General features: G+C 44.5%; 4 protein-coding genes and 1 long non-coding RNA gene across 10 annotated transcripts in view; 2 read left to right on the top strand and 3 right to left on the bottom strand.

Annotated features, from left to right (window-relative positions):
• Window positions 1-6,842: 6,842 nt before the first annotated feature.
• Window positions 6,843-10,845, top strand: C10H6orf52 (chromosome 10 C6orf52 homolog). The gene is made up of 4 exons (XM_060111285.1): window positions 6,843-6,913; window positions 7,142-7,322; window positions 9,783-9,828; window positions 10,688-10,845. Exons 1-4 carry the CDS (start codon window positions 6,843-6,845, stop codon window positions 10,843-10,845), a joined length of 456 nt encoding a protein of 151 aa, XP_059967268.1.
• An 11,934-nt stretch (window positions 10,846-22,779) lies between these two features.
• On the bottom strand, window positions 22,780-149,417 carry GCNT2 (glucosaminyl (N-acetyl) transferase 2 (I blood group)). 4 transcript variants are annotated; one of them, XM_060110020.1, is made up of 4 exons: window positions 149,352-149,417; window positions 121,807-123,262; window positions 30,543-30,635; window positions 22,780-25,074 (listed from the first exon to the last, which is right to left on the bottom strand). In XM_060110020.1, exons 2-4 carry the CDS (start codon window positions 122,735-122,737, stop codon window positions 24,884-24,886), a joined length of 1,215 nt encoding a protein of 404 aa, XP_059966003.1. In that variant the 5' UTR covers window positions 122,738-123,262; window positions 149,352-149,417; the 3' UTR covers window positions 22,780-24,883. The 4 variants fall into 4 exon arrangements, with proteins under 4 accessions (XP_059966003.1, XP_059966004.1, XP_059966005.1 ...); XM_060110021.1 differs by having other exon boundaries at window positions 149,312-149,363; XM_060110022.1 differs by lacking the exons at window positions 121,807-123,262; window positions 149,352-149,417 and adding an exon at window positions 110,930-111,854.
• LOC132497226 (N-acetyllactosaminide beta-1,6-N-acetylglucosaminyl-transferase-like) lies at window positions 58,205-82,422 on the bottom strand. The gene is made up of 2 exons (XM_060110299.1): window positions 81,318-82,422; window positions 58,205-58,260 (listed from the first exon to the last, which is right to left on the bottom strand). The coding sequence occupies exons 1-2, from the start codon at window positions 82,234-82,236 to the stop codon at window positions 58,205-58,207; spliced, it is 975 nt and encodes a 324-aa protein (XP_059966282.1). The 5' UTR covers window positions 82,237-82,422.
• A 57,598-nt stretch (window positions 149,418-207,015) lies between the features above and the next one.
• On the bottom strand, window positions 207,016-208,022 carry LOC132497164 (uncharacterized). Its single transcript, XR_009533568.1, has 3 exons — window positions 207,727-208,022; window positions 207,473-207,552; window positions 207,016-207,149 (listed from the first exon to the last, which is right to left on the bottom strand). It is a non-coding gene; the product is annotated as an uncharacterized LOC132497164 (long non-coding RNA).
• The window catches only part of TFAP2A (transcription factor AP-2 alpha), an 18,604-nt gene continuing 11,423 nt past the window's right edge, over window positions 207,690-214,870 (top strand). The window contains exons 1-2 of one of the 3 annotated variants that reach the window (XM_060110154.1): window positions 207,690-207,838; window positions 212,449-212,883. In XM_060110154.1, coding sequence (XP_059966137.1) covers window positions 207,788-207,838; window positions 212,449-212,883 — 486 coding nt within the window. In that variant the 5' untranslated portion in view covers window positions 207,690-207,787. Of the gene's footprint in view, window positions 207,839-209,920; window positions 210,189-211,098; window positions 211,221-212,448; window positions 212,884-214,870 lie in introns of those variants that run through there. The other 2 variants (XM_060110151.1, XM_060110155.1) reach the window with 2 other exon arrangements.

Genomic DNA, 214,870 nt, shown 5'->3' with positions numbered 1-214,870 from the left:
AGGCGCTTCTGAGGCGAGTGGGCGGGACATCCTCTGCGGAAGCCCCTCGTTTCCGGGACGTCTACGGAAGGGGCGGGGCAGCCTCCGGCCTGGGCGGAAGGCGTAGAGGAGGCTCGGTGTTGCGGCGCAGTTGGTCAATGTGGACCCCTGTCTGTAGCGGGCTGTGATAGCGGGACAGGAGTTAGGTCTCCTTGTTGTGCAGGAAGCCGAGGAATGAACTTTTCTCGCTCACATTCTCTGTAACTGGGCAAGGAGGGGTGGCATTTAGGGTTCGCCGTTATCAGAGGAGTCCCGATTCCCTCGTTCCCGCGCGGGCCCGATTATCTCGTCCTGCACACCTTTCCTTGCAGCTCGGTTATGGCTTGTTGAACTCTGGGGGCAAATTGGCCAACGTTGTGGCACATCCTGGGGAGGGAGGAGGACCCTTTACTCGAGGGGAGTAAAGACATTACTTGAGGACGAACGGTATATAGTCATCCTTGGTCAGGTTCCAGAAAGAAATCTCATTTATTTCTGTTTCACCACCTCCCCCAGGTAAGGTGCAGAGTCAAACGTGAATAAAAGCAAAGCCCTAATTGGGTTTGAGATTTTCACGAGATACGGAGATTCAGAGATGTGTTAGGACAGCTTCGCACAGACTTAACAATAGAGTAAATCTTGGAGCGTAAAAATAGTCTCGTGAACGCCCTAGCGGGTGGATATGACGGATAGGAGGTTGACACACAGGTTGGTGTCGACCTTTCAACCCCCATATGGATTGTAACACATCCTATAGCTCTTAGACCCTCTTGTCTCTGAGGACATTTGTTTACCGGTGTTCTGAATCGTCAGTCCGTGTTTTACTCAGGTTTAGTTTTAATTGATGCTGGTTTGGATACCGTAGAAATGATTTCATTTTGGTTGCTTTGGTTGTCACTGCAGCACAAGGGAAGCCTTGTCTTCTGTGTGCTTTGGCGGCTCCATGTGTAAGGACTCCTCAGGCACTGAAATGCTGAAGTCCAGCTCATTCTCAGCCTCTTGAAAACCAGTTTCACTGTTTGACAATAGAGGCACCCATGAGAGAGAGTGCGGGCTGGGTCCCAGACCACCGCAATGACATGTCACACGAGTTCTTTGTTTTCCCAGTGTATATAAGACTTAAGTTTGTATTATACTGGAGTCTGTTAAGTGTGCAATACCATTATGTCTAAAAAAATGCACATTCCTTAATTTAAAAACACTATTGCTGAAAAGTGCCAACCATCATTTGAGGCTTCGGCAAGTCCTAGTAGTAATAGCAAAGATCACTCATTACCGCACAAAATAGAATAATAATGAACAAGTTTGAAATATTGCGAGAATTACCAAAATGTGACACAGAGAGACGAAGGAATCAAACGCTGTTGGAAAAATGGTGCTGATAGACTTGCTCCATGCAGGCTTGCCACAAACCTCGATTTGTTTTAAAAAAAAAAGAAAAAAAGCAATTATCTGTAAAGAACAATAAAGCAAAGTGCAAAAAACGAAGTATGCCTGTAATTCCTTCCCTTTGGGCCAGTTATCTCATTACATTACCAAAAGGCACAAGTTGTTTTACTATTTAAGTTATTTTCCTATTTACTGCTTGTTAGTTCTGGTGGTTCTTCCACCAGAGAACCACTAAAGTCAGAGGAATGTGAATTGCTGGAGTGGTTGTCCCCTGGGCATGGGACAAAGAATGAGTAAGCAGGGGCTTCCCTGGTGGCGCAGTGGTTAAGAATCCGCCTGCCAATGCCGGCGACGGGTTTGAGCCATGGTCCGGGAAGATCCCACGTGCTGCAGAGCAACTAAGCCCATGCACCACAACTACTGAGCTAGTGCTCTAGAGCCTGAGAGTCACAACTACTGAGCCTGCTCTCTAGAGCCCGTGAGCCACAACTACTGAAGCCCGTGCACCTAGAGCCCGTGCTCCACAAGAAGAGAAGCCACCGCAATGAGAAGCCCTTGCACCTCAATTAAGAGTAGCCCCTGCTCGCCGCAACTAGAGAAAGCCCGCACGCAGCAATGAAGACCCAACACAGCCAAAAAATAAATAAATAAATAAAAATTAAAAAAAAAAAAAAGAATGACTAAGCAGGACATTTCTTGAAGTCTCGTATTTTGTCTTTAAATGTATGACTTTTTACATATCTGTATTTTAATGGGAAGTTATAGTCTCTCATCCAAAAAAGGAAAAAAAAACACTTTTTTTCTAAAACTGTTTCAAAATCATGTGCTTTATGTATTTTGTTGCTTCTGAAATCCCCCTGGTGCCCTGCCTCATTACCCCAGCAAAGTCTCAACTGCTGTTTGAGAAGAATTAGTTCTCATTTGAAATTAATTTTAATGTATCATGATAACAGGATAATTACTACGGTCAGCATCTTTTGCCAGATTGTCACATTTTATTTTTTTAATTAATTTTTATTGGAGTATAGTTGAGTATCTGTCACATTTTAGAGAAGAACCTTGTGGGTTTTGCTCCAACCAGGATTCTTTTAGAATCTAGTTGGTTCCAGAATGAAAACCATAATGCAAGCGACATAAACATAACTCAAAATGGTTTACTCCTTTTCTTTCTTTGCTGTTAAAAATTAGTGAAACCAATCATAGAGCTTAGAAGACCTTAGAGCATCTAGTCAAGGGGTTCCTAATCTGGGGGAATTCATGGATAAGTTTTTGGGCCTCTGAATGCCCTGAAATTATATGCAAAATTATGTATGTACATTTATGGAGGAGAGCATTGATAAAAATTTTATTACATTTTCAAAAAGATGAGTGCCTCTAAAGCTAAAATACTCTAATCCAATCTGAGGTTATAAATGCTGAAGTAGGTCCAGAACTCTTTCCACACACCTAAGTAACAGTAGACCCTGGTGTTGCTGCTGCCTTTTACGTTTCCTTGGGCTCGAACGTTCTCTTTAACGGAGAAGAAAAGTGGTTTTGCATTGTCTAAAGAAAAACACACAATACAATATCATGTATCTGCTCAACTGGATTCAAACTGAGCATACTTCCTGCCAAACCTCCTGTTCTCTTTCCAAACTCAGGATGTAAAAAGCCATTCAATCTCATTCTTGTGAAAACAGCAGTTGCCAAGAAACAACGAACACTCCAGGGATCATTAACTCTAAAGCGCAACAGGATTTCTAGTTTTGCATTTAAATTATTGATAGAAAAGCTTCTTACACTTGAGCCATGCATTGATTTATTCATTCACTCAAGAAATATTTATTGAGTACCTGCCTTTGGTTCGCTGAAGAAAAAAGAGCCAGTTTTCCTTTTGGGGGGCGGTGGTGAGGGTGGTGATAAGGTGGATATACTGAGCTAAAAGCAAGATACAGTGGAGAGAAATCGTCCCTGTTAGAAATATCATGTGCGTCTAACATTCCCTCTTAGTTACCTTCTCTTCACAGTGTGACAGGTAGCAAGTCTGTTAAATTTGGGGACTCTACCGAGCTTGCATGTGCTTGTATTCTCAGAGGACTTTGGTCTCCTCTGCACGTGGAGCAGAGAGGGCTGCTTCCCCTGGACACCAGCCTGATAGAAATTTGCTTCACCTGCTTCATGGGAATAATCCCGGTGAGCTGTGAGAGGTTTGCACTTGTGGCTGAGATCAAGGAAAGATTTGTGAACTCTTCCTTGTCACCATCATCTAAAAATCGCCTGAATGTCCATCTTCATCTCAGGAGCCTTGCTCATGGCCTTCGGTGCTCCGGCTCCTGCCACCTTCCTGGGTGGGTTCAACATGCCCTATTGGCCTCCCCTACGACCCCAGCCTCCTTACCACCTTGTCTGAAGGTTCAACTCCCACATTCCTTTCCAACTACAGCCCCACCCCTCTCACTCATTCATAGCCCAAATTCCGATTTTCTTTCCAAAAAAAATAAAGTCAGTCCTAAAATAAGAGGACCAAAAAAAGATATTAATGTTTTTATGAAAGAATCTTAAGTGATATGTTGAATTTGATTTCTAAGCTGCTCCACTATTTAAGAATTTGTCTTTTTCTAAAAAATACAACAAACTGATGAATATAACCAAAAAAAGAAGCAGAAACAGAGAACAAACCAGTGGTTACTAGTTGGGGGGGGGGGAGGGTACAAACTATTGGGTGTAAGACAGGCTCAAGAATGTATTGTACAACACAGGGAATATAGCCAATATTTTGTAATAACTGTAAATGGAAAATAACCTTTAAAAGTTGTATAAAAATTTTTTAAAGAAAACAGAAACAAAATATTTTTTAAACAAAAGGAATTGTTTTTAATCTTATATAACTTAACAATAATAGTGGCTTAAACAAGACATTTATTTATTTATTTATTTTTTGGCCACGCTGTGCGGCATGCAAGACCTTAGGTCCTGTAACCAGGGATGGAACCTGCGCCCCCTGCATTGGGAGTGCAGAGTCTTAACCACTGGGCCACCAAGGAAGTCCCAAGATACTTGTTTCTTAAGTGAAAGGCATCTGGAGGTAGGATGGTCTAGTGCTGGTACAGGGACCCCAGTCATCAGGGACGTGGATCTGTTCTCTCTTTAAGATCCTGTGTTTGGGGAATTTCCTGCGGTCCACTTGTTAGGACTCAGCGCTTTCACTGCCAAGCACCCTGTTTCAATCCTTGGCTGGGGAACTAAGATACTGAAAGCCATGCAGCCAATTGAAAAAAAAAAAAAAAGATCCTGTGTTTGGTTGTGTGACTTCTTCCTTCATAACACCTCATAGGCCAAGAGAGGTGCAGTTATTTTGTCTTCAGCCATCACATCCGTAATCTCAACACTAGGCCTGGGGGAAGGGTGGAGGACCGAAAGGCCTCCTTCCAGCTAAGCAAACTCCCTCTGCCTAAGCTGTCCTCAATCCCCTTGTAATAGTTCGACTTACATTTATTAGCCAGACTTTGGCTACCTGGACACGAGGCCTGTTGATACCTCCAAATAAAATCAGGGTTCTGTTATTTTTTTTTAATTAATTAATTTATTTATTTTTGGCCGCATTGGGTCTTCGTTGCTGTGCATGGGCTTTCTCTAGTTGCGGTGAGCGGGGGCTACTGTTCATTGCAGTGCGTGGGCTTCTCATTGCGGTGGCTTCTCTTGTTGCGGAGCATGGGCTCTCAGCACGTGGGCTTCAGTAGTTGCGGCTCGCGGGCTCTAGAGCGCAGGCTCAGTAGTTGTGGCGCACGGCCTTAGTTGCTCCGTGGCATGTGGGATCTTCCCAGACCAGGGCTCGAACTCATGTCCCCTGCACTGGCAGGTGGGTTCTTAACCACTGTGCCACCAGGGAAGTCCCAGGGTTCTGTTATTAAGGAAGAAAAGGAAACCAGATATTGGGTGGCCCCTAGCGATGTGTGCACAGCTGCTAATCAATAACATCTCCCTTGAACACGGGGAAATTCACGAGAGTATAAGCTCCACTGTATCACTAATGCCAGGCACCCACCTTGTATATAGGAGGAGCTCAGTAAATGATGGGTGAATGATTGAATGATTTGAATTCAACATGATGATTATTTTTCACATTACAGGTAAATATAGACTACGTTAAGCATTTGAATAGTGGAATAGTTATCAACAAGCTACAAGGAAATGGCCAGACCCTAAGTGTCCTTGTTTAGTCTCAAAAGTTATCTTCTTACATGTTGACATTTTGTGTAGCCTTGCTACTTAAAGTGCCTGGGAGCTGGCTGGAAAGGCAGACTCTGAGGCTCCACTCCAAATCTATGGACTCCGAACCCACATTTTAAACACGCTCAGGTAATTTGAACCCGCACTAAAGTTTAGGAAGCACTGTTTTGTCATGTTTTAAAACAAAACAAAACAAAACAAAAAAACACACAGAATCACAGAAATATTTCTTTAAAATTTTTTCCTGCACTTGCATTAAGGTAGGGGTGTGTGTGTGTGATGTGTGATATACACCGCTTCTTCCTACCAGCTGGTTGGGGTAAAGATTTCAACCTGTAGAGGATGTTTAAAAAAAAAAGTCCAGGGACTTCCCTGGAGGTCCAGCGGTTAAGACTCCATGCTTCCAGTGCAGGGGGCATGGGTTCAATTCCTGGTGGAGGAACTAAGATCCCACATGCCCGCAGGGCGCAGTCAAAATAAAAAAAAGGTCCACTAGATGCTGGTTCTGATAGTTATTCTTTGCAGATATGGAACTGAGGAGGGAAGCATCAAATTGTAGTCTTTGTCTTAAGGCTTTAGTGATTAAAAGTGACTCCCTGGGCTTCCCTGGTGGCGCAGTGGTTGGGGGTCCGCCTGCCGATACAGGGGACACGGGTTCGTGCCCCGGTCCGGGAGGGTCCCGCGTGCCGCGGAGCGGCTGGGCCCGTGGGCCGTGGCCGCTGGGCCTGTGCGTCCGGAGCCTGTGCTCCGCAGCAGGAGAGGCCACAACAGAGAGAGGCCCGCGTACCGCAAAAAAAAAAAAAAAAAAAAGTGACTCCCTTACATATTATTGTAGGGGGTAGTGTGGAGGCTTCTGCGCGCTTCACAGTTGCCCAACTCACGCTCCCTCTCTGGTCCCTCCTCCCGAGCCTCCCCCTTCTGGCTGGCTTTCCCGGACCTGACAGTTGCGGGAGCGGGCAGGCAGCTCAAAGCCCGCGGAAGTTTGCAGGAGTTCCCCCAGGTGACCCCAATACACTCCTTCCCAGCCCCACCCACTCCTTAACCCACATGAAAGTCAAGGAATTAAGTACCTGGCCGAAATGGATACTGCAGGCAATTCCTATCCCAGAGGCAGCTGTGAGAGTTATTTGTGGGGCTGAGCGGGTTTAGACCAGGAGCTGCCTGGAGTTTTTGATGCAGGAGTCAAAAGTGTGGGTTTCCGATCGTTTTATCAAGTGTCTGGATAAATGGCTGAACAAGAGAGTTTTGCAGGTTTCGGCATAGCGCAACAAAATAATTATTACTGGTACTGGCAAAGGTGAGCTGATTTTTCCTACTCTGAACGAACAGGAAGACCGGTCGTGTTCTGTTTCTTATACGATTTGGCAGTTTACAAACTGTTGCTTTGAAAATAGGTGTGCTTAAAACAGTGAAAGCGGAAATCATCCTTACTTGTAACGTCTGGGAAAGTAGAGGGAGTCCTGGGTTTTGAGTGATTCTGCCTTGATTGGTGATGTCATTCCTGTCCTTTCCCTTCTGCTCTTAGAGTGAAGCCAGACTTCCATTCCTGCCAGGGTTACCCCTTTGGCAACTGGTACGAGCAACAGCACAGCTGTTATCCTCCTTCTGGCTACAGCTGTGGCTATGGAACGGGTGGAAATGGACCCAACCTTTATTCTGTGTGTGAGACCTCCGGATACCCAGTTGAAACTTCGCTTACACCCAAGGTATCTCTCCCTGGCATTAATACTGGGTGGTTGGGGTGCCCCGTATGGAAACATCTTTTTCCTTTCCTCACGCTTCCAGATCCTCTCATTCAAATTCCCACAGCCCTGGCTTCTGCTCCCTAATTTAGTACCAGAAAGTAAAAGCTGATGACCTGAGACATTTTGACTTGCAAACAATTTCAGTCCTCACTGTTTTCCAAAAATAATAGGTTGGTGAAGTCTGTGCGGGAATTCTTGCTACTAAATTGTAGCTTAGCATCATTCAATAGATTTTACCCGTAAACACTTAAAATTGGACAAGAGGTACTTTTTTTTTTTTGCTGTAGCAGCAAACATTAACACATTTTAATTTTTGGATGACTAAAGTAACATATTTCTTTAAAAGAGGTATTGGAGTAAGAGAAAGCCTCCACCACCGCACTCTCTTCCCCGTTCCGTCCCCACTTAGAAGAAAGCATTGTTCAAGTGGATCTATGGCCTCTAGATTTTCCCTTCTACTCTCACTAAATCACTGTGAATGGGCTTAATTTCTGTTTGGGGAGTTCGGGGTGCCTTGGCTAGAATGGACCGTGTCGGATAGGTTTACTAGTTTATTCCTTGCTGCTGTTATGTTTTACCAGGAGAGCTTTCTTTAAAAGTCCTATTTCTTTAAAATAGGATTTGGATGTGCTGTGATTTTAGCTCATCACTTATCGACTGACATTTTAAATGTTTTTGGTGCTTTAACAAACTTCCTTTTACCTCTTTTCAAGAATTTGAGTGTTTTTTGGCTAAGGGAAAAATTCTAGAAGGGGAAGTCCTCGATTAAAGGATATGACATTTAAAATCTTAAACAGCAAAAGCTTCTCTCCAAAAAGCCTGCCTGAGCTAACACTTTCCATTGATGGTATGGCTTGCTTCTCCATGATTTTCTGTGTGTGATTAGCCAGTCTGACAGGTGAGGAAGGCATTTGTCTTTCATTGAGGGCAAATAACTTTCAAATGTTTATTGGTATCTGTGCTCTGTGATTTCATTGATGTCCTTTGTCTACCTTTTTCCTTTTGCCTTGTGTCCCCCCCCTTTTCTTGACTGTGTGAGGTATTTACATAATAGGGAAATTAGCACTTTGCAGTCAAAGTGTTACAATTTTTTTCCCCCAATTTGTGTGCACAGTAACACTTTGTGTGATAGCCTTGGCTTTAACACCTAAGCCTTCAGTTTTTAAAACGTGCATTTGCTTGGTATTTTTTTGCCAAGACTTTCATTTCCAATTTTTCAAGCCTGTTTTTTGGGGTTTTCTGGCTGTGCCTCAGTGCTTGCAGGATCTTAGTTCCCAGACCAAGGATTGAACCCAGGCCCTCGGCAGTGAAAGTGCCAAGTCCTCGCCACTAGACCACCAGGGAACATCCACCTGAGGTTTTATCATATTTTTCTTCTTTCACTTCTCTCTTTTTTGTGCTCTTTTGGGAGATGGTCTGACTTCCTGTGGTTAACTTTGTATCTTCAAATAGAGAAGTATAGGTTTGAGTATATTATCAACTTCAGAAATTAAGGACATACAGGACATACAGGAATCAGCTGTATGTCCTTGACAAAGGCAGGTTCCCAGCCGGTGCCTGCAGAGAGGAGTTGTAAAAACTTGCATTGCCCCAGGAGAGCCCACAGAGTCTGGAGTAACTAACCAAGATTTATTTTGGGAGTGCTTCTGGAATTTACTTCTTTCCTTAAGTAAGAGGATAATTGATCGGTTTGCTTTTCTGTAGCCTCTGCACTTCCTTAAGCATCTACCGTCCTGGTCCTTAGCTGAGACGTGGGGTGGGAGGGGTATGGTTAGAAGGCCACGAGGGGTATGTACTCATGGAGACTTTGCAGATTGTCACCTGGAAGGAAGCGCAGAGCTCCAGGTGGAGAGCTGGGTACCTATTACAGTACCTGTGGAGTCTGATGCCAGGGTCCCTGCTGTCTGGTTCCTCGCCCAGGGGCCCCAGGATGCCAGTTAGTTCCCTTCAGAGAAGCCAGACGCCTTTGTCTGACGCTCCTCCTTTGTGACTTTTCTTCTATGGACGCGGTTCACCCATTGCACTTATATCATTTAAAGGTTCTTTTTTTTTTTTTTTTTTTTTCGGTACGCGGGCCTCTCACTGTTGTAGCCTCTCCCTGTTGTAGCCTCTCCTGTTGCGGAGCACAGGCTCCGGACGCGCAGGCTCAGCGGCCATGGCTCACAGGCCCAGCCGCTCCGCGGCATGTGGGATCTTCCCGGACCGGGGCACGAACCCGTGTCCCCTGCATCGGCAGGCGGACTCCAAACCACTGCGCCACCAGGGAAGCCCTAAAGGTTCTTTTAATCAAAATTCAAAGTAAAGTTGATCAAAAGGGAGTTTAGTGTATATTATTTTTGAGAGCTAAATTCTTCCAAGAGAATGAGTAACCCTTTAAGTAAAATTAGCTTTTTCTTAAAATAATACTGATTTTCATTGTAGGAAACCACAGCTCTGGCTGAAAACCAAGATGAAGATTCACTAGAAGGTAACAGAAAACTTCTGTTGCCCTCGTTGAAAACAAAACTAACCCCTTTTCCAGGTTCCTCATTCACTCAACTGGCTAGAAACAGAGAGATCCTACTGGAGAATTCCAGTGTAGGTCTCCCTCTGTTTCTGAATTAATTGCTATAAACAATGTATTCACTTATATCAATCTGTTAACTAAACAGATAAAGCAGCATGCTTATTTTTTAAAGCCCTGTCGTAGGGATTTAGTTCTGGTTCACTCTTTGGCATTGTATCTGCCCAAGTCCTCATGATAGAAACTCAAGACTCATCCTCGACCCTTCCTTTCTCTCCTGCTCCAAGTTTAATGCATTTCCAAGTCCTGTCCATTCATCTCCACGGGCGTTATCTCTCAATTCCACCCATTTTCTCCATCTTTTCCACCATCTAGACGTTCATTGAGTCTGGTAGCACTACTTTTTTAGCTTCAATTTCTATTTTTAAGTCTTATTGAAAGTAAACACACAATTAAAAAATTTAACATTAAATGTCTGCAATATTTCCTGCTAATGTTTTTTTTTTTTTTTTTTTTTTTTTGCGGTATGCGGGCCTCTCACTGCTGTGGCCTCCCCCGTTGCGGAGCACAGGCTCCGGACGCGCAGGCTCCGGACGCGCAGGCTCAGCGGCCATGGCTCACGGGCCCAGCCGCTCCGCGGCATATGGGATCCTCCCAGACCGGGGCACGAACCCGTATCCCCTGCATCGGCAGGCGGACTCTCAACCACTTGCGCCACCAGGGAGGCCCTAATGTTTTTTTTAAAAGCTCTAATTTTAAGCCATTTCTAATATGTGTTCTGTAAAACTGTATTTTTTTTTTCATATGTTATTGGCTTCTTCAGATCCAAATCTTCATTTGAATATTGAGGAGTTAAACAAAGAATTTATGGTGGAAAGTGAAGAACTCTATGACTCTCTCATGAATTGCCACTGGCAGCCTCTGGATACAGTTCACTCTGAAATCCCAGATGAGACCCCCCAAAAGCAAGATGTTCATTAAGCTACCCAATGATCACATTAATTGTATCTTGTTTTGTTTTTGTTAAAAAAAAATTCTCCCAGGAATGTATTGGATTCTGTATACAAATACAGATTTCCAGGACTTAAATGTGATTGAGATGAGAGAACATAATGTAAATAAATGTTACCAGCACATTCATTTCCAGAAGTGTGGTTACATTATGGTTTTGTTTGTTTGTTTTTTTGGCTGTGCCACGAAGCATGTGGGATCTTAGTTCCCCAAACAGGGATCGAACCCACGCCCCCTGCATTGGAAGCACGGAGTCTTAACCACTGGACTGCCAGGGAGGTCCCAAGTATGTTATATTATGTAAGTGCCAGAAGAGGTCGCAGAACTATCATGGTAGAACAGGCCGCACTGTTAAGACATTTGAAAATAGGTTTCCTAACACAACATTGTAAATCAATTTTTAAAAAAAGATAATAGGTTTAATACGAGATGGGCCTAACCTGAACTGATGGTGGCATTAGCTACTCTGATATAATTTGCTGCTTTCCTCTATTCACAGACAATACAAGGTTTCTCGCCTGCATCTAGTATAGAAAAATGTAGATTAGAACTAGATGTTTGATTTCCTTTTCCTGACCCTCAGGCTCTCTTATGAGAGAACTAGACAGCAGAAGACAGTGGAAACTCACTTGTCACAGCTGAATCCTCAGCATGGAAAAAATGTGCTCGATCAATACAGATTATCAGCCTCTAAGATAGAGGAATTGGACTCCCATAAACACCAGTTCTGAAACTTCAATGCATATGTTGACTGTGTCTCGTATAAAATATGGGTTCTTTTTTTTTTTTTTTTTCTGCTTCTGAAGGTAAACGCCTTGTCCTGTTGATTGCTTTGCCATGGATGGGTACTTCAGGAGACCCCCGGGACTGATCTGAGTGACCTGAAGGCCTGAAGACTTGTTACTTAGGAGAGTTAACCAGACTCTGTCCATAGACTTCTGTTCTGAGAGTGTTTAATACATGCTAATCCTTGTCCCAACAAGCTGAATCCAGCAAAGAGAGCTGGATGGGCTGCAGCCTCTGTAAAGGAGCTTGTCCAGCCCTGTAGCATAGGACAGGGTTTCTCAAGCTTGGCATTACTGAAATTTTGGGCTGGACACTTCTTTGCTGTGGAGGCTGTCTGTGCAATGTCCTGACCTCTACCACTACATGCCAGTAGCATGCCATACCCCAGTTATAACAATCAAAATGTCTCCAGACGTTGCCAAGTGTCCCCTTGGAGGTAGAATGCCCCCAGTGGAGAACCACTGGAATAGAGCAATGAATCTCAAACCTTAGAGCACATCAGAACTGCCTGGAAGGCTTGTTAAAACAGATTCAGTAGGTCTGCATGGGACCTGAAGGTTTCAGTTCTAAAAAGTTTCTAGGTAATGCTGCTGATGACAGTACAGATGCCACACTTTGAGAACCGCTGGCACTGGGAAATTCCTAACTGGTTCAATCTAGTTCTACCTGGGACAGTGGTAAGGTTCTCCATTCATGTTCCCCATCCCAAAAGAAGGTGTGCAAGGCCCCACTTTCCTACAGAGCCCTGACCTGTTCGCATATCCATCCTCCTGATACAGCCATGTGTTTTGGGGGCCAGCATCATGTCTGGTTCCAGGGAATGGCTCTTGTGTGATCTGAGACACATGCAGTGGTCCCAATCCTCTTGCTAGAGATTGATTTAGGTAGAGACGTATGATAAAATTCTGGCTAATGAGATGTGAGGAGAATGTTTCCTCATTTGTTAAAAGGAGAAACAGAAGACAGATACATTCTCTTTCTCTGGACATTAGGTTTAGATATAAACCAATTGTACTGTTGCAGCTACCTTGTGACTGTTAGGGGAACAAACTGAAGGCAGTGCCGATGGAAATGGCAATGAAGGAAGACGGAAGGAAACTGGATCCATGATAACGGCATTGAGCTGTTGAATTAGCTAACCCTGGAGTCTCTGTACGTCTAGGCTTGTTATGTACGATAATGTATTTTTTTAAACATCTTTATTGGAGTATAATTGCTTTACAATGTTGTGTTAGTTTCTGCTTTATAACGAAGTGAATCAGCTATACATATACATATGTCCCCATATCCCCTCCCTCTTGCGTCTCCCTCCCACCCTCCCTATCCCACCCTTCTAGGTGGTCACAAAGCACCGAGCTGATCTCCCTGTGCTATGCGGCTGCTTCCCACTAGCTATCTGTTTTACAGTTGGTAGTGTATATATGTCCTTACCACTCTCTCACTTTGTCCCAGCTTACCCTTCCCCCTCCCTGTGTCCTCAAGTCCATACTCTACGTCTGCATCTTTATTCCTGTCCTGCCCCTAGGTTCGTCAGAACCATTTTTTTTCAGATTCCATATATATGTGTTAGCAAACAGTATTTGTTTTTCTGACTTACTTCACAATGTATTTTCTTACTCTTTAATCCACTCTGAATTTTTTTAATTTGTAGCAGAAGTAACCTAACAGATCCAGCTGGCATGTGCAAGACCTTGGTGTCCTTGAATCAAAAGGAGACCAGTCAGTGTGTCTAGAGCTGTACTAATATGGGTAGAAATTTACAAGCTGAGGGACTTCCCTGGTGGCTCAGTGGTTAAGAATCTGCCTGCCAATGCAGGCGACATAAGTTTGAGCCCTGGTCTGGGAAGATCCCACATGCCACGGAGCAACTAAGCCCGTGCGCCACAAATACTGAGCCTGCGTGCCACAACTACTGAAGCCCATGTGCCTAGAGCCCATGCTCCGCAACAAGAGAAGCCACTGCAATGAGAAGCCCATGCACTGTGACGAAAAGTAGCCCCCGCTCACTGCAACTAGAGAAAGCCCATGCACAGCAATGGAGACCCAATGCAGCCAAAAAAATTTTTAATTAATTAATTAATTAAAAATAAAGTTACCATGATTAAGACTTTATAAAAAAAGAGGCATACATTAAAAAAAGAAAGAAATTTACAAGCTAATCCTAGAAAGATCATGGTTTTGACTAGATTGATAATTGTTGATTATGAAGGATAAATAAGGTTTCTGCTGTACTCAAAGGGCAGAGAGGATTATGCTTGGAACTTGGCTTGTGGTACCACCATGTCCAGGGGTACAAGTTAATAGGAGCTCAGTTCCACCTTATACACAGCTGTGCCATGAAGGTCAGAGTTCCTTCAGAAATGATGACTTCAGTCATATCACCAAGATGAAGCTTAAGCAAGTGAGGTTTTGGGTGTTTTTGTTTTGCTAGTTGGTTGGCTTTTTGGTAACTTTTCATGTTAATATATTTTCATACTTACAGAAAAGCTGAAGTAACAGTACAAGATCCACCAATTGTTTGTATATGTTCCATTTGCTTTACTATTTTGTGTGTATGTGTCGTGTACATATTTTGAACCATTTGAGAGTATGTTGGAGACATCATGCTACCTTACACTCTAAACACCTTGGTACTTCCTAAGTAAAAAGAATTGTTTTGTATAATCAGGAAATTTAAAATTGACACAATAGTATTATCTAATCCATAATCTGTATACTATTTTTTCCTATTTCCCAGTAATGTCCTTTATAACTTTCCTTTATACCTCCAGTTTAGGATCTAATCCAGGATCATGTATTGCATTGATTTTCATTTCTCATTAATCTCCTTTAATCTAGGACCATGCTAGTTATTTTCTACAATGTTGATCAATTTGCGTTTGTTTGATGTTTTCTCATGACTACAGATTCAGTTTATTCAGTTTAGGGACACCACTAAAGTGATGTTATGTTCTCAGTGCTTTCTATCAGATTGACTGTGAGTCAGTCTGTCCCAGTGTTATGTAACTTTTTATGTAACTTATATCCCAATGTAACATTTCCCCCCCCCCCCAGCTATGCAGCACCACTTGCATGATCTTAGTTCCCTGACCAGGGATCGAACCCGTGTCCCCTGCACTGGAAGGGCAGAGTCCTAACCACTGGACCACCAGGGAATTCTCAGTGGTATAACTTTGATCACTTGATTAGGTGATGTGTTTAGGCTTTTTTTTTCACTGTAAAGTTACAATTGAATGCTTAAAATTAATAAGTAATCTATGGGGAGATATTTTGAACCTATGTAAGTATTCTGTTCCTTGTCAAACTTTCACCCATGAGTTACAGCAGCCATTCATGATTTCCTAACTCCATTATTCTTTCTGTATTTATTCGTTGGTCTTTTACTATAAGAGCTTTCCCTTCTCCTCCATTTAGGTGTGTATATATGTATGTGTATATGCATGTATGGATTTATGGACTCTTAGTTATTGAATTACAACCTATTACTATCATATTTATTTGGATGCTCAAAGTGTCCCAGATTAGCCAGCAGGAGCCTCTTCAAGGTGACTTCTGTGCCTTTTGATATGTTCTCATTATTCTCTGAGCACTACCCTAATTTCTGGTGCTACACTATGTTGCAGACTTATACTTTCCCCGCCCAAGCACGGGAACCAACTTTTTCTTCAAGCATCTCTTGACTCGCTGGATTTTCAACAAAGCCAAGAAATACATTGGTAAAGGCAAGTCTCAACATCCAACTTCAGTCTTTGTGATCAATTGCAGAGAGCAAAACTGTAGTCTCAAAATCTTCCCTCGGGCTTCCCTGGTGGCGCAGTGGTTGAGAGTCCGCCTGCCGATGCAGGGGACACGGGTTCTTGCCCTGGTCTGGGAAGATCCCACATGCCGCGGAGCGGATGGGCCCGTGAGCCATGGCCGCTGAGCCTGTGCTCCGCAACGGGAGAGGCCACAGCAGTGAGAGGCCCACGTACCGCCAAAAAAAAAAAAAAAAAAAAATCTTCCCTCTATGGAGAGGTCTTGCCTGGCAGCCTAATCTAGGGGAAACCCACTGTCTCCACATCTGTTGACCTCTGTCACTTCACCCTGTTTTATTTGCTTCACAGTAACACTTAATCACTACCTAAAATTATCTTGTTTGTTGATATATTTTTGTAATTTTTCTATCCCTTCAACTACGATATAAAGGATCTGCCAGTCTTAATACACAGCTGTATACCCAGAACCTGAAACTGGCACAGTGCATTTGTTAAATATAGAGAGGAATGAGTGGAAGCTTCCTGCTCAAAAAAATCCTATGAAAACACAACAATATTTCTTTACCCCCATTTTATACTGTGGGAGTTTTTCAAATGGCATTTGCCCAGATTCCCACCATCCCTTAGCAAAATGTCTTGATCACGTATCCAGGTAGGAAAATTTCCATGTATGGTAATGACTACAACATCAGTGTTTTAGTAAATTTCCTAGATTTTCAAATATTTGTCTGCCAGCCTGTCATGTATTTCAGTCACTCTGTTGCTTTTGGTAGTTGTTATTCCCAAAGAATCTCATGTTATTACTGTGGTTATTTTTTAAACCATCCTTCTTCCACTGGGTCATCTCTGATACACAGCCATGCAGTTGGAAAGTCTAATTCGGGTACTTCCTGCTGAGTCCTCTGTGAAAGCCACCATGGAATGCTAATCATGGAGTTATCATGCCTCACCTGCTCAGAGGTATGTGGCAGGGGATCACAAAAGGTGTTAAGCGCCAGAGTTTCAATGTGCGGACCTGGCAGTCATCAGTGCTTTTCCTCCTTGCTCTTCACGACCCATTACCCCTATTTAGTAAAATCCTAAGAAAATGAAGCTAGAGTTTCCCAACCAGTGATCTGTAAGACGCAGGACACATTTTAACTGCCCTACCCATGCTTCCTTCCCCACCATTTTCTTAGTGATGTGACTATGGATTTTCTCTCCTCCCCCATCCTTTTCTTTTATCTCATTTCCATAGTCTAGAATAGAGAAGGTACAGAATTTTCCTTTTCATACTGCAATTTTCATCTGTAAATATCATTTGAGACCAGTCCCTTGCTGTCATTTGGTTTAATGTGATGGCACTACACGTTACTGGGACTCAACTTACCCATCTGGTCTGTCCTGTGCAAAGGTGAAAGTCACCTGGCTCCAACTCTCAACACACAGCCAGCGTAGAATTAAAAACCAAACAAAACTGGTTTTGATCATTGAACTTTGGTTTTGTAAGATGTTAACATTAGAAGTTGGGTGAAAGGTCTACAAGAATTCTCTGTACCACTTTTGTAACTTTTCTCTGCAGTCTAAAGTTATTTTAAAATAAAACCTTTTAGAAAGCCATCGAAAACCTTCTATTGTTGCCTTGTGTACAGCTGATGCCCTGAAGCTCACTAATAATTAATTCACTTTAATAGAAATAAATGGCTTGAAGTTCATAAGTAATTCACTTTCACGTTACACTAACTTTTTCAACTATTTCTCCTAACAGCCTCAGCTCCTGATCACATGCCTGAGATTCACTTTTACAGTTTGACACATGATGCTGGTCATTGGTTTCTGAATTTTGCCTTCTTTTCATAAGAACCCTTTTGTTTGGGACAATTCAGTCCCCAATATCCTTCCCAAGAGGGAGGTCAGGCTTCCTGGGCTGGCTCCCAAGGACTCACCAAAGTTAATCTTCCCGACAGCCACCACGGAAGCCCACCACTTTCAAAGCTTGTAGGCGTTCCTCGTGGAAAAGTGAGCATGGTCAGCGTCATCTCTTACCCTCCTCCTTTCAGAGATATCACTGTTAGTCTTCTTTCCGAGGTCAGGACTTGGCCCTGGGAGGTTGACCTCCAGTGTCTTTCCATTGGCTTGACCTCTTAAGCCCTTAGCCATCCTGACCAGAAGAGGGAGTAGTCACAACAGGAAACTTCTAGTTCTGGCATTAGTCTTCCCAAACTCCAGTTATTTGCTTAGTCTGTTCAAGTGAGTCTCTGCTCCCGTTTCCCACTTGGCATAGACTGCTATGCATAGACTGCTATCCTAAATTCTTTTTTTAAATTATTATTTATTTATTTATTTGGCTGCGCTGGTTCTTAGTTGTGGCACGAGGGATCTTCGTTGCTGCATGTGGAATCTTTAGTTGCAGCATGTGGGATCTAGTTCCCTGACCAGGGATCAAACCCAGGCCCCCTGCATTGAGAGCATGGAGTTTTAACCACTGGGCCACCAGGGAAGTTCCTGCTATCCTAAATTCTTACTGTGTAAAAAGATTAACAGTGGTGACATTTCTCTCTTATCTTTTGAAGTAATATGTGCAAAGAAAAAAATTTTTTAAACCAAAGTCACTCATAATTCCATTAAGCAACAAAAAAGAGATAGCAACTGGGGTTTTAAAAAACATTAGAATCATAATATTTTTTTGTTTGGTTTGGTTTGGTTTTTTTTGCGGTACGCGGGCCTCTCACTGTTGTGGCCTCTCCCATTGCGGAGCACAGGCTCCGGACGCGCAGGCTCAGCGGCCATGGCTCACGGGCCCAGCCGTTCCGCGGCATGTGGGATCCTCCCGGACCAGGACACGAACCCGTGTCCCCAGCATCGGCAGGCGGACTCCCAACCACTGCACCACCAGGGAAGTCCCCATAATATACTTTTATTTATACTTATTTTCTGGTATTCTGATTCTTAACTCAATAAAGGATATCTACCGGAAATCTACTTCAAACCTCCAACATCATGTACCAAAGTTAAACATGTCCTTTAATATTGGGAACAACTCAAAGACAGCTGCTAGCACTGCTACCATTTAAAACTGTGTTGCAAATTTCTGCATGTCAGAAGACAAGAAAAAGAAGGAAAAGGTAAAACTGTTATTTATTTTAAAGAATTTTTAATTTTTTCAGATTCTTTTACTTTATTGTTTATTACAAGGTATAAGATCTAGTTCCCTGTGCTGTACAGAAAATCTCATTGTTTATCTATTTTATATACATTGTTATGTATTTGTTAATTCCTCCTAATTTATCCCTCTCCCCCTCTTTCCCCTCTGTTAACCATAAATTTGTTTTCTATGTCTGTGAGTCTGTTTCTGTTTTGTAAATAAACTCAGCTGTATTAATTTTTAGATTCCACAGATAAGTGATATCATATAATATTTGTCTTTCTCTGTTGGACTTACTCAGTATGATAATCTCAAGATTCATTCATGTTGCTGCAAATGGGAATATTTTGTTCTTTTTTATTGTTGAGTAATATTCCATTGTATACATATACCACATCTTTTTTATTCTTTCATCTGTTGATGGGCATTTAGGTTGCTTCCATGCCTTGGCTATTGTAAATAGTGCTACTATGAACATTGGGGTGCATGTATCTTTTCACATTACAGTTTTCATCTTTTCTGGATATATGCCCAGGAGTTGGGTTGCTGGATCATATGGTAACTCTATTTTTATTTTATTTATTTATTTTTACATTTTATTTATTTATTTATTGGCTGCATTGGGTCTTTGTTGCTGTGCGAAGGCTTTCTCTAGTTGCAGCGAGTGGGAGCTACTCTTCGTTGTGGTGCACAGGCTTCTCATTGTGGTGGCTTCTCTTGTTGTGGAGCATGGGCTCTAGGTGCATGGGCTTCAGTAGTTGTGGCATGCGGGCTCAGTAGTTGTGGCTCACGGGCTTCAGTAGTTGTGGCTCACGGGCTGTAGAGCACAGGCTCAGTAGCTGTGATGTACAGGCTTCATTGCTCTGTGGCATGTGGGATCTTCCCGGACCAGGGCCGAACCCGTGTCCCCTGCATCGGCAGGCGGATTCTTAACCACTGTGCCACCAGGGAAGTCCCTACAGTAATTTTTAATATATGGTTTTGGCACATGAATAGACCAAAAGATCAGTAGAACAGGAGTCCAGAAAAAGAACCATAAACATATGAAGCTTAATCCATGATCATGTTGGCATTTTAAATCAATGGGGAAAGATAGTATTGGGATAATTGACTTTCTTTAACTGAGTAAAAATGTAAAACCTTATCTGAAATCATGTGACAAAATAAGTTATAGATGGTATGAGTACTAAAGAGTTAAATGTGGGGAAAAACTATGAAAGTTAAAGAAAATACGGGTGAATTTTTGTACCAACTTTGGAGGGGGAACACATTACAGGTCAGGTTCTCCAGATACCAGGCCCTAAACTGGAGATTGGCGTGCAAGGGAGCACTTCAGATTTCATACTTATGTGGGGGAAGAGAAGGGATCAGGATTGCATAGAAACTGTGGACTGCAGTGAGCTCACAGGAAGACCTCGGTCCACCCTAGAGAGAGCACACCAAGTCAAGGTGAGGGCATTGGGCCTGTACAGCCCCACGTCATCCAGGCACTGGGTGCAGGCTGACCCCAGATGGGATGTGTCCTTGGGTGAGGCCACGCTCATTGGCTGAGAGTAATTCCCAGAGGAGGCTAACCTCAGTCCTGGGGAGGTCCCATTTGTGCAGTGCAGCCTCCACGCTTGAGCAGCTTGGATCAATTTCTTCCTATAAGTTTAGGGAGCAGCTCCTCCAAGATCGGGTGAATGTCTTCTCTTGGGGAAACTTATGGAGGGAAGCTTAGTGGAATGACCAACAGCTTCTACCATTGCAGCTGGTCCCAAAGCTGTAACTGATACCCAGGGTCTCCTTTTTCTCTTCCCCATTTCAGATTCCCCATATCCTTCACTAGCACCTCTGCTAGTCTGGATGGCTTACTTGGTGAAGTGACCCAGACCCTAATCGGAGGATCTGAGCCTCTGATCACTGTGTACTTCTCAGGCCATGGCCACTGTACTTATTTATCCTAAAACCTGAACAAGGGAACAAGAGATGCTCGAATGGGGCATCTGGTAATGCCAGGAAGTAAGAAAGTGTTCAAGAAACCCGCCCCCAGTGAGGGGGGGTATGTCAAAGGGCCTCAGGAGCCAACTTAAAGGGCTACCCATGGCCAAAGCTGGAACGATTTGAGGGAAAAAAAGGTAGTATTGGATTATAACCTAAAGTATAAAATAAATATCCACGAGTCCATATTAATATTAATAAATGAATAAATAAATACATTGGGGAAAAGAGACAAATCTCCTGTTCAGAGGAGTTCCAAATAATTTATGTACAAACTCTACTCTAAAAGAGGTGGAGTATGGGACTTCCTTGGCAGTCCAGTGGTTAAGAATCTGTGCTTCCACTGCAAGGGGCACGGGTTCAATCCCTGGTCGGGGAACTAAGATCCCACATTCCGACGGTGTGGCCATAAAAAATAATAAATACATTTTAAAAATTTAAAAATAAATAAACAAATGAATAAATAAATAAATGAATAAATAAAAGAGATGGACTATAACTCCCCATTCTTTATGTATGGGCTCGGAATAATGACTTCCTTCCAAAGAGTGTTGTATGGAAAAAGGGAAAAAGAGTCACTTTACGGTGGAGAATCCTGACAAACACTACTTAAGCCGGGTGACCAAGGCCAGCATCAGCTGTGATAAGCTAAGTTGATAGTGTGTACCCTTCATATCATGTGATGAAAATGGTACTTTATCTCTGTGGTCTTCCTCCTCCAAACCCCCAAATTCAATCTAACCATGAGAAAAACATCAGCCAAAACCAATGGGTGGGGGGCATTTTGCAAAATCTCCAACCAGTACCCTTCAAGATTGTCAAGGTCATCAAAACAAGAAAAGCCTGAGAAACAGTCACAGCCCAGAGGAGACTGTAGAAACATACCTAAACCTAATGTGAAACTTGGATAAGATCCTGGAACAAAAAAAAGGATATTAGGTAAAAATTAAGGCAATCTACATAAAGTATGAATATTAGGTAATAGTGATAATGTATCAATATTGGCTCATTAATTGTGACAAATGTATTATACGAATGTTATATATTGATTATGTTATATGGGAACTCGGTATTATCTGTAATTTTTCTGTAAAATTAAGACTATTCTAAAAGTAAAAGTTTATTTTTGAAGGGCCCAGAAAAGCAAGTTGCAAAAAGATATAATTTCTATTATACATCTCTATAATCAACTCATTAAAAAAAAGCCAGTACATGTGTCTTTGTGTATATTTCCATCATATACACAAACACATGTATATAACTGATGTAGAATAACCACTAGTCACATGTGGCTAAAAATAAGTAACATTTCCTCAGTCACACTGGCCACATTTCAAGTGCCCAGTGGCTAAATTGAGTGGTTACTATCTTGGACAGTGTAGATATAGAACATTTTCATCATTGCAGAAATTCTTTTGGACAGCGCTGCCACAGGATATCACTGCACTGAAAAGACACTTAAGAATATACACCAATCAAGTGATTACTTCTGGAGAAAGGAATTCACTTTTTATTCTGTATTCTTCTGTATTCTTTCTATTTTTTTTACCTATGAACTTGATTTTATCATATTTAAAAAACTTTTTATTGAAGTATAGTTGATTTATGTATTCTTTCTATTTTTATGAACATATATTTTTATTGTTTTTGTAGTTTGAAATGTTTTTCACCTTAGTTTTTAAACATTTTGCATTAAAAAAATGGTGCATCAGATGTTGTTTAAATGAGTTATTTTCCTCAGTATTTCTGTCATTTTCCATGTGTCTGTTAGAGGCAAAATTTGTTTAGCCAAACTTAGCACTGAAAGGCTGCTCAGAAACTTTGGCATTTGACAATCGAATAGTTATGATAATATTAACATGTCTTTTTCCTAAATTGTACCTTGATTTTTAAAAAATAAATAAAGGGGGCAAGAGTAGAAGGCTAACTTCTTCCTTCCTCAGATTTTAAAATGGTTGTACCCAATCTAAATGAAACTGATCTTCCATTATATTCTCTTCTCTATCATTCCCAGTTATTCTCCCCAACACTCCACAGAGGAAAAGCTTAATTATTTTTCAGTGGATGGGCATTTTAAGACAAATATGTGTGTATGTATGAATGTATTTATTTTTATTTTTTAGAAAATGTTAGGAGAATTATCTTCAAATGCCAATCAAATAAAAATACACAATAGCCCCAAAGGTGGAAAACAATATATTAATTTATTTCCAAGAAAACAACATGGAACATCATCGAAAACAAAGTTTTCAGGGCATCTCCAAGGGCTAGCAGAAACCCACTAGTCCAAACACTACACTCTTCCAATATTAAAGTACTTAAGACACAGAAGAAATGACCAACAATGGACATGTAAACATCTTCTATTCCAAAAGATTTCTTGTTCTACAAGAGAAAGATCCAGTGTAAAGCAACCCTTCTTCTCAAGTGGTGTCATGTAAATTAGTTGAAAAAAAAAGGTGATCTTCAGATTCTGCCTTTAGCTCTGGGTGTGTTCGCTACCCCTTGACTCTTCATCAACCAATACAGTTCCATCTTTTTTTTCAGTAGCAGGAAAAAAAAAAGGCTTTACTTCAAAGTCACTAGAAGTGATTAAATATGATTAACATTCAACAGGCACAATTACAGAAAAAAATAATGTTGCGTGGATTAAATGTATCATTAATTGTAGTTACTGTTTTTCATTAGAATAAATAAATATCAAGGAACTGGATGGAATATAAGAGTAGACTTCATATTCTTCTGAGGTGACAGGACGTTTTCTCAATATTAACACGGAGACCATTCTGGGATGCTAAATATGGCTTTACTTCACCTTCTCTAAATGTTCCACCTCAGGAAATGAACAAAGGAGACCAATAAGAGAATCCCGATTCTCAGACAGAGAACTTGTTTCCTAATGCTGACTAAAAACCTCTCTAAGCCTCACTCACTTCATCTGCAAAATGGGGGTAATCATGCGAGCTTCCCAAGAGTGTTGTGAGATTTGAAGGCCATGAGACGTAAGGAGCAAGCAGAACACCTAGAACACAATCGGCTGTGGCTTCCGTCTCCTCCTTCCCTTCTCTCTTGGGAATAATCTGATTTAGACCTCACTTTGTAATTTCTGATATCCTGGGCCTGATATCACAGTCTACAACCCTGCACAGGAAGGTGTTAAAATACAACCACCCTGTGAGATTCTCTAGAGCAGCCTTTCCCACGTTTGATGTTATTGCCAGGACTTTTAGAGTGAAAAAGCTTCTGACTTAACTTCTCCTCCTTGTCTCTGCATGTGTCTGGTGTATAATAAACACTCAAGAAATACTTACTGACCAGATGCTGAATGAATGAATTGGATACATGAATGGGAAGAAGGATAAGTGACCAAAAGGCTCACACACATTTGAAAGCTTTTAAAAATCCAGGCACTCCTATGACCCCCCAGGCATTGCAAAGCTACCCAGAGAACACTATGGACTCCTTAAAGGCTCACGGGGCAGAATTTGGTCTCCAACTTTGCAGATAAGATCACTTTGGTCGGGGTGGAGAGCAGTGGCAATAAAGGAAAGTGATTTACTCTGAGATATTCAAGGCTTGAGGCTAAACCCATGCAATAGCACCTCTCTTCTAGAAATTCTTCATGCTTCAAGAACTTTTCCAGTTCTCAATGGAAAACAAGAAAATGGGATCAGAGCACATTCTGACAAACATTCAAGAAACTGATTCCCCCCGGGGGCCTTTTACTGAAGCGGCAGGCAGGGATTGCTGTCTTAAATTCTGTCTCCTGTGAATGGCTTTAAATTCTATACAGAACTTTAGACACAGGAAACTTGAAAATGCTACTGTTGAAACTCAGGAACAAGATCTCGTTCTCAGTTCTAGGAGCTCAAGCTGTAAAGGAGATTGGTCAGTTACCCAAAAAAGCGATTTCTATGCCTACGTGCAGGTAAGAAAAGAGCAGGGGATATCCATCAATGTGTGGCTAGAGATCTGTTATAAAAGATTCCTTCTTCAAAGAAACCCAATTCCTTTTCTCCTAAATAGTATTATCCACAACTCTGCTTTTCATTAGAACATTTATATACGATGAGGATCAGATGCAAATCTGAGGACAGTTTATCACGGATCAGAACATTAGCCTGATACAGAGTGAGCCTCAAGGAACTACCAGAGTGGCCAAAGCGCCAGCATCACTGTGCAACCATCCTGACGGCATATTTCACGGTGTCCAGAGAATATTTTAACATGTTGTAATGTAGTCAGGTCCTGAAGCCATAACCTTGGCCCTGACACTGTTCATATAACCCAGGCCAAGTTTTTCTCACAAAGAAAAGCTCTCCTTTCCAGCTGTGATTTTCCTGCAGTCGTGAGTGGCAGTAGATCAAAAATACCAGCTGGGCTGTATTGCAATTTCACTCTGATTTAGGGTTCTTTCTCTAAGCCTCAGCTCTAGGCATTCCACAGTCAGGGGGTACGTAGTGAGCTCAAACTTGTTAGCAAAGAGGCTTGACGAATTAATCAACCACTTTAAGTCTCCGTTTCCATAGATACAAATGCCATGGACGTAGTGGCCTGTAAAGGAAGAGAACAAGAAACAGTGAAAACAGGCTTGTTTTTTGAGTCAGGGGTAGTGAGCTTGCAAAATGGTAGGGTTACTGCCTGACTGCTGCGTGGCTAGCGCTGTGTCAAGGGCTACGGGATTGTGATGAAACAGCGTTGTGCTGGCCCAGCCCACGAGGCAGTTAAACTTTCTACGGGGAGAAAGAGGTACAAACATGCATTTGAAGAAAATGAGAGTTAAATAATACAAAGAAGTAACACAACAGGCATCACAAGGCCGTTCATGGACTGTATCATGAACTTTGGATTTCATGGATGAGAAGTTCTAGAAGTGTACAGATGGGAGAAGTCTTTATGGGCTGTATTGGTCAGGTCTCTTCTCTGAGCTCCAGCCTGGTCTAGCCAAGTCCCTACTTTATCTCTCCTCTTAGGTGAGTAATAAACCTCACCCATTGGTCAGGTCTGAAGTCCTTAATCCTCTCCAAGTGTTCCCCATCACAATCCACAGCAAGTGGGCACTTCTCCCCCTTTTTTTCACACCCCACATCCAATCTGGTAGCAATCCTGTCAGCTCAACCTTCAAAATACTAATAGAATTTGACCACTTTTCACCACCTCCACTACCTGCATCCTAGTCTAAGCCGCCTCCATCTTCCTGTCTGAATTGTTACAATAACTGGTTTCCAGCGCCTCCATTTTTGCCTGTTAGTACATTCCCAGCACAACAGCCAGAGTGATTGTTTTCAATGTAAGCAGAAGATGTCTCTGCTGCTCAAAACCCTCTAATGGCTTTTCATCTCATTTGCAGTAAAAGCCAAATTCCTACCAATGGCATTCAAGACTCCTCAGACTCTGGCCCGCTCATCACCTGGACTCACCTCCCACCACTTACTCATTCAGTTATAACCTTTAATAACCCTTCCCAGCTAGGTGGTTTGTGACCACCTAGAGGGGTGGGATAGGGAGGGTGGGAGGGAGGGAGATGCAAGAGGGAAGAGATATGGGAACATATGTATATGTATAACTGATTCACTTTGTTATACAGCAGAAACTAACACACCATTGTGAAGCAATTATACTCCAATAAAGCTGTAAAAAAAAAAAAAAAAAAAACCCTTCCACATTCACATCAGCCACACTGGCCTCCTTGCTGGTCCCAAGCACCCCCAGGCATCCATCCGTGTTTGCTCTTTCTCCCCTGTACCACGACCTTCTACCAGACAGCCTCAAGGCTCCCTCTGGCACCACCCAGGTCTCTGCTTCAAGGTCATCTTCTCATGAGGCTGACTCTGACCTCCTTCCCTTCTTTCCTGATTCACTTTCCTTTGGTCACTTATTACCAACAAACGTGTTTGTTTGTTTATCGTCTTTCTCCTCAGACTAGAATATAAGCTCCTGAAGAGCTACAGTTTGAGACCATTGTGTTCACTTCTGTGTCCCCAGCCTCTGGAACAGTGCCTGATAAATATTAGGTGTTAAATTAATAGGTGTTGAATAAAAGGGTAGAGAAGGATGCGTGGAGAGTTCACGGGTGGGTAGGATTGGGAAGCATCAGGGGGATGGATGGGAAAGCATCAGGTGGGAAAATGCCTCTGGAAAATGTAGAGATGAGAATTTTCTGCTAGAATAGAGTTTGTTGGGGAACAGGTTCAAAACAAGGAAGTTGGTACTCTTTGCAGCATTTGTTTGCATATGGTAGAACGACTATGGTCGACTGACTTAAAATAGATGAAAGTTGGGCCTCTTTTATCCCATAAAGGGTTGGGCCTTTTTATCCCTTTCTTATGAAAGGGCTGGAGAAGTGGTGTTTTTTTTTAATTTATTTTTGGCTGCGTTGGGCCTTCATTGCTGCACAGGGGCTTTCTCTAGTTGTGGCGAGCAGGGGCTACTCTCCGTTGCGGTGCGCGGGCTTCTCATTGCGGTGGCTTCTCTTGTTGCGGAGCACGGGTTCTAGGAGCGCAGGCTTCAGTAGTTGTTGCACGCGGGCTTCAGTAGTTGTGGCTCGCGGGTTCTAGAGTTCAGGTTCAGTAGTTGCGGTGCACGGGCCTAGTTGCTCTGCAGCATGTGGGATCTTCCTGGACCAGGGCTCGAACCTGTGTCCCCTTCACTGGCAGGTGGATTCTTAACCACTGTGCCACCAGGGAAGCCCCTGAAGAACTTTTTTGAATAGAAGAATCAAATGATGAAATGGATTTTAGCACGATTAATTTTGCAGAGCTTTGCAGGGTACATTAGGAACCAATCAAGAGACTACAGTAATTGTGTAAACCAGAGAGTTTGTTCAAAGTTAATGGCTGCCATGAGTGGGGAAAGAAGGCTATTAGAGGTAGAGCACAGAAGGACTGACGGGACTTGGTGATTAACTCAATGTGGCTGGAAGGAAGTTCAGCAGACAGAGAGAATCACTGGAGAAAAAAGCCGGAGTTCAAGGAAGTTAAAGAATAACCGGGTAGTGGGTGGGAAGACCTCGGTACGTGGGCAGCACGCCCATGCTTAAGAAATGGCTGGGCTTCCCTGGTGGTGCAATGGTTGAGAGTCCGCCTGCCGATGCAGGGGACGCGGGTTCGTGCCCCTGTCCGGGAAGATCCCACATGCCGCGGAGCGGCTGGGCCCGTGAGCCATGGCTGCTGGGCCTGCGCGTCCAGAGCCTGTGCTCCGCAACGGGAGAGGACACAGCGGTGAGAGGCCCGCGTACCACAAAAAAAAAAAAAAAAAAAAAAAAGGTGGGCAGAAAAACTCAAAAGGTGTACACCGGGAAGAGTACCAGGACAATAATGACGTAAATAAAAGAATAAGTAAGTAGGCAGCCAGAGGGTCTAGCTGAAGGTAGACAGTGGGTGAATTTAGGGCACTTCTGTGACATTCTTCAGCAATGTCCTGCTTCAGGAGCCACAAATGGCAAAAAGCAGATGACAGTAATGATTACGTGTAGGAATCAGCCTTGTAGGATCAGACGGCAAGGGAACCTAAGATGTTAGCAAGAACAGCACACAACAGCTGATACAGTACACAGGCTGGACAAGGGGTCCTCAGAAAGAAACTAGTAGGAGGAGGAAAGTCAAACCTCTGGAAATTCCAATTTTAAAAAAGCAAACACATTTAAAACAACAACAACATATTTCAGATGTGGGGATACAGCAATGAACAAATTGGTCAAAAATCCCAGCCCTGTTGGAGCTTCTATTCTGTTCTGGGGAGAAAGGCAGTAAAATATATAATATGTAAGTTGGTGAAGGAAACTAGTAGGGTGACAAAGAGACTGTAATCAGAGATGGGAGCTCCAAGTTCAAGACCATAGGTCTAGAATGGTACTCTGTGATTTGAAATGCTAAGAGAGTTTGTAAAGTGGGTACACTCACAGGTTTGGAACAAATCCTATTACTCAGAGCCAAGGGGAAAAGGTCCAGATTGTGTTACTGACTTGCTGGTTTAGCAAAATGTTTTATTTCCTCTGGAGTATGTCTTTTTCTTTTCCCTGTAGAGTGGTCTGGGGACAAACATTTTTTTATCCTATGAACCCTGTATGGCTTTCAGATGGCATAACAGATACCAAGAGAAGAAAAAATGAGACATTTGTTTGAGAGGGGTGTGGGCTACCCAAACATCGTACCCTGTGTAGGTTCCTGGCTAGGGGCTATCTTCATGGCCCCTATCTGTCATGTAGGGTAAAGGTCCCTATAAAATGCAAATCTGACTTGACTATACCTTCTCTACTGAGGTAGGTCCTGGATACAGGTGATGACAAGGAGACTGAAGGTAAAGCTCTACTTGAGTGGGTTGTGTGTGTGTGGCTGAAACACAGTGGACAGGAGCTTTGGCGGGGGTGGGGAGGGCTAGAGCTGTAAAGCAATCACATCATGTGGGTCCTTGGTGTGGATGTTGGAGTCAAGTGTCACAGCTGGAGAAGAGGTGGAGAAGCAGATCAGAGGATGACCACAGTGGTTCTAAAGGGAAGGTGATCGGGGTTATAGAAGGAAGTGGAGAAGGCAACCTATCCCCAATATTGGGACCCTAACTGATGGAAATGGTCCATGTTCTAAGGAAGACCCAGGAGATCAAAGAGCAAAGTACCCTCCTCTCCATCCTCCTCCCCCCACTAGGAGGGCAGGCCACGATGAGAATGCAAGCAGGTGGCAATGAGCTGTCCTCTGGGGAACATGTGGGCTGATTGAGGTAAAGGTGTGACTATGCTTAAGAACAGATTGTGCAGTGACACGAGGATGCTGCCATCCATAATGGAAGGGGACCCCCGAGAGACAGACACCGGAAGGAGGGTGAGCGTAATGGAAAGACGTAGAGAAGCAGCAGTTTGGAGGTTTTCATCTGAAATATTAGGTGTAGATAAGAGGGGCTGAGGACAGAGCCGTAGACTGAGTGGAAGAGGGGAGGAGGCCAAACCTCGTTACCACAGGGAGAACAGGGCAAACCTTCCTATTCACTCACTCATCCGTTCGCACGATCACTTATTCACTGTATGTCTATTTACTGCCTGTTGTTATGGGCTGAATTGTATTTCCCCCAGATTCATATGTTGAAGTCCTAACCTTCCAGCACCTCAGACTGTAACTGTGTTAGATGTAGGGCCTTTAAAGAAGTAATTAAGTTAAAATGAGGTCATGTGAATGAACCCTAATCCAATATGACTGGTGTCCTTATAAGAAGAGATTAGGGCACAGACACGCACAGAGGGTAGGTCATGTGAGGACACGGAGAAGACGGCCATCTACAAGCCAAGGAGAGAGGCCTCAGAAGAAACCAAACCTGCTGACACGTTGATCTCGGACTTCCAGCCTCCAGGACCGTGAGGAAACACATTTCTGTGGTTTAAAACACTCAAGTCTATGGTACTTTGTTATGTTGGTCCTGGTCAACAAATACACATGCCCACCATGTACCAGGCAAGCGTTTGAATTTACACCAGGGCTGATGAAAAGCCTTCTTTACAAGGTTCTGTAGAAATGAAAACTACTTCTTTTCTAGTTCTTATCCATTTGGAGGGGAAACCTCTCTTGTTGCTGTCACCTGCCATCGTGCCCGAGCTGCAGCAAACACCTCCAAGCCACCTGGAAACCTGTCTGTAGGGGGAGCAGAGGCTGACATGAGGGATGGGAGTCAGTGGTAAGAACATGACGTCACTTCTCATCCTGACCACTTTCTCCTCGTAACCGCTGCACGCCCAAAGGAGCAGCAAGAGGAATGAATAATAAGGAAAAGGCAGAAACTAGCAAGAAGAAAGCACCATTATAATTTGAACCTACCTCTACATCGCCCTAGGTAATTATAAGCTGGAGAATGTCTTTAAGATACTTAGATTTACTTTTCAAGGACCGTGTCTTGAAGCCTCTTGCTACTCTGTTTAATAATTCACAGATTGGTCTAAATGAACCAGCAGGGCTCTCTGTGAGAACCCCTGTATTCCACAACCTTCATGCCAATACCAACAAGCAGCGTGGCCTCACAGTTTCAAATGAATGCCTCACCGTGGCAGCCTCCGTGTTTATCTTCCATGTCAAACCACTTTACAGCTCTGAGGTTCCCGGCCCACGATGCGTTTGGCATGGAGCCAGGAACACCTGCAATGTTGACAAAGAAGAAAAGCAGAAATAAGAACCAAGAAAGAAAGGTGTCAATTTCATCAGTTAAGCTTCCAAGTCATGCTTATTTTCCCCCAGTATATTATCTTTCATTTCAGATTTTTCATCATTGGTACAAAACCCCACAGCAAGCTTAGAGTGCGAATGCGAATAGTTGGTAGTTATGGATATAGACTTGCCACCAGCAAAAACAATCTATTGGTTTTATTCATAATTTGTGCCCAAGCCTGCAAGAAATGCCATTGCATGAAAACATAATGCAGGTGAAGAAGCTGGAGATTTTTGGTCTCAATGGCTTTTAATTAAATTTACTTTTTAAGGGACTTCCCTGGTGGTTCAGTGGTTAAGAATCCACCTGCCAATGCAGGAGACACGGGTTTGAGACCTGGCCCGGGAAGATCCCACATTCCACAGAGCAACTAAGCCCATGCGCCATAACTACTGAGCCCCCGTGCCACAACTACTGAAGCCTGTGCACCTAGAAGCTGTGCTCCGCAACAAGAGAAGCCACTGCAATGAGAAGCCCGTGCACGGCAACGAAGAGTAGCCCCTGCTCGCCACAACTAGAGAAAGCCCACGTGCAGCAAAGAAGACCCAATGCAGCCAAAAAATAAATAAGTAATAATAATAATAAATATTATTTTAAAAAAATAAACAAATTTACTTAAAAAAATTTTATTGGAGTATAGTTGATTTACAATGTGTTAGTTTCAAGTGTACAGCAAAGTGAATCAGATATATATTTCCATTCTTTTTCAGATTCTTTCCCCATATAGGTTATTACAGAATATTGAGTAGAATTCCCTGTGACATACAGTAGGTCCTTATTAGTTATCTATTTAATGTATAGTAGTGTGAGTATGTTAATCCCAGTCTCCTAATTTATCACTTCCCCCCATGTTTCCCCTTTGGTAACCATAAGTTTAATTTTGAGATCTGCGAGTCTGTTTCTGTTTTGTAAATAAGTTCATTTGTATCATTTTTAAAATTAGATTCCACATATAAGTGATATCATATGATATTTGTCTTCCTTTGTCTGACTTACTTCACTTAGTATGATAATCTCTAACTCCATGCATGTTGCTGCAAATGGCATTATTTCATTCTTTTTTATGGCTAAGTAATATTCCATTGTATATATGTACCAAGCAAGTCTTCTTTATCCATTCCTCTGTCGATGAACATTTAGGTTGCTTCCATGTCTTGGCTATTGTAAATAGTGCTATTATCAAAAAATTTTAGGACTTCCCAGATAACATCTATCTTAAAGCGAAAGCTCAGGAAACAGGCCACTCTATTTCCTTAGTGTTAATAAGTGAGAGAGATTCCAGGGTCACTCCTATATGAAGTTTGCAATATTAGACATATGGAACTCAAGCAATCTCTTAACACAATATCCTTTTTATATGCTAAAGTTCTTGTTGAGCATTTGGTGTTGCCAACCGCTGTGCTGGGCAGTAAGAGATAGTGTAAGTAACTAGACAAAATTCCTGATCATCCAGTAAAGATGATGAGCCCCCAAGCAATGGTTTGTTTTTTGTTTTTTTTGTTTTTTTGGCTGTGTTGGGCCTTCGTTGCTGCACATGGGCTTTCTCTAGTTGCAGCGAGCAGGGGCTACTCTTCACTGCAGTGTGCAGGCTTCTCATTGCAGTGGTTTCTCTTGTCGCGGAGCACTGGCTCTAGGCACGCGGGCTTCAGTAGTTGCAGCACGTGGGCTCAGTAGCTGTGGCTCGCGGGCTCTAGAGCACACGCTCAGTAGTTGTGGCGCACGGGCTTAGTTGCTCTGCAGCATGTGGGATCTTCGCAGACCAGGGCTCGAACCCGTGTCCCCTGCATTGGCAGGTGGATTCTCAACCACTGCGCCACCAGGGAAGCCCAAGCAATGGGTTTTGAGCTTTGAGTTTTTCCTAGACTGGTGTGCACTGATCTACCCATCTTCTCTAGTTCTTTCAGTCATTCTTTTGACCAAAAGTTTACTTGCTGATGCATTATCAATTAATATTTAACTCACCTTTGAACCGTAAAAAGCCTTTAAAAGGGAGAGGAGGGCATTAGGCTGCCATTTTGCTAAACCAGGGCTTTTCCATGTTGGCACTATTGACAATGTAAGCTGGACAACTCCTTGTTGTAGAATCTTCCTTTGCATTGTGTGAAGTTTAGCAGCATCTCTGGACTCCACCCACCTGATGCCAGTAATACATATCACCCCAATTGTGACAATCAAAAATATCTTCAGATATTGCCGAATGTCCCCTGGTGGTACAAAATTTCCCTATTTGAGAAACACTGTGCTATCTCCAATAACCCTCTCCATCTCAATAAATTTTGGATGGGTCACAGAGATTGAAGGGTCCATTTAATCACATAGAGTAGGACTTCCTTGGTGGCGCAGTGGTTAAGAATCCGCCTGCCAGCGCAGGGGACACAGGTTCGAGCCCTGGTCCAGGAAGATCCCACATGCTGCAGAGCAACTAAGCCCGTGTGCCACAACTACTGAGCCTGCGCTCTGGAGCCCACGAGCCACAGCTACTGAAGCTCGTGTGCCTAGAGCTCATGCTCTGCAACAAGAGAAGTCACCGCAGTGAGAAGCCCGTGCACCGCAACGAAGAGAGAGAAGCCCCAGCTCGCTGCAACTAGAGAAAAGCCCATGCACAGCAGTGAAGACCCAACTGCAGCCAAAAAAAAAAAAATTTTGGTAAGAACAAAGGTATGGATACCAAGGGGGAAAGGGGTGGCGTGGGAGGAATTGGGAGACTGGGATTGACACACATACATTGTTGTTACTATGTATAAAATAGACAACTGATGGGAACAGGCTGTATAGCACAGGGAACTCACCTAGTGCACTGTGGGAACTCTACCTAACCCACTGTGGTGACCTAAATGGAAGGAAATCCAAAAGGGAGGGGATACCTGTATGCGTATGGCTGATACATTCTGTTGTGCAGTGGATGCTAACACAACGTGGTAAAGCAACCGTACTCTAATAAAACTTAGTTATAAATTTTTTTCCTCTTTAAAAACATTAATGAAAACGTGCATTTTCAGACAGAAAAAAGCTCTGTTCTTTTGCCCTCATGTCACATAATAATATATGAGGATTTAAATCAAGTATCGTACTAAGGTCTCCGAGCTAAAATTAAATTTTGCACAGCCTTTTCTGAAAATAGTATGAGTCATCACCCCTGAGGGCTCTCTATCAGGCAAGATTCTTCTTTTCTTGCTGCCAAACTTGAAAATTGTGTTTATAAATGTGGAGTACTCAAGAAAAACACTCTTTATTAAGCAATATTTCTTCCTATTGTTTTAGTTTGCATTTACTACTTTAAAAGTTACTTTACTGCTTGCCTATCCAAAAAGAAGCTTCTTTATTTTGTTCTTGGCACACATTTTAAAAGAATTTAGAATAAAACTCGCCTTGGTTAAGTTAGGGGGTGGGGAGAGGGTGGTTTGGAAAGCAAAGAGATAATCTGGTATATTGACTCATGTCAGCAAGATCAGCTGATGTGATTTTTGTGTCTATTTTGATTAAATAACTATAGCAGAAAAGTATGAATAAAACATTGCCATGACAAAAGGTCCCTTAACCTCTTCTAAAGGATTGCATTTTTAAAAGGACAAAATATTTTTCTTCCCTTTCATTCTCATTAATATTGATCATCACAAACTGACTCTTATTCTGAAACACATTCCATTATTCTAGAGATAAGACCATGACATTTATAATTAATGACTGTTGTCTTTAAAATAAACACAGGGCTTCCCTGGTGGCGCAGTGGTTGAGAGTCCGCCTGCCGATGCAGGGGACGCGGGTTCGTGCGCTGGTCCGGGAAGATCCCACATGCCGCGCAGAGCGGCTAGACCCTTGAGCCATGGCCGCTGAGCCTGCACGTCCGGAGCCTGTGCTCCGCAACGGGAGAGGCCACAACAGTGAGAGGCCCGCGTACCGCAAAAAAATAAAATAAAATAAAATAAACACATAGGGAGTTCCCCAGTGGTCCAGTGGTTAGGACTCTTGTGCTTCTACTGCTGAGGGCCCAGGTTCAATCCCTGGTCCGGGAACTAAGATCCCACAAGCTGCAATGGTGTGGCCAAGAAAAAACACAAAAAACAAACAAAAAAAACCCCCACGCATAACACCTATTAACCTCCTGCTAATAAAATTACAAACCTCAACTTCTATACTTTCTATTGGATGACAAATCTCAAACATGTTTGTTTAAATACTATTCATGTTGCGCTTTAAAAATTACACTTGTAAGAGCAGAAGTAGGGAGAGGGACAAACACAGACAACGTTGAATTCTACTTTGGTTTTTTTTGTTGTTGCTTTTTGGGTTTTTTGCAAAGAACCCGTGAGGCACAGCCATATCCAGTAGGAATGGGAATAGACCCTTGCTTCTGAAATGTGGTTCTTGGACTGAGAGCTTCAATATCACCTGGAAGTTTGTTAGAAATGTAGCATCTCGGGCCCCGCCCAGACCTCCTGTACCAGAATCAGCATCTTCACAAGGTCCCCAGAAGATTCCTGTGCACAATCAAGCCTGGGCTACAGTTGACACTGCCAAGGACTCAGCTTCATTTCCTCCTCTCCTGGAAGTCCTCCCCTCAGCCTTCATCAAGTTTCCAGGTAGCTTCTCATCCTCCTATTCTCACTCAAGTTCTGCTCTTATGAAGGAATCTGGTACTTATATCCTAGTGCCCTCTGCTGAGAATACAGTTGACCCCTGAACAACACGGGTTTGAACTGTGAGGGTCCATTCATATGTGGATTTTTCTCAGTAGTAAATACTACAGCCTTTTGCAATAGGAGGTTGGTTGAATCCATGGACGTAGAACCTTGGATTCAGAGTAACCTTGGATACAGGGGAACCTCAGATACAGAGGACACTCAGACACACAGGAAACTTGGATACAGAGGGCCAACTATAAGTTATACTTGGATTTTCGGGAGTCTGCCCCCCTGGCCCCTGTGTTGTTCAAGGGTCAATTGTTTATGCATTTGAACCTCGAGATCACCTCCTTGAAGACAATCAGCCCACCTGTCGTTGGGAAAAGCTGAGTTGAGTGGAGGGCCAGTTGTCACGGTGCCTTTGACTTCACAGCATTTGGCCCAGCATTTGGAGATACTGATCAACCTTAAAGGAATGGATGAGTGTGGCACGCAAGGGATGTGCCATCGCCTTAGGCTTTAGTGCTGATGGTGAGGACCGCTTAGCTGTGTGTGGACCAGACAGCCCTGGTTGCTACCTTGGTTTCCCAGTAGGCTACCATACTTGAAGGTATAATAATGTCCTACTTCTCAGTATTGAAAAATATTTCTTTTACCCTCTTAGACAGGGCCAACCCATTTCAGTTTGCCCTACAGCAACTGCCTAGGTGGTCACCAATCATCGATTCTCCACATCTGTCCTGTCTTGCACAACTAGTTTAGGGAGAGAGTAAACACTCAGCAAGACTCTAGTGACAGTTCTATTCGAATACTTTGTAGGTATCCCTTGCTTATTATTATTATTATTTTTGTGTGTGGTACACGGGCCTCTCACTGTTGTGGCTTCTCCCGTTGCGGAGCACAGGCTCCGGACGCGCAGGCTCAGTGGCCATGGCTCAAGGGCCCAGCCGCTCCGCGGCATGTGGGATCTTCCCGGACCGAGGCACGAACCTGTGTCCCCTGCATCGGCAGGCGGACTCTCAACCACTGCACCACCAGGGAAGCCCCCTTGCTTATTATTTTGAGGAGATAATGGCAAGCAAAAGATGGAATAGCCTGAATATACAGTGTGACCACTATTCAGTAAGCAGTTCAATCTGTCTTAGGTTAAAACATACATGGAAACCCCAAAGCTACTGATCCCATTACTTGTGCCAACGTCCAGTTGCTCCTTTCACTCCCGTAAAAACATCTACTATGGGGCTTCCGTGGTGGCACAGTGGTTAAGAATCCGCCTGTCAGTGCAGGGGACACGGGTTCGAGCCCTGGTCCAGGAAGATCCCACATGCCGCGGAGCAACTAAGCACGTGCATCACAACTACTGAGCCTGCTCTCTAGAGCCCGTGCTCCACAACAAGAGAAGCCACCGCAGTGAGAAGCCCGAGCACCACAACGAAGAGTAGCCCCCGCTCACCACAACTAGAGAAAGATGGCACACAGCAGCGAAGACCCAACTCAGCCAAAGGAAAAAAAAAAAACCTACTGAAATGATCCACTAATGGGATATACTACTATATCCCACAATACATATTATATATATACTATATATTTTTAAAATACTGGACTAGGTGATTGTGTTATTATTGTTGCTGTTATAATTATGATTATGATTAGTTTGTCAGGAGGGTAGTTATGGGGTATGTGGGTAGACGTCTACCTCAAACCACAAGTATCCTAGGAAGCATCTATTTTGCCTTATGTTTAGGACGGGGCAAAAAAGACACTAATCGTATCAGAGAAAACACTTTAAACTATAAAATCCAATTCTCTCATTTGCTCTTCATAGACTTATTTAAACAAAGATTTGAGATAGTGTTTACAGAGTAAGCAGGAATGTTTTCTTGGGGCTTAGCCTTTATTAGACAAATAATTGCATTTGTTGAATAAACGAATATGTTTCTTTGAAACGCAAGTTTTATTTGTATTGACTTGACTTTCTCCTTATTGTTCTTACACAGCGTGGTCCTCATTGTATATGTGGTAACAAATCCCAGCACCTGCTTATTATTTAAGCTCAGATGCATACTTCTTAGCTTGTTAAATAAGCAAGAATTTTGGTTTTAAATGTCAAAAGTCAATGCTGGTGTCAGTGTATGAAGGAAGAGGTTTCCTCACAACTTCATGGTGGTGCAGGAAATGGGCGCAACTCTGGAAAATCAATTTAGAAAAGTAGGAGAAGCCACTATAATCACCAATTCCCTCTGGCCTTTTAAGCCAACAGTTTCAAAATAAGCTAAGGAAATAACTTTTTATATGTGAAAATCTGTACATGAAGGTGTTCATTATGATATTATTTATGCATAAAGACTAACAGTAGAGGCTCTGAAGTCAGATAATTGACATGTATGGAAAAGTATTTCTTCTCCCCTCTTAGCAAGGGCCAACCCTTTTCAGTTTGCCCTACAGCAATTGCCTGGGTAGCCAACAGTTATCTGTTCTCCGCATCTGTCCTGTCTGGTACAGCTGGCACTCAACAAGACAGGAACACTCAGCAAATCCCAGTGTGTGACCTAACAGTTACGGTAATCTCTTTAAGACATCATGTATCAATACTAATCTTCAAAACCTCACAGGGTGGGAAGGGTAGGCTGGGCCAAAGTGAGAGAGTGGCATGGACATATATACACTACCAACTGTAAAATAGATAGCTAGTGGGAAGCAGCTGCATAGCACAGGGAGATCAGCTCGGTGCTTTGTGACCGCCTAGAGGGGTAGGATAGGGAGGGTGGGAGGGAGGGAGACGCAAGAGGGAGGGGATGTGGGGATATATGTATATGTATAGCTGATTCACTTTGTTATACAGCAGAAACTAACACACGATTGTAAAGCAATTATACTCCAATAAAGATGTTAAAAGAAACCTCACAGTGTTTTTGTTAGTGTTAAATAAGATAAGGTATGGGGCTTTCCTGGTGGCGCAGTGGCTGAGAGTCCACCTGCCGATGCAGGGGACATGGGTTTGTGACCCGGTCCGGGAGGATCCCACATGCCGCGGAGCGGCTGGGCCCGGGAGCCATGGCCGCTGAGCCTGCACGTCCGGAGCCTGTGCTTCGCAACGGGAGAGGCCACAACAGTGAGAGTCCCGCGTACCGCAAAAAAAAAAAAAAAGATAATGTATGTGCTGTGTTTAGCACAGTGCCTGACAGGCTTAACTAAATAAATGGTTGAAAGTATAATCGTTCTATTAAAATCACGGGGACGGAGTAGCTGTGGAAGAGACTACTTTTTTACTATAACCTAAAGCAAGTTTCTCAGCCTCGGCACTACTGGCATTTAGACTGGATAATTCTTTGCCGTGGAGACTGTCCTGTGCACTGTATTGGGCTGTCCAAAAAGTTCGTTCGGGTTTTTCCGTAACATCTTCCGCCAACCCAACAGGATGTTTAAGCAGCATCCCTGGCCTCTACCCACGAGATGCCAGTGGCATCTACACCTGCCCCCCACCCTGAACCCCGAGGTGTGACAACGAAAAATGTGTCCACATATTGTCAAATGTCCTCTGGGGAGCCAAACTGCCCCTGGTTTGAGGTTATTTTTAGAAATAAAAAGGTACATTTGTTTTCGCTTACCAATGGTTCATTAATCACTTAGGATTTTTAACAAATGAAACTTAAAAAAAGAGATCCTCTTTTGTTTCCTGTGGATATTTTTTAGAATTCTGTAGTCCCTGAGGTAATGACCTCTCAGTGTTCAACTCTGATAATTGCCAACAACTTAACTCTTCTTTGGTTGTAAAAGGAAAAGATGAAATGAGGAAAAGAAGAGAAACCTAGCATTTTACACTGGAAGGGATTTTAGAAATTTTCATGTTTTAATATTTTAATATGTTCCCTTCACTGCCAAGTTGTGCAAACCAGAGCCTAGAACATTTAAATGAATTGCCCAGGAGTGTGAACATGCTAAATTACTTGTCGATTTTGTTTCAAGATAATTTATTCACTCATTCAAACAGTTTCCTTGCGGGCCTCCTATGTTCCACAGGAGATGCTGGGGGTAAAGCCACAAATTAGATGTTCTGGGAGCTTTTGGCCCAGAGTATCCAGAAGGGTTTATATTTATTGATATTGATTTACTGATACTGATATTTTGGCCTAGCATATCCAGAAAGGTTTATATATATTGATATTTTAACTTTTTTTTTTTTTTGCGGTATGTGGCCTCCCCCGTTGCGGAGCACAGGCTCCGGGCGTGCAGGCTCAGTGGCCATGGCCCACGGGCCCAGCCGCTCCGCGGCATGTGGGATCCTCCCGGACCGGGACACGAACCCGTGCTCCCCGCATCGGCAGGCGGACTCCCAACCACTGCGCCACCAGGGAAGCCCTATTTTAACTTTTTTACTTTTATTTTTTTGATGTATAGTTGATTTACAGTGCTGTATTAGTTTCAGGTGCATAGCACAGTGATTCAGTTATATCCTCCATCTTTGTGATGAATCCCAAGACTCATGTTCTTCCCTTCCAGCTAGAACTGTTGAAATTTTGTGCAGTACGGGAGCCCCCAGCCGATTCCAATCTATATCGGCGGCTCTGCAAGTCTTACCTGGCTTTAAAAAACAAAAAAACAATTATAAAGCTATTTAAAAGGATTTTTTTTTTAACTTCGATCAGTAGTGGTGAAGCACAGAAATCCAATTCTTGCGCCCCCTCCCAGAATGAATCAGAAACTCCGGGGATAGGACACAGCAGATTTTATTTCTAGAAGACCTTCATTTTAACAAGGCTTTAGAAAAGCCTCCATCAAAAGGTAGATGGGTAGGGACTTCCCTGGTGGCACAGCGGTTAAGAATCTGCCTGCCAATGCAGGGGACACCAGGGTTCGAGCCCTGGTCCGGGAAGATCCCACATGCCGGGGAGCAACTAAGCCTGTGCATCACAACTACTGAGCCTGCGCTCTAGAGCCCGTGAGCCACAACTACTGAGCTCACGTGCCACAACTACTGAAGCCCGCGGGCCTAGAGCCCTTGCTCCACAACGAGAAGCCACCGCAATGAGAAGCCTGCGCACCACAACGAAGAGTAGCCCCCGCTCTCTGCAACTAGAGAAAGTCGGTGCACAGCAACGAAGATCCAACGCAGCCAAAAATAAATAAGTAAAATAAAATAAAAAAAGAAAACTAAAAAAGTAGATGGGTAGGGACTTCTCCAGTGGTCCAGTGGTTAAGACTCTGTGCTCCCAATGCAGGGGGCCTGGGTTTGATCCCTGGTCAGGGAACTAGATCCTGCATGCTGCAACTAAGACCCGGTGCAGCCAAATAAATAAATATTAAAAAAAAAAAAAGTAGACGGGTAGAATTTGAGACGGATCTTGAATGATGGGGAGAGTGTGATGAGCTCAAAGTATTGCCTAGGAAGCAACCCCACAGTCATTGTTTGGAGGTAAAAATGGCTTGAGGATCTGAGAAGAGCCCAGAAATTCACCCCTCCCGTGGCTGCCCTACAATTATATTAACAGAGAATGAAAAGAATTTTAAAAAATCAAACTTTAAGAACAATTTCTGTTCTACAAAGTATTGCTTCCAGGGGCACAGAGCAAGTTCCTGAGTTCTAGCTCTCTGAGAATAAACTTGGATAAATGATTTGTCTTTCAGCATCTTCTCTCTGTACTTTGTTTTGAAGAGTTTGGTCTGTGTGGGTACACGTTGTACTTTTTAATATGCCAAAGCGAAATAAGTTTCCTTTCATCTGATTTGCTTGTCTTTAGTGCAAAATTATGCTAATTCAATGTAGAAAAGAAAGAAATACTGAAATGAAGAGCAATTGGGTTCATTTATATGCACTATGCTGTGTCATTATTTCTCTAGTACTGTTCAAGGAACCCTGATCATTCTTTTTTCTTTGTAACTTTCCTCCAGTTATTCTGTTTTCTTGAGACTGTGAAGTTTTGTGAGTCAAGTATGAGACAATAGCAAATTTATGATGATGATGTCTCATGAAACTTTGAGACTGAGTGGCCACATTTAAAGGACTGGGCCTTTTATTTCAAGGTTCATGAAAGCACCTGGAAGAAAAAACTCACATTGTAGCGTCTGCCCACTGTTGGCTGGCAAACCATTCACTCCAAGGTGGTAAGAGTATCCGATGGGGGAGCTGTGTCAGGCAGGGCTGACTTCTGGCATGAACAGGAGGGAAGTACTCTCATGTTAGACTCTTATCAGGCATTCCAGAAATACCATAATGTCTTTGATAGATAGATCTATCCTCAGACAAGCGGCCAGATAACTCGCAAATACTCTGGACATTGTTGAGCAAAAGGGGAAGGAAAGAAGGAAGAAGAGGAAGAAAGGAAGAAAGACAGAATTTGAAGTCAGGTTTTCAAACTTCAGAATATATCAAAGCTTTCTGGAGGGCTTAAAATAAAGACTGCTGGGCTCTAGTCTCAGAGTTTCTTTTTTCTTTGTTTATAAATTGAGGTATAATTGCCATATAACATTATATTAGTTTCAGGCTGTGTACAATATAATTTTTTTTTTTTTTTTTTTTGCGGTACGTGGGCCTCTCACTGTTGTGGCCTCTCTCGTTGAGGAGCACAGGCTCCGGACGCGCAGGCTCAGAGGCCACGGCTCATGGGCCCAGCCGCTCCGCGGCATGTGGGATCTTCCCGAACTGGGGCCCGAACCCGTGTCCCATGCATCGGCAGGCGGACTCTCAACCACTGCGCCACCAGGGAAGCCCCAATATAATGATCTGATACTTGTATAGATTGCAAAATGATCACCACAATAAGTCCAGTTAACAACGAACTGGTTTTCAGTTGAGTCCCAACTGATTTCCAATCTACTGGCCGTTCTTCAAGCCTCACCTGGCTCTTCATAGCACCATTTTCCTTTGCGGGCGCTGCGCTAGTTCAGGTGCTTGACATCATCGCTCACCAAGACTATTTCAATTGCCTACAAACCAGTCTCTCTGCCTCCAGTCTGCCCAATTTGTTGGCAATACCAGCAAATGGCTTTTTCTATCATTAGCGTTGAACCTATTGCCTTCCTATCTAGGGGATGCCGGATCACTTTGAACTGTTTGCCCCGTGTCTGCTTCTTCAAGCCACTTTGAGATGCCTATCCACCAATCACTCACCCTCCGACAAATGAAAGCAAATTCAGACTTACCGTCTCAAACCCCTTCTGCTGGTGTCCATTCCACCTCTTACTAGAATTCCGACCCCTCACCCCATTTCTCATTTTACATGGCTGCTTCTGCTTCCCGGGACCCAGTTTAAAGTTATCTCTTCCCTCAAAAACTTGAGTATAAACTGGCACTTTTTTCTTTTGCTTCAGACTGTCACTAATCAATTCCCCAGCTAGCCCCTCAGAACCATGAACCTGGCTGGGTCCAGGAGTTCACTGCTCTAGGTCACATTCACGCCAGGGAGATACCAAAATGCTGACCGTGGCACAAAAGGATTTTTGCAATTATGTCCGCAGATGGGCAGAAGCCACATCTGATTGGTCGGCCTGTTTGGTTTGACCCCCCTAGAAGGGGGTTAGAACAGTGGGAAAAAAAAAAAGATTTCCCATGAAAATCTGGACTGTCAGAGTCCCTTGCCCACAATTCACTAGAACTTTATCCAGCCTGGAGCTCTCCTGCTGCCCTGATGCCCACCTTGCTGCACTGGCTCACACTGTCTGCCTGGCCCTGTCAACGTGTAGTCTGAAACACTGGGTTTCCACGCCTCACCACCTCTCAATACTGCCCATGGCATCTTTCATCACTATCCACGCACCCAGCTGTCCTGCCATCCTTTTGGGAATTCCCAAATGGGTCTTCCATTTTCACGTAGTTCCTTATACCCTGGCTTATGCAAATATCTAAGAAAACAAGCTCAGAGTAAGTCATGGGGCTGTAATGTACTGCATGGTGACTGTAGTTACTAATACTGTACTGCATATTTGGAAGTTGCTAGGAGAGAATCTTAAAAGTTCTCATTATAAGGTAAGAAAAATGTGTAACTCTGGTGGTGGTGATAGATATTAACTAGACTTATTGTGATCATCATTTCACAGTATGTACAAATATCTTATCATTATGTTGTCCACCTGAAACTAACATTGTATGTCAATTATGTCTCTGTTTTTTAAAAAAAGAAAAAAGAAAACAAGCTCATACTTATAAACTAAAGTTAGTAAAGTTTGAATCCTAAAAGAGCCTCTTCTCCTAAAAAAATAATTTTTTAATAGACGTTTCTTTTTTTTAGAGCAGCTTTAGTTTCACAGCAAAACTGAGTGGAAGGTACACAGATTTCCTATATATTCCCTGCCCCTCTCCTCATTGTATATGTAGCACACTGGCAAAGATTTAGAAAATGTTAATACCCAGTGGTGGAGAGGGTGTAGGGAAATAGGGGTTTCAGAGCTGCCAGGGGGAGTACAAACTGGACCAATTTTTGGAAAAGCAGTAGGACACTTTGTATCAAAATCCTTAAAAAACGTGCATACCCTTTGACAACTTAATGTACTGAAATTTGGCTTAAGGAAGTTCTTTGTAAATTCTTATTTGAGAGGCAATGTAATATAGTAATTAAAAGGAGAGACTCTGAAACTATATTGCCTGCGTTCAAGTGCCTGCTTGGCCAATTAGTAACTGTGGGACCACTGACAGGTTACCTAACTTCTCTGTTCCTGGGTTTCCCTAACTGTAAACAAGAATCAAAACAGTCCCTACACCTCATGTAGTTGTCGTGCAGTGTGTAATATACCACAGTTGAGAATCCCTGCTTTTCAGAGACTATTTCATTGAGCATCCCTTTATAGGGATAATACTTTTCAGCTTCTAAAACACCAAACATTATGCCTTGGTAAGGAGAGATTTCATTTTTCACCAAATAAAGCAACTTTATTTGTAAGTTTTGAAGATTTCAAAAAATACAGAAAAGTTCAGAGAAGAGACCAATTTTTTTGTCCCACTCCCCCACATTAGATAGTGTTAACCATCCTGGGGCATTTACCTTATGAATCTTTACCTTTCTTTTCTTAAAAATATTATTCTAGGGCTTCCCAGGTGGCGCAGTGGTTGAGAGTCCACCTGCCGATGCAGGGGACACGGGTTCGTGCCCCGGTCCGGGAAGATCCCACATGCCGCGGAGCGGCTGGGCCCGTGAGCCATGGCCGCTGAGCCTGCGAGTCCGGAGTCTGTGCTCCGCAACGGGAGAGGCCACAACAGTGAGAGGCCCCCATACCGCAAAAAAAACACACACACAAAATTATTCTATAATTTGTGAAAAATCAAACACTTTATTCGAATGGATTCAAATGACTCATAAAAGTACAAAGAACAAAAATGAAAGTTAAAAAAAAACCCAAAACACTACAAAATCTTACATTTACAGGTAACCATCATTAAGAAAACATCATTTCATAAAGCATTTTTTGTAGATAAATACTTCCATGTCATCTTAAGACTATGACATAGCTGTTAACTAGTTGACTAAACTATACCAAATATAGATTGCAAATAACCTTTTACAAGTGGCCTTTACCATTAAGATGTATGGGTTGAGTTTCCTTAAATGAGTTTGGGCACATCTTATGTACCTTTACCACTTTTATAGGTTTATCAGTCCAAAAACCTGTTTTCTTAGGACCTAAGCTTTTGTTATTTGCATCATGTGAACATCAAGTAATACATTTTCTCTGTGATCTATTTGTTTAGATGTGTTTGTTCATAGCTTGAATTAGGTATATGCATTTCAAGCGGCATTTCCTAGATTTTATGTGACTGTTTCAAATAAAAGTATCTACAATATCGATTGCCCTTCTCACTACATTATGCAAAGCAATTTCATGGCCGGTTCGTTCCTTATAGGAATCAATAGAACACAGCATGCCCTGTACTGCTGTGTTTCCCGCCTGGGCAAAAGGTCCTTAATGAATCCATTAGACAAATTTTCATCTTGCCCCACACACAGTGCCTTCCTCACCTTCAAAACAAGGTGCCAGGTTACACTCAGTTGGATGTAAATCAAGAATTCACTCCCAAGTTATAAAACATTCCCTCCAATTCCATGTTAAAGCAGCCAAATAAAAATCACCATTGCTTAGGACACTTGTCTAATTTTAACCCCTGTTGACAACCGAAGACAGGTCCAAAGGATTTGAAGGTCAGTGGTAAATTCGACTTGTTGCTGCATGCACTGGGGTATATATATATATAGGTTGCTAATTCTGGGAACTAAGTGCCTATCTATAACAAGCCTAATCTTTTTTTTTTTTTTTTTTTTTTTTCTTTTTTTTCTTTTTGCTGTATGCGGGCCTCTCACTGTTGTGGCCTCTCCCGTTGCGGAGCACAGGCTCCGGACGCGCAGGCCCAGCGGCCATGGCTCACGGGCCCAGCCGCTCCGCGGCATATGGGATCCTCCCAGACCGGGGCACGAACCCGTATCCCCTGCATCGGCAGGCGGACTCTTAACCACTGCGCCACCAGGGAGGCCCCAAGCCTAATCTTTTATACAGAGCAGCAGAAGCACTTCTGTTTATACTCTTCTGCAGATGTGAGAAACATCTTTAAAAAAAAAAGGAAAAAAACTTTAAAAAGAGAAGAAACATGGGAGCAAGTGTCCTAGGATGTGCCTGATGTATGTGGGTCTCCTACCCCACCCTTACCCCTCACCCCCGACCCCATGGAGTTTCCAGCAGTTTTTAGAAACACAGGAAGTCACACTACAGCCCAAGCATTTCTTCTTGAAACATCTATTTAACCTGAACATTTGGATGAAAAGCACCAGGCTACGGTTAGAAGCCCTAGGACGACACAAAAGCAGCAGACCTGATTGAGAGGGTCGAGATGACTGTCACTTCTGGAAGGGAGCAGAGGGGGGTTCCTGGAGTACTTGTAGTAATGCGGGTTTTTGTTCTGGTTACTCAGGTGAGGATGTTTGAAAATTCAGTGATTTCGATTCTGATATGTGCGGTTTTCTGTATGTATAATATTATATTTCAATGAAACGTTTAAGAAAGTTATAGACTAGGTGGGAATGTGATATTTACATAAATTTGTAAAACAAAACATGAGACTTCAAAGAAATGTTGGCCCCTTCAGTTCCTTGCCCCCTTCTCCAATTAACTTCACGATGTTCCCATTATTTATTCTAAATTACAGATACTGTCAAATCAAAGGTAACAAAAGCATACCAAATTCAAGCTTAACAATGATATAACTACATGCTGTAGTTACTTTTTTTTTTTTTTTTTTTTTTTTTGGCTGCGCTGTACAGCTTGTGGGATCTTAGTTCCCCAGCCAGGGATTGAACCCAGGCCCTCAGCAGTGAGATCACAGGGTCCTAACCACTGGACCACCAGGGAATTCTCTGTATTTACTTTATCACCCCAAATGAATAATATTACTAAAAATGACCCTACTTTTTTTTTTAAATAATAAGAGGTCAAACTATTATTTATTTATTATTTATTTCTATCATTTACAGAAAATAATAAATAAATATATAACATGGGAAAAGAAGAGTTTGCCAAATGGAACCAACACTCAACAGATAACTGCCAGACGATCTATAAGAAACCATTATATTCACCTTGGAACATGCAAAATGAAGTCATTACAGCAAAAGAAAGGAAGAATAAGAAGCTGCTTTTCCAGACCCCAAAGGCATCATATTCTATGATCCCATTTTTACCACATTCTGGAAAAGGCAAAACCATAGGGATGGAGAACAGGTCAGGATTTGCCAAGGGTTTGGATTGGGGGCAGGGGTTGATTATGAGGAGCACCATGAGGGAATTTTTGGAGGTGATGGAATTGTTCTTGATCCTGGTAGTGAACGCACGACTCTATGCAAACGCCAGAACGCAAGGGAATGGACACCAAAAAGAATGAATTTTACTGCCTATAAATTTAAAAATAAAAAGGGGGGCTGTTTCAGATTTAGCAACAATGTATAATAGAATGGATCTCCTTCATGGTAAATGGATAAATTTAAAAATTCTATTTTGTAGTATACCCAGAGAATTTTTATTTGAGAAATAGTAATATTCACTATCTTTTAAAAAGTGAATTCTGAACACTTTTTATGGAGTCCTGTCATTAAAACCCATCTTTCAGTATTAGACAACATACATACCAAAATGTAATTACTGCCCTTTTCCTCGAGTACCTAGGGTATTTCAGAGAGAAATTGTGAGAAGCACTAAATATATAAAGTCTATTGTATTATGACTTACAAGTCCCACCTTAGTGACCCAGATCAGCTGCTAAATCATGTGACCCAAAGAAATCACTTCACCTTCCTGGGCTTGGTTTCTCTAATCTTAAATGATGAGATTATTCTTTCCAACTCTAGCATGAAATTACTCATCCACTTCACAAAATCATTTTGTTATTTTTGAAGTAGGCATTCCAGAGTTTCTACTCCTTCCAGAATCATCCACTTAAAAAAAAAGAAGAAAAAAAAAAACCTATCACCAAACGACATTCAGTGGGCACCTTCTCACTACCTAGCTCAAATTCCTCATTTTACAGAGGGGGAAGCTGAGGCCCAGAGAGGTTAAGTGACATGCCCAAGGTCAAACAGCTAATTAAGGACAGAGCCTAGAACTTAGAAAATAATTTTGTCGTGTGCACAACTAATATCTAGGTCACTGGCCCCTCTTACAGGGTCCAGTGGCTGGAGCTAGAAATTCCTTCTAAACTTTAAGTCCTAAAACCCAAATTAATTGAGGCCAAGGTTGGTTAACAGTTTGTCCAGTGTCAGACAAGCTGTTAGCTGACAAGCCCAGAAGGCCAGAGTCCATTTTCTTCCCTCCACGCTGCCCTGTAAGACCAGAGAAACCTTCAATCTCAGATTACATTATATACATAAAAAATTAACAAGACGATTGAACCCAACAGAGGCCCATGAGAACATCTGGTAACAGTAAATACATTAAGATTTGGCTGAAATTTGGCAAAATATCTTCAGTTCCAAAGTCAAACATACAGGGGACTCATAAAATAATAAGACTATCAATTTGTCTTTTTTTTTCCTATATAGAGGAAGCAGAATATTCAGACACTAGAAGAGATGGAAAAAAGTACCTCTAAACGCTGCACACTAATCAAGTCTTACTCTTAGTAACACACTCCTCCCACGTTCCCTGCAGGAAGAGGAAGGCCAAGAAAATGAACATCTTAACAAGCATTATTGCCTCTAATGCTTGAAGAACTTGTGCTTATAGATTCAGTTTTGTCCATTTAAAAAAAGGAAGAAGAGGGAATTCCCTGGCAGCCCAGTGGTTAGGACCCGGAGCTTTCACGGCCGTGGCCTGGGTTCAATCCCTGGTCAGGGAACTAAGATCCTGCAAGCTGTGCAGTGTGGCCAAAATAAATAAATAAAAATTAAAAAGGAAGAAGAGGGCTTCCCTGGTGGCGCAGTGGTTGAGCGTCCGCCTGCCAATGCAGGGGACACGGGTTCGTGCCCCGGTCCACGAAGATCCCACATCCCACATGCCGCAGAGCGGCTGGGCCCGTGAGCCGTGGCCGCGGAGCCTGCGCGTCCGGAGCCTGTGCTCCGCAATGGGAGAGGCCGCAGCAGTGAGAGGCCCGCGTACCACCAAAAAAAAAAGAAAGAAGAAAACTCAGTATGGTTGATATAATATGTCCTAAAAGTTGGGTTAAAAAGGTTTTCACTTTTCGGCAAATCATTATTATGGGATATATAGAAATCCTTAGCATGGAATATTGGAATTTTGCATTTCTTTTGAAAAAAAGGAAGTTACTCATTTCTGAAAATGAGTCAACTCAGTGATGTCATAAATTTTAAGTTTTCTTGCTTTTAGTGTGTGTAATATGTTGATGGTTGTTGAAACTGGCTGATGGGCACATGAGGATTACTGTATCATTCTCCATTCTGTTGTGTGTTTGTAAATTTCATAATAGAGGTTTAAAATTATCCCTGTGTAAGTAGCTAGGAGGGGCAACATTTGTTTTAACATCAAGGAAGCTGAACATTGAAATGGGAAGGATGTGGTTGAGTCAGCAGAAACCTGTACAGAATGATTGTGAAAAAACTCTCTAATTTCTTTCAAGTCTTGGCTATGTTGATTTCCTTTTCCAAGAAATTACATTTATTCTAAACAGACATCTGTACATGGTAAGGTTTAAGAAAATAAAACAATCCTATTAATCGCAACTCCTGCTCCTTTCATGTGATGTAATCTCAAAAATAGGGTCCTGAAGACACTCGTCCTTTGCATTTTTAAGGAAACACTCTTCTCATGGATATGAGAACATACTTCACAGTATTATTGTAAAACCTAAGTGAGGTTTTTCAGTATTCAGAATTTACACCAATAACATTAAGGGAAATCAAAATTATAAAAAATAAGTACTCATCCCAATATGTTAAACTGCTTAAATTTTCTTATACTTCCTCCTATTCCCCTTTGGGTGTATTTACATCTAGCTTTACATGGTTGTGGAGCCATGGTGCAGACGTCCTTTTGTATGAAAAGACATTTAAATGGATTTTATTTAACACCTTCCTTGAGAATCTCATTAGTTTAGGAATTCTAGACCATATTAATAAATAGGAAAACACTTCACTTCTCACTTTACTCCCAATATTTTCATTCAATTCTCAAAACAATTTTACTAAGTAGCCATCTTATTGTGACTGTGCAGATGGGGAGCTTAAGGTTCGGGTGCACAAGGTCACAAAGCTAATAAGGGCGGAGCTGAAATTCATCATCAGGTTTGTCTCACTCCAAAGCCGGGGATATTTCTTCAACACGAGTCCTTCCCAAGCATCGGTCATTTGCACAGCACTCCTCCATAAGCAACCAACACTGTAAAGCTTTGCCTTATACAAATTCACTTTCGTTTTTACTGGTGGCTGCCTTTTTTCTCAGTTAAGGAGATGGAAATAAACAGAACCAGCATTTGCTGCAAATCTGTGAACATGCCAATCTGTAAAAGATGGTCTGTGCCAGCGGTTCTCAAGGTGGGCTTCTAGCAAGGTTATCCCCTGGTAACTTGTTAGAACTACAAATTCTGGGGCCTGCTCCTGTCCTGCCGAATCAGATACCCTGGGGCTGGGGCCCAGCAATCTGTGTTTTAACAGGCCCTACCGTGGATTCTAAAGCATGCTGTCTGGTAACCACTGCACTACATACATTATCTTATTTAATATTCATAACTTATCCTGAAACTAAATACTATTTATTATTTCCATCATCACAGATGGGTAAACTGAGACTCAGCATAGACTAAGACCAGTATCACGTACTTAGCAGGTAATGGGACCCAAGACTTACGCTACACTTATCAGGTTCCAAAGCCTTATCATGTGGACTCCAGGGGGGATATCAGGAGATTCTGTTGCCGTGGTTCAGAGAAAGCAGAGATATAGATGATAACGAAATCATGGAGACACTGATTATGTATCTATTATGACTTTGATATGCAACTAATATTTTACTGTTTTAAAGAATCACTGAGGGAATTCCCTGGCGGTCCAGTGGTTAGGACTCCATGCTTCCACTGCAGCGGGCACAGGTTCAAGCCTTGGTTGGGGAACTAAGATCGTGCATGCTGCATGGTGTGGCCAAAAAAAAAAAGTAATTGAAATGCAATACTATGCTTTGTTAAAAAAAAACTAAAATCTTGATGCTTCTAGAAAAGATTAGTTTCAGACAGTTGGTAGAAAATAACTGGAGGAGGAATGAAAGCTGGAAAAATGGCCTTGCCAGTCCTAAAGCAGTACCTATCAATACATTAATCCTTTTTGCAAGAATTAAAGTCATGCTAAGTTCAGCTTACTGGATATTTACCAATTGTAATGGTATTTGTACTTAATTAAATGTGCACATATACTATAATCCAAATTTTCTTGTCTTGCATAATGTTGTTCTAGGGATTAGGGGTTAAAAGCTAATTAAGAGCAGTATTTCCAGATTATTTCCTTCACAGGGTAGCAGGGGCAAAAAATATTGGGGCACAGATTCCCCAATGAAGAAGATGATCCAATTATTATACAGCACAACCAATGTCCAGAGGCATTATAAATGAGTTTTCGAATAGCTCTAGCTTCAGTATAGTTTAATTAAGTAAATACTCTGTAACCTGCCTATGGTTTCTCTACAAGGAGCACGGCATCTAGGTTCTCAAGAGCCAGGATACCTTGTAGATTATAAGCCTTGCCCTATGACCTCACCCAAATTACTGCCCCAAGAATTGCCTAGAGCACTTACCAAGGAGGCAAAAGAAGCCAAACAAGCCCACATCGCTAATACAATATTTTGAAAATCATGTCCACATTTATTATGTGTATTTAATATTATCTGGCCATACAAAAATGAGGTCATTCGAAAACTCTGTTCAATGGACAGGAACCCAAAGAAGTGTCTGTTTTGTGTAATTTCTCCTTCAATCTGAATTTATCTCCATATCAACACAATAAGTGCCAATGTGGATTATCATCCGGCCCCCCCCAAAATAACTTTATTATAAACCTGTATGAATGTTCTCATGATGTTCAATAAAACATGATTCTACCAGTCCATCAGTGGTTATAATTCTTTTTTTTTTTTTTAAAGAAGATGTTGGGGGTAGGAGTTTATTAATTAATTAATTTATTTGTGCTGTGTTGGGTCTTTGTTTTTGTGCGACGGCTTTCTCTAGTTGTGGCAAGCGGGGGCCACTCTTCATCGCGGTGTGCGGGCCTCTCACTATCGCGGCCTCTCTTGCTGCGGAGCACAGGCTCCAGACGCGCAGGCTCAGTAGTTGTGGCTCACAGGCCTAGTTGCTCTGCGGCATGTGGGATCCTCCCAGACCAGGGCTTGAACCCGTGTCCCCTTGCATTAGCAGGCAGATTCTCAACCACTGCGCCACCAGGGAAGCCCGGATGGTCATAATTCTTGGTCACTGGTAAAATCAGCATAACTGAATGCATCCTTTGTGGTGCTGGAAACTGAACTGTAAATTTAGGCTGATGTACAGAGAGCACAACACATACTTTGAAAAAGCCTGGGGCTGATCCAGCCCCACCCAGATTTAAGCCCCAGGTAACCTTTCCGTCAGCACATACCTTCCAAATAACTCAGTGTTTACATCTGCTGAGAGCTACACCTGGAGAAATGTTTCTCAAGTTTCTTTCTATTGTTGTCTTTCCTTAACCTTTCATTTCCCTACCTCACGTTTTTTTGCCCCAAGCCAGTAGCTAAGGGGCACTCTAGGTCAAATTCAAACAGAAGAAGCCCACCACAGGAACCGAGAGTAGGCCAGGAATGGGACAAACAGCAGGGTTGGGTAAGTGCCAAGTTGTCGGAGAATCTCAAACCAGGTGCAGGTAAGACAGAAACGAACTGGAGGCGTTCACATAGGGTACCAGTGCTTTCTCTGGCTGTCAGAATTGAGGGCATGTTGGGCCAACCTGTTCCCAGGTGGGCTACCTGGGAACCAGATGTTCTAAGGAAGGGTTCTGCCCTCTTAACATTTCAACTGGAACTCTTGCTAATTCTACAAGGTATTGGATATCTTTATATTTACTGGTATCATTTGCTGGCCTAGCTATTATGGAACTGGACCTTCAAGCAGTGACTTACTCACTGTTTCTCTAATCCTGTCAAAAATGACCTCCACCCTACCCACCCCAGGTAGGGGGCACCACCCTCTGATCTTCTCATAACCATCCAGCCCCTCCCCAGACCCAACCCACGAGCACCCAGCACTGTACCCGTATCTTCAAGTCAGGCACAGTGATAGGTCGCAGTGTCGGGGTAGTGATGGGGAAGATAAAAATGGATGTCACATTTCTTACCCTTGAGGAACCCAAACACCGAGGAGGAAGGACAGAAGAAATTTTCACTTAGCAGGTAATTATAATCCCATGCTGGCAGCAGTGTCAGGGAGTATAGGAGAACCCAGAGCTGGCATACCAACCATCTGGGAGGTGGGTTATCAGGGATGGCTTCTGAAGGAGGTGACATCCAAGGAGGGTTACAAAGGATGAATGGGATTAGTCAGAGAGAGATGATAGGAAGGGTGACCCAGAGAAGACATCATAAAAAGCCACCAGAAAAAATGTATGTGAAAATAGCAGAAGTGTGCAGGACCAAGTAGTTGCTGGAACATGAAGTCAGAGGTGTCAGGGAAGAAGAAACGATGGTAGAGAGATGGGGCGGGGGAGGCGGGGGAGGAGGGGAAGTCGGGTCACAGAGGTTATGCTGCCTTTGGGAGTTACCTGGCCGTCTAGTGGTTGGTGAGGATTCTGCGCTTTCACTGCCGAAAGTGGGGATGGGGGTTCGATTCCTGGTCAGGGAACTAAGATCCCACAGGCTGCGGGGTGCGCCCCCCCAAAAAAAAGACCTTCAACTTGAGCCTCAAGATAAGGAAAAGTCACTGAAAAGCTTTAAGCAAGGGAACGACAGGTCTTCTACCAGCCTATCTGAGAGTTCTGTACAGCCACCACCGTTTGACTCTGGAAGCAAAGCTCCTTGGCGCCTTTGACCCATAAAATTCCTTGCACCTAGATTTAAAAATGCTTCAAAGTTAAAAAAAAAAAAGTTGGGCTTTTAAATGAAAATTAGCTTCCTGAATGTCTGCCTATGATCTATTTAAACAAAGAATATATCTTGTAGTCTTTTGTTTCTCACTTACAGACAATAGGGTGCCTAAGGACCATTTTTCTTTTTATGTATTTTTGTGGTGAACTTAAAAAAAAAGTACATATGCTGTTTTCCACACATGATGCTTAATTAGTTTTATTGTCTATAAACTTAATAAAATATCTCTGGAAGAATATAAGGAAGCATTAAAACCAGCAGCTGATGGAGTATAAAATTTTTAAATGTTAAAACTCATGAATAGATTTCCTGTTTTTTTTTAAAGCTTTTAAAAAACATTTTTAAAATAGGGACAGATATTCAGAAAAAAAATAAAACCACAACATTTTGAGGGGTTCGAGCGGGGGGAACATTAGCTCAACATACGAAAATTAGCCCCATATACTAAACAGTCACACTACACTTAATACTCAACCACTCAAATCTCCAAACTTAAATTCCATCAGGTCATAGTCATCTGCTTCCAGAGCCACCCTCAGTGTACAGAATAGTGACGGGTACCACGCGAAATTTATTTAGCAGGGCTAAATAAATATTTGTTGAGTGCTGAAAATAGACATGTCAGAATGTTCTATTATTTTTCTTGAAGACTTCTTTTCTATTCTGTAGGAAGATAACGTCCTCAAGAGACTTCATTTTCTTTTGTTATCATAGCAGTGATTAGGTTCAAATTCAGCCTGGCTGTGCCTCGCGCGCCAGCCTCTGTGAGCGCACTACCTGAGGAATGCTTTCCACATCCACTGGCTCAGAGAAGGGAGAACCAGACCAAAGCCTGTTTTGGATGGGGCCTGTGGGAGCAGGCACAGAAGCCTGGGTGGGGTGTGGCAGTTGGTTCCAGCAGGACAACTTCCTATGATTCCAAAACACACACACACACACACACACACACACACACACACACACACGCAGCCCATATCCCTGCTAACCTTATTTCCAGCTTAGAGTGGTCAGGTGGGGCTTACTTCCATTGCCCTCTGCACTTTTCCCCCAACCTCACCTTTTTTACCTTTCTGGGGTTCTGCAAGGAATTTGCTTTAGCTATACAGGAAAGAAAAAACGACTATTCCTTTTCCTGGTGCAAGAGAACACTTCAGACTTTAGGTCACACCCAGAATCAGATACCAGCTTTGTCTTGGACAAGCTGTGTGATATGAGCACACACTTCACTCTCTCTAAGCCTCATTTTCCTCATCTGTACGCGAGGATAACAATGAGAATTTCTCATAATTCAAAGAGATGATGTAGGGGCTTCTGTGGTGGCGCAGTGGTTGAGAGTCCGCCTGCCGATGCAGGGGACACGGGTTCGTGCCCCGGTCCGGGAAGATCCCACATGCCGCGGAGCAGCTGCGCCCGTGAGCCATGGCCGCTGAGCCTGCACATCCGGAGCCTGTGCTCTGCAATGGGGGAGGTCACAACAGTGAGAGGCCCGCGTACCGCAAAGGAAAAAAAAAAAAGAGATGATGTAGAGCGTAACACATCTGGCACAAACTGTATTAACAAGAACAGTGTCAGATGCCACGTGTAGTACGTTTACATGTGTGTGAAATGGTTTTGTGTGAATAATTAGGATGCTCACTTCACTGTGATAAATGTTAATTCACTCCCCCTCCTGAAAGTTTTTGTGAACTGTTAACCTAGTATCGTCTGAAATTAACTGCATGCCTCTGTCCCCAGCCACCTTGCAGGCCATTCTAGATTAGCACTTAGGGATGTTGAGTCATTGAGCACCTGATAATTGCTATGAGTCTACTTCCAGGTATGAAGATAGCACCCATACGTGTCAGCAATAACGATGATACAGGCAAGAGCAGAGAGGTATTTCAAGCATGGCAGGCATGGGGTCACCTCCCCACAGAGCTGACGCCCACACCCACACTGGTACAATAGTAGAAACCAGTGCATTGAGACATCACCAGGAAGAGTCCCTACGGGTCACACTTCCTAGACAACATATGGAAAACAGAATTTTGAAAAGAAACCCAGTCCTAAATCAAAGAGGGAATTTGGTGCTGTTTTCTGCCTGCATGCCTCTCATACCTTGGCCCCAAATTATCATGAACAACGGGAAAGACTTCACAGTATATAGAAACAAGAGGCTGCAAATGCAAATTTCTAATAAGAAAATGGGACTTAAAAATTGAGAACTGACTTTGGGTCCACTCCAGCTAGAATCTCTCTCGTATGTTTCAACTCACTGTTACCCATTCTTCCAGGCAATAAAATATCAGACGAGATTTACTGAACCCAGTCGGTTGAGACCTGGACACCTGTTCAGGCCTAAGACTAGAAACGTTTAAGCCACAGTGATAATTTGGAAACATCCAAAGAGGAGTCAAAGATTCTGAAAACAGCCCCCGGGAGCTTTGAGCATCAGTGTAATACTGTGTAACAGCCTCTGAAAGAAACACTACCTATTTCAACTCCTAAATTCTACAATGCTTATTCAAAATCAGTCTCATTATGTTATAGCTGTGCTTATCGAGGACTACGAAAGACATTCATTCCAAAGACTGAGCTACTGTATGTCAATTATACCTCAATTTAAAGAAAAAAGACTGAGCCAAAGGTCGGGAACCATGTGATACACCTTCAAAGGTAGTTTTGCCGGAACTCCGGGAACCCGGCATATTTATTCTATCTCTATATAGCACAGTTATAAGACAGTAGAGCTGTCACCAAACTGTCACTATAAAGCAAGCAGACTAATAGCTTTCTAAACATTTTTTTCCCAAATAATTTCAAAGAGGAGCTGAATGTTAGCAAACTCAATTGAGTATGGATAAGAAAAAAGGGGAATGGAAATTCGTACCTACCTGGGATCCTATTAAGTGTCACCCAGAAATGTTCATCCGGAGAAAAGGTATCTTTGGACCAGTGTAGCAGATCAATGGCCCTTTGGTCTTGGAAGACAAACTTGACAAACTCTCTGGTAAGGGCCACATAGGCAGTGCCAAAGTAGATGGTCAGCTGGTGTGGAGGGGAGGTTTTCAAAATATTAGTACTTTTCACAAAAGAGCCACCTCTGCCTAAGTGCTCTCGGTGGACATATTTAGTCCGCTTTATTGCATGACTGGGAGGCAGGACCCCCGGGGTAATGTTTTTCCCTTTAAATCTTTTCAGATACTGAATGATCTCCCTGTTGGTTTTCAGGGGGAAATCTTGCCCACAGGTGTTGATGGTGTACTTCCACGGAACTTCAGAAGCTAAAAGGTCTTCCAGGCAGTTCAGGTCAGCCTGGAGCCTGGAAATTCCTGCATAGACCACAGGCTCTACCTTTGAAGCAAGAAAAGCATTCTGGAAGCAACTCAGTAGCTGCCACACAGATTTCTTAAACTGAGTTGTGGCTTTCTCATCCACGTGAATGCAGTAGACGTTTTGGGGCATATAGACAGCCCTGAAGAGTCTTTCGAAAGTATCGAAGTCCTTATGGATGACCATGACATATGCCAAAGGGAACACAGCTTCTTCTTTCGACAGGGGGCTCGTGATGTAGTGATTCTGGATCAGGTAGTCCTTGCAAGGGACACTTCCCACAGGTGATGTCAGTGTCTTTTCCCACCAAAAGGATGACTTATCTTCTAAGGCGTAATTACAGGCATGTATCTTAAAATCCCTTTCATTGGAACTATTCAGCTTCCCGTAACTTTTTGGCTGGCTTAATTGGCTATTGTAAAGTATCACAAAAATAACCACACTGACCACCGTGAAAGCAAAAAAGCAATACCTCCAAAAGCTCATTATTTTCACTTCCCTGGGGAAGGAGTCTCTCTCCAGGGATTGAGAAACCATCGGGTCCTGAAACCACAGGTGTGAAGAGGTTGAATTGAACCTCCTTTGCCAATCTTGAATTTCAACAGTTTCTCAAGAGGGCTTCCTTTTCCCAGGTCCTTTAATCCTCATTTATTCTCTGCTTCTGGGTGGCATCCATCCTCTCTTGGTGATGGCCAGGGATGCTTCTTAACGCGCACTGGTCTTCATGCCTCGGTGCTGAATCCCGGCTGCTAGCAGAATGCGTCTGGCTCAGCCCAGCCTCCGGGAAGCCCTTCTCATTTGCATACAAGACGCCCGTGGATCTTAGCAAGTTGCGTTCTGGTCTGGAATGACGGCTCGTTTCACCCAGGCTGTTTCTCTGGCTTTACCCCACCCCCTCCATCCAATCTATTCCGATCTGATCTCCCTTCTCGTCTCAGGCTTTCCCCTTCCTTTTCGAATTAAGTGGTTCTCATTTTTCTGGTTAGCCCCGCAACCTGCTAGCCGTCCTTGGAAATCACAGCCTTTTCGACTTCTGCTCCTTGGGTTTATTTCTCTTCCTGTTTCTCTGCCACTTCTTTTCCTTTCAGTGTTACCTCTACCTCTGGGCATAAGCAGACACAGATAAGGAAAAAATGCCCTTGCAACATGCCTAAGTAGAAGATTATCAGAGGCGAGGAAAAAAAAAAAAAGTCTGATAGAGAGGTAGGTGTTCCCTGAATTAAATCAGACAATTTCTGATGATGTTACATAGTACCTGTATGTCTGTGCAGGCTGTGAGTAGAGGGGAATAAGAATTACACTCTTGGGGGCATGAGATGAGGGTAGAAGGAATCTAGTGACTTTTGACATTAAAGGGTGGGTGTGGAGGCATAAATGAAATAAACACACCTTAGTTCGTCTCCCTGGGAGAAAGGTGATACTCTTTGTTCCTAGAGAACAAGAGGTGGTTCCCATTTCACACAGAGCTTCAGATAACCTGAGCTGCTCACACAGTATGATCCACCATATGTGGAGTGACTAGCCACTGGGTCTCTTTAAAAGCCAGACATCTTCAGACTAGAGGTCGTTTCATAGAACTCAAAAGATTCTCCTTTCTACCCAACCCCCTCTCCCACTTCCTCACTCTGAAGAAAGATCAAAGGCTTCCAGGGCTGCTGCAGAATTCCTGGAAGTATCCGTCAGTGTAATTCAGGGGAGCCAGGAAGAGAAGCCCAGCAGGTCTGGTCACACTGCAGATGCTTTCTCCTAGGTCACCTGTGCCCGTGCTCAGCAAACATGCAGTGCGTTGCAGACTAATGCCCGTGGTAAGGAGGCTTCTGGAGGAAAGTTACTGGCCCAGCTAATAGATCAACTCTGGCAGCCACAGGAGCTAAAAGTGGCCCTGCTCCCATCCCACTCGCGCAGTCAACCCAACTCTCCTACCTGTCTGGGCATGACGTGGCAACTGAAGCAGCTGCTTCTGTTAGGAAGGCACTGGTGTGTAACGCAGCAATCTCCCTGCGTCCCTTCCCATCCCACACCACCCCTTCATGTCCTACAGCTCTGGACTAATGAATGACAACCGTAGCATGGATGTGACTGAGAATGAAAAAGGTTGCCTGCCCAGCAGTAAACAAAGGATGGTGCAGCCATCAAGCCATCACAGGACAGCCGCCCCTGATGGTGAGCCCTGAGGGAACTCAAGATGGAAACAGGATGCCTGCCATGAAGCCATCATGACGCCTGCCACTGCAGCCACACCCAATGGTGCACCCTGAGGAGACTCAGGATGAGAAAGCACAGGATGCTGGCCCCAGAGACCTGAGGTACATATCAAAGGAATGATCTCGATGAGCCCAAACTTTTGCATCTTCTCATACATAGGAGAGTGCTAAATTCATTTACTTGAGATGCCTGGTTTTCTTTAATTAACAGTAATGCTTTTTTTTTTTTTTTTTTTAGTACACGGGCCTCTCACTGTTGCGGCCTCTCCCTTTGCGGAGCACAGGCTCCGGACGCGCAGGCTCAGCGGCCATGGCTCCCGGGCCCAGCCGCTCCGCGGCATGTGGGATCTTCCCGGACTGGGGCACGAACCCGTGTCCCCTGCATCAGCAGGCGGACTCTCAACCACTGCGCCGCCAGGGAAGCCCAACAGTAATGTTTTGATGGTCCAACTACCTGATCTTTGTTGCAAAAACTCCTATGTATCCTGGTCCCTCCCTCACCTCTTCGGAGCTGTCCCAGGCTTGAAGTCCTCAGAATGTCCACCGAATAAAACGTAATTCTCAATTTTTAGGTTGTGCGATTTTTTTTCGGTCAACACGACAGATACTGATTTGGAGACAGGCCCAAAGAGTTGGCAGGGATCTTAAAGATCACCTAACACAACCCTGTATTTCACAGATGAGCAAACTAAGACCAATACAAATAATTTTTTCAAAGTCATTCAGCCAGATAGAAGCCAGAGCCTTAATTCTGCAGCTCCCTGGTCCAGATACTGGAGCCAGTCTAATTAGCTTCAAATCCCAGCTGGTCACTGACCAGCTATACGAGCAGGGTAGAGTTACTTAACCTCTCTAAGCATCAGGTTCTTTGTCTGCAAGATGGGAAACAACAGTGGTTCCTATATCACATGGTTGTTAGAACATTAAGTGAGATAACTCTTGTTCAGGGTTTATGCATCTGTTCGTATATGTTCAATAAGCATTAGCAATTATTGCTGCTGTTGTTTCCCTTTCGAAAAACATCCAACGTTTCTGACCCTGTTAAGGAACTGATATTTTTGATTTCTGTTCTTAGTAATGGAAAAGAAAAACATTTACGTTCTTAAGGCTTTCAGATGGGTTGGTTTATTGCCACTCTAAAAGAATGAAGGTTCAATTTCACTCTTTTCCTTCCCCATCATTATCTTCTTTCACCCCCGTGCGGGGGGGCGGATGTAGAAATGTGGGTTCATGAAAGGAAGTACTGAATAGTCTGCTTTGATACTTTCAGTTCCCTTTGTTCTTACTAGACCCACATCCTTTTCTGCGAAGTAAATGGCAGGGATCAGCAGGACTTGGGAGGAGAGGCAGAGGGAAGTGGGCGCAAAGGGCTCTCAGTGCAGGTTCTGTTGGTTTTCCCCCTCCCCTTGTCTCGACCCTTGATCCTACAAGGGGGAGCTCTGATCCAATGCCAATGCAAAGCAAACTCAACAAATCTTTCATCATGATTTAGTCAAAGCAGGTTGCAAATGAGAAGTGGCTACAATGTGATTAGCAGCTCAAAAGAGCAGGATCCCAAACCCCTTCTCTAGTCTGTTCTGCCTTATTTACAATGATGTAGATGAACAGCCCGAGATTAGAATGCGATGCCTTTTTTAGCGGTTGGCCCAGCTGTGGGTTTGTTTGGCCTGGTATCTGTGGCAACTGAACAGGAATTTTCTTCCCGCACATAATTGGGTAGGCTAAGCTATTAACTTCCAACCAGGACAGGATTTCTGTTCCCTTCACTCTAGTTGGCTTAACATATTGAAAACGGTGGTCAAGTGGACATTTTGTATCACTCCCTGCCTCTCTCCGCCCCCAGGGTAACCTTTACTGTCACAATCCAGGAGACAGCACAAGGACAGCCACTAACAACACATAGTTAGCTTGGCTCAAACCTTAAAACAAAAGGCTAGGTGATGGGGTGGGGGTGGGGGCTTCTGGAGAACACGGTGGGATATTTTTTCCTTTACAGTCACTTTAGTTCTCATTAGCCTCGTTTGAGCTGTGCATCTACCCCCGCTGGTCTCTCAGAGGCAAACGTGAATGACTTCTTGTAGGGGCAGCGCTACAGTCTGGGCCTGACCTGTTCCCAAGTCCTTATACAGTTCTCCTTTACCTCTGATTGCTTCTTTCGGCACAATTGCTGGCTATGGAATCAAGGCAATGTTTTTTTGTTGGGCCGTCTCATCTCTCCCAAGGTTACACCATCCTGCTTCTCATCGAAGGCTTTGGTGATGTCATTCTGACAACCTCAAACACTGGCCACAAGCGTGACCCAGACAGGAAACAAGAAAAGGTCTCCCAGCAACCAAAATAATGATCAGACATGGTAGGCTGGATTCACACACTCAAATGTGTACAGGCAGGTAAGCGAGAAAAGTAAGTGAAAAAAGTTGGTGAAGCTGGCGGAGGGCAAGAAAAACAGGGCTAGTGAGTTCACGAGCGGCAGCAAACACTTGGCCACGGTGTTGTGGACAGGGAGGGAGGGTGCAGGTGGTGGTAAAGAGCCTTCAGGCGCTTGCCCCACCTACAGCAAGCACGTCCCTCTCAAAGGCAGCCCTGAACAACGTGGGGTCATGGGGCCAGGGCTGCTAGCTCCTCAGATATTTGAAGAGGAAGGAGAAATCTGAATTGTATTTGAAACAATTTCCAAACTCTTTAAACGTTATCAAGTAATTAACAAATTTTTAAGACACGAGTGCATGCACACATATGCACCCTGAAGACTGCACTGGCCCCCAGGAAGCAGTTTATCGTCGTCTTTGGTTTAAGCATCAAAGCTCCTGTATTTGAAGCTCTCTTGAGGCTTAGCTTGTTCACTTTTAGTGTAGACACAATCATAACAAACTTTCTCAGATCTAAGCAGATAAGAAATCACAAATGAGAAGAGGAATGTAGAACTGGTAGATTGGGCACCCTTTTGTCAGCAATAAGTGATACACTCAGAGTGAAGTAGGTTTGAGAAAAACTCCAAAAGTTTCCATTAAAAACTAAAAATAGAGCTACCAAATGACCCAGCAATCCCACTCCCAGGCATATATCCAGAAAAGATGAAAACTTGAATTTGAAAAGATATATGCACCCCAATGTTCACAGCAGCACTATTTACAATACCCAACACATGGAAACAACCCAAGTACCAATCAACAGACGATTGGCTTAAGAAGATGTGGTCTATATATACATATAAGTCAGACAAAGACAAATATGATATCACTTATATGTGGAATCTAAAAATTACTACAAATGGATCTATATACAAAACAGAAACAGACTCACAGACATAGAAAACAAACTTATGGTTACCAAAGGGGAAAGGGGGTAGATAAATTAGGAGTATGGGATTAACAGATACAGACTACTATATATAAAATAAACAACAAGGATTTACTGTATAGCACAGGGAACTATATTCAATACCTTGTAATAACCTATAATGAAAAATAATCTAAAAATAAAATTATACACACACACACACACACACACACACACATTTAACTGAGTCACTTTGCTGTATACCTAAAACTAACATAATACTGGAAATCAACTATACTTCAATTAAAAAAAAAAAAGAAAAACTCCAAAAACAGTGCAAGATCATTCAATTAAAGAATGACTGGCATTTGTACAGCCCCATGACCACTTTATTACTATAGATCAATACCTCTAGTATTTAAAATTATCAAATAAGTTAATGAAAGGGCTTGAAAACTGTGAAGGCCAACCCAGTGCTCTGGGGTTGAAAACAAGCAGAGTACAAACACTCTGAAATATAAATTTATTAATATATTCTTGTACATATATTTTGCACAGTCTATTTAAAAAGGAATTTCTGAAATATGTTTATTCAAATAGTTTTTTTTTATTATTAACCATTTTGTGCACAAAAGGGAAGCCTTTAAATTACCTAGGAAGCTCACAATTCTGACAAAACTTTTTCTGAAAAAAATGTTAGGCAAATATGTCTACCACATGCTTCTATATCAGACGTCAGTGCTTTTTCTGTAAAGGGCCAGGTAGTAAATATTTTAGGCTTGAGAGCCCTTTGGTATCTGAGGCAACCACTCAACTCTATGACTGTGTTCTGAAAATTCTGAAAGTAGCCATAACCGTATGAGGTTGTGTCCTGCTAAAACTTTATTCATGGACACTGATATCTCAATTTCTTATTATTTTCATGTCATAAAATAATTTTTTTTCTTTTACACCCATTTAAAAATGTAAAATCATTCTTAGCTTGTGGCCAGTACAAAAATAGGCCAGATTTAGCCCCCAGGCTGTGTTTCACTGGCTGATTTCTTTTCTAGATAATAATCAAGTTTCTCCAGGCCTAAATTTTGTAATATCAGAGTCTTTGCAATCACTTTCCAGAGGAAGAAATGTGAAATGAGGGGAAATGGTAACGTTGGTCATCCTTGTACCTGCATGAATCCCTTTGCACACCCCGTTGGGGTTACAGTGCAGAGCGCTGGGCTATATGCCTTGGTTTCCCTTCTTCTGTAAAACAAATATATTAGGAACACTCATCTCATAGCGTTCCAAAGAGATTTAAACAGATGAGTACCTAAAAAGAGCTTAGAGCAATGCCTTGCACAGAAGGCGTACTCAACAAAACTTACAGAATCTCTCTCTCTGTTGCCAAACTTGGTTCATATAGAAACTGAAGCACCCACCCACCTTCCTAGCTACCTTTAGTGAAGCAGAACAGTAGTGCTTGACAGGTCATTCTTCACCTAAAAGACCCCAAAGTACAGGTGGGAGCCATCAAGGCAGCGCCAGCCCCTTCAGCCCTCTCCCTACACCCCAGAGTAAGGGAATTGTCCTTCATTCCCAGTTGCAGTCTCTTGAACCTGTTCTCCAGAGACCCAGTGAGCTGGTGCACCCTGCAAAAAGGTTGTGATAGAGCATGCTGGCAAAGACCAAGGCTTTGGAACAGGGTTTAAATTGGGCTCTGCTGTTTACTATGTGACCTTAAGAAAGTTTCTTGGGATCACTGTGCCTTAGTGTCCCAATTTTTTAAAAAGCGTCATAGAAAGTCTATGAAAGTAAATCTGGCTAAGAAGCCTTCTGTATTTTACTATACTATTCCGCATACCGTCACCCGAGCTTAACCTCATTCTTCCAAGATCACACTGCTTTTTCCTGCGTCCCTAGCAGCCTCCTTTGGGTAGCAAATTTCTTTCCCTCTTGTGGTGAATGGCCCAGATTTAATTCCAGTTTTCCAAGCAAAAGCAAAAACAAAAGCAAAAAACCAACACACACAAATTTTACCTTTGGCTATATTCTGTTAAATCTCAAGGGATAGAACTGGGGACCCTTTGTCTTTCTATACAACTTTTCTGTTTCCAAATGTGTGCTCTGAGAAAAAAGATGGTAAATTCTTAAGGAGAAGACCTTGCATGTCCCACATCTTTCCAAATCTGGGATATTCTTCTGGTACCCTTCTCATACAAAGTACTGCCAAACTCCTCCACCCCCATAATTTTGAAAGTTGAAGTTGCAAGGAGATGTTTCTGCTAAGAGACAATATTTTATCATTCAGCTGCTACCAGAGATCTGTATTTTGAAGATACTCAAAGAAAACAGAAGTCTTAAGATAGAGATAGGCAGTGGCTTCCTCCAACAAATAATGTTAATAGCCCTATTAAATTCTTGACTCGTTTTCAGTTTATTCAATCCACTATCATACTAGCTTCTTTCCCATAGAACCTGTCATTTACTTGAGTTTAGACAGTTTGTTAGGGGAGAGTGCTTGGATAAATCCCCCAAAGCAGATGTTTCTTTTGCTTTCCTAGAAATTAAACCTGGAAAAAATTTGCCTCCAAGATATGTTCTGTGTTTGTACTGAATTGAAGAAAATCTTTGCATTTGATTCTCCTACTAGTTAAAGTGGTTTTAGATTCAAATTTTATATTTACCAATCCGTCCCTTTAAATGACATCCTTAAACTTGATCCTTTCCCTTCAAAAACAATGGGAAAATTGTTATAAATAGGGTCTGCTTTGGTCCTGGTCTGCCTTGGTTAGGGCTCTCAGGTCTGATAGTGTAGTTTTGATTACTACCCTTCAGTGTGTCTTAAATGTGTTGTAACCTACATAACGGAGTAGTTTCAGTTATCTTTTTTTTTCTTCTTCTTCCAGTAAATGATCAGTGCTGTTCTGTGGAACATAAATATCTAGGGCACTACATTCTCGGTCCCGAGATGCCTTGGTCGTTGGAAAGACGAGCAGGAATGTGTAAGGGCAGTACTTAGGGTGACCAACTGTCCAGTTTGCCTGGGACTGAGGGATTTCCCAGGACATGGGATTTTTTTAGTGCTAAAACTGAAAAAGTCCTGGGCAAACCAGGATGGATTGGTTATCCTAGATACCATCGGTCCTAAGCCCTCACTGCTGAAAGATATACCAGCTACAGGATGTTCAATAACTGATCAGTATGGAAGGAGAGGAAATGCTGAAACCATTGATCTGGGTGAAAGGTGCAGGCAGGTCATAAAAAGTCTGCAAACTGTAGTGCAGACAAACTCTACATGACCCTTCCAAACATATCCCTGAACCACTGAGGCATGAGGACGAAATGATGTACATTTGTGGGGTAACTTTATAGTGAACCTAAAAGAATACACTTAAACCCTTCTAACTACACAGATGTTCCCCAGTGGCTATAAGAATGTGTTAGTAGCAACCTATACAATGAAGGGAGAACCTAAAAGGACAATAACTGTTATTACAGTGTTAACTATATCTAAAATCCCCTCCCTCCACCCCACGTATGACTTGGCACATCTTCTTTCTGTAAAGAAGGAATTAATAGAAAAATATTTGGTCTTATGAATGGAAATGCTTTTATTAACATTTATAATAAATGGGCAATGAAGCCAGCAAACGTTAACTCATTTTACGGAACAGTGTAGTCAACTAGCCATTTGATCTCTCTGACTCTTAATTTCCATATTTGTACAACTTTAGGAACTAAAGATGTTCCCTAAAGCTCCTTTCAGCTCTAAATGTTGTGATATTTCTAGATTCTGCACAGAATAAAGAGGAGGCTATTTTTACAGGAAAACTGCTTTAGGGAGTTTTGCTTAGATTAAGTGCAGGAGAAAGTTGAAAATGTGATAGCACAACTGACCAGAGAGAAACCAAGAAGGCTTTCTTGGAAGTGGAGGTGGGGAGCAGTTAGTCTAGACAGACCAAAGTCCCGAGGGAGGAGAAACCCGACGGGGAAGTGTTCAGCCTCTCCAGGAGACCACCCGACACCTAGCCGGGACTTCAGGGTCTGGGGTGGGCAGTTTTCATAAGGGACATGGGAGGGCATTTGGAGTCCTAGGCAGGAGGGCCTTTTTTCTGTAGAACCCCAAGGAGCTCAAAGAAGTAGCTCCAACTTGAACTGAGGGCAGAATTACAGATTTTCGATGAAGGAGGAATTATGTGAGGATTGGGGCTAGGGAAGGGGGTACATAATGAGGAAATATCTAGAAGAGGGGGCTGAGCATGGCAGGAAGCTAACTCCTTTAGGATGATCTTAGTATCTTCAGCTTGCTTAGGAAAGATTGCAGTTTTATCCTCTGATATTTTCACAGTTAAGTTCTGATCTTTTAAATCTGGTTGAAGAGAAAGATTATGGGGGAATGAATATCATGGAAGTAAGTACAGAGCTCAAGGGTAAAGGCTTTGAAAGTACAATCTCCAGTCATCCGTTCTCTGAAAACATGGCATTAAAGTGGATACAAAGTAAATATATTTGGAAAGAAAGGACAGTCTCTTCAATAAATGGTGCTGGGAAAACTGGACAGCCATATGCAAAAGAATGAAACGGGACCCCTATCTTACACCATATACAAAAAATAACTCAAAAAGGATTAAAGACTTGAAGGTGAGACTTTTTTTTTTTCCTGGCTGTGCCATGTGGTTTGTGGGATCTTAGCTCCCTGACCAGGGACTGAACCCAGGCCCTCAGCAGTGAAAGCGTGGAGTCCTAACCACTGGAGGGCCAGGGAATTCCCGAACGTGAGACTTGAAACCATAGAACTCTCAGAAAGAAACGTAGCGGGGTAAGCTCCTTGACATTGGTCTTGGTGATGACTTTTTGGATCTGACACCAAAAGCACAAGCAACAAAAACAAAAATAGGGTTTCCCTGGTGGTGCAGTGGTTGAGAATCTGCCTGCCAATGCAGGGGACATGGGTTCAAGCCCTGGTCCAGGAAGATCCCACATGCCACAGAGCAACTAAGCCTATGTGCCACAACTACCAAGCCTGCGCTCTAGTGCCCACGAGCCACAACTACTGAAGCCCACATGCCTAGACCCTGTGCTCCGCAACAAGAGAAGCCACTGCAATGAGAAGCCCGCGCACAGCAACCAAGAGTAGCCCCCGCTCACCGCAACTAGAGAAAGCCTGTGCGCAGCAATGAAGACCCAACGCAGCCAATAAATAAATAAATTTAAAAAATTAAAAAAACAAAAAAGCAAAAACAAGTGGGACTACATTGAACTAAAAACCTTCTGCACAGCAAAGGAAACCATCAACAAAATGAAAAGATAGCCTAAGAATGGGAGAAAATATTTGAAAATCATATATCTGATAAGAGGTTAGTATCAAAAATATATTAAAAAACTCATACAACTTAATAGCAAAAAAACAAACAATCCAATTAAAAAATGGGCAGAAAGGGCCTCCCTGGTGGCGCAGTGGTTGAGAGTCCGCCTGCCGATGCAGGGGACACGGGTTCGTGCCCCGATCCCGGAGGATCCCACATGCCGCGGAGCGGCTGGGCCCGCGAGCCATGGCCGCGGGGCCTGTGTGTCCGGAGCCTGTGCTCCGCAACGGGAGAGGCCACAGCAGTGAGAGGCCCGCGTACAGCAAAAAAAAAAAAAAAAAAAAAAAAAAAAAAAAAAAAAAAATGGGCAGAGGAACTGAAGAGACATTTTTCCAAAGAAGATATACAGACAGCCTACAGGTACATGAAAAGGTGCTCAACATCACTAATGATCAGGGAAATGCAAATTAAAACCATAATGAGATATCACCTCATACCTGTTAGAATGGCTCTTATCAAAAAGACAAGAAATAACAAGTGTCAGTGAGGGTGTGGAGAAAAGGGAACCCTTGTGCACTGTTACTGGGAATGTAAATTGGTATAGCCACTGTGGAACACAGTGTGGAGGTTCCTCAAAAAATTAAAAATAGAGCTACAATGTGATCCAACAAGTCCACTTCTGGATATTTATTCAAAGCAAATTAAAACACTAACTGGAAAAGATATATGCACCACAATGTTTATTGCAGTACTATCTACAATAGCCAAGATATGGAAACAACCTAAGTGCCCATTAGTGGATGAATGGATAAAGAACTTGTGGTATATGTATACATATAGTTGTGGTATGTATATATAATAAAATATTATTCAGCCATAAAAATATAATAATAAAATGTTGTTCTCGAGAAAAAAAACCATAATGAGATATCACCTCATACCTGTTAGAATGGCTCTTATCAAAAAGACAATAAATAACAAGTGTCAGTGAGGGTGTGGAGAAAAGGGAATCCTTGTGCACTGTTATTGGGAATGTAAATTGGTGAAGCCACTGTGGAAAACAGTATGGAGGTTCCTCAAAAAATTAAAAGCAGAACTACCATATGATCCATCAATTCCACTTCTGGGAATTTATCCAAAGGAATTGAAAACACACACACACACACACACACACAAACACACACACACACACATATATATTCAGCCATTAAAAAAAGAGGGAAATCTTGCCATTTATGACAACATGGATGGACCTCAAGGGCATTAAGTGAAATAAGTCAGACAGAGAAAGATAAATATGGTATGATCTCACTCACATGTGAATCTAAAACAACAAAAAAACCCCACAGATACAGAGAACAGATTGGTGGTTGCCAGAGGCGGAGGTGGGTTAGGCAAAATGGAGGAAGGGGGTCAAAAGGCACAGACCTCCAGTTATGAAATAACTAAGTCATAGGGATGCAACGTACAGCATGGTGACTGCAGTTAATAATACATTATTGTATCTTTGAAAGTTGCTAAGAGAGTAGATCTTAACAGGTTTCATCACAAGGAAAAGAAAATTGCAACCGTGTGTGGCAATGGATGCCAGCTAGACCTACTGTGGTAACCATTTCACAGGATATACAAACATTAACTCATTGTGTTGTACACCTGAAACTGATATACTATTTTGTCTTAATTATATCTCAATTTTCAAAAAAGGTAAACATATTTGGGAAAAAACTTCTTCTACTCATGGCTTTGTCCAAAAGCGTGTCAAGAAAGAATGTCACGTACTATTCAGATCAGAGAATGAAAGACAGGCGTTGAGAAGCCACATTAAGAACTGGTTAGTTAGGTCAAGAAAATTTTCAGGACTTCCTTGGTGGCGCAGTGGTTAAGAATCCTCCTGCTAATGCAGGGGACGTGGGTTCGAGCCCTGGCTGGGAAGATCCCACATGCCACGGAGCAACTAAGCCCATGCACCGCAACTACTGCACCTGCTCTCTAGAGCCTGTGAGCCACGGCTACTGAGCCCGCGAGCCAAATCTACTGATCCTGCAAGCCACAACTACTGAGCCCGTGTGCCACAACTACTGAAGCCCATGTGGCTAGAGCCCGTGCTCCGCAACAAGAGAAGCCATCGCAATGAGAAGCCCTCATACCGCAACGAAGAGCAGCCCCTGCTCGTGGCAACTAGAGAAAGCCCACACGCAGCAATGATGACCCAACGCAGCCAAAAAATTAAAAAAAGAAAATTTAATTTTCTTTTCCTCTATTAGGAACTGTCAGTGTTAATATGGGCTGCAGCATGTAATTTTTGAATTGGGCTCATCGTGCTGTATTGTATTTTTATGATCTACATGAAAAGAATCTGAATGGAAGTAAAACCTACCTGCAAAAACTGCATGGCCTTGGGTCTGCATTAAATGGTATAATCCATGTTCATGTAAAAAAATGGCTCTCAGAATGTTTGCTTTCTTTACCTTAAGTTCATTCAGCATTGCTTTCATATCATTCTTGATCTAAATAAAGTCAAGCAATCAGTAATGATGTAATGATGAAAATACAAGTAATGAATATGAAAAAAAGAGAAAAGTAATTGATACAACTGCTGCTTAGTGGGTTCCTTTTTTTTTTTTTGCCGCACAGCGCAGGAAATTCCCTATAACGGTTGCTTTGGATGTAGCTTCCTAAGACTGCAAATTGCCCACTCCAAGACCCAGAAAAAAATCACTAAAAATCTTAGCAGGGTCATTTGCTTCATCAGATGATGGGTTACTGCCATCAGAGCAGCAGCCCTGTAAAAACCCAGATCTGGTCTTTAAAATAGGGTCCTCTGATGTTAGGTTGTTATTTTTACTTCTTTGGTGCAGAGTTAGGTGCTCATTGGTTAAGCTCACAGATGGTGGACCTTGGCTTGAGCTGGCGCTGCCCCCAGGATGAACTTGGCATTGAGAAGCATTCCCAAGATGAGCAAGATGCTTTGGAAAAACAGAGAGAGAGAGAACAGTGCCATTGCTGTTGACTAGAGGCAGAAAGGACTTCAGGAAAATTCCCAGAAAAACTGAACACGCTGGAAGATGCTGTCTGAAGCTACCCTATTAAGATTTGGCAAAGGAATCTAGGCTCTGTGTGTGTGTGTGTGTGTGTGTGTGTGTGTGTGTGTGTGGTGGTGGTGAAGGGGGCAGTGGAGGGGGTGATTTGCAGCTGAGTTGGCAGCAGTGCTGAGGGGCATATTAAATGTCATTTCAGTTATTTCCAGTTCAATAAATATTTATTCTTATCCCACTGGATGTGCCCTATGTTGAGCTGCCAAAAATGTAAAAGACGCTGAAGAGATAATAGTTGTCAGGGTAATATGATATCCATATTCACAATTATAGTTCAAAGAAGATTATAGAATGGCATAAAAGAGTTACAACTGGGACTTTCCTGGTGGTCCAGCCAAAAAAAAAAAAAAAAAAGAGTTACAACAAAGGTTTACAAAATGTACAATAGAGAAAAAAAAAAAATCAGGGAACACTCCCTAAATGACAAGGCATTGAATGCAGACCTATTCAGGCCATTATTTAAACAGGAGAAATAGAGGAGAATGACCCAAGGAAGGAGACTGAGAAGAAAAAAAGTACCAAAGGCAGGAATACAAGGCGTGGTTTTTCTGCAGTGTTCCTTTCAGGGAAGGTAGCGTGGGAATTGATTAATCAGTGATATTGATGTGATCTTCAACAGGGATATGCAACCATCCAACATCCAACGTGCCACGCTGAGATGTTTGTATTGAATAATTCAATAAGCTGTTGAAAAATGTCACTGAAGCTTTTGGAATTGAGAAGTTATTCTTAGAAGAAAAATATGTTGAGGGTTAGAATGTTTTGAAGAGGGCGACTTGGGCCAGAGAGACCACATGGATGGGTCTAACAATCTACTTGAGAGATTGGCAGGATGGGCTGGAGTTAGAGCAGTAATGATGGGAACCGATCGGTGATACTCCCTAGAAACCTATCACACACACAATGTACAGAATGTGCTGATTAGGTGTGGGGGGCTGGAAGAGGAGACGTCGGCTGACATGGAGGACAGCAGTGCCTGTCCCAGAGGTTCTGGAGAAGGAAGGGGGTTTCTGGGGAGTAGGGCAATGGAAGTGGGGGCACCTGAGCAGGTGCCAGTGGGACCCTCAGGAAGAGATGCCCAAAGGCCTGGGAGGAACGCAGAGAGGGCCTGGGAGCACGATGCAGGGTCATGATTCATCAGGACAGGAATGGTGATGAGCCTGGAGACCAGTGAGATCACCAAGGGAGAGAGAATAGCAAAAGCCAAAAAGCAAACTGGGGAAAAGACTCACAGGGGTTGTTTACTGAAAACTTCACTCTCCCTAGTGCTGCATTTCACTGAGAAGAGTGGCTCTAAAATCAGCTATTACCCAAGTCTCAATTCAGTAGTTGGTAACCAAGAAACGAGAAGAACAGAATCCATTTAAACATAAGTTTCCAAAGAGGGATTATAAAAGCATCGCCCTTTAACACTTTTGGCAACACATGATAGCTTTTTCTTAATGTTGAAGTTATTGCTCAAAGTTCTGTGACAAAGTATTGTCCAAAGACTGCTGGCTTCAGATCATCGTCTCTTCGTGGCACTTTTACCCTATCTGCATTTTCTGAGTACAAACAACTTTTAGAAAAGAGTCATTCTAGGGACTTCCCTGGTGGCACAGTGGTTAAGAATCCGCCTGCCAATGCAGGGTACACGGGTTTGAGCCCTGGTTCAGGAAGATCCCACATGCTGCGGAGCAACTAAGCCCGTGTGCCACAACTACTGAGCCTGCGCTCTAGAGCCCGTGCTCCACAACAAGAGAAGCCACCGCAATGAGAAGCCTGTGCACTGCAACGAAGAATAGCCCCCATTCACCGCAACTAGAGAAAGCCCATGTTAAGCAACGAAGACCCAACACAGCCAAAAATAAATAAGTACATTTATTTAAAAAAAAAAAAGAGCGATGCTATACATTGCATTGAGGATGGGGGCAGCACACTAGATTAGAAATAGGATGATCTGAATTTGTGCCCATACTTTGCCAATTACTAGCCAATCAATAAATCCAGCAAACATTTAGAGAAGGTATACATCCTACCGGGAGATTAGGTTACAAAGCCAATATGCACAGGGAAGACAGCATACAGTCAAAATTCCTCTGGAGAAATCCTTTGGGAATATGCCACGTTAAGATGGCACAGAGTCTCTCCATAATTCCAATGCTGACAATTTTCCTTTTAACCTTGGTCCATATGGTGGTTTCTTCTTACGAGCACCAGATGAAGAAGTTAATTTGAGCTGAGGAGCCATGTCATGAGATGCACACCGTATCTTTAAGATTCGTGAGCATGGGAACCAAGACCCATCATGGGAATGCAGAATCCACCTTGCTCACTGTGGACCCCAGACTCACTGGGTGGAATGGAGTGCGGTGGAGGGATGGCCATTTAGACTTACATACACTGTGAGTGTGCACATGTGTACGTGTGTGTGTGTGAGAGAGAGAGAGAGAGAGAATACAGTTGAGTTTGTGCAAGTGGAATGACACCAAGGAACCAGGGTTCCATTGCTCGTGTGCCAGGCGTTGTGCTAGGAATGAGGAAGAAGAAATTAGCTACCCCTGCAGGTCAGTCTAGAAGGCCACTAGGAGCACAAACACAGCATTGCAAGACTAACTGTAGTACAATGTGGTACAGGGGGATGGAGTCCACAGGAGGGAGAATTAGGAAAGGCTCTTTAGAGACTATGACTCCAAGCCGAATCTTCAAAGAAATGCACATGCCAGTCAGAGGAGGGAGAGGGAGGAAGAGCGTTCTAGAGCATTCTGGAGGGGAGCTGGCATGAGTCGAGGCAGGGAGGCTGAAAAGCGGCACATTTGGGACCCACGCGCTGTCCGGTACAGCTGGTGTGCAGTGTGGGATGGGGGGCGGAGCACAGGGCGAGCAGGCGCTGCAGAGGTCAAGGGGCCACACTGCAATGAGCTCCCTTCCAGCAAAGGGGCGAGGACGTGAGGCTGTATGTGACGGGGATGCACAGGAAGTTTCTAAGAAGGTGAGAGACGTGATCATGAGACCGACGTGCATTTTTATCAAGGTCATTCTGTCACTATGGAGGATGCATTAAAGCAGGCTGAGGATGGAGTCAGGGAAAGTAGAAAGAAATCAGGCTACCGTAGGAGAGAGAGGAAGAGAGAGGGATGGTGGCACCAGCCATGGAAAGGAGGCCAACAGCCAGATCCCATTCACTAACCATTTACCCTGTACCTGGCAGGAGCCGAGCCCTTGCACACACACCCTTGCGTCTTCAGCCCACAACCCTATGAACTGGGTGCTGCGAGGTCAAGGCATCCCCGTGTCCGTCACACGAGGGCCTCACCCACGTCACGCCAGGTCCAGCCCTCACCCCCGCCCCCTTGGCTGCTTTTCTGGCTCCTGAACACATGGCGCCCTTGCTCACCTCAGGGCCTTTGCAATCTCTCATCCCTCTGCCTGGAACCTCCTTCTTGTTCCGATGGCTTGTTCTCATTTTGGAGGTGTAGTTCATGTGCTACTTTCACTAAGAAGTAGGTCCCTTCCTGCGTCAGCCTGCTTGTTTCCTTCATAGCACTTAGAATCTCTAATTATCTGTCTACTTTTTATTGCCTGTCTCCTCCTTCTAGAATACTCCGTGAGAGTAGGGGGACTTATATGTCTTATTCACTATTATATACTTATTCACTATTATTTCTCAGTACCCAGCACAGTGTCTAAGTGCTCAATAAATATTTATTGGGGTAGGGGTAGGGATAAATTAGGAGTTTGAGATTAACATAGACACACTACTATATATAAAATAGATAACCAACAAGGACCTACTGTATAGCCCAGGAAGCTATACTCAATATTTTGTAATAACATATAAGGGAAAATAATCTGAAAAAGAATATATAGAGATATATATTCATATATATACGTATATACATATATATATATGAATCATTGTAAATCAACTATATTTCAATAAAAAATAAAAATAAATTTATTGAATGAATATCCATTTTACAGATGAAGAAAATAATAATAACAGTAAGAACAATAGAAACTAACACTCAAAATATGTGCTGGGCACTGGTCAAACTCATCTAAGCCTCACAGATTTGATGTAAATATCATTATTTCTCCCATTTTATAGATGAAGAAACGGAGGCTCCCACATTTAGGTAACTTGTCCAAAGTCACAAAGCTGTAAATGGCAGAGCAGAGATTCAAATTCAGGCAGTCTGGCTCCAGGGTCCAGCTTTCAACATCTACGCTACACGGATAATCTAAGACTGGGCCTTCCAGTCGTCGGGTCACAAGGCTGGCGATGGAGGAGCCAGGATTCCAACCTGGTTCTCTCGACTCTGGAAACCAAGCTCCAGGGCTGGAGGGATGGGGGTGGTGAGAACTGAGGAGAGAGAAGCCGGCCGGCAGGTCTAAGCTAACAGAGGGCGGTGTTGATTGAGGGGCACACAAAGGCGAGCATGGGTTGAGTTCTGAGCGTGTAGAATTCCAGGTGCCCCCTGCACGCACTCTCTCCTTTACTGTGCTTCCGGCTTTGGGAGCAGGACACGTCACTCAGCCCCTCTGATCCCATCCTCACACTTGTAAAATGTGAATTTAGATACCGACCCAACAGGATTCTTGCGACGATTAAACTGAGATAATGCAGACCCATGGGCAGATGTTCATAAACATTACTCTCCTGATCTTTTCTGTACCTTCGGCTCGCACGGAAAAGCCAACATTTTCAGGAAAATGGGCTAAGTATCCAGATGACATAAGGAACAAGAGAGAAAATTCCTGGGTGGGTCCAATTATATAATCATTCCCCAAGCTTAATGAGACTTAGAATTAGCTAAGTTTCATCTTCTGAACACTTGCTGTTATTGCAGTAATCAAATGAAGAATTCATAAAACTAGGTTCAATTTAACCTAAGCTTACTACATAAATCTTACCTCTGCTTCCCCCTACTTCCCCCTAGATGTTTCTTTTCATTCTTTTTTTTTTCTTTTTTTTTTTGGCTGCGCTGCACTGCTTGCGGGATCTCAGTTCTCTGAACAGGGATTGAACCTGGGCCCTGGCAGTGAAAGTGCTGAGTCCTAACCACTGGATGGCCAGGGAATTCCCACTTTTCATTCTTATTTCTTGCTAGGTATATGCAATATTTGTCTTTGGACAAGCCACTTATTTTAATCTTAAATTTCTCATCTGCAAATTGGGAACAACAGTCCTCCCCTTAATAGAATTCTTATAAGAATTAAAGGAGATAATGTGTTAGAAATTCCTCTGCAAACTAAGTACTATCCAAATATAATAATTATTATTAAAAAGAAATATAAAGGTATATTTGTATAAAATTATCAAATTTATATTAAATAATTAAGTTATTTATTGATATACTTATTATTTATATCTATAAATATAAATAAAATATAATTTTATTTAAAATATTTTTATGACGGACTTCTCTGGTGGTGCAGTGGTTAAGAGTCCACCTGCCAATGCAGGGGACACAGGTTTGATCCCTGGTCCAGGAAGATCCCACATGCCGTGGAGCAACTAAGCCCGCGTGCCACAACTACTGAAGCCCGCGCACCTAGAGCCTGTGCTCCACAACAAGAGAAGCCACCACAATGAGAAGCCCGTGCCCCACAACGAAGAGTAGCCCCTGCTTGCCGCAACTAGAGAAAGCCCACGCACAGCAATGAAGACGCAACGCAGCCAAAAATAAATAAAAATTTAAAATAAATAAATAAATAAAATGTTTTTATGAGGGAAGAGAAGTATGCTTATTGAGATCATGCCTTTTCCACAATGGTAATTTAATTAGTCTTCTCCAAGTTATAATTGCCCAAGTGCTGAAAACTGTATACCTCATTAAATCTTGTCCTTCAAATCCAGGTGGAGATGCTCACTGAAACCTCCCTGCCTGCAGGACCCTGAACCACCTTGCAGTGGGCGTGTGCTTTTGTCTGGCAGGCATCACAGTGAAGAACCATCCTTCACCATAGCCTGCCCTGAACTTTTAGCTCTAGGGTGAAAAAGTGACGCAAGAGAGGCTGGTCAGCATTCTTCCTGCCCCTGGTTTGTTTAGGGATAGGATTTGGACCAAGCAGGACCAAGCTGACGACTTCCCTGAGCTGTTGCTGGAACTATGAGGAAAAAAATCTTTCTTTTCTCTCGGGAGTGCCGGCTGCGAGAAGAAAGCAGATGGAGCTACTTCTGAGCCTCTCTGACACCACGTGGGGAGGACCAAACTGAATAAAGTCAACCCAGTGACAGGCAGACAGACAGACAGATAGAGTGACCAGTTCAGACCAAACTGGGACTTCCCAGGCTTTAGCATGGAAGGTCCCATGCCCAAGACCCCCCTCAGACCTGGGCACACAGGGACGGTTGGTCACTTCACAGAGACAAAGAGTCCTGCATATACCATACCAAGCCTTGATCCAGCTTTACTCGGAGGCCCTCCTTGGGCACCTCAATTCTATGACCCAGTAAGTTCTAGGGTCTGTTTAAGCAACTCTGAGTTGTGTTTCTGTCACATGCAACTCAAAGAGTCATAACACATGCCCAAAGAATGTCCACATATAAGGCACAAAGTTAAAAAAGCAAAAGAAATCAAAGTAGGAAACAAGCTATTTTTAGCATTGAAACATGAGGAAATGTGATCATGTGGTCCTTTCTGAAGTTGAGGTAATTTATTTGACGAAGGGGCTCCGGAAAAAAAAAAAAAAAGATGTATACAAAATGGAAAAAAGAAGCGGCAAATGAAAACATTCTTATGGAACAAAAACCTCATGGCATGAGAAAGGTCAGAGAAACGCATGAGCAAAAATCCAAAACAACAAGCTCAAGGCAGTGAGGGGAAAAAAGTAGCTGAAGTCAAAACATGGAGCAGTTTTGCCTTTTCATTAGAGACAGACCCACCGTAAAGTGGGACAAGAAGACAAGTGAGCCACAGAAATGGACTGTGAAAAAACTGGACAAGCAGAGGCTTCTGTAGATCCTCAACAATTCCAGAAGACTTAAAGCAAAACATCTCAGTGGTCTCTGGCACTCCACCCTGGGACAGGTTGGCCAAAGAAAATGCTATGGGAATAACCAGAAAACCTAGAGGAAGTGAGCTTTTCTTAAGGTGACATACAGCAGTGATTACAAAGATTGGAGAAGTTAGAAAACCTCAGCGTGCACCAGAATTCGTACAGCGTGCATATGTCAGAGCCGCATGCTAACCCTAGCCCTCAAGCGCTATAGGATGAGTGAGAGAAATTTGTGCTCCAGAAGGGTTTCCTTTGAGAATATGGCCAGAAGGGAGAAATCTAGACAATCCATCTGTACACAGCCACACAGGGTGGAATGACAACCACTCTTTCTGGCCTTCCCTGAAGAAGGATGTGAGACTGGGGCCCCCAAGGGACATGGCCCGGCACCATTTCTATATCTAATGCAGTTTGGAAAAAACTTAAGTGTTGAAAACCAAGAGAGAAGTCATTTTCTCAACAGAAAGACAACATGAAAAAACAACAACAACAACAACACTGTGAAGATATGTGATTTACTCTTACCTCTATGAGTATACTTTCTATTGAGTCTCTATTTATTTATTTATTTGCCGTGCAGCGCGGCATGTGGGATCTCACTTCCCCAATCAGGGATCAAACCTGCACCTCCTGCAGTGGAAGCACAGAGTCCTATCCACTGAACCACCAAGGAATTCCCGAGTCTCACTAATTTTAAACTAGTCTCGTTTTGTTGTCTGATATCATCTAGTAAGTAACAGGGTACTAATCATGTTCTTGGTCTTAGTCCTCTTGTGGGTGTTTCAGGGAGCCTGATATGACTGTGCCGGGTCTTTCTAACACAAACACTTTAATTTAGGATGCTTAGGATAAAAACAGAACGGAACTTTGAGGGAGGCAAGGAACAGCACCATCTGAACTTGCACATTTGCGAAAATGTTTACGCTGTATTTACCGAAGGAGTTTTCCCCTTAAAACATGACACTGAAAACAGAAGACGTGATATGGTAAAAGGCTGTCTGGTAATAAAGAACCAGATTCACGCACCAAATCCTAAATCAAAAAGAACACTCAAGTGGAAAACCACTGAAGGGGCTGGAGCATGTGACTGAATTTTGCATCGCCTTTGATGATGGGGAGGTCCATCACTGGGGCTAGAGCATGTGATGGCTTGTTTTCTTTAAATCACTTGTAATTCAGGAAGGGCCCACCTACAAGCAGGATATCTTCCTGCTTGCTCCCTGAACCAGGATGCCATCTGGAATGTAAGAGAGGAAGGAGGCAAGACCCTAGGAAATGTCACGTTATCCTGAAAAACATCCCCTGCAGAATCAGACCGCTGAGGTTCTCTTAGCGGGGCTCTCATCTCCGATTTCCTACACGGGTAATGAAAGGCATTTGCCAAGGCTAAGGGGCAACAAGATTGTTGGGAGTCCAGACTCATCTCTATGAGTATACTTTCTACTGAGTCTCACTTTATTTATTTATTTATTTATAAATAAAGGCATTTTGGCCTTTCTACAAATTCTCGACAGCTGCCTGCTAGGTGTTTATGTGGTTCTGGGTATTGTGTCCTCTGCAAAGAAAGGCATATGTAGGAACGAAAAGGATCTTGCCTCCTGGGGCCCTTAGTTTGTAGCTGGGGAGATTGGAGATTCCAAGAGGCTATTTATATGGGGTCATACTGTCGCTGAGAGAGGGTAGAAGCCAGCGAGTCACCCCACAAACCTACAGCAAAAATGGTCTTGTCTCCTGCCTTGTCTATTTCACCAGGGCTGGAAAGGAGGAGGGGGTAAGGAAAAAAAATGGGGGGTAAGAGATTATTCTTCCTCCATTTTGTTAAATTGATTTGACATTGATAAGACTGACCACCCTTCTGCAAACCAAACAGACATTTAACACTAAGGCAAACCCACGTTTTTCTTTTTTTTTTTTCTTTTTTTCAGGCTTCTGTGAAGTTACGAACTGCCTTCATTTTCGTATGATATCTATGGCATCACGAGGCTAGTATCAAATCTTTATAAATCCTAAGGGAATAGTGAAAATAGAAAGGGAATAAATATTTAAATATGCCAATCAGCCTCTAATTACCTAATGCTCACCGATTAGATGCCAATGATGGAAACAACCGATAAAAGGTGAAAAGATGGCCATAGGAAGAGGGAGGTCAAGAAAGAGAGCTTGCACAGCTCAAGAGCAAGCCCTGTTCACCAGGCCAGTCACCCTGGGATTCAGAGACCAAACACGGTATTTTCCAGAGAACGCTGGCATGTTTATCGCCCAGCAGGCCCCACCCTGCAGCCTGAGAGCACCTACCAGTGTTTCCAACTTGGCAACCCCCCAAACACCAGAACAATGATTGCTTTTCTCTTGCTATAATAATGCTGTCGAGTTCATCAGAGATCCATTTTGTACTTTTCATTGAGTCCAAAGCATGCTGTTTCCTTCGGAAGAAACCCTACCATGTTTTATATAGTTTTAAAAATAATTGATCTGGTCTGTTAGTACAGATAGAACTGCTTTGATGAGAAAGGAAGGAGCTTCTCCTGGAATCTCATTATTTATCTGAAGGTAAAATAGATATATATTTAAAACTTTATACCTGTGGTACAGTACATGCATGAGTCTAAATATTTCTCTGCTCACGGGGTCTTAGGGAGACCGCTGTGGTGCCATAGTAAAGTCTCATGCTTTGCCACTCATTCATTCCTTCATTCCTTCATTTTTATTGAGCATGTGCTATGTGTTCTACGCAGGGAGGATACAGCAGTTAACAAGATAGAAAATGACCCAACTTCACGGAGCTAATACAGAGGAGGCCAAGAACAAATCCATGCAAGTAAGTAGATAGGCTATTCCAGAGGATAATAAACTCTGTGAAGGAAAAAAGGTGGGGTGGTCAGCTCAGCTTCTCTGAGCTGATGACCTCTGGCTGATAAGAGGGAGCCTGTGAAGGTCTGGGGATAGGCAGGGGAGTGGCCAAGACAATGGCCCTGGGGTTACAGTAAGTCTGACAAATTTGGGGGAAAGAAAGAACACCAGTGGCGATGGAGAACCATAATACCGATTGTGGTTAAAGATTAATAAGATGATGAATGCAAAAGAACAGGATGAACTGCAAAGCAACACCACGAAAAGGTATGATTTGGCTTGGTTAGAAGACTGTATTCTAAAGAACATCCTTCTTTAGATGTTTGGAGTTTATAAAGGATGCAGGTGAAAACTATATATTTCTGTTTTCATCTTCTACTTCTAATAAAAAGGAGCTGGCTCTCGAAAAGCCCTTTCAAGGATGGCACGTGGCCTTCACGTGAAATAGGAAATCCCACATACCTGGAATCCTATTGAGCGTCACCCAGAAATGCTCATCTGGACTGAAGGTGTCTTTGGACCACTGGAGCAAGTCAAGAGCCCGAGGGTCATGGAGAACGAAGTTGGTAAACTCTCTTGACAGGGCAACGTAGGCAGAACCAAAGTAAATGGTGAGATTGTGGGGAGGAGGCGGTTTCAGTGCTGTGGTTCTTATCACATAGGAAAGCTCTTTGCCCAGGTGCTCTCGGTGGACATATTTAGTCCGTCCAATTGCGTGAGCCGGAGGCAGCACGCCTGGGGTGATGTTTTTCCCTTTAAATCCTTTCAGATACCGAACGATCTCCCTGTTGGTTTTCAGGGGGAAATCTTGCCCACAGGTGTTGATGGCGTATTTCCACAGAACCTCAGAGCCTGCAAGATCTTTGATGCAGTGCAGGTCAGCCTGGAGCCTGGAAATGCCACCATAGACCACGGGTTCCATCTTGGAAGCCAGAAAAGCATTTGGGAAGCAGCTCAGTAATTGCTCCACTGCATCTTTAAATTCAACAGTCGCTTTCTCATCCACGTGAACACAGTAGATATTCTGAGGCATGTAAATAGCTCTGAAGAGCCTTGCAAAGGTGTCGAAATTGTGATGGATGACCATGATATATGCCAAAGGAAATTCAGCTTCTTCTTTAGATAACGGCGCTGTGATGTAGTGGCTTTGAGTCAGGTATTCCTTGCAAGAAGACGTCTCATAGATCATGAGTTTGTTTCTCCAGAGGAAAGGTGTTTTGCCACTGATAAAGGATATGCAAACTTGACTCAGCATCAAAGTGTCCGAGTTATTTAGCCTCTGGAAGCCTTGCTCGCCCCCAAAATTGAACACGTAGAACACGATAAAAATGATTACACAAGAGACAGAAACTATAAAGAGGTAACGCATCAATGAAGGCATTGCCTCCAAGAGGAGATTTCAAAGACCGTCAAAATCTAAGTCCTCTCCCAAACTTACTTTTTTCTCTGAGTTCTTATTTTGGTGCATACTCCAGCAATTCGTGCCCTGAAGGAGACACTGTGAATTCATCCGGTTTCATCCCGGGAATCCGGCGGCTGGCGCACACCCCATGCTGATATCCCGCCTCGTTCTCTGCCTTTCAAACCGCCTTTGTCTACATCCCGGTAGCAGGTTGCTTAAGCCCAGCCTTTTTCCCTCCCTCTGGCTCCCAGCTCCCAACGGCTGGCTGTTTCACTAGAACTCTGGTTTTAGTCTCCTTTTCCCCTGCAGATTTAGTTTCTCAGATCTCTTTTCCTTCATTTCCGAAGGGTTTTTTTCCCCCTCTTGTTACTGTCATTCAGAGAATCAATACAGTAAGAACGAAAGTTGAAATGATGCATCCTGGCAGGCGTGCCGTTTCCTGCTACTCATCCGACAGGCTGCGGTACTCCCCCCGCCCCCACACCCTTGTTGCTCGTGGCGACGATCCACAGCCTGGTCCCTCGACTCTTCGAGCCCACTCCACGGGGTATATAATGTTGCCTCCGTTCTCAAATATGCCGCTTTAGTGAAAAAATGACTGAAGTGACGAGATCGAAAATTAAAAAAAACCCTCATCAACCGGGCTCTTTTGTAATGCTTTCTAGCCCCGCCCTACTCTTTTTCTTTTTCTTTTTTTTGGCCCTACCGCGAGGCATGCGGGATCCTAGTTCCCGGACCGAGGATTGAACCCGAAGCCCCTGCAGTGGAAGCGCGGAGTCTTAAGCACTGGACCGCCAGGGAAGTTCCCCCGGCACTCTCTTTTCTAAAACAAGAGCTCACCGGGGTTCCAGTCCTAGGGGATCTGAAAGTGCCAGGCTCTGTGTCCTGTGACTTTGAGATTACGTCGTGACAGCCCCTCTCCTCCCACCGTGGTGTTTATCAGAAGGATTGAAACGGAGCAGGACCCTGTGGGGTCCTCCCTGGTACAAATTCTTTCCGTGCCCCCCGTTTCTTGTTTGTAGGAAATAGGCTTCCTTCAGGCTCCTGGACGTCCCCTGAGCTCCCAAGAGCAGATTCAAACAGTTGCTAATCAGGGAAGGGCGTGGATGCAGAAACAAGGGAGGAACAGCCTAGAAACAATACTGCAGCCTTGGGGCAGGGTCCTGGTTCCTCCTCAAGGGATACACACAACAGTATCTTTGAGTTCTTCTGTGGGAACTAAGGCCTCCACCCAGGTGGAGGATGGTAACTTCAGGCTGAGGGCAAGATCCCTGGAGCACCGCCCTGCTAGCTCGCCACCAGCCAATCGGAACAAAGTCACAAGCCCTGTGGCCCTCACCCCAAATTTTGCCCATTAAATACTCCCCCCCAAACCGTCGGGGTTTTAGAACACGAGCCACCCATCCTCTCAGTATTGGCATCTTTGCAATAAATGCTGCACTTTCCTTCACCACAACCCGGTGTCATTAGATTGGCCTTACTGCCCGCCGGAGAGCGGCCCTGAGTTTGATTTGGTAACAGGATGTTGGGGTCCAATGAACAAATGCCAAGCTACATCCCCTGATTTAGATGAGACCTTAAAACTTCACCGGAAAGCACTCGAATCCTGGCACAAATGATGTTCGGATAAGGGCACCTAGAGCGCATTCAGGTCTTCACTACCCAGAGAACATCATCTAATACTCAAGAGAAGTGCTTTATACCTGCCCGATTAAGCCTGTCAAATCACCTAGGGAACGAATATTGTTTGCCCCTATTTGTAAATAGCAGAGTTTTGGCTGAAGAGCATGAAGCTCTTTAACTTACAAGGTTCTCATCTTCAACCTTTTATTTTTCCAACCAGCTTTTTCTTTAATACAGATCAACATATTTTATTTATGATGGCTTCTAACATACCCATACAACTACTTCATGCCTTCCCGTTTCACCTCCCCTTTGAGGTGAATGTAACCCCTCTGAGCCTCCACCCTGTAGCAGTAACTCACTATCAGAGACTGAGCCCCCACCCCCCACCCCCGCATGAAGAAAAAATGTCCTTGAATGTCCTTTCTCTCCTCCTTTTTGAAAAGTCTCTACCCTGCTATTAATGACATTAATAGAACAATATGCTTATTCCTTGTTTTCAGCAGAGGTAGGAAAACCAACGCTAAGCCCCCTTGATTCAAGGCACCCTGCTTTTCAACTGAATGACACATCACCTCCTGAACCACAGTAGGTTTTCATTCTAGCTTTTATTGCTCCCATTTTTCATTATTCCACCTTGTACATTATTTTTCTCTCTCGCTTACTAAATTCTCCTCATTCTCTAAGACCCATCACAAATAAACTCTACCTAGAACCCACCTTTGGCTTTTTATGCAAAGTGGAAAAAAGTAAATGGAGCCCTTATCTGGACAGAGCAGATCAATCTAATTCTTAGTGTTCCCATGGAGCAGATCAAAGAGAATGAATCTGAAAATATGATAATGAATGAGAATGGAAAATTCAATCCCAAGCTTCTTTTTTTCCCAAATAATACCTTTAAATATCAGGTTATAGTATATCCTATTTCAAGACAACAGAGAGTAATTTCAGTACCTAGTTTGGCAAAGACTTTTTGGCTTAGAGTGAATATTAAAATATTTTAAATATTTGCAGTTTGACAAAGTGTTCAGATACATGACAATGAGGCCAACAGAGTCTGTTTACATTATTATTTCCAACTGGCCAACAAGAAAGGGGTTCAGATGTATACAGGCTTAGGCACTGACGTGAATAATGTTACTATATTGAGAAATACAGACATTAGCCAAATGGGGACCTTTCATCCTATTTGTTTGGTATTCAGTACGTTATTTAAAACGGCACTGTGTGAGTGTTGAAAATGTGGCTCTTTTTCCTGTCTGCCCTTTTGGCTGTCCTTGGGTATTGAAAAATGCCTACAGGAGAACTTTTTTAAAAACCACTTGTTGTAAGAAGGGAAGGCCGTTACCTGTTCCCTTTCCTTCCTAACAGGCCATGTGACCTGCTTTTCCAGCACAGACACCAGGCATGTTTTTGCTGCTGAGACTGAACAGCTCAGTCTTCCCTACCTGCCCGTGACTGCAGGCCAGGACAAGACTGACGCACCTTTGGCTCACTTTGGAAGCAGTTATTCCCGAACTAGACAATTAATCAGGCTAGACATGTTTACCCTTTCCGGGGCCGCCTTAAAAGCTTGCTCTTTCTTCCATTCAGAAGGCTTTATTGTTTTTTACATTATTTAATAATTTTTCCGGGAAACCTCCTACACTGATGGTGGGAATGTAAATTGGTGCAGCCACTGTGGAGAACAGTAGGCAAGTTTCTTAAAAAACTAAAAATAGAGTTACCATATGATCTGTAACCCCACTCTTGGGCAGATATCTGGAAAGGACAAAACCTCTAATTTGAAAAGGTACATGTACCCCCAATGTTCATAGCAGCACTATTTACAATAGCCAAGACATACATGGAAGCAACCTAAATGTCCATTGACAGATGAATGGATAAAGAAGATATGGTATACACACACACACACACACACACACACACACACTGGAATATTACTGTGCCACAAAAAAAGATGAAATAATACCACTTACAGCAATGTGGATGGACCTAGAGATTATCGTACTAAGTGAAGTAAGTCAGACAAAGACATATATCATATGATATCACTTATATGTGAAATCTAAAGAAAAAAGGATACAAATGAACTTATTTACAAAACAGAAATAGACAAAGAAAACAAACTTGTGGTTATCAAAGGCGAAAGGAGGGGGGAGGGATAAATTAGGAGTTTGGGAATTAACATATACACACTAATATATAGATAATCAACAAAGATCTACTGTACAGCACATGGAACTATATTCAATATCTTGTAATAACCTATAATGGAAAAGAGTCTGAAAAAGAATCGATAAATATATGTTTATGTATAACTGAATCACTTTGCTGTACACATGAAACATTGTAAATCAACTATACTGCAACTTAAAAAAAAAAGCATTTTTCCAATTATGACACTATCTAGAGCACAGCTCCAAAATGAAGAGGGTATTCTTTTTGTGAAATACTGGAAGACTCGGAATCTCAGTGAAATAAAGAAATAGTCAAAGGGGGAAAGGCAAGCCTCAGCACCCCTAGGCTTTCTGTGGCAAGGGGCAAGGTAGCACTCGCCTGACTCTGGAAGGCCTACAGAAGGGTGAGCTGAGGGAGAGGCACGTGAAGTCCGCTGCCTGCCAGGCTAAGTCACACCCTTGAGGAAGGCAGCAGCTGGTCGTAAGGAAAATGTCATAAAAGACCTTGCATGTTGTGCTGAAAAACTTGGACTTCAACTTGTTGCCAAAGGAGCACCACCTAAGATGTTAGGTCGAGGAGCTCCCGGGCAACAAGTGCCAACCGGAGGAGGAACAAGAGCAAAATAAATCATGGTGGAAATTACACATCAGCCGGTAAACGCATAAGGCACACGTCAATGATAATAATAGTAGTAGTATTTCTACTGACTAGATAGATTAAATGACATTAAAAAAAACACAACTTTTGGGCTTCCCTGGTGGCGCAGTGGTTGCGAGTCCGCCTGCCGATGCAGGGGACGCGGGTTCGTGCCCCGGTCCAGGAAGATCCCACATGCCGCGGAGCGGCTGGGACCGTGAGCTGTGGCCGCTGAGCCTGTGCGTCCGGAGCCTGTGCACCGCAACGAGAGAGGCCACGACAGTGAGACGCCCACGTACCGCAAAAAACAAAAAACCACAACTTCTAATCAAGTTTCTGGAGGAGACCATGCAAGACGTGCTTTGTCTTGTGTGTCATTAACGCCCACGATTACTAACAGGGCATGGCGCAAAAACGAGGAAGTAAAGCCTCTTAAACTAGGAGATAAATGTGCTCGTTATGCCTCAGTTAACTACATGTCCTAGAAACAGTTCGAAGGCTCTTACAGTCGAGGCTTTAGTCCTGTAGATATTCACAGGACATCAGATACTGCATTGTTTGAGTTTTTTCTTAAATAAAGAAATAAAGATAGGGGAAAGATTTAAAGTCCCAAGGTCACTAAGGAATTAATGGACTGGGAATTAGTAGAAAGTCTACTTTGTATTATTATTCTTCCACTCCTTCAAACTAGTAATGAGAAATACGTTTGTTGCCTTATTTATGTCATTTATTTATTTTTAAATGTGTTGAATGAATGGAGTCCACATCCCCCATGGTTCCAGGTGCTCATGGATAAATGTTCTTTTAACTGGAATTGGGAACAGAGCAACGGGTATCTTTTTTCTTTTTTCTTTTTTTTTTTTTTTTTTTTGCGGTACGCGGGCCTCTCACTGTTGTGGCCTCTCCCGTTGCAGAGCACAGGCTCCGGACGCGCAGGCCCAGCGGCCATGGCTCACGGGCCCAGCCGCTCCACGGCATGTGGGATCTTCCCGGACCAGAGCACGAACCCGTGTCCCCAGCATCGGCAGGCGGACTCTCAACCACTGCACCACCAGGGAAGCCCGGGTATCTTTTTTTCTGACAAACAAAAACTCTGACCAGATTGATTGACCAGATAGATTAAATGACATTTTAAAAAACACAACTTTTAATCAAATTTCTGGAGGAAACCATGCAAGACGTGCTTTGTCTTGTGTGTCATTAACGCCCACGATTACTAACAGGGCATGGTGCAAAAATGAGGAAGCCTGGGTTCTGGTCACTTTTCTACCTTTAGCCGATTATGTGCTCTTAGGCCCCTACTCACTTCCTCTTTATAAAGGATGTTCTCCCTGGTCCCTTCCAGCTTTTTAAAATGAGCTACAATTCAGTCTGTTGTAAGGCGAATCACTAAGCAGCAGTGATGGAATCCAGGCAGTATGAGGTATGGCCCCTATCCTGTAGGAGCATATACCTTCCCTATGATTCAAAATATATACAGCTGAAAAGATAACCAACAAAACAAGAAAGCCTATGGCTCAGTTCCAAACGAGGATGTCCACCAAATGTGACAGGAACTCAGAGAGGAGTAACAGTTCCGTTGGAGGCAGGGTGGTTAGAAAGGGCTTCCGGTGGTGAAACACAGACACCGAGAAGACATTTCAGTTGGAGAAATTACAAGAGTGAGCAAGAACACAAAAACAAGAAAGCCCAATGTGGAGAAATTTCCCAGGGAGGGTTGTAAATCTAGAACTTCTTTGACGTGGCAGCAGATAAAAACCTTCCAGTCAGTGAACCACCTCAAAGTACCAGGCATGTTTCGAGGGTGAGAGTAAGGACTTTTGCCCCCTGTCCTTCCCACAGCTCACCAGCTGAGCCAGGGCCTGGCACACGGTGTGTTCAACGCTGGGGAATGGGTCCAGAATCATCTGGGCATTTGAAAGTGCAATTTTCAGCTATGGAAGAAGGAATGTTGAAACCCATGTTTGCCCACTTTTAATTTATATGTTAGAACAGCATAGGCTAGGAGAGCCATCCATGATTTTTTTCTTTTTTCTTTTTGGCCACACCATGCAGCATGTGGGGATCTTAGTTCCCTGACCAGGGACTGAACCCGTGCCCCTGCAGTGGAAGCGCAGAGTCCTAACCACTGGACCGCCAGGGAAGTCCCCAGGATTTTTTTCTTTTAAGCTGATTTCTAGTTATCTGGAGGTGTGATTTTACGGTACAAATAGTGCTTTTTTTCTCTCTTCCCCCTAGCACACGCCTGTACAAAGACCTAACTATAAATGTACCACATCAACACTGAATTCTATTCATAATTCCTCACGCATCTTTCCTTGGTTTAATTGCATGTACTAATGCAAACTTCATTATACCTTCATAATTGTTCTGGGACTTGTTTTTCCATTCTCAATTAACTGCTATCCTGGAGTTGAGGAAGAAACTGAGGAAACACAGGCTTGAGCAAAAGCTAGATTTATCATGTTAAAATAGTGAAAAGGGCACTAAAAGGACTGGGTCTGATGAAGTTTTTGTTGACGTGGCATGGAGAGGTGAAGTTATATCGGCAGAAAGCGTTAGGTAAATGAGGTGAGATGGTATCATTTCTTGGTCTCACTGATGGCTGTTCTTTGGAAGGTCATTTTTGTGTGGTTTGCATTGTTACTGAAGCAGGTCAAATGACTCAGGGATTCACTCCTTAATTATAAAATATAGGGATTTATTTTTTTATTCTTATTTTTTATATTTATTTATTTATTTGGTTGCACTGGGTCTTAGTTGCGATACGCATGTGGGGTCGAACCTGGGCGCCCTGCATTGGGAGCGCGGAGTCTTATCCACTTCGCCACCAAAGAAGTCCCTATAGAGATTTATTTTTTTCCCCTGGAACTAAGAGTATTTTGAAAGAAAGTAAAGAATGGTGATAATCGAATCCACTTTGGACAACCGGTTAAGTTATTCTGTTCTGGGTGGCTAGATGGTTTGTAAATGAAGCCTTTTATTTATTTGTCTATATCTATCTATCTGTCTATCTATCTATCTATCTACCTATCAGTAATGATTATGATGCTAAGGAGAAGAAGAAGATATTTCTGAAGCACATCTTTCACTAAAATAACAATTCTCCCATAATTGAGGTGGCCTCCAAGGGGGTTCACTGGGGAAAATCCACCTTCTCCTGGGACCCATTTTATTTTCTATCCCGTTAATCTAATTAGCAACAGGAGAAGTTGCTATCTAGATTACAGACCCAAAGCATGATTTCAAATTCTCATCTCACAGGGGGTAAGAAGTTTAACACACAGAATTTTCAAGGCCTAGGTGGCAGGTCCAGGAGGCGTGGGACCAGATCATATCATGGTAGTGTGAGCTGAAGTGATCTGCATCTGATTTTGATGGAACAAAGGTGTCATGGAAACAGTTCCTTTATGCTAAAGGATGCTAAGCAAATATTTGCAAAAGACAGTCTACACAAATCCCCAGAGGCAAATGTCAAAGCCTGTGCAGGTAGGAGGCAACCTTTTAGTGGCAGAAATGTAGCCATTAGTACTATGAACAGCCTGAAATTGGGGGGGCTTAGAAAATGAACAATCAATCATCCCACAAAAGTCACAGCCAATTAACATTTCAGGATGAAACTTACCACTGAATTCACCTGTGGAAATTAATTACTTAACCTTGGAAGAACTGACTCATTGTTTCAGCAAAACACTTGTTTCCAAAAGCCAAACTGGTGTGCCTGTGACTTGAGGTTAAGGATAGTCTAGGTCAAAAGTTTGCAATCTTCTGTTTGACATCTCATTACATGGAGGGTTGTTAAAATACAGGTTGCAGGGCCCCTGCCGCAAGACATCCGTTAGTTTTAGGTGGATTTCAATCATTTCCATTTCTAACAAAGTCTTGAGAGGAAAAGTTTGAGAACCAACAGATCAGATGCCAAAATTCTATGATTTTTTTTTCCTCAATGACCCCACCTGATCTGTTTCCCTAGGACTAAACAATACACTGTAAACAAAACAAAACAACCAATATTTCAGGATAAACAATACTGTATAATTTGGAAATACTTAATAAACATGAATTCAAATGGTGGATAATCGGATCTCTTGAATAAGATTTCCTTTGGAAAGTTAATTGGTACTTTTAGGAAGAATGGCAGAAAATGGATATACAGAAAGGTGCTAGTTGCTGTTATTTAAATAAGAGAAACCCTAGTTGCAGGTCATCCTGCCCCAAATGCATTTTCTAATTTACTGTATACAGTGTGCACACCTGTGCATAATCCCAGTCTTTCACAAAATATAGATTAGGACTATTTACCGACAAACAGTGATGTTTTGAGTATCTAGTGTGCCATAAGCTGAAATGGAGGAGGGTGCAGGAGAAGGATACAAACTTTTTTAAAAAATGAGAAAAAGTCAGAAAATACCGTATATCGGCGCAGACGCAGAGCAACCAGAACATGCATGCACTCCTGGTGGAAGCGGGAATTGGGACCACTCTGGAAAACTGGCAGTATCTACTCAGGCTGAGCACAGACATATCCTCTCCCCAAGCAATTCCATCCCCAGCTATTTGCGTACATGCTTATCAAAGGACGCATAGCTCAACATTCACTGCAGCCGTGTTCATGATAGACCCAAATGCCCACCAACGGTTGTTATACGGCAGGGTTTCTCTACCTTGGCACTACTGGCATTTTAGGCTGAATATGCCTTGTTTGGGGGGGCCGTCCTGTGCACCGTAGGCTGTTTAGAAGCATCCCTGGCCTCTACTCACTAGATGCAGTAGCACCCCTTGCCCCCTCTCCCCAAGGTGTGGCAACCAGTAATGTCTCCAGATATTGCCAAATGTTCCCTGGGGGGCAAAGTCATCCTCCCTCCCCAACTGCACACACCTCCTTCTCTCTGCACAGCAATGAGAATGAATCAGTAGAACTGCCTGCAACAACCAAAAAAGGAATCTCACAAACATAACACTGAGCAAAAAAAGGCAGACAGAAAAAGTACATGCTGTATATTTTCCATTTCTATAAAGGACAAAAACAGGTAAAAATATCTATGCTGTCAGACATCAGGGTAGTGACTGGGATGCTGGTTATTTCTGTGTCTTGATGCTGGTTGCATGGGTGTGCCTAGTTTGTGAAACTGCATCATTCTGAACCCTAATGATATGTGCACTTTCTGTGTTATATAATCTCACCAGAAATGAATGAATGAATGAATAAATAATGAGTCAAAGTCCTTCTCCCAGAAATATTCTTCCAGCGGAGTCTCCCAGGTGAATGGGGATCAGGTGTCTTTCTGGAATAACTAGTATTTATGGTTATCACTTCTAATCAAATACTCTGCAGGACCACATACCAGAGCCCACATCACTTCTTCCCTAAGCAGACCAAGGCTGTTTCCACTCCGGCTCCTGACACCAGCCACCCTTAGCCATGACCCGACGACCTCTCCTTCCTACCAGTGGGCAATGCCCAGCAGAAAGGGAGTCAAGAGGAAACAGAACAGGAGGTCAAAAGTGAATTTAAAAACCCCTTGTGCTCATCAACACAAAACTGAGTGCCAGCATTAAGGCACTTATAAGCTACATTCGATAAGGATGAGAATTCCCTGGCGGTCTAGTTGTTAGGACTCCACGCTTTCACTGCTGAGGGTGCAGGTTCAATCCCTGGTCGGGGAACTAAGATCCCATGAGCTGCACGGAGCGGCCAAAAAAAAAAAAATTATAGATTAGACAACGATGGAGGGGGCACCTGCATGGACAAGCAGAATGTATGTTAAAACAGGGTACCAAGGGGCTTCCCTGGTGGCGCAGTGGTTGAGAATCCGCCTGCCCATGCAGGGGACACAGGTTCGAGCCCTGGTCTGGGAAGATCCCACATGCCGTGGAGCAACTAGGCCCGTGCGCCACAACGACTGAACCTGCGCGTCTGGAGCCTGTGCTCCGCAACAAGAGAGGCCGCGATAGTGAGAGGCCCGCGCACCGCGGTAAAGAGTGGACCCCGCTTGCCGCAACTAGAGAAAGCCCTGAAAGCCCTCGCACAGAAACGAAGACCCAACACAGCCAAAAAAATAAAATAAATAAACAAATGTGGGGTTTTAAAAATAAAAAAAAACAGGGTACACAGAAGTGTGAATGACAAAGCTGGTAGCTGGCATCAGGGCTCTCACCCCTTCTTGCTCAATGATGAAATTCTGAGTCTCAACTCAGAAGGCCACTGGTCTCCCAGTGACCTCCCAGCCCAGGGTCACTGCGCTAGCAGAGGCTAACCCAGCACTCGAGCGTGAGCAGCTCTGCTCCAGCGTGCGTGCTGTTAGTCACTGTGCCATCCCGTGCCCTTCAGGCAGGTTCAGGGACGTCTAGGTGTCAGCACCCAGATCTGCTTCATAGTCGAACCATGAGAAATAAGGAGAGCGGTTTTCACTTTCACTAAGACACGTGACTTTCTTTCTCCAGCCTTCTTTTTCTTTCTCTCACATTCAGTCCATCAGCATGTGCTGAGAATGCACCTGGGCCTGAAGCACTATGAAATTTCTTTTCCTTTCCTTCCAGCTTCTTTATCGCTCAGAAAACCATCTGGACAAATCTTTTCCTTCGGTTCATGTTGTAATTCCAAATTCCACCTCCCTCTTCAGGTGATCACATTTCTGCAGGTTTTGACCTGATCCAGGGGAATAACTGGCCCTGGGCCAAACTGGGTTTCTCAAGCCAGATCCTTGAACTGATAATAATTAACCAGGCACCTGGAAATAATCTCAAGGGACAGAGCCCTTGTGAACCATCCTTATCTCTTCTCTTTTTGCAGAGAACAATTCACCAATTGCCATGTAGATGATCCTTCAAGGTTCACAACACCTCTGTGAAGTAGGCAAAATTATTATCACCATTTTACAGAAGAGCAAGTGAGGCTTAGAAAGGCCCAGCTATTACCCAACCTCAGGAAGTCAGGCAGCATTAGAGCCGAGCTCTGAATTTATATATTTACATATTGAACTGCTTCCCAATAAAAACAGATTTATAAGGGTATATAAAAATTCATTCCGGGCTTCCCTGGTGGCGTAGTGGTTGAGAGTCCGCCTGCCGATTCAGGGGACACGGGTTTGGGCCCCGGTCTGGGAGGATCCCACATGCTGCAGAGCGGCTGGGCCCATGAGCCATGGCCGCTGAGCCTGCGCGTCCAGAGCCTGTGCTCCGCAACGGGAGAGGCCACAGCAGTGACAGGCCCGCGTACCGCAAAAAAAAATAATAATAAAATAAAAAAAATAAAAATTCATTCCGAGCTCCTTCTCTTCCCAGGGGCCAAGGCTACAGTTGGTGGAGGTGGGACCACCATGTCCCAGAGCCAGGACTTCAGCTAAGCACTGTGGGAAAGCCTAGTTACACAGAGTGGGATGGAGAAAATAAGTGAATATACTGAGGTTAATGGAAGCGAGGTTCCTCATTTCTGCGGAAGGAAACGGAGAATAAAGGAATAAAGCCTTTGTTGTTGGATTGGAATTGGAGATCGTGTGAATTTGTGGATTACTTTTTTTCTTTTTGGCCTCACCACGTGGTTTGCAGGATAGTTCCCTGACCCCGGATTGAACCTGGACCATGGCAGTGAAAGGGCCGACTCCTAACCACTGGACCACTAGGGAATTCCCTATGGTTTTTAACATATAAATAGAGAGATGTATAGATAGGCATGTGTGTGTGAAGGTATGAGATAATGTGTGAATGAGTTGGAGTATGTGTTTTATTTTTTTAATTTTTTTAATAAGGTATGACTGTTTGTTTATTTATTTATTTTTGGCTGTGCCACGGGGCTTGCAGGATCTTAGCTCCCCAACCAGGGATCGAACCCATGGCCCCTGCAGTGGAAGCATGGAGTCTTAACCTCTGGACCGCCAGGGAAGTTCCTGGAGTAGGTGCTATAGAATGCACGTGTGTGAGTGTGTATGTGTGTGTCACATGTGTATATAGATATTGTGTATACATGTACATACATAATTTTATTCTAACTCTGAACCCTGAAAGGGCACAGAAGTCATAATACCCTTGCGTGACCAGATCTTGGTTTCTAAATACCAATCTCTACTAAATAGAGCCAGGGTTCTTTGGAGAAAATGGCTGACTCCAAAGCTGGGGCAGGTTAAGTACAAGATTAGCTTGGAAGGTCTCCTTGTCCCAGAAAGTCAGGAAGTGCTCGAAGAATGACAGGGGTGTGTTGAAGAAGCCAACTTGAAGGGGCCGCACTGGTCAAGTCTGGAACACTCTGAATAGCAAAATAAGTAAAACTAGTAATGGATTATAACCCATTGAATAAAATGGGAATCCATGTCCATGAGAATATAAATAAACAAACAAACACATGGAGAGAAGAGAAAGCTCGACATTATAGATGAAAGCCAACTAATCAATATAGAAGCAGGGATTTGGCAACTGACAGAGTAATAGAGTCTGGCAAGAACCATCAGAGGATGATATAACTGGGGTGTGAATGTTTGAAGAACAGGATATCTACATAGTTTCAAAGTTTCTCCTGCAAAATATGTATCAGTTATTAGTATCAATTCAAAATACTTAGGAATTTACTTTAGAGATGAGACATTGGCAAGCACTATTTTAACCAAGGGTCAAAGTTAACGTCACCACTATAGGGACTTCCCTGGTGGTCCAGTGGGTAAGACTCTGTGCTTCCAATGCAGGGGACCCAGGTTTAATCCTTGTTTGGGGAACTAGATCCCACATGCATGCCACAACGAAGAAGTCCACATGGGGACTTCCCAGGTGGCTCAGTGGTTAAGAATCTGCCTGCCAATGCAGGGGACACGGGTTCAAGCCCTGGTCCGGGAAGATCCCACGTGCTGCTGAGCAACTAAGCCTGTGCGCCACAACTACTTAGCCTGTGCTCTCGCGCCTGAGAGCCACAACTACTGAGCCCGCGTGCCACAACTACTGAAGCCCTTGCGCCTAAAGCCGGTGCTCCACACAAGAGAAGCCACTGCAATGAGAAGCCCATGCACCGCAACAAAGAGTAGCCCCTGCTCACTGCAACTAGAGAAAGCCCGCGCAGCAACGAAGATCCAACACAGCCATAAATAAATAAATAAATAAATATTTTTTAAAAGTCTGCATACCTCAACTAAGATCCGGCACAGCCTAAATTAATTAATTAATTAATTAATTATTTTTAAAAAATCACCACCATCAGAACAAATCAACATTTCATGCTTCCACAGCGTTACTTCTCTGACATATTTGCCCAAAGACAGAACTTGAATCTAATCATGAGGACACATCAGACCTGCACTCTTCGAAATTTATAAGATCTTGAAAGACAAACAGACTGAGAAATAGTTCTAAACTGGAGGAGCCTAAAGAGATATGACAGCTACGTGTAGCTCGAGATCCTTACTCAGGTCTTAGATTTATGAAGGACATTATTAATACAACTGGTGATACTGGAATAGGGCCTGTGGATTAAAGAGTAATGCTGTAGCACTTGATGGTTGTTGTAAGGCCAACTGGCCCGAGGCAGGGGAACGCAATCAGATTCACAGGTTGCATCAGACCGAAACTCTCCGGACCACCCCGTTCCAGAAACTGACCTGGAGGCTTTCCGGACCACCCAGTTCCAGGAACTGACCTGGGGACCTTCCACCCTGGCCCAGCCTTCCCGCCTTTCGAGGGGCGGGACTAGCGGTCCCAAAACTGATGTAACCGGCACCAGATAGTGCCACAATACCCAAAGAGACCACCAAATAAGGAATACCCTGCGCCCTCCCAGATTCACCACACCCCTTTCCCTTCCTCCCCTATAAAATCTTGCCCAACCCTCGCCCGGGTGCGACTTCTCTGGCCCCTTTCTCTCCGACCAGTGAACCTCGCCCGGGAGCGCCCCCTAATAAAGCTCACTTGAAGCTTTCCTCTGTTTCGCGGTGCCGTTTGTTAAGATCCGAACTTCCAGTTGTATTATGGTATGATACTATACAGGAGAGCCTCTTTGTTGTTAGGAAATACACTTTGAAATAGTAAGAGGTAATTTGCAAACGGTTCAGGAAAAGCATAAATGTGAGAGAGAGAGGAAGAAAGGAATAAGGCAAATATGGTGGAATGTTATGGGTTGGGGAGCGTAAGTGAAGGGTATAGGAGAGCTCTTTATACTATTCTAATAAGTATATAAGTATTATAAGTATAGTAATTTTTAAATTAGTTTAAAATAAAAGGTTGAAAACTCATGAAGCTCTTCAAACATTTCCTAGATATTCAAGGAGTAGTATTTTCATTAAGTACATTACTTAAGCCACAGAACTCCTAAAAGGCAGCCTGATGTACATTAAGTACATTAAGTACATTACTTAAGCCACAGAACTCCTAAAAGGCAGCCTGATGGATTAGACTGGTCATGAATTAGGGGTCAAACAAACCTAGATTAAGTCATTTTACCTTGGATAGCCTTGGTTTTCTCATCCACAAACTGGAGATAATAATATCTACCTCCCTCAGGATTTCTGAGAGGTATTAAATGACAGCCAAATGAAGCATCAGTATTGTCCTTCTGCTGTCCCCTTGAGAAAACCTTTGTTCTGGAGAATTTCTTCTTTAGACAAAATTTATATTACCTGCATCAACAAAACAGGGCCAGTGTTGGAGCTGTCTAGGATGCGGAAATAGCCCCAGTCTACAGAATTAACATAGGACAACAATTCTACTTCAAGATCATGACCAGAGTCATCTCTTCCCCACTTTTTCTGACCAAATAGAAACTTTGCCCCTCTGAGTTTTTGAAATCTGGTTTTTAATGTAGGGTGGTATATTAAGGAAGTAATTTTTTCAACAGTTTTCACACCAGGGCACATAGAAGACAGTCATTGTCTGACACCCATTAAAAAAAAAAAAAAAAAAAAAAGAACAAAGTTCTCTCATCTACAGGTGTCTGGCCAAGGGTCCCCAGCTGCCGTGGGCCTTGTATGCCATACATGCTGCCCGGATCACCATGTAGCCAATTTGTAGCCTCGCCCAGGAGATCAGCATGCACAGACACAGCTGGGAAGCTCAGCAATGCACAGAAAGTATAACAAGGAAAGAGGCTGCCATTACAGGAAGCAGTTTGGGAACAAACCTAAAGCACTCCGTACACTTCCGGAAAAGATGGAGCCGTTTGTAGCTGCACTCAGAATGAGGCTGTGCAGGGCCCTGGGACCTTCAGAACAACTCCACGTTTCTATTCTCAGGATCCACGTCTTGTCAGTAGTGACCTATTGTTGCATTTAATTTGTGTGTGTTTAATGTTTATTTATTTATTTATTTATTTTTGGCTGCGTTGGGTCTTCGTTGCCGCGCACGGGCTTTCTCTAGTTGCGGCGAGCGGAGGTTGCCCTTCCTTGCGGTGCACGTGCTTCTCATGGCAGTGGCTTCTCTTGTTGTGGAGCACGGGCTCTAGGCGTGTGGGCTCAGTAGTTGTGCCTCGCGGGTTCTAGAGCACAGGCTCAGTAGTTGTGGCGCACGGGCTTAGTTGCTCTGCAGCATGGGGGATCTTCCCGGACCAGGGCTCGAACCCATGTCCCCTGCATAGGCAGGCGGATTCTTAACCACTGCGCCACCAGGGAAGCCCTGTTGCAATTAATTTTATTCCCAATCCTGCCTTGTCCTTAATTTCACTTCCCCTCCTATCTTAACCTTCCCTTTTATGGCTTTGAAGTTAGAAAGCCACTCCACACCTAGCTTTTGCCTGATTGACAAGACCGAAGCCTTGTGACTTTCTTTTGCCTGATTGATAAGACCGAAGCCTTGTGACTTTACAGGGCTCAGGACTGAGCCCTGTAAAGTCACAAAGAGCAGCTAAAAACAGCTGTGCACAGCTTAGTATTCGAATGGAAAATTCTACCAGGGTGGCTGATTTACCTTCTATAAAAATTGTTATGATTTTTCACCATGGTTAGAAGGAGGTCAGTTAGGATTGCAAAGATTATAGGAATTTGAAATTCACTTCATTCCTAATAAGGACAAAACTAGAGACACACATTTATCGATCCTCAGAGATAAAAACAAATGCTTGTGAAACTCTGTCAGACCCTGCCCTAAATTTGCCAAGCTTGGTAACACAAGAAATAGTCTTTGAAGCAGCAAAGTGGTGTGCATTTAAACGACCCCCTCCTAAGTTTCTAGGTGGTCAAGTATAGTTAGCACAGACCAATGCACACACATACAAATGGAGACTGTGGCCAAGGGGCAAATCTTGTGAAATGGAAGAAACAAAAGGTAAAAGCCACAAAAACACTACCTGGGACTCCAGCACAAACCCTTCATCTCACTGTTAAAGAGCTGGGAGAAAAAGGTCATAGGCTGGAGAGAGCAAATAAGGTTTTTTAGACAGGAGTGAATCGTAGCCATTTGATTCTTCAAAGGAGGAGGAATTATGGTTTGCATAAAACCACAGAAAAGCGTCAAATTTCAGTAACTACCTATTAGGACATTATCTTGATTAAATGGGTTGCTTTATGTTTTAAGTGTCTTAGCTAATTGCTTAGTCAAAGGATTCAGGAGGAAGAAACCTGAATTAACTTTTTAGCCATGCAGTGTGTCCTTAATTCAATGTTGGACAATTTCATCTTTTAATACATCCAGTCTTCAAAACAAACTCAAGTGTCTTCAGCACTTATGAGTTGGGCATCTATGGGAAAGTAACACAAACTCTTGGTACCTCGGCTTCCTCATCTATAAAACAGAGATTGAAACAATATCAAGGCTCAAAGAAACAATGTCCAAAAGGCCCTTAGTCCTCTTCCAAGAAGATAGACCAAAGGCCAACAAGCACATGAAAAGATGTTCCACATCATTGCTTATTAGGGAAATGCAAACCAAACCACAGGAGATACCACTGCACACCCACTAGAATGGGTAAAATAAAAAGACAGGCAATAATGAGTGTTGGCAAGGATGTGAAGAAATTGGAACCCTCGTACACTGCTGGTGGGAATGCAAAATGGTGCACCTGCTTTGGAAACCAGCTTGGCAGTTCCTCAAAATGTTAAACATAGAGTTACCATATGGACCAACCATTTTTTTTTAATTTTTTCAATTTTTTTATTTTTTGGCAAGCACGTGGGATCTTAGTTCCTCGACCAGGGATCGAACCCGTGCCCCCTCCAGTGGAAGCGCAGAGTCTTGACCACTGGACCAACAGGGAAGTCCCTGGACCAGCAATTTTACTTTTAGAATCTACCCAGGAGAAATGAAAACATGTGTCTATACAAGGACTTGCCCAGGAATGTTGACAGCAGCGTTATTCGTAATGGCCGAGGAGTAGAAACCACCCAAAAGCTTGACAACAGATGAACGGATAAACAAAATGTGATCTACCCACATAACAGAATAGTAGTCATCTGTATAAAGGAGTGAAGTACTGATTCATGCTACAACCTGGATAAACTTCAAAATCATTACATTAAGTGGAAGAAGCTAGACATGAAAAAACATATATATGGCTTGATTTATATGAAATGTCCAGAAAAGGCAAATCTACGAAAACAGAAAACAAAGGGTTGTAAACGGGTGTGAGGTTTCTTCTGCAGGTGATAAAAGTATTCTAAATTAAATTGGGGTAATGGCAGTGCACCTGTAACTATACTAAAAATCATTGAATTTTGTACTTGAAATGGGTGTTTAACGGTATGTGATTTATATACCTGAATTACATACCTCAATTCTGCGGTGTATAAATTATACTTCAATAAAGTTGTAAACTTAGAGGAAAAAAGGAAGTTTGTCCAGTGCCTGAGACTGAAAAGAACTGATGTGATGGTGATGTACCTGCCTTCTTTTGTAGTGACTAGACCTGGATTGATTGTTAGCTGACAGTGATTTGGGCAGTAGAAGACTTTTGGGTTTGCATGAAAGCAACACTGTTGCAGGAAGAAAAAAAATGGGGCGAGAGAGGACGGTCACATCCCGGGGTCACAGGCGAGTCCCTGGGACGGGGCTGCCAAGTGAGGGACCTTGGCTTCGTGCAGGAAGGAATTCAAGAGCGAGCGGAAGTACAGTGAAAGCAGATTTTTTCAAAGAGATACACACTCCATAGGCGAGAGGCCCCAGGGTAAGGTAAGGGGTTGTTAGTTTTTATGGGATGGGTAATTTCATAGGCTAATGAGTGGGAGGATTATTCCAACTATTTTGGGGAAGGGGCGGAGATTTCCAGGCATTGGGTCACCACCCATTTTTTGGCCTTTTATGGTTGTTCTGGGAACTGTCATGGCGCCTGTGGGTGTGTCATTTAGCTGATGCATTACAATGAGGTTCAAGGTCCACTGGAAGTCGAATCTTGTACCATCTTGGGCTTAGTTGGTTCTAACCAGTTTATGTCGTGTCCTCAAGGGCTCTGTCATTCTTTTTTTTTTTTTTTTTTTTTTGTACGTGGGCCTCTCACTGTTGTGGCCTCTCCCATTGCGGAGCACAGGCTCCGGACGCGCAGGCTCAGTGGCCATGGCTCACGGGTCCAGCCGCTCCACGGCATGTGGGATCTTCCCGGACCGGGGCACGAACCCGCGTGCCCTGCATCAGCAGGCGGACTCTCAACTACTGCGCCACCAGGGAAGCCCTCTGTCATTCTTTTAACCTGTCTCAACACCACGCTTATTTTATAGTAGCAACATAGGGGAATCAAATTCAGTCTGACGCCCAGCACTGTGTGTGAGTTGAGGCTCACAAAGATAGAAATCTCACTCTGTCTCTCCAGGACTCTGCACTCTGTCGGGTTTCCAGAGATACTGAAACATCAATAAACCCTCAGAAGAAGATAAGGGCTACCAGGGAGGAAAAAAGAACACAGAGGACTAACTCTGCCTGAGGTCAGAGATTTCACAGAGCTCAGTACAGTTCAGCTGGGCCCTCAAAGATAATCAGGATTTCTCTAGGCAAAGAGAGGCCTAGGGGAAAAACTGGCTGAAAGGCCAAGCAGTCTTCTTAGCAATTATACACGGAATTCAAGTGGTAGCAAAATAAAGCACTTTACATTTTCTGAATATTTAAAATCAGAGCTTCTCAGGGTCAAAGTGACTGGCAAATTCCCTTAATTGTTGATTTTACTTTTCTAGCCCTGAACTAAGACAGCTTCAATCCCCCAAATGCATGAAGACAGTGATGTATGCTGACCTCAGCAATCAGATGACCCCTAACTCCTGCAGACCCACCCACACTCCCAAAGTTTTCTGATGGATTTAGCATAGGTGGTAAGGATGCCTGCCCTTTGGAAAAGGAAGTAGGGGGCAGGATTCCTGCCCCCAGGCCTGCTTAGAGGCTGAAATAGAACTGAAAATAACAAAATAAACTTTCTGCAAAACTGCAGGAGAATTTCCTTCATTTGGAGAAAATATCCTGTTTAAGAGAAGCAGAGGGCTTCCCTGGTGGTGCAGTGGTTAAGAATCCGCCTGCCAATGCAGGGGACACGGGTTCGAGCCCTGGTCCGGGAAGATCCCACATGCCGTGGAGCAACTAAGCCCGTGTGCCACAACTACTGAGCCCACGAGCCACAACTACTGAGCCCACGTGCCACAACTACTGAAGCCTGCATGCCTGTGCTCCGCAACAAGAGAAGCCACTGCAGTGAGAAGTCTGCACACCACAACGAAGAGTAGCACCCGCTCACCGCAACTAGAGAAAGCCCGTGTGCAGCAACCAAGACCCAACGCAGCCAAAAATAAATAAATTAATTAATTTAAAAATTTTTCTTAAAAAGGAGGGAAGCAGAATCATACTCTTTTCTCTCCCATTCATTGGCTCCTCATTCAACATTCTGCTTTGGCCACTCAACTTCTGGCCAAGCCAAAAGTCTAGGTCCTGGTGCCAATCATCCAGTTCACATTCTCACTTTTGGGGTACAGGAGATGGGGATGAGGCACGGAAGCGGGGCTGAGGGCGACCAGGACCCACGCACCCAGTTAAGATGCGATGGAAGTGGCTCTGTGACCGAAGTAGGAGTAAAGTGGGTGGGCAGGGCGGCTGCTTCTGGCAGGGGAAGAGCAGAGAAGCGTCTCTAAGGAAGCACGTGACATCTCAGCTAGATCTGGAGAACAAGCCACGGTGAGCAGCAGAGGCAAAGAGCATTTCAGAACAAGGGAACAGCATGAGCAAGGGCCTGCTGACCATTTGTCTTCTAGATTGTTAGGATGACAGAAGCCTGGCAGAGTTCAGAGGCTCTCAACTCATCACAGGGTGCTGCTTCCTAATAAGAGGAAAGAGAAACCAGCCACTTAAGGCTCTAGGCATGTGATGTTGCTAAGAAAAGCAGCAGCTGAGGGGTAACCTCTGTGGGCCACATATCCAGTTTTTAGCAAAAAAATTATCCCTGTACCTTCAAAACCAAAGGTTCTTCTTCTCTTTTCTTTTTTTTTTTCTTTTTGCGGTATGTGGGCCTCTCACTGTTGTGGCCTCTCCCGTTGCGGAGCACAGGCTCCGGATGCGCAGGCCCAGCGGCCACGGCTCACGGGCCCAGCTGCTCCGCGGCATATGGGATCCTCCCAGACCGGGGCACGAACCCGTATCCCCTGCATCGGCAGGCGGACTCTCAACCACTGCGCCACCAGGGAGGCCCTCTTTTTTTTTTTTTTTTGATCGCACACAGAAGTTTTAAAATTGTAACACGATAACTTCAACAATCCACATCAAAGAAGTTCATCTGTTCCCCCTCTCTTTGAACATTTAATGAGTTCCTACAATGGGATGGGGTACAATTTGTACCCCCCAAAATATTTATTTATTTATTTGCTTGCGCCAGGTCTTAGTTGCAGCAGGTGGGCTCCTTAGTTGTGGCATGCGGACTCTTAGTTGCGGCATGCATATGGGATCTAGTTCCCTGACCAGGGATCGAACCTGGGCCCCCTGTGATGGGAGCACAGAGTCTTATCCACTGTGCCACCAGGGAAGTCCCCTGACAAGGAGATATTTTGACGATGAATCAGGCTCAGAGAAATTAAACATCTTGCCCAAAGTTATACAGACTGCAGGTGGCAGAGCCAGGACTGCTTTTAAATCCCCCCAGCAAATTGGGAGCCGCCGTCTGACGCTGCAGAGTAAACAGATCTTTATTTAGGTCATTTGTCAAAAACACTCTACAGTTGCTTAAACCTGAAATGCATTCAACTGGTGACCACTGATTTTAGTTCAGTTGGGCCTAATTCCTATTATTATTTTTTTTGTCTTCCATCTCCTTTTAGCTTCCTTAGTATGAAATTAAGATAGGTCACCATAGGAAGAAATGTTATTTCTGAATATGAAGTATTAATAATATTTTCATTAAACTAATGAAATTTTAATATTAATTTGATATTTTAAAAGTCTTTATTGAGATAGAATTGACACACAGCACTGTGTAAGTGTAAGGCATGTGGCATAATAATTCGACTTATATACATCACGAAACCGATGACTGCAATAAGTTTAGTGAATCTCCATCATATAGATACAAAAGAAAAAGAAAAAATACTTTTTCCTTGTGATGAGAACGCTTAGGATTTACTCTAAGAACTTTCATATAGAACATACAGCAGTGTTCATTATATTAATTATGACGTAGGTTACATCCCATATTTATCTTATAAATGGAAGTTTGTATCTTTTGACTGCCTTCATCCAATTTCCACCCCCATGTAACCACAGATCTGATCTCTTTTACTATGAGTTTGTTTGTTTTTGAAGTATAATTGACCTATGTTAGTTCGTGTTACACAGCACAGTAATTTGCTATTTCTACACATTTCAAAATAATCCCCACGATACGTCTGGTTACCATCTGTCACCACACAAAGATATTACGGTATTATTGACTCTGTTCCCCATGCTGTACGTTTCATACCCGCGACTCATTTATCTTTGCAACTGGAAGTTTGTACCTCTTAATCTCCCTCACATATTTCTCTCCATCCCCCAACCTCCCCCACTCTGGCAACCACCTGTTTGTTCTCTGTATCTACAACTCTGTTTTGTTGTTTTTTCATTTGTTTTGTTTTTTAGATTCCGCATATAAGTGAAATCATATGGTATTTTTCTTTCTTTATTTGACTCATTTCACTTAGCATAATACTCTCTAGGTCCACCCATGTTGTCACAAATGGAAAGATTTCATTCTTCTTTATGGCTGAGTAATATTCCTGTGTGTGTGTGTGTGTGCGTGTGTCTATACCACATCTTCTTTATCCATTCATCTACTGATGGGCACTTAGGTTGTTTCCATATCTTGGCTATACTAAATAATGCAGAAATGAACACAGGGTTATATACTGATACGTTTTTTGTTTGTTTGTTTGTTTGTTTGTTTTTGCGGTACACGGGCCTCTCCCTGTTGTGGCCTCTCCCGTTGCGGAGCACAGGCTCCGGACGCGCAGGCTTAGCGACCATGGCTTATGGGCCCAGCCGCTCCGCGGCACATGGGATCTTCCCGGACCAGGGCACGAACCCGCATCCCCTGCATCGGCAGGCGGACTCCCAACCACTGCGCCACCAGGGAAGCCCATGATACATGTTTTTGAATTAGCATTTTTGTTTTCTTTGGATAAATACCCAGCAGTGGGATTGCTGGATCGTATGGTAGTTCTATTTTTAATTGTTTTGAGGAGAGATGGTATTTCCTTGAAAAAGAACTCACAGATATCCCAACTCACTGATTTCCTTTCCTATGCAGTTGACAAAAGTCAGTATTTCTAGCAGATACAAAAACAGAGATTGTTCAAGCTAATAGTAAAACTTATCCCCCAAATTTCCTTCCCCTGCAAGTCTGCACACACACCCAGTGATCCTGGAAACTCTGTGAGCATGATGTGTTTGAGAAACATAAATTCCCTCTGGACATAGCAAGATCCCAGCCAAATCCCTGGGGCCACGACTACGAGTTCCCAGAAGCAGCTTTATTTAGATCTGTTCTTCCTCCCTCCTCTCAAGTTTCCAGCATTCGGCACCTCAGCACTACATCTGTATGTATAAAGGGACTAAAGCAACTAGCCAGCCTCCAATAATGACAGAGAGTCCGACCAGTATGGACTCTATAGCAGAGACTCAACAAGCCTCCCCTTTCAAGGGCACATGGGTACATACAAGACAGAGAATTCCAGAAGGGCTGGTCCATAGTCTGGTTCCTGGGGGGAAAAAATGAGAGGCAAGTAGAATCTGTCTTCCAAGCCCACAATCTCCAATTTTCTTTTCTCTATTCCTTCCCTATCAGATATCTTGGCATTCCTTTTTCCTCCCATCTCCAACAAAGCCTGCTCTCAGATTTTTTTTTCTGAGATTTTTTCAGAATGAGAAAGGAGGAAAGGCTCTTTTCTCATTCATTCATTAATATGAATTTGAAATAAGCTACCACTGAATAATATCAGAAATATTCCTTTGTAGCAAGTGGGGCAGAAACCACTGGTCAGTTTTGAAATCTTTAAATCCACAGACCACATGATGAATGAAGCATGCCCACTGAAAGACCCTGTCACAGGCAGAGCCATGCAGCCTGGAGGGGCACATGATGCATAACTCATAAGGGGAGTAGGAGGCAGTGAACTTGAACGTCTGGCAAGCCCCTGTCACAGGAGAGCCATGCAGCCTGGAGGGGCACATGATGCATAACTCATAAGGGAAGTAAGAGGCAGTGAACTTGAATGTCTGGCCGGTAAAAGGATCTTTTCTCCAGTTGGAAGTCAGCCACAGCTGAGTCAGATGAGAAACTAAAATGTAGCCATCTTGTTGTAGATGGGATTAATGAATGGAACTGGGGAGGAGAGAGTTGGGGGGAAAGTGGGGGAAAGATGGAGGGAGGAGAAGTGGGGAGGAACCCTCATTTCACAACAGCTGGTGAAGTCTGTTGGGCAGTATCTTTCAAGGCCCTTGTGAATTCTCTTTGTATAACACTTCTGTCCTCATGGGCCCCTTCGCTTGAGTGGACCACCCAGGAATTCTCATCTTCCAAGAGGCTTCCAGAGGACCTGTCATGGCCGAAGGGCCTTACTGTGTATGAGGAGACCATGTTTTGTTTTGCGTTTTGACACTGCCTCCCTGGCCACACCTGACCCGAATGGTCTGGGGCCTCAATGGAGGGCAGTGCGTCTACACAGAGGTCAGCCACAGCCCAGGAAGTGGCCTGGAATGAGAAAAGGGTTGCTCGATGTACAGTGACAACACGACCCACAGCAAGCCTCTCTGGGAATAAATACCTGAAGGAGACAGAGGAATTGCCATCAACGGAACAGCCCAGAATCTGGCTGGAGACACGAGGGGAAGGCATTGAAAGTAGAAGCCGCGGGGCCCACAAGCAAGTGAAAACTCTGAAGCAGAGGTAAGACTTTCATATAAATAAAAAGAAGCAGAATGAAGATGCTGACACACGAGCACGGCCGACTTCTCCATGTGGCTTGGACGGCACCACTGCTGGCTGACCATTCTCCCCAGAGCAGGGAGGACACCTGGCTGCCTGCTCTGTCCACTACAGTAGCCAGGGCACAACTGATATTTGGGGTATACTGGGTTAAATAAAATACATGATTTAAATTCATTTGACCTGTTAATTTTTGTTTCTTTAATGTAGCCACAAAAGACCTAAAATTACACATGTGGCTCACACTGTATTTCTATCAGGTGGTGTTCTAGTTCCCCATGAGGCCGTTTCAACTGTGAGATCTTTTTTCTTCTGTCCTATTACTCCTTGAGAATCCTAATAAGCCCCAATCACTGCAATCAACTAGAACAATCTTAAAATGTCCAGAACAAACAATGAACATACTCACGCATCAGCAAAGAATGACCCTCAAAACAGAAATGACCCAGATTTTCACATAGCAGGAGGGACAGTTAAACAAGACAGCCAGCTAAGTTTCTGATTCCCTTACCTCCTCATGACTAAGCCCTACACTCAGGCCTACCTCAGGTCCTGCAAGAGTTGGCTGGACCAGTGAAGGGCCACAGGCCTCTAACGAGGATCCCATACCCATAACACAGAAACAATTTTAAGGGCTCACTCTTTTAAATTTTTGAAATACACGGAGCAGTCCATTTGTTTTCCATTGTTTTGCTGATCTGTAATTGCTGGTATTCACCAGAGGTGTAAAAATCTAGTTCCAATAGAGAAATCATGTTGAGAACTCAACACTTCTGTTCTATAAATTGATTAGAATCATTAGTTAGTATCACGAACTTCAGAGTGGAAGAGACTCACAGGCCATCTTGTCCAACACTTGATAATTGAGTTCCTTGACAGGGTTTCTTCAGCCTCTACTTCTGAATATCCCTTGGGCTTGTTCACCACTGAGGAAGCTACCCATTCTGATCCCAGATCCGTGAGTTCTTATATCTCCCACCATTGACCCTGGATTCTTCTTCCAAAACTATAGCATTGGTTCAATTTCTGTTTCCTGGGCAAACGTTTTAATTATGTGAAGGCAGTGATCCCTTTTCAAGTCTTTTGCAGATTGAATATCCTTTTTGTTTGCCTTGGTCCCTTCTTTGGAAAATGGGGTCTGGCCTTTTAACCTTCTTGGCTACTCTCTTTGGAATCTGCTTTGTCAATGTCTCCCCTTACAGGTTGGTGCCCAGACCTGAATGGTCAATACATATTTGGTCCAAGCAACACAAAAGTGAGAAGAGGGGCTTTTACCTCCCTTATTCTGGGTACTACAATCCCATATAAACAGCTTAATGGTCATGACTCCCCACTTCAATTTCTTGAGCCCTGATTTTTTTTGACCATGATCTCTGCCAAAAGAGGTCATTTTATTTTTTTTAATTAAAATAGTAATAAAAAATAAAAAAAATTTATTGACGTATAGTTGATTTACAATATTGTGTTAGTTTCAAGTGTACAGCAAAGTGATTCATATATATATACACATATATATACCTCTTTTTTTCAGATTCTTTTCCATTGTAGGTTATCACAAGGTATTGAGTATAGTTCCCTGTGCTATACAGTAGGTCCTTGTCCTGATTTCTTTTTTAACAATTATATTTATTTATTTATTTTAAATTTATTTATTTTTGGCTGCGTTAGGTCTTCGTTGCTGCGCGCGGGCTTTCTCTAGTTGCGGCTAGCGGGGGCTACTCTTCGTTGCGGTGCGCGGACCTCTCATTGCGGTGGCTTCTCTTGTTGCGGAGCACCAGCTCCAGGCGCGCGGGCTTCAGTAGTTGTGGCTCGAGGGCTCTAGGGCGCAGGCTTAGTAGTTGTGGTGCACGGGCTTAGTTGCTCCGCAGCATGTGGGATCCTCCCAGACCAGGGCTCGAACCCGTGTCCCCTACATTGGCAGGCGGATTCTTAACCACTGAGCCACCAGGGAAGTCCTGTCCTGATTTCTTTCATCACTAGGACATTACCCCTTCCCGCTTTGGGAAAACCACAGATTTAAAAAGCATTCTATCACAACAGCCTTCTAAGTAGCTGTATTTCCTTTGATTTTATGCCTGCACCAGTCCTCTATTACTAGGATTTTAGAGTATTTTTCTTTTTTTGCTATTATAAGTGACACTATGATGAAAATACTTTTAAATTAATCTTTTCCCTATCTCTGTTTATTTTTTAAGAATAAATCCCTAGGAGTAAAATTAAGTAAAAGGATATAAATATTTTCAAAGCCGTTTGATATATATGTGCCAAATTGTCCTTCAGAAAGACTGTGCAGGTTTATACTTTTCTAGTGGTCTGTATCAGAACAGTCATTGCCCATTCTGGAGTTAGATTTTTTTTTTTTAACACCGATTTGAGAAGTAAAGAATTGTAATCATTTATTTTAATTTGTATTGGTGGTGAGCATTTGTATATGATTGTTTAGCATATGTATTTCTACATGTCATGGTTAATCTGATGTGTTCCTTTTTCCTATTTGTGAGATGTATTTATGTGTCAAAGATATTAACCTGGCTGCATGTTGTTTCTTTTGCAACTACTTTTTCCCCAGTGGATTTTTCTGTTTTCACAATTTTGCCAAGTATTACCAAGGAAAATAATTATTTATTTATTTATTTATTTTAAAAAAGCATTCTAAGTCTAGGAAGCTTTGTATACAAACATCAAAATCAAGCATCCACGATGGTTCACAGCCCTGGGTGTTCCTGAGAAGTTCCTGGAGGCTGAACAAATACTGAAGTCCACATCTACCCAGGAAATCAGGAAATGTATTTTTAAAAGCTCCAGGTGACTGTAATATGTATCCAGGGTTGAAACACTAATCTCAAGAAACCATGACCTTGATGCTCATGTTGATTCAAGTTAGTTTTCCTTTGAGCGGTGAATCTGAATTTTTATTTCAAATTGAACTAGCAGAACTGAATTAGTTCACTGTAAACAACTGAAGATTATTCAAGTCATTTGGAACTTGGACCAAGGAAATGTGGAGATAGTTTAGGAACAACTGAGACGGAATTGAAAATCACCTTAAAAGAACATCAGGCTTAGGCAACCTGGTTTATAATTGGCATGTTTGCTTACTAGCAGGGTAATTTGAGCACATCAAATAACCACACTGGTTTCATTGTCTATAAAATAAAGGCACTGGTCTAGGAATCTTTAAGATGCTCTAAATTTTGGACTCAGTTCCAGGAAAGAACTTGCAAATGAAAACTGTTAAAGTTGTGTCTTGCTCTCATTTTGAAATGATCTGAATTTAGCTATTGGAGCTTCAATAGGCGCAAAGGTATTATTTAAGTGTTCAAATTGCTGCTCAAATTTAATTTATCATATTTATGCCTGATTTTAAATACCATCACATTTAAAGGAGAATTGTGTTTAATCTTTCATTTGCCAGTCAGTGTTCCTCAGTTCCTTGCCATGTCTCAAGACTACAGCACATAGGGAGGGTGGGAGGGAGGGAGACGCAAGAGGGAAGAGATATGGGGATATATGTATATGTATAACTGACTCACTTTGTTATAAAGCAGAAACTAACACACCATTGTAAAGCAATTATACTCCAATAAAGATGTAAAAAATAAATGACTACAGCACATATTTGAAGTGGGTCTACAGGTTCAGAAAGGTAGCTTGGTATGTCAGCAAAATCAAGTCAGACAGTCGGTCTCTACCTCTGCCCTAATCACTATGCCTCAGTTTCTTCATCTGTAAAATGGAGATGAGTTATATCACCCACTCTGAGCAGAGCTGCTGTAAAGATTTTTTTAATGAATAGTTGAAACTGTAAAAATCTTTAAAAATGTTATTTTTTTTAACTATTTTTCAGTGGTTCGTTCAGTACTGGCCATGCAATGTTTATTCATAAAAACAAAAGTTAAGAGACATACATACCAGGAATCCTATTGAGTGTGACCCAGAAATGTTCATCAGGACTGTAGGTGTCCTTGGACCAGGACAGTAAGTCAAGTGCCTGCTGGTCTTGGAGGACAAAATTAGCGAATTCCCTTGTGAGGGCCACATAGGCAGTGCCAAAGTAAATGGTCATGTTGTGAGGAGGCGGAGTTTTCAATTTCGCGGTTTTAATCATGTAGGAATTCTTTTTGTTCAGTAGTTCTTGGTGGACATATTTAGTCCGTCCAGTTGCGTGAGCCGGAGGCAGCACGCCTGGGGTGATGTTTTTCCCTTTAAATCCTTTCAGATACCGAACGATCTCCCTGTTGGTTTTCAGGGGGAAATCTTGCCCACAGGTGTTGATGGCGTATTTCCACAGAACCTCAGAGCCTGCAAGATCTTTGATGCAGTTCAGGTCAGCCTGGAGCCTGGAAATCCCACCGTAGACCACGGGCTCCATCTTGGAAGCCAGAAAAGCATTTGGGAAGCAGCTCAGTAATTGCTTCACTGCATCTTTAAATGTATCTGTTGCCTTTTCATCCACGTGAACACAGTAGACATTTTGGGGCATGTAAATTGCCCTGAAGAGTCTCTCAAAAGTGCCCAAATCTTTGTGGATGGTCATCATGTAAGCCAAAGGGAAGCCAGACTCTTCTTCAGAGAGCGCTTCTGTTATGTAGTGACTTTGAGCTATGTACTCATAACAGGTAGATTCACTGAGGGTAGTTTTCAGTGCATTCTCTGTTGGGTAAAAAACCTTCCCCTTAAAAATCTGACGACAGACTTCTGCTAATAGCGAAGCATTGGACAGAGATGCTCCCAGGAAATTTTTATTCTCCCATAACTCATGATTGTAAACAAACACAAAAATCAGAGCAGTGAGCAGAGACACACAAAAAAGACACTGCTTCCAAGAGCCCATCATTCAAAACCAGTAAATGAGTAAAATGTCTCTTGGGATCAGATCAGAGCGTAGGTAGATTTAACTTACATTTTCTCCAGAATCCATAACTATCCTTTTAGTAGGTGCAGTTCTGATCGGCTGTTCCGTAACCTTCCAGTTGAGTATGCTTGTCCTTTGTTTCTGTCTTCCTTTTCTCCTCGTTTGCCACTGCATTGCATTTCCACCTTTCTTCCTCACATTTCTGAAGTAACTCTTTGGGATTTGCTTTGCTCAGACCCCACGCTGCCTTCCTGCAACCTGCTTCTACATAAAAACACGTTGCCTCAGGGAGGTTTTGACTCCAATGTGTCCACGTTTCCCTACAGGAAAATCACCAAGGGGCGAACTGACTATTCTGAAAGCCATTGCTCTAAGACTTTAACCCCAGCCTCGTCTCCTGGCCAAAAGGTTGACCGCTGTATCAGCTCCAACTTCCTGTTAATCATTGTGTACAACTGACTGAGTTTGTTTGCTTAAACAGCACTGCCAAGTTAAAGGCATGGGTTCTAAGCATGTGAACACTGCCTGGAGAGATATTCTGTCAATAAATATTTAGTGCTTAAAAATTAATCACTTAATCCTGCCTTTTTCCACACACGCCCCCTCTCCATACTGGCTGGCTCTGCTATTAAAGCACGGCGTATGACTAACTGTTGAGCCATTCTCTCCAGCACTTAATTTTCTCTGCTGCGAGGTAAGGTCCTTAAAAAGGCACATTAGCAAGGAACCTCCCCACCTAACTTGCTACCGTATGATGAATAAAGGCTAATGAAAAAAAAAAAGAACCAACCCCCCCCCAAAACTGACAGCCCATTGTAACCCCCAAATTGCTAAAGCTGAAGTTAGTGAATGTCAAGTTTATTTCACCCAAGCCCAGGTAGGATGCAGGGAGATCAGCCTGAGGCCTGGAGAGGCAGGAGAGAAGAATCATCTCAGTTTGGGATGTTTTAGAACTTAAGGAGAGAGGCTCTTAGATTCATATATATAAACCATTCCGTTTCCCTATCTGTAAAACATGAGAATAATTTTATCACCTTCATAGGTCAGTCGTGAGAACACGATGAGAAAGCCCATCAAGGGTTCATGGCCCAGCAATGAATGAGGCAGAGACAGAAGATAGCTGGGCCCCAGGCTGAGATGCTGGTGCTTCAAGGTAAAATAAAGGCAGGAGCAGAGGGGCTTCCCTGGTGGCGCAGTGGTTGAGAATCCGCCTGCCAATGCAGGGGACACGGGTTCGAGCCCTGGTCCAGGAAGATCCCACCTGCTGCAGAGCAACTAAGCCCGTGCGCCACAACTACTGAGCCTGAGCTCTAGAGCCTGCAAGCCACAACTACTGAGCCCACGTGCCACAACTACTGAAGCCCACGTGCCTAGAGCCCGTGCTCCGCAAGAGAAGCCACCGCAATGAGAAGCCCACACACCACAATGAACGAGTAGCCTCTGCTCGCCACAACTAGAGAAAGCCCGAACACAGCAACAAAGACCCAATACAGCCAAAAAAAAAAAAAAAAAAAGGCAGTAGCAGAGAGGAGCTTAGCTCTGCTTGAGTAAAAAGATAAGACAACCATATTCTTCACTCTTGAGGTCAAGGAGACCTCCCTGACTACACATGTGCAGAAAGTTTCCTCAGGGTCAAAAAAGGAAGGGGGTGGGAATTCCCTGGCAGTCCAGTGGTTAGGTTCCACTGCAGGGGGCACGGGTTCGATCCCTGGTTGGGGAACTAAGATCCCACATGCTGTGTGGTGCAGCCAAAAAAACAAACAAAAACAAAAAAAGGGAGGCGGCGCTAGCCCGTAATATGTCCTGCCAGCCTCCCAGAGACCCTTGCAATGGAATCCATCTTGGCTAAAAGACCACACTGGGGGGGCCCTGAGTCAGACCCAGTTTGGGCACGAAGCAAGACAAAACAAGGTGATTGGCCAGAGGGAACCCATAAAACTGCCCCCATATAAGTAATTCCTGCCACCCCCAAAGCGTGACTCTCTCCCTCTGAGCCTGCCTGCATGTCTTTCTGCACTTACTTTCCTTCTAACAAACACTTTACCTGCTTCACTACCTTTTGTCTCTGTGCTGAATTCTTTCTTCAGAGAAGACAAGGACTGAGGTCCTGTTTCAAGCCTGCTGGCCCTGGTGATCTAGTGGTTAGGTTTCCGAGCTCTCTTCAAGCCACCTCACCCTGTGGCCCGTGGGGTCAGGACTGGGAGAGAAGAATAAACAAAAGCCCCTCCCCCCAACACTCACGTCAAGGAAACGACACAATTACCATCTCTCCTTTGAAATCTTCTTAGTCTTTCCTACTCCTCCCTCTGAGAGCCCATGCCAAGTTGTATACATCTAGGATAACTCTGATCAGTTTTGTTTTATTTGGTAGTCAGCTGCACAGGGGTGAAAGCACACTGTGCACACACGTGGAGGGGTTATTAGCGCTGGGCTCACAGGAGGCACATCTGTTTCTGGTTCCCATCACTGTCTGCACACACTAGGCAATCAAATACTTATCGATCAAGAGCTCTATTTTGCATTCCCTGTTTCCCTGATCACCTTAGTGTGAGATTCCTACGTTTGTGATTTATATTTTGTCATCTGTGATCTCTATTTGTATCTGTGGATGTGGGGACGTTCAAAGTACCTAGTTTTTCCAATACATCTTAATTATAAAGACAACATAATATTACAGATAGTTTGTGAACACAGTGTTTTCATGTCCTGTGCTCCTATTTCCCTCTTGTCCATAGATATACACATTCTGATTTTACCAAGAACATGGGAGATGCAAGTTTGCATCCTGCATTTTGCACTTCCTGTCAGAGCATAACATTTTTTTTTTTTTTTTTGCGGTATGCAGGCCTCTCACTGCTGTGGCCTCTCCCGTTGCGGAGCACAAGGTGCTCCGGATGCGCAGGCTCGGTGGCCATGGCTCACAGGCCCAGCCGCCCCATGGCATGTGGGATCTTCCCGGACCAGGGCACGAACCCGTGACCCCTGCATCGGCAGGCAGACTCTCAACCACTGCGCCACCAGGGAAGCCCGAGCATAACATTTTCCATCGTGCTACTCAGTTTTCACTGGACATCGTCTTCATGCCATTACCTTAGAACACAAGACTGGAGTTATTATTTGTTGTTGTTTTTTTTCCCACCCCAGCTGAAAGCTAATGCATTAACAAGAAGGTTGCCAACTCTGTTTCATAATCCTCAGGAGCATAGGAAATGATGATAAGAAAGGACTTAGGGAAGTTTTTCAGAGCCAAGGGATCAGACTTCACTTGCTTTAGGAATCAGATTCTACATACAATATGATTCAAGTGAATACAGATTGGTCTGTAAGACCCAAAATGAATTCAAACAACTCAAATATCTATTTACATAACTATCTTTCATGTGTCTACCTAGAATTCTTTGGAACAAATCATTTCTTCAATACAGTAGTCATACGAGAGCAATCTTTTCTAAAATGATGACTAAAATTTTGTTAATTTTTGTTTTATTTGTAATATCTCTCTAGGCAGCCACTGCCCACATCAAGCGAAATCGACTATAGGGATGAATAAGTGGAGGCCTCAGGACTTCCCTGGTGGTGCAGTGGTTAAGACTCCACACTCCCAATGCAGGGGGCCCGGGTTCAATCCCTGGTCACGGAACCAGATCCCACATGCATGCCACAACTAAGAGTTCACATGCTGCAACTAAGGAGCCCGCCTGCTGCAACTAAGACCTGGTACAAACAAATAAATAAATACTTAAAAAATAAATTATAAAATAAATAAATGGTGGCATCAATGCCTAATTATGCTTTCTAAACCAATTGAATAATTTTTACAACTTTTTCTCCTAATATATTCAGATGATTACATCAACTCTTCCTTTGTTGATTTCGGCTATCTCCTCATTCTTGACACAATTCCATCCCTCCAGAGATTTCATGCATAAAACATCTCTAATAATTTGCCTGTTCTGCCCTGAATTTACAGCTCCCTGAGTTTAAAGTTACAGGGTAAAGATCGTTTGCAAGTTGGCACTTTGCTGCAGTGGAGTCCTTAATTGCATCTCACCTGAAATGCTTCAAGGGTCTTTTGATTTTGGCAATACTAGCCATTGTTTACAGGAATTAGTATCAATCTTTTTTTGTGCATCACCCCAGTGCTATCTGATGTTTACTCTCCTGGTGGTCATGTGGGAAACGCTGGTTCTCCGGACCCTCCTGACTTTCCTGAGGACCTTTTGCAATATACCACTCATCATTCTTCTAAATTCTGGGTACAACGCTCTTGCCATTTGTACAAAATAGTAGAAGGGGATGGTAATGAGGGACCAAAAAAAAAGTGCTCCTTTATCCCAGCTTGAACATTAGATCAAAATTAATACCCCAAATTCTAAGTTGGAGGCAGTGATTGGGTAGGATAGAATTCTGAAGAAGTTGGCAACCAACACAGACTTGTGGCTTGACCGCTCTGTAAGTGGTGAGGTGTTCATTGATGTCCCAGAATTCAACCTACACTTGCTTATTTCTATATAATGTACACTCTTATGAATTCTCACTCCAGGACATAAACTAACTTTTATTCCACTAAGAAAATTGTGCTTAGAGTTTAATCTCAACAACTGACTGTAGAAAGGGAGCAGAAGAAAAGGGCTCCATTTCTACAGACGTGGATGCACCGTGCAACATGCTCGTCTTATTCTTGGGGCCACGTGGTACCCAAACCACTTTTCAAGTATTCATTTCATCATGACATCACCTCTGTGCCCAAGTGAGAAACCCGGGAAACCAACTGGAAACTTTCTCAGCGTCCACAGAGGTCACAGGGAAAGAGCAGCTTGGGTTAAATTGGTCTTAAGTGCACATGACATTTTGTCTTTTTGGACTCCTGCAGCTCTTTCTCTCTGCCCAGGCTCTCTTCTCCCTCCATCTTCTTTCTCTGTTTATTTATGTATTTACTATGTTAAATTCTGTACACTGTTTTCTCATCATCACTGCTTTTGTTTGTTTGTTTGTTTTTGTTTTTAGCCACAGGAAATAGCTGGAAGCAACAGGGCTTAAAATAGCCCAGGAGGGGGCCTCCCTGGTGGCGCAGTGGTTGAGAGTCCGCCTGCCGATGCAGGGGATACGGGTTCGTGTCCCGGTCTGGGAGGATCCCATATGCCGCGGAGCGGCTGGGCCCGTGAGCCATGGCCACTGAGCCTGCGCATCCGGAGCCTGTACTCCGCAATGGGGGAGGTCACAACAGTGAGAGGCCCGCATACCGCAAAAAAAAAAAAAAAAATAGCCCAGGAGGGTGGTGAGAGAGAGCCTGGATTGTGTGTCAGAAGGTCTCCAGTTGGGCCAAAGCCACTCTTGACAGCCGGGAGCCCTTGAACCAGTGATTTGATCTCACACCTCACAGCTTCCTCTGGGGTGAATTTGAGAATAAAACCCCTGTTCTTCCTCAGGGTCCCCCCAGTGGTGGCTTCCTCCCAGCCACGTCACCTACACCTCTGAGCCTGAGTTTTTTCCAACATCGACCTCCTGGTGCAGCTGGAGGATTCCAGAAGTAACATACAGAAAGCACCCAGCTGGGGGCTGGCCAGAGACATCAGAGCTAATTTCATACCTTGAGGGAAAGCCATTGGGAAGAAAAGAGTGAAGAGAGGAAATGAGGAGGGTTGCAATTATTTAATATAAAATCACCACAGTTAGAATGGTAGGAAAATGCAAGAAAAAACTGGTTCTTTTCAAAACAGTCAATTAGATGTCACTGGGGCAACACAAAGTGGAGGCAAAGAGCTGACAGATGAAGAGCACCTCGGCGTTAAGTAGAGTCTGTGCCCCCAAAGCCCTTTCCAGCTGCACTTGCCCTTGAAAGGGTACCTGACAACTCTCGGCTTTCAATGCCAAAGGCTTAACAGGAGGAGTCTGAGCCCAAGAACCTCGGAGGTTTTCACATTCTAACATGTCTCTGCTCATAAAGGCCTCAAGTTTGAGTTTTGGCTGGATTTGAGAGGTTGGTGTCACAAGGAGAAGGTAAAACAAGGGTCCAATCCCAGTGCCAACTGGGCTCTCCACCTTTCTAGACTTCTGCTCTTTCCTTCCTCCACTCTGCACCCCACAGAGTCCTTGGTGAGTTTGAAGTTACAGGAACTCATGGTCACTGCTACAGCCAGTGTTCCCAGCCAGGGGAGACCTTGAGCTTCTGATCACTGAGAATTCCGTGCTGCAAGACACTAGCCCCCTCCTTCCGATTACAATATGCTGTTCAATCAGAACAGAGTGCAAAGAAATGGATCCCCTACTCTTTTGGGTCGCCGGGTGCTGGATCGCAGTATCCCCATTTCTTCTCAAAGCTCACAGTCTGCAAGGAACCTGATGCCTACTCTCTATTTGGCCAGCTGGATGGGGAAAGACCTTCTTTACAATGGATGACCATCAACAGCCCAGCTTGAAAAAGTATGGAAGACAGAAAGATAGCTTTGTGTTTGGCAAAACCTGAATTTACTTAGTAGATCAGTCTTTAATTCTGGAAGATGGCTTTTCACAGAAACTACTTGCAGAATGACCTCATCACTTTTCAAAATTTTTCTTTTTTTTTGGCCATGGCTCGAGGCATGTGGAATCTTAGTTCCTCGACCAGGGATCCAACCTGCACCCCCTGCAGTGGAAGCACAGAGTCTTAACCACTGGACAGCCAGGGCAGCCCCCCTCATCACTTTTCTAACTGGTCCAGGGTTTCATTGTCAGTTTTGCATATTATCGAATGAAGTTCATTCCTCACAGGAATGTTGTGTGGAGTGAATAATCAAATAAAGCATGTTTTAAATGCCAGAGGGTGCCAAGTACTTTATTAAATTCTGGAAACATTTTCCCTTTGACTGAAGGGAACTGAGGAAAACAGTGCAAACCATTAATTAGAAACATTGTCCTGGGCTTCCCTGGTGGCGCAGTGGTTAAGAATCCTCCTGCCAATGCAGGGGACATGGGTTCGAGCCCTGGTCCGGGAAGATCCCACATGCCACAGAGCAACTAAGCCCGTGCGCCACTACTGAGCCTGTGCTCTAGAGCCCGCGAGCCACAACTACTGACCCACTTGCCACAAGTACTGAAGCCCATGTGCTTAGAGCCCATGCTCTGCAACAAGAGAAGCCACCGCAATGAGAAGCCCGCGCACTGCAACGAAGAGTAGCCCCTGCTTGCCACAACTAGAGAAAGCCCGAGCACAGCAGCAAAGATCCAACACAGCCAATAAATAAATAAATAAATTTATTTTTTAAAAAAGAAACATTGTCCTTTAATAAGAAAGTAAAAGTTGTAACTAAGATATACATGGATACTAATGACTTAACAAGACATGAAAATTCATGATCACCATTGTAAGTATATCACATAATGAAACAACATACTAATAAGTGCTATGCTTTGAAAAACCTTTAGAAATAGAAATCTCATGTACCCCAATCAAATGATTCATTCATTCATTCACAGACATTTTTTGTGTACTTAGTGTGTACTTGTGTACTTTATGCAGGCACTGTGCTAGATTCTGGAAATATAAAACATAAGTGTAGCCCAAATGAGTACACGGCTACTACATCTTAAAATGCTATTGGGGATTAAATAGAGGTAATGTTTCTTAATCAAATTTATAAGCTTTTATACAGCAAAGGAAACCATAAACAAAACAAAAAGACAACCTACGAACTGGGAGAAAATATTTGCAAATGATGTGACCAACAAGGGCTTAATTTCCTTTTTTTTTTAATTAATTAATTTATTTGGCTGCACCAGATCTTTAGTTGTGGTATGCAGCATCTAGTTCCCTGACCAGGGGTCGAACCCAGGTCCCCTGCACTGGGAGCGTGGAATCTTAACCACTGGACCACCAGGGAAGTCCCAAGGGCTTAATTTCCAAAATATACAAACAGTTTATACAACTCAATAACAAAAAAACAAACAACCCAATCAAGAAATAGACAGAAGACCTAAATAGACATTTCTCCAGAGAAGATATACAGATGGCCAGTAGGCACATGGAAAGATGCTCAACATTGCTAATTATTAGAGAATGCAAATCAAAACTACAATGAGGTATCACCTCTCACCAGTCAGAATGGGCATCATTAAAAAAAGTCTACAAATAATAAGTGCTAGAGAGGGTGTGGAGAAAAGGGAACCCTCCTGCACTGTTGGTGGGAATGTAAATTGGTGCAGTCATTGTGGAAAAGAGTATGGAGGTTCCTTAAAAAACTAAAAATAGAGTTACCATATGATCCTACAATCCCACTCCTGGGCATATATCCAGAAAAGACAAAAACTCTGATTTGAAAAGATACATGCACCCCAGTGTTCATAGCAGCACTATTTACAACAGCCAAGACAAGCAACCTAAATGTCCATCAACACACAAAGAGAGGGCTTCCCTGGTGGCACGGTGGTTGGGAATCCGCCTGCCAATGCAGGGGACACGGGTTTGAGCCCTGGTCCGGGAATATGTCACATGCCGCGGAGCAACTAAGCCCGTGCACCACAACTACTGAGCCTGTGCTCTAGAGCCCATGAGCCACAACTACTGAGGCCCGCATGCCTAGAGCCCGAGCTCTGCAACAACAGAAGCCACCACAATGAGAAGCCCACGCACCACAACAAAGAGTAGCCCTTGCTCACCATAACTAGAGGAAGCCGCTAACAGCAATGAAGACCCAACGCAGCCAAAAAAAATAATAAATAAATAAATAAATAAATTTTAAAAAATGGTAAATGGGTAAAGAACATGTGATTACATATATACAATGGAATACTACTCAGCCATAGAAAAGAACGAAATAATGCCACTTGCAGCAAAAAGGATGGATCTAAAGATTATCATACTAAGTGAAGTAAGTCATACAGGGAAAGACAAATATCATATGATATCACATATGTGGAATCTAAAATGTGATACAAGTGAACTTATTTACAAAACAGAAATAGACTCACAGACATAAAAACTTATGGTTACCAAGGGGAAAGGGAGGGGACAGATAAATTAGGAGTCTGAGATTAACAGATACAAACTACTATAGATCAAATAGATAAACAGCGAGCTCCTACTGCATAGCACAGGGAACTATATTTAATATCTTGTAATAAACTCTAATGGAAAAGAATCTGAAAAGGAATATATATAATTGAATCACTTTGCCATACACCAGAAACTAACACAACATTGTAAATCAACTATACTTCAATTAAAAAGATGAGGTAATGTTTCCAGAAAACGATCTCCTTCCAACCTCTTCCCTCCAGTAGTTTTCCAGCAAATCAGCCCCTTCCTACAGCTCTCTCCATTCCCAGGAGGATAAAGTTGCCTGGAAGCATACGAGTGCGAAGCCTCTCCTTCTCTTTAAGGTAGAGGCAGTTAATGGAGTTAACTCTGTTGTTTAAAAGCAGAATAACAGGGGACTTCCCTGGTGGCGCAGCTGATAAGACTCCATGCTCCCAATGCAGGGGGCCAGGGTTCAATCCCTGGTCAGGGAACTAGATCCCACGTGCATGCCGCAACTAAGGAGACCTGAAGCCACAACTAAGGAGCCTGCCTGCCTCAGATAAGACCTGGAGCAACCAAATAAATAATTAAATAAATATGAAAAGATAACATTAACAAAAAATAAAAGCAGAATAGCAAAAGCCGGAATGTGGAAGTGCAAAGTTCTGTTTACCTTGAGTCCCACCCCCAAAGGCCTGTCCTTCAGAGTCACAAAGACAGAGCCTTAGAACTGACATGTAAGAACTGTAACTTATGTTATATGAATTCCACTGAAACACACACACACAACAGTCTACGGGGTGTCCATTAAAGCTGGAAACATAGGTGACTATATATAATGCAATTGAAGATATTTTCAAAGTGTAAAATACACACACACACACACACACACACAATGCTTCCAGACTTTATGTAGAATGGAAATCAAGTTCCACATACCTGGAATCCTGTTAAGTGTCACCCAGAAATGTTCATCAGGAGCGTAGGTGTCCTTCGACCACCCAAGTAAATCAGTGGCCCTCTGGTCTTGGAGAACAAAATTAGCAAATTCTCTTGTAAGGGCTACATAGCTGGAGCCAAAGTAAATGGTGAGATTATGGGGAGGAGACATTTTCCTTATCCAAGTCCACAGCATGAAGGAAAACAATTGGTATTTCTGCTCCAAGTGCATATATCTGGTCCTTCGGATAATATGAGGAGGAGGAAGCACCCCTGGGGTGATGTTTTTCCCTTTAAATCCTTTCAGATACTGAACGATCTCCCTGTTGGTTTTCAGGGGGAAATCTTGCCCACAGGTGTTGATGGCGTACTTCCACGGAACCTCCGAGTCTATGAGGTCTTGCAGGCAATTCAGGTCAGCCTGGAGCCTGGAAATTCCTGCATAGACCACAGACTCCCTCTTGGAAGCCAGAAAGGCATTTGCGAAGCAGCTCAGCAGCCTTCCTACCGAATCCTTGAAAGCAGAGGTGGCTTTCTCATCCACATGAACGCAGTAGACATTTTGAGGCATGTAAATAGCCCTGAAAAGCCTCTCAAATGTATCAAAGTCTTTGTGGATGACCATGACATATGCCAAAGGGAACTCAGCTTCGTCTTTGGACAGAGGTTTCATTATGTAGTGATTCTGGGTCAAGTATTGTTGGCAAGTTTTGTTTCTCAGTGGTGTCATTGGTATATTTCCATACAAGATTTTCTTTCCTGTTATAATCATGTCACAGACTTCTGCAAGCACTGAAGAGTTTGAGATTTTTCCCGCTGGCAGGTATTTTGGCAGGACTAAATTGTTGGTATAGAGGAACAAAAGAATTATAGAAACGGCCATAAGCCCTACAATGAACTCGAATACCTTCAGCTTCATGTTTCCTACCATCTCTTCTGTGTTTGTCACTTCATATCATTGCTGAAGTCAGTCTTCAGGTCCATCCCCCGACTGCTGGGGAATCTACTCCCACTTCTTATTTTGAGCAAGAAGAGAAATACTGCCACTCACTTAAGGGACAGTGGATCAACCACAAGCTGAAGTTCTTCTCTAACGATGAAGGGATTGAGTGGATCTGAGAACATGAGCCACTGGGGCCAACGGAGCAAGAGCTGAGCAGTGTTAGGTACCTTGGTCCAGGTCCATCTCAAGTTAAGACCCTAGCAAATCTGTCACGGCTGCTGACTCAAGGTGTTCCCCCGGTGCGGAGGGGGTAGAACGTGTGTCCGTCTTGCAACGCTTTTACCCCGGAGAGGGACACCATCACCATCACTGACATCATGTTTGACCACAAGGGACGGTACATTTCTTCATCTTGGGGTCATATCAGTTGTTGTGAGGCAGGTCACCACCAGCAGTGACTGGTATTAATGTTGACAGCTCCCAGAACTGCTGAATAGCAGGGTTTCTCTTTACCTAAAGATAAAAATCAAGAATTCAGAGACGTGGGATTGGAAGGAGTCTTGCAGCTTTTTCAGACCAGCTCGCTCAAGTCACAAGTGGAGCATCTTGAAAATGAACTGTCACTGATGTTCTATCACCCTCTTGGCTCGGTTTTCTCACTGACAACCTAGGAGGTGAGCACTGACGTTACACCCACGAGATTGAAGCCCACACATGTACTGACTTGCCTGAGGGTCAATAATGAGTTCATGGTAGCATGAGGTCTCAACCCTAATAGGGTCGAGAATATGGTACCTGGAATATTCGCCCCCCCTTTTCTTGATGAGTTCGTCCCGTCCATCAGGCCCCCCGTGTGGCACCCCTTCCCTGCCCTGCCAAGTCTGGGTTAGGAGCCCTTCCACCTGTTCTACTAGCACCTGGTGCCCCTCTCTTTGCTTGTCTGTTTGCCCCACCACTAGCCTATGGAGAGCGATTTCTGTCTACTGATCACTGGGTTTTTGGCACCTCGCTGATGTTAGGCAGTCATCATTAACTTAAGTCTCGTCATTTTTCTTCCCTCTGTACCAGGGGTGGACAAAACTACAATGGGCATCACGGGTGAAGGCCAATCCGCCTGCCACATGTTTCTGTACAGCCTGTGAGCTAAGAATTGTTGTACATTTTTGAATGGCTGAAAGGAAATTTGAAGAAAAAGAATATTTCATGATACATGAAAGTCAAATTTCAGTGTGCATAAATACAATGCCATTGGAACATAGCCATTGGTTTACAGATTGTCCATAGCTGCTTTCCCATGGCAACAGCAGAGCTGGCCAGTTGTAACAGAAACCATCTGGCCACCCAAGACTAGAATATTTACTCTTTGGCTCTTGACAGAAAAGATTTCTTGATCCCTCCCCTATAATTACTGATGTCTCTGCAAACCAGTATATTTTCACCACACCAAGATGACTACTGTGGACTTGGTACAACTTTACCACTTTTTCCTGTATTTTCTGGATTTCCTCATGAATGCTAGAATGACACCCTATTTGGTAGCAGAGCACATGCTTTAAAGAGAGACTTGGAAATCTACAAACAACAAATGCTGGAGAGGGTGTGGAGAAAAGGGAACCCTCTTGCACTGTTGGTGGGAAAGTAAATTGATACAGCCACTATGGAGAACAGTATGGAGGTTCCTCAAAAAACTAAAAATAGAATTACCATATACCCAGCAATCCCACTACTAGGCATATACCCAGAGAAAACCATAATTGAAAAAGACACATGCACCCCAATGTTCATTGCAGCACTATTTACGATAGGCAGGTCATGGAAGCAACCTAAATGCCCATCAACAGACGAATGGATAAAGAAGATGTGGTACATATATACAATGGAATATTACTCAGCCGTAAAATGGAATGAAGTTGGGTCATTTGTAGAGACGTGGATGGATCTAGAGACTGTCATACAGAGTGAAGTAAGTCAGAAAGAGGAAAACAAATATCGTATATTAACGCATATATGTGGAATCTAGAAAAATGGTACAGATGGACCAGTTTGCAGGGCAGAAATAGAGACACAGATGTAGAGAACAAACGTATGGATACCAAGGAGGGAAAGCGGCAGGGGGGGTGGGGATGGTGGTGGGATGAATTGGGCAATTGGGATTGACATGTATACACTGATGTGTATAAAATGGATGACTAATAAGAACCTGCTGTATAAAAAATAAAGTAAAATTCAAAAAAAAAAGTATCATGCTCGCTTAAAAAAAGTTATTTAAAAAAAAAGAGAGAGAGAGACTTGGGTGGGTTTGGATCTTGGTTTTGCTGGTTCCTAGTGGTATGAGCTTGGGCAAGGGGTTTACTTTTCTGTTCCAGTTTTGTCATCTGTCAAATAAAGAAGATACCAGTAAGGTTGTTTGGCGGATGAATATGGGTTCATAAGTGGAATGCAATTTGCTCAGACCTTGGCACATAGAAAACTACTGACTACTAAAACTGCTAACTGCTGAGTTGCAGACGGTCACTTTTAGAGGCTCACCTGCACCTCTGGTGAGCTGGAAATTCAGAGCACGCTGCTTTGCCTGACTCCACTGTTTCTCAAACTCTGGCAAAACACGGTGCTGCCACACACTGGCCCTGTACAGCGTAGCTGGACAAGGTGGAAAATCTTGTGCATGGCAGGAAGGGAGAATTTTTGTGCCAATACAGCATTTTATTCCCCCAATAGACTGGGAGCAACTCGGAGGGAAGAACACGTCTTTGAAGACATAAGGAGGAGGGCTCAACATGGCATTTGAGCGACCCTGAAGAACTTCCCAGACCTCAAGGTCCCAACCCAACCAGCCAGCCGCGGTTTCCATAAGGACATTTAAGCTGTCTCATAAGCAAGCAAATTGTTTTTGTGAGTTATTCCAGAAAAACACCATAGCAATAACTTCTATACATCTCATTAAGTCATTGGGGGACTTCCCTGGCAGGCCAGTGGTTATGACTCCACGCTCCCAATGCCGGGGACACGGATGGTTCGATCCCTGGTTGGGAGAACTAAGATCCCGCGTGCTGTGTGGCGCAGACAGAAAAAAAAGTCATTGGAAACAATGACATTTAACGAAGGTTCTGAAAAAATGGGACAAGAGACAGGTTAGATTAGATGGAAGAAAAGCAAGCAAGGTCTGGAGCACGGAGTACTCTTGGGGATTCTTTGGAATGTTCCGGCAGGGACAGCTGAGCAGACTGTAGAGCAGATGAAGGCAGTAGGATGCACCAGGGGTTGTGTGCCATCACTTCTATTATTCATTTGCAGAATTAGATATCAGTCCTAAAAATAAAAATTTCCCCAATGTCCTAGGCACACTCACATCAAAATCAAATCATTTAATTTTTTTTTTTTTTTTTTTGTGGTACGCGGGCCTTTCACTGTTGTGGCCTCTCCCGTTGCGGAGCACAGGCTTCGGACGCGCAGGCTCAGCGACCATGGCTCACGGGCCCAGCCGCTCCGCGGCATGTGGGATCTTCCCGGACCGGGGCACGAACCTGTGTCCCCTGCATCGGCAGGCGGACTCTCAACCACTGCGCCACCAGGAAAGCCCTCAAATCATTTAATTTTAATTCTTCTCATGTAATTTGAGTATCAAATTTTTAATTCTCACTTTTTTTTTCCAGGAAAGTTAAATGGTCACATAATAGAACTGTCCAGTGACAGAACTGGGAAGAAGCTTAGAGGTCATCTCGTCACCTGCTGTCATTTTATAGAGGAAAGCAGGATGCCATTCAGAGAAGGAAACAGCCGTGAGCACCACAGCCAGGAGGGGCAACTGGTCAGGGCTGATCCAGCGCAAGGCACTGCTTCCAAAAATGTTTCCTTCCTTTCGATAAAGATTTCAGGAAACAACATTTCACAAGTGCTTCTATACGCCTATTCAACTGAAGGACAGATTACACAAGATTATCTTAACTTCATGAGATTGGTCTTCAGTTCAGTTTCTACCCTTAGAAACCTAAGCTAAAGATAATATCTGTGCTTTTAAAAGAGGCTGATAACATATTTGCACTTTGAAGTCCAGTGTGATAACACTTATTCTGGCTAGTCTTTTTTTTTTAAGTTTTGAATTTTATTTTATTTATTTTTTTATACAGTATTTGGGCTAGTCTTAGCAGGAGTAGGTAAATACATCCAAAGCCAAACAAAGACAATTTGGAAACTTTGCGACCAAAACTGACAGGTTTATTCAAAACTCTTGTTAAGGGCATCTAATTCTAATAACATTTGTATTTATGACTGTCCTCTAAATCCTTAGTTATCTTCTGTAAGTAGATTATTTCTCATAAAAACAAGAGTTAACCCAATCCATCAGCGTATTTCCAAGCACTTACCCATTGTCCCCACTATGAAGGCCATTGCTGATCTTTTCACCCCTCTTCCCCCGCACACCCCCTACTCCTGTCCTTCTGTATTTGACACATTCTTACATTTCTGTCAAATTAGCTGAATGGAAGAGTAGTTTTTAATCAGGGGCACATGCTGACCCAGGAAAATTTAACACAGAATCCCCTTCCGCTCTCTGATACCGAGATCTGAAACCTGGAAAATTCATATTCTACCCCTAATCACTGGCACTGAAGAGTTGTTAAAGCATTTTTAAAAAATTTTATTGTGGCATACAAGCATACAACATAAACGTTGCCGTCATAACCACCTTGAAGTGTGCAGTACAGTCGTGTTAACTATAGATGCATATTGTCAGCAGAGCTCCAGAACTTTCTCATCTCGCATAATGAAAATTCTCTACCCATTGAACAACAACTCCCATATCCCCTCCCCGTCCAGCCCCTGGTAACCACTGCCACCAATACTTAATCACCAAGAGCAAGGCCAGTATAACACCAGAGGCCTGTGATAACAGGAAGGAAGGACTTCTGGAATCCGAGTCGCAGCCCAGTTGGTGAGGGTCTTAGGAATCACGTGGTTGCCAGGGACAGAAACTCACCCAGACAGAAGTTCTGTCATGTTAGGTGACTTGTCTGAGGCCGCCCCACTGATAGGAGCCTGAGTGGGGATTCAAGCCCCATCTACTGGCCCCAGAGCTGGAGTCTTTGATGGCACGGAGGCACCCTGCCGCCCCCATCTCCATCCTCAGCTCATCTGTCTTAGAGCAGAATCAAGAAGGCAGAGCATCGTCTTGTTCAACCTCAGCTGGGAACGTACAAGTCTGGCAACTCAGGTTTTTTTGCTGCTCTGCACATGTGGGCCTATGACCACAAGTATGGATTTGGGGGTTACACATTGTAGAAAGTAGACAAGTTTGCAAATATAGAATCAGTGAATAATGAGGGTCAACGGTGTTTACTCAAGAGAAATCAAAGCGTGTGTTCATATATAGTCTTGGGCATGGCTGCTCAGGGCATCTTTATCTGCAACAGCAAAACATAATAATAGTAAAATAATAAATAATAAAATAATACAAATGTTCATAGACAGAGGAATGGATTAAAAAATTATCATATAGCCATATAATGGAATACTTCTCAGGATAAAAGGGAATGAACTATCTATACAAGCAACAACATGGACGAACCTCAGAATAGTCAGGCTGAAAGAAGCCACACCTCCCAAAAAGAAAGTACTTACTCTATGATTCCATTCATAGAAATATCTAGAAATCACAAACTAATCTATGGTAACAGAGAGCAAATCAGTAGTTTCCTGGGAACAGGAAGTAAAAAAGAGAGGAATTATAAAGAGACATAAGAAAACTTTGGGGGCCTAATGGATGTGTTCAGTATTTTGATTATACTGATGACTTTACAGATATATTAATGTGTCAAAATTTTTCACTTGTACATGTATGGGCAGTTTATTGTATCTCAGTGATACCTCAATAATGCTGAGGACAAATCTGACAGAAAAAAAGTGGGATATAGTAATCCAGAGAATGATTAAATATTAAAATAATGCATATTGTATTTTTCTCCTGATGCCCAAGCTATGAATGTACTGAATGATATGGAATATTTGCAAATGTGCCAGGCACTGTTCTATGCCCTTTACATACAATAAATCATTTAAAACTCATATCGACTATTCTTCATGAGAGGGATACTAATTTTTTTTTTGCTGAAGCATAGTTGATTTACAGTGTGTTAGTCTCAGGTGTGATTCAGTTATATATATATGTGTATATATATATATATATATATATATATATTCTTTTTCAGATTCTTTTCCATTATAGGTTATTCCAAGATACTTAATACAGTTCCCTGTGCTATACGGTAGGCCCTTGTTGTTTATCTATTTTACATATAGTAGTGTATATCTGTTAATCCCCAATTCCTAATTTATCCCTCCCCTCCTTTGGTGTTGGAAGCCATCCTGGAGCCATTGCATCATGACAAAGTCATGAGCAATGGAAGGTGAAACTGCAAGGCAGCGCCGTGCCAGGAAGGTGGACTACAGCTCTGTTGTTATGTTTTATGATAATAAATTTACATACAGGGGCAATTTTGGGGGAATGTTGCTCCACGTGAAAGAAAAATTCCTCTAGGACTCCCCCTCCTGAAACTACCATAGAATGGGAAGTACCCACTAAAGCCCCGGGGAAATGGGTAAAGAATTAAGAGCCTGGAACTAAGGGGATGTTTTTATGAAAAACACCCTCTAGTATGGAGTTATGGCCATGGGCCGGAGTTCCTGATGACATAGGAAATTTATTGTTCTATTATAAAGGAAGATTAATTATAAAAAAGCAAATGACTAGAGCAGAATTGATTGCTAGGATAGGGAGAAAACACTGTCTCAGTTGAAGGAAACAACAAAAAAGGGCATGCAGGGTATATTGTAAATATTTTCATGGAACCATTGTAAAAGGTTGCCCATGCAAGAAGAGAAATAGGAACAAGTAGCTCCAACTTTTACAATTAAAATAATCATATAACTGCTTGGCTTGGTTACTAAGAAATAACCTGTGATTAATGGGAACTTGGGGAAATATTTTAATAGGACATCTAGAAACTAGGGGATATTTTTTAAAAAAATCTTTATAGAATATTTTGAGGTTTGATTGTGCTAAGATTGTTTGGTCACATACCTGGTAATGTAATCAACTACAATATATAAACCTGTGATTGTAAACAATAGAAGAAGAATAAAGACATGAGAGAGAGAAAACATGCGATGCTGATACTTTAAGAAGTGTAATAGAATTATTTCCTTCACCGACACTATCCATCCCCTGGGTATCCCTGGACTCGCTGGAGCTGGACTCCGGCACTTTGGTAATTGTAAGGGCTTTTTTTTTTTTTTTTGCCGTACGCGGGCCTCTCACCGTTGTGGCCTCTCCCGTTGCGGAGCACAGGCTCCAGACGCGCAGCTCAGCGGTCATGGCTCACTGGCCCAGCCGCTCCGCGGCATGTGGGATCTTCCCGGACCGGGGCACAAACCCATGTCCCCTGTATCGGCAGGTGGACTCTCAACCACTGCGCCACCAGGGAAGCCCCGTAAGTTTGTTTTTTATGTCTGTGAGTCTATTTCTGTTTTGTAAATAAGTTCATTTGTGTCATATTTTAGATTCCACATATAAGCAATATCACATGATATTTGTCTTTCTCTGTCTGACTTACTTCACTTAGTATGAAAATCTCTAGGTCCATCCCTGTTGCTGCAAATGGGAATATTTTATTCTTTTTTATGGCTGAGTAATATTCCATTGTATATATGTACCACATCTTCTTTATCCATTCCTCTGTTGATGGACATTTAGGTTGCTTCCACGTCTTGGCTATTATTAATAGTGCTGGTATGAACATTTGAGTGCACGGATCTTTTTAAATTAAAGTTTTTATCTTTTCTGAATATATGCTCAGAAGTGGAATTGCTGGATCATATGGTAACTTTATTTTTAGTTTTTTAAGGTAACTCCATACTGTTCTCCATAGTGGCTGCATCAATTAACATTGCCACCAACAGAGGGATACTATTATTATCTTCCTTTTGCCCAAGAAAAAGCTGAGGCACTGAAAGGTTAAGTAACTGGCCCAAGGTCACACAGCTTGAAGCAGGAGAACCAAGTCTCAAAAGCAGGCAGTTTGGGGCCAGGAGCCAGGATCCATGCTCCTGAAAACTACATTATGTCATTTTCTTCTTGAAGGAAGGTAACTAACCTTTATTGAGTACCTACTGTATACCAAACATTGTGCTCAGTACTTCTGGGTTCCTTGTACAACTTAATTCTCACAATTACTCAAGAAGATAGAAGATATCATTTCATGTTTTTTAGATGAAACTGCTTAAATTCAGAGCATGTTCCACAGTGATTTCATATGTGAGCATAAACCTCATTTCGCCTGCCTCACCATCCACTTTGTTCATTGGTGTATTTCCTGTCCTTCCCTATGTCCCGTGTCCCTGATTTAATCCCTAAATCAGCTACAAGATGAGAGACACATTCTCCCTCACATAATATAAAGAAATGGCAAATTATAAACGAGGTCGGATATAGCAGAGTGATCCCGAGTTTTCAAAAAAACAAATCCAGTTACTCCCGCCTCAGGAGGTAAAGCAATTACCTCAGGTAATTCCCCACCCCTGAAGGTAGGCTGGATTTGGTAACTCACTGCCAAACAATAGCATATGGAAAGGCAAAAATTGTTACTTTAATGCGGAGAAATCTGGCAAACATGACCTTGACCAAGTGATCAAAGTTAACACCTCAGTGGCATCTTGTGGATGTCAGAGACCCTCAGGTAGGATGGGATGAGAAGGGCATTTCACCTCTGTGGTATTCTTCCCCCCAAACTCATAATCGCATTATGAACTTGAGAAAATACATCAGATACACCCTAACTGAGATCCAGTCTAGAAAACATCTGTCCAGTCTTCCTCAAAACAGTCAAGGCAAAAAAGGCAAGTTAGAAACTGTCATAGACCAGAGGTAGTAAGGACACAGGACAGCTCAGTGAATGAGGGACCACGAGCTGGATCCTGGGACAAAAAGGGACATTAATGGAAAAACTGGTGAAATCCAAATAGAGTCTGGAGTTTAGTTATTAGTAATGTATTGATGTCAATATCTAAGCTTTGACAAACATACCACAAAGGTAACGAGAGACGACACCATTAGGAGAAACGAAAACCAATGGTAGGTATATAGGAACCCTTTGTAATATCTTCGCAAGTTTTCTGTACATTTAGAATTAGTCCAAAGTAAAATGTATCTTAAAAATCGAATCAGCAGCTTTTATTCAAGCAAAAGCTGAGCTTGGACCCTTACTGTGCAGGAAGAAACACTTAGGGGTGCAGGGGTGCAGCCTGGCTTTCAGACCATCCCAGCATTGCTGTTGGAGCATCCAGTTCTGCAGCCACGATGCCAGCACGAGCCCTGAGCGCCCAAAGTGCCAACTGGCTTAAGTTTCACACTGTTAGGGGAGCTTAAACATTGACAGCTTTAATCCGCCACTAAGTGAAAAATTGACCTCAGGTCCTCTGTGTCCATAAAGAGAATATGGGTATGTGTTCTTTCATTAATTGTGGCATCCATTGATAATCAATTTGATAACATTCCAGAAGAGTTTGGGATAAGGTGAACACACACACACACACACACACACACACACACACACACGCACAATCCTATTATTGGGTTGCTGCTCTAGTAAGAAGAGCAGAGTTCTGGTTCCTGCCCTTACTGTGTAAATTTGAGCAAGATTCTGAGGTCAGAGGAACCTAGATGAAAGACAGACAGACATTCAGACACACACACACACGCACGCACACACACACCCCTATAGGTTTATCTCTGGGCAAACTCCCTCCTTCATCTTCCCTTCCTGTGTAACCCTCCCCCCAGGCATTAGTGGTACAATCTCAGAACTTTCCAGAACCCCACACCTTTGCAGTAAAATCCCAACACTGAGACTGGCTATGGAGTAAAAAACCATTAGTCATCAACATGGAGAAGAGCTGGCCTTGGGTAGCCCTGGAGCTGCCATCATGATCTCCGTCTTAGTCTGGAATGCAATCCCGAGGAGCAGTTCTAATTAGCTAACATATTTTTAAATTTTATTTATTTATTTTTATTGATTGATTGCTTGATTGATTTTGGCTGCACTGGGTCTTAGCTGCGGCACGAGGGAACTTCGTTGCGGCGTGCGAACCCTTAGTTGCGGCATGGTAACTCTTATTTGTGGCCTGCGGGATCTAGTCCTCCAACCAGGGATTGAACCCCGGCCCCCTGCATTGGGAGCGTTGAGTCTTACCCACTGGACCACCAGGGAAGTCCCCTAACTAGCTAACTAAACGGATTTGGGGGTGGTCTGCCTCGATAATTCAGACATTCATGTTGATCCAGGAGCATTCGGACTCTGGTCCCCTGCGAGCCCTGAGGGAGTGGAGAGGAGGGTACATTCCTAAAGTATGCACTGCCCGCCCCCCTACCGCAGCTCCCAGCGCCCTTTCTCTAGAACTGATGATTGTCTCTTTGCAGTGCAAATACAGTTACTGGGCAGAATGCTTGAGCAAGTTTGATCTTGCCCCAGCTTTAACCTTGCTTTGAGAAAAATGTGGTCGCTTACATTTCTCCCTCTTAAAATTGCTCAGAGACTGGCTCCCACCTCTTGGGTCTAGGCGGCCCCATGAATCCTGTCTCACCCTCTCTCCTCGGATCAAACTCAGTGACTTGGGAAAGAAGTGTCACCAAAGGCTCTTAAAGGCTCATCAGGCCTATTCTCTGTTGTTTTTATTTCTGGAAGCATTTATTTCCCATAAATATCAGGTCAAAAAGGAGCTCGGCTGACATTTGCGATGATAAAGGGGCTAAGCCTGGCTCTGAACCCTGGGCTTCTGCTGCCCCAGCTGGCTCCGCGGAGCCTCCCAAGGGCTGGAAAGCTTAGGAGCTGCATGGAAAAACCGGGTAGTCAGAGGTCAGTGCCTATTTTTGTAAAGAGGGCAAGAAGGTGGCGCCAAGGATTACAGTTTCTCTCGCAGCCCATTGAGCGCCTGGCAGGAAACGCGGCGAACGCAACAGTTCCCCGAATCCCAGTGAGCAGCTAGAGAAGTCTGCTCTGATTTGTACTCCATTAGTACAAATCTCCAACATTTTATTTCGTTTGGGTCTTGCTTTGAGAGAGTTCTTGAAAGGAAAATAATGGACAGATCCCTCCCTGGAGGGTGAATCTGTGGGAGAATTAGGAAGAAGCTCTTTGACTTTGCCTTGGTGATGATGGAGAGAGGGCACACAGATAGTGTGTACATGTCACAGGTCTGTTTTTATTTGTATTACTTATTGGGATTAGTGTCCAGAGGAGCCATTCTCACTGATACCTAAAGTCAGTGCCCAGATGCTGTGGTCCTTGAAAGCTCAGGGCCAGGGATGATTGTCTGGGTTTCTACTTATCCCCCTCAGGACTTGTTCAGAGCTGGGCAGCAGGGAACAGACAGACCTGGGTTTAAATCCCATCTCTGGCCCTCGTAAGCTGTGTTCTTTGGAACAAACTGTTAATATCTTTAGTCTTCATTTACTCTGTGTATCAGTCAGGGTTCTCCAGAGAAACAGAACCAGTAGAGGCTCTCTCTCTTCTCTGTCTCTTTCTCTCTCAATAGATCGATATCAAGAGACATTGATTTATTTTAAGGAATTGGCTCACATGATTGTGGAGGTTAGAAAGACAGCAACCTGTGGGGTAGACTCTCAGGCTGAAGATACAGCTGAGAGTTGATAAGAAATTCAGGCAAGAGTTGAACTGCAGTCTTAAGTCTGAATTCCCCCAGGGCAGCAGGTAGGAAACTCAGCAGGGTTTCTGTGTTGCTGTGAGGCAGAAGTGCTTCTTCTGGAAACCTCAGTCTTTTTTTTTTAACTAAAAAAATTCTTTTTTTCAGCAGGTTCTTATTAGTTATCCATTTTATACATATTAGTGTATATATGTCAATCCCAATCTCCCAGTTCATCCCACCACCCGCCCCCACCCTTGCCACTTTCCCCCCTTGGTGTCCCTATGTTTGTTCTCTACATCTATGTCTCTATTTCTACCCTGCAAACCGGTAGAAACCTCAGTCTTTACTCTTGAGGCCTTCAACTGACTGGACGCAGCCCATCCACAGTATGAAGGATAATTTCCATTAAGCAAAGTCAATTGATTTAATTATGTCAGTAATCAATCCCATCTATAAATCCTTTCACAGCAACATCCAAACTGGGTTTGATCAAGTAATTGGGCACCAGAGCCTAGCCATGCTGACCTCTGAAATCAACCATCACACTCTGTAAAGTGTGAACAATAATCTTTACTCCTTCAGAGGGTCCTTGTAAGAATTGAATAATTGCATGGAAAGCCTCTACCGTGTCCTGCACATAGTGGATGCTGGGAAAGAGATGAATACAATTATTATCTTCATCTCTAATTTAAATGATTTTAAATGAGAAGTTAGCCTAAAGCAGTAAAATTGTATGATCTTTCAGACAATTCTGGTGAGAATTCCAACTCTACCTTCTGATGATGTAGCCTTAGGCAAGACATTCTTTCCCCTCTGAGCTTCCATCCTTTCTTCTGAGAAACAGGGATTAAATGACTATTGTGCAAGGCTGCTGGAGGTTTCAGAGAATGCATGTGCAATGCATGGTACACAGTGCCTGCCACACAGCTGTCACTATGGTTGTGATTATTGACATTATTGTCATGGCATTATTGGGCACCTACTACTCCTGTGCTAAAGCCCATGTCAGAGGCATTTCAGGAGAGCCACATGGTGAGTATGGTTCACAAGCAACTCTACCTGAAGCACTCATTGTAAAAATAAAAACGGTACAGTGGCAGGTAACACATAGATCTTGCCATGGGCTGGGCCCTAGTCTGAGTGCTTTATAGGTGTGACTCACTTCATCTTTACAGCACTGTTGTGAATTAGATGCTTTCCTGTTACTTACTTTGCAGAAGAGGAAACTGACTCACAGAGATGTTAAGTGACTTGCTGAGGTCACATGGTGGTGGCAGCAGTGGGGATGCAATTCAAACCCGCGCGGATCGAAGACGGTGTCCACTCTCCTTACTGCTCTTCTGTACTCAGCATCACGTTGGAAATGATTAGCTTAGGAAATCAGAGCTCATGTCCTGTGGTCTCTTTGAATTACTTTCTGGAGTCCTTCAAAAGCTGAAGGGAGACATGTTTGTCTGATTTCTAAAATCATTCATTCCTTTATTTATTCACTCATTTGCTCTTTTCACAAGAGCACAGTGTGAGTCCAGAGCCTCTCCTTAGGAAATGTCTCCAATACAACCCAGGTGAACGAACAAAGTAGAGGGGCTTGGGTAAGTAGCATCCAAAGGGGCGAGCCTGGACAGACGGCTGCAGTGGGAAACCCAGTAGCTGGGGATGTCCCCACAAGAAACTTTGGGTCTAGAAAGGTTGGATAGAAATATTAACTTAGACAAACGTTCCGCCCTTCTGATAAACCAAGAGACTTGCTGGTAAGCGCCTGGTGGATTAATAAACACTGGACAGCTTGGGTTCTGTGCCTGCCTTGGCCAGGCTTGCCCTGCGATGGCCCTGCTGCCTTCTCTTCTTGACACGTGTCCACAGGTGAACAGTAATCCACGCTTACCACTGGCGTCATTAAGAACACACAGAGAGAGCATCCTCCCGGCACAAGCTACTAGGTAGGACAGCACCCCACTTTTCCGCGGGACCAGGGCAGCAGGCAGTGTGTGCCAGTCCTGCCCTCTCTGTCCTGACACCTGAGGCAGTGTGCTGTGCTGGCTAAGAGTGTAGGTTTTGAGGACAAACACATGTGGCTTCAAATCCTTGTTCTTTTACATCTTCACTGTGAACTTGGGCAAGGGGTATGCCCTCTCTCAGTCTTAGTTTCATCATCTCTTGGAGAAAGACTGTTTTGGATGAAACTGTGTTCCACCCAAATTCATACGTTGAATCATTATGTGATGAGACAGAGGTGCTAGCCAGAGCTCCAATGGCAATCATATTGCAATACATAAATGTATCAAATCACCATATTGTGCACCTTAAACTTACACAACGTTATGTGCCAAATGTATTGATATTTCAATTGAAAAAAACGACCTCTGCTTACTAGTGATTTGAAGGCCCATAGCTCAGGTTCTACATCTATTTTTTTTAATATAAAAAAAAGCAAACAGATAAACATCTGACCCTCTTCCTTGAGAGAATGGGGTATAGAAATTGTAGGATGTGAAAACAATGTCCCCTTTACCCCCTGTTTTGCCCCAAATCTGAACAGGTAATCTTGAGACATGGGCCAACAAGAGTGAGGTAGGTGGTGGGAAAAAAGAGTTGCCTTACGCTTGCTGGGAACAATTACTCCCCAGACACTGAGGGTGTTTTCTCAACAAAAGGAATTGGTGTGCGAACTTTGGCTGGAAGTTCTACCAGGAACTTGCAGCAAGAGCAGGTAGGAAGCATCTGTAGGATTCTCTATGTATAGTATCATGTCATCTGCAAACAGTGACAACTTTACTTCTTCTTTTCCGATTTGGATTCCTTTTATTTCTTTTTCTTCTCTGATTGCTGTGGCTAAAACTTCCAAAACTATGTTGAATAATAGTGGTGAGAGTGGGCAAACTTGTCTTGTTCCTGATCTTAGAGGAAACGGTTTCAGTCTTTCACCATTGAGGACGATGTCGGCTGTGGGTTTGTCATATATGGCCTTTATTATGTTGAGGAAAGTTCCCTCTATGCCTACTTTCTGCAGGGTTTTTATCATAAATGGGTGTTGAATTTTGTCGAAAGCTTTCTCTGCATCTGTTGAGATGATCATATGGTTTTTCTCCTTCACTTTGTTAATATGGTGTATCACATTGATTGATTTGCATATATTGAAGAATCCTTGCTTTCCTGGAATAAACCCCATACTACAAAGCTACAGTAATCAAGACAGTATGGTACTGGCACAAAAACAGAAATATAGATCAATGGAATAGGACAGAAAGCCCAGAGGTAAACTCACGCACCTATGGTCAACTAATCTACGACTAAGGAGGCAAGGATATACAATGGAGAAAAGACAGTCTCTTCAATAAGTGGTGCTGGGAAAACTGGACAGGTACATGTAAAAGTATGAGATTAGAACTCTCCCTAACACCATACACAAAAATAAACTCAAAATGGATTAAAGACCTAAATGTAAGGCCAGAAACTATCAAACTCTTAGAGGAAAACATAGGCAGAACACTCTATGACATAAATCACAGCAAGATCCTTTTTGACCCACCTCCTAGAGAAATGGAAATAGAAACAAAAATAAACAAATGGGACCTAATAAAACTTCAAAGCTTTTGCACAGCAAAGGAAACCATAAACAAGACCAAAAGACAACCCTCAGATTGGGAGAAAATATTTGCAAATGAAGCAACTGACAAAGGATTAATCTCCAAAATTTACAAGCAGCTCATGCAGCTCAATAACAAAAAAACAAACAACCCAGTCCAAAAATGGGCCGAAGACTTAAATAGACATTTCTCCAAAGAAGATATACACATTGCCAACAAACACATGAAAGGATGCTCAACATCACTAATCATTAGAGAAATGCAAATCAAAACTACAATGAGATATCATCTCACACCGGTCAGAATGGCCATCATCAAAAAATCTAGAAACAGTAAATGTTGGAGATGGTGTGGAGAAAAGGGAACACTCTTGCACTGCTGGGGAGAATGTAAATAGATACAGCCACTATGGAGGACAGTATGGAGGTTCCTTAAAAAACTGCAAATAGAATTACCAAATGACCCAGCAATCCCACTACTGGGCATATACCCTGAGAAAACCATAATTCAAAAAGAGTCATGTACCAAAATGTTCATTGCAGCTCTATTTACAATAGCCAGGAGATGGAAGCAACCTAAGTGTCCATCAACAGATGAATGGATAAAGAAGATGTGGCACATACATACAATGGAATATTACTCAGCCATAAAAAGAAACGAAATTGAGTTATTTGTAGTGAGGTGGATGGACCTAGAGTCTGTCATACAGAGTGAAGTAAGTCAGAAAGAGAAAAACAAATACCGTATGCTAACACATATATATGGATCTAAGAAAAAAAAAAAGGTCATAAGAACCTAGGTGTAAGACGGGAATAAAGCCACAGACCTACTAGAGCATGGACTTGAAGATATGGGGAGCGGGAAGGGTAAGCTGTGACAAAGTGAGAGAGTGGCATGGCCATATATACACTACCAAACGTAAAATAGATAGCTAGTAGGAAGCAGCCACATGGCACAGGGAGATCAGCTCGGTGCTTTGTGACCACCTAGAGGGGTGGGATAGGGAGGGTGGGAGGGAGGGAGAGGCAAGAGGGAAGAGATATGGGAACATATGTATATGTATAACTGATTCACTTTGTTATGAAGCAGAAACTAACACACCATTGTAAAGCAATTATACTCCAATAAAGATGTTTTTTAAATTAATTAATTAATTGATTGATTAATTAATTAATTTAAACAAAGAGCAGGTAGGAAAGGACAATAAAGATAAGCAGTCACCTTAGAGGCCCAGGCTTTGAAGAAGGTCAGGATCTCAAAGAGAATGGGGAAAAGGCGCAGGCCGTGCTATCACCTTTTCTACAAAAACTTGAAAGACGTGTTAGCGAGCATTGTTTTCTGTTGCTGGCCACCAAGAACCTCAGCTGATACAGCCATGGTTAGTGGCTCTGCCATCAGACTCCCAGGTTTGAATCCTCACTTTACCGTTTACCTGTTGTGCCATCTTTGGCCAATGTGCTATCCTGCTGTAGCCGGGATAGCAGAGTCCCCCCAGAAAAGCTCCAACATCAGTCAGCTCTTGCTGTATAACAAAGCTCTCCAACATGTAGCAGCTTAAAACATTGATCATTTCACACAAGGTGCGTCATCTTGGCAAACTTGACCTGTCTATACATGAGTTTCTTGTGAAATGGAGTAATGCTAGCATCTACTCCATCATGTAAACCACTTGGAACAGTATCTGGCATACCATCAAAGCTATTATAATCACGCCCAGGTTCTAACAGGTTTGTATTTATGTCACAGACCCACCCACCTGCTGAGTGGGTGAGGGTTGGTATGTAGCTAAGCCCAGCCTCACCTAGTCTGCAAATTATTCTGAGGCCTTGGCTTGTGACAGTCATACTGTGAGTCAGTTTCCTCTTCTTGACAAGAGAGAGAGGATGTATCTCACGGGGTCCTGGGACTCTTGGGGAATAGAAATTGATCTGGGCTGGGCCTTATAGAACTAGTTAGCTAGGGAATCACATTGTCTCAGGTCCTTTTAAACCTTGGTGGAAGCTACAGGGGAAACGTAATTGGGCTGGTCCATATCATCGGGGTGGGGCTGGGGGCAGGGTCTGTCACGAAGCCTGCAGGGAGCTCTCTGGCTCTCTTTTTCAGAGGACCCTGGTCGTCTGGACTCAGCCCCTGAGTTGTTGAAATTAAATAGATTGACAATTCAGTTTCTCGGTCAGACTAGCTGCATATCAAGTGCTCAGTAGCCACACTCTCGTGGCTTGTGCTTTCCTGTTGGAAAGTACAAGTATAAAACATTTCCATCAGCATAGAAGATTCTATCAGACAGGGCTGTTAGATCCGGGGTTCCATCCCTGACCCCCACACACAGCCCAGCTGGCAGGTGGCAAGAGCAGAATTTCTCTGACCTGCTGTAACATGAGGGTATGTGAAAGGCCTCTCCACCAAAAACATTTCCCTCACTTACAAGGAAGATTCTGTGAGTGTTCACCATCCATTTCTTCAGATGAAAGTGTGTCTCTTTTTAAGCCTCAGGTAAAATGCAAATAGTTCAGTGGTACAGTATAGTCATTAAAACTTTAGTTTTATCTGCTATTTCTTATTCATTCAGCCAGTATTGGTTGAGCGCCCAGTGTGTGCCAAGATGCTGGGGATACTGCCTGTTCTTTGTTCTGGGGATACTTCAGAAATTAAGACAGAGCCCCTGTACTCACAGAGCTAATATGCACATAAACAAACACATGTATAATACTTCAGGTGCTACGGAGAAAATCCAAGCAGGGTGGAGGGATAGACAGTGTGAGGGTCAATGGGGCGGGGGTACGTGCCATTTAAACTGAGCGGTCAGAGGGGTTTCTCAATCAAGGTGACTGTTGAGCAAAGAGTTGAATGGGGAGGAGAAGCGAGCCCTGAAGATTTCTGGAGAAAAAGCAATCCAGCAGAGATGGCAGCACATGCAAAGGTCCTGAGGTGGGATTGTGTTTGGCACAGGCAAATAGCAGCACATGGCAACATGGAACCAAAGGAGTGAGGAGAGAAAGGGAGGGATGAGGAGAAGAGGAAGGTCAGGAGGAGAAGCAGCAGGGCCAGATCAGCAGGCACTTGGGATACCTTGGCTTCTACTATGAGGCAAGCCAGAGAAGGGCTCGAGCAGACATGATATGGTTTTGATTTTATTTATTTATTTATTTTTAAATAGTTATTTATTTGGCTGCTCCAGGTCTTTCGTTGCGGCATGCGGGATCTTCATTGCCGTGTACGGGACCTTAAGTTGCGGCATGCAGGATCTAGTTCCCCGACCAGGGATCGAACCCGGGCCCCCTGCGTTGGGAGTGCAGAGTCTTAACCACTGGACCATCAGGGAAGTCCCGATATGATTTTGACCTATTCCGGGGTGAGAGCAGTCACAGTACATTAGTGTAAGTTACAAGTGCCCCCAGAAAACTTCCATAAATTTGGAGAACCACGAGATTCCCAGAGGTGTGCGCCCCGTGAGCAGCCGGCTGCAGCTAGGATTGAGGGACAAGACCCGTGGCTGCTTCAGCCTCCACTGGTATTTAAAATTCTCAAGAGGCTCCGTTGCGTGGTGGCCCAGAACCTTTCCCAAAGCTGGGTTCTAGCATTATCCAGCATTATTTGCTGAGTCTGCCTGACTCACTTTGCTAAAGCCTCCGTTTCTTTCCAGGCTGACTCAACATTTTCCTTCTTCCAGGAAGAGAACTCCCTCTAATCCGTCTATTCTAGTTAATCAGTCTTTTCCCTCTTAATGTCACTCCTCATTAAAGCCAACTTTGCTTGTCCCAGACTACCTGGGCCAGCACCTCTCTCCCCTACGGTCTTTTTCTGTCTTGTGGGCCAGTGTTGTATAATCTACCACGCATGTTGTTGCATCGTGTGCTGCAGCATGGGTGCAGTTGGGATACCTATTTTGCACCCCACAATGTTGGGTTCCCCATAATAGGGGTAGACGAGTGGTAGTCACAAGTAGATGTAATCTAGTTTGAGTGTGCCACAAAGCCTCCCACAGCCTCCTCGGTCTCAGAGCGGGGCTGTACCGCAGGGGCGCTTGGATCCACCAATGATGCTTATGCTATAATCTCATCCGACACCTATTGTTTTCCTCTTTTCTGCATAATAATTTTCCATCCACAAAAAAGGGGTGATGTGCGTTCATGCATAGCAGTGGCATGTTGGACATGCTGCCATTGTATTTTGTCCACTGTAACTAGGGACCTTTCCAAGTATTCAATCATCAAGGTTCATGGTTACACAGACATCAGTCCACTAGGAGCCATACACCTCATGTTCTGAAGTCCCAGAAGGAAAAGGTGCTCCCAGAATTCACTCTCACATTCCTTGTAGTAAATAGAGCCTGAAAAATAGGAGTCAAAAAACTAGAGTCAGGACTTCCCTGGTGGCGCAGTGGTTGAGAGTCTACCTGCTGATGCAGGGGACGCGGGTTCGTGCCCCGGTCCAGGAGGATCCCACATGCCGCAGAGCGGCTGGGCCCGTGAGCCATGGCCGCTGAGCCTGCGCATCCGGAGCCTGTGCTCTGCAACGGGAGAGGCCACAGCAGTGAGAGGACCACGTACCGCAAAAAACAAAACAAAACAAAACAAAACTAGAGTCAAAACTGGACTTATTGTTAATGGCTAAACGGAGTCTAGTAACATCCTCTTAGTCATTAACTAGAGTCCATTTAGTCATTAACCATCCGTCTAGCATGACTCCCAGAGTGATGCCTCAAGTTTACAGGCTGCCACTAGACCTTTTCAGGTTCCCAAACCTGGGCTGGTCTTGGCAAACATCGCTTTACCCTCCCAGGTGTCAGGTACAATTGTCCTAAAAGATAATATGAACCTCTCGTTCTGAGCCTCTTTTGAGGTATTATCAATAATATAAAGTTGGATTTCCCTCATTGCATGCCCCGCTTATTCATTCCTTTCCTCTCAGCTATTATCTCTCCTTCTCTCCATTTGTCATTTATTTTTACCCAGACTTTTTCACCTTTGGAAGGGACATTCATTTCGGCCTGTGTGCTGGTCCAGGTTGCTGGCAGCAATACTAGTCTAGCCAGTGTCTCCCCCTTGGTCCCCCCCATTCGTATAGAGTAGGGGGTTACCCAGGTGAAGAACAGTACATTCACTGTCACCCCAACTTTTCCAGACAGGGTGAAGGTACAATTCATCCTATCAGGACTGTAGGAATTCTGATCCAAAGGTTGAAAGAGATAGTTACTTGCTCAAGAATCATCCCTGCTGGGACTTCCCTGGTGGTCCAGTGGTTAAGACTCTGTGCTCCCAATACAGGGGCCCCAGGTTCGATCCTTGTCAGGGAACTAGATCCCACACGCCACAACTAAAAGATCCCGAACCCGGCAACTGAAGACCCGCGTGCTGCAACTAAGACCCGTGCAGCCAAATAAATAAATATTAAGAAAAGAAAAAAGACTCATCCCTGCTTCCAGCACCTGCAGTTGCATCCCTAGTCCTGGGGTGACTGCATCGAGTAGGAAAAAAGAAAGTTACAGAGTCGCACCAGCATCCTCCCTCACCCCCTCTCCTCCACACCGGCCCCCCACCCCGGCAGAGGAAGCTACTGAGGCCCCCTCTTGTGGAGTGTGAGCACACACTCGGGGAGGCATGTAAGCCTGTGCTGCATGCCTTTCTCTCCCCCCTGCCACCCCCGGTTTAAGACAACCAATGTTTCAACTGTCTGTTCTGCTCCTCTATTAAACCATTACTCTAATGAGGATATGCAATGCGATTTGTCCATTTGATAATGGACACTGTTGGATATTATGGGCTGGAGAGGACATCCCTTGGTCTGAAGAAATGTAACTTGGCAGCCCAAATGGGTAAGGATCTTCTGTTCCAATCCTTTAATAGTATTTTGAGCATTTGTGTCTACCATTGCCTATGCGAAGCCCATTCCAGAGTGAGCGTCTATCACTGTTACGACCCATTCATAGTCCCCGGGGGTGTAGTCCACTTGCCAGCTATGTGCAAGGCCTTCCCCCAGGGAATTTCCCTCATAGTCATCTGCACTCTCTGTCTCTCTTGTTGACAGACAGAACAGTTCTGGTTATTGTTCTGTGCCTCAGAAGGCGTCTGACTTTAGTCCTTCTCTGCATTGCTGCAGTACACCTCACGTCCATCCACTCATTTCATGGACCCAGGTGTCCAAAGGGTCCACTTGGTGGATCCAATCACCTTCCAAACCTAGAAGGGAATTTTTCTTTTTCTTTTTTCTTTTTTGGCTATGCCATGCAGCATGCAGGATCTTAGTTCCCCAACCAGGGATTGAACCCGTGCCCCCTGCAGGGCTGCCGTGGAAGCACACAGTCCTCACCACTGGACCGCCAGGGAATACCCGAAAAGGGAGTTTTCCTTTTCTCATTTTCTTTTTTTTAAATTTATTTATTATTTATTTCTGGCTGCACTGGGTCTTTGTTGCTGCGCGCGGGCTTTCTCTAGTTGCGGCGAGCCGGGGCTACTCTTCGTTGCGGTGCGCAGGCTTCTCATTGCGGTGGCTTCTCTTGTTGTGGAACACGGGCTGTAGGTGCGCGGGCTTCAGTAGTTGTGGCTCTCGGGCTCTAGAGCGTAGGATCAGTAGTTGTGGCGCACGGGCTTAGTTGCTCTGCGGCATGTGGGATCTTCCCGGACCAGGGCTCGAACCCGTGTCCCCTGTATTGGCAGGCGGATTCTTAACCACTGCGCCACCAGGGAAGTCCCAAGAAGGGAGTTTTTCTGATGGGCATTGACATGTCCTACTTAATGTGCCCCTTAGAATGATGTCACCAAGATGGCGGCATAGCAAACCCCAGGCTCTGCCCCACCCCTAAGAAGGGCCACAACGACACGGCTATCCATGAACAAAAACAGAGGGCTCTGGAGCCCACTTACGTCAACTTAAGAAACTTCAGCAATAGAGCAGAACAACAAACCCAAGAATAAGTGCACACAGAGAGAAGGAAGACAGCTTAATTTTGCTTTCATCAGCCCATCCCTGGGCTGGCAGTGCTCAGCACCAGCAGTAGAAAGAGGTCCCCTTGCCAGGAAAGGAAGAGCAGGGTGAGCGACCAGCCGCCCCAGCCTTCTGGGGCGCCATCCGAAGGTCCTGCTTCAGTCTCATTCCATTCAGATTGCAAAGCTGACACAGGTGGCCACGAATAAGGAAGAGAAGCAAGGCTACCAAAGACAGTGGAGCAACTGTGGTTCACAGTGACCTGCCACACATGCAAACCCAGCAGCTTTTTTTTTTTTCTTTTGCCGTACGCGGGCCTCTCACTGTTGTGGCCTCTCCCGTTGCGGAGCACAGGCTCCGGACGCGCAGGCTCAGCGGCCATGGCTCACGGGCCCAGCCGCTCCACGGCATGTGGGATCCTCCCGGACCGGGGCACGAACCCGTGTCCCCTGCATCGGCAGGCGGACCCTCAACCACTGCGCCACCAGGGAAGCCCATGAGCATCCTTTTAATAGTCCAGTTTTCCATTGTCCAATCACCTGAACATACGACCAAGCCATTAGCTACTGCACATGAGTCAGTGAAAACCCAAACGTAGGAGCTTTTCCCATTGTTCAATTCTTCCATCGCTGCTAGGAGAATAGCCTGCAATTCAGCCCGTTGAGCTGACTTATTCTTGCTTTCTTTAATCAGTCTTTCCAGACAGGATACTGTTTATTCATCTTGCAACTGTCATCTGTAAACCAGCCAGCTCTTTGTTGGTCAATTGAGAGACGTTCATAGCACCACTGGCCATGAGGCAGTAAGTCCCAGCAGTTCTTCAAGTGGTTCCAAAGTCAGTCATGGGGAAAAGAAGCTACCTGCTGTGGGTATGGTGAGTACCACCCTGCGTTCCCCTGGTAGCATGCTCCTGTGTAAACCATTTCCATTTTTAATGGAACTCCTCTGAGCACTGCCTTCCTTGTAAGAGTGTTTCTCTGACATCACCAGGACACTGTGGACACTTCAGATTTCATGATTTTTGATGACCTACAGTTATTAAGGCAGTCCAAATCAATGTCCAATAGCTCACTAGTAATTGTTTCTCAAATAATGTGTAAGGGGCGGGAGGCAGAATTTGGAAATTTTCTGGTCCAAAATCCCAATGGTTGCCACTGGTAGGTGCTCATGGGCTTATGCCATCGGCTCTGGTCTGCGTGAGTGGGAGAGGCAGACACTTCCAAAATCATATTTGAGTGGGGATCCCAAGGCCCCAAAGGTGGTGAAAGAGCCATCGCATTTTGTAATTCAGATACATCCTGCTTTTGTTCAGATCCTCAACTAGATATGGGTATTCTTACAGATAGGAGCTAGTGTATTTCCAGATGTAGAATATGCATTCTCCAGAATCCAAATAAGCTAACCAAAGGCTGGAGGTTTTGTTGGGTCCTAAGGGTGAGTGGTGACAGCACTTTATTTTTAGTCTCCTATGGAATACCTTGAATGGCTCTGGACCATGACAGTCCTGAGAAGTTCACGTTCCAGGCAGGCTCTTGGATCTTTGCTAGACTTATTAACCAGCTTCAGTTGGTCATGTGATCCATCACTGCATTCAAGTCAGTCCTAGCTTGCTCTGCAGTTTCCAATATTGTCGTCATGTCATCAGTATGCTATAATCTTACACTCAGGACCTGCAACAAGGCCAAATCCCTTCTGACCAAATTATGACAGTAAACTGGTGAGTTCAGGTAATCTTGTGACAGGACAGTGAACACAAACTGGAGTCCTTCTCTCATGACTACAGTTAGCTCTTTTTGAGTTTGAAACAGAGAAGAAAGCATTCTAGAGATTAATCAGAGCCCCAGTCTTCTTGAGCCTGTTGTATTTTTTGAGGGTGAAGCTGGGGCTGTGGGCAACACAGCCTTAGTTAAGCCTCACTGGTCTGCTGTGAATCTTCAGGCGCCATCTACCTTTTCCCTGTGCCACACAGGGCTACTGTGCAGAGCATTCATTGGTACCAGCCCGCCAGCTTCTAGCATGTCATTGATTAAAGTGGTAATCTCCTTTTGCCAACCAGGTATTCTATATTGTTTTAAATCAACCACTGTGGGGGCTCAGCAGTCCTCAGGTTCCCATTCATCATGTTCAATCAAGACCGGCCCGAGGACAAACTTACATGCCTCTGTTTTACAAACTTAATTAGGAGAAGCAATGCCTAGTAGGACATAATATCCATCCCAATAATGCATTCAGGTAAAGGAGCCATTACCATTTCACATAAAATCTGTTTGAAAATCCCAATTTTCATTCAAACTTTCATCTTTTTTTTTGGTAGTGCCACACTGCTTGTAGGATCTTAGTTCCCCCCAACCAGGGGTTGAACCCGGGCCCTCAGCAGTGAGAGTGCGGAGTCCTAACCACTGGACTGCCAGGGAAGTCCCCAGACTTTCACCTTAATCCCGTCAACCACTGCATCTCTATCCTCCCCATCTAAACTTAGCTCACATTAAGACTTCACCCACAGGTTTCAGATTCACAGCGCATTGGGCCCCTGTGTCAAGGTGTCTCAGAAAATCTCCCCCTCTCACCTCCACCCCCTCATTTTACCCACACATGGGCACAGGCCTTGGGTCCCTGGCTAGGGGTGGGGCTGTCAGTCTTTATACATCCGTCTATACACATAGGCACACACAAGGATATTTGTTGTAGCATCACTCATAGTGGGAAAAAAAAGAAAACAGAGTGATTTTCAATTAGTAGGAGAATGACTCAATGAACCATTTCGTGTTTCATATGCACTCATAAGGACCAAGGAGTGTTAGGCAGCCTTTTAAATGTTGATGAGAAAAAGCAAGATGAAGAAACACATTTACAATATGATCTCATTTTTGCAAATCAAAAGATAGCAAAAACCTGTATGTCTCTATCAGTATGTTAATATTTATATGATTAAGTGAGTAAGTATTATATCAACCAGGGTTCTTCGGATTTTTATTTTAAGGTATTGGCTCATGCGACTGCGGGGCTGACAAGTCTGAAACCTGTAGAGCAGGGTGCCAGTCTGGTAACCCGGGCAGAATTTTGATGTTTCTGTTCTCAAGGGACCTCAGTTTTTGCTCTTAAGTCCTTCAAGGTTGGATGAGGCACACCCACATTACTGAGGGTAATCTCCTTTACCTAAAGTCAACTGACTGTAGATGTCAACATTATCTACAAAACCCCTTCACAGCAACACCTAGACGAGTGTTTGATTAAATTACTGGGTACTATAACCCACCCAGGTCGACACATCAAACTAACCATTGAGAAGAAAACTAACTATATGAGAAGAAAAACATGGCAGTTACATGAGCTACCTTGGGGGGCTGAGGATGGAGGGGAAGTTAATGTGGGGGGGCGAGAGGAAGAAGAGAAGGAGTAACCAAGTGAAAACGGGGGGAAGGCATGTATCTGCTCACTTGATACACTGAGGGAGTACTATGTATTATCTGAGTATATATGCGTAAAGAAATTAAATATATTTTTACCAAAGAAGAGCAAACAATTTCCTCTTTTTCTACTTAAAAAGCTTCAAGTTCCGGGCTTCCCTTGTGGTGCAGTGGTTGAGAGTCCGCCTGCCGATGCAGGAGCAGTGAGAGACCAGCATGCCGCAAAAAAAAAAAAAAAAAGCTTCCAGTTCCACCACCTAGTTTCTCTTCATCTCCTCCTGTGAGGAAATATCTAGAGAGAATCTCTGCCCACAGGATCCTTGAAAAAGCGAACTGCCCACAGAGACCAAGGGGTAGGATTTCGGAGTACTGTCCCCTGCAAGTTCAGCCTCTGCTCGGCTAGCATGCAGCCCTTGTTTTCACCACATTCTACCATTTGCCAGCATCCCCTCCCCAAACCCCATAGCTGATCCATGGCTTTTATGGCTTCCCTCAAAAAGATGAGTGGGTCCTGTCAGATTTCTCTCGGAAACGTCAACCAAGCAAGGAAAGCCATTTCCAGTTAGTAGTGAGTCTTTAAATGGAACAGCTCTGACGTGGAGGGAAGCTGGCGGGTGTCCACGGAGGCATGTCCAAGATGATGTGGAAATGAAAGAAGATTGTTCAAAGAAAGAGGAACAGAGCCAGTCCCCAGAGGAGTCTAGAGGGCATGTAGCCCCGGCAGAGAGAGGCATCATATAATGGTTGTGGAAAGAGAATTTACCAAATGTATAAATCAGGGCTTGATTCAGTATATACTACCTTAATGTAAACAGATTTCTCCTGAGCCAGTTTGGTCCTTAGGCCGTAAAATTACTCCAGTCTTTCTTCCTGCAGTCTTATTTCTGCATTTCTTTTCACATTCTAAATCCACACCCCCCTACGCCAAAGACAGCCACAGTACTCACCCAGCTCCAGCACTCTCTCACTTCTAAGAAATATACTCACATCTGACTTCAGAAGCTGACTTCAGAAGCTGGAGACAAAATGAAATAACTTCCTGTTTCAGAGCTCTCTGAAACAATTCTGCAAGCCACACCCAAGGCTTTTGTTCATGAGGGATAGGCAGTTCTAAATATTTTCAGGCTCTTGCCTTGTATACTTTACATGGTTGTCACTTTGAGTAGAAGAAAAATGGAGATGGGCCCCAGATCAGACTACGCCTGAAAATCTCTAACCTCTGGAAAAGAGGCAAAACCCAAATCAAACCTTTGCTGTTTTATTTTAAAATGTATTTTATCACTATAGTAGGGGCACATAATTTTAAAACTAGAAAATACTTTAAGCTATAGAGTGAACATAGCAGTATTATTTTTCCTTAAATTCCTGCTTCCCAGGACAATTCTTTTAGCTGTTTCTTATAACATTTATTCTCAGGTTGAGGGAGAAGATAGATGGGCTCCAGGTTAGACATGTATAGAAAGCTTCCCGTGTACACTTTCAGATGGAAACAACAACAGGAACAGGGTAAATAGCTGGACTTTGTCTCCAGTGGACACTTTATCTGAGCTGAGTCCTGCCCAGATAAAAGATAAAGAGAGCACATGTTTCTCATTCTTGAGGTCAAGGAGACCTGCCCAACTACACATGTGCAGAAAGCCTCCTTGGGGGTCAAAAAGGATAGGGTGCCACCCCATAATAGATGATGCCAAGCCTCCTGTAGGCCTCTGGGCTGGAATCCATCTTGGAAAAAAGTTGCCCATTCATGTTGGGAGGGTCCTAGGGCAGGTCAGGTGTGGGAAACGACAACAACAACAAGATAATTGGCCAAAGGTAAACAAAGGCTCAGAAGAACTGCCCTATATAAACGATTTAACCTCCTCTTTAAGGAGCTTCTCCTTGTTAGAGAACACAATGCCCACGTCTCTCTGGGTGTGTATCTCTGCCTTGCTTCTGTCTTCACTAAACTGTTTGTCTGTGTGCTCTCCCGTGTGTTGCGCTGTGTCTCTAATAATAAATTGTGTACCTATTTTTACAGTTTTTGCCTCCTTGAAACATTCTTGCTTTCAAACAGGGTCAAGAGCCAGGGAAACTGCTACTACCCTATAACCCTTGTTGGTCTAGTGGCTACGATTCCTGGTTTTCATCCAGGCTACCCAGGTTTAATTCCTGGGCAGGGAACTAAAACGTCACTTCAAGCCACCACGCACTGCTATCTCCTCGAGATCAATGTTTCTATGTAACATTCTTTTTTTTTTTTTTTTTGCGGTCCGCGGGCCTCTCACTGTTGTGGCCTCTCCCGTTGCGGAGCACAGGCTGCGGACGCGCAGGCTTAGCGGCCATGGCTCACGGGCCCAGCTGCTCCGCGGCATGTGGGATCTTCCCGGACCGGGGCACGAACCCGTGTCCCCTGAATTGGCAGGGGGGCTCTCAACCACTGTGCCACCAGGGAAGCCCCTATGTAAAATTCTTACACAACTTCTTGATTTTTCAGTTACAGGTATTATCTATTGACTGCCTGTTATGTAAGTTAATAATTTAGGTCTCTTCCATCCCACTCTCACTCATAGACACACACACACACACACACACACACACACACACCTCCTTTCCTCTCACTATAATTATATTACAATTTTTGTTTTATTGGTTATGCAGTATTGACAGCGTAATTATATAAATATAATTTATAGCTGAGCCACGTGTATACAATGATTACATTTGTACAACTTATTTTTTAAAATTTATTTATTTTATTTATTTTTGGCTGTATTGGGTAGCTGCATGCAGGTTTTCTCTAGCTGCGGCAAGCAGGGGCTACTCTTCGTTTCGGAGCGCAGGCTTCTCATTGCGGTGGCTTCTCCTGTTGTGGAGCACGGGCTCTAGGCACGCGGGCTTCAGTAGTTGTGGCACGTGAGCTCAGTAGTTGTGGCGCACAGGCTTAGTTGCTCTGTGGCATGTGGGATCTTCCCAGACCAGGGGTCAAACCTGTGTCCCCTGCCTTGGCAGGCGGATTCCCTATCACTGCACCACCAGGGAAGCCTTACATTTGTACAACTTTTGTTTTCTCTATAGTTAATAATTGCTTCATTTTTAACTTTCCTTTATTTAAGTTTCTATATACTTATCACTGCTTCCTTCTCAAAATCTGTGACAAATATGTAACTCTCTGAGAGGGTTATATCTCAAGCTATTATTATGGTTATTTCTGTGTAGTCTCCCTCCCTTCCCTCTCATTGGCACTGGGACGGCAGTTTCTTCTCTCCCACGACTTATCAAATCAGAAGTCAACATTCCAAGAAAACACAGGCCCACGTATTGGATAAAAATGTTCACATGTGTAGTTGCAAAGCCGTCTTCTCCTCTTCCAGTAACTGAGTGGGCTTAGAGGAAAGGAAGGATATTAGTAAGCCATATAGCACCTCACCCTGAAGGAGAAAGTTGGACGGGAGAAACAGGAAGTTCCTAAAGTAGAGGGAGGGGAGAAACTTTCTGTGACAGAACCAAGGAGTGGAGCTGGGTGGACTCAGCACCAGCTGGTCCTCTGATCCACACTGGTGAACAAGCCAACATGCAGCCAGTCAGGACCCCATAGGTCCCCTGAACAGAGGGAGAAAGACCTGAGCACTTCGTATGAGAATGAGGGCATGAAGGACAAGATGGCTGCATACAGGATCAGGTGGGAATGCCACTATGCATCTGGCATTTAATAATAAACTGCCTGATTCGAGCATTTAATTTGCTCTGAGAGTTTTTCTGTCGTAACCTCTGGGATAGCTTATATTGGCAGAGTACTCCCACGAAGGTGATTTCCCACATAACAGAACTAGAAGGAGAGGCTTTATCCTGGAAGGTGATCTACAGATATTCCTCTGTGGCAAAGCCACTTTAAAATGCCATGGCTTGGGGCTTCCCTGGTGGTGCAGTGGTTGGGAATCTGTGTGCCAATGCAGGGGACACAAGTTTGACCCCTGGTCTGGGAAGATCCCACATGCCACAGAGCACCTAAGCCCGTGTGCCACAACTACGGAGCCTGCACTCTAGAGCCCATGAGCCACAACTACTGAGCCTGCGTGCCACAAATACTGAGCCCATGTGCCTAGAGACAGTGCTCCGCAACAAGAGAAGCCACCACAACGAGAAGCCCTCTCACTGCAACAAAGAGTAGCCCTCGCTCATCACAATCAGAGAAAAGCCCGTGTGCAGCAACAAAGACCCAATGCAGCCAAAAAAAAAAAAAAAAAAAAAAAAACACACACAATAAATCAATCAAATCAAATAAATTAATTAAAAAAAAAGAAAAAGCCATGGCTTTTTTCCTTCTTGAAGAAGACCCGATCACAGCTGATCAACCCAGTTGGGAGCCGTGCTCAGGGTCAGAAATCTTGAAGAGTAAGTCTTGTCCCTAAGATGCACTCTTTGAGGAAATGATTTTCCCTATTACTGAGGGAAATTTGTCAGTAGTTAAGACTACTCTCAAGAAATGCAATACAAGAAACCCTGTACCCAGTGAGGTAGCTTTTGACCCATGGCCAACCAAGTTTTTGCTTGCTTGCGTGGAGGGCATTGAAGTCTGAGCGCTCTAAAAGCTCCAACACCTCCTTGACTGGGCAGTCTTCTAAGTGTCCTTGGGCATGCTAGTTTTTTGGTAGAGATCCCATGCTATTGGGCCAGTAGAGAGCTCAAGGGCAAAGCTAGTTTGTTCCTTAAATACTTACAAGAAGACTGGGACCTACGAAATTTGCTTCTGTGCTGAAATTATAAACATGGGTGCAGAAAGCCCTGGCTGGAAAAACATTTGATTATGGAAATGTACACAAAACTCACACTGATCAGGTTTAGGTTGGAGCTGCTCTAATAAAAACCCTTGTTCCCAGTTTTAGAAGGAATAGTAAGCTCACCCTCTCAACTTCTCTCAGTTGAGCAAAGTAAGAGTATGGTTGTCAGATGTGGCAAGGAAAGGTACAGGACACCAAGTTAGATCTGAACTTTAGGTTAACAAAGACTAGTCTTTAATTTTTAGTGTTTAACATTTAAAACATCTAGCAGGAGTACATTCCATGCAGTGTTTACATGGGACACACTTATACTAAAAAAAATCTGGCAAACATGTTGGGGAAGGCAGAGGTAGTTTAAATAAGTGGCTAAGGCACACCTAGAAGGGACTTGGTGAGATTTCAGTCACAGTCATGACAAATAGTGCCAATGAGAGTGCATCCAACAAGTAAAAGCATTAACGGTAGCCCTGCAAATCTTTGGAAAAGTAGGAAGAGGGGGTCCTCCAGGAGCTATCCCCAATTCAGTTGCTGAAACAAGGAGTTCTTGGTATTTGGAATCATCTTGGGGCTCTCTTCTTTCAAGGCCACCAATTATATTTGATAAGGGCTCCACCTTTATGACCTCATTTAATCTTAACTTCCTAAAGGCCCTATATCCCAATAGTCACATAGGGAGTTAGGACTTCAACATACGAACTTGGGGCAGGATGGTGTGTGAGGGCACAATTCAGTCCACAGTAGGGGGCATTCGGGGACTATGCAGAAGAGGAACTTCAGCTCCACTCTTAGACGGTGTAGGAGCAGTAGGGTTAAATTAGGAAGTATCTAATGAACCGAGGGCCTGAGAATGGATTATGTCAGGCTGTATTTACTTTTTTTTTTTTTTGTAGTATGCGGGCCTTTCACTGTTGTGGCCTCTCCCGTTGTGGAGCACAGGCTCCGGATGCGCAGGCTCAGCGGCCATGGCTCACGGGCCCAGCCTCTCCACGGCACGTGAGATCTTCCTGGGCTGGGGCACGAACACGTGTCCCCTGCATCGACAGGCGGACTCCCAACCACTGCGCCACCAGGGAAGCCCCAGGCTGTATTTATAAGTGACCTATATTTCTCTTTAGAAGGCTTAGGATATATATTCTTTTTTTGTCCATAAGATTCTGAAATTTCATAATGATGCAACTCAGGATTGGTTATTTTATTCCAGTATATTGGAATATGATGGGGGGGGGGGTAGGTTTTGTCCTAGAAACTCATGCCATTTAGTTCTGAAAATGTTCTCTGTTATTTCATCAACAATTTTCTCCCTCTGCTTTTCATTATTTTCCTTTTATGGAATACTTATTATTTCCTGCTTATCTTCAGATTTTTTTCTTTTTCTCTCCTATTTTCCATTTTAGTGGGTTTTTAAAATTGTTATTCTTCTTTTGCTCTTCTAATTTCTGAGCTATTCTCTCAATTTACCCTCCTCACTGTCTATTGAATTTTTCATTTTGCTTCCTTAGTTTTAATTTCCAAGAGCTCTTTCTTGTTCTCGGAATGCTCTGATTTTAGACCCTTTCACTCTTGTCTCAAAGGTGCATTATTTTTTCACAATTCTCTGAGAATATTAATTACTGTGGTCCCTATATTTTTTGTTTCCTCTCCCTCCTCCATGTTGGCTTGTTTGCTTTATATACCAATCTTTATGTTAGAGGTGTTTCTCAAATGTCTGGTGATTTTTGATTATCCACTCAGCTCTTTTTGTTTTTAAAGTATTTCTTTATTTGGCTGTACCGGGTCTTAGTTGCAGCTGCGGGATCTTTGTTGTGGCATGTAGGCTCTTAGTTGCGGCATATGGAATATAGTTCCCCGACCAGGGATAGAACCTGGGCCTCCTGCATTGGGAATGCAGAGTTCTAACTGCTGGACCACCAGAGACATTCCTCCACTCATCTTTTTAAAAGTGGGACACTAAAAGTTACAACACACAGAGCAAAGAGATGCCAGATTAAAGGCAGGGAGGACAATTAGAAGGGGCTTAGGTCAATTTGCTTCATGCTAATTCTTCTAAAAACAAGTCACTGAAAACCCAGTTGATTTAATAACACTTGTATCCTTGTAACAAGGATAATGTTTAGAAAAATATAAATGTGCTTTTTTTTTTTTTTTTGTCTTTCTTTGTAGGTGATTTTCCTCTTGTCAATCCAAGGTAACCATTTCCTGGAAGCAGACCGGCATTTGTTACTGAGGGATTGGAAAAAGAAATGGTGAGGTGTTCTTCAGCTTCTGACATGCGTCATGGCATTTTGGAGCAAAGCAATAGATTTGAAAGCCAGGTTTTATATGAAAGTGAGTTTTCCAAATCCTATTAGTTCCCATTTACTAGAATAAATTCTCAATGTGTAGGGAAAGTAGCTATGACATTGAAGTCAGAGAAGAGGAAGCCGTCGCACAGGCAGGAGCCTGCTCTTCTGGCTCCAAAATGATGGGAAATAGAAGAGAGAGAAAAGAGGTGCTCACCTCACATAGGTAGGTGTCCCAGATTTCCCATCTCTGACCTTGAGCCTGGAGGGTTAAATGCTCTATTAGATGACTAATACAGTAAGTAAGGGTAATACTTAGGGCCAAAGTCAGGCATGCCCCGATCTCATTTGGAACTCTAGAAAAATATCCAACTGCCAGCTCCCTACAACCTCCCCTGCCCCACCAGACGTGTCTGCAGACTGCCTCTGTCACAGGATATCCCCATCCAAATTTTCCCTGTGTCATCAGATACCCTCTATCAGTACTTAGGTCACAAAAAGATACACCCTCCTCCAAAACACTCTTCCACATCAACACACACACAGCTGCCTGTGTCATAGAAGCTCCTGAACGCCAAAACAGAGAAGGAGGCTCTTGGAGAAATAGATTGCTGATATGAGAAAGACAGTTACCCTGAGAGCTGGCTCAGGTTACTACACTAGTTCTGCATAGAGCTCAGTAAGAGAATATTCTCAATGTCAAGATACTAAGAGGATTAGGGGGTTGAACCACAGCCATATTCCCGTTTTTCCCAGTTCTTCTTCCTCAATTCAGATTAATAGCAGAGACTTAATTGAAAAGTTTGAGCCTGGGGTCTCCAATGGCCAAGACAGTAGTCACGTGGTGGCTGACTCAGCTGTGAGGCATAGCCAAGCTGAGACAAGTGCTGGGGTGTAGGTCCCGTGACCCACTTTCTCCTCCTTCTTCTTCTCCTCCTCCCCCTTCCCCCTCCCCCTTCTCCTTCTCCCCTCCCCCTCCCCCTTCCCCCTCCCCCCCCTTCTTCTTCTTTTTTTTTTTTTTTATTGTTTCTGTAGAGGACCGAGTAGGAGCCTATTTCGGCAGGTCCCTCATGCCAAGTTGCAAAACTACCTCCTATCAAAAAGGTAAGAAATGTATTGCTGTCACACTTCAAAATGCAAATTGGAAAAGTTAACTAAGTAAGCCCTTGAGAAAGGATATGAAGGATAAAGGAAATCCAAAATCTTCCTGCAAGAATCCCACTGTATTCAAACAACCCAGTGTTAAATTAGTTAAAGAAGGGCAATTTTTTTTGCACACGTATGAACTAGAGAAATTATGAAATGTATGGAATGTACAGAATGAGTTTTCCTCATTAACCTCCAATTTTCACTTCTTTATATCACCCCAGGTTTTAGTCATTCTTTTACGGACAGTCTACTCAACAGCCCCCCACCCCAGCCTAAATCTGACAAACCCACATTTAGGCACATATAGGTGAGAATAACCTAAGATATTGTCTCCTCAGTCAGTGCACACTTTAACAAGAATCTATTTATTCAAGCCTGTGGTTTTTTTTAAAGGTCTGACTCCACGAAGGCAAAGCGGGGGCCACTCTGTGCCGTGTGCGGGCTTCTCATTGTGGTGGCTTCTCTTGCTGTGGAGCACGGGCTCTAGGCACACAGGTTTCAGTAGTTGTGGTACGCAGGCCCAGTAGTTGTGGCGCATGGGCTTAGTTGCTCCGCAGCATGTGGGATCTTCCCAGACCAGGAGTTGAACCCGTGTCCCCTGCATTGGCAGGCGGATTCTTAACCACTGCGCTACCAGGGAAGTCCCTGTATAGACACTTGAAAAGAGAGAGGGTCACAGTAGTAGTTCAGAGTTCCTAGTTTTACAAGTACACCCTGCAATGCTCACAGGAGCTCTTAACTGACTGTGTTCATCTCCTCCCATCCTGCATTCAGAGACTTCAAATTGGTAGCTTGAAATCTGTCCTGGTTGGAGTATTTATGCCACAGAAATCAGAGCACACTACAAATCAGGGCTTTTCCCCTGTGGAGAGATAATTAAACAACATTTACCAGCACATCGGTGAAGATACAAAAGTATTTTGAATATAGGAGGGCTGACTGCCTTCATCATCTTCACAACAACTCAATGAGCAAAGGTCCTTTTTATTTTACCCACTATACAGATGAGGAGACTGAGGCTCAGAGAGTCATTTGGCCAAGGTCACACAGCTAGTGGATGATGGTGTCGGGATTTAAACCCAGGCAGTCTGGCTCCAGACACCATAGGGTTAACTATAACATGGTCACAGACAATCATCTGTAAAAGTAAAAAGTCAAACTCCCCCCAAGTAAACGTTCATTAATAGGTCAAAGTTTAGATAAGTTATATCCATTCTGTAGAATGCCAAGCAGCCAAACTAAAAAGAATGAGGTAGATTTCTGCGTACTGACAAAGGAGATCCAAGGTATGTTTCCAGTACAAAAAGCAAGTTCCAGAAATTATCTGTATGTACATATCTATGTCTGTCTTTATGTGTTTCGTGTGTATGTTTGTGTGTGTGAAAACCTTTTTACTCTCTTTTTCCAGCTGTGGCGAGTGTGGATGTGTTTGTGGCTGGGGTGGGGGGAGGAGGAGATGCGGGTGTCTACATCGCTCGTCTGGAATTCTTCCCACCCAGACTATTCATAGTAGTTTTCTACTTTATAACTTTATATATTTTGATATTTTAAATGATTTTTGATAAGAACGTATTACTTTAAAAACTACTTTAATTCTTTTTGTAGGTAATATAGTCACATGTTCAAAAAAACTAAACAAAAAAGATAAACAGTGAAAAATAATTCCTTCCAGCACTACTTCTCATCATTCAACTTCCCCCACCATAAACACAGCTATCCTTCCTAAATTAGATATAAGTAAATATTAGGGTATGTTTTTATATTACCTCTTTTACATAAAAGTAGAATATTACACGCAGAAGTCTGTACCTTGCCCATTTCACTAACAGTATCTCTTAGAAATATTTTTATATCAGTATAAAAAGAGTCTCCTTATCCCCATTTCCATCATAAGAATATACTATTGGATGATGTAGACAAATATTACCAATGTGTTAGCCTGTTGATGGACATTTGGGTTATTTCTAATCTTTAGCTATTTTACATAATGCTGAAATAGTCTTTTACACGTATCACTTTACATGTGTACAGGCATATATTGAGGGTGCATATATTTGTAATTTTGATAGATACTGCCTTATAGCTCTCCTTGGGAGTTATAGCAGCATATATTTCCCCAGCAAGGTTTCAAACTGCCTGTTTTTCCAGAGATTCATCCAACAGACATTACAGTGTCTCCAGAAGTTATCGGACTTTTGGATTTTTGCCAACCTGGCAGATGAGAAATGAGATCTCAGTGTAGTTTGAATTTGCATTTCTCTTATTATGAGAGAGACTGAGAATCTTTTCCATATGTTTAAGGGACATTTACATCCCTTTCATCTGAACTAACTGGTCACATCCTCTCCCATATTTCTACTGAGTTCATCTTTCTCTTATTAATTTTAGAAACTCTTTATATTTTAGGAAAATCATCAGTTTCCCCTGGAATCTGAATTGCAAGTATTTTCCCCAATCTGTGGTTAACATTTGACTTTCATACTTTTTCCTCAATCTTTTATTTGAAAAAAGTTTACACTAGAGAGGAAAGTTGAAAGAGTGGCGCAAAGTTCACCATTTGTTCACAGGTTGTCCTACTGGTTTGTTCTCTCTCCTTGCTATAGGTAACACATGTGTATCTATCCCTATGTCTATATCTATCTATAGTTTTTTTTTCTCTAAATGACTTGAACGTAAGTTGCAGGCATGACACATCACCTCTAAATATTTCAGCATATATCTCCTGAGGGCAGACATTGTCCTACTATTACTACAAGAAACTGAACATTGATAAATAATATTATCTAATATACAGAACATGTTCAACATTTTCCACTTGTCTCAAAACGTCGTTTATAGGCTCTTTGGGGAAGTTGCGGGGACTGCAGTCCAGGGTCCCAAGATCCAATCAAGGATCATATGTGCATTTGGTTGCAAGGTTTCCTCAGTCTACTATAATCCAGAACAATCTTACCCGCTGCCCCCTTTTCTTCGTCTTAGGTGACATTGAGTTCAGGCCAGTTGTCTTGTAGAACATACTAAAATCAGGACATGTCTGACTGTTTCTTTACGGTTAGAAACAATTTTAAACATTTTTTACCACTGAAATCAGGACATGCCTGACTGTTTCTTTATGGTTAGAATCAATTTAAACATTTTTTACCTGACTGCTACATAGGTGATATTTCATATCTCTCATTGGATCACAATGTGAGAAACCTAAATTCAGTTTGTTTCATTTTTGGCAAAGTTAAGGTGGTGCTTGTCAGATCCATCCATTATAAATGTGCTTTCTTCCATTCGTAATACGATAATTTTAAACACGTAAAATTGAAAAGTTTTCAGCCCTACCCAACACTTTTAGCCTGTCATAGTATGTTCCCAAACCATGTAGCTGAAACAACATTAAGTAGATTTCTGACACCAAGGGGTTCTGCAAAATCCTTTAAGGAGATCCATGGGGTCTAACTTTTCTCATAATAATGCTATGACTTTATTTGCCATTTAGAGTCTTATTTTTCATATTCTCACTCTCTCATATGTATATGGTAGACTTTTTCAAAAGTCAGTGATTGATTCAGTGACGAATGTCATATATACTTGTATATTTTTGTATTTCAAAGATTTCTTAGTTTTAATGTCACATGGTAGATATCAGTGGATATAGCCCACGTAAACAAAAGCTCTTTTTGGTGCTTAGTCATTTTTAAGGGCATAAAGTGTTCTTATAAATTATAAACATGGGCTTCCCTGGTGGCGCAGTGGCTGAGAGTCTGCCTGCCGATGCAGGGGACACAGGTTCATGCCTCCGTCCGGGAAGATCCCACATGCTGTGGAGCGGCTGGGCCTGTGAGCCATGGCTGCTGGGCCTGCGCGTCCAGAGCCTGTGCTCCGCAATGGGAGAGGCCACAACAGTAAGAGGCCTGCGTACCACAAAAAAAAAAAAAAAAAAAAAAAAAAAATTTATAAACAAAAAATTATAAACAAAAAGTATGAGAATCTCTGCTTTAGAGTCACAACTCACTGGTCCCCACTTAGTACCCAGGACCTTACATCTTGATAAGCCTCAATGGTACCATGATGGGTGTAAAAACTTAAATTCAACTTAAGATTAAACAATTCCAGAAGACTTCTCAGTGTCCCTGGTACCACATTATATGTTTCACTGTCTACTCTGCCAATGGATGAGATTAATCGTATCTGTAGTTTTCCCAGAAAAGTATACAATTCTGCAAGGAGTAAAAATACATTAACCATGACACCACCACTACCCTTACACATCTCATAATCCTCCTTCCCACTTCTTAGTCTTGAATACTCTCTAAATTTCCTAAATTCATTATTCTATATTTAATCTGAATTTGTAGACTTGGGGCTTTTTAGCTTTGCTGTAATCAAGCAGTGACATTTCCGTGTGTCATTTATACAAGCCACTGCCCATCCAATAGTAATAATTGCTGTCAGCCTGGGTTTAAAAAGTATTTCCAATAAGGATGTTCTCAAGTTCTTGAAATAATATTTATCCTATCTCATGAGAAGACAATAATGGGATAATAGGACTAACTAGCTTGGGACTGAAGGTTAGAAGCACAGTCTTGGCTCTGACAATTACTGTTTATATTATATGGGGGGAAATAACTTTCTTATCTGCAACTGATAGTTAGGCTCCCTGAATTCCATTACAGTCTACCATTCTATGATCTGCTTTAATTTTATTGGTGATAAAAAAGTGATAGCGTCTTTTTTTGTTTTTTTAAGGAAGGTTAGGGACTTCCCTGGTGGCGCATTGGTTAGGAAACCGCCTGCCAATGCAGGGGACACAGGTTCATGCCCTGGTCTGGAAAGATCCCACATGCTGCGGAGCAACTAAACCCGTGCACCACGACTACTGAGCCTGCGCTCTAGAGCCCAAGAGCCACAACTACTGAGGCCGCGAGCCGCAACTACTGAAGCCCGCGTGCCTAGAGCCCATGCTCCACAAGAGAAGCCACCGCAGTGAGAAGCCCACGCACTGCAACGAAGAGTAGCCCCCGCTCACCGTAATTATAGAAAGCCCGTGCGCAACAGTGAAGACCCAATGTAGCCAAAAATTAAAATAAATAAATTAATTAAAAAACAAGTGTAAGTGGAAAAAAAACAAAAAACAAAAAGGAAGGTTGAACACCAGACAGTATTAGTATAAAATCAATTCCAAAGGTTCTGAAACTCAGTGACTGTGGCATTTCTTCATCGAGTTTATAATGACCAGATAGACGTTGACCCATAGTGCTCAGGGCAATTTTACAAAATGAAGAGAAGCAAAGTGGAAAGTGAGAAAGCAAGAAAGCAGTGATATGGCACCATCTGCAGGTGAACCTGTGAATTACACTAACTTGTTTTAAATTTAAGGAAATTGTTCTCTACTTTTATTTTTCTGCTGGTCTTTTCAGATCACCATCAAAAGGTAATAAATTGGAAATATTGAGGGAGGCCCTAGCCTCTTGTTTCTGCTTTAATATAACTGAAACACTTTGGAACCATATAAAGGCCAAAGACTATTTCACGTGTTGAAGTCCCTACAGGATGCCACCCCAAGCTAGAGTCCTAGCTGTACCCCAGGAGTCCGTTCCAACCTTCCATCAGGTCAACAGATTTCAGATGATATGGCAAATAGACCAGCAGATCCTGTGGTTATGTGCTCACTTGATTCCTTATAGAGTAGATCCCCTGATCCAGGGCACTGTTACTCTGGATTGCACGACAGTAAGTCAGATACTCCGTGAACCTTAGGAAAGACGATTGATGCTGTGGATCACTGGAAAAGGACTCATTTGCCAAACAAATGTCTGCATCCCACATGCCTAATGCTATGTGAATCTGCTCTAGCAAGTATTGTACGTCTGGCCCAATCTGGGCTGCTACTTGCTTGAGTTGCTGTCGTCTACTGCTCTCCTCCAGACACACCTGGATTCTTCAGGAGCCAGACCGGTTAATTAAATGAAGATATAATGGGAGCCCGAACCTGCCACCTTTCGGATCCTTTAGGGTAACACTGACTTCAGTGATCCTTCCCCATCTCCTTTTATGCATCCTTTAATCCCCTCTCCTCACCATCCTCATATTCCCCGCCTCCCCCAGGGTAAAATATATACAGTAATATATATATATATATATATATATTTTTTTTTTCTTTGCAGAAAGACTCAGAGCATCATGCCTATGCCCACTTGTCCTGGTGTTGCAAGGTCCTCTTGGAGACCTGGCCTTCCTCCCAGTAGGGGATTCAGTGTTGGAAAACTGGCTCGTATTTGGAAACTGGGCAGGAGATCTTGACTTTTATAGGGGTACCTGCCTTCAGCCTTCTGATCATCCATCCTCGATTTCTTCTGATGGTATAAATTACATAGTGTCCTTGTTGACATGTATTTTGCCCCTAGGGAGATGGTCTTTTATTAACCATCTCCATAACTCTGTGGTCCAGCCTTCCTTGGCTGCCACTTTAAGCTTTTCACTGACTATGGTCATCACACTCATCTGACTCCTGAGGGTTAAGTCCTGCCACCTAGCCTGTCTTGTCCCAGGGTCCTGTCATGCCCTCCTGCTGTCAGTGAGCCCAGCTCTGTAAAAACTTCCCCTACTGTCTGCAGACGAGAGCCTCCACGGAGCTTCTTGGTGATGGGGGTGAGTTATGGCCTCCATGAATGGGATTTTCTCTGAGCTTCCCTGCGGAACGTAAAAATCTGATGTCTTTTGGTCTCACATATATAGTTCTCCCCCTCCCCTGTCCCCGCCCCGGAATGCGCATTTCTCTGTCTTTCAATCCCTTAGTCCACTGTCTGCCATGGCAGCATGGGCATTTCGTTTTTCTATGTCTTTATCTTTTTGTAACATCTTCATTGGAGTACAATTGCTTTACAATGGTGTGTTAGTTTCTGCTTTATAACAAAGTGAATCAGTTATACATATACATATGTTCCCATATCTCTTCCCTCTTGCCTCTCCCTCCCTCCCACCCTCCCCATCCCACCCCTCTAGGTGGTCACAAAGCATCGAGCTGATCTCCCTGTGCTATGCAGCTGCTTCCCACTAGCTATCTATTTTACATTTTACATATGTCCATGCCACTCTCTCACTTCTTCTCAGCTTACCCTTCCCCCTCCCCATGTCCTCAAGTCCATTCTCTACATCTGCATCTTTATTCCTGCCCTGCCCCTAGGTTCTTCAGTACCTTTTTTTTAGATTCCATATATGTGGCAACACGGGCATTTTGACATTACTGAGCATGGGCATTTCTTTTTTGATTGTCTGGAATCCATCAGTATTAGTTTCCTGTGGCTGCTGGAACAAACTGCCACAAACCAGGCAGCTTTAAAACAATAGAAATCGTTTTCTCACAGTGCTGGAGACAGAGTTCTGAAATCAAGGTGTCCGCGGGGCCACCGTTCCTCCACGTGCTCTGGGGGAGAATCCATTCCTTTTGCCTCTTCTAGCTTCTCGTGGCTCCGGGTGACCCTCTGCTTGTGGCCACATCACTTCAATGTCTGCCTCGGTCTTCATGTGGCCTTCCCTTATTCTCTATGTATGAATTATAAGGACACTTGTCACTGGATTTATGGACCACCTGGGTCGTCCAGGATGATCTATGAGGTCTATAATTTAATTACTTCTGCAAAAACCCTTCTTTTTCAAATAAGGTCATATTCACAGGTTCTGAGGATTAGGTGTGGACATATGTTTTGGTGGGTTCACCATTTAACCCACTACACTATCCTAGTCGTAAGTTATACCATCTTCTGGGGTCCTTCCCGGGGGGTTAATCCTGCATCTCAGAGCAAGGTTCTCAAGTCAGTAAGCTCTCCCTTATCCACATTTATTTCAGGCCCCCTTGATCAAGCACCCTCAGAATCCACTTCTATGCCTACTCCCCTGGCACTTGCTGGTAATTCCTGGCTGGGTTGTGCAGCTTTGGGGAAGTTTAGCCTCTTCTTTGCTTCTAAGGCCCAGTATGGCCTTGGCTGTGATATGATGCTACTTAAATCTAGTTACATAGCTGGTGGCCAGCGGGGGAGGTGGGGCACAGGGTGGCGGTGGAGGACACAGCCGTCTGGAAGGCAAGAGGCCTCTGCATTGTCTTCCAAGCAGGGAGGTCGGTGGGAGCTCACAATACACAGGGACAGTCCACTTCCGTGGCCTTGGAGGGTTCAGAGGACCCTAGAAATTCAAGATTGGGGCATCGACACAGATATGCCATCCCGTGTGTCGGGGTCCCGTTCCTTCCCAGCCAAGGCCCTGACCTTGGCACAGCTCATCTGCTTGGTTGGGAGTTTAGCCTTCTTTGGGCTCAGATGATGATTAATTCCTGGGTTGGGTCCTCCGCTTTCTCTGGCCTCCAATGCTGATGAGAGTTTCTCTGTAAGGCTCTCTGGCTTTCACACTCAGATTTCAATTTCCTGGTAATTGCTTCCAGCCTTTTATCTTTTTCTGGTTCAAAAGGAGCTTAATTATAACCATTCCATGGATTGTCTTTGCAGTTACATTTCTCCCATATTTTAAAAAAAATTGTGGTAAATTGCACATAACATAAAATTGACCATGTTTAACATGTGGAAGTATACCATTCAGTGGTATTCAGTACATTTATAATGTTGTACAACAGATCTCTAGACCTTTTTCATCTTGTAAAGCTGAAACTCTGTACCCATTAAAAAACAGCTTTGATTCCTTCCTTCCCCCAGCCCCAGGCAACCACCATTCTACTTTTTGTCTCTGTGAACTTAATACTCTAAGTGCCTCATGTAAGTGGAATCCTACAGTAGTTGTCTTTCGGGCTTATTTCACTTAACTTTCTCCAGATTCATCCATGTTGTAGCATGTGTCAGAATTTCTTTTCTTTTTAAGGCTGAATAATATTCCATTGTATATACATAGTGCATTTTGTTTATCCATTCATCTGTTGATGCATACTTGGGTTGCTTCCACCTTTTGGCTACTGTGAATAATGCTGCTAGGAACATGGAAGTACAAATATCCCTTTGATACCTTGTTTTTAATTCTTTGGGGTATATACCCAGAAGTGGAATTAGAATTGCTGGATCATATGGTAATTCTATTTTTAATTTTTTGCAGAGCTACCATACTGTTTTCCATAGTGGCTGCATCATTTTACATTCCTACCAGCATTGCACAAGGGTCCAATTTCTGCACTTTCTCATCAAAATTTGTTATTTTCCTTTTTTTTTTAATAGTAGTCAACTGAATGTATGTGAAGTGTATCTCATTGTGGTTTTGATTTGCATTTTCATAATAATTAATGATGTTTAATATTTTTGCATGTGCTCATTGGCCATTTGTATAAATTCTTTGGAGAAATGTCTGTTCAGGTTCTTTGTCCATATTTAAATTGGTTAGTTCTTGTTGAGCTGTAACAACTCCTGGTACTCTCTAGCCCAATCGCGATGATAAATGGACAAGTGCAGCAACCTTTGTGAGAAGGGCATGGTGACTGGAGTTCCGACCCCACGGAGATGAGGATCAAGGTCACATCACTAGCTAAGCCTGTAGAGGTAGGAGGGCATCTTGAAGAGACAGTGGAGGAGGGAAATGATGAGTATCAGTTTTGGTCTTGAGCAGCAGCAGGGGTTGTTATTCATGCTTCTAAACTTTCTTCTTTTAAATCTCCCCCAGGAAGAGAGGCTCACTGGAAGGCTGGAGCCCCTAGTGCAGATGAAGAAGTGAATCTGAGCATCACAGTTATGGAACAAGTGGAGGTAGGCATGAAGATCCCCTTGAAGGAGAGGTTTGTCCCACATCTGGGAATACTGTAAGCAGAGAGCCTACCATATGTGGAGTGATTAGCCACTGGGTCTCTGTAAAAGCCTGACATCGTGCCCCTTATGATCCAATTTCCAAGGCGCTTAGCACTGTGTTCAAGGTGAGGGATATTACCAAGCTAATCCTGGAAACTCATCTTTAATATTCTGTTTCTTGGAACTACTCCTGGTAACAAGTAACAGTCAGGGGAAAAGAAGCAACATAGTGTATTTCAACAGAGAGAATTCAAACAAGGGAATTGGTACCACAGGTATTGAATGGCTGAAACAGCAAAACAACAGCAACAAAAACAAACAAAAAACCCCAAACCCCAAATCCCCCAAACAAACAAAAAACCCAAACCAAAGAAATAAACCAAACTGATATAACTTCCCCCCCGGCCTGGGGGAACACATAGAAGAGCTTGGTGTCATCAGAACCTAGAAGCTTGGTGGAAGAGCCTGTGTAGATTAAGTAGTGTCCCTCCCAAAATTCGCATTCACCTGGAATCTGTGGCTGTCACCTTATTTGGAAATAGGATCTTTGCAAACGTAGTCAGGTTTGAAACTGAATTTGAGTGGGCCCTAAATCCAATGACCAGTGTCCATAGAAGAAGGCCATGTGGGGTTTCCCTGGTGGCACAGTGGTTGAGAGTCCGCCTGCCGATGCAGGGGACACGGGTTCGTGCCCCGGTCCGGGAGGATCCCACATGCCGAGGAGCGGCTGGGTCCGTGAGCCATGGCCACTGAGCCTGCATGTCCGGAGCCCGTGCTCTGCAACGGGAGAGGCCACAACAGTGAGAGGCCTGCGTACCGCCAAAAAACAAAAAACAAAAAACAAACCATGTGAAGACAGAAGCAGAAGTTGGCATGATGAAGCTACAAGACAAGGAATGCCAAGGGTTGCAGGCAACACCAGAACCAGGAAGACGCAAGAAAGGAGTCTCCCCTAGACCTTTCAGAGGGAGTATGGCCCTGCCAACACCTTGATTTTAAACTTCTAGCCTCCAAAATATTAGAGGATACATTTCTGTTATTTTAAGCCACCCAATTTGTGGTAATTGGTTACAGCGGGCCCCCGAGAAACTAATACAGGGCCCTACTGAGCAGAGACTCAGCTCTGAGAAGGAGCACTGCCTGGGTGCGGGGGCTATGTTGCAGAGGGAGCAGCGAGGCTGGCTCTGGGGGGAGTGCCGAAGGAGAAGGGAGGCTGGAAACAGCTGCCACTACCGGGGCGAAGCGCTGTTGCTGGGATGGCACCCGAACACCAAAAACCCTTTCTCCCCTCCTCCCCTGCCTGCCCATCTCCCCCCCATTGCCTCCGATGGGCAGAATAGAAGCCAAAACCAGCTGGCAAAGGAGAACCAGAGCTTGTGAAGTTCCCAGTTCCAGCATGGCAGAGCAAAGGGAACGTGGGCTTGGGGCCGGAAGCAATAGGTAAAGGATGGGCAAAGGGGTGTTTGTGTTCGTCTTTGTGTGTTTGTGTGTTGAGTTGGGTTGCAGAGTGTGGGCAAAAAGATTACTGGACACATGAGCAATGCTGATGAACCTACACAAATATTTTGCCTCCGTGACCGGAGATGAAGAGGCTCAGAAAGTGTCCCAAAGAAAGTTTACGCAGAAAAACTTGCTGTAAGAATGAGTAGAAAAAATTAAATCAATGCTTTCAGAAGGTGAGTAATAGTTACAAATGTAGTATAATTTACCACTATGTTATTTATTATTTTTGGCTGCGTTGGGTCTTCATTGTTGTGCACGGGCTTTCTCTAGTTGCAGTGAGCGGGGGCTACTCTTCGTTGCGGTGCACGGGCTTCTCGTTGTGGTGGCTTCTCTTGTTGCGGAGCACGGGCTCTAGGTGGGTGGGCTTCAGTAGCTGTGGCGCACGGGCTCTAGAGTGCAGGCTCAGTAGTTGTGGTGCACAGGTTTGGTTGCTCCGCGGCATGTGGAATCTTCCCGGACCAGGACTTGAACCTGTGTCCCCTGCATTGGCAGGCAGATTCTTAACCACTGTGCCACCAGGGAAGTCCCTACCACTATGTTAAAAACTACTTTTGAGTTGGCGGGACTTTTCTTGTTTTAAGGACTGTTGACCAACCAAAGAAACAAAAACAAGCCCCCCCCCACTTATTTTGAAAAAGAATATCAGAGTTAGTCCCTAAATATTTTTCCCTTTAAATACTAGTAACGTAAGTATTGGCTGCAGCTTTTTTAAAACATCTTTATTGAAGTATAATTGCTTTACAATGGTGTGTTAGTTTCTGCTTTATAACAAAGTGAATCAGTTATACATATACATATGTTCCCATATCTCTTCCCTCTTGTATCACCTCTTTTTTGCTTGGTTTTGTACCTTGATCCTGCAAGGCTGGTTCCAGCCAGGTGGAGCCGTGGAGCAGGTAAATATCTGTCCACCTTTCAAACTCAGGTCCGCACACACCCCTCCAAAGCTATCAGGGTCCTCAGGCAGCTCTGGCCTCCCAGTTCAAAGCTCTGCCCAGGTTTGCTCTCTAGATGATACCTCTTCCAACCTTTTTCTTCACCCACCTGGTTTTCAATTCTGGTCAATTAACTAAAAAATTAAACCATTTCAAGAGTTAAAAACGGCAGCTACTATTTCTTAATCAAATACTAAGTGCCAGAGTGACTACATTTTCTTGTTCCAAGTCTTTGTTTGCAAGTAATAAACCCTCTTGAACCAGCTTGAGCAATAAAGGAATTTTGCGATAAGGCTGCAAATATGCCTTATGGAAGCTCAAAGCCAAAACTCAGCTGTGAAGAGTACTGGGACAAGGAACTAAAAAGTAGTCAGGAGTCCACATGTGGAAGCTCTGCATAACTATTCATTCTCTTCTTTCTTTGAATGGACTCTCTCTTTCCTCAGTTGGTAAAAATATAGTCGCTCCGGAATTCTTGAGTTTACACCCCCTCCATTCAAGAGATAGCACAGCTCCAGATAGAACTGGAATCTCATATTTCCAACATCTAGTTTCCAGGAGAGAACTTCTGACTGGCCTTATTTGGATCAAGTGTCTACCCCTGGTCCAAGCAACTGAGCTCAATTACAGGGTTGTTATGAGCTGGGAACACAACCTATAATATGTTTAGCACACATGTGATGGTTCATTAATTTACAAAACAATTGTGAGAGGTTTTATTATCATTTCTATTTTGTAGTTGAGGAAACTGAGGCTCAGAGACTATGGAACTAGGCTTTATGCTTCAGGATTTTTGCTCCAAAACCTGTGCTCTTTCCCCTACTTGAAACCACATCTGGTGACCTGTTATTGGGCAGAGGCCACTGCATTTTTCTCATTCATTCATTCAATATATATTGAGCTATATGCTTATCTAGGCTCTACTGAGATAAAGGTATGAACAAAAACCAAGTCTTGTTCTCACCATGAAATAAAAAAGGTAGTAAACAAATAACACGTGCTAGGTGGTGATAAGTGCTATGAGGAGAATTAAACAGAGAAGGACTTGCTGATAATGGAGACCTCGTGCAGGGATAAGAAATTCTGGAATCACCATCGAAAGCCATCAGGTGGGGCAGTTTTGCCTGGGGTAGAGGGCTGGGTCTTTGTCAAATAATAATAAAACCTCACTTTATAGAGCTTTCTAGTTACCACCTGCTTTCACATTAATTCTCTGATAAGAGTAATTTGCCTTTTCTATATCTATTACCAACACAAAAAAGGAGTTTGCAAAAAAAAAATAGCCTCAATGTTAGTTAAATGATGGTGTTCGCTAAATCAGCTGAAATGTTGTGTAAGAACAATGCCCCACGGGCAATCATCTGGCTGGGATTCTGGGAGCTGCCTTCATTCAGGCTCATCTGGGACCGACCCCTTTACCTTCTTTCTCTAACTGAGACCTGGCTCCCTCCAAGAGGATCCCACTTTCCCTGAGCTTCTCACATGGCTGTTTTCTCTCCTATAACTTTTGTGCCACTGAGCTTAGCGGTGGAGGAAACTTCCAAGCTGTTTTCCTTCTCTTCTCATACATACATCCAGCTATAAATCTCATGCCATCATCAGGCTATTCCATCCACGATTCCTCTCTGTTGACAGTCACCTATTGACCTTGGGGTCACACCCTCATTCCTTGTAGAGGCACGCCGCGGCCACTCTATGCAACACCACTGCTGTCCTAATTCTCGGTGGTTTCAACGTCCACTTAGGTGATCCTTCCAACACCCTGGCCTCTCAATTCCATGGCCTCTCCTCCAATGAGCTTATGGTCCACCCCACATCAGCGGTTCACTCCCATGACCATACCCTTGACTTTGTCGTGGCCAATAATGACAACCCTGACATCACCTCAGGGTTCACAACTCACTCTCCTGCCACCACTGTCTTCCCAGCCTTCTGCCTTTCTCATCTGCAACCCCAGCAATCCTTGGACCCCAAGGGACTTTATCCTATTGATCCCATCGTCTTTTTACTTCCTGCATTACCCCCCGCACACTCCCACTCTCTCCCAATGACGATCTCATAGCTTCTGCTCTCACCTCAAGCCTCTATCAACTCCTCCTCATATCAGCTGTCACTCTCAGCTGGTAACCTCTTCCCGATTCTCTGACAAAAGTAAAGCAATTAGAACAGAACTGCTACAAACGCCCACCATCACTCCAACACACCTGCATCAGTTCCCATATGCTCTGCCTTCTCTCCTGTTGATGTGGATGAATTGACCGTATTCCTAAGGCCAAGGATCCCATCCAGCCCTCTCCTGCCCCAGGGTATGACACCAGCAATTCTCTACTCTACCACCTCCTGGTGGCGCAGTGGTTAAAAATCCTCCTGCCAGTGCAGGAGACACAGGTTCCAGCTCTGGTCTGGGAAGCTCCCACATGCCGCGGAGCAACTAAGCCCGTGCGCCACAACTACTGAGCCCACGCTCTAGGGCCCGTGAGCCACAACTCCTGAGCCTGCGTGCCGCAACTACTGAAGCCTGTGTGCCTAGAGCCTCTTCACTGCATAATGTGTTCCTATCTTTACTGTATTATACTAAGAAGCACGCTCTTATTTCTATCATCTGAAAAGCAATCCCCTGTTAACTCCACTTACCCCTCACCCCCTACATGCTACCTCAGCTGTCTCCCTTCTTTTACAGAAGAAGCCTTTGAAAGTGATGTGTAGAGGTATGCTTCCTACTTGTCTCTGCCCGTTCTCTGCATGAACCCGTTGCAAAGAAATTCTCGCCCACAGCACTACTGACAAGTTTCTTATCAAGGTCACCAATGACCTCCACATTGTTCATTTCAATTGTTATTTCTAGCAACTCTCGGTAGCATTTGAAACGGTTGATCTCTCTCTCTCTCTGTCTCCCCTTCCCCCACTTAAAAATTGTACTTTACTTGGTTTCCAGGACATCATATTAACCTGGCTTTTTGCCTACCTTTCTGGAGGCTCCTTCTCGGTCTCCTTTGCTGGTTCCTCCCCATATCCCTGACCTCTAGATGCTGGAGTACTTAAGGGCTCACATTTTGGAGTTCTCTCTTCTATCTACATTTATTCCATCGGCCATCTCATCCGTTCTTATGACTTTTAAGTTCCAAAACTAAGGGGGCATTTATTGAGCACTCCGTTAGTGAGAGGGGACTAAACTAGGGTGTGGACACCAGGAGGGAAGGAACAGTGGGGACCATGGGGTCACCTTGAGGTCAGCCCTCTGCGGTGTTATGAAGACGGTCAGCTTGTCCCCTGGGAGGTGTGATGAGAGTAAACAGAAGAGCAGCAAGTAAGTAGAATCACTCTTTCTAGATTTTTAAAGTGTTTTTTTTTTTTTTTTTTTTTTTTTTGCGGTACGCGGGCCCCTCACCGTTGTGGCCTCTCCCGCTGCGGAGCACAGGCTCTGGACGCGCAGGCTCAGCGGCCATGGCTCACGGGCCCAGCCGCTCCGCGGCATGTGGGATCTTCCCGGACCGGGGCACGAACCCGTGTCCCCTGCATCGGCAGGTGGACTCTCAACCACTGCGCCACCAGGGAAGCCTTTTAAAGTGTTTTTAATGTTCCTATTTAGCATGTTATCTCCATGATGGCAGGTACTGTGTCTTGTCCTCTGAATTCCCCGTTTCTACAGCAGGCCATTTGAAGGAGCTCAGTGCAAATTTATTGAATGAATAAGTGCTCAGAATGAATAAATGCTCAAAATCAAATGCTCAAAAAAGCTAAATCAACAATTAGTGCTTTATTATCCATTTCCGGAGGAGAACAGAATCACCAATAATAGAAAAGTACAAATAACCTATCTATATGAGTCAACATCACGGCTACGGTTTTGAAGCATGGTACAGTAAACATGGCGGAGCATCTGAGCACCTCAGGGGTCTCCTTCACTGTTTCAGTTTCCTGGTTGTTACTGAAAACAGAGGAATCCAAAAACACAGTGCAACAATTGCAAGGTATTTTTGTTTTGTTTTGTTTTTTTAATCGTCTGTGGCTGTTTGCAGTGAACATCATTCGCCAGGTAACCAACCAATTTTTTTTTCTAATTTTTTTTCCTTGTGATTTGGAAAAATTTTCAAAGCCTACAGAAAAGTTGGAGAAAGAGTACAATCAACACCCACATACCCTTGACTTAGATTTATCAAATATCACTTGCAAATGCCAGGATAGTTTATCCCTGAATACTTCAACATGCATCTTCCAAGATTAAGAAGATTTTCTGCTGTAAAAGAACATTATCACATCTAAAAGAATTAATGTTAATTTACTATCATATGATAAAATGGTCTATATTCATATTTCCCTAATAATTCAAAAAATGCCTTTACTAGTTTTTTTTTTTAATCTAGTATCTAATTAAGGATCAAGGGTTACATTTGGCTGTTATGTCTCTTTAGTGTCTTTCAACCTACAACAATCCCTTCAGATTTTTTCTTGTATGGAAATATTTTGAAAAGTCAAGGACAGTTGTTTTGTGAAATATCCCACATTCTGGATTTGTCTAATGGTTTCTACATGATTTAACTTTTTTTTCTTTGTTAAGAGTACTGCATAGATAATGTCAAGTATCTATTGCATCACATCTGAAAGCACATAATATTAAGTGTTCCTGCTACTGGTGATACTAAGTTTGACTACTTGTTTAAAGTAAATACTCAGGCTCTTTTAATATTAATGAAATATCCTTCCCTTCTATTCCCTCTCTTCCTTCTCTTTTCAGGGAATCAACAGACATAAATCACTGACTATCTGGCAAATGAACATTTATCTTTTTACCTTCCTGGCATCTGACCCATCCAGTTTTTCCTGTCCTGGGCCCAGCCCACATTCCCTAGACTCAGGGGAAAAAATGATTGCATCTTGTAAATACTCTCCTCACCCCTTGGGCTCTTTGCTAAAGGTGTTACCCCAAAACCCAGACGTTGCCTGAGTGCTGTAATTGGCATTACTGTCCTGGGTAGCAATCATTGTCTTGGGCCTGGGGACCTCAGCACAAATTCTTTTCTTAATTAAAAAAAAATTTTTTTTTAACACTTTTTTGGTTGCACCATGCATCATGTGGGATCCCTAGTTCACTGATCAGGGATCGAACTCGCGCCCCCTGCACTGGAAGTGTGGAGTCTCAACCACTGGACCACCAGGGAAGTCCACGAATTATTTTCTTAACTGTATGTAAATGGTTGGCTTCCTAATAGCCCCTCAAAAGATATCTATGTCCCAACCACTGGAACCTGTGAATGTGTACTCATATAGCAAAAAAGGACTTTGCAGATGTAACTAAGGATTTTGAGATGAAGAGATTATCCTGAATTAAACAGATAGACCCTAAAATACAATGACAATGTCTTTACAAGGTGGAAAATTTAAAAGACAGACGAGGAAGAGGCAAACTGACCTCAGAGGCAGAGATTGGAGTGATGGAGCAATGGGCCAAAGCATGAGGGCAGCCACCAGACAGTGGAGGACACAAGGGATAGATTCTCCCCCAGAGCCTCAAAGGACCATGCTGACACCTTGATTTCGGCCCAGTGACACTGATTTCAGACTTCTGGTCTCCAGAACTTCAGGAGAATAAATCGTCGTGTTAAGCCACCAAGTTTGTGGTCATTTGTTACAGCAGCCCTAGGCAACTAATACAGCAAGTGAATCATTTGAGACTTAGGATTGAACATAATTGAGACTTGGGAATTGAAATGTAAATTGAGACTTGGGATTGAATGTTGATCTGTTACTTGCTAGCAGTGTGATTTGGGGCAAATTTCTTGATTTCACTCTCAGTTCTTGCTTTTGCAAGATGGTGATAATAGTAACCATCATTTAGGGTTAATATAAATATTAAAAGACACAATATAAATGTATATGTAAAACACCTGGTGAAAGACTTGGCCCATAGTAGGCACTCAATACCTGAGAGCTTTTAGTATCCATTATTTAATTGAACAAATATATATTAAGGGCCTACTATATGCAATACTGCTACCTTCAAGGAGCCTGCATTCCAGTGAGGGAGACACATGATAAACTAACAAACGATGAATACGGAACATGCTAGCTAGTAGTAAACGCTACAGAGAACAAACACGAGGTGAAGAGAATTAACTGGTTCTAGTTTAGGCTTAGGATACATTTGTGAAACACCTCATAGCCTGCTTGCTATAACACATGATAGTATTAATAATAGCTACTGCCTTTGAACACTTTATTTCATGGCTTTCTCCTCACAATGTTTAAAGTAAGGATAAAATTATTTCTGTTCATTAATAAGGAATGAGGCTCAGAAAGTTTAACTAAGTTCATCTTAAACAACCTCTAGGCCAGGAATTGGACTCCAAGATCCAGGCTTTTTTAACTTCTCTAACCTGCCTCTATTAAAGTAGAAATTTGCCCCCTGACACAGAACATGGAGTAGCTATAATATCCCGCATGGTTTCTGCACATGGTTTGTCTACACCACAAGAATGGTACGTGCTCCAGGCTCACGTCAAAGGGGAGGGATAAATTCAAATGGAAATCTGACCATCTCCTGCTAGTCTTTGTCCCATATATTCTTTTAACCTGAACTTTTTTTTAGGAAACTGTATTTTACAACAAATAAACGCAAGTGTTTTCTTAAGTGCTTTACAAATATTAATCCTGATAAAATCCTTGTTCTATAGATGAGAAAATGAGCACAGAGTGGTTAGGTATCTTGCCCAAGGTCACACAGCTAGTAAGTAGCTGAACGCTGGAAAGTGTCAGAACCAAGATTTGGGTGCAGGTGGTCTAGCTCCAGAGTTCCTGCTCTTGACCTGCGTCTCTATTTCATTTTTATGATTGTTCTTGCTAATATGTCCTTATTAGAGTTGGATGGTTATAAGCCTACTCCCCCAGTAGATTATGAGCTTCTTGACGGTATGGGGTACCTCAATCATATCTAGAATAACAAAGATTTGGAGCAGAATACAGTGCACTGCTTATTAATTACATTAGAAGAAACCTAGTTCGCATATATTGTTTCACTTATAAACACGATATATAAATATTATAAGCAATACCCAAGAATGCTCAAGAAATGCCTGTTTGTTGGACAAGTAGAATTATTGTCCTGAAGATGTGTCTTTTAAGCTCTGAGTGTCTGCCATACTCACAGCTCTAGGCAATTCTACATGCTATTGGGTGACTCTGCTATTACGGCCTCATCTCCTGGACAGACCCCTCCAATCTACACCTCAGTTGCCTAAGAGGTGGTCCGGCCTGAAAGGTTACCCAGTAGGGGTGCTCTATACTCAATGGCTCTCAAATCTTTGTACCTCAATTCACTTAACCGGCCAAAATACTTTTCACCTCAACTTGGCTAATCACCCCATCTTTTGGTGGAAAAGTACTTTGGATGACAAAGATTTACAGAAGAACACAGTGAACCTACAAATTTGGTTTATATTAGAGTTTAAAACAATGCCCAATAAACTTTAAAATAACTTTATTGTACTCAGTTTGATATCATGTTGAAAATTAATAACACGTGTATAAGTAGCACATCAGCCACAAAGTGTCTTTGTCTTATCACAATTTGGAAAAATTAACATACACTTGTTTTAACAATGGGGCATGGATTATTCCTATTTAAGCAGCGATGTATACAACTTGTCTTCTAGTCTAGTTATTGGAAAGGATAAATCAAAAATATGCAAAGATGTCTTGCTACACACTGTAGGGTCAACCAAACAACACACTATAAACTCAATTGTTGAAGAAAACTAAGAGCATCACATGATTAAAAATCAATAGCGGGGCTTCCCTGGTGGCGCAGTGGTTGAGAGTCCGCCTGCCGATGCAGGGGATGCGGGTTCGTGCCCCGGTCCGGGAAGATCCCACATGCCGCGGAGCGGCTGGGCCCGTGAGCCATGGCCACTGAGCCTGCGCGTCCGGAGCCTGTGCTCCGCAATGGGAGAGGCCACAGCAGTGAGAGGTCCGCGTACCGCAAAAAAAAAAAAAAAAAAAAAAATCAATAGCAACTTTGACCTACCTTACCCTTGGCAATAGATGTGGACGTGAATATGTCTAAGGAAGTCATGCACGCAGGTGACCAAATGTCCTATTTTATGAAAGCTAGTTCAATTGCTGGGATATCTTTGCTGGGAGGGCCAAAGGAAGGAGGTGGAAGGAGGTGAAATCAGGTTTCCTGGAGCTTACTCTGGCCCAGACATTGGTCCTTTCCCAAGATAAATAATAACATAAGGCTTCTAAACTCTCTTCAGGAGAGTGGGGAAAACATGGGCTCCTTGGGGATCATATCCCCCAGTGGCACCCAAGACCCAGCCAAAGTTCTAAAGTTAGTTCATTTCACAAAAAGAGTTAAGAACCATCAGCCATAGTCATCTTGATAGTACCTAGTTCGCTGCCTATAACTTAAGGAAAATGCGGAGAAGAACTTTAAAAAAATAAATTAAAATATACAGCAATTCAGATTTGACAGTGCCCAAAATCAGTGTTTTTAGAAATCTTTCTAACACAAGGGCAGTTGTATATGAAAGTCATAGACATTGTTTTTGCGGGGGGCCACACCGCGTGGCTTGTGGGATTTTAGTTTCCCAACCAGGGATCGAACCTGGGCCCTCGGCAGTGAGAGTGCAGAGTCTTAACCACTGGACTGCCAGGGAATTCCTGACATTTTTACTTTTAAATTCCTGACTCTGCAAAGGTTAGAGAAAAGGCAGCAAGCAGCAAAGACAGGATACAAGTCACCACCAAGGAAAAGGCAGAACATGAACAGCAAGCGGCAAACAACCCACTGGATGGTGACTTTTCTTTGGCTTTTAGGATTTGTTTTCATCTGATGTCACCTAGACCAAAATCCTGAAGGAAAGAGGCTGATGAGCTAGGTCTTGGTCTCCACTCTTCACGCCTAACCCCTGCCTGTGACCTACTATCTCTGTCCTTTCAGCACCCCCAGCAGAGACATTTTATCTTAACCTCTTATGCTAGAATTGGCATCTTTTCTCCTCCAAATGCTTGCCTTGGCCTAGAATTTTGGACTCTGTTTATAATCCCCAGTTGCAAACGAGCCCAGAGATCACTGACAGCGTTAGCCGAGCAGGTTATGAGGGCATTTCTGAAGCACGTGAGTCTATTTCATAATAACGTGCCATGAATCACATGGACAAGCCTCTCTAAACAGTGAAAATTACAGGTGAAGCAGCTTTCTGAAACTGCTCTCATGCCTGGCTTCACTCAGTCATCTTCTTGGAAGGAGCCCATGTCCACGGTTGACTCTCCATCCCCCAAGGACCCAGCCTGCGCTGCCACCCCTCGTAAGGGCCTGAAAGGGCACCGAAACCACCTGCAGCAGGGAAACTGATCCAGGGCTGCTCCCAATTCAGGAGAGCCCCTTCCACACCCACTCCGCCCCTCAGAGCAAATGCCTTGTTGTAAAAAGATAGGAAGAGCAACATAACAGCAAAGTGTATACGTTCCCAGAGATGTGATGCAAGGAACATGGGAGGTATTGCACCACTTGACTTGTGCTTAACCTTGGTTTTGAGAGAAAATATGCCTTGAAATGTGGCTGGCCTTGCCACTGAGGACACCCACGCCCAGGATTCGCCCACGGTGTGAGGGTGTCCTCCTGGCATTTCCCATGAATTTTGGCACAGTAAGGTGCAGTATTTATTTATTTTTTTTAAACTGATCTCTTTTGCCTGGTGAAAGGTTGCTTGAATGAACTTCTCTGTTACTTACACAAATATAGGCAGTGTAGGCACATACTGTCCTCGAGAACAGATGACCAAAAACTGTCTCAGTGCTTGGCATATGGGACCAGGTCCTGGAGGGGAGATGGGCCATGCACAAAAGGAGACCAGGGAGGTCTCCTTTTGGGAGGGGAGGGGCCAGGCACTCAGCCTCTGTTTCTTAAGAGTCAACTTCAGGATCTCTGGCAAGAGGGCCCAGGAAAGCCCCAATTAAGACTTAAGTTCTAAGGGCAACAGAATGACCAGAATAAAGCTACTCCAATGGGCAAGAGAAATGGGATAGGCCAGCCCTGGTGTTGAGGGAACCCTGGAGGAGGAAGTGTGGGTTCCACGGGGTCAGCTGCACCAAAGTGAATTCTTCTGATCCCTCCTGGGGCTGGCCTGCAGGAAGGGAGGGAACCCATGCACGGCATGAAAGAGGTTTGTTTAAGAGAAATAAGACAGAACACTTGGGCCTCCTGAGGCTACAAGTCCTCCCATCTGAAGCCCAGCCCACCAGCCCTGGATGCAGACTGCCCATGACTTTATCAACATCGAAACTTTTGATTGGATATTGCTAAACTTCCTTCCTCAAAGTCTTCACCAACTTGTACTTTTACAAAAAATGTATCAGTCTTTTAAATTTTTGCCAGCCTGGAAAGGGTGAGGGGTTCTACTGTTTAATTTGCATACATGTGATTACTACTAAGAACCAATATATTACCATAGGATTTTAGGCTCTTTCTATCTGTTTTTCTTGGCCCTAAAATTCAATTTCTAGGAATCTAATCTAAAGAAATTCTCCAACATCACCACAGAAATAGATGCTCAGGCGATGTTTACGTGGCACTGTTTGTAATAGAAACAAAAATGGAAACAACCTAAATGGCCATAAATAAAGAACTGGCTGTGCAAATGATCCTGTATCTATACTATGGATCCTGTATCTATACTATGATCGTGTATCTATACTCTCCATAGTATTGAGGCTGTCCAAAATACATGGACAGGGACAGATATTAGAAACATGTAGCTAAAGGAAAAGATATGTGTACTGTATAACATACATATCCCATTTGTGTTTATAAAACGTATTTAAACGCATAGAGGTACATCAATTCATAGAAGAGAAACTAAACGTAGAAGTGAAAGTAGTGATGGAGGTTAACTCTGGTAAAAGAAGAAAGTGCTTTGTAGATTTATGGATTGCCTGACTTTTGACAAAGAAAATGTATCATGTATCACGTGTGCAATAAAAAGAAAAAGAAAAGAAAAAGGGGGTGCATATAAAGTAAGCTGGTTTCAACCTCTGTTTCATAAAGCTGTCCATCCACTGGAAGAAGTGTTTGCCTCAGAAAACTTTGAGTATCACCCCAGAGATAACTATGGACATTTAGGAGTTTGTTTTAAAACAGTGCTTCTCAAATCTTACCATTCAAACAAAATACCTGCGGATCTCATTAAGATCCAGATTCTGAATCAATAGGTCGCAGTGGGGCCTGAGATTCTGCCTTTAGCACAAGCTTCCCAGGATGTCAGTGCTGCTGCTCCCCAGAGCATACTTTCGGTAACAAGGTTTTAAGAAAGCCACAGTTCTTGTATTTCCTGACAATCCAGGACATCAGTTTCTCCTGCCTTCCCTCACAATCACGTGCATTTACAATTATAGGAGACTTTATATCCCTAGGGAATCAGAATACATGTCGTGGAAAATTGGCTGAGTTGCAACAAAATGCATTGGTTTGGCCTGTGACATGTTGCCTGAATCTGTAACTGCATTTTGGTTCCAATAAACACACACATGCGGGTCTCAGGTAAACATATTGGTTTAAATGAAAATTCACTGGATGGGAAACAAAAATAGGATTGCAGTGAAAACACATTGTATTAAGTATTCTACATAATTCCCATAAACAGATGTGAGGAAATAGATGTTTTAGTTTCATGGCAGTTCATTGATTCATTTACATGCTATTTGTTTTGCTGAATATGTATGAGTTTTTTTTTTTCTTCTTTCTTTTTTGTAGTACGCGGGCCTCTCACTGCTGTGGCCTCTCCTGTTGCGGAGCACAGGCTCCGGACGCTCAGGCTCAGCGGCCATGGCTTACGGGCCCAGCCACTCCGCGGCATGTGGGATCTTCCCGGACCGGGGCACGAACCCGTGTCCCCTGCATCGGCAGGCAGACTCTCAACCACTGCGCCACCAGGGAAGCCCTATGTATGAGTTTTGATGAAAATGCATTTCTTGAAAGAAATCAGTCAGGCTCTTCCCATACAGCCCAGTTAGAATGTCCTTTTTAATTTTATATTGCCATACCATCTTTGCTCATTTTTATGGATACATATTATTTTTAATATTTCATATTGCTTATTGTGGCAGTAAATATAACAATTTTATTTGTTCTTTGAGTTTCTAATGTGGTGGATATATACACTGAACAGTAAGGAATATAAATGTGACTAAAATCTGTATTAGAGTAACCAGAAGATATATATATATATATATATTTTTTTTTTTTTAAGGGGAAGAGCTAAATATTTTGGTGGAGTTTTGTCATTTTTATTTATTTGTTTTTTTTAACATCTTTATTGGAATATAATTGCTTTACAATGGTAGAAGATATTTTTTATCTCAAAATATTATTTCTTCTGAACCACTTTTTATACAGAAACATGCATTCTAAAAAATGTTGGACTAAATCTAGAACCGATTTTGAAATCATAATACTGTACAGCCCAAAATATTTCTGTACTAAACAGAAATATTGGCAATATTTCATCAAGTAGATATTATAATGACAGTCAAACTGCACTGAAAAGCAGCGTATTGAACTGAGGAATTATAATTTGTATGAAATCAATGCTCTGATAAGAACCTACATCAAACAGAGTGCTCGTAAATTTATTGCTAATCCCTCTTGTGAACCAAGATATAAAGGCGAGGAGAGGGAAAGGAGCAAAGAAGGTTTTTTAATATTGTGACAGTGTCCCAATACAGTACATTAGATACTCAAATGGGTGCAAAATACAGCACATGATCAGCCAACTGTGCAAAATTATTCTTGATTCAATGTCAGAATTTAAAGGGTGGTGGGCGGGGACAGGCAGGGAGTATAAGCTACAGAGCTACAGCTAGTTAGATGTATTTATTTTACTCCCCAAATCTGGCTTGACAAGACACTCTCAAGCCTGAACATGCTTTCCCCAGAAATGAGCTAAATGTTACTCCTGGGCTTTAGCAATATGACTGCCATTTTCTTGGGCAGTTATAAAATCCAAGTCCAGGTCAAAACTGCAGGCTCCATGGCTTCCTGAACTCCAACCTCTCTTCCCCTTGTAATTCTATGCCCAGAATACAGTCAGTGTCTCTCAATGACCCAGTCTAGTTAAAAAAAAAAAAAAAAAAAAAATCACTTTTTCTCTTCTCAAAATCTAACCTTTATGTATTTATTTCAGGAGATGCATTCGGAAGTATATTGGGATGATGTATCATGGTGTCTTCAGTTTACTTTCAAACAGCTTAGGGAAAAAAGTGTACCTACCTTCTCTCTCTCATATCATCTATCATCTATGTATCTATCTTTATTATCTGTCTATCTATCGAGAGATAAGCAAAAGTGGTAAAATAATAACATTGTTAAATCCAGACGAGAGGTATTTGGATGTTTGTGCTCCATTTTTCCACCATTCCTGATTATTTGAGTTTACTATTAGTAAAACGTTGGAGGGAAAATACAAGGCCTTGATTGAGTGTGAGGTTAGAGAAGAAAGGGCTGAGTCTGTCTTGTTTCCTGATGTATCACAAGTGCCTGACATAAGGTCAATGCTAATAAATAAGTTTTGAACTTAACAAGTTCCTTTATTTGTCAAGAAGGCGAGAAAGAAAGAAAGAAAAGAAGGGAAGGAGGGAAAGCAAGAAAGAAAGAGAGGAGTTCCTGACAGTGTAGTTTGACTTGTGGTTGTCAAATTTGGACCAGAAGTCAGTTAAAATAAAGAAAAAACTGAGACTTCTGGGGAGGAGGACTATCTTGCCTTGATTTTCTATCCATGGGTACAGCTCTCACCTTAGTAAAGGGTGTCATCCTAGTTCCCCAAGACCTCTTATACAGTAGAATTCTCTCCTGTTATTACAGAAACAAGCCTAAGCTATTGCAAAACCAGGAAAGAACACAACCTTAAGTGCTCAAGATGCTGAACAATTAAAGAGCTTTAACTGTAGGACAGTCTTCATGTTACTTATATAGAAACCTACCAAAATAATAGGCCTTCAAGTTTTTGTGAAGTAATGCATTTAGGGGAATGTAATGCTTGTTTACTTCATCCTCTGGGGGATAACACACAGTTTTTCTTCTAGATGCTCCCCAGCGTGAATGTAAAGATTTTGGTGGTGATACAAACGTGGCATAGACACGTTCTCCCACCAAATGATGGGGGCTTACATTCTTAAACTTGTACCCCAGTGGGAACGGATATTCCTCTGGGAATGGATTGCAGTTCTATTTCTCCTTAGCATGGCCACCTTTCCTCTTGTACGCCTCTTGGCCCTGGGCCACGGAAGTTTTCTCCTTAAAAGAGAGTATCTGTAATGAGGTGGATAGACCTAGAGTCTGTCATACAGAGTGAAGTAAGTCAGAAAGAGAAAGACAAATACCGTATGCTAACACATATATATGGAATTAAAAAAAATGTCATGAAAAACCTAGGGGTAAAATGGGAATAAAGACACAGACCTACTTGAGAATGGACTTGAGGATATGGGGAGGGGGAAGGGTAAGCTGTGGCAAAGCGAAAGAGAGGCATGGACATATATACACTACCAAACGTAAGGTAGATAGCTAGTGGGAAGCAGCCGCAGAGCACAGGGAGATCAGCTCGGTGCTTTGTGACCGCCTGGAGGGGTGGGATGGGGAGGGTGGGAGGGAGGGAGATGCATGAGGGAAGGGATGTGGGAACAGATGTATATGTATGACTGATTCACTTTGTTATAAAGCAGAAACTAATTAAAAAAAAAAGAGAGAGTATCTTTGTATCTCAGGGCCTGGCGCTGTGAGAATGCTCTACGCTGCGCTGTCCACACTCCCAGCTCCCTTTCTCTCTCAGTGGCGACAGCAGGATGCTGACTACGTCCCGTCAGCCTCTCTGGTATTCTACACACGCCATTTCAGCCCCGTTTTCACGGTCTTACCCTCAGATTTTAAGGTTTATCTCTAAATTGCGGAATGAGAGGGTTTATCTCCTGGTAAGGAATTTCAGGCATCAGCAAGCAGATTGGGGGCCAGTCCAGGCACAGTCCATAGGCTGGCTGTCACTCACTCATGTGACCCACTCATCCACGGGGTCACCCTTGGTTGAAGACCTTCCTCTTACTGAGCTGATACACAGGACAAACCTCTGAAGCTCCCTAAATCTTCCTTTTGGAGGAAAGAAAATTTAAGCGTTCTGATGTGCTCAGCTGATTTGTGCATTTTGTCCAGGTTGTCTGACTCCAATATTTGAATGTGTATTTTTCATGTGTGAATATATTGGTATCTGTGTCAGAGGGCAGGCACATAATAAAGGAAAAGTTACCAATGCTGAAGAATAAATATTTCATTTTATCTCGCAGAGTTTTTCTTTTTTCTTCATTCTTGCAAACTCTCCTCAAATCTTATCTCTGCTGAGAAGCATGTGCTGGAGGCTTGCAGTCATGGGAAGGGCCTGTGGGTCAGCTTGAAACCAGAACTCCAACTCCCTGCTTCCCAGTGGTCATAATGAAAACACAACTCACATTTCTCCAGGTCTTTTCTTCACTACAGGGACTTCTCCTCTCCTCTCTACTTTATTTCCTCTAGGAACTTCTAGCTAACAAAGCAGGTTAAGGTGTATCATCTCAGATTCAAATGTTTGCTTTTTGAAATATTATTGACATATAACATTGTGTCCGTTTCAGGCGTCCAGTGTGTTGGTTTGAGATTTTATATACTGTATTGTAATACGATTACTACCGTAGTGTTAGCTAATAACTTTTGCATTAAAAATTTTCCATAGAAAATACACGGACATACTACGAAGTTCAAAAGATACAAAATGGTAACTTGCAAAAATGGCATCTGTTCCTCACTTTTCTGTGGGTCATCCAGCTCTTTGCAAAGACAATATTGCTACTAGGCACTTGTGTATTTCTAGATATGCCAAGATTTTCCAAACAAACACATATACATATTGCTTATGCCCCCTCCTCACCACATAAATATAAGCATATTATGGCAGAGCTGCAAGCTGCCTATCCCGACGGCCATTGCTGCACTGCTCTTGTAACAGCACTCCAAATTTATTGGGGGCTCATTGTTGTCCAGCCAGAAAACTGCACTTATCTGGCTTTCTTTCTTTTTTAAAAAAATAGTTAATTAATTAATTTAGACTGCACCAGGCCTTAGGTGTGGCATGCAGGATCTTTGTTGTGGCATGCGGGAGTTTGCATGCATGTGGGATCTAGTTCCTAGACCAGGGATCAAACCTGGGTCTCTTGCATTAGGAGCACGGAGTCTCACCCACTGGACCACCAGAGAAGTCCCTCTTAGGCTTTCTTTTACCTAATTATATTTGCTTTGTAACTAAGTTGTAGAGACTGGAATGGAAGCCCAAGTGCACGTTACACTTCTCAAAAGTCTCCTTCCTTCCTACAGAATGGAGCTTGAGCAGCCTTCCTGGACCATGAAACAGCCCACTGCGATGACAGAACAAGATAAAGGAAGCTGTGTCCTGAAGTTCATGGGGTCCCCTGCAAAGCCATGACCTGCCTCTTTCTGGATTTTTTTTTTTAATTGGCAAGAGAAAGAGCTTAAGCTGCTCTTATGAGGTTACTGACTCTTGCAGCAAAAGACAATTCCTAACAGATGTGTATTTCTTTTTTTAAAAAATTTATTTTATTTATTTATTTTTGGCTGTGTTGGGTCTTCATTGCTGCACGTGGGCTTTCTCTAGTTGCGGCAAGTGGGGGCTACTCTTCGTTGAGGTGCGCGGGCTTCTCACTGCGGTGGCTTCTCTTGGTGTGGAGCACGGGCTCTAGGCGCATGGGCTTCAGTAGTTGTGGCTTGCGGGCTCTAGAGTGCAGGCTCAGTAGTTGTGGCACGTGGGCTCAGTAGTTGTGGCTTGCAGGCTGTAGAGCGCAGGCTCAGTAGTTGTGGTACTCGGGTTGAGTTGCTCCTCAGCATGTGGGATCTTCCCAGATCAGGGCTTGAACCCGTGTCCCCTGAATTGGCAGGCAGATTCTTAACCACTGCGCCACCAGGGAAGCCCAGATGTGTATTTCTTAGAATACTTTTAGTGAGGCTAAATTGAGAACAAAGGCATCCGCTTTTATACTCATCAAAAAGAGAAAAACAAGCATGGCTGCAAGTAAGAATTGACAAAGGATAGCACAAAAGAGCTTTGAACAAAATTCCAGTAGATGGCAGTATTGGCAAACTTTTTCCTGAAAATGAACGTTCCTTTTCAAGATGTTAATTAAAATTTGTTGAGCAAGTTAGATATATTTTTAATTTTCTAAACTCAAACTGAATGTGTATACTCAGCCATAAAAAAGAATGAAATTCTTCCATTTGCAACAACGTGGATGGACCTAGAGTGTGTTACGTTTAGTGAAATAAGTCACACAAAGACAACTACTCCATGTTATCACTTATATGTGGAATCTGAAAAATAAAACAAACAAATGCATATAACAAAACAGAAACAGACTCACAGATATAGAGAACAAACTAGTTCTACGGGTGGTTACCAGTGGGGTGAGGGAAGGCGGAGGTGGGGTAGGGGATTAAGAGATACAAAGTACTATGCATAAAATAAATGAGCAACAAGGATATATTGTACAGCACAGGGAAACACAGCCATTATTTTGTCATAACTTTAAATGGAGTAGAACCTATAAAAACACTGAATCACTATGTTGTACATCTGAAGCAAATATAATTTTGTAAATCAACTATACTTCAATTAAAAGAAGAATTGAATGTGTGTTTATATTATGCTCTAAATCGTAAAACTAAAAAACCTTCAAGAGGTAATTACATAAGCAACAATCATATAGTAATTGCGGACTTAATTAACATTTCTGAGTGCTAACAAGGGCTAAGGGATTTGTCATGGACTGAATTGTGCCCTCCACCCCGTTCACATGTTGAAGTCCTTATGCTCAGGGTGACTTCCTTTGGAGACAGGGTCTTTAGGGAGATAATTAAGGTTAAATCATGGCAGGGGGTGGGGCATAGGGAAGGCGGCTAACCTACTAGGACTGGTGTTCCTGTAAGGAGAGGACGAGACACCAGAGGTCTCTCTCTCCGTAGGCACACGGAGGAAAGGCCACGTGAGGACACAGCAAGAAAGCAGGAGTCTATAAGCCAGGAAGAGAGCTGTCACCAGACATCAACCCTGACGGCACCTTGATCTTGGATTTCTAGACTCCAGAACTGTGAGAAAGTAAATCTGTGTTATTTAAGCTGCCCAGCCTGTGGTATTTTGTATGACAGCCTGAGATGACTCATACAGGCTTCCCTAACATTATCTCTTTAAGTTCTCACCACCGGAGGTAGGAATTATTATACCTGGTTTACCAAGGAGAGCCCTGAAGGTCAAAGTGAGATGTAGATTGCTTAAGAGAATCCAGGCTTTTCATGTGGTGAATCTGGCTAAAACTGTAGGGCTCCCTAATCTCAATGTCCCTGCTGGTTCCACCACGGTGACCTCAACGTGGCTGCAGTCATGTGTCTACTTTCTGTCTTCACTGAGCTCAACCTATCAGCCGTGTTTGACTCAGCTGTTCACTCCCTCTTCTGGAAGTGTGGCTTCCAGAGTCCATACTCAATGGTTTTCCTCCTACTTCTTTTGTTGTTCCTTTTTCAGCTGTGCTTTGTTCGTGTCCCTGGATTTCCTCGACGCTGAACATTGGAGGACCCAAGGGCTTAAGTCTTGGGCCTCTTCCCTGTTTACCTGTAAGCAGTCCCAGGTGATGTCAACCAGCCTCCTGCTAATTGTTGTAGCCTCCAAACTGGTTTTCTTGCCTCCACACTTGAGCGCCCACCGTGACACAGCAGCCAAGGCATCCCTGTTAAAACGTGAGTCAGGGCTTCCCTGGTGGCGCAGTGGTTGAGTCCGTCTGCCGATGCAAGGAACACGGGTTCGTGCCCTGGTCCGGGAGGATCCCACATGCCGCGGAGCGGCTGGGCCCGCGAGCCATGGCCGCTGAGCCTGCACGTCCGGAGCCTGTGCTCCACAACGGGAGAGGCCACAGCAGTGAGAAGTCCGCGTACCACAAAAAAACCCAAAAAACCAAAAAAACAACAAAAAAACGTGAGTCAGATCATGTCATTTTGGGGTTCAAACGCCTCCAGTGGCTCTCCTCTACCTCAGAGGAAAAGCAAGTCTTGATAATGGCTCACGAGGTCCTTCACTCTGTATACCTCTGCCCCCCCCTGCCCCTACCATTTCTCAATTTCTCTCTGGGCTGATCTGTTTTCCCTCTTTCCTTTGCTCAAGTACTCCAACCACATCAGCCAGTCTTGTTTCTGCCTCAGGGCCTTTGCACTTGTTGATTTCTCTGCCTGGAATATTTTCTTGAGCTGAGGGGCTTTGGAGTCACCTTATCCTTTGGGACATCCCTATCCAAGTTGTAAATCACAGGTCTCCCAATACGTCTTCTTTTTTTTTTTTTTTCGGTACGCGGGCCTCTCACTGCTGTGGCCAGGCTCAGCGGCCATGGCTCAGGGGCCCAGCCACTCCGTGGCATGCGGGATCCTCCCGGACCGGGGCATGAACCCGTGTCCCCTGCATCGGCAGGTGGACTCTCAACCACTGCGCCACCAGGGAAGCCCTGAGGATTCTTAAGCATTGCCATAAGCTAATCTGGAGACATTGGAAAATAGGATAAATTGTAAATGTATTGGTTTTTACCATTGCAGTGTGGAAAGACAAAAGGAAGGTGGGGTCAGCTTCCTGTGGTCTTCCTGGCCCAGGTATCCATGGCTAAAGTAAATGTATTGTTTACCTGACTTTTGTGCATGTAAATATCCAAATGCAATATTCTTACGTGCTTAGAGGATTTTGTAGACAACAAATAGCATTGTAAGACTAATCCTCTTTTTAAAAAAATACAAGAGCAGACTTGCCTGTAAAGATTATCATATAGAATCCACTCATAGTAGAAAAAAAAAATTCAAAAATTCAAAAAAAAAAATCCACTCATAGGCTTGTATGAATCAGTTCCCTTAAGGAAAAGTCATAACTTTAATGATATCCCTACACCATTATTGGCCTGCGTTTATATAGCTGTCTTCAATGAAGACAATAATGTGATTAAGTGGCATATCATCTCCATGTCAGACGAAAGTTACCCAGATTTTATGTTAGGATATAGAGTGAAATACAAAGAGATGAAAAGGTTTTGCTTAATAATGATGACTCAAATAGGATTGAGTCTCTTACATACCAAATTGTTTACTTACCTAGAGTCCATCTGAAGGTGGTGAAATGCATTGGACAATGTCTTCTAGTGCTGTGACTTGAGGTTTCTTAGTTGTATGTTTCATTTTTAGAAGCATTGTTTCCAGGCTGTGTTGTTTTGGAACTCATCTGACAGATACATGAATCTGACTCCAGGGGCTTTTAGAGCTGGAAGGGGCCTCAGATAATCGGAGCCACACTCTTGCTTTACAAGTCGGGAAATATGACCTGGAGACACGAAGCAACTTGCCCAAGGATGTTACAGGTAGCTTGTGGCGAAACTGACACTAGAATCCCATTCTTCCAATTCCAGTCTCGATCTCTTTCCTTTATCCCATGCTACTCAGAAAACCCACCAACATTCCAAAACACTGTAAATTGAGCATTGCCTTACCTGTGACAGTAGCGATTTTTAGAGGGATATATGTATTGTATTTAAACGGATCATATGGCTTTGGGAAAGAATGGTCACAGCATGAGAATGAGGACTGACATTTGAGAATCATTGTAGAAACGACAAAACCCTCGTAACGAAAAGTGGATCGCATATAGTCCTGGCACTTTAATCCTCCACCAAATTACACTGTGACTTTGAAGGTGATTACTTCATGCCTGTCACTCTGCATCTGGCTCTAAGGACACATATCTGTGGCTCTCACCCCACATTTCTGATTATAGTTGGTAAAAATGTTTATAAATTTCATTGGTTTCTTGGTACACAGAAAAAGTTGAATAACAGAACTATTAGTACTTAGGTAAGGACACATGAATATTTTCTACAGAATAAATCTGTTTTCTATTCAGCTAGATATTAGGTCATCTGGTAATGGAAAAAGTGTTTGGAAATCCACCTAAGTTAACCTTAAGTGCTGCACTGCCTGCCTTTGGGGTTTGAATTTTTAAGTTTCATATTGTAATAGATAGTGATCAGACCAAAAGTAATAACTCCCTTATATATATATATATATATATATATATATATATATATATATATCCACACAAGTGAGGGTACACATGCATATAATTCACATAGCAAGACACATGTGGTACTAACAAGAATGGTAGACTCAAGTTCCTCCAAGCAACTAGGGATACAAGTTGTTTTATCAGGCATAGTGTGCTAGCGTGTTAATATTTTAGCACTAATATATGATATTCAAAGTAGAGTTCATAAATCTGAGTATGACTCAGAATCCTGTGCATTAAATGCATAACTATTGCATTAATGTTTCAAGTGTGCAAAGAATAAGATACAAAGGAAAAGAGTTAAAGGGGTTTCACAGTACATCAAGTGGTAATGCGTACACTAATGATGAAATGATAACAAAAGCTAAAATGCAAAAAAGGCCTCAGAAGCACCTCTTTAAAAGAAAAACCGATTTCAGTACAGTTTTCGAGCATTTCGACCACTAAAGCTAAACAGTTCTTAAGAAACAGTCAAAAAACTTTGACTTGATAGTAAAACCTTAATGACTTATATGTTCAAGGCAAGTGATAGTAAAGTTTATGTCACTAATAATCACACAGAAGATACTGGTAGTAAAAAAAATATAACAATTGTACATAATAGGACAGTTTGGGAATTAAGTTTGTATGAATTGTAAGAAAAAACTCTTTCCTTTTTAGGTTTAATTTCACTCAGGTCAAATAAGAAATTTCCCACTTGTTGGTTATCTCTGCCCCAGTCCTTGTTTGATATTTACAAACAAACGAACTGCTTTAGTCTGAAGAGTAAAGTGAAAGAAATAATGTTCTGAAATTATATTCTCACACATTTTACCATGTAAACATATACACATCCATACAAAATCCTACTTACAAAATGTCCCTGTAGAATACTAGCAAAACTCCATGGGATCTCGCAGGTTCCAAGGACATGGTTTGAAGAACCCAATTTAAGATATGTGTGCCTACTTTTTTCGTAACTATCAGTGTATCAGTTAAGATGATTAGGGTTCAACTAAACAAAATGTCTTTTACTCGCATGCTCAAATAAGTTCTGAGGTAGGATGCTACAGAGTCAGTTAATTTAGCAGCTTAAAAAAAACCATTAAAGACTTAGAATTCTTTCCTTCTTTCCATTCTGCTATACCTTACTTGTGGTAGCTTCCTTCTTGGCTACAAGGTGGCTGCAGCAGCTCCAGATGTCACATCCCTCATACCCCCCAGGGTGACACCCAAAACCTAGAAGAGAAGTTAAAGGCATATCCTTATTTTCTGTTCCTTTCTAAGAGTGAAGAAAACTATCCCAAACACCCCACCCCCAATCAGATTGTTCCTTATAAGACCGAAAATTGCATCATGCGCTCATTCCTAAACCAATCACCAAAGAAAGAAGTAGACTGATCATAGCTGGCTTAAATAAGTGATTCTCAACCTAGGCTGCACACTGGCATCACTTGGAGAGTTTTCAAAAACTGTCAAACTCTAGACCAACTAATGAGAATCTCTGGAGGTGGGCCTGGGCATCAGTATTTTCAAAGAGCTCTCCAGAAGATTCTGATGAGCAGAGGGGTGATCACACCTGTTAGAATGGCTACTATCAAAAAGAGAAAAAAATAACACATGTTGGTGAGGATGTGGAGAAAAGGGAAATTTTGTGCCTTCTGGTGGGAGTAGAAATTGGTGCCGCCATTATGGAAAACAGTCTGAAGGTCCCTCAAAAAATTAAAAATACAACTACCATATGATCCAGTAATTCCTTTTCTGGGTATTTATTCAAAGAAATCTGAAACACTAACTTGAAAAGATATATGCACCCTCATGTTCATTACAGCATTGTTTATAATAGCCACGATATGGAAATGACCTAAGTGTCCATCAAGTGATGAAAGGATAAAGCAAATGTGAGATATATATAAAGAAATATTATTCATTTATTTATTCATGTATTATTATAAATACAATATTATTCATCCATAAAAAAGGAAATCCTTCCATTTGCAACAACATGGATGGACCTTGAGGGCATTATGCTAAGTGTAATCAGACAAAGAAAGACAACTACTCTATGATCTCACTTATAAGTGGAATCTAAAAAACTAAGAAACAAACAAACAAACAAAGAGCTCACAGATAGAGAGAACAGATAGGTGGTTTCCAGAGCGGGAGCTGGGGGTGAGCAAAACAGGTGGAGGGGGTCAGAAGGGACAAAATTTCAGTTATAAAATGAATAAGCCCTGGGGATGTAATGCACGATATGGCGACTAGAGCTAATAACACTGAACTGCATATTTGAAACTTGCTAAGAGCGAAGATCTTCAAAGTTCTCATCACAAGAAAAAAAATGTGTAACTGTGCATGGTGATGGGTGTTAACTAAACTTATTATGATGATCATTTCACAATATAGACAAGTATCAAATCATTATGTTGTACACCTGAAACTAATATAATATTGTATGTCAATTATACCTCAATAATAAGTTAAAAAATAGTAATAATAAAACAAAACTTCTGAATAAAAGAAAATAGTGCGGGGTGAGAAGCAGTGAATAGTCTAACTCTTAGATGAATCAAGATTCATCCCCTTGGGTAAGGGAGGGACCAGCCTCCCTTCTTGAGACGTGTTTGGGTTGTCTGATAACTGAACAAAACTGGGGTTCTGTTAACAAGGAAGTAAGGAGAGAATGGTTTTGCCAGGTTGATCGTGGCATTATGGACAAGATTTAAGAACTAGTCAGAGCTTTAGAAGCACCTGTCACTGACACAATATTATAAACACTGAAGATGATTTTCATTTTCGAAGTCACATCAGTCTACGGCATAATCATTGGCCATAAGAGAAAATGAATTCCTTCCTGTTTCTTGGGCTCAGAGTGACTCAGACATTGAGAAGCAGGTTTGTCAAGAAGACAGAGGACCAAGGCAATGCATTTCAGTGATGAAACAGGAAATTCATTCATGAGTTTTGGGCATACCTCCAAAGTGACTGCTTAGCCAGAAATGGGATAGCTAGTTTTTCCTACTTCTGTTTTATTATCCTCAATGAGAATGACCAAATATTAGATTAGAGAGGAACTTAGAGAAAATCTGGCTCCTACACTCCCCTCATCCTGCCAACCTGCCACCCATTTTAATATTAGAAGAGACTGGGGCACAGAGAAGTTACACAATTACTGGAGATTACATCAGGAGTCTGTGGCAAAAGTAAGACCTTTTCTCCTGCCCTGCATTTAGTGCTCGTTCTTACAATAATTAGATAGTTTCTCTGTTGTAGTTCTGTCTATCTAAACTGCATAGGAGGGGTTAAATAAACATGATTTAGGTTTAAGACTCAGTTTTCTAAAGGGACACATGGGGGCAGCAAATGTTTAGAAAAGAAATTACACTTCTAACTTGTGCAGGCTGTATATATATATTGAGAAAATGTTTGGAAATGGGATATTTCGGGGGGGGGGGTTCGTTGGTTTATTTGATGGTATTGACATTGCTTATGACCCATATGTTACAACGTGGTATTGGGGGTTTCAGAGAAAGTGGTAGTCACCATGATTCAGTTTTGCTTCCAAATGTGCCCTTGCAAAGAGATTATGAAAAGCACCGTTTATCACTAGAAAGCGTGTCTTCGGAATGCTTGTTAATATTGAGCCACACCTTCCTTATAGAAGTTAATGAGATTTTGTGTCACAGGGACTGGAGTAAGGATAGAAGAACTTACTGGTGAAGATTTCCTTTAGCTACTGTAATAACCCATTTTCATTGCTATGATTACTGATGAATAAAACATTTTCTTTTTGTGGTTACTTCTATTTTTTATTTCCCCACTCAGTTATCATCTTCTTTCTTATCATCAGTTGTTTCTTATTACTCTCAGTAACGCCCAAATAGTGATTTCTGAGGAAATCTCCTTCTATCACTCGTTATTCAAAGTGAAGTGATCATATTGGAATGTTGTGCCATAAAATATCAGGCATGTATCTAGCTAATGTTCAAGAGACATTAAACAAACAGGTAACTGCAGGCATATTCAGACCAGAAGTTTACATTTTCTGGTTTTCTTGTGATTTCAGTGGAGGTGGCACTCACTCATTCATGGGAAAGAGTCACCCATGAAAAGTCAACATTAGACTCAAGAGCCATTTCTCCAACATCTTCCAGAATCAAGGCTTTGGAGGTCATTTCTATCAACACTGGTTGTTTCCCATCTGCACTTAACAATGGACACAGAGGTCATATTTAATCCCAACCCCTTTAAAGCAGCCTGGATGCTTGAGTTTACAAAGATTTAGTCAAAAAGGTATCTTAAATCAGGCCTTTAATCCTGAGCACAGTCAGGACACAGTGTCATGGACTAAGTCAGTAGGGAACAGATGTGATGAAGGGAAGAGCTCCAGCCTGGACACCTAGCTCTTCTGACCCCTTTGGCCATTAACAAGCTGAATGGTGCTGGCCTCAGTATACACACCTGTACTGGGCTCAGAAGACATACATTTGTGTTGAAGAGCATTATGATGAGAGCGCTAAGGCTCTAAAATTCTGTGATTCTGATTGTTTCTTTCTCAGTATATAGCTGTGGAAAGATACTGAGTTTTCTCTCTTTGGGAGGTTCGAGTCTGGCTGCCCTTGAACATCACAAGTCAGATTTTCTCTATCTAGTGCTGGCAATGGGACACACCAGAACTGCCAAGGCCAGGAAATCCTATTGTTTAAAGAAGTTTTGCTTTGTAAGCTTCTCTTTCTAGTAGTAAAAGCAAAAGCAAAAAAAAAAAAAAAAAAGTATTTAAAATCTTGTCAATATCCTGGGGTGTTTTTTTTTGGTATAAATATTTGAATGCAATAATGTAAAATGGATATGTATTTTTTACATATTTTACTTAACATGGATTTTATACAGTGGTTGCTAGAATGCTCCAACAATGAAAAGAGAAAAATATGTATTTGGACAGCCTTTAGGTATTTCTCCTTTATTCAGTACACTTGAGAGGATCATTCAAGCTGTAGTTTTTAAATTAAAAAAAATTAAGATAACTGGAAATTAAAAGCAGTCAAATGCTATTATCATCTGAGTCTTTGTTCAACTAAGTGTCTCGACGACTTCACCTTTAGAAGTTCCTGAGGCAAATGAAAGCCAGTTTTTCAAAATTAGAAATAAAATATTTAAACCAAAGACCACGGTTAACTTAATACCCTGTAACTTTGGTATCTTAACTAGTAACTCTCAAAAGGAAGAGTCAGGTCAGAAACAGAACTGTGTGTATAAATTGTCAGGTTCTGGTGTTTGTTTTCAATCACTTCTCAAGGAAAAACTTCCTTTTCATTCTTCTCAGCACCACCCTTCAGAGAAAAATTCTATAATTCTCATATCCACAATGTTGGGACTGAAATGGTCTAATTAGAAAGGCTGTTCATACAATTTATGTTGTAAGATTCAGAAAGAATACAGTTTGAGTTTGGAAACAGATGAAATGTACCACGTCCATTTTTTAGAAAAAAAGTATGTATTTGACCTGGCCTTGTTTTAAATTGTCAACTTAAATTTCGAATGCAACTTGCAAGGTTGAAAGGAGTACAGAAAAACACAATGCCATTTGAACAATGCCTCTTCAAGATTCCAGAGCCATGTTAAGTACTGTTTTATTTTGAAAAAATAATGATTTCAAAAAAACCAAAAAAACCAAAACCAAACACCTCGCTAGACTCAAGAAGAAAGATACCCGCACCTTTGACTGTTGAGTATGTAATTGGAAATCCAGAGGAGGCTGGCCTGCTATTTTGAGATACTTGATAAATAGTCTTGCACAGCTTCAAAACGCTCCCAGCAGAGCACTTTCATGCAGTGCCAGCCTTTCAGCATCATGTGCAAAAGCAGTGAGGCTGCATTATTCAGAAATCACAAGACATTAAGACACGGAAGTCTGGCAGGTTTTAATGGCAACCGACGTTTGCTCTTTTAAAGTCTGTGGTCGCGTGAAAAAGCAGTGGAGTTTGGTGTCTGCGGGTCCCGTGGAGCGCATCTTCGGTAGCTTCCTTCGGGAAAAGGCAAAGCGAGTGTCTCCACTTTTTAAAGGAAGGCCTTACCTCGTACAGTATTTCTAAATTAAACTGACAGATCCTGGAGAAAATCTCAGAGCACGCATTTCAGCCTGTTCCGCCAATAGGCAACTAAGACAAACTGAAAGTAAACGGAGCCTCGTCTGAGTCGATCCAAGACCCGGCACCGCTCCGGGCAGCGGGCGATGGGGCGAACTTGAAGGACCTGCACGAAGGGAACCGGGACTGAGCCCTCGCCGCTGCCCGGCTCTGCACGGCAGAAAGTTCGAGGCTCCGTTCCCAGACTTGTAGGAGACTTGCATCAGCTGAGGAGACTCTCTGTCTCCACCAGCCACTAAATTCTGAGCGGGGATGAGCCCCATCGGCTCCCCGCCCCCGGCCCGCCCGGGTTTGGCGCCAGAGCGCCCTCCCGACCGAGGGCCGCGCGTCGCGGGGACCGTCCTGCCGGCCGGGCGCCCCTCGTCCCCGGACCTGGGAGCTCACCCAGGCGGTCGCGCGGAGGGGCGGCGGCGGCGGCGGCGGCGTTGCGATCCTGAGCGCGCGGCTCGCCAGCGGCCACCGCGCGTCCCCTCGCGCTGCCCACCTGTTTGCCCAGATGTGTTTCCAAGAAAGGCCACTTGTATGTAGCCGGAAGGGTGACCAGGCCCCACCCGGGCACACACCCTCCTCGAGATGTCATGGCCCGAGGGACAGCTGCGGGTGAAGCCCCGAGGGCCGGGCGCGCTCGCCGGGATGCGAGCCTGCAGCCAGTACCGTCCGAAAGCCGCTCCCAGCCAGCTCGGCGCACTTTGGGTCCAACTACCGCGAACTTGCCCTCGGGGCAGCCGGGGGAGGCCCAAGGGCGCTGCGACGGAGTGCGCACGTGCTCGGCAAACTTAACCCGACGAGTCTGGGGGTAGGAGGGAGCAAAGGGCGGAAATGTCCCTCCGCAGACGCAGGAAGAAGTCGGCGGCGACTGCAGGATTCGCGGTTTTCGGACTTGAGATTCACAGGACTCGCACGTGTCCTGAGCGAGTGAGACTGACACGCCAAGTAGGGTCCGAGGAGTTGGAAGCGGGGAGAGAAGGGCTGGACGAGGGAAGACTCGGGAAGAAGAGGAAGCCCAGAGCTCGGAGTCCCATCTGACCCCGAGAAACACCCAGGTGTGGTTCTAAACCTGTAACCCGCGGAAACAGCACACGCCAGCCGAGAGAGGCGGGGGAACGCTGTCTCGCAGGCTCTTGTTTAGCGGCGATGTTGAACTTGTTCTCAAGTTGGTGAATTCTGATGCAAGTTGCTTGAGAGATTTACCCCTCACCATACCTAGGACTGAGACACGCCCTGTTTTCCCGAAAACCGGACAGCTAAAGGTGGGGTCTCGAGTCCTTCACAAGGCCGAAGATGAAGGATGGCTGCAGATTGGAAAGTCAGCCCCCGAACTCTGCCTCGGATAGAGGCACACATTTCCCTAGGTCCGTAGTTCTCAAGTTTGAGCGTGCACGAGCATCGTTGGAAGCTACTGTGCTCCTGGCTGGGCCCCAACCCTCAGAGTTTTCAGTAGAGCTAAAGTGACGCCTGAGAATTTGCCTTTCTAGTAAGTTCCTAGGTGATGCTGATCTTGCTGGTCCCTGGACGGCACTTTGAGAGGCACTGCCTAAGCCATTGGCTCTCAAATTTGACTGCACAGTGCAATCACCTGGAATACTTTCAAAAATATTTATGCTTGGGTCCTACCCTCAAAAGTTCTGCTTCAACTGATTTGGTTGCCACTTGGGCATCAGGATTTTAAAACTCTTCAGGTGATTCTAACATACAGCAAAGTTCGAACACTACTGCCTTAAATCATCCATCGCCCCAGACAACTTTTGTGGGGGGAGAGGGGACAGGGACCTTCTCCCAGCCTGCTCTTGGTGACTTTGCTGGCTTTGGAGCTAGCTTCCCAGTCTTTGGAAAGGAAAAGCCTTTGCCTTGCAGATGTTTTGCCACTGACACAAGCACGATGTTGAATGTCCGCTTTTATCAACCATACAGGAATTATAAAGGATGAAACAATTCTCCCCAAGGCCTTAAGGACACAATGATAGTGTAATATTGATAATTCTGCCTGCACTGTACGGAAGCCCCTTCAGCCACCGGGGCTCAGGATCTTCCATGAGAAGCCAGACAGATCTCTCAGGGTTAGTGATGACAGACTTTTCAGTCTGGACCTATGGAGAATGAGAGTCTCAAATCCAGGCTGGATCATAGGCACTGCATCCAAACTGGCCAAACGTTTCCCTTGCCCCGTTGGCTGTGGGGAAATCTCACTGGCCTCTGGCTGGAAGAGTGGGAGTGAGTGGGCGTGGTATTGGGTGTCCAGGATCGCTCGTGCGCAAACCCAAACTCCGGCCATACTGTGTTGAGTTACTGATACCAGGACTGAAGGGTGGGGATGAGGGTGGGAAAGCGCGTTCTCTTCACCTTTCAGAAGGGCCACGTGAGAGACAGAGGCACCCGCACCCCAGAGGATCCCCCCAGAGGCACCCCGCTGTGAATGGGTTTGGCTGCCTGGAGGGTTTCTCACCTCATTCTAGACCAGCCAGGACAGGGATGGAGATAATAACCCAAGACACCGGGTCCACACAGAGATGATAACTTCCCAAGACTTCTGCCTTTCCTGGCCACTTGGCGGGTACTTAACCCTCCCCCCATCCAGAAGCAAGTGCACGGGGGGGCACATGGTGGGTAAGGGGAGCAGAATCCTCCCCCGCTAGTCAGGAACTCTGGGAGACTATCCTTTGGGCCGTGCAGTCCCCTGTGGGAGAAAGAGATCAAAAGGGACCCTGGAGTTTCCCAGAACGCACTCTTTTCCCTCCCTGCCCGTCTATGGCGGTGCTGGGGGCCGTTGCTTTGGAGCGTCTTGGAAGACACCAGGAAAGTAGACACTGGAGTGGAGAAGCTGCAGATGGGCGGATTCCACAGAGTCCAGAGGGCGATTCGGCGCTCTGCCGGGCGCAGTCCCAGCCTGGGCTCCCCTGTCACACTGCCGCGCCAGCGTGCGGACTACCCTCTGCGTCCCTGGCCTGGAGGGTCACGGCGTGTCCAAGCGATTTTCCCTGGAAAAGAGCTGGGAGAGCTCCCCTTTCCTTTGCGCGCTCCCACCGCCGCTTTCCGCCCCCCTCCCCCGCGCGAACACACACACACACACACACACACACACACACACGCACAAACTTCGCGCGCTCCTTCGCTGGGGTTTCCCTGCGGGGCAGATTACTTTATGACAGGGTGTGATAAGTGGTGATTTTGTTCCTCTTTTGATGGCAGGATTGCTTTGTAAACAGAAGCGCAAACTCGTTCCGATAGTGGTTCCGCACCAGTGCGCGGCGGCAGCCCTGGCGCAGCGGGCGCGCGGCGGCACCTGTCGCCTGGGTCCGGGAGGGACCCGGGCCGCGCTGGGCGGGGGCGCGCCGCGCGATCCTCTGGCCTCCAGGCCGTCTCGGTTTTCGGCCTCTGGGCCGCCGGGCTTGCAGTACATCCCAGGCCTGCTGTACCCACTGCTCCAGGAACTCCCAGCTGCAAGTGCGTGCCTGGAGGGGCCACGGTGGGCGCACGGCAGCTCGCGGGACCGCCCTCTGCCCTCTCCCTGGCGCCTATGGTAAGAGGTTTGGCTTCTTTCTTCTGTGGTTACTGGTAACCTTTTCCTTCGCCCTAGTCCAACTGGAGGTTTGAGGGGGCTTTTGTGAGCTGGAGGGAGGAATCGCTCAGGGTGAAGGCCTCATGTCTTGGCGCGGCAGGACGCAGCTCAATTCCCCTCAAACTTTTCCCCTGAGTGGTCCAGCCCTCTCCTTCCCTGTTCAGCCCGGGTGCCAGTTTACCCTCGGAGGGACCCAGGAAAGACCCCACGTTGACTCTTAGGCTCTCTCAGGCCCAACCGGCGTGCAAGGTGAGCCTCTGCAGGAGGAGAGGCGCTAGGCACAGCAGGTGGTCACTCATTCTTTCCCAGTAATCCCGACGCCTCTAAGGGGAAGGTGAAGCCGGCCACCGAAGGCCTGAACTTCCGAGTTAACCCATTGCTCAGGTCTAGATATCCAAATACCTTAAGGAGCCTCAAGTGGGGCCCTGGGGGTTTAGCACTTGAATGAAAAGATGGGGAGATTCCTGGAGGTTCTGGGGTGGAGTGAATGCACCTCCAGCAGAGCTTTTGCCCTGAGGGAAAGATTGTTCCCGGTGCAACTTTGGGGGTGATGGAGCTGGGAGCGGGGGTTTACGGGTACAGAAGTAGATTCCAGCCAGCTGTCCCGGGACACCAGCGGCCTCAGAAAACCTGAGCTTAGCATTATCTGAAGCCTGGAGCTCTCTGCAACCTGACACCAAGTCATGCCACTCCTTCCCGAAGCTCAGGGCGCCTGCACTGAGCAACGCACAAAAAGTTTTGAAATTGGGCTGAGAGAGTCCCAGGACCTGTTCGCTGCGGAACCTGCTCTGTGGTAGCAGCGCCGGGAGGGGGAAGGGCATTCCTTCTGATCTCCCTCCCCTAGCCCGGTTAAAAAAAAAAAAAAAAAAGGAGAGAGCGAGAGAAAGACGAAAGGCAAAGTTTTCCCTGATTTGCAAGAGGCCTGAGGCCGAAGTTCTGGAGACTGCTTGGGTGCTGCGACAGTCGCCCAGAGCAGTTAGTGGCCGTGGGCCTGCCCTGGCACTGGGCGCAGCTGGCACACTGGGGAGGCTGACTGGAGCCTGGGCGCTGGATGAATCTGTGAGGGGTCCCCTCCCTCTCCTTGCCCCCCAGGGCTCCTTCCTGGAGGCGGCAGGATCGAGGTTCGGAGCTACGGAGGAGGTCGAGGTGGAGAAAGGCCCCGCTGGGCGAAGCAGGTGTCGGTGGAGCAAGGGGGAGGGCGCACGGTCGGGAAGACGACGGGGGTTGCGAGGAGGCAGTCGCAGGAGGCGCCCTGAGCCACAGCGTCCGGCTGCGGTGCGAAAAGGGAAGCAGCGATGGCGTTGACACGAACTAGACGTGAAGCGGTCTCGGGTGCTCTGAGCGGGGCGACTGGAGCGGGGCAGCACGTCCCTGGGCAGGCTCCGCGGCCTCGGCGCACCACGCGCGGGCCGTGCTGAGCGCTTTGCGTCCATTCTCCTGGCCAAGTCTCACAGCAAATTCCCCATTTTACAAGGGAGCCAACTGACGTTCAGACGACTTCAGTCACTTGCCCTAGATCACTCATCTGGTAAATGTCAACGACTCAGCTGAGTTTGGACCCCAAGTGGTCGTACTCCAGAGCCAGATTCTCGCTCCCGGCCGCTCCCGGATTCCTCGCGTCCCTCCCCGCTTCTCTCCCCTGCCGCCACCCTGGTCCCCGCGCCCGGCATCTGAACGGACACCAGTGGCCCTCAGGCCCAAGGCCTGGGCTGCTTCACTTCCAAGTCGTCCTGTCCACGTCCATGCAACCCTGCACAGCGGCGTGGCTTCGCACCTAAGCACACTAGCGGCTTTGCCTCCCCTCCCCCCCGAAAAAGTACCGAAGTTGGAGTTGGCACTCTTCTCGCCCCACCCCAGCCCTAGTACCAGCCCTCCGGTCCTTCCCGGGCAGGGCCTGGCCCAGCCAGCCGGGTCCCAGGTCCCTCCGGCTCTCGCACCCGTAAGAGGGAGAAGCCAGGCTGCCGGGGCCTGAAACCGCGCTCGTTTCTAAGGCAGCACAGCACCTCCCGCCGGAGTCTCGCAGAGCTACAGGCGGGTCCTACGCGTGTGTCCGGTGCTCTGGAGAACTCGGCTTCCCCCAAACTATTTCGACAGCTAGAAAAAGCCGGAGAAGTTAAATATAGGCAGGAATGGGTTAAAAACGCCATAATTTAAGGTATTTAAAATTCGCAAGGAACAAAACAAAACACCTGCAAACAAAACCCACACTTGTTGAGCAAGGTTCTAAGGCAGGTCCAAGAAAGTTTCCAATCAACCAGAAAATCGGCACGGGAACGAGAGTCCCACAGCCCAGGCACGATTAATATGCCTAGGCGACACGGGAACTCCGAGAGACACCACCACATCACCCCTGAAAAAGCTGGGAGGGTGCAAGGTCATCTGGGCCGGCCACCAGGGATAGAGGCTCTTGCGCGAGATTAGAAAGGGGAAGCTTTGGTGCAGGGACAAGTCTTCTCCACTCCTCAGCGTGGAGCTGGCCTTTTGCACACATTTGCCTGAGGAGTCAGAGAAGATGATTTGAAACCGGTTCTTTGTTCCTCTCGCAGTGCCCGCGACGGCAGCCTGGCAGAGTAACTGGGCCCGACCCAGGAGTCCCTGGCCCAAGCCTGGGCTGGTGGCTGCCGGACTGGGGCTGGCGCAGTTGCAGCGCCAGCGGGGTCCGAGGCTGAGCTCCTGACCCTCGCCTCTCTCCTGGCCAGGTGTGGTTCCTACAGAGGTGAGCTCCTCGGGAGCCCCAAGTCCGGTGGCTTCTCGTAAAGCTCCCTTCTAATTAGAGCAGCGGTGAAATCATTGAGGTGATTTCATCTGTAATGGGAAAGCAACCCCCGCAGCCCAAACCTCAACTGACCATCCCAGAACCACCGATGCCCCTCTCTCCCTTTAAAAAGTTTTAGTGGAAAAGATAAAGAGCCGGGAAGCCACGGAGGAATGGGGGCGGGGCGGGGAGTCGTGAAAGTGAGAAGAGAGGGCGGACCTCAAATAGAAGTGTGTGTGCGCGTGTATGTGTGTGCGCGCGTGTTTGACTCTCTAAGGAGGGAGGAGACGAAACCTAAAAGTCAGACATGAAACAGAATCGTGAACGTCTTCACCTACTGAGAAACACTTTGATCTGAGATCCGACGCTGAAGCAGCCCTGGGGGTTGCAGACTCGAATCCGCGAGGCTGAACCTCGCAGGCCGGCGGGGAGGCCTGGACCGGGGATCTGGCTTCACCGCGTGCATCCAGGTGCGCGGCACCTATCGGTTCTGACCCAGTCTCCGGGCCTTGCCCTTCCCCCCCCACCACCACCAGGGCTGGAGATTCTCCCAGCCCCAAAGTTCCGAAGGGGAAGAGACCCAAGGGAAGAGCGTGTAGATGTCCCCATCGCTTGAGTGCGAAAACACACCAAGTCACACTCGCGTCGCTCCCAGCACACTCCAGCAGGCAGTCTGCCTGGGTTCTCCGGCCAGGGATTGACCGAGAAAGCGGGTTGGGGCTGCTGGGAAAAGCTGGAGCTGATGGCGAGATTGCCGCGGCTATAAATCCATCACTTCCCAGGTCAGCTCTGCGAGGCGCTGGGACTAGGGCTGGCGGAGTGAATTCCTGGGCTAGCGCGCATGCGTCGGCAGGTAGCAACCCAGCTCTTTATGACCAGGTGAGATGTTGGTGAGCAGGTAAAAAAGGAGGATTTGCCTAAGCGATTCCAGGGAGCGGGCCCGGCCGAGCCCTACAGCCCATGCCCGGCGGGGACCCGTCGCCAGGAGCGCCGAGCCGCGATGTCCATACTTGCCAAAATGGGCGACTGGCAGGTAAGGGGGTTTGCCTTGGCCGGGGCTGAGGTGGGCGGGGGTGGAGCGGGGGAGGGGGCCGGGCGGGGGGAGGCGGAGAGGAAGAGCTGCGGCCCAGGGCTGCAGCGTCGTAGGTGAGGCGAGCCTGGCAGCGCCCAGGAGCGTTCCCAGGAGAGAAAGAGGGCAGGAAAGCGGGCGCAGGAGGCGGCCGCGGCGCTGGGGGCCACGCGCGCCACCGGCCTGCCCGGTGCTGGGGAGAGTCCGGCGCACGCTCCACAGGTGGCCCCGGGGGTCACCGGTGCTTTGCGCTACGGACGCCACCCCCCGCCCGCCGCCAGTAGAAACTGGGGTAGATGACTAATTCAGGCGGGGGCAGGGCGCAGGCGGGCGTGCGGTGCGCCGCCAGGAAGGTTCCCTGCTCGCTACGCCTCCGATGTCGCCCTAGACCCCAGGGCGGCGCGTGTGATGGGGCTCCAGTGCACCTGTCTCTCTCCGCGTCTCTACGTTTGGGGGACCACAAGGGAGCGTGGAGAATAGAAAGGGGTCCGGCTGGACGGGTCGCGCCGGCGAGCACATTCTTTTGCGGAATGCTCAAAAGAGTTTGCGTAAAGTTGAGCTTCTCGCTCCGTCTTCTTCCCGAAGCCACTTTTCACCGCTTGGGCTACGAGTTGGGGTGCCTGGGCGGGGGCGGTAAGTGGCGAGTGATGAGGCAGAAGGCCTAGAACTGGTCGAAACCAACGCCTCCCGAACTTGGCCCTGCTAGGCCGCGGGCACCGCAAGGCCAGCTAGGCTCCAGACCCTGCTCTCCCCTGAGCCCCGGGCCCGACCCCGGCCGAGGGAGCCTGCATCCAGCGCTCTCTCCTTTTACCTTCCAGACGTTTCCCCTAAGGGAACCAGGGCGGCTCTGGTCAGATTGGTGAGGATAGCAGCCTCTCCCCTGTCGCCGATTTCATAATGGGAACCGCGGGGCCTTCTTTTCGCCCTAGCCAAGCGGAGGCCTGGTTAGGGCGAGAGTCTATGTGCCTAAAAGCCCGCGGGCCGATTTGAACCAAACCCCCGATCCTCTCAAAGAAAATTTGAGGCCCTGCTCTTTCCGGGGCGAGTTCTTTGGCTTGTTTCAGATTTCGGCCATCAGAAGTAAAGTTCAGAGAAGTCCCGTCTTCCCTACATTCTCTGGAGTTGGGGAAAGGAAGTCATCTTGCAGTATTTCTTTCTTTCATTGCACTTATTCTTTTAATCAGCCGTGAGCTCTTTTAGACTTCTCCTCCCAATTAAACCTAAATAAATGCAATTTCATCTCCAGAGTTAGACTTTGTGGTTTAAGGGTGCAAATCCCACACCAAACTCAAATCTGGGGCATCCACACCTTTCCCTCCCTTGCCCCTGTGGATCTCAGGGCCCCTCTTCATTCTCTTCTCTGGAGGGGAAGACTGGGGGACTCCTTGACGAAGGTCTTTTGGTTTTCCCCTCAAGCCGGGAGAACTTGGCTGCAGAATTCCTCAGCGTGAGAAAAAGCCCGCAGCGCAGGCTCGGCCAGGGTCTGGGCCTCCAGTGGGTTCGACTGAGGTTCGGAAGCAGCAAGATTCCAGCCTGAAGGGGACAGGAGTGAAGCCTGGGCCTGGCTCCCGTGGGTTCACAGTTTGGCTAGCGGTGGGAAGCCGGGATCTCGGGTGGGGCACGCGAATTTGGGACCTGGAGAGGCCGGCTCCTCTGGCTTTGGCCTGTTGGGCTCCTGGGCCCACTGGGTGGCAACAGCTGGTGAAAATGGAGTCCTTCTCCTTCCCTCGTTGTCTCTTTGTCTCTCTCGGTGTCTCTGTCTCTCACACAGATACTCACTCTTCTCCCAACGCCCTCTCCACGCCCCCATATCAGGCCTGGACCCCAGACCCCTGCCCCCAGGCCTGGCGCTGCTGTCCTGGGGTCCCGGCGAGGCCGGAGCATTGACATGCAATGAAGCGACTTGTCGTGGTAATGACGCTCACACAGTACCGCGGCTCCGCTGGCTCCAGGGGCGACCGGGGCGCTTGCTCGGGCCTTTCTTCAGCGCTCCTAACGCGGGCGGCGGCGCGGAGCCCGCAGGCCCCAATCTACACCTCAAAGGCGCCCTCGGCGGGAAAACAACAACAGTTTAGCAGCCCCGGCGGGTGTGGAGCCGGAGATCTGCGGGGCTCGGGTCAGCAAGGGGGGAAGGTGGAGAGGATGAAGGCCCTGAAATGCCTTCCCCGGCCCACAGATAGAAAGAAAGCGAAACCTAGGTTTTCCCCAAGCACACTGTGGCGACGTCTGGGGTGTAAGATCCCCCGCTCCCGGGCCTAGGCTTTGGCCTACAGATCGCGCTCTGCGGCTGCGGCCGCGGCTGGGAGGGTGTCGGTCTCCCGGGAGGCCCACCCCCCGACTTCCAGCCGCCACGTTGGGCGGCGGCCCCGGGCCAGCCCGCAGGGTGCGTGGCGCTGGCGCTGGAAGTTGACCATTTTTGCGGGCGGAGCGCGGCGCCGAGCCTGGAGCTGGGTTCAGCCAAGGGCCTGTGCCGCCGTGCGCAGGCGGGGACCGGGCGTGCAGGGGAGCGCCCAGGGCGTCGGAGGGAGCCCCTCCGACTCTCTACCCGCTTTGCGGCTCTGGTCTTCTCCCTAACTTTCGGGGGGGGGGCGGTTCTGGCCTACTCTGCCGGGCTTGGGGAATTGGCTGCGGTCGTCTGGAGGGAGAATTGCCCTTCGGCGGCTGGGGGCGGGGGGGAGCGGGTCCCCCTCCTCTCGCCTTCCTTCCACCTGTTAGGCAACGCTCGCATTCGCGACAGCCTCTATCTACCCTCACGGCGAGGACGCACCGTGAGACCCGGGAGGCCGGGAGATTTGCAAGCAACAGGCCCAGATGGCATCAGAGGTCGTTCCTAGAGCAACTCTGAGGCGAGACCTACTGTAGTTGGGGGATTTGCCGCATTCGAGAGGGAGAAAGGAGGTTTTGACCTAGGACAAACAAGGAAGCTCGGCCAGAGATATTAAGTACTCTGTATTTCCAAGGATCGCACCACGTCTTTTTTGGGGGTCTCTCTTTCCTTAAAAAAAAAAAACACCTCCGTTTCACAGAAGAAAAAATTACAGAGCCCCGGTGGGGCGAGCAGGCCCCCGTGTGGATCGGGAGAGCCGAGACTGGCGGACCTGGACGACGGGGGTGGCTCCCGGGCCTCCGGGTTCCGCGCCAGCCGGGCACTGAGCCGCGAAAGCGCCCGCGTTAGTAACAGCACCAAATCATGAAGGAACTCTCCCTGCTTTAATTAAAAAGGGGAATCTTGGGAAAACTGGAGCAGATTAGCACAGCGAAGGGTTGGTTCCCTGCGATTTATTTTGATGCATGCACGACACGGCGCACACATGTCGGTATTTCGGCTCAACTCCAGAAGCGACTGTGAGTGTCCATAGGAGTTCCGTATTCCTGTCCACACTGCACCCAGGAAGCCCGTAGCCCAAATACCACGCTGAATTATCAGTCGGCCCTAGCTTCATACAAATGAGAGGAAAATCATTTAACCCCTGGAGCTGTCAAGTAACCTCTTCAGGGTACACTTTTTATTTTACACGCGGCAATTAAAAGATCCCAAACCCCAGCCGAGCGACTGAAGCCGTCTGGCAAAATCTCCAACCTGGGGGGTGGGGTGGGCTGGGAAGCGCGAAGCCAGTAAAAGTCCCAAGGCGCCGCGGCCGGAGGTGTCAGCTGCCGGGGAGCGGAGGCGATCTCTTGTTGGGCAAAAATCCTGACGTGACTTCGCCGGTCTTCGTTTGGTGGTTACATCTGATAGCGAAAGGGATAGTAATTTCTAATAAGATTGGACGGGGCCGAAAGGACAGAGCCGCTGGTGGAGGCAGGGATGAGGGAGAGGTGCCGAAAGCTGGGCCCCGGCGCGGTCGCTCGGACCCTGCGCAGTGCCGGGCTTTGGCCGGGGCGTCTCCGGCGAGGAGGAGACGGAGAGCAGAGGAGAGGAGACAGGAGAAGAGTGGCGTGGGGGCGGGGGCGCCGGGGCAGGGCCGCGCGGCGGGGCTCAAGGGAGATTTCGTGGGCTCCCCGGCAGGAGCGCGCTCTAGGAGCAAGTTTGCGGCTTGGAGAGGCCTTTATACCTGGGTCGGAGCGGCCGGCGGCAGATTGTGGTGCTGGCGAGCAATTGGACTATTGTTGATATGCTAATGAGGCGATTAGGCTGTTGGTAAAGAGCAGGAAAAGGGAAAAGTTTCTACCATTAGAGGGAGATCTCCGAGCGCACACGGGAGCTCTCTCCCTTCTCGCCTCCTCCTCTTAGCCCTCCTCCTCCTCTTCCTCGCCCTCCTCCTCCTCCTCCGGCGCTCGCCGCCCGCAGCCGGCACTTTGCGCTTACCCAGAGAGTAGCTCCACTTGGGTGCGAGGCGGAGAGGGGGCAAATCCATTCACGCCGATCCATGAAAATGCTTTGGAAACTGACGGATAATATCAAGTACGAGGACTGCGAGGTAAGCGCGGCGCTAGCTCAGTCGTCCTCACGGCCGCAGGCTCGGAGCTGTACTTCCCGCGCCTCCTCCCCTCCTCGAGGCCAGCTGCGAGGTGCGGGTGAGAAAAACTTTCCCCAGCGCAGCGCCCGCCTCTCCGATTCGCCCGAAGAGCGCAGGGGAGAGGCTGCAGAGGGAGGATGAGGACGTTCCCTTCTTTCATTTCCCTCCTTCGGAGCCCCTGTCCCACTTCCCCCCCTTTTCCTCCTGACCGGTTTTGACTGTGCCTAAGAGTAGAGCGAAGAGAGACAAGCTGGGTTTTCGAAGCAATTGCTGGCAATTGGGCACGCGTCCGTGCACTCTGCGTGTCTCTCCAACGAGATTCTGAGGGCCCAAGTCACCAGGAAAAGAAAGGAAAGAGAAAACCCTTTCCCCTCTTTAACTTTGCCTCTGATCTTTAATATTCCTTCTTTAGGTATTCATTCTTTCCTTCCTTCCTACCGTCCCCCCACTCGACTTTTCTCAAAAGGCTCTTTTCTATTTGGAGAAGGGCCCCCCCGCGCACTTCGCTCTCAGCTGGGCTGCACCTCCCAGTGAGCGGGCTTAGTTTGGGAACACGCATCTCCCAGACTGCTGCGGGGCTCCTCCAGGTACACTATGTTATTCAGGAAGTTCTAGGCAGTTTCTCTCTCCGAGCTACTTGGTGGGCGCAGCCCTGGGGTGGGGATGGGAGGCGGCACCGCGCGGAGCCGGCTGGCCGCCGGCTCCCTGCACAACCGCCGGGCACTCGGCTGCGTGACCGTGGGAATCCTGGCGGGGCTGCCGCAGCCTCCGGTGCGGGGAGCCCGCCCGGCCGGTAGAGCGCGCCGCACTGGAGCCCATTTTAAAAGCCACGATTCCCGGAGCTCGCCTTCTTGGGGCAGCCGGGGAAGCCCCAGGACTACCGGCCGGCCGGCGGGAGGCGCTGGGAAAGGGCCTGGCGGCCGCTGTCCCACCCCCCTTGCAACTCCCCGCTAAAAAGAGCCGATGAGTCACGGGAGGGGGAGGGGAGGGGGCCGCGACCGGAGAGATTACCTAAGTAAATAATAAGTGGCAGTCCCGGCTTTTGCTAGTTTTTCTTTCCCCTTTTCTTTCTTTCTTTCTTTTTGGCATGTGGAGCCATGGGAATGTCAAGCTGTCTGTGTGGGCGCAGCGGCGGGGTCTTCACTTGAAATCAGAACCTGGGCTATGTGAACGATGTGTCACCCGTCCCCTTCCTCCTCTCCTTTCTGTAGACTATTTTAAATCTTTCCCGTTTCCCGGGTCCTCCTTTTTCCCCTCCCCCCCTCCCCCGGGGCACGAGGTGACATCCCAAGGGGACGGGTGCTGCTTATCTGGGGACTCGTGTCGTGCGCGATGCGGGGCGCAGAGACTCCATGTCGGGCCAGTCGCTTTGTTTTCAGGGCTGGGGGGCCCTTTCCAAGCTGGTCGGGGTGACACTGAGCCCCTAAGCCTCCCAGGGTGGATTGTCGCATCCGGACTGTGGCCCGGGGCTCGGGCAATCACCTTCTCGGAGGCCGAAACCCCCGGCGGGCGGGGTCCGAAGCTCCGCGCGGCGCGAGCTGCCCGTGGGACCCAGGTGGGAGTCGATGCACTTGCACCCCCAGAGAGGGACCCTGTGGGGCCGCGTGTGCATGTGCGTGTGAGTGAGACAAAAACAGATGAGAAGCGAGAGGAGGGAGAGGAGGATAAATAGAGCGAAGGCTGTTTCAACAACTTTGCGGTGGGCGAGCGCCGGAGCAGGGATTTCGGGTTTCCGAGCCGGCTTGGGGCCGTCTAATTATGTCGGGCTCTGCAGGGACACGCAGGAGGCGAGGTGCCGCTTGTTCCGACACCCCGGCGGGCAGACTGGCAGCGGCGGCTGGGGGAGAGCGAGCCGTGTCATCCGGGGGGGCGGGGGGCCTCGGGCGGGAGTGGCCCAGCCAGTCAGACGGGTTTGCGCCGGGAGCCGGGAGCCGGTGCCAGCGGCGCCCGGGCTGGGCCGCCTCGCGCCTCTGCGCGCCCCGGGCGGCGTCCCGGCTCCCCCTCCGCGAGCCCCGGCCCCGGAGAGCCGAGGGCAGGGCGCCCGCCGCCGCGGAGTGTCCAGCCCCGGGAGTCCGCGGGAAGCTCGAGCGACGGCCCGGGCGAGGGCCGGGCCCGGGCGGCGTGCCGGGCCATGGAGGAGCGGCGCGGGGGCGGGCGGCCGAACCCCGAGCCCCAGGCCCGGCTGCGGAGCGGAGAAGCCCGCGGCCGGAGGCGCCCGGGAAGCAGCTCGGGCGCCGAGAGCCAGACGAACGCCCGGACGCGGGCCCCGGCAGCTCCCGGCCGCGACTCGCGGCGCCCGCGGCATCCCGAGGTCTGCCCCAGCCTTTTAGGTCTGATTGTCCTCGCTCGCTTCCTCTCCCCTCCCCCTCCCCCGCGGCCTCCCCCTCCGTGCGCGCCGGCTCGGCCCCCTCCCCCTCCCCCTCCCTTCCTCCTCTAGGGCTCTCCCTCCTTCCCGCCCTCCCCTCTCCCCACTCCGTGCTCCTCTCTCGCGCCCACACTTTCTTTCTCATACACGCACGCAGACACATTCTCCCTCTCTGCGCGCTCGCCCTCGGTCTCCCTCTCTCCCTCTTTCTCTTTCACTTTTGCTTGCCCTGCAACCTTTTAAAATGTTGCCCCTTCCCTGTGATTCGCCAGCCGCGGCGCCGCGGCCCCCCGCGCGCTCGCCCGCTCCCTCTCTCGCCCGCTTTTTGTCTCTCGCGCTCCCTCTCCCCTCCTCCGATTTGCTACACTGAGGCTCCCGTCAATGGACTGCATTGAGAGCCGGCTCCGGCGCGAGTTGCCTCTCCGCTTCACGCTCGATTTCCAGGCATTCTTCCCTTATTAAGTATTCGTGTAATATTAATAGTCATGAATATCTGCTATTAGCAGGCTCCAGGAACGCTGCCCAGCGCGGTTATTAGAAGCTCAAGCGAAGCCGCCGCTAAGAAAAGAGGGGGAGACACGGATTAAGGAACACGCGCGCGCGCGCGCACACACACACACACACACACACACAGACACACACACACACTTGCTTTTTGCCTTTTTGGGGTTTTTCATTTTTTAAGGAACTTTGAATCCTACCCGCTCACGGCAGGATAGAGACCGTGGGTTCGACCAGCTGAAGGCGCCGCTCGAATCGGTGGTTCAAGTTCGGATGGACCAGAGCGGGGCTCCAGCGCTCGGGGGAGCGGCGGCGCCGTGACCGGAGTCCCGGGTGGCGCGGGGCTCTCGGCGCCTTTTGTGTGGGGCGCGCTCGGGCAGCGGGGCAGCCGGGCTCTCCGGGCTTGCTTGTTGTTTTCCACCCTGACTCGTTACCCCAGACTCTTCGCAGATGTTAGTTCACAGTTTTTCAGCTATGGTGAGTCCCATCCCCACCCCCATCCCTGTTTCCTTAGGAATTTTACTCTGGAAAACCTGGGGCTGCGGAGCGGCCCGTCCTCCTCGCCCGGCTTTCCTTCAGGGCACCCCCTTTCCGTTTGCATTGCCCTCGCTCCTCGTATCTCTCCCTGTCTTCCATCCTTCAGCCGAATGCGGTACCCCCCATCCCCCGCTCGACCTCTCCCGGCGCGCAGCCCTACCTCGCCGCTACTTCCCAAGGCGTGTTTCTTGCCACGTTTGTCTTTATTTCCTCGCCTCTTCACGTGTTCCCGAGATGTTCGCAACATTTGATGCTTAATCCGGCTACAGGAAAAATGCCGCCCGGTGTGCGCCTTCTTCCCCTCGGGGTCCGGGGCTGAACCTCCGAGGGCTCGCATTGCCTGCAATCTACTCTGTTCGCTTGTTTTGCAAGAGAATTGCAATAGAGGAACCCAAGTCAGGCGTTTCTTCTGCCCTTTGGGGCTGGGGTGGAAGGGGCGGGGGCCTCCGCCCCGGGGTGCACCTCTCTCTTTTAAACCCAAGACAAGGCTGGATCTTTCCATTTTAAACCTTGGCTTGACGTCCCTCTCTCCCCGTCTCTATCACAAATCGACCCTGTCCAGAAAAAGGCTTCTAACTGAGGAAGCGGATAAGACAGACCCCCATCCCGCAGTTAAGACCTTCTTTAAGCTGGTAACTTAAACGTGGGCTTTCCTTACAGCCCTCTGCGAAATATGCTTCTATTTAAATAGTCATGAAATGGTAATAGCCTTTGAATGGGTAGGACCGTTTTCCCCCACATAAATGGAACAGGGTAAACAATAACGCAGTGGCAGGCAGGTTCAAATGCAGGGACAGAGAAAAGGCCGCTTCTGCTGTTTAATATTTAGTAGGAATTTTAATTTTGCGTAAGGGAGGTTTCACTCCGCAGCTTAACGGGCTGTGTTCCGGGAGGCCCTTTTTCGCCTTTTCCCCCCTTTGAAAGAAACGCCTAAGGAGAGTCTCTTATGGCCCCTCACTGGCACAGTCGAATTCCCTGCGTATGGGGAAGGGCCCTTTTCACGCCCGGAGTATTTTCTGAAAAGAACCGCCTAGGGCTCCTTTCTCGAGGCGGCCTGCGGACGGGGACGGGCCGTTTCCCACGCAGCCCTGAGCCGTGCACTCAGTGTGGCAGCTGTAACTCGACGCCTGATTTCTTGTTCTCTGCCCCTGCCCTCGCTCTCTTCCAGGACCGTCACGACGGCACCAGCAACGGGACGGCACGGTTGCCCCAGCTGGGCACTGTAGGTCAATCTCCCTACACGAGCGCCCCGCCGCTGTCCCACACCCCCAATGCCGACTTCCAGCCCCCCTACTTCCCCCCGCCCTACCAGCCTATCTACCCCCAGTCGCAAGACCCTTACTCCCACGTCAACGACCCCTACAGCCTGAACCCACTGCACGCCCAGCCGCAGCCGCAGCACCCGGGCTGGCCCGGCCAGAGGCAGAGCCAGGAGTCTGGGCTCCTGCACGCGCACCGGGGGCTGCCCCACCAGCTGTCGGGCCTGGATCCCCGCAGGGACTACCGGCGGCACGAGGACCTCCTGCACGGCCCCCATGGGCTTGGCTCAGGACTCGGAGACCTCCCGATCCACTCCTTACCTCACGCCATCGAGGACGTTCCGGTAAGAGGCCCCGCGGGCGGCGGGAGAGCAAACGCAGACCCTCCTCACCCACCCGCGAGAAAACGCCCGGAACGTGCAGCCCGGGGGGCCCGGGCTTTCCCTGCCCGGCGTTTACTTTCTCGAAATCTCCTTTTGTTTTTTCGGGTGGACACTCTAAGGACCCACCGAGACAGCCGCCTTAAAAAAATGGAAAAGAATTGTACTTGAGCGTTCTGCCCCTAGAACAATGGCTCCTGGAGCTCCTTCAAACAATGCCTGCATATTACCATTGAGAAATTAGACGAATGTCACCGTTGATGGTACCTTCCCCTCTCGACGACAGTAAACTGTTTCGACGGGGAGAGGATCTAATTCCACCGCTGAGTCTGTCGTGGGGATTTCTCCCTGTCCTGAAAAACGTGTTAGAGTCAACCAAAAGGGCTCGTTGAAATGCCCTGGCCATTTAAAAGAAAGTGTGAAAGACACACTAGGAAAATTATTTTTCCCGGAGTTTATGAGTGCTAGTGATATCTGAAAGTTATGTGTATACCCTACCCTGATTACAGAATAGCAAGTAGCAAGTCCGAGCAGGAGGACATTAAATGCAGCCTTTTCCTCTTCCTCGGGGTGCTAAGTGCTGATCTCATAAATCATTAACTGGGTTCCCAATGCCTCTCAGAACCCGCTACACCCCCATATTAAATGAATGTTTTCAGACTATTGGGCAATGCATTCTTTGAGTTCTAATTCAGTTATCAATAAATGCAGTTTGAAATGATTTCTAAATAAGCATGGTATTAGCGCATTTACTGTTTACAATGCAAACCAGGCTACTGATAATTTGAAAATACTTTATGAAATTAAATTTAAACCAGCATCTCTTGCTTCAATTCTACATATTTATGGTTTCCTCACAACCTTCCTGAAATGGAATTAGAGCAGGCCAATAATTTTATTAAAGCTGTAAAGGCTCTGTTAATGCTGCTTTTCTTTGGAGAGGAAATGTATCTGGATGTGATTTTTGCTAAAATGCTATTTCAAATTACTGCATCAAATATTGCAGCAATATGTCCGTTGACAGTTTAATGATTACTGCATTAGATTGCAAAGAAAATGGTCAGATGAACTTACCTGCTTGCTTGGTGAATTTAAAACATTATTTAAGTTACATAGGAAAATAGAAAATTTATTACATCTCTCATTTGGCCTAGTTACTCACTGAAATTTGTTGGTTATGTTTAGCAGCGTAGCATGGAAAGTAGGAAAGTAGGCAGTTGATCCAATGTGGGGTTTACTAAGCATTGTGTGTGTGTGTGTGTGTGTGTGTGTTTTCATACATGTTTTTAGAAACTGATACTAGACAGTGCATTTCTTGGAAAGTAAAATGAGACGAGCAATAGCTGAGAAAAGAGCCATTAAAAAGCAAACCTGGAAGTTGTGATCATTTTAGTTCCCCTTCCCAAAGATTCTCTGAAACCTTATCCTAGTCTGCTCCTTGGAAATATTTGAATTGCAAAATAACGTTGCGAGCTTTTGGAACTACTGTGAATTAGAATTGCTCTACTTTGCAAAAATTCCAAAGTGGCTGGTGTGAATTCTTGACACCGGTATAGTCATTCTTCGTGGTGAGATTGGCCTATGGGAGAAATTAATCAAAAGAGCAAATAAAAACAGGGAAACCCAGTTGCTGCTCTTCCCCTTCCCTCCCCCACCTTTTAAGAAAAAAAATTCTTTCAAAGGAATTTGGGTCAGGAAAAGGGTTGTTTTCAATTTTCCCATTGCTGCAACAGTTAACCTTTAATAAGAACGACTGCCAAATATTTAAGAAAATCAAATCGATGGTGAAAATTATTTAATCATTAATATCTCAGTGGGGTTTTAAACTTAACAGTCTTCCCTGTATGGACAAGGTCTAGAAATAACACAAATAAAAGTATTATGCCACACTACATTTACTTTATGGGTTTAGGGTGCATGCATAAAGGGATCATATTTCCCCATATAGTTA

This window comes from Mesoplodon densirostris, chromosome 10 (assembly GCF_025265405.1).
Source record: "Mesoplodon densirostris isolate mMesDen1 chromosome 10, mMesDen1 primary haplotype, whole genome shotgun sequence".
NCBI lineage: Eukaryota > Metazoa > Chordata > Mammalia > Artiodactyla > Ziphiidae > Mesoplodon > Mesoplodon densirostris.
Note: the sequence above shows the minus strand (reverse complement) of the source record. Positions and strands in the feature narration are given on the sequence as shown.

Excerpts from the sequence above, each read along its gene's own strand:
- C10H6orf52 (XM_060111285.1), top strand. The coding sequence starts at position 6,843 with ATGGCTGAACAAGAGAGTTTTGCAGGTTTCGGCATAGCGCAACAAAAT. Across the intron at positions 7,323-9,782 it reads AAACTTCGCTTACACCCAAG|GAAACCACAGCTCTGGCTGA; the intron begins GTATCTCTCCCT and ends TTTTCATTGTAG. Across the intron at positions 9,829-10,687 it reads AGATGAAGATTCACTAGAAG|ATCCAAATCTTCATTTGAAT; the intron begins GTAACAGAAAAC and ends TGGCTTCTTCAG.
- LOC132497226 (XM_060110299.1), bottom strand. The coding sequence starts at position 82,236 with ATGCCTTCATTGATGCGTTACCTCTTTATAGTTTCTGTCTCTTGTGTA. Across the intron at positions 58,261-81,317 it reads GACGCTCAATAGGATTCCAG|AGGTAGAGGTAACACTGAAA; the intron begins GTATGTGGGATT and ends GCTTATGCCCAG.
- GCNT2 (XM_060110020.1), bottom strand. The coding sequence starts at position 122,737 with ATGGTAGGAAACATGAAGCTGAAGGTATTCGAGTTCATTGTAGGGCTT. Across the intron at positions 30,636-121,806 it reads GACACTTAACAGGATTCCAG|GTGTTCCTGGCTCCATGCCA; the intron begins GTATGTGGAACT and ends TCAACATTGCAG. Across the intron at positions 25,075-30,542 it reads TAAACACGGAGGCTGCCACG|GCCACTACGTCCATGGCATT; the intron begins GTGAGGCATTCA and ends CTTCCTTTACAG.